General features: G+C 37.1%; 21 protein-coding genes across 42 annotated transcripts in view; 9 read left to right on the top strand and 12 right to left on the bottom strand.

Annotated features, from left to right (window-relative positions):
* Positions 1-272: 272 nt before the first annotated feature.
* adnp2b (ADNP homeobox 2b) lies at positions 273-7,210 on the bottom strand. Of its 3 annotated transcripts, none has more exons than XM_065288953.1 (4): positions 6,977-7,210; positions 3,708-3,825; positions 3,497-3,589; positions 273-3,401 (listed from the first exon to the last, which is right to left on the bottom strand). In XM_065288953.1, the coding sequence occupies exons 2-4, from the start codon at positions 3,813-3,815 to the stop codon at positions 786-788; spliced, it is 2,817 nt and encodes a 938-aa protein (XP_065145025.1). In that variant the 5' UTR covers positions 3,816-3,825; positions 6,977-7,210; the 3' UTR covers positions 273-785. The 3 variants fall into 3 exon arrangements, with proteins under 3 accessions (XP_065145025.1, XP_065145017.1, XP_065145032.1); XM_065288945.2 differs by lacking the exon at positions 6,977-7,210 and adding an exon at positions 6,462-6,944; XM_065288960.2 differs by lacking the exon at positions 6,977-7,210 and adding an exon at positions 6,033-6,447.
* A 2,691-nt stretch (positions 7,211-9,901) lies between these two features.
* On the bottom strand, positions 9,902-11,564 carry nutf2l (nuclear transport factor 2, like). The gene is made up of 5 exons (XM_065289019.2): positions 11,416-11,564; positions 11,108-11,272; positions 10,880-10,951; positions 10,670-10,768; positions 9,902-10,536 (listed from the first exon to the last, which is right to left on the bottom strand). The coding sequence occupies exons 2-5, from the start codon at positions 11,204-11,206 to the stop codon at positions 10,420-10,422; spliced, it is 387 nt and encodes a 128-aa protein (XP_065145091.1). The 5' UTR covers positions 11,207-11,272; positions 11,416-11,564; the 3' UTR covers positions 9,902-10,419.
* A 382-nt stretch (positions 11,565-11,946) lies between these two features.
* On the top strand, positions 11,947-17,844 carry ngly1 (N-glycanase 1). The gene is made up of 11 exons (XM_065288986.1): positions 11,947-12,265; positions 12,374-12,488; positions 12,642-12,845; positions 13,364-13,526; positions 13,677-13,896; positions 14,447-14,568; positions 14,704-14,960; positions 15,045-15,221; positions 15,345-15,533; positions 16,635-16,812; positions 16,997-17,844. The coding sequence occupies exons 1-11, from the start codon at positions 12,165-12,167 to the stop codon at positions 17,170-17,172; spliced, it is 1,902 nt and encodes a 633-aa protein (XP_065145058.1). The 5' UTR covers positions 11,947-12,164; the 3' UTR covers positions 17,173-17,844.
* Positions 17,845-17,989: 145 nt separating this feature from the next.
* On the bottom strand, positions 17,990-31,461 carry kat2b (K(lysine) acetyltransferase 2B). The gene is made up of 18 exons (XM_065288972.2): positions 30,994-31,461; positions 30,021-30,156; positions 29,751-29,896; positions 29,359-29,445; positions 28,537-28,718; positions 27,316-27,507; positions 27,136-27,233; positions 26,925-27,050; positions 26,612-26,754; positions 24,437-24,645; positions 23,688-23,814; positions 23,460-23,570; positions 23,124-23,267; positions 22,931-23,045; positions 22,697-22,727; positions 19,759-19,822; positions 19,576-19,660; positions 17,990-19,193 (listed from the first exon to the last, which is right to left on the bottom strand). Exons 1-18 carry the CDS (start codon positions 31,192-31,194, stop codon positions 18,997-18,999), a joined length of 2,394 nt encoding a protein of 797 aa, XP_065145044.1. The 5' UTR covers positions 31,195-31,461; the 3' UTR covers positions 17,990-18,996.
* Positions 31,462-32,298: 837 nt separating this feature from the next.
* Positions 32,299-36,881, bottom strand: rab5aa (RAB5A, member RAS oncogene family, a). The gene is made up of 6 exons (XM_065288999.1): positions 36,722-36,881; positions 34,721-34,953; positions 34,501-34,652; positions 34,256-34,378; positions 34,065-34,158; positions 32,299-33,979 (listed from the first exon to the last, which is right to left on the bottom strand). The coding sequence occupies exons 2-6, from the start codon at positions 34,884-34,886 to the stop codon at positions 33,864-33,866; spliced, it is 651 nt and encodes a 216-aa protein (XP_065145071.1). The 5' UTR covers positions 34,887-34,953; positions 36,722-36,881; the 3' UTR covers positions 32,299-33,863.
* Positions 36,882-57,598: 20,717 nt separating this feature from the next.
* Positions 57,599-110,136, bottom strand: kcnh8 (potassium voltage-gated channel, subfamily H (eag-related), member 8). Its single transcript, XM_065289030.1, has 16 exons — positions 109,945-110,136; positions 97,652-97,885; positions 94,493-94,624; positions 89,010-89,140; positions 88,687-88,921; positions 87,643-87,800; positions 79,231-79,435; positions 75,800-76,018; positions 74,984-75,183; positions 73,980-74,229; positions 66,523-66,737; positions 65,880-65,918; positions 63,485-63,702; positions 63,241-63,356; positions 62,644-62,699; positions 57,599-58,434 (listed from the first exon to the last, which is right to left on the bottom strand). Exons 1-16 carry the CDS (start codon positions 110,018-110,020, stop codon positions 57,922-57,924), a joined length of 2,997 nt encoding a protein of 998 aa, XP_065145102.1. The 5' UTR covers positions 110,021-110,136; the 3' UTR covers positions 57,599-57,921.
* Positions 110,137-112,402: 2,266 nt separating this feature from the next.
* On the top strand, positions 112,403-121,317 carry satb1a (SATB homeobox 1a). Its single transcript, XM_065289043.2, has 11 exons — positions 112,403-112,734; positions 113,759-114,036; positions 114,121-114,300; positions 114,459-114,585; positions 115,402-115,525; positions 117,274-117,385; positions 117,568-117,950; positions 118,188-118,382; positions 118,458-118,613; positions 118,866-119,048; positions 119,295-121,317. The coding sequence occupies exons 2-11, from the start codon at positions 113,862-113,864 to the stop codon at positions 119,862-119,864; spliced, it is 2,205 nt and encodes a 734-aa protein (XP_065145115.1). The 5' UTR covers positions 112,403-112,734; positions 113,759-113,861; the 3' UTR covers positions 119,865-121,317.
* Positions 121,318-122,129: 812 nt separating this feature from the next.
* tbc1d5 (TBC1 domain family, member 5) lies at positions 122,130-144,066 on the top strand. Of its 2 annotated transcripts, none has more exons than XM_065289049.1 (23): positions 122,130-122,221; positions 131,660-131,718; positions 131,835-131,934; positions 132,758-132,803; positions 132,913-133,021; positions 133,795-133,884; positions 133,969-134,043; positions 134,133-134,200; positions 134,743-134,845; positions 135,012-135,100; positions 137,004-137,054; positions 137,140-137,209; positions 137,296-137,468; positions 137,646-137,788; positions 138,188-138,294; positions 139,655-139,740; positions 140,188-140,477; positions 140,601-140,663; positions 140,877-141,088; positions 141,254-141,350; positions 141,439-141,518; positions 142,275-142,562; positions 142,962-144,066. In XM_065289049.1, the coding sequence occupies exons 3-23, from the start codon at positions 131,838-131,840 to the stop codon at positions 143,199-143,201; spliced, it is 2,577 nt and encodes an 858-aa protein (XP_065145121.1). In that variant the 5' UTR covers positions 122,130-122,221; positions 131,660-131,718; positions 131,835-131,837; the 3' UTR covers positions 143,202-144,066. The 2 variants fall into 2 exon arrangements, with proteins under 2 accessions (XP_065145121.1, XP_065145128.1); XM_065289056.2 differs by having other exon boundaries at positions 122,150-122,221; positions 131,665-131,718.
* Positions 144,067-144,645: 579 nt separating this feature from the next.
* On the top strand, positions 144,646-148,928 carry dazl (deleted in azoospermia-like). 6 transcript variants are annotated; one of them, XM_065282260.2, is made up of 10 exons: positions 144,646-144,728; positions 145,271-145,387; positions 145,691-145,782; positions 145,913-145,964; positions 146,597-146,678; positions 146,777-146,907; positions 147,054-147,134; positions 147,317-147,392; positions 147,640-147,716; positions 147,807-148,928. In XM_065282260.2, exons 1-10 carry the CDS (start codon positions 144,714-144,716, stop codon positions 147,819-147,821), a joined length of 738 nt encoding a protein of 245 aa, XP_065138332.1. In that variant the 5' UTR covers positions 144,646-144,713; the 3' UTR covers positions 147,822-148,928. The 6 variants fall into 6 exon arrangements, with proteins under 6 accessions (XP_065138332.1, XP_065138335.1, XP_065138330.1 ...); XM_065282263.2 differs by having other exon boundaries at positions 146,597-146,663; positions 147,317-147,367; XM_065282258.2 differs by lacking the exon at positions 144,646-144,728 and adding an exon at positions 144,789-145,132.
* Positions 148,929-150,848: 1,920 nt separating this feature from the next.
* On the top strand, positions 150,849-177,323 carry rftn1a (raftlin, lipid raft linker 1a). Of its 4 annotated transcripts, none has more exons than XM_065289069.2 (10): positions 150,849-151,035; positions 159,401-159,549; positions 166,293-166,476; positions 166,772-166,883; positions 167,456-168,023; positions 174,811-175,014; positions 175,280-175,389; positions 175,553-175,656; positions 176,032-176,107; positions 176,264-177,323. In XM_065289069.2, the coding sequence occupies exons 2-10, from the start codon at positions 159,408-159,410 to the stop codon at positions 176,612-176,614; spliced, it is 1,851 nt and encodes a 616-aa protein (XP_065145141.1). In that variant the 5' UTR covers positions 150,849-151,035; positions 159,401-159,407; the 3' UTR covers positions 176,615-177,323. The 4 variants fall into 4 exon arrangements, with proteins under 4 accessions (XP_065145141.1, XP_065145150.1, XP_065145159.1 ...); XM_065289078.2 differs by having other exon boundaries at positions 159,406-159,549; XM_065289087.2 differs by lacking the exon at positions 150,849-151,035 and adding an exon at positions 157,016-157,118 and having other exon boundaries at positions 159,406-159,549.
* On the bottom strand, positions 170,338-174,612 carry LOC135778658 (uncharacterized). The gene is made up of 2 exons (XM_065289099.2): positions 173,611-174,612; positions 170,338-170,689 (listed from the first exon to the last, which is right to left on the bottom strand). Exons 1-2 carry the CDS (start codon positions 174,422-174,424, stop codon positions 170,538-170,540), a joined length of 966 nt encoding a protein of 321 aa, XP_065145171.1. The 5' UTR covers positions 174,425-174,612; the 3' UTR covers positions 170,338-170,537.
* A 910-nt stretch (positions 177,324-178,233) lies between the features above and the next one.
* On the bottom strand, positions 178,234-186,171 carry oxnad1 (oxidoreductase NAD-binding domain containing 1). Of its 2 annotated transcripts, none has more exons than XM_065289113.2 (8): positions 186,123-186,171; positions 185,705-185,835; positions 184,909-184,972; positions 182,163-182,269; positions 180,824-180,965; positions 180,511-180,750; positions 179,143-179,251; positions 178,234-179,037 (listed from the first exon to the last, which is right to left on the bottom strand). In XM_065289113.2, the coding sequence occupies exons 2-8, from the start codon at positions 185,797-185,799 to the stop codon at positions 178,880-178,882; spliced, it is 915 nt and encodes a 304-aa protein (XP_065145185.1). In that variant the 5' UTR covers positions 185,800-185,835; positions 186,123-186,171; the 3' UTR covers positions 178,234-178,879. The 2 variants fall into 2 exon arrangements, with proteins under 2 accessions (XP_065145185.1, XP_065145192.1); XM_065289120.2 differs by lacking the exon at positions 186,123-186,171 and adding an exon at positions 185,962-186,093.
* A 1,782-nt stretch (positions 186,172-187,953) lies between these two features.
* On the top strand, positions 187,954-195,247 carry gpnmb (glycoprotein (transmembrane) nmb). Of its 2 annotated transcripts, none has more exons than XM_065289133.2 (12): positions 187,954-188,132; positions 189,495-189,626; positions 189,716-189,871; positions 190,533-190,694; positions 190,791-190,952; positions 191,094-191,402; positions 192,003-192,062; positions 192,309-192,575; positions 192,684-192,777; positions 193,080-193,303; positions 193,555-193,648; positions 194,519-195,247. In XM_065289133.2, exons 1-12 carry the CDS (start codon positions 188,063-188,065, stop codon positions 194,664-194,666), a joined length of 1,878 nt encoding a protein of 625 aa, XP_065145205.1. In that variant the 5' UTR covers positions 187,954-188,062; the 3' UTR covers positions 194,667-195,247. The 2 variants fall into 2 exon arrangements, with proteins under 2 accessions (XP_065145205.1, XP_065145215.1); XM_065289143.2 differs by having other exon boundaries at positions 189,716-189,859.
* A 123-nt stretch (positions 195,248-195,370) lies between these two features.
* On the bottom strand, positions 195,371-218,390 carry igf2bp3 (insulin-like growth factor 2 mRNA binding protein 3). Of its 4 annotated transcripts, none has more exons than XM_065289169.2 (16): positions 217,792-218,390; positions 216,776-216,836; positions 209,498-209,546; positions 205,635-205,686; positions 205,489-205,552; positions 204,515-204,793; positions 203,982-204,116; positions 203,724-203,846; positions 202,091-202,226; positions 201,517-201,651; positions 200,795-200,866; positions 200,007-200,126; positions 198,385-198,459; positions 198,164-198,295; positions 197,963-198,076; positions 195,371-197,867 (listed from the first exon to the last, which is right to left on the bottom strand). In XM_065289169.2, the coding sequence occupies exons 1-16, from the start codon at positions 217,964-217,966 to the stop codon at positions 197,769-197,771; spliced, it is 1,821 nt and encodes a 606-aa protein (XP_065145241.1). In that variant the 5' UTR covers positions 217,967-218,390; the 3' UTR covers positions 195,371-197,768. The 4 variants fall into 4 exon arrangements, with proteins under 4 accessions (XP_065145241.1, XP_065145231.1, XP_065145259.1 ...); XM_065289159.2 differs by having other exon boundaries at positions 203,961-204,116; positions 217,792-218,389; XM_065289187.2 differs by lacking the exon at positions 200,795-200,866 and having other exon boundaries at positions 217,792-218,389.
* Positions 218,391-224,100: 5,710 nt separating this feature from the next.
* On the bottom strand, positions 224,101-229,495 carry tra2a (transformer 2 alpha homolog). 2 transcript variants are annotated; one of them, XM_065289208.1, is made up of 9 exons: positions 229,338-229,495; positions 227,818-227,939; positions 227,112-227,271; positions 226,866-226,919; positions 225,950-226,138; positions 225,291-225,406; positions 225,048-225,185; positions 224,900-224,967; positions 224,101-224,760 (listed from the first exon to the last, which is right to left on the bottom strand). In XM_065289208.1, exons 1-9 carry the CDS (start codon positions 229,371-229,373, stop codon positions 224,750-224,752), a joined length of 894 nt encoding a protein of 297 aa, XP_065145280.1. In that variant the 5' UTR covers positions 229,374-229,495; the 3' UTR covers positions 224,101-224,749. The 2 variants fall into 2 exon arrangements, with proteins under 2 accessions (XP_065145280.1, XP_065145271.1); XM_065289199.1 differs by having other exon boundaries at positions 224,900-224,970; positions 229,338-229,494.
* A 928-nt stretch (positions 229,496-230,423) lies between these two features.
* On the bottom strand, positions 230,424-233,442 carry ccdc126 (coiled-coil domain containing 126). The gene is made up of 3 exons (XM_065289221.1): positions 233,164-233,442; positions 231,733-232,202; positions 230,424-231,327 (listed from the first exon to the last, which is right to left on the bottom strand). Exons 2-3 carry the CDS (start codon positions 231,965-231,967, stop codon positions 231,056-231,058), a joined length of 507 nt encoding a protein of 168 aa, XP_065145293.1. The 5' UTR covers positions 231,968-232,202; positions 233,164-233,442; the 3' UTR covers positions 230,424-231,055.
* A 327-nt stretch (positions 233,443-233,769) lies between these two features.
* On the top strand, positions 233,770-235,971 carry fam221a (family with sequence similarity 221 member A). The gene is made up of 5 exons (XM_065282264.1): positions 233,770-233,915; positions 234,118-234,291; positions 234,658-234,848; positions 235,170-235,376; positions 235,853-235,971. The coding sequence occupies exons 1-5, from the start codon at positions 233,851-233,853 to the stop codon at positions 235,942-235,944; spliced, it is 729 nt and encodes a 242-aa protein (XP_065138336.1). The 5' UTR covers positions 233,770-233,850; the 3' UTR covers positions 235,945-235,971.
* A 7,901-nt stretch (positions 235,972-243,872) lies between these two features.
* Positions 243,873-246,224, top strand: npy (neuropeptide Y). Its single transcript, XM_065282265.1, has 4 exons — positions 243,873-244,027; positions 244,327-244,514; positions 245,539-245,616; positions 245,813-246,224. The coding sequence occupies exons 2-4, from the start codon at positions 244,327-244,329 to the stop codon at positions 245,835-245,837; spliced, it is 291 nt and encodes a 96-aa protein (XP_065138337.1). The 5' UTR covers positions 243,873-244,027; the 3' UTR covers positions 245,838-246,224.
* Positions 246,225-248,045: 1,821 nt separating this feature from the next.
* pals2b (protein associated with LIN7 2, MAGUK p55 family member b) lies at positions 248,046-262,954 on the top strand. Of its 3 annotated transcripts, none has more exons than XM_065289242.2 (14): positions 248,046-248,180; positions 249,948-250,024; positions 250,158-250,234; positions 255,594-255,712; positions 256,998-257,150; positions 257,233-257,385; positions 257,483-257,710; positions 258,794-258,925; positions 259,029-259,125; positions 259,384-259,452; positions 260,199-260,360; positions 260,669-260,871; positions 261,614-261,742; positions 261,949-262,954. In XM_065289242.2, the coding sequence occupies exons 4-14, from the start codon at positions 255,596-255,598 to the stop codon at positions 262,123-262,125; spliced, it is 1,620 nt and encodes a 539-aa protein (XP_065145314.1). In that variant the 5' UTR covers positions 248,046-248,180; positions 249,948-250,024; positions 250,158-250,234; positions 255,594-255,595; the 3' UTR covers positions 262,126-262,954. The 3 variants fall into 3 exon arrangements, with proteins under 3 accessions (XP_065145314.1, XP_065145306.1, XP_065145323.1); XM_065289234.2 differs by having other exon boundaries at positions 250,158-250,223; XM_065289251.2 differs by lacking the exon at positions 250,158-250,234.
* An 83-nt stretch (positions 262,955-263,037) lies between these two features.
* Positions 263,038-279,023, bottom strand: gsdmea (gasdermin Ea). Of its 2 annotated transcripts, XM_065289263.2 has the most exons (11): positions 278,866-279,023; positions 275,583-275,793; positions 272,990-273,176; positions 271,678-271,837; positions 271,526-271,561; positions 271,106-271,226; positions 267,056-267,184; positions 266,780-266,907; positions 266,316-266,643; positions 264,450-264,523; positions 263,038-264,272 (listed from the first exon to the last, which is right to left on the bottom strand). In XM_065289263.2, the coding sequence occupies exons 2-11, from the start codon at positions 275,788-275,790 to the stop codon at positions 264,045-264,047; spliced, it is 1,599 nt and encodes a 532-aa protein (XP_065145335.1). In that variant the 5' UTR covers positions 275,791-275,793; positions 278,866-279,023; the 3' UTR covers positions 263,038-264,044. The 2 variants fall into 2 exon arrangements, with proteins under 2 accessions (XP_065145335.1, XP_065145342.1); XM_065289270.2 differs by lacking the exon at positions 271,526-271,561.
* Positions 279,024-280,666: 1,643 nt separating this feature from the next.
* osbpl3a (oxysterol binding protein-like 3a) overlaps positions 280,667-286,892 on the bottom strand; it is a 14,596-nt gene continuing 8,370 nt past the window's right edge. The window contains exons 10-22 of one of the 2 annotated variants that reach the window (XM_065289290.1): positions 286,790-286,892; positions 286,566-286,651; positions 286,326-286,457; positions 285,992-286,085; positions 285,163-285,401; positions 284,792-284,929; positions 284,639-284,702; positions 284,474-284,552; positions 284,214-284,364; positions 282,603-282,747; positions 282,296-282,422; positions 282,094-282,216; positions 280,667-282,004 (exon numbers count right to left, since the gene is read on the bottom strand). The exon at positions 286,790-286,892 is cut by the window's right edge and continues 45 nt beyond it. In XM_065289290.1, coding sequence (XP_065145362.1) covers positions 281,908-282,004; positions 282,094-282,216; positions 282,296-282,422; positions 282,603-282,747; positions 284,214-284,364; positions 284,474-284,552; positions 284,639-284,702; positions 284,792-284,929; positions 285,163-285,401; positions 285,992-286,085; positions 286,326-286,457; positions 286,566-286,651; positions 286,790-286,892 — 1,578 coding nt within the window. In that variant the 3' untranslated portion in view covers positions 280,667-281,907. Of the gene's footprint in view, positions 282,005-282,093; positions 282,217-282,295; positions 282,423-282,602; positions 282,748-284,213; positions 284,365-284,473; positions 284,553-284,638; positions 284,703-284,791; positions 284,930-285,162; positions 285,402-285,991; positions 286,086-286,325; positions 286,652-286,789 lie in introns of both variants that reach the window. The other variant, XM_065289282.1, reaches the window with a different exon arrangement.

Consider the following 286,892-nt stretch of genomic DNA (forward strand, 5'->3'; position numbering starts at 1 on the left):
TTAACTAAATATCTAAGATAATAAATGAAACGCATTTGCGTGTATATACTCTAAATTTCTTTACACAACCTTTGATGTCATCATTACTATGCTCAGTGTGAAACTGGTGAAATGTCCTAATGCTTACAAAAAATTCTAAACTTATACTGCAAACAAATCCCCTTCCAAACACATATCAGTATCACTGAATAGACTGTAACTTAAACACCATTCATTCATACAGGACAGAGAGAGAAATCTGAACAACTGGCAAAAATCTGAACAATCAAAACTATTATTTAAATATCATATTTATAAAAGAATAAGGCAGAACAGAAAATATTTGACAATACATGGAAGAGATTACTATAGAGAGATACATGGTCTAACATAAAAAGAAAATGAGTTACTTCCCTAAATGCTTCCAAAAACTATAAAGAAAATGTCCAAAAAAAGTTCAGATGTTTTGGCAACAAGAAAAGTTGTAACTGCACAAACATTAAAGTTTTTAACCCTAGAACTATAACTAGGCTACAAAATCAAGTTTCTTCTGTAAGTTAATAAACACTAAGTAAGGGCTAACTGAAAAGTAAAGAACATATTTTAAACGTTTTAATATGAAGAGCTAAAACAAACGTAAAACAAAAGTATTCATACGCACACGTTACTTAACAGCAGCCAAACCAAAACAAGTATTACTTCTGCTTGTTTCATTCTCTCAAGTTTTAACTCGTTTAACAGTTCTTTAACACTGGATTTAGTGTGAATTTATATTTTGCAAACTAAAAGTTTAGGCTGTTGGGAAGCTAGTCTTGCTCCATCTCCGTTTCTGCTGCTTCTGTCGAGATAGCCACCTTCTCAGGCTCAACCTCTGGGATAAGAAGATTGTGATTCACTTTCAGCAGTTCTGCCATATTAAAGCCTAAAAGTACCGCAGCCTTGTTTTTCTGTAAGGTCTTCATACATTTGGTTCGGTGCTTGCTGAACTGGCAAGATACGTCTCCTTTGTTGAGCAGTAAACGGCTACTCAGGGCACCCACCTCCTTCTTGAGCGGGTAGGGCTGCACATTGAAATATCGATTGACAAAATCACGTCGCTCTTCAAAGGAGCGCAACTCCATTCCGGAGGGATCCAATGCAAACTTCACGGAGGGATCAATAATAACCTCAGGTGAGGGGACAGTAAGAGCAGCCAATCTTTCTTTCTCCAGCTGCTTTTTCTTTGCCAACCTTTCTTCTCGCTCTCTCCTGTTTGCCTCCATGGCTTCTTTGAAAGCGATTTCCAGACGCAACTTGCTTTGTATCTCTGCTTCGGTTTCTGGTGGCTGTATGGCAGGAACGGAAGGCTGGACTGAAGCTGGGGTCGGACCGCTGACCTGTTTCGGATGGGTCGGGTATGAGATTATTGCTCTGTTTGGTCTAGGAGTAACAGCTAATCCAGAACTCATTTTATCAGCCTCTTTTAGACCCTTGGGTGCACTGCGACATTTAGCTAAATGGACAATGATGGCCTTGGTGGTGGTCTTTCCAGTGTACACACCTCCACAGTAAAGGCATCTGTACGATGGGGTTTTAAGTATAGCGTGCAGTGTAGGCACAATGAAGTGCTTTTCTTTGAGATGCATGTGATACAACTCTTTGTTTGGAAGCTTCTCGGTGCAAAAGGGGCACTCTGTGTTATCAGGATTTGGTGTGGGGATCTTGCAAATAGCCTGAGGATTGTTGGGCAACATCTTCAGAAAGATCAGATCGAGGGAGCTGGTGACCAGTGCGAGATTGAGCTCTCGTTCACCCATTATTAACTTAGGAGCTGTGGTCCTGATGTCGAAATAGGGAAAAAGTAGATTCCCTGATTCATCGGTGTAAAGGCGGTATTCTCGCCTCATGAAGTCACAATTGCTCTTCTCGGTCATATTATGATCATACTGCATATGGTCGACGAGCTGCTTGATGGAGTAAAACAGCCCTGTACAAAATAAGCAGTTCATGCCATGGAGGAGATGCTCAAAAACGCCCCTTTCCGATATCAAGATCTTACACGTCAGGCATTGCACGGTCTTATCTGGCATCTTTTTCAAAAATGGAGCACGGGCAGCCAGACCAAGCTTGGGCATTTTCGAATAGTCTTTGTGAACCTCCGGGTGGGACTCGTAGATATCAGACGGGAAAAGTTCATTACAAATTGGACACGTGATCCATTTCTTGGTTTGCTTGGGGATCGGCAAAGCAGGGTTTGGCTTGCTTTGCTGAATAGGTAGGTTGTTCTGGGACACGGGCAATGGTGGTTTGTTGACTCCTTGCACGTTATTTCCCTGGACCGATAAGACCTGCAAAGGTGCAAAAGTGTAGGTGGGCAAGCCATCGACTTTGTTGCCAGTGGGGACCAAATGACTCAAAAGGGACTGAGAAGTTAGCATGGTGCCTCCAGGGGTGGGTTGATTTACTGGGAATCTTGGAGTAACAATTAAGGATTGAGGTGCTGATGGCCTAACAGCTGGCACATTAAGGCGAACACCTGGTGGAAGGAGGATTTGACGAGGTTGATTAGGGACACCAAAATTAACAGACATCTGTTGGGAAGGAATCCCACTCGGCACAGGAGGCCCAGCAGATACAGGTCTCACCATTTGGGTGTTCTGAAAAGCCATCGGTACTCCAGGCCTCAGTAAGCCCTTCGCCTCAGCACTCGCAAGCTGAACTAGGGCAGATGCTTGGGTGGGTAGAAATGCTTGGTTGGTTCCAGAGGAAGCGAGGACCGCAGAGCCGCCATTTTCCATCGCTTTAATCCCACCAGCAGCAAGTGTAGCGGTCACTCCTGGCTGATCGTTCATCATTAAGACAGCAGGAGGTCCTTGGGTTTTTGGTGCGAGAGCAGGATACTGTTTTTTGCTTTCAGTTTCGAGTATTAGAGATCTGATGTGCACATCAAGTTCCCTGTGCTTCGCTGAAGTTAAAAGATGATAAATTAAGTGTTCCGACGTTTCAGCCGACACCATACATCTTTTGCAGTAGTATTTCTGAGACATGTCTCCTAGGGCTATGAGTTCCCTCTCCGATCTCTGTCCTGCATATTTATTCAAGGTGGACGAGTAATGGTAAAGGAGAACATGCTTCTTCACGCTGTACAAAAGGGTATCCTGCATGTGACATCTTCGACACTGGAATACACATCCATTCACAGCTTTTGGAGGGAACTGGGGGACCTCAGACGGTTCTAATATTGGCTCTTCAATGTGGAACAATCTGAGGTGCTTGGACACAACTCTGGGGTGGGCTATAAATGGACAGGAATTACAGGATGAAAGCCTGCACAGACGCTCTTCTTCATCATGGTAACGCTGAATATGGACTTTATAAGTATGCCAGGACCTGGTAGAGAACTGACACAAGCTGCAGCATAGTCCTTGGGTGCGATAATCCCACTGATTATGAGATAAGAAGGGTGGGTTAGAATTTCAGCCAAAACTTTTTTTTTTGTAATGCTTAGGTTAATAAGAGAGTGACATTTAAAGATCACCTTCTTTTTCCACCGGCCATCAAATCCATCAGATAAACTGTTCCAGTCTGTGGCATCAAAAATACTGTCTCCTGGGTAAAATTCCTGGAGGTCCTGTTGAAAAGAAAATTACTTTAGATTACTTTTAAATTTGTAATTTATAGGAAGATTTATTTGGTGCACTTGTAAAGGCTAACAATTTAGTCATGTTTTATTGCATACACAAACATACCTGGCCTAAACTGAGACATTCTTCTAGTCCAAATTCTCCAAGAATATTTTTCACTTTTCTTCTCGTTCTACGGATCTTCTCCAACCCTCTGACTGGAAACTGGTACATGGCTCCGCAACTAAAAAAAGAATCACTTCGGTTTCTAATCGGAAATGTAAATATTTGATGTTTTTTCATGTACACTCATTTTTAATCATAGCTCAAAAATGCAAGATACAACTTCTCACTAACAAACGGTGGCAGAAATTGGGTTTTGTTAAAGTGACATTCCACTTTTTTTTAAATATACTAATTTTCCAGCTTCCCTAGAGTTAAACATTTGATTTTTACTGTTTTGGAATCCATTCACCCGATCTCCAGGTCTGACACTTCCACTTTTAGCATAGTTAAGCACAATCCATTGAATCTGATTAGACCATTAGCATCGCGCAAAAAAATAACCAAAGAGTTTGGATATTTTTTCTATTTAAAGACTCCTCTGTATTTACATTGTGTACTAAGACCGACAGAGCATTAAAAGTTGTGATTTTCTGGGCAGATATGGCTGTAACATGGCTGCAGGAGGCGTAGTGATATGAAAATAGTCTCCTGCCATTGAAAGTTACTATGGGGACTATTTTTGGCTGCTGTGTAATATCATTGCGCCTCCTGCAGCCATGTTACAGCAGCAAAGTTCTTGATTTCTACGCCAGAATGAGAGTATAGTTTCTAGCCATATCTGCCTAGAAAATCGCAACTTTCAATTTTCTGTCGGTCTTAGTACACGATGCAACTACAGAAGAGTCAAGTTTTAAATAGGAAATGGATTGTGCTAAGCTATGCTAAAAGTGCTAGCGCCAGACCCGGAGATCAGCTGAATGGATTCCAAAACGGTAAAAATCAAATGTTTAACTCTAGAGGAATTGGAAAATGATCATATTTTTCAAAAAAGTGGAATGTCCCATTAAGACAGGTAGCAGAAATCCCATTCGTCTAGCATAGCTGATCTTAATCTGAACAGAAAAGAAGATAAAAACACATGATATCAAATTTAATCCATAACAAATTGTGATTTTTGAAGTCCATTTCAAATCTTAAACTCACATATGTACAACACACACAATGCACAGAGTCTGAACAGTGTGAATGAGTTAATAAATGGAGACACAGCATGCAAATGTCCAGTTTTCTGCCTGCAATTTTCATACAGAGTTCATCCACACTCAGTTCTTATCGACAAAATCAACGCTTTGGCCTACAGTCTATGTCATTACTATGGAAACTGATGTAGATAGCAGATATTGAATAAATTGTTAATGTAACAATAGATCAAATTTCACTCAATCTGTAAAATTTAGCACTAAATATGTATACTTATGTACAGTGTAGTCCAGAATATGACATCTTTACAGTATAATGTCTATAATAAGGAATCCGTGTTTTTTCTTCTATCTGAAGAGTTAATTATACCTAACATTATGCTATGGCAAACAAAACTAACAATTCTTTTATTATCCTTTTTTTTATTATACACAAACATTCTTAGTTATCCCATCTAGTTGTGGTAACATTAGTCTCATGCAGCCAGACCTTCCTACTGAAAATCTGGGAACCATGGCAACTTTGACTAGCCAAGGACCGCCCAAGAGTCCATATGACTGACATGTAAAGCAACCAATGATGTGTCATATTCAGGGGCTTGCTGATGTTGCCAACGATAATGGTGTGTGCAACCATCATTCAAGAAAATCACTAAAGTTTATAACATCAATAGCAAACATGTTAAAATCTCTTTTAAACTTGAAGCATTTATTCGACCTTGATGAATTCGATATTGTCACTTATGTAAACATGAAAGCTTTCTTTTGCAAGTATGACAGGGCGCAACACGCACACCTCCCAGAAATCCTGTTCAACCAATCGGAGGACGACCGCTGAAGTGTCTCCAAAAAAGTGTTTCATATGCATCAGACCTTTAGCCAATGGTCCATAGGCATGACCTGAGGCTATGGTAACATTAAATTGGCATGATGTACATATACAGTATTTCCAAATTGGCCTATACCAGGGTAAGGGGATTAAATGTTCATTTTAATATAACTACGTCACGCTTGTCATGCATAATTCAAAAGCAAGGTTGATGTTCATGAAAACTTCCCATTTAACCCCAAATTTAAATTAACAAATGAAGAAATAATGTTTAACAGGTAATATTTTATAAAGAAAAAACTAAGCCCTTTATTACTGGTGTTATTATTATTAAAGTTTTATTAATTTATTACATTTAAATATTATTAAATAACTTTTTATTTTCATAAAAAATAACTGTTGACTCACAAAAATTACCTAACATGGTAGTCGTCACATGGTCACTTAAATTGTGTTGACAATAATCTCTGCATCTTTAAAAAGGTTCTGGCTTCACAATGCTTTTTATTCTTTACTTTAAATCAAAACAAAAAAGAAAAGAAATAAAACCATGAACACATTACAATTTCAATCATATATTTCGTCGTAATACAACATGGAGAATGTGGATAGCTACACATGACCTCAATCGTTATGAAAATAATGTCAGAAAGTATTTTATTTTCTAAATATTATTTTATATCTTCACGCTCCCATTTAAGCTAAATGTAAATCTCTGCCTGTTGAAAGTGCATTATACAATTACATTTTAATTTAACATTCTGTCTTAAGAGCCAACAATAAGTGTAGTTTACCAAGCTAAAAATGCAACAATGTGATACATTTAATACAACAAAATGATCTTACACCAAAACACGATGATAATCTGAAGGGCAAGCTGAAAAGACATCTGCAAATGAGTTCTGGGAAAAGGACAATGAAGTGCTTGACTGTATGTATGACAGATATATGGTAACGTTACGTCTCATCCCGCCATCCAACGACCAAATACAAAGCTTCATCCATGCATAAGTTCCCATGTGCATCGCATAACTTACATCTGCGCGAACGCATATCTAATTTTGCACAATCGAATAAGCAATTTATTTATAAGCATCACTTAAACCACACCAAATGTGATCGATTTAAATCTGTGCGTATTCTACAATTTGCAATCTGTAAAGCGCCCTACAACGAAATATGATTTTACATCGTTGCAAACAGCCCGTTTCTAAATAATCCAGTGATGTCACATAAACTAATTTCTATCGTGCAATGAGCAACGTTGTACTTCCTGCTCACCACGCCGTCATACCGAGCCTATTACATTTTGAACGCAGTAGCTAATGTTCCCTCGCGCTATCTAATTGTGAGGACATTACCTTTTTTCAGCGCCACACCGATTCTGGGAGGGGATTTAGCTACTTTCAACGATCCGTGTGCATGCCAAAATCGATGAAAGATGATGTGGAAGCAGAATAAGACGTTCAAACAATATTTCTACTTTCTCAACTATGGAAAACAGCGATGGAAAGTAATCGTCAGTATTTGTAATCAGGACTCATTTATTGTGCTTGCCGTTTAGCGTCGAGAAAATGGCGCATTGAACAACTGGGAAGTGACGTCAGAGCAAAATTATCATACTGGCCGCCTGTCCAATCACAAAAAAGTACGCTTGAATTGGAAAAACTTTGTTGTATAGCACTCGTGTTGGTTCTTAGCGGTAAACATGTGAAGGTGCATGTCAAACTTTTTATTTGGTAGCTACTCAAGAATGTGATTAGTTGCAGTTATTTAAAGATTCAACAATATGAAGCCTTATTTAGAAATGGTCTGGCCACAAGAGGGCGCAATTGTTTGTAATGTACAAGCACAGCCGCTAGAGGGCATGCTGAGCAGTGAGATGGCTGCTAGGCAACAGGACAAGATGGGAGGGCTTTATTCGCTGAAGTCATATCACACCACTGCTCCTGAACCAATAGGAATCTAAAAAACATTTTGTAATGACATTTCATGAAATTTGTTACGATTTAGTTGTTTCTGTTGTGGTATAAAATGCACGAAGAAATGATACATGAAATAGCATGTTTAAAGATTTGATCACACGGCTACTATTTTTCGCATTATTGTAAAATGTCGTTTTTACGTTACGATATTATTTAAAAATTATTTTTGAATGCAAAAATACATAACAAGCTTCGACATAGTAACTTGTATGTAAATTCCAGTCAACATTTAGATTTTTTTTATGAATAAATCAAAAATATTTGAAAGCATGCTTTTACGATCATTGTAACGTGGCGTGCATTTCATGACGGATTTGCCGACATGACGTAATTACCGTTTTTTTTTTTTCAAAATTGGTGCATTGTTTGTTTTTTATACTGAAGATGTTTTGTTCCGTGTTATCAGGTCCAAAAGTGCTGAACTGCGGCAAAAAAATTCTTTATAGCGCAAATGTAAAAAACGCGGAGTCATCGAAAATTATCTTGAAGTTGGTTTATTACTTATAATATTTGTATGAAAATATAATAAGAACAAAAATTTTCAGGTGAATACGCAAATTTATTTTTCCGCTGCAAGATATAGGCTGAAATGCAATCAAAATTCTTACTATGCCCTACTCACTTCAAAGACCAATCGATGTAGGAACTCTTTAGGGTTTTATTGTTGCAAATTATTTTTTATTATATATTATTATTTTTTACAAATATTAATTTTAAAATAACGTTTAGTTAAACATGATTTGTTTGTATCGTAAATTTTTTTTTTATTCTATGTTGTCTTATGTATTGTTGGTTAAAAGAAACAAACCTTAGTTTGAAAAATAAATAATTAGGCCAAGCCAACAAGGAGCATGTGATAGCTCCAAAGTTATTTCCTCAAAGTGGCTTCACTATTTTTCACCAGGAAAAATTTGATTCTATAAATTGTATATTTTTCTAATTCTATTTTTACAGATTTAAAAATACATTCTTTAAGTAAATAATACTAACACGATGTTGTTAAAAATAAAAAGCGAAAGTGATGTAGTATCCATACATGAACTGTGACAGTATCTACCGAATTAGATAAATCTACTTATTAATCGTTAAACCAGTACATTATATATGGTATCTATTAGTGCAATATGGATTCTAGACATTTTACATCTGCCATTTTAATTGTCATTTGACTCATATCGACCCATGATACATAAAATGCAAACACGATTTACAGGTGTTGTTAAACCAGTTTAATTTAACCACATGTAATGCTGTGTTGGTACATAAATCACTTACATTTAAAAAAAAACCCAGCCCAACTCATGTTTTTATTTTCATTTATTCACTTTTTGAATTTGGCGGCTCCTCAACTACTGTGGCCTCATGGATACACTAATAAATTTTAGCAAAGATAAAATAGTAAATTTCTCACATATTGTTTTTGCATATGATGTTTCAGACATAATATCGAATAACAGTTCAAAAAACTTTTTTTAATCCAAACAATCATCTTGATCTGCTTATGCGTAAAAACAGCAGTATTTTATAAATGGTTCCCAGCTTGTTTTGTACAGTATGGCCTTTTTTTCTAACAGGTCATTTAAGACGCTTTTCCAAACATACCTGACAAATAACACTACAGATGTGCATCTTGATACAAAACAATGTCACTAATATGTTAAAATTAGTCACTAGTTTTTAAATTACAGCAGCTCATTTTAGTCTGGGACTAGGATAAGTCTGGGAAACCGCCCCTTTATCTTACCACTATGAGATCTCCTAAATAGAAGTAACATTTCTTTGCTAGGAGTTTTCTCCTAAAACATATTCACAAAGCTGCTGCGAACATCTTTTACAAAGGAATGAGTAGAATTATTAAGCTAAGAGAAAGAAAAAAGCTAAATCTTAAGATAAGAGAAAGTTGACCTCGATGGTTATGATGTCATCAAGATTATTAACTGGACACAGTAAAAAAGGCTAATATGGGGATGGGTCTCTGTGAGTGATCAAATCATAGGTATATTGTAGACCAAAGTATCATCATGATGCCATATTCAAATAGATTTTAAAATTTAAATAATCATTTTTAAATACAACATTATTAATTGAAAAGTAAATGTTTATCAAATTTACAGCCCATTCTGTAATTGTCTGCATTTCATAAATGTTGGATATGACTACTCTTAAAAAAAGATGCTACAGAAGGCTCTTTACAGCAATACCATGAAAAAAAACCATTTCTTTCATACCTTTATATAGTAAAAAAAAACTTTTATTTAACTAAAATAAACCTTTTGTAAACCAGAAAGATTATTTAGATTGTAAAGTTTATTTATGCAACCATATAGTCAAAAATGGTTAAACAATGGAACTGTGTACAGTAGCACCTTTTAAAAGGGGGTATAAGCACATTTTTGGTTAACAGGACATCTTAACCCCATTTCTCTTTAAGTTCAAACAAGTGGTTTGTATACTTAATGACCTGTAGGGTATGTTTTACCCTTGTTGTCAATATACAAGAATGTATAATGTGTTTTCTTTAGTAAAGCCATGCAAAGCCTTCAAACATATATTTATTTAATGGCTAAAAAGCAATAAATACCTTGACTAGACAATGACTATCAAATTTATTATCATTGTTCAGTCATTAACAAAGTACATGTTACAACATATCACAATTATAACCAGCTGTTTTTAACATGTATTGTTTCTATCTGGAGATTATCAGGGATGTGGACGGCTGTTGGAAAGTAGGAGAAATCCACTTCTGAATGTCAAACGTGTTACTACCACAGAAACAAATGCTGCATGAACGTTTAATACCTAAACTAGAGTTTACACTATGCACCAAAGTTATGAAGAGCTAATCTGAACATGTCATTCGTACAGATCCATTTATTATCTACATTCTTCAGCAAAAAGACTTGTTGAAAGCCCATAACTTGATCTTGATCTGCCTGTAAAAAAATTCAAGCAAATGTCAATGATTCTTTTTTTATCATGGTCTGCATTTTTTTTATAAAGTTTAAGATAATATTTATAGTACTGGTTTAATTAATATTGTCATTCAACAATATTGTCACAACTTACTTTAAGCTGGCCCATGACCATACTCATAACACAACTGTCTGGAGTGGGGTGGTGATCTTGTGCAGTGATGCTGTGTTGAATGGTCTGAAAGGGGAGGCTCTACAAACACAGGCACATTTAGTTTAGAGTTTCTCTCAAGTTAACAGTAGAAATAACTATTAATCAAAGGACAAACATTCAGAAGAAGCACTTTTTGGTAAAATAACTTACGTTTAGTTTGTTCATTATTGCAGTCTTCCCTTGAAATCCCTCCCCTTCCCATGTTAAGCAGGACGCATCGGTCTAGAGAGAGAGAATTGGATATAAACACAACTGAAATGAATTTCACAACTAAATCCAAGCCACGTTAAAGAAAACTAGTAGTTCCGTTTTCAATAAGGATAACATGTTTATTTGAAGTTATTTACTATCAGTATTTATTTCACTTGTTGAACTCACATAGAGGTCGGAGAGCTTCAGGCGGTCTGAATCGAATTGCTGATAGTAATGTTGCACGAAACCCGCGCCGATTTGTTCCCAAATTGGTTTTTCTGCCATTGCCTTCTACCATATAAAAGATCTAGCAGAAGTTTGAGGAGACAGGCTGATCCACGTGCGGCTGATCTGCGAACAAACGCTCAAGTTCAACCAACTAGTAAAACTTGGATCCGGAAGATAAGTATTAAAACAGTATAGTGACAATTTAACATATTTATAAACAATCTTGTTTAAAAGTTTGCCCCTGAATTATTTTTATATTTACTTACGTTAAACACCTCAGTGATGGCAACGCTGTCTGACTTGCGAAGAATTACTTCGCGCCTTATTGGCCGGAAAAAGAAGCAGACTTCACCAATAATGTTGCTCTTTTTTTTTGTTTGTAGATCAGCATATCTGAGTGTATGGGGGAATAAAGCGTTTCATTTAGGTGTTGATAGATAATAATAATAATTATGGGAATTAATAATGGAAAAATAATATAGAAAATAATAACAAAATGTTTTTTCCTAGATTTAAGATTATGCTGATTAACAAAACAATATGTGCCAAAACCATAAATTACAACGTCTAGTTATTCCATAACTATCTAATTGTATATAGTACAAATTTGACGAATTGCTTCACAAATATCTGTCATTATTATGTGTAGTCGCATCAAATTCAGAAGGGAGTAATCATTGGTGGGGACTTTAAAAAAGACTTTTATTATGCCATCACTTGTTCTTGTGTAGTTTTCGTAGAGCACTCTGCGATCGCCTCCTTGCCGGTAACGTTAATTCAATGCAGACCATTTGTTTCGCCAAGACATGTTCTTCTTAGTATATGTTTAACGTTACTTTTGTTAATTTTCTTCATATTTTTAAAATTATATTATTATGATCGTTGGAAATATTCTTCCGTGCCAAAAATAACATCAGGCGCATATCGGACAGCTACGGATTTCCAACTTTCGGTCTACTACATGTTATATACACGGATGTGTTGACTGTAAACGTACAAGTTAAATTTTCAAAAAATGTCTCGGTCTGAAGGAATCACGGCTTTGTCCGAAAATCCTACCGATGTCTTTTTAGATGTGTCTAAATTGCTTATTACCTATGCGGATAATATTCTCAGGTAAGAAGGTTCGGTGACATTGCCAAGCTATGGTACACATACAGTAACGTTACAGTGTTTTCTGGGGGTCAACGTGGAGTTGAATTGATGTGTGTGTGTTTACTGTAGAAACCCAAGTGAGGATAAATACAGATCAATCCGTATAGAAAACCCAACATTCTCCGCCAAGCTGCTGCCTGTCAAGGGAGCAGTTGAATGCCTTTTTGAGATGGGATTTGAGGAGGTTGGTAACATCACTTCCCCATTCCTAGATTCAAGATGATGCTAAATAAGACACCTGTATCTTACCAAAAAGCTTTACAGTTAAGCACCAACAGTATAGCCATTGAATCAATTTTATTTTTAATTTTAAAATATATGTGTATGTCCCTGTCAGGCTGAAACCCACCTGGTGTTTCCAAAGTCAGCATCTGTGGAGAAGCTTAGACAGGTGAGAGAGACCATTGCAGCTGAGAGAGACCAGAGGCTTGGAGACAGCAAAGCTACATCTAACCCACAAAGTGTCAGCGTTCCCCCACCAGCATCCTCTCCTGCACCTGCCCCTGCACCTACACCTGCACCAGCTTCTATACCATTCACTGTGAGATTATTTTCTATTTCTTAATTTATTTATTTTTATGTAGCATTAGTATTAAAGAGATAGTTTACCTGAAAAAGAAAAATTCTGACATCATTTACTCACTCTCATGTTGTTTCAAACCAGTATACTTTCTTTGTTCTGATGAACACGAAGGAAGATATTTTAAATAATGTTTGTGACCAAAACTGATCATGAGCCCCATTTACTTCCATAGTAAAAAAAACAATACCATGGAAGTGAATGGGGCTCATGAACGGTTTGGTTGCTGTAATAGAAAGAGTGTCTTGATGCATTGCCATATTACTTTAAATTTTAACTTGCTGCTTTATAGTTTCTCTGAATATTAAGTGAGAACAAAAAATAAAGTATGCGAAAAAAATAGTGTAAGCCAAACCTAAGACATAACTGCACTACAGCTGAATTCATGTGTTTCATGTAGACAAAATTATTTAAAGACTGACATCCTCATTCCAGTATATCCTACAACGTTTTATTATTTATTTTTTATTTTTTGCTAGTCGAGCAGTGTGACATTCCTTAAGACTCTGCAGTCAAACTTTCAACATGTGATGGTGTATGAGAACCCTGCATTGCAACAGAAAGCCCTGAGCTGCATACCTCATGTATTGCTCCGAGCCAAAGCTAAAGAACGTCTGAAGCAAGCCAGCGATGCAGATTCAGGTGTGTGTATGTGAGAGAGTTAGAGAGCATCTGTATATTTTGATATATCACATTTATAAAATAACTAAAAACATAGCTTCTTAATAGTAACACTTCTCATTTCCCATAATCTTACATAAGTTTAAGTTTTATGTTGGGTTCTGCTCCTAGCTTGTGGTTTGGAAGAAGAGGACATGTTGGTTCTAGACCTGTTGCAGTGGTTTAAAGGAGACTTCTTTTCCTGGGTGGACAGTTTGCCATGTAGTCGGTGTGGAGGTAAAACCCAGCCTTCTGGCTCCTTACCCCCTTCAAATGATGATCTGCGCTGGAATGCAGGTCGTGTAGAGAACCACTACTGTCAAACCTGCCAACTCTCCACTAGATTTCCAAGGTGCACCTGTCTTTAAACATTTTTTTCATTAATGTAGTGTTGAATATTCTGCATGAAATGTCTGTTATATTTGATATCCTGTATCCTTGCATGCTCCATTTTGACTTTGAAATGTAATTTTTTTATCTGCACTGCAAAAAATTACTTTCTTACTTAGTATTTTTGTTATCTAAAAATTCTTAAATTAAGATGTATTTTCTTGATGAGCAAAATGACCTAGGAAAATAAGTCTAGTTTTTAGATAACAAAATATAAACTTTAAGTAAATTAAAGCAAAAAAAAATCTGCCAATGGAATAAGAAAAAAATTCTTGAATTAAGTGTTTAAGAAAAAAAGTAAACTTATTTCAAGATTTTTTTTTCTTATTACATTGTCAGATTTATTTGATTGTTTTAAGCACTTATTTAGTTAAATTTAATATTTTTGGTCTAAAAACTAGACTTTTATTTCTAGGTCATTTTGCTCATCAAGAAAATACATCTTAATATAAGAATTTTTAGATTTTTGTAGTGTGAAATTGAAATTAACAATTAACCTTTCCATTTTACAGGTACAATAACCCAGAGAAGCTCTTAGAGACCAGGAGGGGGCGCTGTGGAGAATGGGCAAATTGTTTTACCCTGTGTTGCCGAGCTTTAGGTCTAGAAGCAAGGTATATCTGGGACAGCACAGGTACAGATCATTCATTAATGTGACTTGTGACATCTTGAGATTGGAAATACAGTGTTTTGTTTAATTATCGTTTGGTCCAACAACCTCTGCATTAGGGCCTTAATGTCATAATTTTGCCTCTAACTTGGGCATTAGATCACGTCTGGACAGAGGTGTATTCCCACTCGCAGCGCCGCTGGCTACACTGCGACCCCTGCGAAAATGCATGTGATAAACCCCTCCTGTATGAAGTCGGCTGGGGAAAAAAACTCTCTTACATCTTCGCGTTCTCAAAGGACCAAATTGTGGATGTGACCTGGAGGTACTCCTGTAAACACCCAGAGGTGCTTTCCAGGCGCACACAGATTTCAGAGACAAGGTTGCTGCATGCTCTGAATGAGCTTAATGCTACGGTATGGTTCTCCAATTCATGCACTTTTACAAAGTAAAGCTCATGCCTGGAAAGCAAATAACAATGTGACTGTTATTACCTGCAGAGGCAGCGATCTATTGAACCAGAAAGGAAGAAACAGCTTATGGAAAGGCTGGTAGTGGAGCTGGTAGAGTTCATTTCTCCCAAAACCCCTAAATCTGGAGACCTGGGCGGGCGCAGCTCTGGATCTTTGGCTTGGAGGGCTGCACGAGGGGAGACTGGTGCAAGTAACACTAAAGAGGTATGCTAACTGTTACAATCTTGTTTCATTAATGTATTTAATATCAATGGAAATCATTTGCCCTTTCTTTAAGAGATAAATCAAATCTGTTTACATTTATTCCTTATGTATTTTTCCTCTCAGGATGCGGATGGATGTGTCTTTATTCCTTTAGAATCTGAGAAGCAAAAAAAGTTATTTCACATTAGTTACAATGTGGCTAAAGACTGTTACTTTAGATTGAGCAACGGCTCAGAAACCATCCCAGGATGGCACAGAGGAGCTTGGAGAAAAGAAAATTTGTTTAGGAAAGAGGAGAACGACTGGCAAATGGTTTGTTTTTTTGTTTTTCACCCCACGTAATCATATTGTTCAGAATGAAAATCACTTTATGTATTTTTGTTCAAAATTTGCCTATAATTATTCCTTTATTTAACCCCAGTAGAAAGCATATTGAGAATATAGTCTCTTTTTCAAATGATTCCTGAGTCTAAAATGTTTACATTGGAATCAAAAAGCTACAGCAACAAAATTATTATATAGACTTATTTTATTGTAACTAGTGTAAAAAGGTAGACTATAGCCGTTTCTCAAAACCAAGTACGCCGAACTCGGACTTGTGTCCTTCGTAGTTCAAACTTTCAAGTTCAGACTCGGAAGAACGAACTCCTGACGCGAAATGCATTCGGGGAAACTTCGCTGTCATAAGTCCACACAAGTCTCCTCTGATGCATCTTCGATAAAATGGGCGGATCAAGAACACATCCGGGGATTTTATGTGAACTTGGGCTTGATGCGAACTTTGAATTGGAACAGTACTTGGGCCGCGACTGATGACGTTTCACAAGTCCACAAGAACACAAGTACAGACAAGAACGCATATTGAGAAACGGCTTATATATATAGGAGCTATACCACATATAGTTATACAAAGTTATACCACTGGTCTGTTTAATGCTGCCTGTATTCTGATTGGCTGAGAAATGTTCAGCATTCATTTCTGATAACCGCACACCTAACTTGTCAAATGTCTTAAAAATAGGCACCAGAGCAATGTTTGTGATAACCGTGGTATAAGAGGAATAATTGACTCCGGTCCTTTGAATTAGTTGAAAATAATGCACACCCGTGGTGTAACGGCTTCGCGTCGTACCCCATTGCACCTTGGGTGTGCATTATTTTCTTATAATTCAATGGCCCGTTGTCAATTATTCCTTACATACGTTATTAGCGGCTGTTTCACCAGGCCATTGTTATACACAAGTCGTCTGCCATATTAGATTTGTCCAATAAATCTCTGTGGGTTTACAAATGGTCTGCAACTGGACCATTTAAAAATGGCGGACTCGTCTACATATGTGAAGCAGTCGAATGATGTATCTATATATGCATATCTATGTTCAAATCAGTTACTAACCTAGTTCTGTCATGCAGGTGTATTTGGCACGGACAGAGGGATCCGCCTTTGGGAAGATAAGCTGGAAGTTTGACTGTACTTCTGTAGGAATGAAGATAAAGTCTGCTTCTGTCCGAGCCTTCAGTCAAACCTTTCATTCAGGCAACGTGTGCTGGAGTTTACGTTCTGGCCAGACCACCATAGAGTTCCCTGGAGGTATCAATCTTATGACTTGATATATATAACTAATGTCATCAAGTCTGTAGACACTTAGTAGATAGTTAATATAGGTTTTAGTCTATAATTTAAATACCTTATGTTATATAAATGATTTCTGTACTTAATTCACCTGTTTGTACCATAATAGATTATATAAGTAATAATGAGTTTGTTTTCATAGATGGTGAAATGCACTCCGCTACAAATCTGTCTGGAGGAACGGAGCTGTTTGTGGAGGCAGAGCTCACGGGAGGGGAAGGAAACGAATCGTGGCAACACTCTCAGCTCTTCAGACAGAGTTTGAAGGACACAGAGAAAGTATTATTTGAGCTTCTGGTTGAAATCGATGAGACTTGATGATTTATGTTGTGAAAAACTAAGGAAATGTGCTATAACTGTTTGTTTTATCACAACTGAGAGAATTATGTTATGTTTAAATGGACATAATAAAATGAATGGGTAATACTTTATAATAAGGATGTATTTATTAACATTACACTGTAAAAAGTAAAAGTTGAACCTACTAATACTGGAACTATAAATTACTTCAATTGGTAACACCAAATTTTTAAAAAAGAACTAATTGAAGTAAATTTTGATTCAACTTCTTATAGTGTAGTTTATGCATAAGCTAACATGAACTTACAATGAACAATACTTCTATAGCATTTATTAATCATTTTAACATACATAACTAACTATCATTAACAAAGATTAATAAATTATGAAAAACAATATTGTTTATTGTTACTTAAGGTTAGCCAATGCATTTTCTAAAGTTACAAAAATACAACCTTAATGTAAAATGTTACCCATTCATGTTTTATGTGAAACATTTAAAGCGAATTTACTCTTCATTTTTGGTTTATTGGCCAAAAATCTTTTACTGTAGTCTACACTAGTTCATCTGCTCTGTAAATGAGACGGTTTGATCTTAAAATGTGTAATCTGAAACTGTTTGTGCATCATTATTTTGGTGCAAGGTAAGGATATGTCCACATAAGAATACATTACATTTTTATTACTTGAGTTGTGCCTCAATCATCGCTTTATTGATCACCGGTGTTGTTTAGTCCAAGTTCCAGTCATTCACTACACATTAATATGTTACATTTAACCAGCAAATGAACTGCTTTGTTGACTCATTTTCTGTAAGAAGATAGTCAGACACGTGTTTTCATAATGCAGAAATTGTATTCATTGCTTAATAACATACTTAAAATGGTAACTTGCCAACAAAACTGGCATCTAAATAGCTGAAATATTCAACAGGGATTAAAAAAAAACAAAAAAGACAATTTTGACAAAATTTTCTTTGATTTAACAGAATATCTACACCTAAAAAGTGCAAGACGAACAGTTGTGCAGTTTGTGCAACATGGTTCTCTAAAGAAATAGTCTAACACAAAAGTAGACATTTTATTCACATTAGTTGCGCAAAATTTTTAGTCACTCTACAAAATATGCTGTCTTTAAAACCAAAGGACCTTAAAATAGCTTTACCCCCCCATTCCCCCAAATGTAGTACAAAGTCCTGCTCTTTATTTTTTAAGTATTTAAAAATACAAACATTTTATAAAATGACAATTTACAAGCCATTTCACATAATATTTACATACAAAGGGTGACCTTTCTTATTAGAAGTGCAATGATAAAGATAAAGCATATGAATTAATTGTTTTCTTCTTGTACAGGGAATGCTCCTCAATATACCACATCACCAACACGCTCTGGTACAAACTGCACATGTGCAAGAAATTTTCATCATGTATGCTAGTATTTACCACAATTCCTTTAGGTTAAAAAATAAGTGCTGTTCAATATTAGGTAATTAGAGTAATTTTCATTTAGGCATCTCTACGTCTTGTCCTACCATATAAATATACAGTTTTTCATCAAATTGATCTATATAAACAGTTTATCTCTATTATGTACACACACACACACACACACAAGCTTGTACACATGCACATGAAATGCATACAGTCATACATACAAACACTCGAGCAAAATTGGCCAAAAGAACCTTTAAGACAGATGAGAGAATTTTCACATATGATGATGATGTCATCAACATACTCATCAATGACATCATGAAACAGATCTGTAAGCACCTTTGTCTAGGACAAACAGCGAACAGAAATGAGACATACGATAAGGATGGAGAAAAAGAGGTAGAGATTAAAGGGATGGCAAGAGGCCCGCCTCTTTGATCTTGGTGTAAAAGAATTTCTCCAGTAGGTTGGCACATTTGTAGTACTCGCTTTCGGGAGGGTTGTACTCTCGGCAGTTAGTGAATATCCGCTGCATGTCGGCCATGAACAGTTTCCGTGTCGTATAGTAACGACTCTTTAGGCGCTCACTCATCGTCTTTAGATCTGGATGGACAAACATGCAAACACATTTGTGACACAGTCTGTAAAAACCCAATTTAAGTTCTTCCTACATATTATAAACACTCTGTAAAAATATAACCTTGATGTCCTAATATTGACTGAGTAAGATCATGAATGAAATCAAACTTTGATCCTCGTAATCCCACCATTAGGATTTTACAGACAGAGTCACATTTATGTACTTACAACCCTTGGTGGTGGTCTCTGTAGACTCATGCTTGGCCACAAACTTTTATGTCAACATATTTGTATTAATATAAGTAGGAAAGTTAATAGTATTATAGATCTTCTAATCTATAATTTATAACCTATTTTGTTTAGATTGAGTGTAAAATGCATTGTGTGTAAACAGATCATTACATACCCATAGGAAAGCGGATGACTTGGTAATAACCAGGTGCCTCATTCTTCTTTACCGGTTCCATGAAGGGCCATGCATTCTGGTGTGACTGTAACGTATAAAAACACGATACACTTATCTATTTTATTTTATTTTCACATACATTATATATGTTTTTTGAAACGCGTAAAACAAATGCGGATATACCTTGACCTGCTGTAAAATGTTCTTTATGGTACAATACAACTGGTCTGGATCCTTCAGCTCTTTGCTGGGAAGAAAAATCCCCATTAACTTTTATTTTTAGAGGAACAACTAACTACAAAATTACATAACACATATTGGTCAATGACATGACATGCATATTTGTGTGTCACGGGGCATTATGTACTTTAAAAATAACTTGATGTGTCACTTTACTTTATTCTATAAAACCTACTTAGTTTAAATACATTTTCAGTATTTTTTTAGTATTGGCATCTCAAACTTGTAAAATCGCAGGCGGTGCAACTGTCCGTACAATTAGCAGTTTAAAGGAACACTCCACTTTTTATGAAAATTGCACATTTTCCAGCTCCCTTAGAGCTAAACATTTGATTTTTACTGTTTTAAAATCCATTCAGCTGATCTCTGGATCTATTACACAGTGCCCGAAAATAATCCCCTGCTATTAAAAGTTACCAAGGGGACTATTTTCGGGCAGTGCGTGATATCTTTGCGCCTGCTGAAGCCATGTTACAGAAGCAAATTTTTTGATTATTACGCCGGAATGAGAGTAAAGTTCCTAAGCACTATTCGGACGGGATAAGTTTTCCAAACAACGTTTGAGTTTCAACGTGTCCCCCAGGACGTCTGTGATTTTATGTACCAATTTGGACGGGATTAAAATGATGCAGGCTATTCCAGAGATGGGAGTGTCTGTTGTTTCATGCATTTGGGCGTTGCAGAAGAGGATACGCGTGTTTGTAATGTTTAATATTTTGCTTTAAATGTAAAATTATGGTAGAACATGTAATTTATTAATTTAATTTTAACAAATCAAAATAAAATATACAAATCCTACTAAAGTAACGTTAGCCTACGTGTTTTATATAACTGTCTGCTTATAATAAACCCGAAATGAAGAAATAATGATTAATAACAATTTATTATCTTTCTTAATTAACATTACCATTGCGTAGTTGAACAACTTTGAACGGAGTTTCTTTTAAAGCAACACTAAAGACTTTTTGTTCTTTGCTCCCCCTACAGGTTAGAAGCGTAATTGTTTATTACCACTGTCGTAAATACTGCACCATAGCTGGCTCTGATTGGATTGTAGGTCTGCCGTAAAGCAAGTTTTTGTAGTTTTCACTCGAACTACAGGACCACTACCCGGCGGTTGGAAACTTCTTTAGTGCGGTTTTGGCCGATAGAGGGCTGCAAAGCGAATGTGAAAGTGCCATTCACCCTGTTTTGAGTTGATGAACCACTGAAACTTTTTTGGAAATGTTATTTTAAAGTAAAAAAAAAACTCTTTGGTGTTGCTTTAACGTTAATGATATTACAGTGGCCATTATTAACAGTGTTTGAAATTCAGCTCGTCTTGATTTAATTATTTTATTTTGCCGAATGCGAAAAAAACATCCATATCTGAATGAATGGGACTCAGGAAATACAATATACGTGCATTAGTAAGACACGTTGGCCAAAACACGAAATATACCGCGTTTTCAAAAGATATTGTGGGCAAACACAACACATTTGCATCCGGACGGGATTAAATTTCTCAGAGGACCTCTGAGTTCGGCGAAAAACAGTAGGTAAATTGCTCTGGAATTCTTACGGAGGTCATCAGAGAAAAACACAGACATGGCAGATTCGGACGGGATTAAAAACACAGAGGACCTCTGAGAAGCACGATTTTCTCAGAGGTCCCCCTGTAAAACTAATCCCGTCCGAATAGGGCTCTAGCTGTATCGGCCTAGAAAATCACAACTTTTAATTTTCCGTCGGTCTTAGTACACGATGTAACTACAGAAGAGTCAAGTTTTAAATTGGAAAAATATCGAAACTCTTTGGTTATTTTTGAGCGCAATGCTAATGGTCTAATCAGATTCAATAGATTATGCTAGGCTATGCTAAAAGTGGTACTGCCAGACCCGGAGATCTGCTGAATGGATTCCAAAATGATATAAGTCAAATGTTTAACTTTAGGGGAGCTGGAAAATGAGCATAAATTCAAAAAAAAGTGGAGTGCCCCTTTAAACATTAAACATGATATCACATCTTCCAGTGAACCCCAGGTGGTCTTTATAGCTCAATGAAAAGTTTGAAATTTCTCTTAAATACTGAAAAAATAGCCACTTTAATGTAGGCTAGTAAACTTTCTGTGTCAGGTGGTACAACCAATGTAAAACTTGAAAAAATGCTATTTTATTAAACACATTTTAATTGAATTTAAAAAAGTGTATTTATGAATTTCATATCACAATCAAAAGCTTATCCCAGGATCCATTCAAAATATGTGTTCTGCGCATCGAGTGATCCTATGTGCATCACGTGTCTTGTCAAAATAAGGGCCTGCTGCAGATGCGTCTAAAGGGTTTATGATAAAAGACACACTCGCGTTTGCCAGATACTCACGTAATATTTTGTAAACGTGAGCATCTCTTTTATCATAAACGGTTTTGACACGTGTGCAGCAGGCACTTATTTTGACAAAACACGTGATGCACATGGTTGACATGACGCAACAAACATATTTTGAAAAGGCAAGCAACACACATGACACTCCGAACAAATATTTTGAGTTAGCGCCCCTCGGAGAGCAGTCACGAGCCGCCACTGCATGATTATAATTTGCAACCCCAATATCATATAAACAAACAATCAGCATGACACAGGGAGCGGATAGAAATTTCTGGCAAATAGACAATGATTGGTTGTACCACCTGACATTTTCTAAATGAGTTTATTAAAAATATTGTGAAAAAATCATCAAAATGTACTGAAATGTAAAAAAAAACAGTTTTTAACACATTGTTCCTGACTCAAAAAATATGCATTACATCCCTTTTAAAAAAAAACAATTTTTAGGAGCTTGTTTTCTCATTGCCTCATATGCTTACCCAGGATGTTATGCATTGAATATACACAAATTTACCTTTTTATCAATGGTTTCCAGCCCGTCTCACCTGTACAAACACAAACAAACAGATAAAGCTACAAAAACGCAGAGAGCTACAAATTTCAAAACAACCACACCACAAAACTCCATTTATAATACTTTTGACAAAATAATACTACTAATGATAAATTGTATGTAAATATTTTAGGTTAAGTACATTTAATGATCTTTTCAATAATATATCAACGAATACGCAAAACAGAGACGTACAGATTCCTGGAATGCTCTCAATGGGGATCTGCCGAACTCCTTCCTTGAAACAGGACAAACCCGGGTAAACTTTACGTATCTGAGCTTGCTTGCGCTCTATAAGCTTCTTGATGATCTATAAAAGAGAAAATAAAAAGTAATGATGACAGAAAAAGGATATATTGTAATACAGTAAGTAGACTCTTTATAATACCTCTTTTTGTTTCTTTATGATGACAGAAAACTCAGTGTAAGGGATGCAGGGATTGAGTTCACAGCCCATCAGTGTTGCGCCCTCATAGTCCTTAATGTAGCCCACATACTTAGACTTCGGCACTTTAATATCCTTAGAGAATCCCTGACATAAGGAATATAAGCTAAGTTCAATGTATAGGCACATGCTGCTTATTTTTTAGGGTTCTAGCATATCATGACATAATAGCATTGTAATGCAATGCTGAATGCTCTACCAACTGAGCTACAGAAACACTCTTAAAGGCACAGTTCAGCCAAATAAACACCCGTTTTGGCCACACTCCAGAGCACTGACCTGTTTCTTAAAGTAGCCAATGGCATATTCATCAGCGTAGGTGAGAAAGTTGAGTATTTCATGTTTGATGTGATACTCCTTCAGATGATTCATGAGGTGAGTTCCATAACCCTTACGAAAAACAATTTATGGAAAAAGTTTAAGCCAGGAATGTGTGTGGAACAAGACAGAAAGCTGGGCATAGATTCTGAAGAAAACGAGGAATACATACTGTATGTGATAACATACCTTGACCTGTTCGTTGGAGGTGACGGCGCAGAACACAATCTCAGTGAAGCCTTGAGTCGGAAACATTCGAAAACAAATTCCTCCAATAACACGACCGTCTTTGATGAGAGAGAGAGTCTTGTGCTTCCTGTGTAAAGAGGAAGTAGATTCACAATGTTATGTCATCTCTGATTCAAGAGTAAACAGACCAAAAGTTGATTGCTAGAATATTTTTTAGCTTTGGTATAAACCATCTGTCGAAGACTTGTTTAGGACTGTAAAATATATTGAAACTACCAATACATTGCAAATGTGCATAATGCTATATGGTTGCAATAACTTTTAATACTTTTAAAGTGTATTCACAGTTCTAGGTCAGTGCAGTTGACTTTTAAAGTTTTAAATGTATTACATAATAATTTTAATAAATTTTACAGACATATTGGGGTGGTTTCCTTAAGCCGGGACTAGGCCTTAGTTTAATTAGGAAATACTAAAAACATTACTTTGTGCATTTCGAGGCAAAACAAGGGCACTGATGTATTTTAAGATATGTCAGTACAAGTTGTTTTCTGTTTGGACAGCTCTTACATTATTTTAGTCTAAGACTAGTCTAATCCCTATCTGGAAAACCAAGTTAATTAGCAAAGTTATCACATTTTTATTCAATATCATGCAGCCCTAGACTTGATCCTAAAACATGTGACTTTTGTAAACATTAAGGTGGTGATTATTTAGCACTTTAATATGATGTACTGTGACTAACGTACGGGTCAAAGACGAGGCGTGTGATGTATTCCTTAGGCATGCGGGGAAGCTGGTGAGAGAAGACGTTCTGCAGGCCAACAAGCCACATGAGGATTTTCTTATTGGGCTTCTGGTTGAGGGAGTTTCCAATGACATGAAATTCAATGACCCCACGCCTCTCCTCTAATCGAGCAGCTTCATCACGAGCAGAATGGGCTGACAGAAGACTGGTCTGAAAAAAAAATGAGAGAGACTGCTGCTTAGATTTATTTATCTTTACTACTGGTCATATGGTATGGCAGGTTGGCCGGGTCCGGGAGAAGATCGCAGCGATTAGTAATTAGCAACACGACCCAACTTCAAATGATCCAATTAGATCTCAATAGACAAATTCAAATCCAGCCCTGTCTTATTTGATTTCAAAAGACTTTAAGGACTGCTTTTCATTCAGCTAATAAAGTACATTAGGATGTGTTAATGTAATCACTAAACAGTAGGCATTCACTTAGGAGCAAATGACTGCACGCGGTAGCTGAGACGCTTCGTCATTCCATTACCCTGTTGAACATTTTTCAATGCATTTTACACATTTTGGTCTCCGATGTCAAGTCCAGTTTGACTTAAAGGAAAACATCACCGTTTTACTGTTCTTACCTCAACTTAGATGAATTAATACATACCTATTTTTATTCAATGTGTGCACCTAATCTTTGTACAGCACGTAGTGAATGTGTTAGCATTTAGCCTAGCCCCATTCATTCCTTAGGATCCAAAAAGAGCACTTAGTTTGCAGCACTTCAACCTCGGGCGCAGTAATATTGGCGGAAGTTTGAGCGAGAGGGGGAGTAGTCAGGAGTGATGGACTGCGTCCGAAACCGCATACTGTATAGTAGGTACTGAATAAGATGAAGTACCTACTTACTTGGCGTTAAAACAGTAGGTACTGTATAGAATGAATCCTGGTAGTATGAATGAGATTCGGATGTACTACATCCGCCATGTTGCTACATCACGTGACATACGTCGTCATCACGTCATGTCATTTCAGCGCGTAATCAGCCGCGTGCCTCTTCTTGTCCGTTGGATAACTCCTTGTCTGGGGCATCATGGGATAGTGAAGCGTCCATCGTATGCACACTGCAAAATCTAACCGGAAGTAGTAGGTCATCCGGGTACTTTTCGCATACTGTTTTTTGAATACTATGGTTTATGTAGTAGGCAGTTTCGGACGCAGCAATGATGTTACTGCGCGGTGAGGTCGAAGTGCGGCAAACTAAGTGTTCTTCCGCCTTACAATATAGTTCTCATGTTTTATCCGCTTAAAAAAATGCCACGTTTTATTTTGTGCCAGCATACTTACTCGTGTAACTACTCATGTAACAGATTTAAAATAGGGAAAACATGGAAGCGTTTGGTGGCTTTTAAATTCATTCCTGTTTGGATCTTAAGGAATGAATGGGGCTAGGCTAAATGCTAACACATTCATGACGCGCTGTACAAAGATTAAGTGCACACATCGAATAAAGATGAGTATGTATTAATTCGTCAAATTAGAGGAAAGAACATAGTAAAATATTGAAAAACGGTGGTGTTTTCCTTTAAAGAGTACTACACCCCTGGTCAGAGCCTGACTCCACCCACTGGCAATATTTGAAAAATGCAAGAAAAGTGGGCAGATCCCAACGAAGATAGAGGGGACGAACTAAGCTCGTATCAAGTGTGTGGTGAGATTGTAACAACGGCGTGGTGAGCTTGAACCTGCTTACGTCACAAGTCATTTTTTGGACCCAACATCCAATAGGAAATTCAACTGCAGTAGCCACCGTTCAACCTGAAGAGGGCAGCAATCAGACGTTTTTACACCATATATTGTAGTATTGAAACACTTTATATCCAAATGTCAAAAAACGAACAGCACTAATAAAGCATCATTCTTACAGATCATTAACTAAAAAAAGTTGGTTTAGGGTTTAGTTACTCTTTAAAAAATTATGACTTTGCAACTTTAAGGTGAAACGCATAGTGAAGCAATGGTAGCCGCCACAGGACAAACATGTCATCATCTGAAATAAAATAGAACAAATCTGGGCTCCTCTATGTTTATTATTATCTCCAATAAAGGCACTTGAACATTATGTACTTATAATTATGAAAAGTAATATATTTCTGTATTAGACCAACACACAGTCTCTGTTTACCTCAGGTCCCAGCATGGCAGTAGGATCAGTAATTGTAGACATGACTTCATTAATAAGTTCCATTGGAATGTCACCGACCACGCGAGGTCGCTTGTTATCCTCATGAGATAAAGGCTCTGAAGGCTTTCGTTTTTCTCCACCTACTGTATTTACACACACATAAATGTGCATAAAGTCAATTGTAATGAAGTTACATTAATATTCATTGGCAGTGTTGTTGTTTACAAGTGATCATAACTAAATATAACATATTTTGTTGTTTTTAATTATGCAACTTATAATAACCTATACATTTAGCTGTGCTGACTTGTACCTGGATTGGGTTCCAAAGTGGAAGCTGTTTTCCGGGCTGGACTTACACTGCCACCTCCGACCAGCTCCACAGAAGCCGGACTGCTGCTATAGCACAAGGGGCGTGTCACAGGCGGAGCACTAACCACTGAACCAATCAGAGAAAAACATATTTACATAGTCATCCCAGAGAGAAGTAATCCTTTATTTATGCTATAATAATTCTTAATCACCTGTGGGAATTTGTCCTCCTGATAAACCAACCATAAAGTTTTCACTCCAGATAGGTGAATTGTGACTATATACCTCCTCTTCCAGCATAGACAGAAATCTACACGACACAAACATTCAAATAAATACAATATCGTATCTGTTTGGGGTTTTCGTGTTTATGAGAGGGTTTTATTGCTTACTTGGGAAAATGTGTGAGAATGAGTGTGCGTTTTTCGGGAGGCAGTTTGTCTTTCTCCTGCCTGGCTTGTTCCAGCAGCTGTTTCCTCATAACAGTGAATACAGAGCGGAGAAAAGTGCGTCCGAAAATCTGTGTGGCCTCGTACCGAGGAAGGCTGTCACAAAACTGGGGCACGTTACAATAACACAGCCACCTGCAAAACCAACACCAAACAATGCAGTAGTCTGCCAACACAGCAATGTCAATGATAGTGTTAAGTGTTAAATGATAAAATTGAATCAGAGCAACATTCTTTCCAATGCCTTCAACAAATGACTGGATTCCTAGCTAACTGGATTTTAAGAGCTTGGATGCAAAACCCTCTAAGTGCATCTAAATGCATGTTTCTTTGTAAATGAGCTTTTTATCAGGCACTTAAATTTAGATTCAGTAATTCCACTTTAATGGCAAGGTTATTAGTCAGTTATTCAAATGCTTTAATTTCACAAATGTCAAATTAGTCATTTCATTGGTATTTAACACATTTGGCTGCTTTATGCTGTTCATGTAAAAATTTCCACTTTCCAAAAAAAGTCTCCAGACACTCTTCACTGTCCTTTCTGAATAAAGGTAAGTGTCTCAAAAATTCAGTAAATATATCCGTAAACCTCTTTTCACTGGGGAAAAACCTCTTGCACTGTCCAATTTTGAAAAATCTGGAATTAAGCAGATTTGAAGAGAAAGTGTTTGATGAACGTATTAAACGTGCCGAGAGCATTTTTTCAATATCTTTATCTTATTTTAAATTTAGCTAGCGTTTAGCGGCTTTTAACTCTTTATTTAGCACCTAAGCTCTTCATTTTTAGATTGGTAAAAGATGGGGGCACGGTTTTTGAAAAACGCTTTAGAAAAAGGAGTCGGGCCAAGTACCAAAACACACTTGTAGCCAATCAGCAGTAAGGTGCGTGTCTAACCGGCATCGTTGCCAGGATTGCGTATGTGTGGGCGGGTCTATCAAAAGAAGGTCCAGATTCTTTGGTGTAGGGGTGTGTTTGTTTAGGTGATTTCAAATGTCAACATTGGCTTTCAGAGATCGTGCACCCCACCTTTAACATTAACCAATTGCCCACATGGCCTAAGAAACATGAAAATAAAAGTGTTTACACATTCATTAAAAAGAAAAAAAATTATATAACATATAAAACAAAGACAAGCCATCAGATCCTCATTATAAGAAAATCACCTGGTGTAATTGACTTTATAACCGACTACATCGTCATCTGGTGCCCTTTGCCTCCTTTGTGAGGGCGTCTCAAGTTGCCAGTAGTTGATCTGGTTGAGGAACATCTTTGCGAGCTCCACAATGGTTTGTCTCTCCTTAGATGGTAGGTGGCTAAACTTGTACTGCACAAAGTTATTCACACCCTGCCACACAAACAATACAACAAAGGTCTCATAAATGATAATGAAACAAGAATCTTAGGAATGTATTTGAGAGAGAAATTACATTTACTGCTTTCACAAATCGGGAAAATGCAATGCATTAACAGCGCAAAAGGTCATGGGTTTGATCCCAGGGAAAACACATACTGATTAAAAAAAATGTATAGCTTGCACTGTAAGTCGCTTAAATGCATAAATGTAAATATAAAATGTACATATAAAGTGTAAATGTGCTATAGTCTTGAAAATAGATACAAGAAAATAAGTGTTTGCTTACATTTACATTTATAAACACCTAAATACCCTGAAAAACATGGTACTATTAATGTCTGGTCAGGTATGCTAAAAGGGAGTGCCTAGGGTTGTTTGGTATGACAATGTATACAAGTTGCTTTTTATTAGTGCATCACACAACAACAAAATATAAAAAGAAAATTGTGGTAAGATAGAAAGCATTTTTAAAAATGTTACAGGTTCCATAAAATTCCCTTCATCTCATGTTTCAATTAAAAAACTATTACTGAACACACAATTTATCTATTACTTCACACTCATGCTTCACGGACTTGATATTGATGATTACGACTAAATATTTGACATTTGAGTGAGACACACTGGCTACCTGTTCAATGCTTGGTTTTTCGAAAGGTGGACTTTCCAGAGCCTCCACCACTGGCCTTCCCATCTGTAGGATGCATTTCCTCAGCAACTAAAAGACAATTAAACACATATTAATAGATGAAGTGCACAAACAGAAGCAAAAACCTTTTCTATACATTTTCACAGTTAACATCCAGCCATACTGTTAAAAAGGGAGTAGTTTAATTAGTTGAATTATCACATAAACAAAAGACTAGTTGTCAGAAAACAGGCTTTACTTAATTGGGCAGAAAATGTCAGAGAATCGGGAAATGACACGCAAGCAAGATTTAAATTTGGGTTGCCAACGTTAACACCACCGCACGACGTGCCGCAGCATGTGCGCGCATCTGCCAAGACTATGCCCTCACTCACTTTGAAGAGTGAGAAGTAAACTTGTTTAGTGTCAGGATCCTCCTCTTTATGGACACATGTGTACAAATATTCCACATCCAGTACAATTCCAAGCAGTCTGTTCATCTCCTCTTCCGACACACTCTCTAGATGTGTGACGTGGTCACCTGGCCAGTAAGGAAAAAATTTAGTACACAGCAGAAAGTACATTTGTATAACATGCTTATTATACAGTCAAAAAAAGTAAGAATGCATTACAGCATATTTTTTTTTACTTTACATAATCATTACCTAGGGCGTGGCTACAGCTTCTGCAGGGCTCCTTTAGATTAGCAATTGGCTGCTCTGCTCTGGGTGGGGTTGGAGGGGGCGGAGTTGGTGGTGGATTTTGACTCTTCCAGCCATTACATTTACAAGCTCCTTCAGCCTATGGGAAGACAAAACAAAACAAGCCTAAAATTACTATGTTACTAATAAACAGCACTACATGTTTGAACACCCCACTTAGGATTTACTATAGTAGTAACTGTAGAAGTACATTTAGTACACTTGCCTCATGCACTATTCTGTAATATAACTATAGTGGACTGACAATACTGTAGTAAACTTTATTATTTACAGATTAAATGGTTTGTTCACGTGGGAAAAACAACAAACAAACAAAATCGTAAATAACTAAGAGCGTGTTTTTGAGAAACAGCAGGCAACGCCCCCCAAAACACCCAGTAGCAGACCACGCCCCCCTCAGCAGCTGTCATCCTGTCAAAACAAAGACGCTGCTCTCTTCTCTCAAGTAATCAACTTGAGATCGCGCGTACTATTTTAGCAAAACGCTCCACGTCGAAGCACAGTATCACTTTGGTTTAACTTGACAGAATACGTGGTCCAAAAACTGTGCATATTTATGTAAAAAATTAAGCTGACGACCCGCCAAGAGTGCCCGATGTTCACGTCATCTTGCCCGTAGCGGGCAAACACAGCGGTGTATTATCTCTGTAGACTACGGAAATGATCGCTCTCCCAAATATTGTGTTGTATTTGTGTGCATCTATTTACCCAGTTGCACTTTATAAATTTAGGTACATTTGCAGTTTAATGTAAAAAAAGGATGAGGCAAGAGCTTTTGTGCTGCGCTTGCAGATTCAAGAGTGGGTAAAGTATATAACCCTTTCCACCCCTCGGCTTCAGTAATAGGCTAAACTAAAAAAAAAAAACCAAGCGATTATTTGCTTTCATCGCCTCCGTATGTAATGGTTTAACGTACCTTGCACGAGGAATATACACCGAGTTTCTCCAGTTTCTTCGGGCGCGGGGAGGAGCGGAGCTGCGCCTTCTTCACGGCGATACGTGCAGAACCGACGGCGGCGCCTGAACATTCGGTTCCGCCGACTCCTGGCGCTGCAGGAGCCGAGCCCGCCGCACCCACCGCCGGCGAGCCCTGAGGAATCCCCGCGCTCTCCGACATGTCGGAGGTTGAGCCAGATTATGCGCTCAGACGCGAATCCTCGAAGTCCGCCTCTCTCTCTAGTCCTCAACAGCGGGAGCAGACATGGCGTTCATCCCTGCCTTTTTATTTGACATTGTAAATCCGCCTCGTCTCCGCTAGGGGAGGCACATAATGAATAACCCGTTATGATTCTTCGGATAGAGTACAAATATGCCAATTCTGGGCGAGCTTTTCAAGGTCAAATTATTTAAAGGGCTGAGAAATGAGAATAAAGTGCAAACTCGATGCTTTTTAACCAAAAGTTATATGGATAAATAAAGAGGTGTTAAGTTTATCTCTAACATGAATGTGTTATAAACAACGCATTTTCTAAGGCTGCATGCCTTTAGTAAGACTCCCTTTACATAAAGATGGCCTTACATTTTTTAATGGTAACACTAAAAATCATTTTTATTATCAAAATAAAATGAATGCATAAGCTAACACAAACTAACAAGAGCATTATAATTTTACTACATTTATTAATATTTCTTAATGTTAGTTTGTGCATAATGTTCATTGGCTATTGTGCACTAACTACTGTTAGCAGACAAGACTTTTGATTTTAAACATTTCTTGAAATTAAACATTTTACTAAGTTGAATAAATGCTGTAGAAGTATTGTTTATTGTTTGTTCATGTTAAATAATGTACTTAACTAATGTTAAAAGAACTGATTTTTTAAGTGTTACCATTTTTGTTGTTGTAACTTAATAATAATACTTGTTTAACTACAACTGTATTTTGATCCATCTAAATCAAAAGAAGTTTAGCACCAGTTTGATTTAAATAGTGCTGATCACCCATTAGCCCAATACATATATAAATAAAATCTGGGCGATCATAAACCAGACAAGGGGGATAAATAAAAACACTTTTCTGCAATTAACCACAGAAAAAAAACAGCACAATATTCACGTACATTTCAAATAAATGACTCAAGGTACAATTTACTTGTATACTATGTATAATTAAACATAAACAAAGGCTATACATGAGTGTGTCATTTGCACTGTGATGGGATTTCCATTCAGTGTTAAGACTAGAAGTTAATTTGGCCATCTGAACACAAAATATGATCAATACCATTTATAAGAAATTTATTTGATACATTAACAGTAATATTTAGGTAAATGCATTTTTTTAATTCAAATGGGAATGCTTCAAAAAAGACAAAAAGTTGAATGTAGCAGCGAATTTATGTGGTACCAGTATCCTAAAGGCAAAAGACTGAGCGAATGTTAAAAGTGGCTGGGTGTGTTGTTTGATACTGGAAAAAGCAGAGGAAGAACCATCATAAGCTTTGATGTATACACTGTTAGTTCTATCAGGTGATGAAAACATCGTTTTTGCTTTCGCATGGAAATTACAATACAGACCACTAAGGAAAAGCAAGAGTTTTTTTTTGTTAATAACACTACATACATTTTTATAAGACCACCATTGATTATAATTTAACCATTTTGTGAAAAAAGAAACAACTCCAAACCCCTATCAAAGCAATTCCTGGTTACTGTACATTTTTTATGATTATCTAACTCCCTATCAAGCATTAGTCCTGCAACATTAAATGGAAAAGACGAATACATTGCAACACCCTATTTACAGTAAATTATTTATATATATTTATATCACTCTGGCTGTACTTGAGATAATATCAAGACCAAAAATTAGTGCAAGGCATGAAGTAAGAAACAAACTAAAGAAGAAAATAATGAATGTATCCGGTCTGGTGCATATATGTGCAGGTGAACGTATACTAATTGTATATGCAGAATTGTGTACGTTTCTCTAAATAAATGCACAATGTGTCCTTGTGTAGGCCTGTTATGCTACTGTACGCAAGTGCAGCCACACCAACTCATTTGTAAGGACCAAAAGTGCCAATAATGCTTAAAAAACATGAAGGCTCGCTTACTGGTGAGAGAATAACAAAGGGGGCAGGATCTTGGACCTACGTGTGTGTGTTTGAGAGATTAAGAAGGAGGTGGGCTTGTTGTTTGGCAGCGCAACCTCAGGAAGTGGGCAGTCTGCCATTGAACAGAGCCATTGGGACATCCCGAATCAGGACGGGCCAAAAACAAGAAGAGGTGGAGCAAGGGGCGGTGCTAATATGTCTTATCCTCTCTCTCTGTCTCTCTCTCTCTCTCTCACCATGTGTGCCATTGAAGTTAAAACTTTGATTTACCTTTCTTAGGCCTTGTAGTGATACATGCATCCATTATTCTTTAAAGTTCATTTCTATAAAACAAAATCATAAAAAAAGATGAAAACAGAACTGAGAAAAAGAAAGAAAGAAAGAAAGAAAGACTGACTGCAGAGTTCTGTATAGCGACAGGGCAGGTGAAGAACTCTTCTGGAAGCCCCACCCTGCTTGTCCAGGTCAGGAAAATGGCATATGTGTGACAGCATATATTACAGTATGTCTTAATCATGAATACAGGCCTGGGTCTTTACAGAAATTAACAACTAAACAAAAACACCGCAGATACATGGGCGGGGCAGAGCTTTTGTTACAGCGTAAGAGAGTTGTGGAAACGAAGAAAGCGGAGGCATTTCATTAGTTAGTCAAACTCGGGATGAAGGGCGGGACCTTGCGTTAGTTGTTGCAGTAACAAGAGTTTGGTGGTTGGGGGGGATGTTTTGCATTAGTTGCTGCAGCAGGGAGCCTTAGTGGGTTGGGCTGTCTCTGTGAGGTCCACGCCCCTACTCCGCCCACTGTTGGCTCCGGCAGCTTGGGGCTCACTCTTGGGCAACTTTTTCGCTGAGGAGAAACCAAACAAAAAAATAAACACTAAATATTCAGCTCCTACAATCAACCAACCTGTGTTGAATTTACAAAATCTTACCAATGGCCATGAAGATCTCATTCACATTCATGGAAGTCTTTGCTGACGTCTCCATAAAAAGCAAACTGTTGTCATCTGCATATGACTGAGCATCCTGAAAAAAATTCATAAAAATAAACAAACACAGGTGAAGGAGACAGCCAAAGTCAGGACCATGAACTGTCGCTGATCTTTAATAAGGTCATGTATACCTGGAAGTCCACAGCTCTCTTGTTGGCAAGGTCAGCCTTGTTTCCAGACAGAGCAATAACAATATTTGGGCTGGCCTGCCTCTGAAGTTCCTTAACCCAGTTCTTTGCTCTCGCAAATGACTCCTTTATGTTGAAAGACAGAAAATTACAGTATGATCTTAAAGTATTTGAAATACTGAAATAATAACAATATATCAATAAGCTTATTTAGCCACAGGTCACGATTTATCATCAATCTTATTTACCTCATTGGTGATATCATAAACTACAATGGCAGCCTGGGCACCTCTGTAGTACATGGGGGCCAAACTGTGGTAGCGCTCCTGTCCGGCTGTGTCCCAAATCTCGAACTTTACCGTTGTATCATCCAGACACACCGTCTGTGTTAGGAACGCCGCTGTGAACAAAAGACGTGTGAGAAAGTGTACGAACATGCAAAGATATATTTAGTGACAAAACCTTTACCTCCTATTGTGCTCTCTTGAAACTCGTGAAACTGCCCCTTGACAAAGCGCAGTACAAGGCTGGACTTCCCCACAGCAGACTCTCCTAGCAAGACCAGTTTAAACTGGCAGATCTTATTGCCCGCGTTGGACCCGTTGGGGCGTGTTGCTCCTCCCCTATTGGCCATGACAGTTGTCAATCACCCAGTCTCCTTCAGGTGGTCACACGCTCACCGAAAGCTGTTCCAGTACTGGCTGCGTGGCACAGAACGTGATCAAAAAAAAAAGAGAAATGAAAAAGAGTATTTTCACGTTGCTTATAGACACAGATGACCTCTTCCTGTTCTTTCCTGGCAAAGATAAATAGTAAGTAAAATGTTATTTTTGTTTTTGAGATGACAAATGGTAAGAGGCTGAATATGTGACACCATGACAGCTTATCATCACAATCGACTCAAGGCAGTCGTGGGTGTGACTATTTACATTCATGAATTTGGCAGACGCTTAGAGTAGTGACTTTACAGAGTAGTGCATTACAAGGAATACATTTTTATCAATATTTGTGGTGCCTGGGTATCAAACCCATGACCTTTTGCGCTGCTAATACAATGAGCTATACAGTCAGGAGCTACTTTTCAGGGAATCCTTAATATTAGAATTGACTGTTATGTCATCTATTGAAAAACACTGAACATACTCGTTTTATTCAGCATAACCTAACATTGATGAAATCCCAGCAGAAAAATTATGTCTGTAACCATGGTAACTCCTTTCGGCACAGAATGTCCTGAGTAAGCAGTCAAAACAAGCATACTCATTTAGCCTGACTGCAACAATGCAACAGGAATTGTCACAAAAATCTGTGTCAAATACTTCCAGCATCCCAATGACTCCACAGACCTGGAATACAAGACTAGACATATGAGATTTTATGACATTCGCTATTGCGGCATTGACCCCAGGGCTTAAAACAGCAGAAAAAACACTTTCACTGTCAGAGGAGCGCCATTACTGCTGTTGTGAAATAGCAGACCACAAAAACAGACCCCTAACGCTTGTACGGCCAGCAATAAAACTGCTCGTGTGATGTTGCATCATCAAAAAAGAAGCTAGTGCTCTGACAGTAAGATTCATCTGCATATTAAAGCAGGCCAGGATATAAGCATGTCTGGGGCAGGATACAAATCACAATGATGTGTTGCATTCATCTAACTGTCAGGTAAAGAAGCTAGTATGTGATTATAGCCAGAAGTAAAACTAAGATCGCAAAGCAGAACAACAAAAGCACAGCTTATGACAAGGCAAAAGTCAAATTCCCTGTGAGAGACAACGACTGGTGGTCAAAATGCCTTCAATTTTAATGACAGGCCTAAAAATGACAAAAACAAGCCAGTGATTTCTGGGTTTAAGGTTGACACACAGTCCTCCTGTTCGTGAATCATCAAGCCAAAATAAGCATGTACTATCAACAACAGAGCATTTCATAAGCCTAAAAAAACAACAACTTGACATTACATTTAAATTTGTGACACCCAACTTAAACTTAACATTTTTAAACACACCCATGAGCGTCAAGCAAAAAAAACAAGGCGTCAAGACAACCCAGAAGCTAATAGCCACTTCAATGACAGGAATCATCCACATAATATCCTAAAAATGAAAATATTAACGACAATAACTACAGTATTTAAAAAGAAAAAAGACCCCGCTTGTAATTTCACTTTCAGTCCAATATTTCAACACTGTTTGCAACCCAACTGCATTCCGACATAACCTGCAACAACTAAACACACAACACGGCTGGTCAAGTATACAGTCATACATCTTACGTTAAGGAAGCAGATTATTTGTATGTATATGTTAGGCTGAACAAATCGGGTTTACTCACTCTTGTGGGTAGAATTTAGTAAAGGGGCCTGTGATATTTTTGACGAAATATAGCAAGCTAAAGTGGCTAACTAGCTTGGGGGATACGCCAAACAGAAAACGACACATTTGACGGACGTATTCGGTGTCCTTTTACCTGAATGCCAGCCGATATGTTGCGAAAACTGATTTCCGACGAAGGGGTGCTAAAATTTAAGAGAGGTTCTCCTTATTATTGGGGTCGGTTAATGGGAATTTTACCAACCCCGATCAAGTCTCCTCCTTTTTTTCTCTCGCAACTTCCCCTTCAGAACCAAAACACAAACAAGCGTTTCCGCCCCTCATGCCACGTCAGATGACATTTCCGCCCCGCAATTACGTACTTCCTTGTCTTGGGGTAGCCACGTTATATTATTTTGTTAATATATACTATTATATTCTGTATTATTAACTACATTTTATATAAATATAAACTTAAATAATTACTATACTTTACTAGTTTAATATTTACCACGGTAATGTTCAAAACACTACAGTAACGTATGCAACTGTAAATGTAAATCGAACTTTCATGTGAGAGTTTATATAAATTGTCTAGTAATTTTGTGTATTAAATCTCAAATAAACACACATTACATTTTAAAGCTGTTTGAAATCAAGTTTGCGCTCGTTACTGAGAAACAAAATTATGTTGCTGACATTCTAAAATCTACCAACAGGGGGCGCAAGGACTTCATTTTGTAATAGCGGTGTTAGGTCTTATGCACCTTGCAAAAAATTTGGAAAAGGAGCTATGAGAAATCTAGCAAAGCAAAGGTCATGGGTTCGATCCCGAGGGAACACACATGTTGATAAAAATGCATTGCAGTATATATCACTTTGAATAAAAGCCACACCAAAATACACACTTTTCTTGCAAGATCTATCATAACTCTATGATTAATTATATTTCATACTCACTTCCCTCACTTCACTCCCCTTCCTGCTGTTTGGTTCAATAAAGCACTTTTAGCATCCACAGAAGTATGCTGTTGAACAAACTATTATAGTGGGGAAGAAGTATAAGATGGTTAGGAAGAAATTGATTTTGTAAGACTGTTTGATTAAAAGGTTTTTTGGGGAAGAAATTGGTTCTCCTACTGCACAGCAGTGAAGAAGCCTTTAAAAGAACTATAGCAATTCCAGCGTTATGAATTTTTATGTTTATGGGACACAACGTAGAAGGAATTCTGTGAAATAAAAGACATAAACCAGATGGAATAAAACCCAAAAACATTAAATATATATGTTTTTTTTCTGTATGTGCATTTATAAGCATATTTAACTATGGAAAAAGGCTTAGCCTACTTTGACCAACACTTTTCATTGGTATTTATATCACCAAATTGAGTAAAGACTTTACATGCACAGCATTTAAAAGTAATATTTCTCTCTTAAAAATTTCCCCTTTTTATAGCATTGTATGTATTCATCCAGAGGCATAACCTAAACAAAATATTATGGATCAGAAGGATCACTGATATTTTGCTTTATATTGGAAATGTTATTTATTTTGTCTATAGGCAGATTTTTGTTTGTTTGTTTATTAAAGGCAAGCAAATTGCTTGTACATTTTAATTGCCCTTTAAAATAAGATGCTGCAAAAAAAAAAGACTCCCGAAAGAGTATGTTATATATAATAGTCCTGAAATGGCATGACCGGTGTGGTTTACTCTAAAATGAAGATGAATAGGACTACAACCAAATTGGCTCCATGTGTCAAGGAGCAGACAGTTCCCAATGGATCATGGATAGCACTGATGTCATTTAAAGCAGGTGCTGAAAGATCTGAAAGGTTCCTTGCCATAAATGAAGCAATTTGTCAGATTGTTAATCAATAAGTCAACAACAAAATTGCTGAATTTGCAGTTTCACTCAATGATTTCATGCTCCACTCCAACCAGACCTCAAGTTCTGCTTTTTGTCAATTATTATAAAGCTCCTGTTCATTCTTATTTTGTTGTTATTACACTACTTTAACTTTTTTTTAAACAAACAAAACAAAAAAATTATTAATGTTTAATCTAATAATCTTTAAAGTCATTTATTATGTGTTAAATGCAATCATTTTATTCAAACAGTTAGTGATTAATATGGCTATTGAATATGTAAACAGAACACAATGGAAACACCCAAACCACTACACAGTACATAGATCTTATAGTACATAAATTAATATGTTAAAGTCGCAGTAGTTTATCAAAGACACAATCTATTTTTCGAAGCCATTTAGTTTTCTTTCCTGGAAGAAAAAGTCAATGTTTAAATCCCACCAGCTGCCTTTATGACCTACTGTGTCATAATTATATGAGACTGCTGTTGTAACTGTGGTCCCTATGGGGTCTAGTGGTACTTTAATCGGCCTCTATAGAATATAGAACTGAGACTCTTTTCTAATATAATGCAATATTAAATTTAAGCCTATGGCAAATTTGGCATCATCTTGATACCCTATGAGAACAGGATTAAAAAAAGTTTATTTTTACACTGTGGCATTATTACAATAATCAGATGAAACTTAATACCATAACAAAAACCATAATAATTATACTATTTGTTAAGTACATTATTTTAGTTAGTATAATAAATCACTAACCAGTTACAATTCTGTATTTTAAATTTACTTTGTTCAATTTAGTAACTATAATACCTGTAGCATTTTTAGATTGCACAGCAGATGTCTACTAAATACCCACAAAGTGACACTTAAATATATGACACAAGTCAAATAAAGTTATTTATTTAACACTTTTGGGTCGTTTTGATGCTTAAAGGGTGACTGCATCAGTCACCATCCACTCCCATAGTAACCAGGAAACCCAAAACAACACTTAAAAAAATCTGCATTTGGGTTCTGAACAAAAAAGAAAAACACTGGGTTCAAACAAAATGAGGGTGAGTAAATAATGACAAAGTTTTTGTTTTTTTGGGTGAACTAATCCTTTAATAGTTCATATGTGCACAATAAAGACAATCCAGGTTAACAATGACTAATATATTTTTCAAGAGAGCTATTTCCATATTCCCATCTTTCAAGACTTTGATACTGAAAAGGTAAAAAACTCGGTACCTTTTAAAAAGGTCCTAATATGTACCATTTTGGTATAGATACACGTGCTGGTCCTATAATTATAATATCATCAAAAAGTTGATTTATTTCACTAATTCCATTCAATCGGCCCTATTTTAACGATCTGAAACGCAAGTGCGAAGCGCAACGCGCAAGTGAGTTTGTGGGCGGATCCTGGGCGCTGTTGCTATTTTCCCGGCGTGAGAAATAACTCTTGCGCCGGGCGCAAATCAATAAGGGGTTGGTCTGAAGTAGGTTCATTATTCATAGGTGTGGTTTGGGCGTAACGTCAAATAAACCAATCAGAACGCTAGCCAACATTCCCTTAAAACGCAAGGGCGCAAGTTCCATGGCGGGTTGCTATTATTATGACGGATTTACCAGGCGCACGCCAGGAGCGGTTCACAGCCGAGGAGACCGACGTCCTAATACGGGGGAATCCCACGCTTGCCAGCATAAATCGGGCACGCCGTGTAACGGGAGGTGGATCTGCCTCAGGACTTGACGCCAGCAGAGGACATCGCTGCGTCCACCCTCACCGCTGAAAGGGTTTGGGGGCTTTGAAATCGGACCCAAGAAACGCAAGCAAGGTCCAACCCCAAAGTACTCTTACAAATCAAGTTCATATACATTAAGGTTTCTTATGAAAACATTTTAATTATTATTTACATAAAATAAACGTAATACAGCCACACAACAAAGTTATGAAAATATTTTAATCGTTATTTGCATGAGAATAAATAAAAACTATCACCACAATGCTCACCACTATGATTCCCCTTATCTTGTGTATTAATATTTTTAAGTGTAACAATTTATGATTTGCAAAAATAACTGTTGAATCTGTGTAGATTAGATAAGCAAAGTGTATGCGCGTTGTGCACCCTATACATTATGGTCAAGCATGCGCCCTTAAAATAGCATAATGAACAACGCGCAACGCGCCACTGACTTTAAACTTTTTTTTCTGGTCAGTGGCGCAATTGTTTTTTGAAACTGCAAAATAGCATCAGGGATGGTTTGCGCCGGAACACGCCTCTTTTTTTGCGCTGAACCACCCAGGGAGCGCAAGTTCATTCCCTAGTTTGCCGACGTGCTTCTGTGACGGGAAAAACCCGCTGTGCGCCGGGGCAAAATACGAATGATACATGCGTCACGGACAAAGTCAACTGCGCTGGGTGCAAGATAGAGCCCAAAAAGTGAAACTTGTATATTAGATTCATTGACTGAAGCACTGACTCCAGCTGTAGTCCACTCTTTTTAAATCTCCCCCACATTTTTGAATGGGTTTTGTTTCACAATCCTCTCCAGGGTAAAGTTATCCCTATTGCTTGTACACTTTTTGCTACCACATCTTTTCCTTCCCTTCGCCCCTCTATTAATGTGCTTGGACACGGAGCTCTGTGAACAGCCAGCCTCTTTTGCAATGACCATTTGTGTCTTGCCCTTCTTGTGCAAGGTGTCAATGGTCATCTTTTGGACAACTGTCAACTCAGCAGTCTTTCCCATGATTGTGAAGCCTACAGAACTAGACTGAGAGACGATTTAAAGGCCTTTGCAGGTGTTTTGAGTTAATTAGCTGATTACAGTGTGGCACCAGGTGTCTACAATATTGAACTTTTTCACATTATTCAAATTTTCTGAGATACTGAATTTGCCTTAGTTGTCGGTGATAATCATCAAAATTTAAAGAAATACACATTTAAAATATATCAGTCTGTGTGTAATAAATTAATATAATATAATATACAATATATGTAATATAAATGTCACTTTTTGTATGAAATTAGTGAAATAAATAAACTTTTTGATGATATTCTAATTATATGTTGAGGTACCAATATGTGTACTTTTTAAAAAGGTACAACCCCAGTGACAACTGTTGTACATTTATTTTTAGTACATACTGTATTGTGTTTATCTTGTACTAGCCATTTCTGTTTGTAACAGTGTGTATTAAAATAAGTCTGAAAATAGGAGCTCATCCTTGAGGATTTGTGGTGATGATGGCTTTCATCATGATTCACAGTGTTATATATTCATGTATTCCTCTGACAGGCCGTTTATAAAACCTGTAAGTGTGGCAGTGTCTGAAACATGAAGTACAGTACATGATCCTATTAAAATTCAGCATGAAAGAATTATATGCAAAAAAAAAAAAAAAAAAATGAGACACATGGTCACGCAGGTCACTCTAACTATCTTATATCTCATTCTCATTCCTTCACATGCAGAATCAGTTTAGCTGAATAGCAGTTTTCCTTATTTTCCTCTAGCAGATACAGTAAGGTATCACACAGTTATCCAAGCCAATTTAAAAAATATCATGACATGGCTTTATGAGTGCAGACAGAAATAGAGTGCTGACCGACTGACTCGGGACGGAGAGCTGGGACTTATCAAAGGGACTGTCCCATTGCAAAAGGTTATTTGTAAAGAGTTATGATGAATTGACATTCTGGAGTGTATTTGAGTGAACGAACATCTGTACAGGACGATTTCATAAAGAATTCTTAAGGGCAACTTGACAGTTTTGAAAGTGCTAGATGTTTAAGAAATAATTTGTTAAAACCAGTCTGACAATGTTTTAGCTGGCTCAGAATAATGATCAGGAAACCATTGCAGAGCTTGGTTCCTTATCATAGTCTCTCTTCCTTATCAGACACAATCACATCACTATACGGCTCTCGAAATGAATCTGTCAGCTGCACCTGAAAGCTCTTGTTGATTCTTGGCTGCTGGTTCTCTATTATGTGAACACACACATTTCATTCAACACAGCACAACACTAATATACAAAACAAACCCTATAATGATCTGTCAGTTTGCAAGTCGAGATACATTATCAGAAAAAAAAACGGTTAAGAAATGGTCCCAAGCCTTCACTGGGGCACGTGCAAAGTTTGTACGGCTGTTTGAATAGTAACAAAGCCCATCTCCCAGAGAATGTCATTTTTAACGATTGACGATTGGCTCTTTTTACTGGAAGGCGGGACTACGTTGACCATTGCGATTTCCCCCATTCATAGCGGTAGTACACTGTAAAAATGATATATCAACAATTTTTTTGTTACCTTAACTTAAAAAATTAAGTTAAACAATTAAACTTGTTTTTCTATAATGTCAACTCAAGGCAAAACTTAAAAAAGTAGGTTGAATTAACTTGCATAATTAAGTTGTTTAAACTTGCATGCATGTTAATGCATCATGTTAATCTTAAATATCTTTAGTACAGCAAAGGTCCGACACAGAAACATAAATCATGCTTAAAGGTGCAGTGTGTAACTTTTAGAAGGATCTAATGACAGAAAAGCAATTTTATATACATAACTATATTATCAGTGGTGTATAAGACCTTACATAATGTACTGTTAAGTGTTTATTCCCTAAAAATGAGCCATTTTTATTTCCGTACACCCCGGGTCCCCCTACACCATTTTGTTCTGCCATGTTTCTACAGTAGCCCTAAATGGATATACTGCTCTACAGAGCGCATTTTGTCACTACTGTATTTTATCTTAGATGACAATATGTTTGTCCAGTGGCAGCTACTGTAGCTTCTCTCCAAACGTTTTGGTAAATGGTGGACTGAACCGTTGGTTGCAATTCACAATCTCACTGCTAGATGCCGATAAAATCTACACACTGCACCTTTAATAACTTACCAGCTGAACCACAGTTTTTTTTTCATGCAACAATAAACAGCGATACCAAATTCACATTGACCTACTGCTGATCTTTTTATAAGATTCTATAAAAAGGAAAAATAAAAAGTGAAAATTTATGTTCCCTGAGATCCATTTGCGTACAGTATTTGAGACAAAGCAGTCAGCAGTGTACTAAAAAAATCTCCCTGCATCAGCAACAATGTAGTTAAACAGGTGTTTGGTTAAACAGTCGAGTTTTTTTGCAACACTCTCATCCACTACCTCTTTTCATTTAACCTTTCTGTATACCTCCCGGAAACATTTGTGATATCTCCACGAGGCTTTTTATACACAACTTGTTATTTTAATGTGCTTTTAAAAGCTTTTCATAATCATTCACGCAGCAAGTGGCTCGCTTCTGGCCCCAGAAAAAGAACAGGATGACAAAAGACGGCCTCGTGTTCTGCACAGCGAGCAAAAAAACCCAAAACACTCTTCAGCAAAGACGGCGAAAGCGTCAGCGATGATGCTAGAGCCAATTTAGTTCTCTCGCTGAAGGCCTTGAGCTCAAGGGAAGGATGTAGGTATGATTGACGACCAAAGCACAGAGTTTGCCCGCTTTAACAATCGCACGAGACGCTCACAAAGCAATTTCTGCACTGCCAGAGTCTATACCAGCTGAGTTTATCAAAATGTCTAGATGTGGTATGTTTAAGAGATGGAATAGCTTGTTATCAGAGGTTACTGTTCCTCGCATGAGTTGCACCATAAACTAAAAGCTTTGTCGTAGTGTCCTTTATATTTTCAGATTGAATTGAGGGCACGATCATAGTTTAATGAAATTTAAATGTTTTCATTTAAGTTATTCTGAAACAAAATGCACTTTTGAACCCTTAGTACATTAAGAAATTAAACTTTCTTTTTACATATTTTTCAAACTTAATTTGTATGCAAATTCAAACTTAATTTGTATGCAAAAGCAATTTTTACACAACGCATAAGGGTTTTATGTCTTTGTTTATTATAATAAAAAATGGTAGTTTCAGCATTTTTTTATTATACAAATAAACAAAGAGTCTAGTAAATAAAAAATGTGTGTAAAAATAAATGATGGCATGGTTAAAGATTTTCAAGACAGCTGTTATGAAAATGATGTTTTTAAGTAAGGGCAACACAGTCTCATGGCGATTCGGACATATACAATATGGCAATTTCCTTTTGCCTCTGTAATGTTGGGTTTAGGGGTGGGGTTTGGTGGGGTATGATTCTTTTATCATCCTAAAGGGATTTATTTGAAAGTATTGAACTGTAAAGATGACTTGCAGGAGTACCCCAATAAAGCGTTTTTTTAACAGTTTTAGGCAGTTATTATATAGGAATAACAAACCTCTGAATGTTGCGACAGACCAATCAGAATCAAGTATTCCAGAGTTTTGTGTACTACAAAGAAGTAAAAAATCCACACACCCATATACATATATAGTCATTCACTATTAAAATAAAGGTGCACAGAAGAAGCATTTTTGGCTTATGGTTTATCAGGGTTTCATAAAGAAAGTTTACCATCCAAAGAACCTTTAAGTTTAACCAAATGTTCTTCATAGTGTAGAAAGGTAGACAATATCAAATGATTATTTTAAAAACCTTTCACATAATGATTCTTGAGGAACCATACATGATGATGAACCTTTTGTGCAGTAGCACTATTACTTAAAGCATATTAAGACCTATATATAGCCTAAATGTTCATTGTGACTCTATTGGCTATATGGACCAATGCAATTCATCTCTCTCTGTATCAAGGATTGGATCAGGTGAACCATCGGGTGGATTCACTCAGCTTCATCTCTAAACAATGAGACTCTGCTCTCCACCTGACAGCTCCACGGAAACACGGGGGGTTAAAGCAACCGTAGAGCCACGGGAGAATCACTTCTGCTGAAAGCCATTGATCTTCTCCTGCCTAACAGATTCCAGCTTCAATTCCTTCTTACGACTGTACAAGCACCTCTCCACAGAGACACATTTTCACATTCATTCATCACCATCGGAAATGTTAATGCTTACGTGCAAACTTTCACATGCCAAAATTACAGCGTATGCATGAATGCAAATACAGTAATTCATAAACATATCATAAACATAACACAAAGCTGTTTCATTCTCAGAATACAATGTCCCTATCTGACAGATATATGTCAGGAGAAAAATTCAGTAAGCAGCAAAATATGAAACTGATGGTCTATCTATCTATCCATCCATCCATCCATCTACAGTATCTATCATCCATCCATCCATCCCATGAGTTTTGGGGTGAAATTTGGGATCTGTTTAATAAACAATGGAACAGAGGGGAGATCTCTCTGTCTGTCTATCTATCTATCTATCTATCTATCTATCTATCTATCTATCTATCTATCTATCTATCTATCTATCTATCTATCGTATCTATCATCCATCCAACCAACCATCCAATGAGTTATGTGGTGGAAATTGGGAACTGTTTAATAAACAAAGGAACAGAGGGGAGATCTGTCTGTCTGTCTATCTTTCTATCTGTCTGTCTATCTATCTGTCTATCTATCTGTCTGTCTATCTATCTGTCTGTCTATCTATCTATCTATCTATCTATCCATCCATCCATCCATCCATTCATCCATCCATCCATCCATCCATCCATCGATCTATCTATCTACAGTATCTATCATCCATGCATCCATCCCATGAGTTTTGGGGTGAAATTTGGGATCTGTTTAATAAACAATGGAACAGAGGGGAGATCTCTCTGTCTGTCTATCTATCTATCTATCTATCTATCTATCTATCTATCTATCTATCTATCTATCTATCTATCTATCTATCTATCTATCTATCTATCTATCTATCTATCTATCGATCGTATCTATCATCCATCCAACCATCCAATGAGTTATGTGGTGGAAATTGGGAACTGTTTAATAAACAAAGGAACAGAGGGGAGATCTGTCTGTCTGTCTATCTTTCTATCTGTCTGTCTATCTATCTGTCTATCTATCTGTCTGTCTATCTATCTGTCTGTCTATCTATCTATCCATCCATCCATTCATCCATCCATCCATCCATCCATCCATCCATCGATCTATCTATCCACAGTATCTATCATCCATGCATCCATCCCATGAGTTTTGGGGTGAAATTTGAGACCTGTTTAATAAATAATGGAACAGAGGGGAGATCTCTCTGTCTGTCTGTGTCTATCTATCTGTCTGTCCATCCATCCATCCACCCAATGACTTTTGGGGTGGAACTTGGGACCTGTTTAACTAAACAATAGAACAGACGGGAGATATGTCTGTCTGCCTGTCTATCTACACTGTAAAAAATCCAACTTTAAAATGTTCATTCAACAAAGAACATTAAGTAACTTGAACAAAGATTTCTTTGTTGAAGGGCGTCAGTTGATTATTTTGTGTTCACTGAATGAAAAGAGCATAATCATTCAGCTAACAAATATTATTTTGTTGACTGGACTTACATGTAAAAGTTTTTGTCCAATTCGTTCACCCAACTTGCCATACTGAGTAATCTGAACAAGCAATTTAAAAAAAAACAATGGCCGGAATGGTTCCCAGCATGCATTGCGACATGTTCACTTCTTTGGTTAATATTTACTAAAAAAGATGACTGTTTTAATGTTTGCTGGATTTATTTATGTTGTTATGTTGTTAATGTTAGTTATATGTTGTATTTAGAGTAATTTTTAAAGATTTATGTTTGTTCATTGTTACCATGATTGAGAAGTGTGTGTTCAGTGTAGAGGGCAGCACAATGAGTTAGCGCGCATCATTGTTGCCTCACAGCAAAAAGGTCTCTGGTTTAAGTCAGACAAAGACTGTGTTTATGAGACCTTTCTGTGTACACTCCCACAGTCCAAAACATGAAGATTAGTTGAATTTGGATATACTAAATTACTCTTTACCCAACTTAGTCACTAGTTGAGTAAACATAGAAATTTGCTTATTACCTAATCAGTTTAAGTTGGTTCAACTTTTTGGTGTAAGTTGACATTACTCAGTAAATTGAGTTAGGTGAAGTACATCATCCAAGAGTTGAGTAAACTCAAAAAAGCTGTGCAGCAAGTTGCCTTGAAAATTTAAGTTAAGTCTACTTTTATTTTTTAAAGTGTATCTACATTATCTATCATCCATCCATCCATCCATCTTTCTGTCTGTCTGTCTATCTATTCATCCATCCACCCATCTAATGAGTTTTGGGGTGGCACTTGGGACCTGTTTACAGTTTTTCCCAGTCGCTTTGGTGCATTTCTCACATCACTATTTACATTTGCACAACAGTTAATGCAGTTCTCAAAACAATTAGTACAAACTGCAAAACCTAGTTGATAACCTGCAAAAGCGTGTCACTTGCTCAAAATAGATTGGTCATTCCTCAAAAGCAAGTATTCATGTCAATGAAAGTGTCAGTGTCATCAAAATGAAAAGTCCTGACACCATTGTTTATGAACAAGATAGTCAAATGGCTTAATCATGTTTTCATTATGACAGTTTCCTCTATAAATGTTTTCTAATGCAAAAAGTCAGATCTTGGTGACACTACCTGAAAATGCTCAAGACAGCACTACAGTATATACTATTTGCACAGCTATTTGAAAAATACAGTAAAGTTACACATTACTGTATTTAGTAAGGTAACTGAGTACACTGAATATATATGTTTCACATTTTACTGTATATGCTCCTTGCAATTCTAATTTGTTCACAGCATTGTGCAAAAGAAAAAAAATACACCCTTATTTACAACAAACATAAACTCCCTTTGGGTAGAGCTGTGCACAAATGTAAACAATATTGCAGTACATATTGGAACTGAACATTCAACAAACATATTACTGTAATCATTCTTGCACATCCAGACTTTCCTCTCTGTCTGGCCACATAAATTCAGAAATTGCTCAATTTAGGAGACATTTTCAGGGGAAAAAACTAGTTCAACATTTTTGTATGTAATGACTTAAGCAATGAAATGAGGACTATTAGGTTTATATGGAATGACTATTCAGCATTCACAAGTATAGTTAATTTTGACTGACATGACATAAGCAAATGATAATGTTACAAAACAGCAGAGAATTGTATGAAAGCAATTGATGCATGTCCAAAAGCATTTGCAATTTGTTCGGAGGAATGAGAAACTGCTACTATGATGTGCACAAATGACTAAATGTTGTGGAGGTTGAACTAACTGTTGTGCAAATGCAAATAGTGATGTGAGAAATGCCCCAAAGCAACTGAGAAAAACTGTAACTAAACAATGTTAAACCGTCCATCCATCCATCCATCCATCCATCCATCCATCCATCTATCTATCTACAGTATCTATCATCCATGCATCCATCCAATGAGTTTTGGGGTGAAATTTGGGACCTGTTTAATAAATAATGGAACAGAGGGGAGATCTCTCTGTCTGTCTGTGTCTATCTATCTGTCTGTCCATCCATCCATCCACCCAATGACTTTTGGGGTGGAACTTGGGACCTGTTTGACTAAACAACAGAACAGACGGGCGATATGTCTGTCTGTCTATCTATCTACAGTATCTATCATCCATCCAACCATCCAATGAGTTTTGTGGTGGAAATTGGGAACTGTTTAATAAACAATGGAAAAGAGGGGAGATCTGTCTGTCTGTCCATCCATCCATCCATCCATCCATCCACCCAATGAGTTTTGGAGTGGAACTTGGGACCTGTCTGCTAAACAATGGAACAGAGGGGAGATCTGTCTGTCTATCTACAGTATCTATCATCCATCCAATGAGTTTTGAGGTAGAACTTGAGACCGGCATATTAAAACTTTGCCATTCTGTTTTAGTCACAAAATAAGCAGTTTTCATTAAATACAAACTTTAATTTTGGTTCATTCCACCCACGAAGTACATATTATTGCTGTTGAAAACTTTTTTTGACCTTGTTTCGAACGCTTGAATGAGCAAATCCCATAGTGGGCTTTGCTGAGATGATTCTGTTCGAACGACACTATATTTTTTCGTGTTCATTTGAATGGAGGAGCTGTATTGTACACATTAAAAGATGGCTGAAGTGATGAATAGCCTCTGTATTTGGGTCAGGGCTATCGGAAAATAGTGAATAGTGTTATTGTTCATCAGACCGCTTGTAGAGAAACACTATGGAGCTTGTCGACATTTTCACCTACTCTCTGTATTGCTAGTATCCTGTTCTGTTATCTAACTATAAATATCTTTCTGGCTCAGCTTTTTCGTTTATTTTCACTGCTGTCTCTGCACCATCAGCTCCGCCCCACTCCTTCTCCCCCCATATCTTATACTTATCCTGTCCAGTGTTTTTGTCTGAGGCTCAGGTACAGACTGTGAATAATCCTGCACGAATTGTGCAGGGTGATAGGGAAAAAAATTACTTTACAGTATAATAAAAAATGGACGAACAGCAGAAGTTAAAGGGACAGTTCACCTTAAAACTATTTTTTTTATTTTGTGAAACACCCTCAAATTTCACATAATGAATCGGTTGCTTTTCCATATAATGAAAGGGGACTGAAGCTGTTTTCTACAAAAAAATATAACCTTGATATCTTTAATATTGATTGAGTAAGGTCATTTCAAAGATTGAAATCAATGTAAAATTAATGATTGAAATCAAACTTTGATGCTCTTAATCTCATAATTAGATTACAAGGGTCACACATATACAAGGAATGGCAATACACAAATGTAAAAACATCTCACATACTCTTTCCCATCGACAAAAGACATTGTTAGTAAGGTGTGCATGTTTTAAATTCCTTGCAATCCCATAATAATCCCCTCAAACCCCCACAGTTAGCTTTCATCATCAGCCTCTTTTGTCTTTCTTGCATCATCCACTTAAAACTACCACTTTCTTCTTATATCTTCTTATCTCAGTCTTTCTCCATCTCACTGCTTCTCTCTGACCTACCTTACCTCAGCTCTTCTCCATTTGTTTCAGTTTACAGTTGTTCCGTAACCATGGAAACCTGTCAACGTGCTGTATTTCCCTCAGATGAACCGCAGCGGCGGCGACAAAAAGGCACACACTGCTGGCGTCTGGCATGCGTGAGGTTTCGTGCCATGTTATTTCAACACATCTATCACACGCTCAGCAAGAGTCAGAAAACACAACGAGGATATGAATGATGAGGTGCATGCACATGCAAACGCGTCATTGCTGCTAAAACACAAAACACAGCAAAATACAGGAAATTTCACAATAACACATCATTATTGCATTCTTAGCTTTGCCACAAAGTGTTCCTGTGGTTTAATGGGTAGAGCAGTGTGTCATGGATTCGATCTCCAAAAATACACATTAGAGTGGTCCTTATTTTTCAACTTTTAAAAGTTCATGCTCTCACCCCACCAATTTATTTGAATAAATAAAAAATATGCACACTTTTTTAAATATTAATTAAAATTTAGAGGTTGCTCAAGAGCTTTGAAGTTGAGCACATTTGTAATACTTTGTGCTAGCATGTATAATTGTTTAATAATATATACTTATGGCAGCAATGGACTTATTTGACCATGCTACATGCAATTAAAACTCCTGTTTTAGTTGTGATATGTCTTTCAAAGCAAGAAAGCTTCAATGTGAATGAAGCACAATAGACAATATAAACTGAAGCAATGGCTGAAGCAACACAAGGCAAGTCCGGTTACTCGAATCAGAAGAGACTGAAATAACTTGAACAAAGTTACCCTCCAAGAAGCAAGTTTTATGCGTTTTGAAAGTTTTTAAAATGGTACAGTTTTCGCAAAAATATGTGATTTTGGAAATATTCAAAGGCTTTGGACAACCATAAAAAATTTTGCACATTGTATTTTACTGATATCCTAACACATTCAGGGGGTGAGAGTTGAATTTTTTTTAAAAAATTGACCCATTATAAGGACCAGCCTAATACACATACTCATAAAAACATTTAAGATTTAAAGGATTAGTCCATTTTCTTAAAAAAAATCCATATAATTTACCCACCACCATGTCATCCAAAATGTTGTTGTCTTTGTTTGTTCAGTCGAGAAGAAATTATGTTTTTGAGGAAAACATTCCAGGATTTTTCTCATTTTAATAGACTTTAATGGACCCCAACGTAAAGAGGTCATGGATGACGTATGCGAAACTACGCCCCAATGTTAACAGGTGTGGAGTAAGAGAACCGTTCCGACGTTGTTGTATGTCGAATGATAGTAATTAATGTCTTTGTGTCAGTTTATTGTTTAAAATGGTCCCCAAATGTGCGTTTCATATATGTAACACGTGACCTTTCCACGGCATTATGCAATTACGTGAGGTCGCGCTGGCGCGTCACAGGACCGGAGATAGATGGTTTTTAAAGTGCATATTTAAAATTTTTCTTGGCAATCGTTTTGCTAGATAAGACCCTTATGCCTTGTTTGGGATCGTTTAGAGTCCTTTGAAGCCCTTTTGAAACTGCAATTTTAACTCTTTCACCGCCATTGACGAGATATCTCGTCAATTAAGAGAAAACGCTTCACCGCCAATGACGAGATTTTCCGTCTTTCCGCAATACCGCTATTATCCACCAGGTGGCGCCCTTCCGCAACTTTTTAAACCCGGAAGTATTGCCCTATGGCAAGCTGCTGCATGTCCGTGTCTGTTTAAAGATCGCTCTGAATGGATCTCTATGAAAAGTCCGTCACAAAAATGGAATTATCTCTGCTTTTTGCTCAAAATGTGGTGTTTTTGCAGAAACCTACCCATATTCAAAAGCTGATTACAAAAGAACCACTGAAGGTAGGATGAAACGTTTTTTTTTTTGTTTGAAAGCAGAGGGTCTGTTCTTTCATTTGGTATATTGTATGTTTATATATTTATAGAAAAACATTTTCTGGAAGGCATTAAACTTTGGTGAAAATCATGAAAAACGCTGGCGCTGGCTGGCAACTTTTTTTTAAAAACGCTGGTGGTGAAAGAGTTAAACTGCATTAAAACTGTTACGTGTTGGGGTCCATTGAAATGAGAAAAATCCTGGAATGTTTTCCTCAAAAAACATAATTTCTTCTCGACTGAACACAGAAAGACATCAACACTTTGGATGACATGGTGGTGAGTAAATTATCTGGATTTTTTTTTAAGAAAATTGACTAATGCTTTTATTAACTGTATGTTGCTTTGGAAAAATGCATCATTTGTATCCAAAGCGACTTAAAGTGCATTCAAGCTATACATAATTTTTAATCAGTATTGAACCCATAAACTTTGCATTGCTCACGAAAAGCTCTACCATTTGAGCAACAGGAAAAACACAGCTACAGGGTTTCTAACACTGGAGCAACCGTTTAAAGAAAATCTTGCTGAACAAGCTAGTTCAACTCTACATGTTTATAGCTGTCAACCTGAGTAATATACAGTTTAATGAAAGACATATAGGTGGTGGTAACTCTATTGGCTATTAAACCCTGAGATTTGTTAGTGCCAGAGAAACAAATGAACTCATGAACACAACCATGCGCTGACAATGCATCAGCAAAACATTCACCTCTGGATTTGTGTACTTTTGTATAATTCTCACAAGAACAACCATAAATAAGATCTCCATCAAAAAGCAAATGATCAGAGCTATTAAATCCACTTTCATTGTCTCTTGCTGTATGTTAATAATTGTCTTTTTAGGATAAGCTCAAGATGATACTTACAGATAACTCCATTAAGCCTCCTGAGATATGACCGGGTGACCTGGCTTCGAGCAATAAAATGTTTCTTAGGAAGGTCAAAGCACTCATTTCAGCAAAACGTCTCTGCGATGATTATACATGAAATAACAGTACAAAACAATACATATGGATTAATCCAATAGCTTTAGTCATTTATTTGCATTACAGTTTTTTCTCTAATAATATCAAAACAGAAAGCATTTAAATAACATGGTTACATTCCCAGTAGTATTGGTCAGAGGACAGTTCACCAAGTCATTGAGATGGTACAGTAAGAGAGCTGCATTAAGATTCTTCGCTCTCACATTTCCACCAATAGCAAAAACATATTGCATCCATTCTTGGCATAGTCTTGTCATGATTCCAGAAGATTTCCTATGTTTATAGAGGTACAAAAATACACCTTTAGTCGAGATACATTCATTGAAATATAAAAATGTAAACCCCCATGCCCAAGCTTGGCACATTGCCTTTCGGTGACAGGCAGAGGGCTGAGGGAAAGTTCTGCAAGGGGGCAAGTGAAGGACAAAATTCAGCCGAATCAAGAGAATTATAAACACTTTTTGTGGGCCGGTCCTGGTGATATATAATGAAAATACCATGTTGTTATATACCTGAAAGATCAAGCAGAATAAATACTGTACTGGCTATATCAGTCAACCTTTGTAGTGACTGTGAATATCAAGTTTGACATGCAATTTCCCAATAAGAGAATAAAAGAGTCTTGGATGTATCAAACAAGCAAAATTGAATATTGTTGAAAATGAAAATTCAAGGTTAAAGTTTGCCTAAACTTTTTAATGCTTTGGATGCATTAAAATATTATCATGAATTATTATCTTTTGTTCCAAAAATGAAAACATACAGTACCGAAATGACACAAGCACGATAAGATTGTGATGGGCAAACTATCCCTTTAAATGAATGATTAAGTAAGGTCAGGAGGTGTAAACAAGAGTAGGAGTGTGACATATGTTACCCGAATAAAACTGAAACGGAAGGCAAAAAAACAGTAAGAGTGAGTAAAAATAACATAGACAGACAAAGCAGACAGACCATGTCTGCGCCAGGCAGAGACACATGACAGCCACTTTGCTATTGACAACCAAGCCCCTAAGACCGGTTTCTAAAGAGCAAGCAAACAGAAACCCCCCTCATCCCCATGTCAATTCATCCTCACCCAATAGTAAACGCCCCTGTTTCTACACCCCACTGAACACATCTTTCTTGCCCCAGATTCCACTGCTTTACAAAAGATATACCCCTTCAATATCTGTATACAGTAACCCGACCTTCCCCATACAAAATTGGCACACATTCCCGAATTCATGCACTCACATACACACAATAGCTCTGTTACAAAAACCAGTGAGCTGCGTCGCTGTCTAACCTTCTGAGCTTGCGCTCTACATAGCCAACAATTCATAACGGCACAAAATAGCGCAGATGAAAAACTCAATATTGTTACTAAAAAAGACAATATGCACGTGCAACACAGCATAACATACATTTCACACACAAATATTTGGGAAAACTAGATACCCTCCATGTCTTTCATTTTGAATTGATTTATATGCTTGCATATTGGAGCTTACTGACTTTTATAACAACCTTCACGTCAGTAAAGGCATCGTGACGCCTTAAAATGCCGCCTTTGTAGACATCTCACTAGGTTTTGGAAGAGAGCCATTGTATACTAGTTGCCCCTGCTGTTCATCCCTTCTGCCCTGAGGGGCAAGCAAAGGAGAAAGAGCATACAGAGAGACGTCGTGTGTCACAATGACCTTCATGCTTCTATGATAACTACTGCATAACCCTACATGGTGTCTCTACACAACCTACTGCAAAGGTATAGTCTCTCGCCCTTCCTGATGTCATGCAATTAAAAACAGCAGAGAAAAAGAAACTAAAGAGATATCTCAGACCCTGACACCTTCAGAAGTTGCTTTCATCAGACATTTCCCAGCAAGCAATAGCCTTCTATAGACCCGATATAGACTCGCTATGAGTAACCCACTTCTATCCAAACTTGAATTTGGTTTCAATAAAAAAAAATATATTTATTTGAGTTATTGGTAACACTTTACTTGAAGGGGTGTGCAAAAGCCTGACATGACACCTTCATAATCATGTCACGTGTCCTGAGCCTAAAGGAGATTTTATGCATGTTTATTACAACTGTCTTTAAGTGTCATTTGTTCAGTTATGTCATTTTTTATGCAAGGATGACATTGTTTGAGATGTCTTTGTTATGACAGCTTGACAAAAACCAATACATCATAACTTGTCATAAATCTGTTATATACATGACATAGCAGAATAATTATCAAACTTAAGAAATTATTTAGCTTTATGAGTTAACATTACATAAAACTGGCATTTAAATGTCATTAAGTGTTAATACTCTGTCATATAGTTTTATAAAAGCATCATAGATATTTTTCTTGACCTCAACTACAGTGTTACAAATTGAACGTGTTGTTAAAATGTCACTAAGTGTTAATACTATGTCAAATCATTTTAAATACCACAACAAAATGTAACAGATATGTCAAAAGATTATACTCAACTTTACGTATGTGCACAATACATAAAAAACTGACAACTAACAGAACTTTTTCTTCCTCACACAGAGGATTCTAAAATTGTCTGACATAGAAAAAAACGAACAAAACATTTAATTAATGTAATTAATTTAATGTAATTAACTGTTTATCCAACTATATGGACCTAACGCTGCATGGCTTTACCCATTATTGTACTGTTTTCATTTAATTTTCATTAAATTTCATTAAATATAATTTTATCAATTTTATTTATTATTACTGAATTATTGGATTTTATTTCTTTAACACGTGCAGGAAACCAAAAAAACATAATAAACTGAAGAATTTCTATTTTGACAGAGTAATAACATTTAATTACATTTTAATGACAAATTTAATTTGTATCACTGGTAAAAATTGTCAGTTATGTTGTCTTGCTAATGTCATGTAGTCATGACAAGTTATGATGTATTGGTTAATGTCAAGTTGTCATAACAAAGACAATTCAAACAATGTAATCTTTGCATTAAAAATGACATCATTGAACAAATGACACTTAAAGACAATTGTCATAAACGTGCATAAAATCTCCTTCATGTTCATGACACTTGTCATGATTATGAAGGTGTCATGTCAGTCTTATGAACACCCCTTCAAGTAAAGTGTTACCCATTTATTTTGGGCTATTATTAGACATCTATAAAATTTTCACTGATGGCTCAAATTTTGCCCTGTTTAGTCTAGGCGTAAGGGCTGTGTTTGGATGGCTATTAGAAGTATTTTAAACACAAAATTGCTTGCTGGGTTTATGGTTTTACATCTACATTGAAATATACAGGAAACAAGGGACATATTTTGACAAAGCTGACAGGGAACATATAAAATCATTAGGCAAGGAGCTTCTATTTCACTTTGTGATACGAATTGGGGAATGGCTAAGTTTAGCTCTTTCATTCATGCATTTGGCAGACACTTTTATCCAAAGTAACTTACAGTGCGTTCAGCCTATATTTCCCCGGGGTTCGACCAAATGACCTTTGCGTTGCTAATAAAATGCTGAGCTACATAAAAATTTAGCTACAGAACTGCAAAGTCAAAGCTGGTCTCAAAAATGCAATCTTCCATCGTGCTTACTAATAAAAACTTGCATTTATAAGCAAGCATACAATTCCCTTCATTTGCAAAACAAAAAACTTGAATCTCTCTGCAAAGTTTACTGTGACAACTACGTTGACTAACATTGACATTTTATAAACTGTTTTATAATTTGAGGTATGATGCATTCAAACTGAATGTGAGGTTAATCATAAAAAAATATTGTTTGTTTAATAATTATTCATATAAATATAATTAATTATATTATATGCATGCATTGCAAATGTATGAAACAAGCTAAAATGTACAGTTGAAGATCAGGGGGCTTGCTCAGAAAGTGTTCCTCTTATTTAACTAGAGAGCTAACATGCAGATAGTTTTGTATAACAATTAACCAGCAACATTTCTTGCATTTTTTGTTTTACTAAAAATCTATAACATTAAAGGAAAACACCACCATTTTTCAATATTTTACTATATTCTTAACTCAACTTAGACGAATTAATACATACCTATCTTTTTTCAATGCGTGCACTTAATCTTTGTACAGTGTATTGTGAATGTGTTAGCATTTAGCCTAGCCCCATTCATTTCTTAGGATCCAAACAGGGATGAATTTAGAAGCCACCAAACACTTCCATGTTTTTTACTATTTAAAGACTGTTACACGAGTAGTTACACGAGTAAGTATGCTGGCACAAACTAAAACATAGCGATTTTTAAGCAGATAAAAAATTGGAACTATTTTAAATAGGGAAAACATGGAAGTGTTTGGTGGCTTCTAAATTTATCTTTGTTTGGATCCTAAGGAATGAATGGTGCTATGCTAAATGCTAACACATTCACGGCATGCTGTACAAAGATTAAGTGCATGCATTGAAAAAATATAGGCTTGTATTAATTAGTCTAAGTTGAGGTAAAAACATAGTAAAATTTTGAAAACGGTGGTGCTTTCCTTTAAGGTTTTAAACACTCTTTGATCTAGAAGAGATGCAGTGAACATCAGATATATTTGTTTGATGCTAGAGATATCCCTTTAGTTTCTTAACTCAAAAGACATGCCTTCAGAAAGATTATCTTAAAAACTGAGATGGTAAACATGTATATTTTCAAAGGAACCATTGCTCCATGGCTTTGGCAGTGCGTGAACCACTTATCTTATCAGTCCAGTTCTGAGTCCAGGTTAACACGCAGAATCCACTAGAACATCCATGTTAAAGGTTGATTGCTACAAGCCCAGAGACCTGAGATCATCTTCACCCCCCAATGATGGTTGTCCAGCTCTGGGTAATGTTCCAGGGTTGCACGAAAGGTGTCGTTGATGTTCAGGAACAGGTGCTTCCAAACTTTGCGATCTGGTCCGAGCGATCATGGGAGAAAGGGTCAGTAAAGGCTCTTTGGATCTGTCTGTATAAGAGGAAGCAGAAAGTGTGACAGGAAAAGAACCAGATGAAGAGCCAGGGGAGATGGTAGGGCAGACCAACTGCAGTTCCTGTGGTCTGAGCGGAAGCGATATTAATCCTCCCTGATGCATCCCGGGGTGCATTGGTGAAGGAAAGGGTGGGGTGGCCCAGGAGGAGCCCTGTCCCTGAAACGGGACAGAAGGAGAGGGATGTCCAGAGGTAAATGTTGATGTGCAGACACCTGGTGTTTGAGGAGAGGTCATCATGGATTCAATGAGAAAGGCGAGACTTCGCATGACTCGTCCTAGTTCAGCCACTTCCCTTCCTAGGGAGTTCACCTGCAACACATTACCATAAACAGGTGTCATTCACATTACATTTTTTGAATAAGTTTTATCGGTATTTAGACGTAACACTAAACTACAGTCAATCCAAAATCGTCTTATTAAAATTATTATTGATCTTCATTTGTATGATTCAGTGCAGTCACACCTTTGACCTCTCAGGGTGGCAGGGACTTTTTGTGTTTCACTGAAGAAATAAAATCAAATGGTGTGGATTTGAAACAACTCGAGAGCCAGTTTTTTTTTTTTTTTGGTGATAAACTGCCTTTTCAAAATAAAGTGGAACAGCTATATGGCTTATTAACCCCCTTTGTGTGTTTTGCATGGGCAATATCGTTCATTTTAAAAATACATATTATGTCCTACAGTACATTAAGAAGTCATTTAAAAAGGCAGAAACATCCAAAAATAGTAAGATAACGTTAAAATAGTTTCCCGCAGCCCCGGAAGAGTATGAGCTTAAAAAGTCATGGGTCATCCCACAGCACCCACCCATCTGTCTCTGTCTGCTAGAGCCAAAGTCTTATTTATTTAGCTCCTATGTGACATCATCGTGCAATTACTAAATTGATATTGAGCTATTTCTGTTTTGTTTTTTTATTCATGGTGTAGATTCTGATTTAATTATTTGACTTGATGTATAATAATATCTTAAATCTCAGTTTTATCTTGACCTCTCAAATGAGAAAAGGCCCATATAACAAACATACATTTGATAAATCAATGTTAGGGAAGATATGAAGAGTTTGGTTCCAAAACGCAATAAACAGCATTTAAAAAAAAATTAGTTACTGCCAAAATCAGTGTTGTATCAGGTCAGTATTAAAAAGTAAATTCTTCATTTTACGCAAGATCCGATATCCGTTGTGTTATTCTGTCATCTTTTCTTCCTTTTTCCAAACGGCGACAAAATCCAATCCTCCTTCTCTGCAGAATGCAATACGCTTAACCAACCACAGCGCACCAATCCATGCATTGTAAACAATAATGGTGGCGCTTTACACACAAAATCCTATAGTTTTCCTCATTTACTTTGTGATCAACAAACAACAAACAAAAACCAAATAGTAATTTTGATGGCATTGAAAAACCTGTGGTGGATTTCTGTGACGGGGAAGAAACAGAAGCCATCAAAATCGAATAATTTACGTGAGAGGCATTCGGCGAAAGAAAAATGCAGGCTGTTGCTTGTTCTCACACGACAGCATCAAGCTTCTGTCATGCCAACACATTGACCCCAGGGGATCTTATGAAAAACTTTACATTATTTTACTAGAAGTCAACAAAAATCAAGCAGGACCAAAACATTTTACAGCTGATCGCTGTCAAAAAAGTTCAGCGACGACATTCCAAGGATGTTATTATTATGACAAAGTAAGTGTTTTGATTAATGCCATTAATGTTTATTTTTTTAATCAGTGTATACCACTAGTCAACTAAATGAATATAAGATGGCAAAGATGAATGCACAGTAATATATGAATTAAATAGATTTATTGCATTTTGCGGAAAAAAATTATCAGTTTTATAATAAATCTTTGAAAATCAAATTATGAATTTGAACTTTTAATGTTATTATAATCTAAAGATGCTATGTGAAAGTTTGTTACAGAAAATAGTGTCACTTTCTTGGTATAAAACACATTTTTACCCAAATTAGTCAATAGCCTCTTTCACACAGTAATTCTAGTAAATTACCATAAATTTACCAGAATGAATTTAACAGTAAATACAAAAATGTGCTGTTCACACATGCAGTGACGTTCCGTCTTTTTACCAGTAAGACATCATTCACACATTAGTATCAAAATACCGGTAAACTCGGAGAGAAAGCGGAAGTTACCTGTGGCGCGCGGCCGCGAGCTCCGTGTCGTATTTGTACACAATGGCGGGTTATGACTTAATATCGTCGGTCCGTATTTTGTTGTTTTCACATCTGTGGCAAACGGTCGCAAAGTTGCTCGTGACCAAACAACATTACGTTAGGCGGCGTCAAACGGAACCTGTGTTTACACATTAGGCTTCACCGAGGGTGTGCTAAGGACGTCGGCAATTTGGCAAACATATGGTAAGCTGTTTTAAACAACTTTGAAGAAATGTGGATGTTTACTTCAGTTGTGCTCGACTTTTAAGCAGCATGGGTGTGGAAACGAACGTAAACAGTGCGGTGGTACACGCATCATCTGTTTAAAAACGTTCTGATTGGCCCGAGCTGTCAGCGCGGTCTGACGTCGTTCGTTCTAAATGCCGGTAATCCTACAGGTATATTTTTCGTTCACACATAGCGATTACCGGTAAATTACTGGTAATCTTACAACCTGTCTTACTGGTAAATTGGGAGCACTGATTTACCGGAAAGGTTCTGTTCACACATGACATGTTAACTGCAATTTACCAGTAAATTACCAGTAAAGACTGTATGTGTGAAAGGGACTAGTATGGATTTATCGCGTTTTGGAACCAAACTCTTCATATTTTAAAAATATAGCTCATCATGCTAAAACATATACTCATAATATATAAAACTAGTCAAGCTACTCTAAAAAAATCACAATGTAGGCACAGGAAGTAGATAACTACTCGCCTATTAAAGGGGGCAGTATATTTTTACATGCACTGTATAGACTAACCAATGAAGTGATTTATAATCCAAGCCATTTTTCGGCACAAAAACGATGAAGGTTTTTGAATGAAAGAATGAATAATTTAGAAATCATTATTAGACAGCATTAATCTTGAATGTAAATGTTAATAGAGCAACCACAGCTACTGTGGGAATGCCTACAAGTAACCAACCAGTGCAGTAACTGGTTACATGTAAACGGGGATTAAAGCTTAATAAAAGCTTTTTCAAAATACTTTAAAATATTTTAAAAACAGCTGAACGGCTATATGTGTCTAAAAACAAGTTACTGTACAACTTTGACTACTTTTAGTTTGTTCCCCTCCCAAATGACTTTTCCAGGCAAACGCACATTTAATATGCTTCCAGTTTAATATGATGTAACCAAAACTCAGTCTGACCCAAATTTGATTTGGATACCTATTATTACTTTCTGCCTGTGTATCTTCTTCCAGTTTCTTCCCTTTCTACACTCACAGTCCTCTTAAAGTAATAATGTTTGTGATGGTCCAGAACCAGATGAATCAGGCTGAGATGGACACAGATCTGGCAGCTAACCAATAAATTGTGCCAATAGGCGATAATACCCAATAATGAGGGTAATTGGGTAATGAACCTTAAATGTCATCAGTTGCAGCGAGGTACACGAAAACAGCTTATTATAACAGGAAGAGACAACAGGAAGAGAGCCCTCAACCTCTTGGTGGTCCAAACCAAGCATGGATTACAACTAAATCCTGCTGTGAGGCCAGCTGTCAAAAATATATAGTGAGATACAAGACATAGAATAAGAGAGAAGGAGAGAGAGAGAGAGAGAGAGAGAGGAAGCAGCAGGAAGTCCCTCTTATAGCATTACCTGTCAAAATCCCTCTTGTCAAAGTTATGGGTTAACAATCAAGACTCGAGCTGACATATGAATCCCATACTCATCAAAACTACACTGTCCTACTCTTTCTGTTTCCAGCCTTGACTCAATTATGCTGTAAGAAATGCAGCATAAGTTATGTAGTTGTTGCACAATTCAGAAACATACAGTGTAACACAACGAAAGAATGTAGAAAATAAATCAAAATCTGAAAGACAGACTGACAGTGAGACTTCCAGGGATAGATTTTCCATCCACAACTGATTCACCTCCATTGGGTTTAGAGTGGATTACACATAATGATAAATATACAATGTATACTGTGTGGGAAGCCACAGCGAGCATTAGAGAGGGTTCAAGGGCAAACCTCTTTCAGCATCATGGGGCCAGCCCTACTTTCCTCTTCTAATGAGTTTTATGTCCTCTAGTGTTTGAATAACATCCCTTTCCTCTCTCACAGCAGCTTGCCATATGGCTTGCGAGTACCTGCCGCCAGTAGCTCACCTAAACCGAATCATCTCTGTACTTAAATTTAACACTACACTCTTAAAATGGTTCTTTAAGGCACATTTAACATCTGAAGAACCTTTCTGTTTAAAAATAAAATATCATGAAAATCTGACTTTCATGAAACAAAAAAAAGACTAGTTCCACTCTTGATTAAAAATAACACAGGTAATTCAATTATAAAGTCCTAATATAATGATGACTGTACCTCTTGGTTGAGGTGGCGTAACTGCCCTCTGGTCTCCTCTGATTTAGCTGCCAACTCTACAAGAAAAGAAAACTGTTCTGTCACATTGATAACAAATTCAATGAAAACTTATTTTCCGAGGACATAAAGAAAGAATTCGCCAAGATATAAAATTTCTGTTATCAGTTAGTCACCCTTGTGATATTTGAAAGGTGTTATTTTAATCATTCATGCAATACAAATATGATGAATCGTATGGTGATTCACCACGTTAAGCTCCATAAATGAGCCTGTATGACTTTTGAGTCTTCTGAGGTTATGTGATAGTTTTTTTATGCAGTAACAGCAGTTGCATACATTTACAATCTGTCATTAAGCATGCAAAAACAAACGAATAAGAACCAGATTAAATGTTATTACAGCATTTTAGATTTAATATAAAAATATTTGTTTAGAAAAAGATAATGTACATTTTAACAAATGATAGTTAAATGCTAAAACCACGATAATCAAAAATAATAGAAATTGTGTGCCCCGCAATATTGCAATCCAGTTTGCAAGAAATGTATACAGTAGAAGTTACATCTCACGTCCCTGTAAAGCCTTTCGCTTACACACCTGCAGCAGTTGTGTTGGTATTAGTTTGACCACTGATGTTGTGCTGGTGACCAGAAGAAAATGTGAACGTATGGGAATTTTCAGGACCATCGCTGTCCTCGGTTCCATCCACAACCCTGAAAACACATAAACAACTCTCTACTGCTCTTATCACATCCAGTGAGCAAACGTCTATTTGAATTACTCTGTATCTTTATATAAAGAAGTCTTTTAATGGATTGTATGTGTGTTAATGTGTACAGACCTTGGACTGAGGTTTGAGAGGTCAGGCTTTGGAACAGCAGTCTGCTGAATGAGGAGCTTTTTGCTGGTTTGGTGATCATTTTTCTGCGTGTATGTTTTTTGTTTGGTTCCACCGCTCAGATATCGTTTCTGATCATCATCTTCATCATCTAACTCATCTTGATGCTCAGCTATTGGAGGATAGCGCTGGATCACATCTCCATTTCCCCGCCCCTCCAGCTGTGATTGGACAGAGGAGATTCTCAAATATAAACTGCACACAGTTAAGCCAAATGAAATTTAGGGTGCATTAATGTCCTAACCAAACCATGCCCAAGCGCTATTTCTAGTCCCTTGTCTTTCCTTTTGAACTGCGCTCGGGTGAGTTTGGCTGGGATAATGTGAGGATGCCCTTAGTTGACTAGCATTGAATAACTCAACATTAATGAAGTTTAAGAAAGTACAGGTAATTTGTGCTTGTTCACTTTACAAAGAATTTTTAAAAGCAATACGTTTCTTAAGGTCCTTTAGGTGGCATTTAGATAATTTGACGAAGGTCACAAGCTTGACTCCTACATTTAGCAAAATTCTTTCAATCTTTACTTCAATAGAATTTGTGAATACAAGAATAAAGAAACATAAAGATAAAGAAAAAATTTATTGTCTCTCTCTCACACACACGCACGCACGCACGCACACACACACACACACACACACACACACACACCTACAAACATTATAGTCTGTGTCCACAGTAAAGATATGGGATTTAAAATTTGGACAAAAGGACAGCTTATGCTTTTTGAAGAGAAACGAATTACATGGGATAACATGGATGTTAACATGAAAGCTTAAAGGGACATTCCACTTTTTTGAAAATATGCTCTTTTTCCAGCTCCCCTAGAGTTAAACATTTGATTCTTACCGTTTTGGAAACCAATCAGATCTCCGGGTCTAGCGCTAGCACTTTTAGCATAGCTTAGCACAATCCATTGAATCTGATTAGACCATTAGCATCGCGCTAAAAAATAAACAAAAGTTTTGATATTTTTTCCTATTAAAAACTTGACTCTTATGTAGTAACATCGTGTACTAAGACCGACAGAAAATTAAAAGTTGGGATTTTCTAGACAGATATGTCTAGGAACTATACTCTCAAACTGGCGTAATAATCAAGGACTTTGCTGATGTAACATGGCTGCAGCAGGCGTAGTGATATTACGCACTGCCCGAAAATAGTCCCCTGCTATTGAAAATAACCAAGGCGACTATTTTCGGGTAGTGCGTAATATCACTACGCCTGCTGCAGCCATGTTACATCAGCAAAGTCCTTGATTATTACGCCAAACTTTAGGGGAGCTGGAAAATGAGCATATTTTCAAAAAAAGTGTAATGTCCTTTTAAGATCATGTTGTCATTAAAGCAAAGGGTTTAATTTTTAAATTCAACACAAATGAATTCAAATTTAAGTCTGAATGTCGATTCAGACTTAAAAACCCTACTGTGAATGTGCAAACACATATACAAACATTCCCTCAAGGACCAATTAAGATAAAAAGCATGAAACAGCAAAGTGAATGCCCTCAGGTAAATTCATCATGTAAAAGTCATGGTCACCTGAACTTTGAACTTGCAAGAAACAACTGACCAGGCAATTTTAATAATACTGTATACTGATCTCTGACCTCTAGTCATATGGTGAGAGCACTAATGTCACAAAAACCAAACCCCAAAGGCTCGACCGCTTCTGGTCAATTATAGTCCCTGTAATGGCTTTTACTGCTTTTCACCTCACGGTTCTTACAAACATTGCCAATAACACGGCGAAACACTGCGACGCATTGTCGGATGGAAATACCAATCTCCATTTATAGAGCGCTTTAAATGTCAAGAGGTAAAACAAAGCAAATAGACGAGACGAATGCGAGGGTATTCCCCCATCTCACCCACTTTCGATCTCACCCCCCCTCCCTGTTCTATATATACCTGATTAATTACACTTTTCCTAGACTAATTTGGTCATTTTCCTCACGTTGAATAATTGAGCTCTCTCACGCTGTAATTGAAAGAGCGGCAGTTTCCTAAAGCAGTCAGTCATCCAGCACTTCAATAACCTCTGAAAACCCCTCCCCTCTCTCTAAAACACGCTGTTCCCCTTCCTCCAGCTCCACTCCCTCTCTGATTACTGCTTTAGGGATGGAAGGACAGAGAATGAGGAAGATGATGATCCTCGTCATCAATTCCTCGTTCTCTCTCTCCCTGCTGTTTCCGAGCTGTAGAGTTCTTGGCTTTCCTCATTAGGCAAATGAGCCGAGAGCTAGATCATTGTTAGGGAAATGAGCCCGGAGCTATTATAGTCAACACAGCACTGTTAGTGGATAAGTGCAGAGTGATTGACAGATGAGGAGGAGACACACCTGTGCGTCCATGGTCTTGCTGGACATTCTGGATAGCATCTGGAAAGTGAGATGTGAAAGTATTTTAGCAGATACATTTTTTTACAGAAAACAAAGCCATGTATTTCACATATATTCTAAAATTGATTTAATGTCAAACCCACTAAAATGCCTTGAAATGCACACCTTTGTCTAATGCTTTTTATGTAATTTAGTGAAACGGCAGTCCCGGGGTTGGATAGTGCAGATTAAAGGGACGGTATTATCCCCTTCTGACATCACAAGGGGAGCCAAATTACAAGTACCTATTTTTTTCACATGCTTGCAGAGAATGGTTTACCAAAACTAAGTTACTGGGTTGATCTTTTTCACATTTTCTAGGTTGGGGACTAAATAGCGTCTCCAACATTTTCGTTAAGTTTCACGTATGTTGAAACAGCAGCCGCATTAGCCGTGATGTCCCATGGATCACTGGAGCATTCTGTCGTTCTGTAAACATAGCAGTTTTACTTTGCCTTGGCATTTTAAAACCGCTTTTTCTCAAAAGAAGAATGTGCAAATCTGGCAAAAGAGCTTAAACAAGCTAAAGAACGAATCTCTAGTGTAGTTGATTCACTACACCACCTGTCTAGCGCAGGATCAGTAATGTCGAGTGGAGACTTACGTAGCTCTCTCGGCCTTCCCTTAAGTTGTAGGTGAGATCGTGAGTGATGTCTTGAACAAAACGGTGGGAGTATTCAGGATACAGGTTGAGCACCTCATACAGACCCCTCAGATTAATGCACTGCAGGTCACAGTATGTCAGCGACTTCACATCGGCGTTCGTCTTTATGACACGGTCATCAACAGACATGTTTGCACCAATCAGATCGCCTTTGCCTGGACAGGTAACACAAAAGAAAACCACATGCAAACAAATGCAAAAACATATGTTGCTTTTAACTATACATTTTTTGGCTGCCACATATCAGAAACCCTGTTTATACCTGGAATTAAAGTTACTATGAAATTGAAATTCTTATCAAATTACCAGTGCCCTACATTACTTTAAAAAAATATATATGTGCCCAAGTGATCTTTAATCAAAAACGCAAATCTGCTACCCTTAACTTCACTTTTCACATGAGGAATGGCGCAGGGGCGGAGCTAACAGAGACTGGTTCCCGCCCCCGGAAAAGATCATGGCGATTAGCAATTAGCAACATGGGCCAACCTTCAACGATCCAGTCAGTTTGCGATGGACGAAATCAAGTGCCACCCTTCTGTTTCATTTCAGAAGCCATTTCACATACGCCACAATATGGAAATGAAGACCATTGCTACTTAAATTTCATTGTGACTTTAATATATATCTTGTGTGATCCAATCACAAGCCTTAACCCTTTTATTGTTTACACATGTTGGTAACAATTGTTTGTTTTCCTGCATGGATATGTAAAGACTTTTACAAATTTGTTGATTTGATGATAATTTTCAAGTCTTTTAAAGAACTGCCATTTAAATATGGTTTGCTTCGATCAGATCACAAAAAATATATTTACATCTCTGTTTAGCATTGTTTACATATAGATCATAAGAAATATATATGGAGTTCAGACGCAAAAGCTGCAAAATGCCACCTTTGTCAAAAATGAGATTATCATATTAAAAGGGAAAGCTCTCCCCAAAATTCTGTCATCATCAACCTCATGTTGTTCTAAACCTGTATAAGTTTCTTTATTCTGTTGAATAAAAAAATATATTTTGATTAAAGATGGTTAGCACACATTTGGCGGTACACATTGATTTCTATAGTATTTTCTTTCCTATTATGGAATCAATGGGTACCTTTAACTGTGTGGTTATCATCATCTATCCAAATATCTACTTTTGTGCTCAAAAGAATTAAGAAACGCCATGTTAAACACCCACCATGTAAATTTTCCACTTAGTGTATGAAAGAATAATTTTATGAATGGCGGCGTGCAAAACGACCGAATGTGGCAGTGACATGGATCACAGCACCCCCTAATGTGTGGTTAATTTTTACATTCTGACTTTTTTATTTACATGTTTATAGCATCTTTGGTGATGTTGCAAATGTTTACTATGTCTTGTTCAACAAATGTCATTTTGGTAACACTTTACTTGAAGGGGTGTTGACAATGAAAAGTTTATTAGTCAGTGATTGAAATGTCTTATTTTAACAAGTGTGACTTTATCTATTTTATTAATATTTAAAGGGGCGGTGAATTTGTCAATTTTATTGTTTTATACTGTTGTCTGAGGTCTACTTATGATGTTCGCGTGGTTTTCACATTCAAAAACATCAAAAACAATAAGTAATAGGCTATTTTGTAACATGGATTAGTGGCTCTCTGGAGAAAAGCTTCGTTTGAAGGGGCGGGCCGCATTGAAGACGTGGACGTAAACACCCACTGCTATGATTGGACGGCTTCATTCCCCGTCATTACATGTGGGGAAATGTTTTAAAAACATTAATGTGTAAAAATAGCAGCCAAACACATATATGTTTGAGCCACAAAAGATTCTGGGTGCTAAAGATGATACACATAAATGACAATCCGTATAGTAAAGTAGAAACAAAACTTTAAACTCGACGTGACTAAAGTACCGTATACAACACATTAAGCACGCATCAGTTTTTAAACTGCGGCTGATAAATCCTTATCAATAACTTTGTTTATTTGTATTGTGCTTTTGAGTTTGCTCTTAGATACATGTAACGTTACATACCACAGTTATATGATAAAAAAGCTTTGTTGAGTGTTTGACCGTTCAAACGCAACTTGCTTAAATTATCGTATACAACACAGTAAGCGGGCATCATAATCTAAATTGCGGCTGATAAGTCCTTCCTTATCACTACCTTTGCATATTTCTACCGTTAAATTAGAATCGTATTGTTAAGTGTTGCACCTTTATTAAACGTTTAATGTTTTTAGTAAATTAAAACAGTCAAACATACGTGTTTAGACACGGATGTTACAACAGGACATATCAAGCGATCTCTTCTAACAAAGCAATAGTGAAACGCAGTAACTTAAATAAAGTAAAATGTCTTACTGGTTGTGTCATTTTCGTCAGATCCAATATAAGTGGTGCTTTTAATCACAGTCTCTCTGCAAATCAAGCATTGACTTGCTTCTTTACAAGTGAATCCGCACAGTACACAAGGTAATCAAAAACTCCCCACGCGAGCTGGAACTCTTCAAAAACAACCTTTATCTACGCATTCCTAATGTTATGTTCTGAGCCTCAGAAATAAAGTATTCAGCTTCTGTGTTGTTCCCACGCGGTTCTTCCACAACCCAAGACTTCGTTACCATGGTTACTCTATCATAACAGATCACCACGTCAAAATAAAAGTCTATCAGAAAAAATTTATTTAAAAGTCATTTTGGTTACATTTGGCAATCTTTAAAGACATGTTTACTGATTGAGACACACGTGTGTCACGCACAGCTGTGGGCGGGGCTACAAAAGTGGTCGTTGTATTTGGCTATGGGGAGGTGCTTCAATTCTACTTTGACATCATATTTCTCCGAATTCCACACTTGGCTGTAAAACTGGCTTGGTGCCAAAAACTGTTATATTTCAGTAGCATGGACATTTTCAGTTCTGAAACTTGCAGGATGTTCATTTAACTATGATGACCTCTTATATAACAAAGAATCGAGTTAAAATTAAGTATTTGATTCACCGCTCCTTTAATAAATTCAAGAACCTCTACATCTAATAAAGAGCACGGTAACACTTTACTTGAAGAGGTGTGCATAAGACTGACATGACACCTTTGTAATCACAACATGACACGTCCCTTGGCATAAAGGAGATTTTATTTACTTTATTTACTTTTATTAACTGTCATTAAGTGTCATTCGTTCAGCCGTCCAAACACAGCCCTTACGTCTAGACTAAACAGGGCAAAATTTGAGCTGTCAGTGAAAATTTAATAGATGTCTAATCATAGCCCAAAATAAATGGGTAACACATAACTTGAAGGGGTGTTCATAAGATCTTCATAATCATGGCATGGCACATCACATGAACATGAAGGAGATTTTATGCACGTTTTTTACAACTGTCATCAAGTGTCATTCGTTCAATTATGTCATTTTTAATGCAAAGATGACATTGTTTAAGATGTCTCTGTTATGACAATTTAAAATTAACCAATTCAACTTGTCATGACAACTTGATATTACCAAGACAACATAACTGACCACTTTTTACCAGTGATACAAATATAATTTGTCATTAAAATGTCCTTAAGTCTTAATACTCTGTCAGATAGTTTTATAACAGCATCATGAATATTCTTCAGTTCATAATTTTTTTTAAGTTTCCTCCAGGTGTTCAATAAATAAAATCAATCATCCAATAAAAATAAAAAATTAAATTGATAATATTTTATTGCATTTGGAAACACATTCACCTAAATTTAAAAAAACAGTACAATAATGGGTTAAGCCATGCAGCGTTGGGTCCATATCACTGGAAAACAGTTAATTACATTAAATTAATTTATTAAATTAATTAAATGGTTTTGTTAGGTTTTTTTGTCCATGTCAGAAAATTTTTAGAACCCTCTGTGTGTATTGTGCACATACATAAAGTTAAATTTAATCTTTTGATGTGTCTGTTGCATTTTGTTAAGGTATTTATAAGTTTTGTAACACTGTAGTTGAGGTCAAGAAAAATATTCATTAAGCTATTATAAATGTATTTGACAGAGTATTAACACTTAATGACATTTAAAAGAAAAATTACGGAACCTATACATTAGAGCCTGATAAAAAATTTTTTTTTACAAGAAAACATGGCAGACACACTTAGAGGGTTTTGCATCTGAACTCCTAGCATCGGATTTTATAAGTAGCAAAAAAAACATTTACAGTATATACTGTAGACAGCTAAAGCTTTAGTAGAATTCAATGTCAGAGAGACCTTTCTCTGTCAGCAGGAAGGTGAAAGATGGAGTGTGTTTTCCCCTGTCGAAATTTATATTGTGATAATAACACAAACACAGGCAGGACCAACAGGAAGATGGAATTTTTTTTTCACACATTTGCTCTCTGTCTTGTGAGCCTGCTGTGTGTTTGTGAAGTCCCACAGAGAGAGTGACTGATCGCATTGGGCTGCTTGTACTGTCTGATGTACACACAACCCCTTAACCCATCTCTCATATAAATCAAAGTTTTCACTTAATGAGAGGCAGTAATTGTTTTCTTCACAATACTTCATTAACACCTGTGCCCTGAAACTAGCATGAGAGAATTACATAAACAAATATGGTGGCCTGGTGGGTAGGACACATGCTGTGACATGTTGCAGGGTGGCACTAAAACACAAGCAAATGTGTGAATATGACTTTGGCAATTTTATCGAAACTGCAACTCTACAAAAATGGCAACAACACCAAATATACCAACTATATTTATGTTAAATAAATGGCTTGAAAACCATCTTCAAGCCTATAGGCCAGATTCTATGCTTAGCCAGAAAGCTTTGAAGCAATTTCTACCTATCAGTCATTGTGCAGAGAGCATGATATTGTCATTAGAGAATGCAATTTTATCAAATAATGTCATAATAAACAGTGGTCTCAAACTCCTGGCCCAAAGGCAATTTGTAGCCCTCCCTCCCCCTCTCTGTGGCCCGCATCTGCTGTCAAAAATATAATATAATCCGTCCCGCAGAAAGATTTTTATTTACTTGGTTTCATATTCACTGCAAAAAATTATTTTCAAGAAAACAATTCTTAGTATTTTTGTCTTGTTTTCAGTAAAAATATCTAAAAATTCTTAAATTAAGATGCTTTTTCTTAATGAGCAAAACGACTTATTTAGAAAATAAGTCTAGTTTTTAGACCAAAAATATCAAATTTAAGGGATTTTGTACAAAAGCAAAAAAATCTGCCAATGGGGTAAGCAAATTTTTTCTTGAATTTGTCTTGAATTTAGTGTTTAAGAAAAATGTTTTTTTTGCTTATTGGCAGATGTTTTATGCACAAAATCACTTAAAGTTTATATTTTTGGTCTAAAAACTAGACTTATTTTCTTGGGTCGTGTAGCTCATCAAGAAAAAGCATCTTAATTTAAGAATTTTAGATATTTCTACTGAAAACAAGACAAAAATACTAAGAAAGAAAGTAATTTTTTGCAGTGTGCACATGCGCAGAACATTTGTGCTGAAGTTCACGTCTTATTTACGTATCACATGATTGATGTCACAGAAACATGCAATAGCAAGGCAATGGCAACATGCATTATTAAGGTAATGGGGTCACATGCTGTACATTATGCAGCATTCATGCGTACTTTTATAATATTAGGCTACATAAAGCAATAAAAGAGCATCGTGCCTTTTGAATATTGCTTTTTTTATTGCCTATATCTAAAGAACACCTTTCTCCAATCCAGCTTTGCATATTTATCCAGAGATAAAGCGTGAATTTGACGAGAGATGCTGTGCCTGGGTTGCGTTGCCAAGTCCTCTGCTTTTTTCGAGTTTAGATTTCGGCTACTGTTTAAACTGTCTCCGCGAGTATTTTTTTTCTGCAGGTTAAAGATGAAAGGATTGTGTTTATTAGTTGTTGGTATTTGGGCTGTGAATAAGATGCTTTTGGGCTAGTCCATTTCAAAATTTTGTGCATGTAAACATAGCATTTTCCACTACGCGATCAGTTAATTTGGTCGGGACTGTGGAGTGTTAGTCCAGAGAAGATCTGTTATGGGGTTACTCAGCTGTTACTTAAAAAGCTGCGGCGGGGTTAGTTCACGCCAAGTCACAGTTCAAATGGCGACACCTCATATAGGAAGGGAGAGGTGGAAATGTAATGCAACACATATTGAACTACAAATGAGAAAAAAAGGTATCAGGTGCCCAGGTTAGAAAAAGAGGTAAGATGAGGAGAAACGTGCAAAAGATAAAAGTATGTATGCAACTCACTCATCTCAATATAAGTATAGTATGAAGTATTTCCTTATATTGCTTGCTACAGTGGCGGCTCGTGACTGCTCATCCAAGGGGGCGCTAATTCAAAATAAGTGTTTGGAGTGTCATGTGTGTGGTTCCTTTTTTCAAATTATGTGTTCTGCGCGTTAAGAGATCCTGTGTGCATCACGTGTTTTGTCAAAATAAGTGCCTGCTGCACACGCGTCAAAACCGTTTATGATAAAAGAGACGCTCACATTCACAAAATACACGCAAGACACTCCCTTAACAGTAAACTTTGATTACGCATGAGATTATGCGAGTATCTGGCAAACACGGGTGTCTCTTTTATCATAAACCCTTTAGACACATCTGCAGCAGGCACTTATTTTGACAAAAAATGTGATGCACACCTATTCTCTCGAAGCGCAGAACACATATTTTGAAATTACGAACCCACACATGATGGGCTACATACATGTAACGAACTTCGCATCGAGCGCCCTCGAAAAAAGAAGTCACCGGCTGGCACTGGCCTGCTATGCAGTTACACATAGAACAGTAGCCTAATATAGATTTTTACAGAGACTGAACATAACCAAGTCAAGTCTGTGAAAAATCCTAAATAAATCAAAACAGAAACACTACCTGGTTGCAAAAAAACTTATTATAGTTAATAAATGTATTCAGGAATTTATTTTTTAGTTTAGGGAAAGGTATTAATATGAAGTTATTTAAGATAAGATTAAGAAATGATTTATACTATTAAAATAATATATAAAAAGACAGTTTGTATATATGTTATGTTAAGATAATATTTACAGAAATATATATATATATATAAAATAGCTCTGTGGCCCTTCAACGAGAACGAGATCTCAGAAATGGCCCCAAACCAGTTTGAGTTTGAGACCCCTGATCTATACTGTATAAGGTCAGTGTAAAGATGAGTTCAGTGTTTGATTTATGTGACATTAGATCTTAGATGTTTCTCTTCTGCTCCAATACAACGGTCTCTGTGTGCATGCATGTTTTTGGAAAGCGTGGAGGAGGTGTGTCACATATAATGGATAAATCATTTAGTCTCTGTAAACATGCAAATATTCAAAATGAAGCAAATAATATGACAAAGACAGCACTTTAAAGACGCATTATTAAAACTGGAACTCTGTGTAAACTAACCAAGGATAGCTAGCACCATGTTGTCCTTAAGCACCTCCATAGATCCAGAACAGACAAAGAAAAGGGCCTGCAGAGCATCTCCCTGCCGCAGCAGATACTCGCCCGGCGCGCAGAACGTCGTCTTTATGTGCAGAGACAGAGAACGAAGACACCCGCGACTCAGAGAAGAGAAGACAGACAGCTCCAGGATTTCTTTATTTAGATGCATTGCAATGTCTGAACGCATCTCATCGGGAAAATCCTTTAATAGCTGTAGAGAGAAAACAGGAAAGAAAATGTGAAATGAAAAGGGGAATGAAATGGAACATCAATGACATCATCTGTACCCTCATCTACTTTTATTTATGCAGCTGTACATTAGATTCATTAAACTTGCATTAAAGTTATTTTGCATGTTTTACCACCTAAAAAACGCGAGCATCCATCCAGCTTCACACATCCTTCAGCCTGACCAAATGACATCTGTCACTCTCCCCTTCACTCACACACACACACAACTCTCCCCTTCCCCATATTTCTCTTACTCCTGCTCTCCGGCCATCAGCCTCAGCCATCTATTATTCATAAATCTGTGATTTAGCAAGATGTTTAGATTCCATCTCTTTTTTACACTATCTCTCTCGACTCTGGAATAATGTCCTGGGCTCAAGGACAGAACATAGGAAGTTGTCGCCCTCCTCTATGTGCACTGTACTTGCCTTTGTAATTCCCTTCGTTATAGATTTGGTATATTATTAAGCTGTCATGAAACCTTAGAAGATAGCACTTTTATAGTGTAATATAATATTTGGTATATATTCACCAATAGGCAACATTAGAGTGACGTCCAAAATAAAATGGCAAAGTTGTCTCGCCTAGCACAGTCCAGCTGTGTTCTGCATCAACCTACAGTGCATTAGAAGCTATACATATCACCTAGGTTCAAACCCATGACCTTTTTAGCTGTTAATGCATTGCTCTGCCAGCTGAGCTTGGAGCACTGATTTACCTCTGCAGTCTGTTACCTCGTTCGAGTCGATGCCGTTGTTGACAGACCAGGTGGTCTGAAAGTATTCCAGCATGCGCTGTTTGAGGCTCTGGGGCAGGTGGTGCACACGGATGAAATCTTTCAGGTCTTTAGTGCGCGTGTGGTAGGAGGACCAGCGCGAGTACATGCGCTGGATGATGGCTGTCACATTGCCGAAGACCAGAGCGTGCATCAATGCTGCAAAAGACACAATTAAACACAGGCCTACATTAATAAACAGTACATCTCTGTTTTTATACTTGAAGTTGAGAGAAATGGATAGATAGAAGATAAATAGATAAGATGGGATAAGGAACTGTTGCAAGGCAGATAAAGTCAAGTATGTCTTTTAAAGTATAATTTCACTTACGCAGGTGATTATTTAATGTGTAGATACGTGTTGCTGTGTGCAATTGGGTATTACTGTATGTTTGGGAAGGGGGCAGAACTGCCCTGTGGCGACGGGTGACATTTCACAAAATAAAGGCCATAAATTTTCAATGCAAGCAGCTGGTGTGGGCTCACATTATCCCATGTGTCGACAGACAAACATGTGTAAACACACATAAACACAATGACATGTTGCCTGTTGTACGGTGCATATTGTCTGACCTTAATTTACGTGTATTGTGTAGAAACTGTGTTTTGTTTTTAAGAGATATTTATAGCATACCTTTTGCTATATTCATTTGTCTTGTACAACCCAACACAGATGCGACCTCACTCTCGGTTTATAATCCAAGCTTGTCATAATGTGAATTATATTTAAATGAACCTCTAAAACTTCAACCTGCCTGTACAAACACACACGAACCTCCGATGAGCATGGTGCAGATGGAGAAGATCTTTTCTGCATCTGTGTTGGCAGAGACATTTCCGAAGCCCACGCTGGTCAGGCTGCTGAGGGTGAAGTACAGCGCCGCTATGTAGATGCTTCGTAAAGACGGTCCACTGCTAGCCGTTCCATTGACCGGGGACGCGCTCATCCCCTCGTATGGAGACTCCAAACGCTTCCCGAGCTCATGCAGCCAGCCTGAGGAGAACGAAGTAAGACCAAGAAAAAGAAAAATGAGATGTTATTAAATGTTTGAAATTACTTTTGTAGACAAAAATATAGTTTTGCCAAACATACAAATTTCTTTTATGAGATAACTAAAAAAAAAAAAATAAAATAATATATATATATATATATATATAAATATAAAATGGATGACTTAGACTGAATATTACAGTTATATTTAGGCATTTAGCGGACTCTTTTGTCCAAATCAACTTACAAAGATTAGGAAACAATAAAAGCGATGTGTCGTAGGGAGGCAATAGTACAAAAAGTGCTTATAAAATATAATTTAATCCGTCCTGCAGAGAGATTTTTATTTACTTAGTTTCATGTTTATTTGATTATTGAATATTGAGGAAAAAGCAGCCTATAATAGCCTAGAATAAATGTAATATTTTTTAAATGCATCTCAGGGTGAAGCTTCCTGATAAGCTTTTTTTTTATGAGAATCTGAAATGATGTATAAATAAACTTTATATTGATGTATGGTTCGGATCAGACAATATTCAGGATACTATTTGTAAATCCGAGGGTCCCAAAAAATCTAAATATTGAGAAAATCGCTTTTGAGGATGTCCAAATGAGGTCCCTAGGACTGCATCCACTCACAAAAATATAAAAATAAGTTTTGATATACACTCACCTAAAGGATTATTAGGAACACCATACTTATACTGTGTTTGACCCCCTTTTGCCTTAATTCTACGTGGCAATGATTCAACAAGGTGCTGAAAGCATTCTTTAGAAATGTTGGCCCATATTGATAGGATAGCATCTTGCAATTGGTGGAGATTTGTGGGATGCACATCCAGGGCACGAAGCTCCCGCTCCACCACATCCCAAAGATGCTCTATTGGGTTGAGATCTGGTGACTGTGGGGGCCATTTTAGTAAAGTGAACTCATTGTCATGTTCATGAAACCAATTTGAAATGATTCGAGCTTTGTGACATGGTGCATTATCCTGCTGGAAGTAGCCATCAGAGGATGGCTACTAAGGCACTAAGGGGCCTAAAGTGCCCCAAGAAAACATCCCCTACACCATTACTCCACCACCACTATCAGCTTGCACAGTGGTAACAAGGCATGATGGATCCATGTGTTTTCATTCTGTTTACACCAAATTTTGACTCTACCATCTGAATGTCGCAACAGAAATCGAGACTCATCAGACCAGGCAACATTTTTCAAGTCTTCAACTGTCCAATTTTGGTGAGCTCGTGCAAATTGTAGCCTTTTTTTCCTATTTGTAGTGGAGATGAGTGGTACCCGGTGCGGTCTTCTGCAGTTGTAGCCCATCCGCCTCAAGGTTGTGCGTGTTGTGGCTTCACAAATGCTTTGCTGCATACCTCGGTTGTAACCAGTAGTTACTTCAGTCAAAGTTGCTCTTCTATCAGCTTGAATCAGTCGGCCCATTCTCTTCTGACCTCTAGCATCAACAAGGCATTTTTGCCCACAGGACTGCCACATACTGGATGTTTTTCCCCTTTCACACCATTCTTTGTAAACCCTAGAAATGGTGGTGTGTGAAAATCCCAGTAACTGAGCAGATTGTGAAATACTCAGACCGGCCTCTCTGGCACCAACAACCATGCCACACTCAAAATTGCTTAAATCACCTTTCTTTCCGATTCTGACATTCAGTTTGGAGTTCAGATGATTGTCTTGACCAGGACCACACCACTAAATGCATTGAAGCAACTGCCATGTGATTGGTTGATTAGATAATTGCATTAATGAGAAATTGAACAGGTGTTCCTAATAATACTTTAAGTGAGTCTATTTACTTTAGTAAATTTGACAAAATATTTTCATGGAACATCTTTACATAATATCCTTATGATGTATTTTTAGCTTTTCAAACTTTTGACACTTTATGGCAGGGTTCACCAAATCTTACTCTGGAGGGCCGTAGAACTGCAGAGTTTAGCTCCAACCCTATCAAACACACCTGAGCAAGCTAATAAAGGTTATTATGATTAATCACAGGTGGGTCAGTTTGATTAGGGTTGGACCTAAACTCTGTAGTGCTCAGGCCCTCCAGGGTAAGATTTGGGGAACCCTGCTATATGGTAATCAGACAACACAGCAGTATTTTAATCAGAAACAATATACCAAGGTATTGCTACGCTTTTTATTTGGTAACCTTGGGTACAACAAGGCAGAATATCACATCAATTGTTCCAGTCTCACAAAAACAGTTCTTTTATAATCATGCATTGTTTGGATGCATACTCAGACATCCTCACACACAGATGTTTTTCATGAAACAACCCTTGTGCTGGCTGAAAAGTAGGTACCCATCCATCCCTACTTTCTAAATCAGGGTACCAGAGAGGAGACTCCAGTGTTGCTATAGTAACTGCCCATCAGAGCAGGCCGAGGGTCAGTCGTTGGATGTAAAGTGGAAGAGCAGCTTTCCCTCAATACTGATCAGGGACCAGGCATTGGGAATGCTGGTACTTTTACAGCGGTCTGTCATTATGAACCACAGAGCAGCACACTGGGCCTAATTACAGCCCCTCCTACAGACAAGATGAAGAGGAAGGCCAGCGGCACAGCGTTGGGGTGACTGGTTTGCTGATGTTCACCCACTTTTTTTACATTCTGTTGCTCACTTGACTGCTTGCGATCTCTAGTGCATTTTTCCTATCTTTCTGCTTGTCCACTATGAGTCTAAAACACATCTAGGAGTGTCAGTCTTATCTCTTTTCTACTGTAACTATAAATTCTGCTCTTTTTATTATAGTCTGATGTCTTTATCACACACTCTCTCTCTTTCTCTCTCACTCACATAGCAGCGTTAGATTAAATCCATCCGTATTATGTTCATAATGCAATTTTAACCAATCTATTCTGAGCTGATATTTCACAGACGGTTTCATTAGGAATCGATCAGATCAAATTACACATTACAGTAGACAGACCCAGACTTAAAATTAAATAACATACCGTAAGGTTTTTTTCAGTGGAAATAACTGCTCAATCATTACCGCTTTGCTTTTTATAAGATGCACACAAAGTTCAAGTTAGTAGGACAATTTGTGTATAGGCTGATAAAATGCAAACATATATTGACTTTTAAACAGTTTATTAACATTATATAAGTTGACCTGCAGGGAAGAAAAACTACTATAATGATAAGTATAATGTTATGCCGTTCCATATTCATGCTTTACTTTCTTACCTATATCCCAAGAGTCTGCATTGCCCTCCACCTCTTTTTTGCCAATGATGTACCAGATGCAGGCCATCCAGTGAGCCAGCAGTGCAAACATGGACATTAGCAGTGTCAGCACCACCGTACTGTGCTGGGAGTATCGGTCCATCTTCTGTAGCAGACGGAGGAGCCTCAGCAAGCGTACGGTCTTCAGCAGATGGACAACTGACACCTGGAAGAGAGAAGACGTCATTCAGGGATTCTCACAGTGGATGTGGAGGATTTGCTGAGTGTGCGTTTAAGTTTGTGAAGGGCACATGCTAGTTAACTGCCAGTTTTATATAGACTACAGCGATATAATTAGAACCAGGTATATTCTAGCAAATAAAGGAATATAGTGGGAAGCAGGTGTAACATATAAGACTAAGTACTATAAAATACCGGCTTGTTTTTAACTCTGGGTAAATACTGCACAGAACATACACTCGCAGAAATAAAGTACAAGAAGGTGCAAAAGTTGTCACTGGGGTGGTAGACTAAAAGTAGGGTCGTCAGTAAAGCCAGTTAATTGATTTCAGATGGAGCGGCGTTTACTACAAAGAGGCGTAGTTCACTGAAAAGCTAGGCAATATTTCATTTATAATCGCAGGTTATAAATGATACAGCTTTACAGACGAGAGGCGCGTGACAATCGCATGCGATTTATCGTGCAGCCCTAACCAAAAGTACATTTATGTACACAGAAGGTACACTGGTACCTAAGAGGTACATACTGGTACCCTTAAAACTACATACAGTGAGGAAAATAAGTATTTGAACACCCTGCTATTTTGCAAGTTCTTCCACTTAGAAATCATGGAGGGGTCTGAAATTGTCATCGTAGGTGCATGTCCACTGTGAGAGACATAATCTAAAAAAATCCAGAAATCGCAATGTATGATTTTTTAACTATTTATTTGTATGATACAGCTGCAAATAAGTATTTGAACACCTGTCTATCAGCTAGAATTTTGACCCTCAAAGACCTGTTAGTCTGCCTTCAAAATGTCCACCTCCACTCCATTTATTATCCTAAATTAGATGCACCTGTTTGAGGTCGTTAGCTGCATAAAGACACCTGTCCACCCCATACAATCAGTAAGAATCCAAATACTAAAGGGCGATTTATAGTCGTGCGTAGGTCCTACGCGTAGCTATGTGCGTAGCTCTGCGTAGCCTGACGCGCACCTCACAACATTTTTAACAGCGCGCCAGATCTACGCGGACCGCAAGCGCTGTGATTGGTCCACCAGAACCCCTCCCGTCAGGTAAAAAAAACTGCGTCATAGGTATTTCCGTTTGTGACAGTGAAAACAAAGACGAGCCAAGTTGAGGAGTGAACTCAAACTGCATCAAAAGTCGCTGTTTATTTACTTCCATCATTGCTGGTCTTCTCAAATTTTACACAACAAGTTGCTGTTTCTTCTTCATTTGTGGGTTAACTTGCTTAGCTTCTTCTTTTGTGACTTCTTCTGCTGCTACTGTGGTTACACGCCTGATTACTGCCTACCAGCGGTCTGCAGGTGTGTTTGCACGTCGACGGGGTCGAGTATAAATGAAAACCGACGCGGAACCTACGCCGTCGCAGCTACGCCGTAGGACCTACGCACGACTATAAATCGCCCTTAACATGGCCAAAACCAAGGAACTGTCCAAAGACACTAGAGACAACATTGCACACCTCCACAAGGCTGGAAAGGCCTACCGTTTTCAAGTTTACTGTTGGTAATACACTAAGACGTCATGGTTTGAAATCATGCATGGCACGGAAGGTTCCCCTGCTTAAACCAGCACATATCCAGGCCTGTCTTAAAGCAACACTATGTAGTTTTTTACCTTTAAATAATGTCTCTAAAATTATTTCAGTGATAGAACAACTTTTAACTGGACAAATTGTACTGTTGCTGCAACCTCCTAGCTGCTACAAGCACACTCTGAAAGTGGCGGTGGAGGGTAGAGCACAAAGCCCCGCCCCTCCCCCTGCCTAGAGAAGAGTGTCTGATACCAGGCACTGTTGTGCTTTTCAACCACATGGGGAAGCTGTAAGTCATTTTTACATGGAAACTACATATGGCGCTTTTCCATTGCATAGTACCCCACGGTTGAGTTTAGTTTGGGTCGGGTCAGCTCACCTCACTTTGGCGTGGTTAGCTTTTCCATCGAGTTTAGTATCACTTCGGAGTGGGAGGGATTATAGGCGTGTCGTTATATTTACGCTGCCTACTGCTGTGACATCATACACGTGAGAGCATTGTTGTACATTCCCATACATTCATTTATTAGGGCTGTTCGATTCCGGATTTTTTGGAATCGATTCCGATTCCGATTCCTGTTTCTGGAATCGAAAGAATCGATTCCAAGAATCGATTCCTCACTGCTATTTTCGATTCTTTTTCTATACGAACAGTGTCTAACATTGGCCCGTCTTACCGTGCCACACAACGAGAAACACTCTATACCGGGCGTGTCAAAGCGACTGTTGCAAATCCATTTACAATGGATTACAATGGACAAGAACACGCCCATTTTTAACCCCTGCAGTGCGCGAGCTATGGATAGAAGGTTATTTTGAAAATTTAATGATGCTGAATTTGTAAACCTACCTAAAAGTATTTTTGTACATATAATCACCCAACATAATGTAAACTATTTTGTGAAAATATAATCTTGATATCTTTAATATTCATGTCAAGATTAAGATCAATGCTTGTAATCAAACTTTGATGCTCCTAAAGTAGGCCTACTTTAAGTCTCTTTTAAAAACAGTTAAATGCCTGTTTATAACAGCAACCAAAAAAAAGCAGAATAAATAACAGGTGGTGGTCCTGCATCTTCATGTGATGTCTCTCTCATCTCTTGAGGAAGTTGCTCTTTCTTAAACCCACAGCCAATGCAACACTTTAATAGCTGATAAATTAAATTTGAATTGTAGTTTATTATAAGATGGTGTTTTCCCCTCTTTTGTGCAGTTGAAAATAATACACCAATACTTTCAGCAGTTTCCAAGAATGTGGTAAATGAAATATGATGTGCAATTAGTGAAAGTAAATGTTATTCTACACCAAAAGATTATAAAGTGCAACTCTTTAAATAACAATTTATCTTCAATGCACTAAATAAGTTTACTTCAATTGCAATGTTCTCATATAACTGATTTCTGACTGCAACAATATTAACAGGAGTCCATATTAACTGCTAAGTCTGTACAGAAAGGTGCAGTAAAGAAGATACCCATGTAAAAATGTGTAAAATAAAAAAAATTGTTTATTGGCATTTTTTTGTCACATGAAAGGGACAGGGTAACATCTTTGTAAAAAGAATTTTAAAGAATAGATAGCATACAAATTACTAAATAAATTATTAAATGACTTTATTAAATCAATTTTCAATAATATGGTCATACGTTTTTCTTGTCATTTGTTTAAGAATAATAATCAAAACGTCTGCTTTACAAAAACAAGTTCCACAAGTACAGCTTTTTTATATTATATATATTTTAAATAACATCGTTATATTCAATCTAACCTTTTTTATTACGTGTTGAATTTGAAAAGCTCTTCATATTAATCGTGCATCTTACGCAGATTGCGCTCGTATAATGGAGAATACATGAATGCGTCAGACTTTACGTATCACCTCTGATTAAAAAGGTGCGATCTAATCTTGTTTACATGAAGTAAACCTGCTCCCGAGCATCTTACGGACCGGTTGCTATGACAGCAACTTGAGGATGAGCTTCGAAGAACCAAATAATCCAAGATCAAGCCAAATCACCATTAAAATCCAGCTAACGGAGTAATCCACGTACGAAGAACGGAACCATGGCCGCGATTTGTATTAAAAATCAATCTTAAAGAGGAGTCGATTCTCCTTAATGGAATCGATTCCCCTTATGGAATCGATTCCAACCTTTGGAATCGACTCTCGATTCTCAATGCCTCGGAATCGAAGAATCGATTCTTTTTGGAATCGATTCCCAGCCCTATCATTTATTTCTCAGTCTGCCACAAAATTAAAATTGGCCACCACAAATAGATGTTTGCACATCGCGTTTATAACTACCTCTGTCTCACATGACAGTTTCTGTTCAAAACACCCGACCCGTGGCGTCAGTCGACGGCGCTCTGCTGAGCCTCATTCAAGTTGCATTTAAGCATATATAATGCGGACGTGCACGTCGCGAATGTGCCGCCACAAACTGCAAGTCTGGAAAAAACTGTTATGGTGTCCCGGATTCTCAACCTGTGGATGTTTTTCATCGCTAAAAGGGTGTTTGGAAACTTATAGTAGAACACAGATAACAACATGTTTGCTTGAGACAGCGCAAGCTAGCAGTAAGCTAAAGCTAATATTTACATTATAGCGATGACGTGACGATTCTCACAGACCAATCAGTGATCCACAGTGTTTTCGCGTCACGTTTGGTATCAGCTCGGGTCGCTTGGAACCCCAACCGAGGTGGTACGAAAAAAGTATCCGGTACTACGTACTGCACCCAATGGAAAAGCTCCCAAAAGTAAGCTGACCCGACCCAAACTAAACTAAACCGTGGGGTACTATGCAATGGAAAAGCGCCATTAGTGTTGCTTTAAGTTTGCCAATGACCATTTGGATGATCCAGAGGAGTCATGGGAGAAAGTCATGTGGTAAGATGAGACCAAAATAGAACTTTTTGGTCATAATTCCACTAAACGTGTACCATCCCAAGAACACCATGGTACATGGAGCCTACCACCCCGATGTGAAGCATCGGGGTGGTAGGCTCATGCATTGGGGTGTTTTTCTGCACATGGGACAGGGCGACTGCACTGTATTAAGGAGGGAATGACCGAGGCCATGTATTGCGAGATTTTAGAGCTTTGAAGATGCATCATACAAATAAATAGTTAAAAAATCATACATTGTGATTTCTGGATTTTTTTTAGATTATGTCTCTCACAGTGGACATGCATCTACGATAACAATTTCAGACCCCTCCATGATTTCAAAGTGGGAGAACTTGCAAAATAGCAGGGTGTTCAAATACTTATTTTCCTCACTGTATCTGTAACAAAATGGTGCATATTAGGACTTTTTTTAAAGGTACTGTTCCAGTGACAACTTTTCAATTCAATTCAATTCAATTTTATTTATATAGCGCTTTTCACAAAAGTCAATTGTTTCAAAGCAGCTTTACATAAATAGAAGAAGTGAAAAGCACAGAAAACGACAGATAGCACAACAAAATACATGATAGCATGAGCAGTTAAATTTGCTGCGGCTATGACTCAATATTATAATTGCACATATTACTAAAGCAACGTATAGAAGAGGAAGCTAGGTAAAGCCCAAAAAGCCCAGGAAGCTAGGTAAAGCCCAAAAGTGTTACTTTTGTAACACTATTTCAAAATGTGCATTGCTGGGTTAAAAGTTCCCCAATGCTGGGTTGTTGTCACCCAATCATGGGTTGAAACTTTCCAGCAATTGGGTTAAAACAACTCAGCATTGGGTAATTTTTTACATCATAGCATTGTAGTGTGTTCTGTCAAATTTTTCCCAGCCCTGGGTTAAAAACACACAGCATTTTTTTTTAAACAGTGAAAATGACACACATACTAACATATTGATAAAAATATAGCTTGGATAAAAACATCTTTCAAATGCACAAGTCTAAATGTCAAAGTTAGTTCATTGCATTTCAGATGATTTTATATATATATAAAACTACGTGATTTATAATTTTTTCCTTCATCGAACGTCTGACAAACTATAATTTATGCAACTTATTTTGTTTTGGTAAATATTTAATTATTTTGATAATAAAATAAAAAAAAATGCTAGATTATGCAACAGACATGTAACTCATTGCCTTTATGCGGTTAATTAATAAACAATCGGTATCGGCCTTTCTCGTGCTGTTGCCGATATGCCGATGGTTTCGAAAATTCATCAAAAATCGGCCGATAAATATCAGAGGCCGATACATCGGTATATATATATATATATATATATATATATATATATATATATATATATATATATATATATATATATATATATATATATATAATTTTTCTTAAATGTACACACGTATGTATGTATTTATATATACAAAATAATTACACACAATAATTAACACACAAATATATTATGCAAATACAAACTTTTATTTTGTATGCGATTAATCTTTTGACAGCCCTTTATTATTTATAAATGCAAAACTTTCATGCAAAAAAATTATTTTGGGCCCTGCAAAAGTTTTTTTTAGCAGGATGACTATAATCTGTTCCTTTTATGCATTATTACTGTGCATTTCTTTACATCAATAGAGTAAGTGAAAGTAAGAAATCATTTTAAATTTAAAAAGCTAATATATATTCAATAATTATTGCTTATAAATTCAGTATGGAATATATGCATACAAATAAGATCATACTTGTACTTTGTATTACCTTTCACATACACGCACGCACGCGCGCGCACGCACACACACACACACACACACACACACACACACACACACACACACACACACACACACACACACACACACACACACACACACACACACACACACACACAATGATTAGGTGAGTTTGTCCTGAGCTTCAGGCGGTAACTAACAGACAATATTCATCACCGCCTCTCATATTATAATCAGACAGACATTCCCCATGAGATCCCACATTTTCACATCCCTGCAGCATTAAATAATAATACACGTTACAATGACTGTAATGTTTCACTTCACGATCAAATATTAATAAACAGCAAGAGATCATAGTCTCAGAATCAAACGAAATAAAAACACGAATGCCATTAGTAATGTGGAAAGGCTGAACTTAACTGCGTGGTCGAGAATAACAAAAGAAGTGTGAAATTGAGGGTGGAGAGGGGTGAGGCGGTGACAGGGGTCCATACGCCGAGGTTTATTGGGTAATGTGTCAAAGTGTATTAGCAAATAATACACTCATACACAGATGAAAATGTGTAGGCGGATGCAGGCAAACGAAATGAAAAAGAAGAAAAACTATTTATACAGCTTAATGAGCAAATAACCACTAAATAAAAATGTAAAAAGGCGAAACGTTTATTCAGGTGTAGGTGTAGGGTCAGGAGAGAAAAAAATCACTTCCTCAGTAGTGTAGGTTCAACGGAAAGTCATTCAAATGAAATCAAGTGTGTGCATCTGGCTGTGTGCATACTAAAACTGAAGGGCAGATGTGTACGGATACCAGAGGAGCAGAGGGGAAACCTGTAATTGGAGCAGATTGAAGGGAACAGGCCAGATGCAACAAGCTCTGTATTACAGTAACACACTAAAGCATAGTACTGTATTTCCCTCTGTCCAATATAATAAGCCTCAGTGGATTTGAAGCACTCGTTTCTCATGTTTTGCCATACAGAAGGAGGCAGGGTTTCATTACTGTATGTGTCATCACTGTACATGTGTACCCAAGTGGCACTGATCGATTTTGCCAGTCTGGATTGGCTTGAAAATCTGATTGTCTTTTCTTCTGAATTAAAACCTGTGAGCTCTGTGACCTGCTGTGACCTCTGCTTTCGTAGAGGAATCGGCAGTGCTGGTGTCAGCCTATTTCAGCGCCTGTTATACATCTTTATTTGGACCTGAACCCAGGATCACTCATTAAAAGTTGTACATTCATGATGTCATCTAAAGGACTTCATGGTCCACCCACCCAGGGTCACACTCGGCTTAATCTCACCAGGGAGTATCTGCTCAATATTTTGTTAAACACTTAAGGGCAAGATCATTGAGATAAATAGACAGTGCTGGAGAGACGTAATATCCGAGATTGAAGGATCCAAGATTGCTTGTGACTAATATATATCAGGTTAAATATAATTAAGATAAAGATCAATTTGCTGCTTGTTCTGTGCAGTCAATGCAAATGCTAAGTAAAAAAAACATAGACAAATTAATGTAGTCCTCCAAAAAAATATTATTATATCCAATATTTGGAAATGCTGAATATTAGATTCAATTTTCTTCAAAAGAGGAAAGGCAATGCATACGCCTTGAGAAGTTGCAGCTTGTATCCTGGTTTCATTAAATCTGGTAGGCATAACTAATTTAATAACATTAACTGGATATAAATGCAAGAACCAATTCGTTTTTGAAGCTAACTTTAATTGCGAGATAAATTCTTTGAGCGTTTTTAATTATAAGTGTTGCTAGCTGAAAATATCCTGAACTTATCCGAAATATTTAATAAGCAAACACACTTAAGGGATAGCAGATGTGTACGACTTTGTGAAGGCCTTTCAGTTCTGCGGAGCAGAAATAAATTCAGTGCGAACCTGCTGTTTTGCAATATCATATTGAAAATGCATTCGAAACTTCCCACAGGTTTGTTTTGATACATACGTTATGTATTTTTTGAAATATGCATTACTCACCACGCTGACTCTGAAAGCGTAAAGAAGATCAAAGGGTAGGGCGGCAACCAGGTCGATGATGAACCATGTGGTCATGTAATGGATGCAAATCTGTCGTGCGTCGAAGATCACCTGCCCCGACTTGCTCACGTATGTGGTGCGGAAACTGAACACAATGTCTGGCGAAATGAGAGACACAAAATACACCATCAGCATAATTCAATGAATAACAGTGTGTTCACAGAGTCATTTACTGGATAACAGCAAAAATGCTTTCTGCTAGCTTTATATCAGGAGAGTCTGATCAGAGAGTAACAACAAAAGGATAATGAAATATTCATGGCCTGTCACCAAATCTGAACATGAGGCTTTATTTTAAGTTAAATTCAAAGAAGAGCCTCAAAGTACTTATTTAATGGAGTGTTGTGATCTGTAAAATCCATTTAGGTATGAACTTATAACTGATCCTCTATAAAGTGGTTCTCAGCATGTGTGTCTGTTCTGACAAAAAAAAGAAAGTGTACAAAAATTATAAAATGCAATTATCATGCATTTTGCATTCAGCCACGCGTAGCTAAATACATACTGTAGGTTTATCTACTTAATTTAAACTTAACTAAAACTTAAATTAACACGGAGTAAAGGTTGTTTATGCATTTACACAGTTTCTAGTTTCAAGTTCAGCCAATGTCATCTCAATGTTTGGTTTTGCAGGAATTTTAGTTTTTATACAATATTTTATACAATTTTAGATTTCATATTTAAAGTAAAATCTGGGTTTTGAAGCAAAACCATTTGAGAACCAGTAATCTTGCATTTATCTTGCACTAATCTATGTTTTTTTCTTTTATATTTTTAAACAGAGATGACATCACAGAGAAATATTAGGCAATGGCTCTAATATCACACAAAGTAATGTCCAAGTATAAAAATAATTATTTAATTGATACACCAATACAAATGTTATTTTTACAGAATCTGATTAAAAAAACATTACTATGATTGTGATGTGTTATATAAAAAATGCCATCAAGACATATGCAAAATACAAATTCAAGTTCTTACCTATTATAAAAAGAATCTCAACAGCAATGTCGGTGACCGTGGTGCTACGAGTGAAGTCGTGATCACCAATAAAACAAACATTGTACGGCACGGTCACAGCAACATAAAACGTTGCCAAAAGTATCAGCCAATCCCAGCCTGCTTTGAAGGTGCTAAAATGGAGAAGAATGAATTTTGACTTCTTGGCATCGGCGACTTTATATTCAGGAAGGGCCGGTGGATCACCAAACACATTCTGTTACCAAAAAAATGAAAAAAAAAGAGATGAATTGATTCAATGTTTTTCAGGTTTTTCTACATCCTCAGTATTTGTACAACCTCACCTTATTAAGTTTAATTTTACTCTGTTTTTGACGGTTGTGCAGGTGTCCTGTAATCTGGTACAAAACCGTGCTGGATCGCAGTCGAGTGGAGCCGAACGGAGACCCGCCCTTGACCTTTTCCCGATGGCACCCTGTAAAACGGTTGGATTATGGTTATGAAAGTCAAGGGCATTGTGGGATACAATCTATCAAGAAAAAAAAACACAAGGGAGAGTGGGGCTAAAATTTTTTACACCATTAATCTAGCAAAATGGGGTATAATTGGGGCCACACATTTAAAAGAAAGGTCGTACCTTTTTAAAATAGATTTTCTATGTAAGTCATTTATGTATTCCCCAATGACTCTGTTGTCTCACTGGGCTTAATTTTTATAAATGTACCACATTTATATGGACTTAGTGTATGTTATATAGTTTTATTTCACGGCTTGTTGGAATGCTTGATTCTGATTGGCCTGATTGGATATTCCCAGATAACATCCACTGAAAACTAATAACACATGGTAACCCGAATGCTGCAAATCATTTTGACAGGTACAGTTTAATCTTACACAAACATTTGATATAAATTTATATTTTAATAACATAGCAGTGGTTCTCAAACTTTTTCAGTGTGCGGCCCCCCCTTGTATACAGTCCATCCTTTCGTGGCCCCCTAAGAAAATTTATGACATAAAGCAACTAACCAACAGCACTTAATCATTTAATATGTTTTGTTTAATTTAGATTTTAAGTTTTACAATGTTTTATTTTTCTGAGAATTAATTACAAAAAATGTATGATGAATTAATTTATTTTATAAAAACCAGGGCCCCCCCGGCACCATCTTAGGGCTCCAGTTTGAGTACCACTGACATATATGACATAAGAATTACAAAATGATTAAACCAAATAGCATGTTCATGAAATTTAAACATCTTGTCTTAACTTAGTAAATTTGAAAGAAAAAATTAAATAAAGATTCCTCAGACCTGGCAAGTGAGAACCAAGACAACATGACATGACATTGGCAGAGAAAAACTGAAAATATTCCTCTAATATTTGGTTAAGTAAGACATTTGAATCATCATCTCCTACCTGTAACAACGTTTAATTTCTCTCCAGAACATTCAATAAAAATAATTTCATTGAAGAAAGAAGGTAGCCTATAATTCAGAGAGTGAATTTTGCTGCTTGATGAAAAAGCCACAGTTCTCAATCGATATTTTCATGCAAATATTACTTGCCACTATTATTGAGTGGGCATTTATTCAGAGAGACATCTTTTTTATTGCTGACCTCCATACTACACAAAAGCTGGTGTGAAACAAGAATAACTACCTTTTTGTTGATGACCTGTTTTACACTGCCTCGTTCAAGTCATTTTGTTGCCCGAATGCTTAGATGAATAATAAGAGTTCTGTACATGGTAATAACATATCGTGAACCTCAAACACGATTGTTTCCTTATTCATATGAAACCTTGTGCATGCAAAAGACAGCTGGAAAACAGGCCAATCTCAACATAACACAGACTGTGACTACAGTCGTGATGTATGCCCTCAGCATTCAATTAAATACAATGTTATTACAATGCTAAAAACAAAGTTAGTGTTGCATGCTAGTTAATGCTATATGCTAACGTTTAGCCTGAAGTTGTACTACTGACATTACAGTTACATTTTGCAGGTCCATTCCGAGAAAAAAATTCCAGAAACATCCATTATCAAACTATGAATATTTGATTATTCCCCCAGATCTGTATCTTCTTCTTGCACACACACACAGAGCTACTGAAATGAACTGCTCTGAGAAACACCCAATCAGAGCAGAGCTCAACAATATTGTTCATGGCCCTTTCGAATAAGGTAATTATAGACCATTTCATTCTGGGGACAAATCCTAGGGTTGTAAGTGGACATTTAAAATCGTCTGTAGATCATTTTTGCACTTAAAGGTGGGGTGCATGATTTTTGAAAAACACTTTAGAAAGGGAGTTGGGCCGACTACCAAAACACGCTTGTAGCGAATAAGAAATAAGGGGCGTGTCTACTAACCAACATCGTTGCCTGGGTTGCGTATGTGTGGGGTGGGTCTATCAAAAAAAGGTCTACATTCTATTGGGGTAGGGGCGTGTTTGTTTAGGTGATTTCAAATGTCAACATTGGCTTTCAGAGATCATGCACCCCTCCTTTAATAAAGTCACATAACTTCTATGTAGGTATCAGAGAACAATGTAACATATTGTATTAATGCATTCTTTGGAACCTTTAATATTGGACACGTATGTTTCAATTTAGTAAAGTTGATTAATTTGATTATGTTAACTAAACAGTATTTTTTCTGTGTCTGTAATTCCTATTCAGGTGGGACATATAAGAGATATTTTAAAGGACAATACATTTTCATTTACATCACAGGCAAAACCAGCACAACAAAAACTTTGTTTACTGTACTTGCTACTGGGAGCCAGAGTCAGGTGGAATTTACAATTTAGGTGGAAATCGTATGGACATCTGGCCAGTCGCTCTCCACCCAAAAGTTACAATGTCAGAAAAAAAACGGTCTGATACATATACTCCATGTGTCCCTGGGGTGGTACCTTTACAAAACGTACAGTTTTCCACCTTTATATTAGTACCTCAGAGGTACATATTGGTACCAAATGTATACATATCTCTACCTAATGGCACATATAGGATATTTTTAAAGGGTACTGCCCACTTCCCCCAGTGACAGCATCAGACCATTTTTTTTTAATAGTGTAGACACAATGTTATGACAAAAACTATGTTATGACAAAAAATCCTAAGCAGGTAGCAAAAACATTGTTATATCTGGTAGCAAAGCCAGAAAGTGTCATAAAAAATGGTAGTGCATTGGTTATAGCATAAATAGACAAGGATTTTATCAATGTGCTATCTCTCTGTGGATATTGTCAATACGCGCGCGTGTGTGTGTGTGTGTGTGTGTGTGTGTGTGTGTGTGTGTGTGTGTGTGTGTGTGTGTGTGTGTGTGTGTGTGTGTGTGTGTGGATGTGTAGTGTGTAGAATTTTTAAATCAACCAGCTGAGGGAAGCAGAAGACAGCTTGGTTGCCAGTCTCAATTGCCAAGGGCAACAGGGGAAAATGTCACTCATTGCAACCCTGCCGAACAAGGTACCAAGGGAAACCTGTGCAGGATTGGGAGAAGAACTGGAGGGATGGAGAGAGACAATAGGCTAAGAAAAGAAATGGAGAGTGAGAAGATTTGGAAGAGAGGGAAAGATCATATTAGCCTGCTGGGCCAGTGGAAAAGAGGGGTGATGGGAACGAGAAACTGATCCATAAAAGACTCCTGTCAGTGGGGAGTGTAGCGGTATAACACTTATTATAGATCCTAATAAATGTACTCCCAATTTACTCGAGGCTCAGGTCATCAGAGAGACAGAGAGAGATAGGAGAACATAACTGCCACAGGAAGAGATTGTGATCAAGGCAGTAATAAGACAAAGCTGAACTTTCTTAACAGAGCGCACAAAATAGGTAACCTTTCTACCACAAATTTAAACATGCACACCACATATTTGAGTGGTACCAAATAATGAAAAACTGCTAAGGGAATGTATAAAGACTGCTGTGTTAGCAATTCAGTATGTGTCTGCCACAATAAGAGAGACGGTGAGTGATAGAAAGTCCCGACTGTGCTTAAAGTGGGAATACTATCCGCCAGCTATTTAAAAAACAGGTCTATTTATTTGATTGGGGGAGACTCAAAACCAAAATAATGTACTGGTCAGAATCAATTGTGTTTTAATAGCAATTCATATAAAATTGAATAAAATGTAAAAACAACTGCATCAAAAATCATGTGTCCCCAAATTTTATGATGCCATTGGGGATTTGCATAAACAAACAAATGATTAGTGATTTAAAAGGTGACTGCTTCTGTTAACTTTAAAGTTGGACTACATGCATATTTCTCCTATATAAACGTGATCTGCTACTCTTTTGTCTGTTTTTTGTCATTTATTACTATTTCTCATTTTTATTGTTTTCTTATGTTTATTCTTTAAAGTTATCAGTCATATCTTCAATAAATTCAATTACTCTGTATATTGTATACAATATTTTTCATAAGCTATGTGCTTTGTTTTGCCCAATTTTCTTTGCAAGCTATGATTACTTTGGCAATATTAAAGGGATAGTTCAACAAAAAATCTGCCATTATTTACTCCTCATTATATTGTATATGATGTGTTGAACACAAAAGAAGTCATTTTGATAAAAGATGGTGGGCCCTATTTTAACGATCTATGTGCATGGTCAAAAGCGAACGACGCACAGTCTAAAAGGGTCGGTACAAATCCACTTTTGCTAATTTAACGACGGGAAAAATGGTTTGTGCGCCTCGTGCACAGTCTAAAAGGGTTGTTCCTATTCTCGTAATGAGTAATGGGTGCACTGTCAGAAAAAAGTTACAAAACTGTACCTTTTTTGTCACTGGGGTGGTACCCCTACGTAGCCTTGCTCCGCCCTCCTACGAGCTTCCGCTTAATTTACATTTCGCTTCAGTACTACGTCTGGGACTGCTGTGTAGAGTTTTGTTTACTCCTGCAAAAATCTGCAGGTCCAATCAGCGAACAGAGGGGGGTGGCTAAGAACGATGACGTTGAGGTTGTGCGTCAGTTTGAGTTGTAGTTCAGTAATGGCAGCGGAGAAAGACGTGAGAAAAGCTATTCGATCCGTTGTTGCAAAACTGCCGAATATACAGAAGTTAAAGACGGAGCAAGAACCAGGTTTGCCTAGTTTTGTTGTTCTGATAATTCGGACTTGTTGTTTCCGGCCGGTTTCGGCGCCTGATATCCGTCACGACCACGTTAGTGACTGATCGCCTATGGCAGATCCTGAGTGACTCTGGGCAGATCCAATAGTTTTAAACTTCAACAGAGGACCCTCCTTGACGAAAGTAACGCTTTGCAATGGAGCGTGGCCAGGCTCTCTGTACAAATAAAATGAATGTACGAGAGTCTGGTTGGACCAGGTTAACCCCAGGTACCCATTGACTCAATTCAAGACAGCACCCAATTCATACAGGCTTAGAACAACATGAGGGTGAGTAAACTATGACATAATTTTTTTTTTGGGTGAACTATCCCTTTAACGTGGTTTATTTCAAAAAACTAATTCAAAGCAAAAATTAAAAGAGCGTAAGCGAGCAAGCGAGAGAAAAATAGAGAAATAAGAGAAAAGTACAAGATAATATGAAATGAGATACAAGAGGGAAGGTGAGGAAATGCAATTGCACAGGGATTTCCTGCTTGGCACAATGCTTTCCATTAAAGCTTAGGGCCAAATTTGATCAGGGTTACTCTTTAAACCATAAACAGAGATTTTTCATCTCACCATCCTTTTACAAGCACATACTGTAAATACAACATTTTAGACATTTCAGAGAAAAAATTCATTTATCGTCATCTAAGAGTTTCACGCACACATACACACACATCATCCATCATTGGCTAACCTTCTTTTTTCTCCTCAAGGATAGATTTGGCTTTGGTGTCGGTGATGTCTTTAAAAGAGGCGAGAAGAAGGACCACATCTCCTTTCTCATTTTTTATAGGCACAATATCCAGCAGACACCAGAAAACACTACCTGCAGAGAAATGTAGGGAAGCACATTTATTGTGCAATATATAAACAGTAAAAAGCGACAAATTGCAGTTGTTGCCTTTAAGAGCTACCTTGATATTGTATTGTTTTGCTATTTTTAACAACATAAGTACTTGATGTATTATAAAACATGCCAAAACATAAACATTTAGACCTTGAATAAAAGTATTAGGGACTAAGCTGCAAAAATAGTAGTGCTGGGCAAAGATTAATCGTGATTAATCGCATACAAAATAAAAGTTAATTTTGCATAAAATATGTGTGTGTGCTGTGTCTAATTATTATGGTTATTTAAACACTCACACATTCATATATAAATTTCAGAATTTTTTATTTATATATGATTGTTTTAAATTGATACAATATAGAATATATAAAAATATAAGTAAATATATATACACATGTAAATGTTTCTTTAATATATACATGAATGTGTGTGTATTTATATATACATAATAATTACACACAGCACACACATGTATATTAAGCTAAAAATCACTTTTAATTGTATGGGATTAATCGTGATTAATCTTTGCCCAGCACTAAAAAATAGAAAATATTGCATGCACATAATACAGTATATAGCTATAAATAATAATGTAAAATATTGCATATGCTAAATAATATATATATAGTATTAACACGCACACACAAATATATATATGTAAGCAATAAGGTACGAGAGGCTGTGCTGTATCGTGAATAAGTAACGGCTGAAGGGCGTTGTTAGGCACGACGCGAAGCGGTCTTTTATACGCTTCGCGTCGTGCCTAACAACGCCCTTCAGCCGTTACTTATTCACGATACAGCACTTGCCTCGAGTACCTTATTGCTTTTATAAAACGGTTACTACACAATATTAAAGTAAAAACAAATATTAATGCAACTTTCATGAAGTTAAATCAATAAAAGCATTCCTTCTGCTAGAAAAAATAGTCCCTGACTGCGAACAATAACATGAAAGCTCAAATAAAAACAACAAACTGTTCTCAAACTTTGTCTCATTATATGTTTATGTGTTGCTAAGGGTGTTGCTAAGGGCGCAGTGATATTAAATAGAACTGTTGGGTGAAGTGGTCATAGCAGTGTTTTATCATGAATAAAGCACACCTATTGACCAATCAGAATCAAGGATTGGAACTAACCGTTTTATAAATATATATATATATATACAGTAGGTGGCCACATCACCAACAATATAATATAATACAGTATAATATATAATATATATAAATTAATCTACTGTATTATATATTATACTGTATTATATTATATTGTTGGTGATGTGGCCGCCTACTGTAAAAAGCACATGCTGTACTGTAGGTTACCTGACAGAACATTGATAGTGGAAAACAAGACCAGGACACCCAGAAAAAAATTCACTGTTATGGTATCCAATTTTGTGGGTGTGTGTATGTGAGAAATTGCTTGTTTGTCTCGGTGTGTATTGAGTCGAGTGGGTGTATGTCTGCGATAGGGCACTTATATGTGTGCTCAATTGTATTTTCAGCTTTCTGTGAGTGCACTTTCACAGGTAGACGTTACTTAAAGCCTCTGGGGGAATCCCATCTGATGGCTCACAGCTGGTAAAGTCTTTGTGAAAACTCTAATTTCCTTACGAAAAAGCCTCACCATTATGGAGAAGAAAAGAGGAGTGAAATAATAACACTATCTAGAACAAGTGCGCTGGAGATGTTCCATTCAATAAAGAACAAAGGGGGGGGAAGGAAAATGAGAATGAGAAAAGAGTACAATGACAGGGAAAGAAATGGAAGTACAGCGCAGAGTAAAACGCCACAGTTAGATGTGTTTTAAATCTTCATGTTGGATTTATATTGCTGTCTGAGTAAAGAATGCAACAAAATTGTCATATCAATAAGTACTGAGGCTGTACCATAGTACAGTGATGCATTAGACGGTTACACCATGGTATTTTGATATATATTGGTATTGAATAATATCATAATCAGTAATACTTAACTTATTAGTTTTTTTCGAGGGCGCTCGATGCAAAGTTCATCACAACATGTATGTAGCCCGTCATGTGTGTGGTCGAGTAATCCTATGTGCATCACGCGTCTTGTCAAAATAAGTGCCTGTTGCAGACGCGCCTAAAGGGTTTATGATAAAAGAGACGCTCGCGTTTGCCAGATCCTCGCATAATCTCATGCATAATCAGAGTTTATTGTTAAGGGAGTGTCTTGCGTGTATTTTTTGAACGTGAGCGTCTCTTTTATTATAAACGGTTTTGACACGTGTGCAGCAGGAACTTATTTTGACAAAACACGTGATGCAAATGGTTTACATGACGCAACAAACAAATATTTTGAAAACAAGAGCAACACACGTGACACTCCGAACACATATTTTGAATTCGCGCCCCTCGGATGAGCCGCCACTGACTACTATGGTGCAAATCCAAAACACATGGTATTATCATGGTACATATTAAAACATGGTAATAATTATCTCGTTAATCCAGTATGCACTTTATAATTGAAAATCATGTGCAAATTTGTAAAAGCTAATATTGTGGGGTAGTACTGTATGACTTCATAGCTATGGGCTCCTCTCCGTGTCATCACAATTCCCAAAAATAAAATGACACACCTGCTGGACTGCAGTTTTAATTTGACTTTAGCGTCTCTCTCTGGTGCTTCTGGCAAACAAACTCTAATAAGAACCATCTGCCCCTTTAACAGTCAAGAGACTTCCTTTGAGTTATATTATACCACCTATTACTAGTACCAGATCGACCTTACTTGTCTGTTATAACAGTGGAACTTTTGCTAATATACAGTGCTAAAAATAGTAAAGATCCCTGCAAATGAAACAACCTTACAGTGTCAGTCACTAAAAGTCTAGTCTATTTCAAATTTGAAAAAGTCTGCATGCTTTATGCAACCATAACAGTAGGTTATCCTTTGTTAAATACTAGGTTGGCTCTAACATTAAAATAATCTCAAACATGTAATTTGGTTAAATTGCAGTGTTTTCTTTGTGTCCTTACCACTCTTTTTGTAAAACATTATCTCTTCCTTAAGTTCGCTCTTCTCCTCAAGCGCAGCATCCACATGACGTATAATGTGCTCGCTGGTCTCCGGTCCATATAGAAACTTGCATGCACAGCTCTGCTGCATGACCTCAGTGCGTGCGAATCCCGTAAGCTCACAGAATCCATCCGAGCAGTACACGATTGGGAAACCTTTGGACACTTGTGCATTGGCCAGGATGAAGTTGCTGTCTGTTTCAAACACACACATCACAGAGAGTAAAAATGTTAGCCACTAATGTAATAGATATGGTCGTTGATATTGCTTATTTTAACTAAACGCTCACATTAAATTGTAGAATGATATTTTAGCAGAAATCATGTTGACGCAGTTTCTAACATTTCCCATGTGACATTTCTAAGGGGAAAAAATAATGTTCCAAAATGCATTGTTAGGTTTCCTAATCGAGCATCCGCAAATTCATTTTACCCACAGGAGACACTTGACAAAAAAAATCATTTTTTTTTTTAAAAAAAGACACCATTTTCTCAACCTTATATCATGGACAGACAGATAGGAGTCACGTGTGGGAGAGAAAATAATGAGGAAGAGGAAATAATGCCATAACATTTGGCATTCATTTTTAAACTATGCCTTTAATAAACTCTGCCACCCTCCGAAAATTGCATTATCACAATCATCATCATCACATCAACAAATCATCAACATGGCATCATTTAAAGCTTTAAACCTCAATATTGCATTTGTTACATAAAATAACTTAAAGGGACACTACACTTTAAAAAAATATATGCTAATTTTTCAGCTCCCCTAGAGTTAAACATTTGATTTTTACCATTTTGGAATCCATTCAGCTGATCTCCGGGTCTGGCAGTACAATTTTTAGCATAGCTTAGCACAATCCATTGAATCTGATTAGACCATTAGCATTGCGCTCAAAAATGACCAAAGAGTTTCAATAATTTCCTATTTAAAACTTGACTCTTCTGTAGTTACATTGTGTATTAAGACCGACGGAAAATTAAAAGTTGCAATTGTCTAGGCAGATATGGCTAGAACTATACTCTCATTCTGGCGTAATAGTCAAGGACATTATGCAGCACATGAAAGTAGTCCCCTTGGTAACTTTCAATAGCATGGGGACTATTTTCGGGCACCGCATAATATTATTGCGTCTCCTGCAGCCATGTTATGGCAGAAAAATCCTTAATTATTACGCCAGAATAAGAGTAGCCTATAGTTCCTATCCATATCGGCCTAGAAAATCGCAACTTTTAATTTTCCGTTGGCCTTAGTACACGATGTAACTACAGAAGAGTCAAGTTTTAAATAGGAGAAATATTGAAACTTTGGTTAATTTTAGCACAATGCTAATGGTCTAATCAGATTCAATGGATTATGCTAAGCTATGCTAAAAGTGGTACCACCAGATCCGGAGGTCAGCTATTTCCAAAATGATAAAAATTAAATCTTTAAATCAAGGGGCGCTGGAAAATTAGCATATTTTAAAAACGTGGAGTGTCCTTTTAAGAATACACTGATAAAGTTGCTAACAGAACCTGTGTAGTCCAGATTTTAAAGAAAATCTTATGCCATTTTTCAGTTTTCAATATTTTAATTGCATCGTCATTATTCTCGTTTATTTACAGTATCACTTTTTCATTGATTTCATTTACATTAATTTACTGTAGCGAATTTTGTGGGTTGTCAGTTCTGTAACTTACTGTACATGTCTATTTGTTTTTATTTTAATACTTCATTTTTGGACAAGCATTTTGATAACAGGCATCATTAGACCATATGTCTTTTATAGGCAATAAAAAGTCTGACTCTGCATGACATTAGTTAAAATCTTAAATAACCCTTCATGTGCAAAATGTTGTTTTCTTGTGATTTCAGTACATAACCAATTTCCTGCCTGGCAATTTTTTGCATTCTGAGTTGTCATATTGTCAAAACAGATTAATAGCAATTGTGCATCATAAATGAATATACCAATATTTCCATGTAAGTGTTTCTCGAAAGACAGCTTGTGAGACTTGTCTCTGAATTCCCAGAATGTGCATAGAGAATGCGTCATTAAATGCTGCCGTGTATTAAAAGCATTTGCACGGTGGAGAGACATTTGGTACTGAACCTTGTTCTGCTCACATAAGCAAAAGTAAAGTTATGCGCTTATTTATAACACAGTGTGTGTTGGGAGGGGGTCAGACCTAGAAAGTTATGAAAAGAATATCTAAAGAGATAGGGGAGGGGGGAAGAAAAGTAACAACAGAACACTACCATGACAAAAGAAATGTGCTGAGACTGTCTCTAATGAATGTATAGAAATACAGATTTGTCTCAAATGTTTCTACCAAACTATAAGAAATAAAAACAGACCCAAATGAAACAACTGTTGACATACAGTTAGAGTACTGTATATCCTAAACTGTTAAAACGATGGCCAAAATATGTACTCTAATTTGTCACTGGGGCAGCACCCTTAAAAGGTCCTAATATGTACCATTAGGTACAGAAATGTATACATTTGGTATCAAAATGTACCTTTGAGATAATGTATGTATCTTTGGGGTACTAATATAAACTCTTTAGGTGCAACGCTGCACATTTTAAAAGGTGCTGCTGTCCCAGTAATAGGTCGGTATATATTTCACAATGTGTAGCTATAACATATTTATAGAATAACACAAATATTTGTTCTTGGAAGAAACCGATGAGTAATGTGTTAGTTGATATACAGCTGTATAAAACTCTCTTCCTTTGATTGCTGCTTGTTCTTGTTGAGATCTTTCTCCATGTGACATTAATGAGATTTCTCAGTAGAAGAACCAGCAGATTTAAGGTAAAAGTATTAATATATATGCTTGTATACGTTCCAACGCATATAAAGAGAATATCTTCCTTATTTTCTCAGGATGTGATCTCTGACCCAACAGTACGACAATAACCGAAAAGATCCTCTTATCCGATTCAGCGTCCTATGAATTTGTGTTTATGCATCTATGTATATTGAGGATGTTTGTTTTATTATCAGAACATGCATGCAATTAATTTGTGCAATTTTACAGACATCGTACGGTGTGTAGGTAAAAAATTGCCTCACTCATTTGCATACCAGACCTCATGTGGTTTACCCTGTCAGTTTATGTTTAATTGGACAGATTGAGAATTCATGCTGTAAAACACTGCTGAGCATGTGTGTGTGCGTGTGTGTGCGGGTGTGTGTGTGTGTGTGTGTGTGTTTATATTTATTTAAGTGTGTGTTTCCAATAAAAACATGGAAAGATGGATAGGAAAGCGTGGTGAGGCAGGATTCTCATTTGGCCCAGATTGTTGCATAAAACACAGACACACACATACACTTATACTGTATGTGCACCTTTTGTGAGCGTATGTCCCACACAGGAACACCTGAGATCTATTTAAAGAGCCAGCATGATTAGTGAGGAGAGGGAGGACACAAAGAAAGAGGGACGCGAGAACAACCGGTTCAGGGAAAGAGAGGTTTGGGGGAGGGAGTTGAACCGATGCTGGAACCTTCTACTTTAATGCCATCCTGCATTTAAAGCCTTTTTACGTACAGCATGTGTAAGACAGATACGCTATGACCCATAACCCAGGGCGTGAGCAAGGTGATTTATGTGTCTGACCAGAATTAGGGTTACCCTGGTCTCCTAAGGATATTAACTTCACTACATTACTGTATAATATGCATGTGTCTCGCATGCATAACAAACTCTTACGTGTGTATTTTGTACCCAGCAAGCAATACCCGTCATTTTTCTGTCTAGGTTAACTAAATATAGTCTAGCTATACTGTAAGTAACCTATTTTTTTGCCAAAATAACTTGCAATGCATCTTCTAGGCTACATAATACATGCCCAACCTATGAGTACAATGTATGCAGGTTTCAAAAATCCAGTGGTGCTCATACAGTATCTGATACTCTTCTGATGATGAAAATTGCGTCATGCTCACTGCATACTTCTCGTACACGGAAAAATTGACTATACTTTGGCCTCAAAGCAATTGTTTTTGTTGACTAATTTTTTGATCAGCCTGAAAACAAACATTAATCTATACACTGGAAAACCCCCCAAATGTATTGGAAAAAGTAATTACTACTTGTTTTTAAAGTTTTCCTTAACCCCGATTGTCTCACCCAAACTTATTGTGTTAAACCATCATTCAAAAAGATGCTCAACAATTGAGTTTTAATTGTTTATAGCGTGCTCTTTACTATTTCACATACTGTAAAAAATAGCAGTTTATACTATATACTATTTTATGTTATGCAGTAAGAGGAACACTATTTCTCCATTCCATACTGTAACGTGTTCCCTGTGTCCCTGTTATCTGGTGTTTTGTTATACTTGTGTTTTGGGTTTATATTATGTCTCTGTGTACCTGTGTTTAACCTGTGTTCATGTATACCCTTGTTCCCAGTTGTATCGCCCTGTGTTAATTAGTGTCTCCGCCCCCTTGTTTGTAACCATGGATATTCATTGTGATCATGCTTCTCCCCTTGTGTGTTGTCCTAGTTACTGATTGTTTCTGCTTTGTCATTGGTCTTAGTCATGCATATATACCCTGCTCGTTCATTCTGTGTTTGTGGTTTGTTGTTAGATGTCGCAGTCCCTTGTGTTCCCATGGTTTTTGTTTTTACCTTATATTCACTTTATTTTGGAATAAACTGCACTTGGATCCGCATCTTGCCTCATCGTCTTGTCTTACCTGGTTTCACCCGTGACAGAACAAACCACCACTCAGGATCCAGCAGCAATTCCTGTTCCCGTGTTTTTCCAAGTTTCTCTGGTGTGTCTCTAGTGTTAGTATGTCCATTTACAGCCGTACAGACTTTTGTGTTCCCTCCCCCACCTCTGACAAGGAGTTTTGGCAGAGGCGTAACAAACTTGCTTCCCTTCGTCCGCGGGGCGAACCAGTGGAGGATTTCGCTCAGAGGTTTTGGGCAGAGTCACAGGGTCTGCGTCTCAACGAAACAGAGATGAAGATATGGTTCAATCACTGCTTGGGTGAGCCTGTCTCGATGCAGGAGGTTTATGAGCTTAAAGTGTTGGACTTTTTCACTTTTGCCCGTCATGCGGACTTGCGTAGCAGAGGGCATGTGCGATTCATGCCGGAGTTGCCCGAGGCAAAATCTGCAGCCTCCGCGCTACAGACTCTCGTGCCAGTGGACGTTAACCCCTCACGTTGCTCACGACACCGGCGACGGAGGAGGAAACCCATGCCCGAGCGAGCTACTGTGAGCACGGACGCTATTCTCCCGAGTCCTGTTTCCCCTGTGTTAGCGCCCGTGCTTAAGATGGCCGCCACGTCATCCCACTCCATGCCTCAGTTCGCTGATGTTAATCCTGCCCCAGTATTCGAGTTTGCCACAATCATACCAGCCCCGACTTGTCAGAAAGCCACCATCACCACCGTTCCAGTAGTTAAAGGTGCAGTAGTAACACCCGCACCCATTCTCAAGATGGCTCCCATACCCGAACCCATTCACAAAACGACTGCCACACCCACACCACTTCACCAACCTGCATCGATGAACCCTCCAGCATTGTCTAAATTCCGACATTTAATCACCAATCTGATGGATGTACCATTGGTATCTGTACGGATGGCTGGGGTGCCCCGTTCTGTGGTTTCCAGCTCCGTGGTGCCTACTAAGTCTGAGGTATGTTCTCTGCACTCAGTAATTTCAATATTTGGTATGGCTCTGTGGAGTGTGTGGTCCGCGTACTGCTCTTCTGTCTCTTATGATGCTTCCCAGGAACCCATCGAGTCATCTGAACCCATGGAGTCATCTAAACCCACTGAATCATCTGAATCTCCCGAGTCCTCTGAGCCGAGTGAATCTCCCGAGTCCTCTGAGCCGAGTGAATCTCCCGAGTCCTCTGAGCCGAGTGAATCTCCCGAGTCCTCTGAGCCGAGTGAATCTCCCGAGTCCTCTGAGCCGAGTGAATCTCCCGAGTCCTCTGAGCCGAGTGAATCTCCCGAGTCCTCTGAGCCGAGTGAATCTCCCGAGTCCTCTGAGCCGAGTGAATCTCCCGAGTCCTCTGAGCCCTTTGAATCTCCCGAGTCCTCTGAGCCCTTTGAATCTCCCGAGTCCTCTGAGCCCTTTGAATCTTCCGAGTCCTCTGAGCCCTTTGAATCTTCCGAGTCCTCTGAGCCCTTTGAATCTTCCGAGTCCTCTGAGCCCTTTGAATCTTCCGAGTCCCCTGAGCCCTTTGAATCTTCCGAGTCCCCTGAGCCCTTTGAATCTTCCGAGTCCCCTGAGCCCTTTGAATCTTCCGAGTCCCCTGTGCCCTCTGAGCCGAGTGAGTCATCTGAGCCGAGTGAGTCATCTGAGCCGAGTGAGTCATCTGAGCCGAGTGAGTCATCTGAGCCGAGTGAGTCATCTGAGCCACATTGGTCAGCTGGTGTGGTCAGCCAGATGCGCCAGAGACTTATTGTGACCAAAACTATGGCCACTTTCAACCTCTCTGCCTGTTTCAAGATTGCTGTCCCCAAGTTTCCTGCTGTCATTACCTGGTCCGAGACGGCCAAATTTGAACTCTCTGCCCTGTCTAACCTGGCCCAGAGGGCCTCTTTCTGTTGTTTCCCTCTACCCAGGTTCATGATACCACCAGCACCACCCTGGTGTCCAGTCCCTCTCTGGTCTCTGGCTCCGCCCTGGCTTCCTGCCCTGCCGGCTCCGCCCTGGCTCCAGCCTCCGCCCGCGGCTCCGCCCTGGCTCCAGCCTCCGCCCGCGGCTCCGCCCTGGCTCCAGCCTCCGCCCGCGGCTCCGCCCTGGCTCCAGCCTCCGCCCGCGGCTCCGCCCTGGCTCCAGCCTCCGCCCGCGGCTCCGCCCTGGCTCCTGCCTCCGCCCGCGGCTCCGCCCTGGCTCCTGCCTCCGCCCGCGGCTCCGCCCTGGCTCCTGCCTCCGCCCGCGGCTCCGCCCTGGCTCCTGCCTCCACCCGGGCTCTTGCCTATGAACTTTCATGGTCCAAGCCCACCGTCCCTCCCCCTGGTTCCACCTCCATTCCACCGCCCACCTGGACTTATGTACTTTGGGGGGTTTTCCTTCTGGTGGGCGTCTGGAAGCCGCCCTTTAGAGGGGGGGGCTATGTAACGTGTTCCCTGTGTCCCTGTTATCTGGTGTTTTGTTATACTTGTGTTTTGGGTTTATATTATGTCTCTGTGTACCTGTGTTTAACCTGTGTTCATGTATACCCTTGTTCTCAGTTGTATCGCCCTGTGTTAATTAGTGTCTCCGCCCCCTTGTTTGTAACCATGGATATTCATTGTGATCATGCTTCTCCCCTTGTGTGTTGTCCTAGTTACTGATTGTTTCTGCTTTGTCATTGGTCTTAGTCATGCATATATACCCTGCTCGTTCATTCTGTGTTTGTGGTTTGTTGTTAGATGTCGCAGTCCCTTGTGTTCCCATGGTTTTTGTTTTTACCTTATATTCACTTTATTTTGGAATAAACTGCACTTGGATCCGCATCTTGCCTCATCGTCTTGTCTTACCTGGTTTCACCCGTGACACATACATAGTATCAGAACACATTTTTTAAACTTATACCCTAGGAGGTATAGAGAGCGTATTATTATGTATGGTTTTGTTGTGGCCTTGATTTTCCAGGCTTGAGGGCTTGACTGTCCTCTAGTTCTATATACTATTTCCTTGTATAATATAACAAGTCCAATGTCTTTTCCTGAGAAAAATACAGGCACCAGCTGGAAAACGGTCTAATTTCTCTTTTACCGGCACCAAATAAGTGTGTTTTAGATAATAGCTTTAAGAATTGCAGTGAAAATGACTGTTAAATACTCAATGCTAATGAGCTCAAGTGGCATTATGAAATTGACAAGAAACTGAGCATGCTAATTTAAAACCATGAGCATATGGTGCTAAAATTGTTTACAGTCTGTCACGTGTTATCACAATCAATCAGCAACCAATTAAGTTTCTTTAGAAAGATTTGAGGTATTCAACAAGATTGTTACCTCAAAAAGAGTTCACCCAAACATGAAAATCCTGTCATTGTTTACACACCCTTTCTTCTGTGAAACACAAATGTAGATGTAAGTAAGTGAGTGACATCCTCACTCCATATTCACTTTAATTGTATGGAAAAGTCAACTGTGTTTCACAGAAGAACGTCATACAGGTCTGTGTTATAGAGTTATATAGGTCTGTGCACCTGTGTAGCTCAGACGTATAGCATTTTTTAGCCACGCAAAAGGTCATGGGTTCGAATACACATACTGATAAAAATGAATACCTTGTAATGCACTGTAAGTCGCTTGAGATAAAAGCATCTGTCAAATGCATAAATGTAAATGTATGTAAATTTAATGAAACAACACATACAGTAGGTGAGTAAATAATGAGTGTAATGAATGAGTCACTCATAAAAGTTCTGTCATTATTTATTCAAAACTGTTATCGTGACCAATGTTAATTTTCACATTCAATAATACATTTTAACCTTTAATGTAGTACTGTACAACATTAAAGGGATAGTTCACCCAAAAATGAACGTTCTGTCATCATTTACTCACTCTCATGTTGTTACAAACCTGTTTACATTTTGTTGTTCTAATGAACTGATGACATGTTTGTAACCAAACCGTTCGTGGACCCCATTTACTTCCATAGTATTCTTTTTCTTACTGTAGAAGTGAATGGGGTCCACGAACAATTTGGTTACAAACATTTCTCAAAATATCGTCCTTTGTGTTCATCAGAACAAAGACATTTATTTTCATCAGGTTTGAACTCAGGGTTTCCTGCAGCACTTTGCAGTTCGGGCAGCCCGACTAAGCTGGGAAACCCTACCGCCTTAACTAGATCGTCAAAAAAAAATTCGCTGCACAAAAGGCCGTCAAGTGCATCTCGAAAAATAGCATGGACGTGCTACACACCGCGAGCAGGCACGCGTGCCACACGGCTGAAATGGTCTGTCACTGTCTGGAGGATAGCCAGTTGATAAAACGCTTGTCCGTGAGAACTGTAAGTGGACTTATGTTTTGGGTTTATTTAAGCCTGTTATTGTATTAGTCTATAGTTCTTGCAAATTTAAAGTAAGTTAGCTGGTGATTTTGTTGTTTGAGCAACCTGCTAGCTAAGTTTCACGTGCCTGTTGATTAGATATAATTGTTGAGCGCTCTTTGCTTTCGTTATTTATGTGCATTATTTACATGCTACAGCAGTTACACCCCTTTAAGATAATGTATTTAATAGTGGGAAATAATCAGTTTTTATAATTATAATAATAATTTGTTACATTTATATAGCGCTTTTCTGCAGCACTCAAAGCGCTTTACATATGAAAGGGGGATTCTCCTCAACCACCACAAGTGTGCAGCATCCACCTGGATGATGCGACGGCAGCCATATTGCGCCAGAACGCCCACCACACACCATTGACTGCCACGCCCCCTGCCCACCTGCCCAACCCTACCACCTTAACTAACAAATTTTCTGCAGGAAACCCTGGAACTATCCCTTTAAAATTAAGTTATGGTTTATATGAACTAGATGAAGTAACAAAAACCATAGTAAATGTATAAATAAAAATGTGTGTGTCAATATACGGAACCTTACTAACATGTAGCAGAATTTCAAATAAGTACATTGTGTGTAATAGGTTTTGTTCTTTTATCCCGCTAACCTGCTTTATATATGTAATTGGTTTTGTCAACAGGATGCCTTAAATTTAGTTTCAGTTCATGTCTCGTAGCACAGGACACATTTTATACTCAGAATGTTAATAAGAAAAAGACGAAAATGTCTGAAAGTCTAGACTGATACAATTCAGATGCCATCCTTGAAATCTCTGGAACAGTGAGTTTCACCTGTATCCCAAAAACCCCGGAGAGTCCTGTGTGCTTCTAAACTATTTAAACACTGTCCTGTTTTTACTATCCCTAATTTGAACCTGTATTATGCATGTCTTTCACTATCTGGAGTTAATCTGAGTCAAAACTCCATAACACACCATTCCATGCTGTCCCAATTTTCTGTCTCTTTATGTCCCTGCATGCTCTTTTCATCCTTTTCATCTCTTTTGTTTTCTCACTTAGAGTTTCAGTCTTTCTTTTTCACCCCTAATGATGACTGATGAATTCGGTCTCAGCTCTGTGTGAAGTTCACTGAACAACAGAAAAGCAATAAACTGACATCTCTATGCCGGTTCTACCACAGACAGTTCTTTCTGATAGTGTCACTATTTACATCGCTTGAGAGGAATAACATAATCATCCAAATCTATAGATCTGTTTAAAATCAGAAGTGATGCATTAAATGTCAATTCGTCTATTCTGTGTCTGATACTTGTTGGGTTCACTGGCAGTGTAGTTATGCATTGCATGCAAGAGTGAACCGCCTGAAATATCTCCATTACCTGACTTGTGAGTCTAACCTTGCGCATGTAATTTTTCCCAACGGAAGCATCTACTTAAAGTGTTCTTTTAAAAGGACTCATCCAAAATTACTCTAAATTACTCTTTCACTGTTAACCACCGAGTTTTTGAACACACAACCGCGAATGCACACACAAACACACACTGCTTTACTGTAATTACCCACCATATGCCGTCCTGACAGGTACCTGCATGAAAAGAGCATTTTGTAGTCTTTTGTCTTGAAGGAATATTAACACATACAGTGAGCACAACCATAAGGATGCTAGGAATTTCTTCAGTAAGTTAATACATGTATAGCTTCCTCTGACAATATCAAGTCCAGGGGCATTTTTATGTAACTGTTGTACACGATTATTAAGTAAAGTGTTTAATTAGTGGTGATTGCTAAGACAAGCATCAGTTGTACTATTGCTCATGTTGAGTGTTATAAGGGTTCAAAACCCATATCATTTGTGTGAAAACTTTAATATTACCTCAAATCACGTGGGCTTGTTTAGGAGACGTGTGCTGTTCCTTTTCAAAGCAATCAGATTTAATAGAAACCACCCAGAGCACATAAACAACCACATAGCAATGCCTTAGCATCATGGCAGGGAGTACCGAATTCCCAAGCACAACAAAAATGATCTAGCTTCGCACAGCACTAAGACTTACAAAATCAAGATTGGCTTGTGTACCTGCATTACTCTGATGTAATGACCATCCATCCACTAAGAAAAAAAACTTTATACAGTATCACTGCTCACTGTTGATGCTCTCCACATGTACCATTGCAGTCACTGTGGATGACACCTAATGGGTTGTTCCCATTATCTCAGCCTGTGTCATTGTTGTCACTTTTAATCACACAGGTGCCATTTCCGACCATTCCTGCGCTATTCTCAAGCATGTTACCTGCCGGAGTTCAAGGTGTGACAGTCGTACAGGTATTTTTTCTGCCCCTGAAGGACAAACGATAGTCACATGGGTGCCAAGGAAGGTTTGGGAAATAAGGGTTCAGCAGCCCAAAGGACACTGCGTCCCGTGTATAAAATTTATGTGGTGAGAGCTGCACCTTGTGCTAAAATAAAACAACCTTGGTCCATTTCTCAAACCTATGACCTGACTTTACAGGGGTTACCTTAGAGGCAAACAAATTACCTATAAAAAAGTCAAAAAAAATGTAAAGCTCTGTCTGTTAGGACAACAAAACACAGTTCGGAGAGGTCCCAGTGCTCCAAACATAGCATATTAATTTAAGATCAGATGACAGGGATTGAGGATCACTGTTTGATATCAAACTTTTATCATGCCTGAAAGAGACCAAGACCAGGCACCAACCCATGCGCCTTGAGGTACAGGACTTGATGCTGGTCCTTACCCAGGGCCACACCAAGGATTTCATCACGATATTAAGCCCGTCCTTTTCCCATATTATTTGGTCTATTGGTCAGAACTGTAATTAAACAGCCCTTAAATTGTTATTGTTATCAATCCTGAAAAGGCCAAGTGATGTGCAATATAAGCCACCCAAGCTTATAAACTGCACAGGTGCCCTGACTGAGAGTAACCGCGTGCGCTGTCCATGGTGCTGACCAAGTCAACTTACTCCTAAGCTTATTTACATCAAACAAATGCTTATTCAAAGCCACTTCTAGTAGATTCAAGGCATATATTTTTTATCAGTATGTGTGTTCCCCTGGGGATCGAACCCATGAGCTCTGAGCTGCCAATTAAAATGGCAAAATTCCTACACCACAGTTCTTCCACTACACATTGTCGACTTTAAGCTACTAACATAAACATAACCGTTCTTTTGAAATCACCAAAGTTTTTTACACACTACCAGAGTTGAATGAATTCTCGATAACTCACGTGTGCCGTCAAAGCGCGTCGCTATAGTATCCAAAAATGTGTTTTGTGGCGCGAGCAATCCCTTCATAACAGGCATTTTCCCGCCCTGGTATCGAGTTCCCCATCAAAGTGACGCGGCGTTGTCGGAGACAAAGGTAGAGACAGTTTTAAGCACTCCTGTGAAACTGAGCCTTACAGACACCGACGATCCTGTTCCCGTTCAAGCGCGCGACACTGCCTGACGGGATGCGCGTGCTCGTGTTACTGGGAGGGACCCCTGCAGGTGCGTGTCAGGTAAATGGCGTGTTGTAAGAGGGTAAAGAAAGATTCAATCAGGTGTTAAGTGCCAAATCGTTTAGTAGATAAGTTTACTTATAGCCTACTATTAAAAAATAGGGGGGATGCGCTTTATGGAGCCACAGTTAAACGCACATTAAAGACAAACGTGCATTAAACTTAGGGACATAATTGGGCTGCTTCATCATTAGTGGGTACATCCACTTTAGTCTCCTTCATTTTGCATTGTTAACATGAAGGTAATTAATCATTTCCAGACTATGGCCCAGTTAAGTCAGTTTGTGTGTGTATGAGAGAAAGAGAGAGTGTGTGAGAGAGAAAGAGAGAGAGAGTCCGGCCATGACATTGTACAACCAAAACAATGTACAACAAGACGTGATTTATCATTAAACAATGTTTCACGTGTGTGTGTTTATGCAATGCCAATTAAAAAAAAAAAAATCACCAAAACAAAAACAACCTAAATGAATCTTGAATTGTGTGTGTGTGTGTGTGTGTGTGTGATAGAGAGAGAGAGAGAGAGAGAGATCGAGATCAAAATATGCAGAAATGTTGAGAGGAACACAATGAGTAATTATTTAAGAAACACATAAGAAACACATAAATGTTATACACATCACATTATAAACCTCATTATTTGCTCAGCCATTTTAATTAAAGAAGGGGTTTTCATTAGTCTTATTTCGATCCTGCACTGGTTATAGAATATTAGTAGGCCTATACTGTCATTAAATCAGCGGGACTAAAACTTAATTAAAAAGAAAGTATCAATCTCTCACATCAAATCTCTATACTCTGTGTCAGAGGTGTTTATGCTATCAATCTAGCATGGTTTGTCGCCCTCTACTGTTCATATGATTGCAATCCTGTTATTTATTGTTAATTGGTATATTATTGAGGATTAGTAACTAAAGAACTAACTTGTAATGTTGCACATGTTATTCAATCGTTATGTTACTTGTTTCTTGTGGTTCTTTTCTCTTTTTTTAAAGATGCTTTTAAACACTGCAATATTGTAAAAAAAGCACTGTATAAATAAAATAAGCTTGAAGCTTATTAATGATAGGTCACAGATCATTTCAGTGAAAATCTAGGTAAAGATTGATGTATATAGCAAAACGGCTAGATTTAGAGAACAAGAAAGTGTAGTTGCATTTAATGAAAACATAAATTAGTCTGTTACCTTGACACATAAATACGCTAAATTGTCAAAAATGTAAATATCATATCACAATTATGTGATATAAATGTGTTTTTCATTTGATTTTAATAATAGGCAACGTAATTACAGACATAAATGAAGGCTGGCTCATTATGATGTAGCTAATGAAATTGAGTGATTGCCACATGTGGTGACTCTCATGTGCTCAGGTGCAAACAAACATTAATCACAAGGAGAAAACCTAAAATGAAACTGATTAAGAATTTTTAATCAACTGAGAATCTATAACTGAACCCATAAATGTATCCTTGTACCAAATGTCGTTTAAATACCCCCTCCCCCCACTTATACCTTAAAGTATTAATCCCAAACTGAGGAATGAGGAATGTAATGAATCAGAAGCTCCGGGGTTAATAAAGGGGGGTTCATGTAGATTGGAACAAAGATCCTGCTCAATGTTTTGGGTCCAAATCCTTAAGTCCTATCCATATGTCTGTAATTCTATAATAGTGTTTATTATAGCATGCATTGTAGCATAAATTAAAAGTTAGTTAAGGACAAGCATGTGTGTTAACTGGTGAGTGTTCAGGTGAAGTGTTGAATAAGGATAATAAAACTAGTCTGAATCAGCACTATTGTAAAACTACAAAACAGTGTATTGTTTTTAATGACATATTCATTACTATAGGCAGGTCACGTTAACCAAACGAACTTTGCAGTAGTGCAATAAGAGATTTTATATTGCTAAAATACATCATTTTATTTAATAAAACAGGCCTACTGAACAGTGATAACTGTATATAGGCAAACATATTGCGGTATTTTTGTTTCATCTAGAAGTCGTGCAGTATTGTAGCAAGTGCTAGATTCGAATTACCCAGCAGGAAATATACAGGCGTGTTCGACTTGATGCAGCGTGCGCAGACCGATCGGCGTATGACGTCAAAGTACCGCGAGAGCGTTTCGAAAGCACCCCTTCGGACACACCTCTGCACTGACAGGAGGCATATTCGCTGAACTCTGACTGGTTTACATTACGGTGACATCACATCGATGCTCGTGGGGCTGCCCAGAGGTTTAATTACGCGTCTGTGTTCGCGCAGCATATTATGCGAACCGTTTTCCTCCATGTTACCCATTTTTGTGACTCACGTGTGTCAGATTTTTCGTTATTTTTCTTTTCGTAAAGGAGCTACACGCACATATACGTAGGGATAAGAGCCTCCGCTTCTCTCGCTACCGGACAGGCGTGTTCATTCTGCGTCGAGTGTTTTGAGGGATCCTGGGACGCGCGCTCGATCTGCTGGCATGTTCGGGAGCGCGTCTGGAGAAATAAACCCAGTGGCACCGCAGTGAGTGATTAATTATGATGGGACGAAGAAAGGCGATTATTTTAACGATTGCATAAATCGATTGCATAGATCGAGTAGGCTTTGAACGCAGCACCTGTAGACGTGCTTTAAAAATAAAAACTGATGCATGAAAATCTTTAACGTCGTCTTTAAATTGACTGCTGTGTTTTGCTATAGGGGTCCGAGAGACGCCAACGTGTTAGACATTTTTTTATTATAATTCAAAATATTTATGCACTTTTCAAACGTGTTATTTTATAACATTGTTTCTGTTTGGGAAGAATGTCCGTAGGATAAACATTAGACAATTTTTATTAAAAACAAAATGAAATTATTAAAAAATACAGGTTTGTACTTATGCAGGTGTGCATACCATTTAAAAAAAATGTATGCATTTATTATTTAGTTGTATGCCTAGGCCCTGGGTATCTTAGTCTAAAATATATCACCTTTATTTGGCAGTTTCCCAGAAAGAAATTAGTAGTCCTAGACTTAAATAAATGTAAGAGCTGTCCAAACTGAAAACAACTTGCACTGACATATCTTAAAATACATCACAGCCCTTTGTTTTACCTCAAAATGCCCACAAGAAATGTTTTAGTAAGGCATGTTTGTTAAAACTAGTTATATTTCCTAATTAAACTAAGGTCTATTCCTGTCTTAAGCTAATCCCTGTCCATGAAACCACCCCAATATGTATGGGACAGTTGAAGTAAGATGAGACTTAGGCTACAGCACTTTTTATTATTGGTGATTGCAAAGCATTACTATTGTTTTCTTGCATACTTATTAATGGTGCTTGTGATGCAACCATCCCTATTATTATCTTGCATACTTATTAATGGTGCTTGCGAAGCATACCATTGCTATTATTATCTAGCGCATACTTATTAGTGGTGCTTGCGAAGCTGTATATACATGTTCATATTGCAACGATATGAAAAACAACAACCTTTGCACTAAGGAACCAGACATTGTCAACCATAGCATTAACAAAAGCTTTTCCCCCTGTTAATGCATGCAGGTCTTACAGCAAATGTACCACCAATCTTGCCTCTCTGCCTACACTTTTGCTCCTTGTCTTCTTCCTCCTTTGCTGGTGTCTGTGATAACTGAGCATCAAAAAGATGGACCATTTAGCAAGCACTAGTAACAACCATGCACCAGTTCTCAGTGAACCATCCTATCCTCCCTGTAAAATGGCCCGTTTGGAGAATGCTAAAGACTTACCTGTATCTGGTGTGACACCCGTGAGCCTGGCCTCAAAGCAAACAACATTATCACACACCACCAAAGGCAAAGGTATCTACAGGAATGCTCAGACAAACAAAGGCATTTTACAGTTAGCAATCAATGCTGGATTGATCATATGCTCCCTCCAAACAGGCTCCAAATTGCTACCTGTGTTCTGTGTAGTGGAACATGGTGATGTCCCTCCCTCTGAGAGGAAGCGATCAGAGCACGCTGAATTTGTGTTGTTGAGGAAAGACCTGCTGTTCAACCAGATTACAGAAGCAGCATTACAAGATCTGGGGTACACACACACTGCAGCTGCACTGGCTACAGGTACAAATACGCAAGGGGCCTTTAACATTTAACAATGTTATCCGAACTGATCATTTCAAACTTTTTGGTCGAAAGTTCACCAACTTGCAAGAAATATTGTTTAAGTAACAATATTAAGAGAGTGCACATTGTCATAAATATATATTTGTCTGTGTTAGGTCAGGTTCAAGTTGGCCATTGGAACCCTGTAGCCCTATCTAGTGTGACAGACACCTCTGATGCAACAGTAGGAGACATGCTTGAAGACCTTTATCATGTCATCACCTTAAGAATAAAGCTAAACAGGTACAACATGCATGCACACCTAAAGTCCTCCTGCGGTAAAAATCAAGTTTTATTGTTGTTGTATATGTTTTATGTTGCATAAACCTGGTCCTGAAACGATTGCAGCACTGCTGCTTCAGCTCTACTTCTGTGATACTCACACGTGCGGTGTAAATGCTCTAACCTGTTAATATCAGTGCTAAAACAATTGTGCTGTAAATGCACAGTTCACGTATACATTGTGTGAAACCAGACTTAGCAGTTATGTGTCTGAAATTGCAGAATTCAGCATCTATTTACGTATACATCTAGGTCCGAGGTGATGTGAAACAGTGGATGCGGAAACTACTTTGCATATTTATAGGTCCACGTATACTAAATGAGTCAAGGGTGTAGAGTTACATTCAAGCTGTTTTAAAGCATGAAGAAATTACTGTCACAGGAAACACGTTTACATATGCTATTGTGATGCTGAATTACGAGTTTTAAGTGATATAATTATCAACTACAGGGGGACTTTTAAGTTTACCATTTCAGGAATGCATCATGTTTGGACACAATGCATTCTTGCATTAAAAAACAGCTCATACAAGACAATGAAAAAACAAAAATGAGTCCATTCTGTGTGAACAGCCACTTATATGATTTTTCAGAATAATGAACTGCTCTTTGAGTATTAAAGCGGCACATTTTCTGTGTGGATTATTTTTGTAATGATGACTTTGGTATTAATAGTCATTTCAAAATTATTAAAGTCATTATAGTTATTAAAAATGTTTGAAATAGTTAGTTGTGAAATAATAGTAATTATTATTATTTGGGATTATTATAAAACAGGGTTTCTAAATTAGAGGACTTGCCTGCTGAGCAGTGGACTCATTCTACTGTCAGAAATGCCCTCAAGGAGCTGCTCAAAGACATGAATCAGAGTTCATTGGCTAAAGAGTGTCCATTATCACAGGTACACAACATGCATTCTCACAAAACACTCTTTACAGACAATGTATATTCACATATCTACAATGTATATACCCTTATTACACGGCTCTCTGGAATGCTTGATTCTGATTGGTCATTTGAGACATTTGCAGGTTCGTTCTTTTCAAGTAATAACCGCTCCAAAATAATAATGCATAGCCGGACTACTTGCACGAGTAAAATCGCTCCGCGCCAATAAAGATCAATAAAGATTACGGTCTGTTTGGCGCCATCTTGTGACAAACACTCGACAACCACGACAAGACACAGAGAGCTTACTGAGACTGAACTTGACAAAATAGAGCATGGCAGCTACGAAGCCAACACACAAAAAAATACAGAATGGGCATTAAAACTTCTCAAGACTGGTTAAAGAGAAAAAAATGGAGACAGACAAGTATGAAGCAGAGGATCTTAATAGGGTATTACGATCATTTTATGCATCTGTGCAAAGTTTGGCGGAAGGATAAAAATGTTAATTTAAAACAAATATGCCAATAAAATGTTTCAAATTCATATTCATGTCCAGTTTTTTTTCTTATGTGGCAAGTAGCCGTGTAATTCGCGTCGGGTCCTGATCACACTGTCGGGGCTTATTTCCCAATAACTACCGGCTGCCTCTACATTATCCCTTACTTATTGCAGTACTTTGAAAACAATTCAAATGCAATAACAAGGACATCACTTAAGGGCACAATAGTTATCAAGAAGCTTTCTCCAGTGAAGAATATACAGTGAAAAATCAAATCTGATTAAGATTTACCCATAGTCTTAGAATGAGCTATTAAAGGTTTAACAAAGAGATAAAACAATATTAAGAACATACACTTGTACACTTAGTTTTAAGACACAGAAACCCCATTCACACAGACCTTTGGTCCCAGAAAATACCCATAAAATTGCCAGACAAGCTTCTGTGTGAACGCAAACACGTCCCGTAAATCTTCTGGGATCGTTGCCGGAAAGAGGACCTAGTAAGATACACAGAAAACCCTCAGTGTGAACAAGCCGCCGAAACAATGCCATAATAATGTGCGTGTCGTAGTGAGGACGCACGCGTCATCACAACAAAAGTTATGGTTCAGCTCTTTAAAACAAGAGATTTACATGCAGATCAACATTCACGACGAGAAATGTAGCAAACTAGACTGAAGCAGTTATCAGAAAATTATAAATGAGACACATGCTGGGCGTGCCGTAGTGAGGACGTGCGTGTCATGGCAACATAAAGTTGGTTTAATTCTTTAAAATGAGGGGTTTACATGCAGATCAACATTCACAATGAGAAATGTCTGAAACTGGATTAAAGCAGAGATCAGGGAGCTCGTCAAATATTCACTCTGAAACTGAGATCATTCACCAGCATAGAACGGCGTGTCACACGCTCCTTTATAGTCTTATCTTAAACAAAAATGCACCCAAGTGGTTTCTGGAGAGAGGAATAATAAATAATATGCAAACTTCAGACGCTGCGTAGAAGAAAGTGCAGGACTTTAAATAGGTCACGTCTCTTTACGGGACATTCATTGCAGATTCCGGCAAATCATTGGCAGTGTGAATGAACAAAAAAAATCAAACAATCCTGGAAGAATCCAGGGTGCAGTTTCCGTGTATTTTCCGGAATGTCTGTGTGAAAAGGGCTACAGAAAGACCAAACTCAGTATGTGCCAAAATCATTTTTTTTGCATGCTCATTTGCTAACTATCTTGTAATTTTTATGTGTTTTTAAAGAGCATGATTTCATCAGTGGTAAATGGCACTTACTATGCCAGCATCTCTGCTGTGAGATGTCAGGAGTTTGGCCAGTGGTACAAACACTACAAAAGGACCAAGTCTATGATGGGTATGTAACTATTTTTGGTGAACTATAAAAAGGAACACTGTTCATGAATCATGCCAGTTCTGTATATGTGATTTAGGTATAGCTTTTAAAAACTGGTGCAATTAAACTCTCTAAACTTTAAGAGTCTAGGTCTAATTATTAATACGAACACTGAGCTAATAAAGATTTTTACTTCCGCTCAGGTGAGATGGAGAGACCGGGCAATCAACTCTCATCCTCTAGCCAACCCACTGTCTACCAGAAACCCACAGAAAGTAATGGGGCGGAGCCACACAGTGTTGTACAGATGCAAGCTGGAATGCCTGGTTTAGTAATGGCTCAGCTCCTCTCACAGCAGCATGCCATGTCTCAGCTGCTCACACGTGCTCACACGCACCAACATGGGGCTTATCCCACACCACTAAAGACTCCGCCGAAGTGCAATGTGTCCCCGCCCACAGTAACCCAATGTCCCTCTCCTGTCACTGATGTATCACCTGAAATTTACCAATGGGTTCGCGAGGAGCTAAAGAGAGCAGGGGTTTCCCAAGCAGTGTTTGCACGAGTGGCCATTAATAGGACTCAGGTAACATTTTTTATTTTAATGGTAAAATTTTATAGTACAGAAAAATTATAATGCTCCTGTAGATGAACAAATAGCACATCACAGGAAATTACTATGACTAAAAACTGTTGGACACTACACTTCTGTATTCACTGCCCAAATTTTAGTAGAAAACACACAAACAAAACAGAACTACCATGACATAGACAGGATGTAAATCTCTGAGTACCTGAAACTGTGTTCATTTGTGTGCATTAGGGCTTACTTTCAGAGATTTTGCGCAAAGAGGAGGACCCACGTTGTGCATCTCAGTCTCTTTTAGTGAACCTCAGAGCCATGCAAGGATTCCTGCAGCTGCCGCAGAGCCAGAGAGACTCCATCTATTTGGAGGAGAGAGAACGTAACATCAACAGTAGCTACAGCACAAGCGCCACCTCTCCTCTTCCTATGCAGGTTCACAAATTCAAATTTGAATGTCTTAATGTGTGCATACCATGACATTATAACAAAACATCTTTTTCACTACAGGCAAACATTTCACCTGTTGCCAAGGAGTTTGTAGTGAAAGTGGAGTGTGATGGTTTTGGAATACACTCTGGAATCTATGACGAAATACAGCAGGAAATGAGACGAGCTAAAGTGTCACAGGCCATGTTCGCCAAAGTCTCTGCAGGCAAAAGCCAGGTGTTTATGTATTAATGTATGCTACAAAAAAACTGATGCAGATTGCACAAGGAATTTTTGACCTCATAAAGTACTGGGATGGTTCCGTGCCACAGTAATGGGAGCAGATGGTCCTGAATAATTATTATACTGTATTATTCACATGCATAAAATGTACAGAATAATCAAAGATGATGCATGTTTAAAAAACTATGGTATCCATGCAGTCATGTTCAATAGAGTAAATATATACTGTGCGTGTGTGTGTGTTAGGGCTGGCTGTGTGAGCTGCTACGCTGGAAAGAGGAACCATCACCTCAGAATCGTACATTGTGGGAAAATCTTACTTTGATACGTCAGTTCCTAAATCTCAGCCAATCAGAGCGAGATGCCATATACGACCAAGAGAGTTATACAGGGCAGACACTCACAAGAGCTCTAAGTGAACCACTGCAGGCGAGTGTTTACATGCATATATACACGTACTTATAGTATAATACTTATGCAATACTTACTTATGCAAGTAAACTACTGAACTTCTAACTTATATTTCTTGGTATATTCAGCTTTTAACTTTCACTATTTTTAATAAATCTTTAGGTAAAGCATCCTTATAATAAGGATAACACACAGTTGGTTGCACACATTAATGCAAAATAATCCTAGACTATCTATAATCTATGTCTTTAATTTATTCTGAAGGCGATACCACATGCGGCACCTCTAAAGCAGCACCAACAACTACTTCAGATTGTACCTCAACACATCAAACCCTTCCCACTGCAACAACTCACCACTGAAAGTTACAGTGATACAACTCAGATGGGCCCAAGTCTTAGAGGCACATCTTTACCACCAGAAGCCCATGCAATCCTACAAAGTTTTATTCAGGAAGTGGGACTACATCCAGATCAAGAGGCAATTCATACACTATCTGCTCAGCTGGGTGTGGCCAAAGAGACTGTCCGCTGCTTTTTCAATGGTCGCAACTGGCATAGTGAGAAGGAAAATGACAAGAGAGAAGAAACGGACAGGAATGAGAAAAGTGAAGATGATTACATGGAGGCACAAGAAGATGGAGAATGCAGGGATACAAAGACAAATATTCAGAGGACAGAGGAGATCAAAATAACAGGGACAGATGGCATTGGTATGGTGGAGCAGAACGCATCTACACAAACTCGTTTCATTATTACTATTAAAGAGGAGGAGCTCCCTTGTAAGGAGGAGCTTGATGGAAGCCCCGCCTACTGCCAATTTATAAACTCCTAAAAATATATAAATGACACGTACAGAGCAGTGGGCCCTGTATGGTATGACAGTGGTATTTATTTAAGGTTCAGCACAAAAAGTATTCTTTTACTAAGACCTCAGACTTTGGATGAGTTACATTATGCATATAGCAGTGGTGGGGGATGGTGCCCGGTGGCCCCAGTTTTATGTCATTTTGAGACAAATGTATCATAAATTCGGCGCAATTAAATTAAACCTTGGAAAATAATGCTAATAACCAATAGCACTGCATTGTATTGTTTAATACATTTTGTTTAATTCAAATTCAAGAGGTGGGGGGGCACACCAAAAAGTTTGAGAACTACTGGCATAAAGCATAAAAATGACTGTTCTTCTTTAAAAATGTTTTATTAATATTATTGATTTGCTATTCTAAAGATCTATTATGAATGTTTCTTATTTTCTGTTAAATTCCCAGTATTACTGCAGAATCCTTGCAGGCAATGTTGCTTTATGTAAACAGTAGCATATTTAAATAAGAACCATCATCTCTTTCAGAAGCTAATGCCAGTGACCCTGAAACAGTGATGTATTATGTATGTTTAGAAGCAAACAGCACATTACTGTGTATAGAACAAAACACAATGGAAACTGCACTTTTAGTTACAGTGAATAGTTCTCTCTTTACTGATGGTGCATTAAAGTTGTATTGTTTGAATTGTTCATCATATCTCGGGTGACCTTATGTGAAAATGTTAAACATTGATGTAATCTTGAATATAAGTTTGACTAATGCTAATGACTGTTGTTAAAATAGGACATTATTAGCATAATCATGTCACAATGGTGTTGCCCTAAACAACTATCTTAACATTCAGGTGGACGTTAGGAAGATTTGCGATCTATATTGTACACATTCTTACCTGAAGAGATATTTCAGACCTAATGTTGCTGCTTCAAATTATTTATCCATAGAGATAACTTTAAAACTGAGAAAATCTGTTGTTTTCTAAATTTGAAATCTAACCCAGGAGGAGACTTCATTGTCTTAAAAATATATTTTAGGAAACTTAGTCAATATTTTGATTATTGGTTATCATGGTATTAACATTTTTTAAAGTGGTACCATGCTTGATGATATTTTTTTATCTAATCACACATTTTTAAAAGATAGTATTTGCTGTGTTCCTACTGTGTACTTACAGATACTGATAGTTCAGGTGTTTTGTAGAAGTCTGTTCCCCCTGTTTCCCTTAAATTTAATGTTTCTTACAGCGTTTTCATCACGTTACGTTTATTTTCTAGATAGATTAAAAGTTTAAATGGCTTGGCTACTGAGATGTGTGCATGGGTGTAATGTATATGTATTGTTCTTTTTTGGTTAATCAATTATTTTTACAGTATGAATCGCTAAAGTGCATATAAAAAGTAGGGCTGACAAAAGATTAATCGCGATTAATCACATTCAAAATAAAAGTTTTTGTTTGCATAATATATGTGTGTGTGTACTGTGTGTATATATTATGCATATATAAATACACACATACATGTATGAATTTAAGAAAATGTTATTTAGCTATATTTTTTATTTATATTTTTAAATATATATATAAATATATATGTAAATGTTTACACACAGTGCACACACATAAATTATGCAAAAAACTTTTATTTTGTATGTGATTAATCGCAACTAATCTTTTGACAGCCTTAATAAAAAGCAATACTATCATGTATTCTATATAATACAATTTATTTAATATTTCATAATTTTATAATTTCTTCCTTATATTTATAGCCTACGTGTTTGTTCTAAAACTATTCTCAAACTATTATAACGGCTTAATTAGGATTACTGCGCCAAGTGTCTCTGTGTTGCTTGGCAACCATTCTGCTAATAAGAAGAACTACATCGCTTGGCGGAAGAATTTTTCTACCATTGCATTTCTGTTGCTTTCAATGTGTTCTTATGAAATCTTGCCTATCAACCCCTCTGTTCAACATTCACTAAAAACACGTAACTTTGGGGGGCTTACGATTTACCTTAGATCAGTTTGTGTGTTGCCTGAAATTAAACCCAAAATCAAAATATTAGAGGTTTTCGTTGTTATCCCATGCCTTACCGTCTGACACACCCTTCACTGCATCTTTAGTATTAAAAGAGTTATTACATAAGGTAGTTTATTACATATATAACGACAAAATATTAATTTAAACACCAACCTCACTAGCTCCGCTCCTCCACCTGCAGAGATTTTTCAAGTCTCGCGCGGTCTTCCCGTCCAGAGTCACGTGCTTGATCAGCTGTCTCGCGGCACATCCGCCTGACTCGCGCGAGCGTGTTTACATGCAGATTGCAAGGGGCAGAATGGACAGACCCGCGTGAAGCTCTGCAGGTAAAATATAAGCCAAAATCCCTTTACCGCCATCAAATTGCGCTTCACGATTGTCGACATACTTGTCGAAACTGAATGCAGAGATGTCAAGTGTGTGAAATGTTGTGCAACGTTACATATCGGAAGTGTTGAGCTTGACTGCCCCGTAAGGCCTTTGCACTCAATATTAACATCAATAAGGATTTATTAAATACTGTCTGTTACATTGAGTGTATATTTAGATGTAAAGCCTTGCTTTAAAAACTGAGGTTTCCAGATTACCCTATATAAGATTGATGATGTTACGATTGAGTGCCTGTACGTTTAAGTCTTTGATTTAGAAATTAAGCTTAATGCCTCCTTGATGTGCTGTCATATTTTTTTCAAGATAACGTGTTAAGTTTAGTATTATGATATGGCTGCAGGCTTGCGTCTTTAAAATTTGTCTATTAAAGTTTTCTTTGGGGAAGTATCTGTATACCCTAATATTTTTTATGGTGTGTCCGATATTATAAAAACTATTCTCTCGTGTATCTTTTAAAACAGTATGTTCGCCTTTCTAAGATCGGGCATCAAAACATTTTAGAAATGTTGTGGCCAATATGACTGTTAAGTGCATACTTACTATGTACCAAATGCATACTGAGCCCTGATTTTACTGCTGACCTGAACAGATATTATGTGTTTCCAGTGTTAACCATTTCAGGCCAGTACCACTATTTGCAAAAGCCATACATTTTGTTTTCCGTATATTTAATGAGTTTTTAAGTGGATAATCTTGTTTCTGAGTCTCTACAAAGCTGCTGGATGTTGATGTTTTCAGTGACATGTTTAAATGATTTTAAGGTTTTAAATGTAACATTATAATCCGCTTTTAATGTAGGATAGCATAATATATCTAAAGGAATATACGATTAGCTTTAGACCTGAGGGCGCAAAGGCTGAACAACAGAACAAGACCATCACAAGACCAGGCATCAGCACACTATCACACACACGCTTGCAGATAAGCTGACATATGAATAACTAATACATACTATACAGTCTATGACCAATTCCATATTAATGGACTACAATTTATGTTTAAAGAAAAACTTTATTATAATTGAATGATTATTTACTTTCATTGATAAAAACAGCTTGCAGTTTTTGTAAATGAAAAATCACTGAAGATGTGATGTGAAGATGTGAAATATTTTCAATATAGTGAAGTGGGACAAAAGATGAGGATGTGCGTGTTGTGTGTGGTTGTATCAGACAAACCAAATAACTGTAGTGTTGCATTGTAGTTGCAGATGTGTGCACCACATGTTTTTTTTTAGTTGAGTTTTGCTCTAATGCTGTGACCGGGCAGGCAGTTTACTGCAGTGATGTACTGAATTTCCTTAATATTCGATTGAATAAAATGGATCTGATAGAATTCCAGGGAGTCGTGTGATTTGTGTCGGAGTCCTGAAAGATCTCTAATTGGTGGATGATGTGAAGTCATGTGAGTCTGTTTAAACATGTTTAGCCCTGGCCTGCTTGTGTAAGCCGCCTCCTGTGGTACACCCACAGATGTTTAGCTGTAATGTAGATTTACCCTGATACATTCTGTCTCATTTAACTCCTAATGTGCTTAAGACTTTTGCACAATACTGTTTATCGCCCAGCCCTTATTAAATTGGCCAAACAAGTTTTATGTGACAGAACATTGTAAGTTTATTATTAACACTTTTTACTAATCCAGCCTTGTGAAGTTATTTCAGGAAGCCTTGTTTTGCAGTTTTGATAAGGTTCAGGTTTCTCTTTCAGCATTTTTTCAGTTCCTTATTTCAGTGTCGCTTATGTATGGTTTTACCCTATATAAAGAAGAAGGCAACGGATAAAGACTGTTAATCTTTGTTTCCTGCAAATGAATTTACATGACCCACAGTAAATCAGTAAACAAAATAAGCTATAAGAATATTTAATGAGCAAGAGAGATGTTATTCTATATATCAGCACCCTTGAAGCCAGTACTTGACAGCTCTACTAAACATTGGCCTTTCATATACACGTACAAAACACTGTGCAGCATGTTTACTTACAACACAAGCAGTGGACTCCAACATAATATTAGTTTGCGTCCATATAAACTCGCCATTACAGAGAGACTCGCCCACCGTCTATACAGACTATCCCCTCAAAATATTCAGGACGGAAGCGGTCAAAAGTGGACAAAAGAGACAGATTTAAATACCAGGTGTAAACGTGATGTGTCTCTCTGCAAAAACGCAAACGAACGCTGGTTAATAAAGGCTTAATTTTCTTTATTTTAAGTTAAGATTAAGTTAAGTTTTTGTATTTGTTTAATATTTGTTGGGTTTTTATAAAAAAATGAACCACAAGTATCTGTTTTAAAGTAAGGGGGAAGTTTAGGTTTTTATTACTGTAACAACACCTGTATATCACCACTTTCATATCACAATGGCTTACTTATTTTGTTAATAACAAATACTCTTATTTATCAAGGTCTAAAGATTAAACTTAGTTTAGTAATCTGTGGCAAAATTCTCAGCACATCCCTGAAGACTTAATTCATTTTGTTAATTGATATTTTGACATTTAAAGATGTTTTACTATTTAAAGCTGCACAAACTTTTTTTATTTAAGGCTTACAATATCTCAATCAAAAATATTATATTAGTAAAACTCTGTAGTAGTGTGTGGCTTTTGCACTTTTAAAAGTACACTTCTACATGTAAATACTAGTGATGCAACAATACACTTAGTTCACGGTTCAATACTTATTTCGGCTCTTGTTCACGGTTTACGGTTCGGTTTCGGTTCTGATGCCTTGGCCTATTAAAGTGTTTTTAATTATTCTATGCTTAGGTAACAGGAACATTGAGATGTTAAGAAGAATTGCCCCACGCGAATTTGCATCTTTACATTGATGTTTTATGTAATCTACACGCGCAAATAATTAATCCACAACTTAGATTTAAAAGACAGTCGTGCTGCTTCTTTTTGTTGTCGTACTTCTGTTGGGTGTGTGTGTGTGCACGCGAATGAAATCTGACACCAGCATTGCAAGCAGAGTTAAAGCTGACTGGATCAACTCGCTGTGGCGTTTATAAGCGTGCAGATCACGCGGATGCACACATTAACAAAAGTGCAGGGAATATAAAACTGACAGATTTGGATGGATAAACCGAAAAACTGCAATTCACATGCGCGTATTGGACCGTGGGGGTCGAACCGAACAGTTCAATAATGTATTGAGAATTGTGGCATCCCTAGTAAATACCCTACTTTAGTGCCTTATTTAGCTATAATACGTGAAAACATCTAGTTAAGTAAATATTTATATTTTATCCGGTTAGTCGATTAATTGAAGAAAAAATATAATCGCCCGATTAATCAATGAAAATAATCGTTAGGTGCAGCCCTACTTGGTTTGCTTAATGGTGCACGGGGGTAAGCTAATCTTGTATTAAGCAACCCCAGTGGTAGTGACGAATCTCTTTGACCAGTCAGTGATGTGAAGTGTTTAAATGTTTTGGTATCGGTTTAGCTCACTTGGAACCTCAACTGAGGTGGTACTTAAAAAGTACCAGGTATTAGATTCTGTACACAGTGGACATGCAGTCGAAAATATCCATTTTTCACACTCATAGTGGATCAAGACAGCATATCTTTGGAATTCTACTAGGGTTTGTTCTTAATAAAATATTTTAACAAATGTCATTTAGACTGTACTTTACAGTACAATAAAGGAGTATCCTTGATGTCTCAAATAACAAAATGTATTTTGTACATGCATAACATTACCGTATGTGCTTACTGCAGAATTTGTCATGTGGCTGCATATTATGCACCATCACATTTTTTGATGCAGTTGTAGCCTAAATATTTTATGCAAATTGGTTGCATGTTTCATTTTCAAAGTGGTTAAACCAGTGCTGCTTTTAGCAGTATAGTAGTTTCAGTGTTAGACACAGGCTAAATGTGAAGATGCAATAATGCTTTTAAGTTTGTAAAATCAATTTGAATAATAAAATATATTTAAAAAACTGAAAATTATATAACACATGTTTAAGATGTTTAAAACATAACTTTTTAAAGTGTTACAATCATTCAGTTATTGTAAACCATTGCTGTATGTGTTTTGCTGTAAATGCACATTTGCGATATTCTGATACTTTCTGTATATCTTGCAGCCCTAATATAAAGCAATGATTTTACACTGTCTACCAAATAGCTCGGATATACACAGTTTTTGTAACCAATTCGTAATCTTGACCTTTTCTAGAAAGCCATTAATGTTTTCTAGAAAGCCATTAATGACTTGTTTCCAAATGTCTATGGATCGAGTTCATTTGTGTGAAAGGTAACATGCAGGTCAAGTGTATTGTTATTGTTATGTTTAGCATATTTTAATTATTATTCATGTGTCTGGCTTGACTTAATCATCCATCTAGTTGTTCCTGAGGCATTATGCTAATTTCCTTCACTGTACTTCACTGCAAATGACCCTGGGAATCCCTATTGTGCCAAAGCTAATGTACAAATTTAATTGGCTGGCAACAATTCAAGTAGACAAAGAAAGAGACACGTATGGTAATAAAACACATTTAATGCACTGTAAAAAATTTCACTGTTAAATTACAGTAATATACTGGCAGCTAGATTTGCCAGCATATAGTTGTAATTTTACAGATTACCTACTGTAATTTACAACAACAGTTTTTTACTGTACAAATATTACGAGACAGTACTGTAAAAAAAGGGAGCTGCACAGTATAATACTGTCAGATGTTTGGATGCATTATACTGTTATTTTAGGGTTCCTGCTGTTATTTATACTGTAGAATGTGATTTTTCTAGCATTGTTAAAATGTAATTTTAAAATAAACACTTAAAATTGCTTGCAAAAAAATTCTCAAACAAAGGATGATGATAAAACACTGTTTTTATTAAATATAACAAAATTCAGTGCATTCTTAAATGTCAGTTTCTGCCTCACTAATGAGACTGGGCTGAATAAAACATAATGCTGTGATGTCACATAAATATCACAACACTGCAGAATACAATGTGAAAGCCACTCAAAGTCCATGAAGTTTTTGATGAGGGTGGTCACATGGGGATTAACAGTTGCTGCGTTTTTCTGGACAAGCTTTCCTGTCTTCTCGGACACCTTCACCTGCCTGGCTTTTGTTCACCTCTTAGGGTTCACACCAATTAAGCATCTACAAAGTACAATGAGAGAAGTAAAGATTAATTGCAATGAAGACAGATAAAACCAACTGCATTCACAGTATAAATATTCTGGTTGTTGCCATTCTGGCAGTAATGAGAGAGAAATACTTTATTCAAAAACATGTAGCATGACAACAAATTTGGCCAAAACCCAGTGTTATGTCTATATGCACATGCTAGCTTAAACTTCGACTTACTATTTAAAAGACCTAATGCAATTAAAGTCAATTTACAAAAAAGAAAGAGACACTAATTTAACGCAATGTGACATTCTTGAACAGCTAGTAGAGGATTTACCTTTGAACAAACTCCAGTGTCCTCGCAGCTTCATCTTGCCTTCACAGATGATGATGTTTTCACTGCTGATCATCCAACCTCCAAATGTTACTTCATCACCAGCAACTGATGCAGACAACAATTATAGTTAATGTCCCAAAAAACTATCAGATATTATACTGCTACAAATCCATTACTTAGAAAAGCTAATGATATTAATTACAGAAAGAGATTTTTTAGACAGACTGAAAGACTTTTCTATAGGCCTACTGTTTTATTGTTTTATACTCCATACCTTAGTGTTACACTTACCCAGCAGTATCAGCCTTGGACTAGCCGTTTTCAATATTTTACTATGTTCTTACCTCAACTTAGACGAATTAATACAGCCCTATCTTTTTTCAATGCGTGCACTTCATCTTTTACAGTGCCTCGTGAATGTAGCGTTTAGCCTAGCCCCAATCATTCCAATGGCTCCAAACAAAAGTTTTATTTTGTGCCAAACTTACTTGTGTAACTACTCATGTAACAGTCTTTAAATAGGGAAAACATGGAAGTGTTTGGTGGCTTCTAAATTCATCCCTGTTTGGAGCCATAGGAATGAATGGGACTAGGCTAAATGTTAACACATTCACGAGGCGCTGTACAAAGATTAAAAGTGCACACATTGAAAAAAGATACAAACAAATGGTGAAACAGAGCCCAATCCCTCATGTAGATTTAAAAAAAATATCAATAGATAATCGCACATCAGTCAGACATTTGATTAGATTGCAAATTAACATTAGCATCTTTATTTGTATTTAACCTATATAGCTAGTTGCCAATTCGTTTAACAATCTGCCCTAAATATGTCAAAATCAAATAAATCGTTTTTAGAAATATTTCAAAAATAAGCAAATATATATAACATTTTGTCAATTATTTCACTTAGAAACACAGACTCTGTTCAGTTTGTGCTTACCTTGATACAGGCGAGGAGTAAAAAACAAGTGAATTCGTCGTCCGTCTCAGTGCTGGTAGGGTCACAATCGGAGTGAAAATGGATAGACAGTCTTTAATTCTGCTTCCTTCTCGTATAATAAAATGCAGAAAAACAGTGTAGTTAAATCAGTTTTACTCATGGTTGCAGATGAGCTCGTCACATGTCTGACATGCCTGACCAAACCAAAAAATACTGTATTATCCCGTAAGACTGAACAGGAGCTTGCTGTTATTATTTTGTTTGTCATATTAATGTTTATTTACAGTATTCAACTGTATTTATGAGAAACGGTAAATTACTGTCCAAAATTCCCCGTTTTTTTACAGCAATTTTTTACAGTGTGGCTCATAATCATTTCTTACCCTTCCATTTGAGTTTTCCAGACACGTTAGTGATTGGACTAGTTCCCAGTCTTAGTTCAGTTTTGTTTGTTTGTTTATTTGTTTGTTATACCGCCACATCCTAAGGGCAATTTTTGGGCATCATTTATTAACAAATCTGCTAATAAGTAATAGTCATATAAAATGCATGAGCCTCATGTGCTGTGTGTTGGCGTACTAAGATATTAGATCAGTGTTTATTAGTTTTTGTGCATAATTGATAAAGGACGTTAGCTGGAAGTTGTGCATGTCCAGAACCATATAAAACCTGATTAAAACGAGCAGAATAGATTCAGGCTTAGCTAAAAGATGAATGCAAACCAACCTTTTTTGCATTGTTGGAATTGGGATTTTTTTGGGGATAAAATGGCTCAGACACGCCTTCAAACTGTGCTTGTCACTGCCGGTGCATTTACTCAATGGAACAATGTTCCCTCTGATCAAACATCTGATATGAAAGCTCTTTGTTTGAATAAAGACTGACTGTATGCTAAATATCACTGTACATTGGACAGTAAACAGTATGTGCTATGGTATGTAATATATGTTGTCAAACAGCAAGAATGGTGATTAGATGAATAGTAATTATATAATTCTTGTAGTTCAGTATGTTGTCGCAACAGCAAACTCATAGGTTCGATTCCCTGAAAATGTGTGACATGAAAAAATTTATACCTTGAATGCAATATAGGCCGCTTTAGATGAAACAGTGCAAAAAGCGTAAAAGTATATTGCAGAAGGAAATGGTCCATAATGCACCCTGCTGAACTGATGCACCAGCCACATTCTATAATTAAACCTAAAGAGCTGTGTTGCTGGCACACCTCATTAAATTTAATGTTGCTGTTGTGAATCTAGAAATGGTCTCCTTACTGGTCTCTTGGTTTAGGTATTGGCCCGTTTTCTGCTCTTGGGTTAGCAGCTAAGCTAAACTTGGCTGTAATTGTAAACCACTGGTTACTTAAATGAGACAATGTCATGGTTTATCCAAAAAAGTGTAATGTGGTCAAGACAGTGTGTCAAAGTGGCAAGTGATAAACTCTTTTCTGCTTTATCTGGGGTTACTGTCCTGACTCACCAATGTTGCTGCTCAAAACTTGTCTTGTTGCACTTGGTTGAATGTAAAGGGGTCAATGACGTGACATTAATTATTTTGTGTCGTATGGTTAAATTAAATGTAAAAGGGTTAAAATTTCAGAATATATTTGGAGATTACTTTGAAGGGCCAAGTCTAAAATGTCTGGTTTTATTTCATCTTGAAGGAATATTTGGGTGATAATTGCCAAAACTGTCAATGTGGTGTCTGTGTCAATTGGTTTAACTAGTATTTTTTATTACTTTAGTGTAATATGATTTTTTAATGATTTTTTTACTAATAAAATGTATTTTCGTGTGATATTTTAAAATTAAATTATTTAAATTATTATTAAAAAATATGATGATGATTATCCTTTGTCTTTGCCGCAATTGGCGGTTACACCATTTGACATTTTCAGGCCCATTCAGTCTGAACTTTCATAAAAATGGTGCAAATGTAACTTTTTATTGGATAAAATATACATAAATACACTATAGGGTGGTTTCCCGGACAGGAATTAGCTTAAACCAGGACTAGGCCTTAGTTATATTAGGAAATATAGCTAGTTTTTACAAACATGGCTTACTAAAAACATTATTTTGGGGCAAAACAAAGGGCACTGATGTATTTTAAGATATGTCAGTGCAAGTAGATTTCAGTTTGGAAAGCTCTTACATTTATTTTAGTCTAGGACTAGTCTAATCCCTGTCCGGGAAACTGCCCATAAGTGCATTGAATTATACCTGATGCATGATTTTAAAACAAGGTTAAAAAAAAATTTTGAATTTCTCATCTTGCCAAACGTTTTTGTCACTGACCCAAAGACTAAACTTGCCTGCAGTGCATCAAAAAAGACAAAAGATTAAATTCTGAAACTAAATTGAATTCAGAGAGATTGCTCTGCTTTCCATTAATAAACTATTAACCGTACCTTACTTTATTTAATCCGTTTGTCACAGCGAATTGTGAGCATATCACAAATATGTTTAAAAATTAAATTACCGTATTTTCCGGACTATAAGTTGCACTTTTTTCCTAGTTTGGCGGGTCCTGGAACGTATAGTCAGATGCGACTTATACGTCAAAATGATTTCATATGAACCAAGAGAACCCATTACCGTCTACAGCCGCGTGATTCTGCTCTATGCTGCTCCTGTATTTATGTATTTCAATGGATTCGGTGATGTGAAATGACTTCGGGACCTTTTTAACTTGATTTGGTTTGTCGTGTTAATTTAGCCTATTGTGTATCGTGTAAATAACTGTTAATGTTACTTTAACATGTACGGACACCTAATCAGCCTGCTGTTCTGTTGTTTAGTTGAATAACTTGCCTTTCTAGATTAAATCTTTGTTCTTCGGCTTGGATTTTGTGAAATCATTTTCTAAATAAACGCAACATATAGTCCAGTGCTACTTTATATGTTTTATATGTTGAACTTTGTGAGTAATTGTTAGTATATTATGAGCTTTGTGTAATAATTCATTTGTTGCTGTCTAATGTTTATTGTCAGATTAGTGGTTAGTGGACTGTGGTCTCCAGGCCTATGAGGAGAACCAGGAGATTCTAACAGTGAGTATCATGGTAGTTTTATCACCATAACACAGACATCATATACTCACTTTTCAAATGTTTTTTAAGGGTTACACTTTGTGGTGTGTGTTAAAATCATGTACTTTCTTTCGCAGAACATGCAGCACCCAAATTTCGAAACGCGACACCCGCTGCAGTCGGACGAGCAGGAGACTGGTTACGACCCTCTACAAAACTACAACAAGAACATTGAAAGTAAGACAAACAGTATTTTGATATTGTCTGGTTTTCATTTAAACCAGTCAAGCTTTATTTTTATAACACCTCAGCATATTTGCACTTTTTATCTTATTTGTAACCCTTTTAATAGCGGTGTGATGAAACACTTTTGGGTTGGGTTCACGAGAATGAGATGAGATTTCTACACTTTTTAAGAAATCCTCAGTTATGAAATATATTAATGGGAAAAGTCATGTATTCAACTGAAATCACATAATTTTTAAATGTTTTAAATAATTTAGGTATTTTTTTGGTATTTAAAATAGACCAAAAAGCAATAACCTTAAAAAATGACATGTACTGTATAATAATGATGAGGCAAAAATAATTTGTTTAAATAAAGTATCAAAACCTGGGAAACACATGGTTTTATTCAATAAAACATTACAATATATGTGATAAAAACCAACATTACTCGTTATAACAAATCCCTGCAGAGTGTGCCAACGTTATTTTAACGTAACGATTGTTATTTTACTTTCATTTTACATTGATAAAACTTTTGGCCAAATGACGTTCAAATTCACTTTATCTTTATTATTTTTCCACTTTTTTACATTTATTTATATGCATATTCTCTGCGTGTAAAAAATAACCATTTCAATATGATGACTTAAGAGTTAAGTAACACATAAAAGTAAATGTGTCTTGTGTAAATGCAATTTTCGTAGCTGGTATATTTATTTGCATGTAAATGCATGAAAACAGGTTTCTATAACAGGCAAATTTTTTTGATTTATATTTGATTTTGTACATGTATACACGCACTCATTGATTTTCTTTGTCATTTTAATTTCAGAAGAGTCACTGGATGTTCCTGCCGAATCTACGTTTGTGTCATACAGGTATCTCAATTAAATCTTTACTTGATGCCTAATCTCATAAAGCATTTGAATTAGATTGACTCTGGTAGGTTAACACATCTAAACCTGCTGTTTGACACATTCCTTACAGAAAAGAGTGGGACGATTTGTTCCAGAACAGTAACTACCTGGCGAGGATCAGACAGGCAGGCATTAATGGACGATTACGCAGCAGTCGTTTTCGGAGCATATGCTGGAAGGTATTGGGTGCCTGCCTGAATGCCTCACTTCATTGGTTGAGCCAGTAGTTAGATGTTGGACCATGAAAACAACCAAATATTACTGTGTGTTTATATTCTTTATTAAATCAATCCACGAATAGCTCACTTTGTCTCTAACATCATTTGTTCATCCTAATTGTTAGTGGTTGTTAATTGTGTGAAAGCCCAGTTTAAAGGTCCCGTTCTTTCTGTGTTTTTTAAGCTTTGATGGTGTTTACAGTGCACATTATAATATGTGTTCATGTTTCACGTGTAAAAAACACTGTATTTTTCACACAATTGACTTATCTGTATACCGCTGTTTTTACTGTCCTAGAAACGGGGCTGATGTCTTTCTTGTTTTATGAAGTCCCTCCTTCAGAAATACGTATCGAGTTCTGATTGTTTAGTGTGTTGTGATCCGATAGCAGCTTAGCTTGTTGTTAGCTTAGCTGGCGACTGACATATTCCTGTGGGCGGAGTTTAGTTAAAAACTGTTTTACTGATGTCATTAAAGCAGGAAGTAGAGGCCTGTAGTACAAACCGTCCATTCGCTGTAGGCTTTGAAAGGGTTTAAGAAAATATATCGCCTGGCAGTGAACTTTGAGCTTTTTCATTTTACAGGTATTATTTATGCTACTATAGCAACATTACACTAACTAGGGTTTAAAAAATGGGTTCAGAAAGAACGTGACCTTTTAAGTATTTTTTCCATAAAATCATCCAGGATTTCACAAACAGAGAAATATATCTGAGGGTTGTGTTGATTTCAGCTTTATCTGGATGTCCTGCCAGAAGATAAGAGCCAGTGGATCAGGCGAACCAAGGCACTCCGAGCTCAGTACGAGAAGATCAAGGAGACTGTATGTTTGTGGATCTGTATTTATGAATCTATGGTTTAATGCGTGTTCTGTGGGTTGTGAGACTCGTGATTTTTTTGTTTGCAGCACATTACAAACCCTCGCAAAGCTGCAGGACAACAGGACCTGGTTGTGAACAACCCGCTGTCACAGGACGAGGGGGTGAGAGATCATTCAGTCACAAGTCTAGTTTAAATATATGGGAATACTGCATATAATACTGACTCTATGTCTCTCTCTCTCTTTTACAGAGTCTATGGAATAAGTTCTTTCAGGATAAGGAGCTCAGAGGAATGATCAAACAGGATGTCTTACGAACGTAAGTCATATGCACACACATTCGCAGTACATTTGGACACAAAAAAAAACTTTAATGATATGCAACAAATATAATAATACATATTATTTAAAGGGATAGTTCAGCCAAAAATGATATTAAACCCATGATTTACTCACCCCCAAGATGTCCGAGTTGCATATGTCCATCGTTTTTCAGACAAACACATTTTCGGATATTTTAGAAAATGTTTTAGATCTTTCAGTTGATTAAATGTAATGTTACGGGGTCCACCCATAGTCCACGACCTTCAAGTCCAAAAAAAGTGCGTCCATCCTTCACAAATTAAACACTTTTTTTGGACTTGAAGGTCGTGGACCCCGTAAAATTACATTTAATCAACTGAAAGATCTAAAACATTTTCTAAAATATCCCAAAATGTGTTTGTCTGAAAAACGATGGACATATGCAACTCGGACAGCTTGGGGGGGGAGTAAATCATGGGTTTAATATTGTTTTTGGCCGAACTATCCCTTTAAGTAAACCATCTGCCTCTGTGTCTGTTACTTTTAAACTGCATGCAGGTTTCCAGAGATATTGTATTTCCAGCAAGAGGATGTCAGGACGAAGCTGACTGACATTCTTTTCTGTTACGCACGAGAGAACGAGCAGCTTTTGTATAAACAGGTTTGTTTCTGATTACTTTTGGTGACAAATATTACACCTGTCAAACTGGCTTAATCGCATGTCTTAGTCTATTGCAATTTTACCAAATTATACATGCTTTTATTGTTTTAAAATGTTTTAAACTGTCCTCTTTACATCTTCTTGTCATTTCTCATTTCTTGTGCAGGGCATGCATGAGTTGTTGGCTCCTATAGTGTTTGTTCTGCACTGTGACCACCAGACGTTTCAGCATGCAAGTGAGACGGCCAATCCCAGGTCTGACCTAACTATCACAGACATGACACATTTCTCTACATTCGTACTGTCTTGTAAAGACTTGCTTACTAAGCTTAAACATAAATTTTATAATTTACTCACACCAATGTCATCCAAGATGTTTATGTCTTTCTTTTTTTAGTCGAGAAGAAATTAAGTTTTTTTTTAAGAAAGCATTCCAGGATTTTTCTCCATATAGTGTACTTTAATTGACATCAACAGTTTACAGATTCATTGCAGTTTAAAAAATTTTCAATGCAGCTTCAAAGGGTCAAGGCATAAGGGACTTATCTTGCCAAAAAAAGTTATTTTTAACCACGACTTCTTGACTTGCACTAGCCTTGGTGTCGAAAGGTAACACATGATGTATCCGAAACCGCTCCAGTGTTTACAAGTGTGGAGAAAGAGGGCCATTCTGACGTTGTTGTATGTGGAATGATTCTAATTATTGTCTTTGTGTCAGTTAATTGTTTAAAATGGTCCACAAGTGTGCGTTTCACATATATAACGTGTGGCTTTTTGACGTGATTATAAACGTGATTAATACGTAAGGTCGCGCTGGCTGAATGCCTCTGACGTGAGCCGGAAACGGGGCTACCATGGTTACCATGTTTGAAACATTCGGTCGCAGTGCTAACAGGAGTTAACTTACAGGCTGTGAGTTCTAGTGGGAGGAATACTGATAATGTCGGTCTTGTCTACATCACCAATCCCAGGAAGTAAACTATTGCTTACAATCCGTGTGTTTGTTGTAGTCCAAGAAGAGAGATTCACGTAGGAGACGATAACTCGCATCATCGTTTACTTTGGGGTTTGTACCTTTTGCATATCGGTAACATGTACTAATACACACGTACACACCAAAGGAAATGTAAAAACATGAATCAGACTAGTGATAGACAATATTTGCGAATTTTATGTGTATCGGCATGAATTTTTTTCCGCCATTATTTACAGACAGAGTGCTGGAAGCCGCAAGCGATTGTAGGTCATGTGACTAAAAACACCCAACCTTTCCATGATAACATCAAAAGATGGTTCCATAGCACCCTCACCTGTTTTTACTATTTGTTAAATATAGTTTTTTTTAAAGTTCTATAAATGATATTTTTTTAAATTGAGACTTGTTACATTTGGCATCATCATTGTGTCATTTTTATGATGTAAATTGGGTGAGCAAAAGCAGGATCAGCTCAAGAAAATCGGCAGCCTGTATCGGTCATCGGCTAAGGCTGATGAAACAAAAATCGGCATCGGCGCTGAAAAATCCATATCGGTCGATCCCTAAATCAGACAATAGGTACTCTTTAAAAGTCTTTTTTTGGGGAAAATGATAGATAATACCCTTATGCCTCGTTTGGGATTTTTAAACTGCATCAAAACTGTAAACCGGTGAGAAAAAAGTTATTTTCGACTAAAGTAAGAAAAACATGGGGTTGAGTAAATTATCTGTGTTGTTTATGAAAGTGCTTAGCTTGCTACGTTTTATTTTATATATGAACATATAAATATAATCATCCTTATGAAAATGATGTGGAAATGCTTGGGAAACTCAAGTTATAGATCCTGTTGCTTAGGTTCGATCCCAAAAATGCATGTAATGATAAATTGTATATTAGCTTGTAATGCACTGTGAGTCGCTTTGTATAAAAGTGTCTGGCAATGCATAAATGTACATGTAGATCCCATAAATCAGCTTATTGTATGTTGACTTATTGAAACATAATAACAAATTTAGTATTTGTCCCGCCCCTTTTCCATTGTGATAGGATGGCTGGATAAAAAGTGACTTGGCTGTTGTATTTACATTTTTGTTAATGCCAAATCAAATTAAATGTCTACTCTGACCTAAGTCTATTACTATATTCTTGTGTTATCTAAACTGTGCTTTCTGGTTTCACAGTGAAGAAATGAATGTCATTCTGGATCCAACCTTTCATGAACATGATGCCTAGTAAGTGAAAAGCAGGATATGTCCCCCTTCTCAATAAACTATACATTCATTACTTAATTTGTCACATCTTTATATGTGTCCATAGTGCCATGTTTTCTCAACTTATGGAAACAGCCGAGCCCTGGTTCAGTAGTTTTGAGCGGCAGGTCAGAAAGGTAGGAATGATAATATTTATTGTAACTGTATTTATTATTAAAAGTCTTCAGATTGTCATATTATGCATCTTCTTATAATGTTTTAGGGCAAAGAGGAAATGTTGACCAGCATCCCCTTTGCAAGACCACAGGACACTGGCCCGTCTGTTGCCATAGTGACCAAAGTCAACCGAATTCAGGACCAGCTATTAAAGAAACACGACATTGAACTATACATGCACCTTAACAGATTAGAGATAGCGCCTCAGATCTATGGCATGTGAGTGTGTGTGGATTATATTTAAGTAGTGCACGTAATCAATTTGACATTGAATGTTTTCAAACCATGTGTTGAATTGAATTGAATGCCTTTAAGATAGAGTTGGGTTGCGTTTTTAAGATAAAAAACTTTTTTTTGTGATTTATAAATTGTCTTTTTTTGTGTATATGTGGGCAGTCGCTGGGTTCGACTGCTGTTTGGTCGTGAGTTTTCTTTGCAGGATCTGTTGGTGGTGTGGGATGCTCTTTTTGCAGACAGCATCACATTAGACCTGGTGGACTATGTGTTTGTTGCGATGCTTCTGTACATCAGAGATGCATGTAAGTTCAGATCTTACAAGCTTTTATCTAAAGCTACTTCACTGGGAATTAAACCCATAGCCTTTCTGTTGCTAGTGCCAGAATAAAGGATTAGCACAACTTTGTTTGTTCCGGCTAAAAAACCTTGGGTAAGACTTAAAAAGATTATATTATATATGAGCATAGAGCTGTTACTGTATTCTGATCGCTCGGTGTGTCCATTCATTTCACATTACCAACGTGACCAATCAAAATGACATGCAGAAGAGCAGTTTTATGCCATCTAGCATGAAGTATTTTTGTCCATCACATGAAGGCAGAAAGCAAACGGCACAAAGATCTCTAGAAATACTTTTATCAGTTTATATGTACGTCCGCATGAGCCATAACTCTATGATTCCTGTGCTTTTCCTGTTGTAGTGATCGCTAGTAACTTTCAGACGTGTCTCGGCCTTCTGATGCACTACCCTCCGATCGGAGACATCCACTCACTTCTGCTGAAAGCACTGTTCCTCAGAGATCCTAAGGTAAGCACTTGTTAGCTTAATTTCCGTCATAAACCAGTTCAACCAGTCATACATTTCTAACAATACTTTTCCGCCTGGTTTCACAGACAAGGCTTAAGGCTAGTCCAAGACTATAACACATGTTTGTGTTGTCTCAACTGAAAATAGCTTCCACTAATAGATCTTAAAATATGTTATTGATTTGTTTCAAGATAAGTAACGTCTTTTCTAAGGCATGTTTATGAAAGATGCTTATGGGTGATTCTTGCGAAATTAGACTTATGAGGTGTCACGAAACATTTTGATAAAAAAGTAAATACAAAGTAAGAGTATCAAACAAAGTAAGAGTATCAAAGTAAGGAGCATACAGTTATAAACATCTCTTCATGTACAATTTTGCACATGATTTCAAATGACATCATACAAACCAATTTTGTTGTTTTTTTCCACATTTAAGGGGAACATTTTCATTACCGCAGCGAGTCCATGACTGGATTTGGGTTCTTTGTAAATATTTATAATTAAAAAATCAAAAAAATAAAAAGCTTTAGTATGAGTTTGTAAATGCATATATTTAATGTAATGTTCCGGTAATGATAATTTTTGATAATGATCATCTTAAAAATGTAAACATATTTTTTTTAAATCCTCTAAAAATAATTGTTATAGTAAGTTCAGACCATAATCTTATACGTGCAAAAAAATTGTCTTCAAGGGTTTTTTTAAAAATCTGATGCTCGACACCGTCTAAGTCTGGATTTCGTGAGAATCACCCTTATATGTCTAAATTTAACGAAGGCCTAGTCCTGGGTTTAGCTAAGCCTTGTCTGTGAAACCAGGCCTATATATAAAAAACAGGCAAAGAAAAAGATTAGAAACTTTTAAAGTGGTACTGTATGTTTTACATACCGCAGCTACATGTCCTTTATAGGCATGGGTCGGTATGATATTTTGGCGGTATGATAACCTTAAGCAAAAATACCACGGTTTCACGGTGTTGCAGTGTTGACATTGCAACACTAAAATGTGTTATTTTCAAATGTCTGCATATACAAACAACGTTTTAACACAATACATTTTATTTTTAAGCAACACACAGCGTGTATGCCAGGCAAAAATAAGGCCTTAAATTATAACATTCTTTTTAAAAATTATAAAATTAAAATGTATTAATATTAATAATATTAAATGTAAACATCAAATCAATAACATGACTTAATTTTTTAACTTAAATTTGTGTAAACACAGCTTATACCTTGAAAACGGTATCACATAAAATTTTTGTGGTTTTAAAACCTTGACTCTTTAAAACCTTGTTATACCTTGAAAACCGGTAACCGGCACATGCCTAGTCCTTTGACTATATTTTGTATAACCACAGAATAATCCTCGGCCAGTAAACTATCAGTTCCAGCAGAACCTCGACTACTACAAAACAAGAGGGGCCGATCTAGTCAACAAGACTCGGTATGCTTTTATTTTGTTTGTACATTTATTTTAGTCATCTTTTTGAGATCGTTTCACCTCAAATGAGACATTTAATGGGTCCGTCACTGTTTAAACGTAACGTTTTATCATTATAGAGACAGAGCGTAGCACGTCATAACCTGAAAAAAACGCCCACCGGGGGAAAACAATCCATCCGTCTCCATTGACTTTGTATTGCGAGAGGCCGCCTCCTTGTCATTTCTGGCTTATAACAAAAAAACAGAATAATGCCTAAAAGCTGCTGTGTGACAGATGTACAGCTAACAAGCCAAAAAACCCAGAAATAAGTTTTTACAATGGAGATGATTGGATTGTTTTCCCCCCGGTGGGCGTGTTTTTAAAATTAGCATAACTGCGCTCTGTCTCTATAGTGGCATGGCATTATTACCATTAGGAATTATTATATCCTTTTTCCTTTCTTCCCAGGGCCGGCACAAAAGCACCACCTCTCAACATTAATAAAGTGTCCAGTTCTCTTATCAGTTTTGGCCGAAAGCTCATCGCTCCAATGGGAGGCGGCTCTAGCGGTTTTTCGCCAATTAACAGTGAGGTGATATCAGCTCCTCCCCCTCAAGCTCCAGTGCCACACCCGTTGGCTGAGCCTCCCACTTGCACCGCCCCCTCCAACACCCAGATGAGATCGCAGCCATTTCCACAAACATATCATCAGCATCGACTTCTGAAGTCAGAAAGCATGCCTGTGCACCTCAGCAAAGGTAAACACTTTAATGCATGCACATTTTCAACCCTGTAGATCTATAAATTATGTATTATTATACATGTATTCATAAGCGTACCTAAAAATATAAAATTATACACCTTATTTTGTTATCTGTCAGATGCAGGTTCTTGTGGAGCCTCTCAAATATCTCTCCCAGCCCAGATTCATTCTGATACCCCAGGTAACTGCTGCCATGACAACCGGATCAATACCAAAGTTTGCATTTAGCAGTGTAGATGCACTGTAATTGCACATATATGTAACTTTTACAGTGGTATGCCAACTGTGTATATATTAATGTGTGTTTGTGTTCATAATGCTTTGTGCCACCAGGGGGAAGAGAGAGGAAAATGTTTTTATTACTCATTTATTATGTTTTATGTCTATTCTCTAGGCCACACCCCTAGGATGGTTAGCTCCTCCCCTAGCAGTGAAAGTCTGTCTGGTGGGCTGGACCATACGATGTCTTCCCCTCCTCTTCCTGTGTCAAGAGGGGGGCGAGACTCCAACACATCGTCTCCCCCCTCTTCCGCCACGAGGAAAGACTCTTTCTTTAATATTAGTCGCTCACGGTCGCACAGTAAAACCATAAATAAGAAAGACGCGGTAAGCAGCATCAGCATCTTTAATCTTTAACTCATCCTCTCAACACCCTAACTATTCCCAGTCCTTAATCTCTCATCTCCCGTCCATTCTTTTCTCCTTTCTCATGTAGCACGGTAAGCATTAGTGTTAGGTCCTACATAGGTGCATATTTTTATTTTCACACAGGAGGAGCTGGAAGCCCAGGTGTCATTTTTACAAGGTCAGATTAATGATCTAGAGGCTATGAGTAAATACTGCGCCAAGATGATGAACATGCACATCGGTGAGTCACTGAGCCATTCAGCTGTCACACCACCATATAATCGTTGGTGATGAACCCTAAATGATTTTATTTTGTGATTAATAAAAAGGCAAAATTCAAGATGTGATACTTCAGGAGCATCTGGAGAAGGAAGATGAAGTTCTGGTGTCACTTGCTGGACTCAAACAGGTATGAATTGGGCCCGAATAGTTTTGCACTGGCATATGAGTATCAGTAGAATTGGATATCTGCGAATGCTTTTCAACATACCATATTTTCTGGACTATAAGTCACTCCGGAGTATAAGTCGCATCAGTCAAAAATGTGTTTTGAAGAGGAAAAAACATATATAAGTCGCACTGGACTATACGTTGCGTTTATTTAGAAAATGATTTCACAAAATCCAAGCCGAAGAACAGACATTTAATCTGGAAAGGCAAGTTATTCAACTACAATAGCACACAGAACAGCAGGCTGAATAGGTGTCTGTACATGTTAAAGTAACATAAACAGTTATTTACACGATACACAATAGCATAGAAAAACATACCTGAGAGGCTGAACAGGCTAAATTAACACGACAAACCAAATCAAGTTCAAAAAGGTCCCAAAGTCATTCCGCATCACTGAATCCATTGAGTTACCTAAATACAGGGGCAGCATAGAACGGACTCTCTTGCGGCTGTAGACGGTAAAGGTTTCTCTTGGTTCATACTAAATAATTTTGACATATAAGTCGCACCTGACTAGAAGTTCCAGGACCCGCCAAACTATGAAAAAAGTGTGACTTATAGTCCGGAAAATACGGTACGTCTAAATGTTGTTTTACTTGATGTTCTTAAAATCCTGCAAAAAAATCGGCCAAAGTAATTTTTTTATGAATTCAATTTTAAACCGCTAACGGCTTCATGTACCAATATAAATTAAGATCTCTCTTTTTGGCAGATTAAGGACATCCTTAAGGGTGCGCTCAGGTTCAACCAGAGCCAGCTGGAGTCGGAGGAGAACGAGGAGATCACCATAGCTGACGATCACTACTGTTCTTTACAATATAGCACACTAAAAGACCAGAGTGATCCAGACGGCTTGTCCACAAACACAGATGATTCGACAAACAGTCAAATAAAGGAACCACAGCACCACAGTCAGCAAGAAGCCGAAACGGTAGCAGAGAAAGAAGAAGAGGAGAAGGTTTTGACCACTGCGAGTGTTCCCTTGATACCTGAGTCCCAGGTTAGAGATAATAGGAGTACTTTACACACTACATAATAACTTTCAAGGTTTCACTGGTATACATTTGTATTATAATAAAATTTGTAATTGTCAAATTTTTTTTATTAAAAGTCTCATAATCCAATTTTGAGATAAGGAACATTGATTAAGTCTTTGATGTGGCTGTATAGCTCATAGCCATGGTTTTAAATCCAGGGAACACAAATGCTGATAAAAAAAAGTATACCTTGTAATGCACTGTAGGTTTCTTTGGATCTACAAAATGCCTAAATGTAATGTTTATAAAACAGCAAATCACAAAAAATGACTTCCATAGTAATAGACTGGGTCACAAATATGACCAGGTAATGTTCTTACTGATAAAAAAAATGAAGCAATTGCATTTTTTCTTTGTCTTAGGCCGCTGAAGGGAGAAACTGGGATGACTACATCTTGATATCCCAGGATGGAGAGCCGTCCGAGAGTGAGGAGCAAACCGCAGCCCGCACAGCACCGCTTTATAAGAATGCGCACGTCCTAAACAAAGCAGATTTTCAAGACCCTTTGATGGGAGCCACATCAGGATCATCCAGTCCAGATGATGGGAGCACTAACAGCAAAGACTCTGACTTTACTATTGTAAACCCTACTGACCTTTGAAGCCTAACTCTCTATGAATCCTTAAATATGACTGTACTTATCTTCTTCATGGGGGAAAACTCTGCTGGATGTTTGCACATATGAACTCGGGCTGATTGCCTCATGTGCCCCCATACCCTGATACTGTATCGCTAAACCCAGTTTCTTTAGTCGTGGATCTCTGACTTTGTATTTATCCTAAATTAAAACTTCCCTGTCTCTGTGCTCCAAACTCATGGCACCGTATTGTGTACCCGAGATCCTTTGCTTCGTTATCTAAATGTGCTATCTAAAGCCATAAGAGCCTCACTTCAATGGGTCTCCATCGTGTAGCTTTCTTTAAAATGCCATACTTGCTAAACATTTTGGACTTTAACTTGATTTTACATGTTGTTCTTCTAGATCAATATCCTGTGAAAAACATTAACAGACACTCTCTGCCTCTGACAAAGATTATATTATGCTTCTGTATTTTTCTGACTGTATTGATAAGGATGAGACACTGACAAATGCTTTATCTAGCAAGAGAGGGCAGCAATGTATCATTAAGTGTGGACTAAACCTCTCTCCTCCTCCCTGTCGTTCACTTACTCATTATTGATTGATTGATTGTGAATCAGTGCCTGAATTATTTTTCCACAGTTTTAAAGTCTTGATTTTAGTCCATACTCCACAATATAGTATTTTTTGTTATTTGTCCATGCCTTGTTTTTTTTTAAACCCAATGATATGTGAAACTTTTATGTTATTTGCCATCTGTGGTTTCTTTCTTTTTTTGGTTCCCGTGATAACTGTGTTGTTTTGCACATGACACGTGGGATGCTCTAATACTGATATCCTATTAACTCTGGATGAATAAAAAGCATTACTCTTGCCTAATCCAAAACTGCACTAATATGATGTTATTATATTAGCCTATTTTTTAGACCTCAGATATTCGATTTACCCATTGTATTATCCTTTTCTTCAGACCAGTTTTTATTCAAAACCTAAGCAGACAGCAGAGTGAACTTGGAGATGCATAGCCCAAAAAAAAACTACATACTGTAGCTCGCCATCTTTTGGCACAGATTTTTAAATCTGCGACATCTAATGGTCAATGATGGTTATAGCAGTCAAATCGTTTCCTCATGAATAAATAATTGTAATCGAAAAGGTCGTAGAATTTAAACTTTAAAGTTAAAACTGAGATTTTTTTTCTTGGGTATTTTATTTTTAAATAAAAACATTAACAAATGTTACGTTCAGAGAACTTTTTAAAGTCCTGTGTAAATTCAAAACATCCTTAAATGCAGGTCTTCAGTTAAAATTACTTGAAAATTGCATCTTTTATTTCAGGGAAAAGTTTATAAGGATTAAACTTTAGAATAATAAAATATCAATCTTATGTAGCAAAAATAATTTTACAAAATTCATCATTGGTAGATTCCCCAATTAGGACTTCGTGTGGGTGTGGCGCTTTATGCAACTCCAGCCTGGAGCACAGATCGAGGAAACGAGTGATTCGCTTCATTAACTTATTCTGGGCTTTTAATGGTTTTAAATATGGTAAGTGAAAAACAAAATGCATTATGTTCATCAATACCTACAATCGATGAGGCCGATTGTTCTTTAATGTCGAGGTTGTGTTGGAAAAGTCTTCGCGCGGCAAACTCGTCATCAGGTTAAATCGGACGGTCGCCCATTAGTTTATATAACTATCAGCAGATCATGTCACCCAATTAACTAATTTTTGACAAAATACCCAGATTGCTTATTGAGGAAACGAGGATCGTGTTTGTGATGGATCCCGAATTCGACCGTGTGGTCGGACACATTGAAACTTGTTTATGTTAGCGTTTCTGGTGACTTTAGGGGTTTAGGGAATTGTTAATATAATTTTGGCCTTCAAAGCAAAGATGTATCAGGGCGTTCAGCTCCCTTTGTGTTTGATATGTGGCCTGTATTCACAGGTAACTTAACTATAATCGTGTTGCTGAAAATGTGTCTTAACTAATGTTAATTAAGTGTTATATCTTACGCTGCTTGTATTTGAACGAATGCATCTCGATATAACGTAACTAGTAGTATAATTGTTGTAAACTACACAGGATATACAGAAGCAGCGGCATGGATTACACTCGTCTCTGAAGTTATCTAACGGTTATATTTTACCGGAAGGCAAGATGACGCCCAACACGCTGTTCGTCGGCGGGATTGACATGAAGGTAATGGCATTTATAATAAACAAAAGATCCTGTTATTGTGATTTTATTTATGTAAACTTAAATTAGGCATTTTCAATTAAAAGAAGCAATTGGTGCTCTGAAATACTAAAAACCTCAAATCTTGACGAAATCTTGTCAATTTTATGTGTGCTGCGCAGATCGTTTGGCGTATGATATCAAAGTATCGCGAGAGCACAGTATCAAATCCTTTACGCGATGCTGTGATGTCATACAACCATCGGTCTGCGCAGCGCCTCATTCTTAGCCTGTACTAAAACTGATGGCGTGTGTCCCATATGTCAGGTCGATGAGAACGAAATCAGAGACTTCTTTGCCAAGTATGGGTGTGTGAAAGAAGTCAAGATAATCACTTACCGAGGAGGAATATGCAAAGGGTGAGTCCTTCCAGCTTTGGGTTTTACAGAATGCACACTGACCGATTATAGGGCATATAACATGTATCTCAGATGTTATTTAAAAAAAAAAAAAAACCCGTTCATCTGTTTATTTTCATTACTACTTCAGGTACGGTTTCGTTTACTTCAGTGAGGACGTCGATATCCAGAATATCGTTGATGTAAGATGGTCACTTTATAGCTTTTCTTATTGTATTTGTGTTCTTGCTCTTTCTTCCTTAGCCAAAATGTTCATAGAAGCTTCCAGATGTTAAATGAGTTACATTTTAGCTTAAAAGTTTAAAGGAAGTTAGATAAAAATTGAAAATTACCCCATCATTTACTCACCTTAATGCCACCCTAGGTGTATATGATTTCCTATCCTCAGCTGAACACATTTTGAGTTATATTAAATAATATCCTGGCTCTTCCTAGCTTGGTAATGGCATTTTCTTGGTAATTTTCTTGAAGCCCATCCATCATCCGAAAAAAGAAATCCATGCGACTCTGCTTGGTTAATGTCTTTTTATTAAGAGAATTATCTATTTGTGAGAGAAAATGTAGTTTTTTAAGAGTATTTAGCGATTTATGTCATGTTCCAGCTCCACGTCCAAAGTGAAGCGATTGTTTTTTGTAATATAATTTTAATTTTGGAGTGAACGATTCTTTTAAGATGACCAAATATGGGATAATACTCAGTTTTTGGTAAACGTTGTAGCCATGTTACTACAAACTTTAAGTATGTATCTAACAATTTCTTGTTTTGAGTTGAATCTTTTATCTTTTCACCACCATTTGTTTAATTTCTTTCCAGCAACCGATCTGTTTTAAAGGGAAAAAGCTCAAACTAGGGCCAGCCATCATGAAAGAGCGAAATTCCCGTAAGATTCTGTTTGGTTTGTACTGAACCCTGCTGCATTTTACAATATTTCAGTCAATATTCATTAAAATACCACTTGAAATTACCCAAATGTTTGATGTTCTCATTTTTCAGGCTCAATGCAATCTCCCATGATTGGACCATCACAGTGGGTAAGCCCCTCCCCATATGTGTACTGTAGCTGCTGCCCCCCGAGCTTGGCCCCACCCTCACCTGTCTTTAATGGAGGGAATCAATACATGCAGGTAACTTACACAAATCTTCATATGAATCTAAAGTTCTGCAAAAACGTTTAAGAAATAGACACATTTTCTGAAATATTGCAGATTCTAAAGTGTATATTAGCATTTATTCATGTTTTTCCCCTTTGTCTGTTGTATTTTTCTTGTAGCCTTACTCTTACTCCAGCCTTCCAGGAGTTATGATCCCACAAGTGCCCATGAACTATGCACAGACCACGTATCCCTACCAGGTATATGGGCAACAACAGTGAACATGCATGATTTCGTGTCGTTTCATGATGTATTGAGCTAAAATTAATTTTTTGCTTTCCAAATGTCGGTCTGACGTATTGGATTTTTAAGGAAAGAATTCAAACACACACTGCAAGTTGGATTCTGACCATGCTCAACCATTGTTGTTTTTGTGTATTAGTATCCCCTGCCACAGTGGTGTGGAGAACAGAGAACAAGACTTGTCAATCAGGTCAGCGCTTCACACCTTTTTTCCGGTTGGTAATCAAGCGGTTGTGCATGAACTGGATGAACTGGCTTGTAGTTTCATCTCAATACTCCAATTCCTAAAAATATGTACATTATTTTGTAGGTAGCATGGTTTGAGCCTCATTCAGTCATTTTTTTGCTTTAAGCCATTAGATGGCAGTGCTGGGTTACCATGAAAATGGCAAGCATCTTTGTTTATCAAAATAAGCATCACCAGTATTAGTAAATAATAATTTTATCGACTTTGTGTTTCAGAACTATGTGGATTGTGGAGTCCAAACTTTGCTAACCCTTCTGTAGCTTTTACCTGCGGTGCAGATTCAATTTTCATGGTAAGTGTTTTTTTTTTTAGTAGTTTTTTTGGTCCCTTATGATTCAGATGTGGTCCAGCAGTCAAATTTACACTCAATTCCTTTCCTCAGGGTAGATTGTCTTAGAAGCAGAGGAGATTATCTTGCTGGATACCAAGCAGTGAACCTCCTTAAAATCCTTCTGTTTATCAAACACATTTCAGATATGGTCACTCGGGATGTGATGTGAAGATGTGTTTTTCACATCCACACTTAAAACATTTGATAAGCCTTGTGTGCTTGCTCTTACCGCCCATTTATTTGTTTTGTCTGTTTTTCTTTCTTTGTCATGGCCAACAAACTTTAAAGACACTTTTAAGATCACATATTTATATTTTATTTGTTTGCTTATTTTAATGTTTGATTCACTCCTGGTGATGCACTGTATGCATTAAGGTAATTTGTTCTGAGGTACTATTCATGCTAACTCGTTCATTTATTTACTCTTTGAAGCTGGCGAGTGTTCACTGTTAAATACGGTTTCATTTTGGGGTTCTCACATTCAGGGCACATATTTGGATTTTCGCTATGTGGTTGTTAAGCACCAGGGTACAGTGACCTTTCTTTCCCATTTTAATCTGTACAAAAATCTACTTTCATACATGCATCTGTCAATATCACTGTACCTAAATTAATTTTTTGTTAATGCTGGTTTTCCTCCATGTTCGAGCAGTTGAGAGGTGTAAATAAAATCATTGCATTAATTCAAACAGTACAATAAAAATGTTATACCGGGCCCTGTAACATTCACAAACTTGTAAAAAAAAATAACGGATTACTAATATCACTGTGAACACAGTCGTGCAGCGTTTTTTCTATCCATTTAGCACTTTTTGCACTTGTTCATTTTTGTTGTTCGGCTTTTAAAAAGTTGTTTGCAAAAAGTTGTGTATTTGATTGAACACAAGGCACTGACATTTTATAAGTAGTTTTGTAACACTTTTTACTAGGGGGGTTTAACTTGAGATACATCATTTGATTGTTTTAAACAGGCTTGCATTGGGATGTTTTCATTTTATTTCATGTTTCCCATGGCCTCTGGGAATTGTGGGTTCTCCTGTGCCATAGTCTGGGAGCTTTTGCCAATCACTGTACTCCAGGTTTGCTATGTAAATAAGTTACATATATTTTGATGTTGGCATTGAAAGGTTTTGCTGTTTTGTTGTTAATAAGAAATAAAATGAAAATATTTTGACCATGTTTATTTTTACTGCCTTTAATGATGAGGGATGGGTATGAGATTTTCAATTTGACATTATTTGACTGCATTCCACTCCAGTTTTGGTGTAACGGGAGCTATTAATTTTAAACAAATTTTTTAGTCGTGTAGCTCAGTGGTTCTCAAACTATCTCCGCATGCGGCCCCCCTTGTGTACGGTGCATTCCTTTGCTGCCCCCCAAAGAAAATGTATGACAAAAAACTGTTCTAAAATTTAACATTTGAATTAAGCAAAACATATTAAGTTATACAAAGTAGTGCTGTTGGTTAGTAGCCTTATTTTTTTTAGGTTTAATAACACAGAATTCATGATAAATGAATGTATTTTATAAAATGTCATAAAACTGGGGCCCCCCTGGCACCATCTTGCGGCCCCCAGGTTGAGAAGCACTGGTATAGCTTGTAACAAAAATCTTTGATTGTATTGTTTAAATTTAATTGGCTTGAGGTTGAATGCCTGCAGTTTAGTTTTTTATTGAAGTGCTTTGTTAGAAATTGTTTTTAATTTGCATTAAGATTAAGTTTTTTAAATAGTAATAAAAAAGTAAAAATTTTAATTTTAAAATAACAGAGTAGGCTCTCAGAAATGTAACTGTTATACATGTTGTAAAACATTGAAAACCAACCTTTGAAAAGAACATTTGAAGTAACAATCTTTATTCTGAAATGCTAAAAGTCGCCATTACATTAATCATAAACTTATTTTACGTGACATTGATATAAGTATTAGATTATTTTTAAATCCTGCCAATATTAACTCTTTCCCCGCCATTGACGAGTTATTTCGTCAATCCGCAATACCACTAATCTCCTTCCTTGTGTACGGTGCATTCCGTCACGCCCCCCCCCAAAGAAAATTTTGTTCTAAAACATAACATTTAAATTAGACAAAACATATTAAAGTATACAAAATAGTGCTGTTGGTTAGTAGCCTTATTTTTTTAGGTTTATTTACACAAAATTTATGAAAAATGTATGTATTTTATAAAATGTTATAAAACTGGGGCCCCCTGGCAGCATCTTGCCCCCCCCCCAGTTTGAGAACCACTGCTGTAGAGGAATGCTCTGTAGCGCTAAAAATGTTTCCCTATGATTACAAGCTTTTTTTACTATTTAGCACAATTATTTAAGGCAAACATATTCATATACCAAACAAAAAGAAAAAAACTTGAATTTTGATCATGTGGACTTCTCAGACTAGGTTATCTATGAAAATCTCCCACTCTTTCTATTGCTTTAGGTGTTCTTGTAGCTTGCTGTATAAATAGAGCGTTGCATTTCCCGCGCAAAGGTTATGGGTTGGATACCCAAGGAACGCACATACTGAAAAATATGTATAGCCTGAATGCACTGTAAGTTGGTTTGAATAGAAGTGTCTGCCAAATGTGTTAATGTAAATGCTCGCTTTCCCCTGTTCACTCTCTCTTTCTTCACACATCCCTTGTAAAGCTGCGAATGAATGATTTTCCTGAAAAATGCAAACACTGTTGAGTTATCAGTTTCCAGACCTGCTAGAGAAACGGGCTATTACTTCAACCGACTGGAGATGCATTTGTTGTTCTGATTGATTTCCCAGGGACACAAAAATGACATGCTTCAGCTTTAAACAAAAGATGACCCACATGAAGAAATACTGTGGTGTACGTTGATATTTACAATAGTAAGCTGTAGTTAGTAATACAGAATAAGATAATAAGTATACATTTACAAAGTGTGGTAATTATTACCATATACTACAAATTACTCCAGACTATAGGAAATACAAAACGGCAAACAGCAGTATTTTTATGTGTGGAAGAAAAGCCAATTGGAAACGGTGGAGATCCTTCACTTTTAATTAGAGAGAGAGGGAGAGAGAGAGAGGCTGTGCACACTCACACTGGATTGACTGAGAGTCGACACAGACACAGCAGTCAGAGCTGACTCACTATCTGCTCGCACCTGCCTCCAGTTCACTCATACTAACTGTGAGAGAAGAAAGAAACAGGAGAACAACTACAGAGATTTAAAGACTGAAAGAAACAGGGGAGACAAAACGAGTTCGACATCGTCTCCAGTACGCAGATCCACAAAGAGCAGCAGGTATGTTTCCTTTAATAATGACTGCCTATAGTATCAGTAACCTAGCTGTAAACTTTCTTATTCTCTTATTTTCTTTTCAACTGCTTGATAGTCACACTTGCCCCTCTGTGTGCATGTTCTCAGTGAACCTGTAATAAATGTACAATACATCAATTATTTTCTTGTATTGTATGCCATGTGAGATTGTCACTTTGAAGTTTCGTCTCACTCTTAATTCAAACAGAATATCTGAGCGCATGTGTAAGATTTTCATGCTTTCATCATCATGCATGTTGAGCTGTTGAAAATATGCTATTTATACAGTTCCTATAAAACCTTCTTTGCGTCTGACATGTTTTCTTGTAAATGGAATTTTTTTATGTTTAGGTTGAGTAATTTCACTTTAATGGCATTGAAAAGGTTATTAGTCAGTAATTGAAATTCCTTTCATAAATGTCGCTTTTGTCATTTCATTGTAATTTAACAAATTTTCCAAGCTTTTGTGTCAAAAAACACTTTTTTGGACAAGACAAACAATTGCAAAAATCACTAAGATGCGACTAAAAACATTGCAAATAATGAAAGTCAAAGTGTAAAAATTAAGAAACTGAAGCTTAATTGTATTGATTTCACTTTCATTTTATTCTTTTACATGACCTTACTCAGTCAGTATTAAAACTATCAAGGTTACATTAAAAAAGCATTGCAGTAAACAATTGCAAAATAACTTAAAGGGATAGTTCACCCAAAAATGAAAATTCATCATATACTCATCCTCCTGTTGTTTTAAACCTGTATGAATAATTTTTTCTGAGAAATGATGGGAAACACACAGCATATAGTGTCCATTGACTTCCATAGTAGGAATAATCATTTATCTAAATATTTTCTTCATCATTTATCACAATACTTCCAAAATATTTTTTCATACTATGGAAGTCAATGATTGGATACTATATGCTGTGTGTTTACCATCATTTCTCAAAATATCTTCTTTTGTGTTCATCAAAAAATGAAATTCATACAGGTGATGATGAGTAAATGATGACAGAATTTTCATTTTAAAGTGAACTATCCCTTTAAAGTGGGCATTTTTACAAAAAATTTTAACATGTAAAATAAATCTTTGGTGTCCCCAGTGTCCGTTTTTGGGCGTGTCCTTTTAAATGCAAATGAGCTAATCATTTATACCGCCCCTTAATCTGCACTAAATGGCAGTACTGTGATTGGATAGTGCAGATTAAGGGGTGGTATTAATGTAATAGATCCCTCTTGTGACATCAGAAGGGGAGATAAATTTCAATGACCTATTTTTCCACATGCTTGCAGAAAATGGTTTACCAAAACTAAGTTACTGGGTCATTCTTTTTCACATTTTCTAGGTTGATAGATGCACTGGGGACACAATTATAGCACTTAAACATAGAAAAAGCCAGATTTTCATTATATGTCCCCTTTGAGATGCAACAAGAAACATTGCAAATAATTAAAGTTAAAGTGTAAAAATGAAGAAACTGAAGCACACAAGGGGTCTCTGTGGTTCATGTAATGGGTTGTATTCAGGTCCAAGATATCACAAGGGACTCATGTTTGAATTTGATCCACGGTCATTTTGCATGTCATCCTTCATGGTAAATTTTCGTAAGTGATATGAATTTCATCCGTCAAAAATTTAATAATGATATTGACGTATTATGTTCATCAAATACCTCCGCTTTAAATCTACTAAATCCCAAACACCACATCGATTTGTTGACACAATTAGATGAACGACGACATGCAAAATGACCGTGGATTACATTCAAACTTGAGTCCCACTGGATTGGTAACTTGGACCTGAATACAACCCATTTGTGGCAGTCACATGAACCACAGCGACCCCTAATGCAGAGGTTCCCAAACTTTTTCAGCGTGCGGCCCCCCTTGTGTACAGTGCATTTTTTCGCGGCCCCCCGAAAAAAACATTTATTACAAAAACTTTTTAAAATGTAATATTTTAATTAAACAAAACATATAAAATTATACCTAGTAGTGCTGTTGGTTAGTTGGCTTATTTTTTTAGGTTTAATTACACAGAATTCATGATAAATGAATGTATTTCATAAAATGTCATAAAACTGGGGCCCCCCTGGCACCATCTCGCGGGCCCCCAGTTTAAAAACCATTGCCCTAATGTGTGCTTCAGTTTCTTCATTTTTACACTTTGACACATTATTTCCAATGTTTCCAGTTGCATCTTAAGTGATTTTGCAGTTGTTTACTGCAGTTTTTTTAATGTAACCTTACTAGTTTTAATACTGACTGAGTAAAGGTCATGTAAAAGATTAAAGTAATATCACTGAAATTAAACTTTGATGGTCCTAATCTCATAAGATTATGAGACTTCAGTCTGGATTTCACAGACAGGGTCACATTTATCTGGACTTTATACAAATGTAATGGTTTGTATTGCATTAATGTTTTGTGTTTAGGACCACATAATGTTACATTTGCCTAACACTTTCAATTTATTTACCTTGCATTGCTTTTCCACTGATTGCTACATTTCTGCCCAATGTCAAGAATTCAGCTTCACCCTTGACTAAAGGCAAAACAGAAGGACAGCTATATATTCTTCCTTGATAGTATCTAGTAAGATGAATGCCACGAAAAGATGACCTGGTATTTCACACATACAGTACACACATAGATATGAGTGACAGGCTAAGCATTCGAACTCGGACAGAGTGAAATATAGCAGGGTTGAGAGATTGGAAGCAGGAGAAATGGAGTAAGAAATGATTATGAACCTGTGAAATGTGAGGGGAATGGGCTATCATCAACTTTCATATTCTGCTATACCGGGCTGCTCCTGCGATATCAACCTACAGCCCTCTATACAAACTTTCTCTGAGGCATATACATACATTCACACCGTGACATTCTCACAGACCTCAATTTACTGGCATGTTCATTCACTGCAACCATTTCAGAGAATTGCATTTTTATAAATTGAGTCATATTTCTTTACCAAAAATGTACTGTGGCTGTTACAAAGCACAATGCTGGTTTCATATGATAGATTAATGTGTACCATGTTACTGAATGTTTACCATGGTCATGTATAATAGTATTTACAGTACATGGTAGTTTTATGTAATTTATATAATCGCTTTATTGTTTCTTAATTTTGTATGTTACTTTGGATAAAAGCATCTCTTAAATGCCTAAATGTAAATGGTTAGATCCAGTCCTTGATTCTGATTTACAGTAAAACAGAGCTATGACTGCTTCACCCAGTGTATCACTGCACAGCACAACATATGTGACCATAAAACCATAAGGGTCCATTAAAAAAAGAGAGTTATACATAATCTAAAGGCTAAATACATAAACTTTGTTAGGATAGGACAACTATTTGAAAATCTGGAATTTATGGGTGTAAAAAGTCATTTAAAGTTGTCCAAATGAATTTCTTAGCAAGAAACTATAAATGATAAATAATTTTTTATGTATTTACAGTAGAAAATGTACAAAATATTTTTTTGGAATATGATCTTTACTTAATATCCTAATGATTTTTGTCACTAAAATGCATTAAGACTAAAATGCATGTTTGAGCTGTCTTTATTTAAAAACATATTGTCCTAATATAAGTAAGGGCTAGTCCTGGGTTAATCTAAACCATCTATGGGAAACAACGAAAGTTGCGTCACTTTTTTTACTTTAATATTTGTGTGGTGTATAAAACAATAATAAGTAAGCAATGGGGTATAATGGGAACTATATTGTATGGCGGAAGAGCACTTAGTTTGCAGCACTTCGACCTCGGGCGCAGTAACATCATCACTGCCGAGAACTTTGCAGTGATGATATTACTGCGCCCGAGGTCGAATTGCTGCAAACTAAGTGCTCTTCCGCCATACAATATAGTTCTCATTTTTATCCTCTTAGAAAATCGTTTCATTTTGTGCCACCATACTTACTCGTGTAACGACCCATGTAACAGTCTTTAAATAGAGAAAACATGGAAGTGTTCGGTGGCTTCAAATTCATCCCTGTTTGGATGAATGAATGGTGCTAAATGAACGCGATGTGCAACGAAGTGCACGCATTGAAAAAGATAGGTATGTATTAATTTGACTAAGTTGAGGGAAGAACATAAATATTGAAAAACGGCGGTGTTTTTCCTTAACGCTGGAGAACAGACATAATAAATATATTAGTGAATAAATATATTAGACAAGAATAGTATATTAATAGTATTTATTAGGTTTTATCATTTACTAGAATGCGGTTGATGAGATTTAATTTAGTAAGAGACATTGAAAGAATAATTCAAGCTTTCCTTCATTGTATCACATTGACAATATCTCGTCTCCGCTGGTTACCTGAACTCTCCCCACCACCACCTGCAGTCGGTGTGCTCTCAACTTATTATCCTTCCCTATCATCTTACCTAAATTTAGCTCTCCATCTTTCTGTTTCCTTATTCTTCCGCTCCCCCTTCACGCTTATCACAGTGAGAGATTATTGTGCGTGAATATCTCAATGTGTTTTTTTCTGCTGAGAGCTGTGCAGGAAGTGTGTAGTGTGAGAAACGTGCTGTGCGTTTGTGTAACATGCGTCTGTGGTTCATATGTTGAGTATAAGGGTGTGTATGTGTCTTTGTATTGAAAAGAAACTAAATGTGTTTTTCATGTTCATTATGTGTGAATTTCTGTATGTCTGTATGAGTTCTTACTTCATTTCATGTTTCATAGAGTATCAGCTTTGTCATTTGTGTAAATGTAAAACTCTGTGGTCCTTAAAAGAATGGAAACACTTTAGAATAAGGTTGTATTTGTTAACATTAGTAAATGCAGTGGTGTAGTGGTGCCTGGAAAAGTGGATATACTCTTAATTTATGCCCCCATGTATTTAAAGTGGAAGTGGGTATACACCATGCCATCAAAAAAGTGGGTATACTCCGTAAACCTGCGTATACCCTGCACTACACCACTGAGTAAAAGCATTAGTTAACATGAACTAACAATGAGCAAAACTGTTTTAATGTTTTGCCAATACAGTTATTCATGTTAGTTAATGGTGCATTTTATTTAACTAGTCCTATATACAATCAGTTATATCCAGTGTTATACAGATAATGTGATGAAATGAGTGGCATAGATATCTAAGAACTAAGAATCTCATCTAAAATGTTTTTTATTTTTATTTTATTTTTTATGTAGACTAGAAGTTCTCCCGCTCTCTCTATCATTCATTTCCAATGTCTAATTGACCCTGTGAGTAAGATGTGAGGTGTGTGACCTTTTTTTTGTCAGGGGTGCCCCGCACATGCACGAGTACTGAAAAAAGATACTTGCACTGTCTCAAAAACTCGATCCATTTGGTCGCAGTCTGAAGCTCTTGGTGCCCCCCTATTGCCTGGTGACCCAGGGCACCCACCCAATCCCGTCTATGGATAAAGGTTTTTAGTTTTGAGCAGTTGTTATCTGGGAATAACAAACCAGCAAATGTTGTCACTGGCCAATCAGAATCAAGCATTCCAACGAGCCGTGTAATAAATGAATTTAATATCTTGGCAAATATGAGCACAGTGTAACATTTGTTCAGACCTTGTTGAGAACTCAGTAGGAGATACACTAAGGCAGTGGTTCTCACACTGGGGGCCGGGCCCCCAGGGGGGCCGCGGGATGGTGCCAGGGGGGCCCCAGTTTTATGACATTTTATAAAATACATTAATTTATCATGAATTCTGTGTAATTAAACATAAAAAATAAGGGTACTAACCAACAGCACAACTTTGTATAATTTAATATGTTTTGTTTAATTAAAATAATAAGTTTTAGAGCACATTTGTCATACATTTCCGCAAAGGAATGCACCGTACACAAGGGGGGCCGTACACTGAAAAAGTTTAAGGACCACGTCTAGAGAAACTTTATTCTGTTTTAATAGCTCTCCAAATGTTGTTTCAGTAACTTCGTGCAAACCTATGGTCCGAGCCGTCGGCCTCTTACTGGCTGATTAGCCTCAGTAATGATGTGATTGTCAGGTTTGTGAAGAAAACTGGAGTGGAACCGGATGCTTGACTTCAGCATTAACTTCTTCACACATCACAGGTGTGAAGACACACAGCTCTGAGTATTTATATTCTAAATTAAATGCATTGTCCAAAGCAATTTATGAAAGAGCATTTAACGCTTGCTCGGTGGGCTACATAATGTTGCCATGTTTATAGGACTTGAGGATGAAGCTAGGAAGATAATAATACAATACTTCATAGAAGATCCGTTTTTTTGTTTGATTGTTTTTTTTTGCCTTTGTGTTAACTTGCATCATACTGTTATATTCCACAGATTCCCAATGTATGAATTACTCTTTAATCATGAAAAACTGATGAATATCAGTCATGTATTGTAAGAGAAATACTAGAGTGTTACAAATATGTGATTTGGATGATATAGCCGGCCTTTATCACATCTGAAGTGGTTTTTGTCTTTTCTGAAAGAACAATGGAGCGGTAATTGTGTTTGTTTGTGAGGTGAAGTATCAGTGTTTCAAATTGGATTTAAAATGAGAGAGATCCTAAAATAATGAACTATTGTGAAGAAGTGAGGGATTCTCTCTCTTTCTTTCTCTCTCTCTGTTTCTCTCTGCCTCTCTCTGCAGCATCCCAATTTGTTTTCCACTCCTCTCCATTCATCTGTGGGAGTTATAAATGTGTCTCATGCATTCTTGTGTATACTGAAGTCAGGAGGACGTTCAAGAATATGTGATGTGGTTTCTGGTCCTTGTCTTACAACAACAGTACAAAACAGTAGTATGATATGTTTTTTGTTTTTTTGAGCTTGTACCATGGTAATGTGGTATTTTGGATAGTAATGATATGGTGCCATATATGCAAATTTTCAGGTACCCCTGGTTGGGGAACACAGGTGTGAAAGCCCATTGTTGGAGAAAGTTACTTTTAAAAGTAATGCATAACAATATTAAGTTACTTCCCAAAAATGTAACAAATTGCGTTACTTTTCTTGGAAAGAAATGCTTACGTTACTTTTAAGTTACTTTTACTTTTTTTACTTGGCTGAGGCTTGATCTCTTTCAGGCCTTGGTGTTTTTTATGATCGCAAAAATGTCAAGCTCTGGCCTGCCAAAAACTGTTCCCGCTCCGGCGCACAGAGTGCGTAATTCTACGTTAAATTGTTCAGTGTAATTCAGTACATTATTTTATTTTTAAATTAAATTAATTTAACTGAAAAGTAACTTGCATTACTTTTTTTACAAAGTAACTTGAATATTAATGTGTACATTTATAAAGTAATGCATTACTTTACTCGTTACTTCAGAAAAGTAATATTATTACGTAAAGCGTGTTACTTGTAATGCGTTACCCTAACACTGTAAAAGCCATATTTTTTCAATTTATGGTGGGGTAAAATATAGAAAGCCTAACTGCTGGTTTGAATTAATCCAGAAAATATCCATATATTAGCCTGCATTTTGGGTTAAAACAACCCAGCATAGGTTCATTTAATCCCAACTTTTGCGTTTGTCCATATTTTACCCAAAAATGGTCTGAAACATCCCAACATTTTTACAGTGAGGTTGCCATCACTGTATAATGTTACTTTTTTATAACTAGGGCTTCTAAAACATGGCCTGTTTCATATCCATAACCCCAGCCATCCATCCATCCCTCCCTGTCCCTCATGATGTCATCACCGCATGGGTAATGCTTGTTGTCACGGTGACTGAGCTTGTCCGGTTCCTCTCGGTTTCACCTGTTCTGGCTCATCAGATATTGACACGGCAGTGTTGCCATCTAACCATCCGTACCTGATGGTTTGTGTTAGCTCTGGCTGCCGGGACTCAGCTGTCACATCACCTTAGCATACTCTAGATGTGATGCCTATTAGTATTGGTCACACGTTAATTTATTTGTCTGTTTGATTGGCTGTGTAGTCAGATCAAATATAAAGTCCTTTGACTCTGTTATCTGATTGCGACTTCTGGTAACCAAGGAGACGGTGCATGCACGTTCAAAAGGCTGCATTGTAGATGACACGAAATGACTTGTGAATATGTTTGTGTTGAAGGTTGATGCTTGAAGGTTGATTAACTTTCCAATTAGCCTTTGTGTTGTGTTACCCTGTGACAAATCTTTGTGCGCGCACACGTGCGTGTACCTGACTAGTTTTTGGTTGTGAGAGATGCCGCCATGCCCTTCCTTCTGTCTCGCACATGCTCAGTTTCTAATTCAATGTCAATCAAACTTAATTAGCATCACAATTAGGGGCTTCTGCCAAGGCAATCAGTTAAATCAATAATGCAGCTATGAATAAATGAATATTTTAGACAAATTATCCATATTCATTCATCTCATTTTCTTTTTCTGTGGGAGTAAAGAGATGGGGTGTAAGTTACCCAAGCCCCGTGGTTCAGACGAAGCTCCAGGGAAGATCTTCTCCACCCTCAGACGAGCCCAGGTGGAAACGCAATGTGGAGTGGCCTACACATATCATTACCTGGACTTTCTGCTAGGAAAGGAAGGTAAATGTGTTTTTTTATATTTTACATTTATGCATTTGGCAAATGCTTTCTATCTAAAGCGACATACAGTGCATTACAAATCATTCATTTTATCAATATGTGTTCCCTGCTGAAAAACCAGCATAGGCTACCTGCAAGACCAGCATATGTTGTGTTATAGTGCTGGTATGCTGGTGACCACCAGCATAGACCAGCATAATCCCCTTGCTGGACCATGCTGGTTTAGCTGGTGGTCATCAGCATACCAGCACCAGCATCCCATGTTGGTCATACCAGCAAGACCAGCATATGTTGTGTTTTGGTGCTGGTATGCTGGTGACCAGCTAAACCAGCACCAAACCAGCATGGGAATTATGCTGGTCTATGCTTTTTTCAGCAGGGTGGGAATGAACATATAACATTTATGCAATGCTCTACCAGTTTAGCTACTTTTATAGGGCTTAGCCTTTAGCATCTAAGCGATTGAAAGTCATTTTTAACAGGTTTTGTTGATGGAAATGAAATTTTGTGTTTTTTTTTAAATACACAGAACAATTCAGGGTAAGGCAGGTGTTTCAGAAAAATTCAAAACAACATTCATGTTGCTATGCATAGACAATTTCAGAATGCTCACCTTCAAATTGGGAGGAGAAAAGTGTGAGATTTGATGAGAGAAAGAGAGAGAGAGCAAAGCAACAAAACCATGTATATTCTTTGAGGGCTTATGTTTCTAAATATACTAATGCTGCTTTTGTTAGTGCGCTTCAAGAGAGGCAATAATGGATCCTGCTGGATTCAGAGGAAGAGGATATGAGAAAATATAAGACACAGATTGAAGTGGAGGTACAGGTCCGCTCATTTTAATGACTTGAAAGCATAGCGGCATACAGACCATTACTGGATGTAATTACAGGGATGTGACCATAATCCCTATACTACAAAAAGAATCCTCTTCATCAGGATGTGTGATTTGTTTTTCAGTAAAAATAATAATATATCCTTTAAATTACATACATTTAGGAAGAAGACATTTTTTTGAATCAGGTTTATTTCTTACCGCAGTGAAATTTTTTTCTTTTAAAACTATGCCTGGACCACACACAATTTTGTTGGATTAAAGGTCACGTTCTTTCTGATTACATTTTTAAACACTAGTTAGTGTGTAATGTTGCTATAGTAGCATAAATAATACTTGTAAAATGATAAAGCTCAAAGTTCACTGTCAGGTGATATATATTTTCTTTAATAGAATTCGCCTTCAAAACCTAAAGCGAACGGACGGTTTAAACTACAGCCCTCTTCTTTCTGCTTTATTGACGTCAGTAGAACAGTTTTTTGACTAAACCCCGCCCACAGGAATACGTCAATCGCCAGCTAAGCTAACGGCAAGCTAATCTGCTATCGAATCAGAACACACTAAACAAGCTACACAATCAGAACTCGATACGTATTTCTGAAGGAGGGACTTCATAGAACAAGGAAGACATCAGCCCGTTTTTAGGACAGTGGAAACAGCGCTATACAGAATTAAATTGTGTGAAAAATACCGCTTTTTTATGTGAACCATTAACACGTTATATTGTACACTATAAACATAGGGTGACCATACGTGCCATTCTTCCCGGACGCATCCCGTCCAGGATTTTGTGTTCTTCTTCCGGAAGTCGTATTATTCCGGAAGTCGAGGATTATTATTATTATTACAGAAAAGCAACCGTTATATTTTAAGGTAAGAATAAAACTACGATTGTATATCTTATGTTTTTAACTGAATGGCGTATGCGGTCAACAAATACGACTTCCGGAAGACGCACCGAAATCCTGGACGGGATGCGTCCGGGAAGAATGGCACGTATGGTCTCCCAAATAAACACAATCAAAGCTTCAAAAACACAGAAAGAACGGCACCTTTAAAGCCTAAAAGTAGAAAAAACAGAAACCGTATACTAAAAGAGAAATACATTTTATTCATCACTTTTAATGCTATTTGCAATTTTGTTTCCGGAGCCAGCAGACGACTCTGGGCCGGATCCGCGCCGGATCTGCACCGAAGCCAGCAGTTCCAGTGCAGATCCGATGCGGATCCGGCCTGGAGTTGTATGCTGTCTATGAAAATGTTCAGTTTTTTTTAGATATGAGTGTATTTGTGTGTGTTTTTGCAGGTGTGTATGTGAGTGTGACATTGAGCAAATATGATGAATATTTAAGAACCGGCGATTGTTGGGGCAGCACACACATAGGCCTACACACAGATCTTCAGGCTTTCTGTTTTAGGTGCTTATCAGTAGACAGACAGGCAGGTCATTTATATGTAAAATTCACTGATGCCTAAAGAGACACAGACAGCACAGTAAGAGTTTGAAGGCATTCGGCCTGTGACAGCACGGGTATGAGTCAGAGATGTCTGAATATTTTTGTTTGTTTGCTTGTTTAAGGGCATCAGTATTGAAAGAACCGATAAGTGACTTAATGACTGTGAATGATTGACAGAAATGAAATAAAGTACGACCTGAGTAGAGATCGAAAGAGTGAGAGAGAGTGTCAAAGGAAGGGAGAGAGAGAGAGAGAGAGAGAGAGAGAGAGAGAGAGAGAAAACATCAGCCATCCTTTACGGATTATCTGATCTTGGAGATTGAAGGGCTTATTTCTAAGATCTGAAATTTATTTGTGTAAATGTGTGTGTGTGTGTGTGTGTGTGTGTGTGCGAGAGAGAGAGAGAGAGAGAGAGAGAGAGAGAGAGAGCAAGAGACAGAGTAAGAGATGGAGAAAAAGGGTGGGATTGAACCGGATTTATGGCTAAAGTCTTGTTTTAATTTGACTCAGTCTCCATAAATAATATAATTCAAATCATTGTCGGGATATTACAAAATAAAATAAGCAAGGGCCCTAGGGGAACCCACATCACAGCCATAAGCTGCACAAATCCCTCTTTCTTATGAATCATAAACAATCACTTTAATATTTATGTGATATCAATATTTAGAGGGTCATAACGGATAGATTTGATAGCACAGTAGGAGCAATGACAGCTATCTGTTGCAGTGTAATAGATTTGCTACTATCATGCTTAGTTAAAGAATCATTTAGAGCATTGGTTCAATCAGAATTACAAGCCATTAAACTTTAAAGAGATCCATAATTAATAATTTTGTAGTGGATTAATGCATTTCATTAGAAATACATTACATTTTACATTACAAGAATGCATACAAAATGATCACATTATACCTAATAATACACAATATGCAAAATAATGAACAGAATCATTGTGGCATGGTAATGACACCTGGTGACTTAAAGGGGACATGTCAAATAAATCTTTGGTGTCCCCAGAGTACATGTGAAGTTCTAGCTCAAAATACCATATAGACATTTTATTATAGCATCATAAAATTGACACTTTGTAGGTGTGTGCAACAATGTGTCATTTTGGGTGTGTCCTTTTAAATGCAAATGAGCTGATCTCTGCACTAAATGGCAGTGCCGTGGTTGGATAGTGCAGATTAAGGGGCGATATTATCCCCCTCTGACATCACAAGGGGAGCCAAATTTCAATGACCTATCTTGCAGAGAATGGTTGAATTACAACATATTCGTTTTTATCAGCATGTGTGTTGTCTGGGTTCAAACCCATTACTTTTTTGCACTGCTAATACAATGCTCTACCAATGAGCCATACAGGAGCAATTAAATCGTGAAAGTGTTTGTTGACACATACAGAATGCTATTCAGTGCAGTGTATTTGGAAATCTACAAAGTTAGGGCTCCAAATATGGATGCCATGAACAGAAATATCAACAGATTCATCACCGAGAGAGAAATACAATATATGAGGATATTTTTAGCTGAATGTGAAGATTCTTTGTGTCTCATTGTAAGGATTTATGCTCAAGCATAGACTGAAAGATACAGAGGTCTGCATTTTTTTGAAAATGATTGTGTACCCAAATGCTTATCCCCCCACCCCACTGGGTAAATTCTACCTTTTAATGGTCAAATCTCCATGTGATAAATTTAGACTACCAACATTTGGGCTTTCAGGACGAGAGAAATGTATTGTAAGTTGGCCTTACACAAACAGAAACACATTTCCTTTCTCATTTTCTCATGCATAACTGAAGCATACAGTGTCCTCGGGCCTTTCCCATCATGTGTTGGTTAATAAAGTTCATTTTCTAGAGGTAATAGACATCATAAAGTTTAAGACATTTCCGCAATTTTACCACTACCTGATGATTGCAAACAGATTGGGTTATTAAACAATGTTTTGTGTGTGTGTGTGTGTGTGTGTGTGTGTGTGTGTGTGTGTGTGTGTGTGTGTGTGTGTGCGTGTGTGTGTGTGCGTGTGTACCTGGTAATTATCACGTTGTGGGGACCAATTGTCCTCACAAAGATAGGAATACCAGTATTTTCGTGACCTTGTGGGGACATTTTGAGGTCCCCATGAGGAAACAAGCTTATAAATCAAACAGAATGATGTTTCTTGAAAATGTGAAGTAGCAGAAAGTTGTCTGTGATGGTTGGGGTTAGGGTTTGGGTTAGTGGAAGGGAATAGAATATACAGTTTGTACGGTATAAAATGCATTACGTCTATGGAATGTCCCCACAAAACATGGAAACCAGGATGTGTGTGCGTGCGTGCGTGCGTGCATGTGTGTCATAGAAGATTTAATTCACATAGTGTTACAGAATTCACACACATGGCTCAACCAATAGATGGTTTCAGCAATAACAACATAAACAAATGGATTTTGTGGAACAAATGTAAGTTCAGAGTCCTTGTTTTTGATAACAAGCACAATTAACAACAACTAGATTACAGATCGACTGCCAAACCTCAGTTTAAATAGCGTTGATCCATGATCGGCATCTCTCCTTATCTTTAGGAAACCAAAACATTTGTTATTTACAACAAAGTATTTGTTCCAGAGTTCACTTTAACCACCAATAAACAATCAGAGACCGGAAGTTAAGTTTCATCTAGACGCATAACCGCATCAATGCGTTTATAGGTTTGATTTCTAGGTAACGCAGCTGTTATCATTTAATTCCTGAATGCACTGTAGTTGCTTTGAATAAATATGTATGCCAGTAAAAATACATAAAAATGTATTTATTTTGTGAATATGACCAAGACTGTGAAAATGCTAATAAGCTGCCCTCAGAGTGGAATCAAGTTCATTACAGTTTTGTCTCTCATAACTCTTAAACTTGATTACAGTCAAGGGCTTTGTAGATTATACCTCACCTCTGCTCTTTTTAAAGATTTAAGTATTGATCTCTAATATGATTTTTAATTGCTGATTTCTGAAATGACTAATTGTAAAGCCACTTCAATCGAAATTTCTGGATTTATTTGTATTTTTGCAGTTTGTGTGTGTTTCTTTTAATCAGTGAGCAATGCACAAAAGTGTCAAAACGTGATCGTGTTAACACATTACTCGGCAGACATGACTAAATAAAATGGTTCGGTTCGCACCTTTCTTCTCATCATCTTCTCATTATGTTCTCCCTCATGCGTCTCTAATTTTTTTCTTAATGTTGGGGGGAGAGCAAACATATTAGCTAATGCAAATATGGTGACATGAAAACTGACACAATTATCTTTTTTTTTAAACCATATATGTGTAACATTTAATATTTGATCAATACATTCATACCAGTCAAAGGTTTGGGCACATCTACTCAGATTAAATAAATATATAGGCAGACAAGCAGATTAAATCGGTGGCCTTATTACTGTATATACACAGACACTATATATGAAGAGTTTGGTTCCAAAACGCAATAAACGCCATTTTTGAAAAAAAAAGAGTTACTGCCAAAATCAGTATTATATCAGGTCAGTATTTTAAAGTAAATTCTTAATTTTACGCAAAATCGAATATCCGCTGTGGTATTCTGTCATCTTTTCTCCCTTTTTTCCCAAAACGCAATAAACGGCACTCCTCCTTTTCTACAGAATGCAATAAATCCGCTCCACAAATTACAGCGCACCATTCCACGCATTGTAAACAAACAATGGCGACGCGTTGAGTACTTCGTGATCAACAAACAAACAAAAATGAAATAATACTTTAATAGCATCCATAAACCTGTGATGGTTTTCTGTGACGGCAAAGAAACGTTAGCCATCATCATCTAATAATTTACGCGAGAGGCTCTCGGGAGACGATCGCTTGTTCTCCAGACAGCATCTAGCTTCTCTTGTGCTAACACATTGACCCCAGGGGATCTTATGAAAAACTTTACTCAAAGTCAACGAGAATCACAGCTGTTCGCTGTGAAAAATGTTAAGCTACGACGTCAAGTATAACCGCGCAGCAATGACAGTGTTCCTAATATGACAAAGTAAGTGTTTTGATTAATGCCATTAATGTTTATTTTTTTAATCAGTGTGTACAACTGTTCAACTAAATGAATATAAAATGGCAAAAATGAATGCACATTTATACATGATTGAATAGATTTATATAATTTTGAAAAAAAAAATTGTGGAAAAAATAATTTGTTTTTATAATAAATCTTTGAAAATCAAGTTATGGATTTGAATTTTGTATGTTTTTATAGCCTAAAGATGCTATGTGAATGTTTGTAACAAAAAAAAATGGTTTTCATCTTGTCACTTTCTTGGGATAGAAAACAAGTTTTTACCGAAATTTGTCAAAATGGATTTATTGCGTTTTGGAACCAAACTCTTCATATATTGTCTATAAATAATATACATTATTCATTCTTACTCCTCTCTCCTCTCTTTTTTCCAGAGGTGGCAGTATCTTCACTGTTGTGTTTGTCTTCGGTGAGAGAGCTTCCAGTACAGGTGTGTGAGTTATATCAGAAGGGATTCATACTGGCTGCTGTCCATCCAATCGTTCATTCTAGCGGCCCTGCTAGCGCTAACCTTCAGAAACAGTTACACCGAGCTGTGCTCATTAGAGAAACACACAGGTAAACATTGACACATCTACATCTTCCTCCTTCATTTTCTCTGTTTGCCTCGGAGATGTTCTTCTTTTCCCCTGTGACCATACTAAACACATCATCAGAAGCCCACCTCACCTTTCAAGAAACAACCGAACACCTGTTCACCATATATACAGTATATAAAGATTACAGCCAATCAGAACATAATGTAACATTTTCATTATAAATCACTTTATTTGCTATTTTAAAAACATTATACTTTGGACTGAAGGATTACATTGTATTGCTTACTATAAAAATTCTTATGTTTTCATGTCAGCGGTTCCGACGGCAGTTTGCTTAACTGGATGGGTCCACATCTTGTGACTGACGTCTGTTACTTAGGTCACCAGGAACCCGACCCAGAGGTTATACAGGGCTATGTGAAAAAGGTTGGACATTCGCATGCATCTTTTTTAATTCTGAGACTAAATTTTTTCCACACACATACAGTATTAAGCTTAAGTGTGAATCATACTTAATGTCATCACTCCATTAAAATGACAAAAAAGCCATTTAATTCAAACCATTTTTCTTTACAATGCAGCTCACAGAGCAGAAAACATAAGCTGACAGACTGCTCCATAGACACTGACACCCCACATTCAGACGCTGTTCTATTAGTCACCCTGTCGCCTTTCAGTAATTACATTTATCTGGAGATAAGCGGGTGTTTGACTGAGTGTGTATATGTTTGAGCTGTGTGACATTTACTTAAGATTTAGCCCTATATATGTGTGTGTTGCGTGACAGTGTGATGAACGGCAAATATGGTTTTCATTAGCGTTTACTGTCTGAGCTATCTATGGGATGCTATTCTCCTCTTTCAATGTATTAATGAATTATTTTACATCCGAATCTGTTTATTTTCATGGATTGTATGGGTTTTACACTTAAATGTAATAATTAGACAAGGTGTGGTAGTCAGATTAATTGGCACATTCTTTTTGGTGGACCTCTGTAGGTGCAGGATCTGGCTGATCAGGGTGATCTATTTGTGGGATTTTTGCCGCAGCCGGGTGGGAATCCGTATTTCCTCAGTCACTGGGAATCAGATGAGTTTTCATCCTTGCATTCCAGCCCTTGTTCTGTGCATCGCAGCAGCAGACCTTTAACCATCATCCCGAGTGAGCAAAGCCAACAAGAGGACCATACAAATGAGTATCATCGAAACCAGAATCTTATGTTTGAACTAGATTTTCCAGAAAACCAAGACTTTATTAACCAGAACCTGCGAATGCAAGACACTACGAGCAGTCAGTGTTGGAACAATCAGAATCCGTTCATTCATCAGTGTTCAGATTGTCAATATCTGAACGATGAACGTGATGAGGATGTAAAGAATAATTTGCAATCGTATGAGCCTACAGTAAGTTCTTGTGCACCAGAGACACATCAGGCCCGGAGTACTAAAATAGAGTCTGGGTTGCCTAGATGTGATTTGGCAGAAAACCAGCAAACAGACAACAGACAGCAGGTCAGAAGTCAAGAAAAACACAACAAGCGCATTGGAACCGCTCACATGTTAAATCGTAAGTGCACAGTCTGATAAAATAAAGAAAACAAAGCTGGTGGAAAAAGCATAGGCTAAAGAGCTCAAATGCAAAAATCCGCTAAACGGCATCTTGGTTAAAAATAAGATAATGATATTAACCAAATGCTCTTGGCACCTACTATACAATCATCAAATACTTTCACTTCAAATCTGCTAAATCCAGACCTAAGGCCTCTGTTGGCAAAATATATTACAAATTTACAAGAAAACATGTCACACTTTACATGAAAGGGATAGTTCACCCAAAAATGAAAATTCTGTCATCATTTTCTGACTCTCATGTTGTTACAAACCTGTATACATTTCTTTGTTCTGGTGAACATTTTGAGGAATGTTGTAACCAAGGTGATCATGCGCCCATTCACTCCCATAGTAAAAAAAAGAATATTATGGAAGTGAATGGGGCTTCTGAACAAAATTCTTTAAAGACAGGGTGCACAATCTCTGTCAGTCAATTTTGACATTTGAAATCACCTAAACAAACACGCCCCTACCCCAATAGAATCTGGACCTTCTTTTGATAGACCCGCCCCACACATACGCAACCCAGGCAACGGTGTCAGTTAGTAGACTTGCCCCTTACTGCTGATTGGTTACCAGTGTGTTTTGGTACTCGACCTGACTCCCTTTTTCAAAGTGTTTCTCAAAAATCGTGTACCCCGCATTTAGGATTAAAGGGACACACCTCTTTTTTGAAAATATGCTCATTTTCCAGCTCCTCTAGAGTTAAATATTTGATTTTTACCATTTTGGAATCCATTCTGCTGATCTCCTGGTATGGCAGTACCACTTTTAGCATAGCTTAGCATAATCCATTGAATCTGATTAGACCATTAGCATCACGCTAAAAAATAACCAAAGAGTTTCTATACTTTTCCTATTTAAAACTTGACTCTTCTGTAGTTACATCGTGTACTGAGACCGAAAGAAAATTAAAAGTTGCAATTTTCTAGGCATATATGGCTAGAACTATACTCTCATTCTGGTGTAATAATCAAGAACTTTGCTGCAGTAAAATGGCTGCAGCAGGCGCAATGATATTTTTAGCGCGATGCTAATGGTCTAATTAGATTCAGTGGATTATGCTAAGCTATACTAAAAGTGATACCGCCTGGGAAATGAGCATATTTTCAAATAAAGTGGAGTGTCCCTTAAAGTCCATTTATATCACTCTTTATCTGAGATAAAGATATACAACATCATTCCCACAAAAGTTTTATAGATAATTTATTTAGATGATGATCAAACTTATTTCATATACAGTGCATTGTATAGTGCAAGTGCATCATGTACACTCCATACTAGTGCTAAAAAATATTGTTTTTAGTAAATATCCGTGACCCAGTCTGTGAAATCCCAGCTCACTTGTCAAGTCATTGTTAGTGATTTACGGTTTTCTACATAAAATCATCCTTCGTGGTGTAAAAAAATAACATTTCAGTCAGGACCACTTGAGTCAAAAATAAAACAAATCTTTGCCATTTAAAATGTTTATTTGCAAGATGTTAAAATTACATTTGGCGGTATGGCTCTGTTCTGAATTCCCCAACCTTTTCATGAGCTCCATGAAAGCTAGTCAGGGAACAGCAGCAGCTTCTGGGGACAATCTCCCATATAAACTGGGATAGCAGCAAAATTCCCCCCCCAATTAGAACAGAGCGTGCATCAGTGACAATGAAATGAAACTGATTAAGTTAAACAGAGTTTAAAGGAGGAGCTAGGGGAGGAGGTGGGTTGCAGCAAAGCAGTGAAAGCAGCCAAGCAGACAGACTGAAAATCCATTTAAATAGGGCGCCCTGTTTGAAAGGGACCAATTGATGCATAGGAATCGGATCAGCTGATAGGCTGGGTTTAGGTTTGACAATCAGCTGATAGCATCGCTTGACTACGTGGCCTGCCTGAACTGACGCTGTACGCTATATTTCAGTCAGGACCACTTGAGTCAAAAATAAAACAAATCTTTGCCATTTAAAATGTTTATTTGCAAGATGTTAAAATTACATTTGGCGGTATGGCTCTGTTCTGAATTCCCCAACCTTTTCATGAGCTCCATGAAAGCTAGTCAGGGAACAGCAGCAGCTTCTGGGGACAATCTCCCATATAAACTGGGATAGCAGCAAAATTCCCCCCCAAACAGACCATACCAGGCAATCATCCCTGGCCCTTCCTGCTATCGAAGAGCCAGCAGAGGATTAAAAAAAAAAAAAAATTTTTTCAAAAAGCCAATAAAAATAAAAATACCTATAGAACTACATGAGCTAGCAGAGAAATAGATATATGAAGCAAAAAAAAATAAATAAAAAGTAAGCAATAAATTACTGAAGCGATATTTATTTTAACTACATATCACAATCATTACTCATAGCTTTCTGAGCCTCAAGGATGGCTCGAGTATCTGGCCGGAGGTACCGTTCATAAGCTGCCGAAGACCATCTTCCCATAGCTTTTAGGGTAGAAACGGGAGTAGAGGAAACTGCAGTTGTAGCAGCCCCTATGCGCAGCGAATGGGCCGAATAACACTCTGGGGGTAGCCCGCAGAATTGACAAAGCAGGCGGAAACGGGATGCAAACCAGGCTCTGGACATGGGCTTTCCCTCCTCTGTTGTAAATAATGGGTCCTCCAGACAAGCTTGTGGACGACACCTCAGATAAGCCAACATAGACGACAGGGGACAAAAAGCAGAGTTAGTTTCAGACACAAAAACAAAAGATCCTTCCCCATCCCGATCAGTTTTTGAGTGCTTTAGAAATATGGTGAAGTGGTGAGAAAATATTGAAACATCAGATATTGTGAGATCATGTGACGGATTAAAAGAATCTGTGCGTGTTGAAAACTCGCCACCTCTGAGAAAACCATAGAAAGCCGTAAGCAAAACAGATTCCAACATAATATCAGAATAGATCCCAAAGCATCCCTCTCTCAGACGTGATATTAATTTTTTTAAAAGTGGAAGTGTGAGAGGGAGACGATGATCATTGCCTTTAGGTTTCTCTTTTTTAAGTCCATTGAGCAGGAGACGAATTGAAGGATTTTTTAACAAGCTGATGGTGGATGGATCCAAGCAGCGCAGATGGAACTGAATGCCGGCTATCATACTCTTGATGGATGAAGGCTGCATTTTACGAGACTCAAAACAGTGGACTATAAAAGCACTAACATATGAAACATTGACAGGAAGTACATCTACAGTGAAAGTTGCACAGAAAGAACTAAAATGAGACCAAGCAGAGTCATACATTTTTAATGTTGATTTTGCTAAACCACTACGCATGTACTTGGCTGCTGAATGCAAATAAGATTGAAGGGTCATGTCTAATCTAGAACCGTTTGGCTGAAAAGAGGGCAAACCAAGCTGGCTGGCGCTGAATCCGAACACAGGAGGTGGAATTTCTGAAATTCAAATCGAGAAAGGGAATCAGCAATTTGATTGTTTAAACCTGGAATATGAGCAGCTCGAAAAATGAAATTATCCATGACAGATAACCAAGTAAGGCGCCTGACGAATCTGTTGATAAACGGAACTGATGAGCGACCTTTGTTAATAATATTAACAGTTGCCTCATTGTCACAAAAAAACAGAATTTGTTTTCTAGACCATTGTTTCCCCCACAGAATACAAGCTATCACTATGGGATATAATTCCAACAGAGCAGTGGACATGTTATTATCCGGCATGGAAAGCAGCTCCTTTGGCCATTTGCTAGCAAACCACTGACCATTGAAAACCCCCCCAAAACCGACAGAAGGCGCAGCATCTGTATACAATTCAAGGGCTGAAGAAGACTCCAGATCATCATGATAAAAAAAAGAAATGCCATTCCAATTTTCAAGGAGCAAAGACCAGAAACTGAGATCTGATCTGGAGCCTGCGTCTAAGGTAACTATGTCCTTAAGATCTTTGACAGATTTGGAAAGATCGAGGAGTCTGGCAATGAAAGACCTGCCTTGGGGAATAATACGCATCGCAAAATTAAGATGGCCTAGTAAAGAAAGCAAATCTCTTTTTGAAAAAGAAACGGAACTCTGAGCATTTCTCATGATTTCACGAATGCGTTTTAATTTCTCAAGGGGCAACGAGGCTTGCATTAGATTCGAATCTAATGTAATGCCTAAAAACTCGATAACTTTGAGTGGGCCTAAAGTTTTTTCCTCAGAAAGGGGAACACCTAAATCGGCGAAAGTGTATTTTAACGCCGAAATGCATCTTTCTGGCTTTGAGTTTTTATAATCCACTAGCAGAAAATCGTCTAAAAGATGGAGCACATGCGGTAATTTGCAGTTATTTAGGAGAATCCAACATAGCGCCTCTGATAGTGTATCAAAAATTTTTGGACTACTGCGACAGCCAAAAGTGAGCCTGACCGAAAAATAAAATTTTTCCCTCCATTTAATGCCAAATAAATGCCACTGCGATGGATGCAAAGGCATAACTTTAAAGGCGTCTGAAATATCTGCCTTTGCGAGCCATGCACCCCTACCTGCTTTTTTAATGATTTTAATTGCGTCATCAATGGTTGCGTAAAACAGAGAAAATGGAGCTAGAGGAATAAGACTATTAATACTTTGAGCAGCATCATTATGAGGGGCGGACAAATCAAAAATTAAGCGCTTCTTTCCTGAATATTTCCGAGTAGCTATCCCTATAGGATTAATCCGACAAATTGAGAAAGGGGATTTATCAAAAGGCCCAATAAGAAATCCTTTCTTAACTTCCTTTTCCAACAAGGAATCGACAATTTCAGGTTCTTTAACAGCAGAAAGCAAATTATTACAGAAAAAAGACTGATTAGGCAACCAAGACAATCCTGCAAAAAACCCTTGGATAAGTCCGGTTATTAAATAATTGACAAAGCAGCGGTTAGGATGATTTCTCAGTGCCTGTCCCAGCTTTGGAACATTGACTGGGGTTGATGGCTTTATTTCTTTTTGTCCTTTCTCATAAAGCGGGTTCGTCTTGGGCACACAGATTTTGGGTGGCCGTCCCCGCAGTAACTACAAGCATGAACATATTTACAATTATAGAATTTGCAAACATTTTCATTAAAATTATAACATAAGGGAGTAGCAAATGGTGTCACCTTAGAGTCAACAGTTTGAAAACCAGACTTAGATGGAGGAGACGCAGATTTGGGGCATAGATTGAGGGTGTGAGAATGAGAGCCACAGATCGAGCAGGAAAGAGCTTGATGACCAGTGAAATGTCTGCTTATGAGGGTTAAGTCAACTACAGACCAGTCCAACCTTTGATTGAACCGTTGAATGAACATTGCAGCTTTTGCAGAGAATGATTTATGATATTCATAGAAGAGAGTTCCTCCATAGGTCAAAGCCAAGTCAGAAATGATTGCTAAATAAGTGTCAAGCTCGGCTCTACGAGACGGATACATTTCGCAGATGACGTCTCTGTAAACCCCAAATGCCACATTAAACTCAGCTAACGTTAACATTTTTGAAAGTCGGGGGTCGCTATCTTTAAGCATAACAGACACATCGCCGCAATCAACAACACGCTTCTCACTCATTTCGGAGCACAATAATATTTTGACAAGGTTGACATCATTACCTGCGATGATTTGGCTTCTCAACTGATGAGAAATCGCAGCAGCCGGCGGAAAGAATGGAGAGCCTGTAGTCACGGGAACTGCACTTCCCATAGTTCTTCGTGGTATAGTCACTGAATTGATGACGTCATCATTCTGCTGCGGAGTAAACACGGGCAGCCGCGCCGTGGTCGATGAGGAGTTATCGCAAGACGGACCAGAAATGGAAAAGTTTGCCGAGGCCTTAGATCTTGAACCGGACTCAAGAGCTTGAATTCTGGAATTCATGTTGGAGAGCGAAGACTGAATGCTGGACAAAGCTGACAACACTGGGTCGTTGTTTTGGACTGAAGAAGAGTAGATTGCTCGGGTTGAGACGTCGGATCCGCCTGCCCGCTTGGGTGCAACATCAGCCGAAGTGGAAGCCGGTTCTAGATTCTTTCTCTTCTGCGTCTGTTTCTTGCCGGAGAATGGAGGAGGAGGAGGAATATCTGCTGCTGGAACGTCAATTTTTTCACAAAGCAAAGCAAAAAGTTCCTTATGCGAAGCTCCAGTTGGTGCCGGGATGTCGTGTCTGTATAAGGTTTCCAGTAATTTCGGCAGCGGCCAGTCAATGATGCTGGGAGGACTACAAGATGATTTACTTGCCAGGCGAGAGCTCCGGCGGACAGAAGCATTGCTTTCGTCATTAATGGCTTCCTCCGCTTGACTTATTTGATGCTGGGATTCTTCGATGAATTCAATTTGCCACGGATCTGTAACGTTATCATTTGCGGCGGCAGACATGGTCAGCAGTTGGGTGAGTAACGTTACAGCAAAATAAAAGCGTATAATCATGTTGCAAGAAACTGCGCTTTTGCAAGCAAAGCAGTGAAAGCAGCCAAGCAGACAGACTGAAAATCCATTTAAATAGGGCGCCCTGTTTGAAAGGGACCAATTGATGCATAGGAATCGGATCAGCTGATAGGCTGGGTTTAGGTTTGACAATCAGCTGATAGCATCGCTTGACTACGTGGCCTGCCTGAACTGACGCTGTACGCTATATTCTGTGAAAATATAATCGTGATATCTTTAATATTGACTGAGTAAGATCATGTCAAACATTAAAATCAATGTGAAATCAATAATTTAAGTCAAATTTTGATGCTCCTCTATGATAGTGCTAGTTAAATTAGTTGGATGTTAGTCCAGGAAGGGTCACATTTAATTCTTTATATGTGCAGGGGTGCAAGTCTTTGCCCTGTACAACCATACAACGACTCTGTCAGGATCGCCCAAATTCTTTTCTGTGAGGATTCCACTGCAGGTGCAACGGGAGGCGGGGCTTGTTAACTCGGTTGACTCCCACTGGCTTGATCACATGACCCAGCATTTTAAAAGTGGCGCCCAGCTCATCGATGGCTACTTTCACCTGGGAGCTGATGCAGGTATACTATTAATAAAACAATCTAGAATTTATCCACATATATATAAGTATATATATTTTTTTTCTTACAATCTCAGAATAATCCGTGCATATTGGTACCTTAAAGGTACACATTAGAGGTACATACTGGCATGTATTAGGATTTTTTAAAAGGTACCAGTGACAACTCTTGTACCTTTATCTTCTGAGAGTTTAATAGTTTAATTTAATAGGCACCATTTCTGGTTGTCTTAACATTTGTAATATTTTTCTCTATCTCGCTTTAGCATCCTCTTTCACTGTGGAGAGTGTTTTTATCTTCCAAAGTGCCCCTAGTGATGTCACATCAGCCACAGCATACGATGCCATTGTAGTCGAGCAATGGACTGTTATTGATGTAAGTCAGCAGAGCTCATTAAAATGATCTATTCTTATTTGTGGTACATTTTACACCTGTCTGCTTATGAATTCCCTTAACGGCTTTTAAAAGCATGGGTAGATTTTGACACAATAGGACATTAGTGAAATGATTTCATGTTGTTTAAATGATTATGTTGCAGGGTGTTGCTGTGAAGACAGACTACATTCCTCTGCTTCAGTCTCTGGCTCCGTACGGATGGAGACTGATGTGTGTGCTTCCCACTCCTGTTGTCAAAACCAAAAGGTACTTTTATATTAAAGTCTTATTCTCTGTCAAGAAGACAAAGATAAAGTACACATACATAGAAAAGCTGTCAGTGGGGTAATACGCTTTCAGAAAGTACACCTGTGTACCCTAAGGGTGCATATTAGTACATATTGGTGTACAAATATACTGTATTTATACCTGAATGGTACATATTTTCAACCTTTTTAAAGGTGATCGTCCCAGAGACGACTTTTGTACTTTTTTCTAAAAGTGTAGCTAAGGATATAAATATTGCAAATTGAATAAACCTTATTTAAAGTAGACTTCTCAATGATAAAGAAAGAAAAATATATTTTGCTTTTCTTTTAAACATTTTAATTTGAACAGCATGCTTTTGTTTTTCCGTCTTAGTGATGGAAGCCTGGCCACAAAACAGATCCTCTTTCTCCAGAGACCCACACTTCCTCGCAAGAGGAGAGAGCTGACGGTGTGTATACACAGCAGAGACAAAAGCAAACGTTTATTTTTACACAATACAATAAGATTTGGCTAAAAATAGCTAAAAGCTGTCTAGGAGGGGTGAACTTGCTGTTTTAAAATCTTCAAAAGGGGCTCAGCATTTGACAGTCTGTGTGTTTTTCAGAAACTGTCTCTCAGAGGTCGAAACAAAAGAAACTTAAATAGCAAGACGACTCCAGAGAGAGAGATAACTCCACTGGCAACGATCGAGAGAGAAATGGAAAGGATCGATAGAGAAAGAAGAGGACATGAGATGATCGAAAAGGAAAATTTGCCTAATAGCCCAGAGAGAGATCGACCAGCAAAGACAGAGGGGTACCACACACAGGTGGTCAACATCACATGTGCAAATAAGGATAACATTAAAATGACAAATCCCACCAATCAGGATTTAAAGAGTGTGATAACATGTGGGAAACTCGAGGACATAAGACCTGTAGGAACAGAAAGAGCGTTATTCTCTGGAGTGTGCTGACAGTATTCATGTATGCATATTGAACTATTACAATATGTTCATGTTTATTCAGGCATAACAGTCTTATCGGGCACTCGTCCAGGCACATTCATCTCACGACAGAATAATTGTCCTGTAAGAGGTTTTTGTGTGTACTTCGGGATTTAAAAGCTTATCTTACAGGGTAAGGAACGTATACGGTGAACTGTGAATTACTAAGAGATGTAGAATATGAGAAATTCTTTGAAGATGCTTCAACTGCACCGAACGCTACCCATTTTGTTCAGACAACAACTTGTACCTTTGTTTATTTGTGATGTTAAGTTATTTTGTTACTTGATTATCATTTGCGGTGTGTTTTGTTATAGCAAATCAAAAAACCAGCAATATTCATGAGCTTTTCTTTATTACAAGTTTGTATGCATAGTAAAACAGCAGTAATTAAAATCCAACTTTGTAAAGTTAATTTGTGAAACCGTAAACAGTGGTGTAAATAAAAAAATAAGCAACGAGTTTCCAAATAAAAGCAACTGATGAAGTTTTCAGTTCTGTTTTATGCACCTACACTGTAAAAACATTGTTAGTTCAACATAAAAAAGCAAGTTACCTGGCTGCCTCAAAATTGTGTTAATTCAATCTAAAAATATTAGTTATATAAAATAGAGATAATTTTTTTATTTAAAGGCAGGGTGCATGATTTTTGAAAAACACTTTGGTAAAGGGAGTCGGACCGAGTACCAAAACACAATTGTAGCCAATCAGCAGTAAGGGGCGTGTCTACTAACGACACCGTTGCCTGGGTTGCGTATGTGTGGGGCGGGTCTATCAAAAGAAGGTCCAGATTCTATTGGGGTAGGGGCGTGTTTGTTTAGGTGATTTCAAATGTCAACATTGGCTTTCAGAGATCATGCACCCCGCCTTTAAAGGGACACTCCACTTTTTTAGAAAATATGCTCATTTTCTAGCTTCCCTAGAGTTAAACATTTGATTTTTACCATTTTGGAATCCATTCAGCTGAACTCCGGGTCTGGCGGTACCACTTTTAGCATAGCTTAGCATAATCCATTGAATCCGATTAGACCATTAGCATCACGCTCAGAAATAACCAAAGGGTTTTGGTATTTTTCCTATTTAAAACTTAACTCTTCTGTAGTTACATTGTGAACTAAGACCGAAAGAAAATTAAAAGTTGCGATTTTCTAGGCAGATATGGCTAGGAACTATAATCTCATACTGAAGTAATAATCAAAGACTTTTCTGCCGTAACATGGCTGCAGGTGGCGCAATGATATTACGCAGCAGCCGAAAATAGTTCCCTGCTATTGAAAGTTACTAAGGGGACTATTTTCGGGCACTGCGTAATATCATTGCGCCTCATGCAGCCATGTTACGGCAGCAAAGTCTTTGATTATTACACCAAAATGAAAGTATAGTTCCTAGCTATATCTGCTATATGTAACTACAGAAGAGCCAAGTTTTAAATAGGAAAAATATCGAAACTCTTTGGTCACTTTTGAGTACAATGCTAATGGTCTAATCAGATTCAATGAATTGTGCTAAGCTATGCTAAAAGTGGTACCGTCAGACCCGTAGATCAGCTGAATGGATTCCAAAACAGTAAAAATCAAATGTTTAATTCTAGTGGAGCTGGAAAATGAGCATATTCTCAAAAAAAAGTGGAGTGTCTCTTTAAGGCAACCAGATAACTTAAAAATTAAGTTAGTTAAACCAACAAATATTTTTTGCAGTGTAAATGGCTGAAATGATGTCAGTACAAGTACAAATTTTACTAAATAAAACTATACTAAAACTTTATGAATAAATATGTGTATTAAAATTTTATTGCAAACTACATAATTGTACATAGAACTAAAAAACCCTAGTGCAATCTATGTGTGCAATACCCCGACTAGACAGTTAACCAGCTGTAATGTAGAGCATTTCAGCAGTGGTTACGGTCAATTTGTCGAGTCCATTTTTAAAAATGAGGTAAAACTGAATTATTCAAGTTTGGAGGACTCTGTAACCTCACAACACAAAGTTAAATATACAGTACAGCCCGTGATCATTCAGGAATGAGTCTAGAAAATTGCTTTGTTGCTTAAATGTGGATGATATGGTAATCAGCAGAGTGTATTCCAATAGTAATAAAGTCCAGGAGAGTGCAGACAAAATGTTGTTGTGCGTTTAACTCAAATGCATTACTGGTCCATTACCATTACAGTCCGTTTCTATAATGCACAAACACAAATGCAGCCATCCATCTGAGTTTGTGGCAATAAAATGCTACCACCATTTCTCAAAAAGGATTTTGTCCTCCGATAGACCGATCCTCTGCAGGTCTGAGCTCACTTTCTCTATCATAGGAGGAGGACCACAAAGATAACACAGCGTACGCTCTGGGTCTACGTGACGCTTTAGTACATCTTCTGATATCCTTTCACCTGGTGCAGGTCGGACAAGAATATCAAAAATTTTATCTCACTCAAATGCAAAATGTATAAAAAAAATTAATGTACACAAAAAAAATGTAAAACTTTGCAACTCACTGATGGCATAAGGCTGAATTTCCTGCTCTATATCAGAGCTCTGCTGGGTAATATGAAAATTGCAGGAGACTTTCTCATGGAGCTCATGACAGACATCAATAATGGTGTTCTGAAGAGAACATACATCAAAGTTAAACTTCCTGTAGCTCAACTAGCAACATCAAGGTTATGGGTTTGATTCTAAAGGAAATGTCCTGGTAAAAAGTACAGTTGTGGCCAAATATGATGTCCAGCTTTGAACAACTGACATCTTCGCTATTTATTATCAAATATTGTATTAAAAATGTTTGGAGTATAAACAAAAGCTCAGCTTTGAGAAGAATTTAAGGAGGCTTGGCAAAAAAGACACAACACATGTGCAAAGTTTATAAAGACAGCCCAGGACATTGACTACAAAATATTAAATATTTTTGAATATTTAAATAAAACCCAGATTCCCAAATATACTGTAGTTTGCCTTTGAAACATGCAAACTCCGCAAAAAAAAGGGCACCTGACCTAGCCGGATCTCGAATACCTTCGAAATACCTTCTTGCTTATGTCCTCTAGGCAACAGGGCTACCCACTGAGGCACTGTGCGCCTTCGCTTTGTCCATGTTATATGTTATATATTTTTTATGTTTAAATGGACACTCCACTTTTTTTGAAAATATGCTAATTTTCTAGCTCCCCTAGAGTTAAACATTTGATTCTTACTGTTTTGGAATCCATTCAGCTGATTTCCGGGTCTGGCGCTAGCACTTTTAGCATAATCCATAGAATCTGATTAGATCATTAGCATCGCGCTAAAAAATAACCAAAGAGTTTTGATATTTTTCCTATTTAAAACTTGACTCTTCTGTAGTTACATCTTGTACTGAGATCGACAGAAAATTAAAAGTTGGGATTTTCTAGGCCGATATGGCTAGGAACTATACTCTCATTTTGGTGTAATAATCAAAGACTTTGCTGCTGTAACATGGCTGCAGGAGGTGCAATAATATTACTCACTGCCTAAAATAGTCCCCTGCAATTGAAAGTTACCAAGGGGACTATTTTCAGGCACTGCATCATTTCATTTAAATAAGAAAAATATAGAAAAAAAGCGTTTTTGCACAATGCTAATGGTCTAATCAGATTCAATGGATTATGCTTAGCTATGCTAAAGTGGTAATACGCCAGACCCGGAGATCAGCTGAATGGATTCCAAAACGGTAAAAATCAAATGTTTAATTCTAGTGGAGCTGAAAAATTAGCATATTTTCAAAAAAGTGGAGTGTCCCTTTAATCTAACCTGAGAGGGTGCGTTAAAAGCAAACATAGTACAAATCTCTCCCCAGACACCACTTTTGGCTCCTACTGTATATGTTAAACACACTGAGCACTAACCTTAAAGAGAAGTTCCTTGGTATTCTTCGCACTGTAGCATAGGTGTGTACGTCCCGGTGTGTATCCACGACCATCGGAAGAGTGCCTGAGCAGATCTGCCGTATGCAGTAAGATGGAGTACAGAGGGTTAATTCCAACACCACCAGCTACCAGCAACAGGTCAAGCACAGGGTCAGAGGGTCGAGGGTCAAAGTAGAAATTACCACCAACCCTAACAGCTACTTCAGAGTCCACAGAGCACTAAAAACAGAGAGATATGCTTTAAACTACATGAACTTGTCTGAAAGCACGGTGTACACCTTTACTCACTCACTTTTGTATGAATCCAGTTTGCTGGAGGGTGTCGTGTGTATTTGACAGCAAGCTCAATCACGCCCTCTCTTTGCAGTAGACCAGGACTGGAGCATATGGAGAAGCCACCTACCGTATCCACACCTGGGATGAAGAAATCCACCCTGTGACAAACAGTGACACATTTGAATGCAATCTATTTGCATTATATTTCCCAAATGCGTTATGCTGGAACTATATAACTAGTGTTAATGTAGTTCAACTGGAACAGTATTGTGTAAGCAGCGCAAAAGTCATTGATTCGATTCCCAGGAAACACATATACTGATGAAAAACATACAGCTTGAATGCACTGTCGAGTAAAAGCAAAATTATATTTATTAATGAGATAACTATTGGTGGATACAGCTAGTGTGTCACTGCTTACCTGTACAGTGAATACTCTCTATACAGGACTAGCAGAGTTAACTTTTAAAAAACAAAACAAATACATAAATTTCAAATGTTGATACAAGAACAGATTCTTCCCACACAGTAACTTACCAAGCACAAAATATGTTCAACATTGCTGAGGTCAACAATATTTATTCTAAATAAATACCGACACAGATTTTTAAAGATGCCACAAGTGTATGCAATGCAAGCTAACACATATGCTGAACCCATGCACATGCACACACACCCACCCACTCTCTTTGGCTCATGGCCCTCATGTTTTTCAGCAGAAACACAACATCATATGGTCTGGAGGAGTTTCTGCGCATACATCTGCATAAATCATCACCTGACTTCTTCACCTCGAAACTCAACAAATGCAACAAGCCAAATCACGAAGGCAAGCATAAGTGAGGAAAAAGTGTGAGGATAGGCTGACGTAAGCTTTATTCTGATTATTCTTGTGGTTTGTTCTCAAACTGAATGTGATAATTATCTGAAAGAAAAGCGCCATCTGCTGGATATTTAACAAAATTTCATGTTTTTATCCAACAAATAATTATTTCTTTGTTTATTCTTTACGCCATTCCAGCCTTTATGGCTATATTCACGGTGAGAACTGGTTAATTCATACACAAGTTAATCCAGACACAGGTTGGGGGATCTCTTTGGCATTTGGCAAATTTGGCATCTCTAATTTGCAATCCAACAAATAATTTGACTCACTACTTGGAAAATCTGTGCGTTTTAAACTCTTTTAAAGCATAAATCATTTAAGGTGATACTGTACATGTACATGATGTAATGATATTTAGCCAGACTGTCATAGTAACTAATAAAAATCTTTTGAATGTGCAATAGATTTGACACCAAGTCCATTTTAATTACATATTAATAATAATATTTGATTGAGGTACAGTTTTTACCATTGTCCTGCACGGAAGCTGAAGTCCGGATGTGGTACCTCCAATCTCAGTCTCTTTACTGTATCAGATTCATTCACAATGTCACAAACACGTGCAGGGAAAAGTTCCTGGACACACACAATAACAGGGCATCAAATCACATTTACTTAAAGGGACATTCCACTTTATTTGAAAATGTGCACATTTTCCAGCTCTCTTTGAGTTAAACATTTGATTCTTACCGTTTTGGAATCCATTCAGCAGATCTCCGAGTCTGGCGCTATCACTTTTAGCATAGCTTAGCACAATCCATTGAATCCGATTAGACCATTAGCATCGCGCTAAAAATAACCAAAGAGTTTCGATATTTTTCCTATTTAAAACTTGAGTCTTCTGTAGTTACATCGTGTTCTAAGACCAACTGAAAATTTAGATTTAAGATTTTCTAGGCAGATATGGCTAGGAACTATACTCTCAAACTGACGTAATAATCAAGAACTTTGCTGCTGTAACATGGCTGCAGCAGGCATAGTGATAGTCCCTTGCAGAGTCGTATAATAACAGAGTTACGAAACGATTTGATCTCGCCGTCGCGCGGTCACGTGATTCATGTAACGTTCTACAGTTCCAAACCAAGCAGGGCTGTCAATCTGTTTGCATAGGTTTTGAGCTATTTTAGGTAAATATAAGCTTGTAATGGGAATTGATCACTATACTTACTATGTTTATAACGTTTTTTTACTAGGGAGTGATGGAAATACAGTAAATCAGTTATAAACAGTTAATTGTGACCCAAAGATAACTGTGGTTATCTATACCAACTACAGCAACACAGTTTATCTTTTATTTTTGTAGCAAAATATGGCTATATAAATGGCTATCAATCTGCTAAAAACATAATTCCTACACTTTTACTATATTCAAATTACAAAAAAAGATCGCCAACGCGGTTATTTGTAACAGTCAAGCATAACAGAAACACACTAAATTCATATTTAATTGTATTTATAGTACACATTAAATGTTAATATAATTATACATGATTTTCGAGGATACATCACTCGTATTACTTACCAAACACAAGAAACACATAGCAGCATTGTGAAGCAGTGTGACTTTCTTATAAGGCATTTAGCTTGTCGCTGTTGCCCCCTAGTGTTACTCGTAATATATAAAAAAGATAAGTATAAAGTAGATGGCCACCAGCAGTAATAAAATATTAAACCATTAAATCTATATTATTCACACATTATACACAACTCATTAAAATATTTACTAGTTATTATTAACGATAATCATTACCTACAGCAGAGTTCATAAAATATCACTGTTGACTATATTAATGAAATGTCCGAAAATGTAAAGAGAAACGGTAATTTCATCGATTTACCAGCTGGTGCCATTGAAATGAATGGGCTTCAGTGCTGCGTTTGGAACTATGCGTCACTACCGGTCACTACATGAAACGCTGTTACTTCCGCATTCCATTCTTACAACGGACGTCTATGTGAGTGTCGTAACTCTATTATTATACGACTCTGGTCCCTTGCTATTGAAAGTAACCAATTAGACTATTTTCAGGCAGTGCGTAATCACTACGCCTGCTGCAGCCATGTAACATCAGCAAAGTCCTTGATTATTACCCAACTTTTTAATTTTCTGCCGGTCTTCTGTCAGTACATGACGTAACTACAGAAGAGTCAAGTTTTAAATAGGAAAAATATCGAAACTCTTTGGTTATTTTTTATCACGATGCTAATGGTCTAATAAGATTCAATGGATTGTGCTAAGCTATGCTAAAAGTGGTAGCACCAGACCCGGAGATCGGCTGAATGGATTCCAAAACGGTAAAAATCAAATGTTTAACTCTAGGGGAGCTGGAAAATGAGCATATTTAAAAAAAACATGCAATGTCCCTTTAAGTACAGTACAATTTTTACATTCAGCCACTCTGATGGCTTCTTTAAGATGTATTGTATACAGCAGAGTGCTTAATGCAATGCCAATGGGCTGTTGAATGCATAGCTGTCACCATCATGTTTGCACAATTGCGATCTACTACATACATTTTTTATTCATTTGTTTGTTATATTTATTGCGTGATTCAACTTATTACTAAGTTGATATTAAATATATATTCATTTAAAACATACTGCTTACAAATAATAAATGATAAGATCCATAAATGAGCATTCAGCAAACTTAGTCATATATCTTAAAAGGATAGTTCACCCAAAAATGAAAATTCTGTCATCATTTACTTACTCTCATGTTATTACAATCCCACATAAATTTCTTTGTTCTGATGAACACAAAGGAAGATATTTTGAGAAATGTTTGCAACCAAACCGTTTGTGGACCCCATTTACTTCCATAGTATGATTTTTTCCTACTATGGAAGTGAATGGGGTCCACGAACGGTTCAGTTACAAACATTTCTCAAAATATCTTCCTTTGTGTTCATCAGAACAAAGACATTTATGTGGGATTGTAACAACATGAGAGTGAGTAAATGATGACAGAATTTTCATTTTTGGGTGAACTATCCCTTTAAGGTGTAAGTGTGGTTTTATCACGTGAGCTGGAATGACTGCAATGTTGAAACATTGGCTAACCTACACCACGTCACGAGTGTCTGAACTTTCACCCATTTGGATTCAGTGTTTGCTTGCTTGTTATAAGGACACTAGCCAGCCAGTAAGGGGAAATGTGGTCTCGTGTCAGTGCCATCAAACATGTATAAAGAACATTAAAAGTGAAGATTTACCATTTGTCTGCAAACATTAGCAGTTCTCTCTAGATGGTCAGTTTGTCTCTTGGATGACATTTTTCTAAATCAAATACATAGAAGTTTAGTAAAAACACACAAACAATACAACTACAGGTATAAACACTGACTTTGATACAAAAGCTGTTTATCATAGATACAGCATTTTCCAGAACACAACAAATGTAGTCTACATTTTCTATTTGTTAAATAAATAAAAAAATAACTATGGTTGTATAGTTGTATAATATAGCATAGTTAAGGTTGTATAGACCCTTTTACTGTTTGTGCACAATGATGACGTGACAAATATGCGCGCGCAGTTTGGCAACGGAAGTATGGCAAGAATCAGCAGTGAAGCAACACAGACAGACAGTTATTTTAAAAAGTTGACTTATCAACTTTTTCAACACAGCTAGCAGATCCGTTTACTATATTGAAGTGGATAGAAGACGTTAGCAGATGACAACATATAAAGTGGCCAGATACATATATACGTATTATATAAGTGCAACCAAACGCAACAACCAGACATTTTGATGCTGAAAAACCGTTTTAAAAAACTTAAAAAAAAAAAAAAAACTTTGCTAACACGTTAGAACCACTGGGGAACACACCACTTCTGTTGCCAAGATGCTTGCGCAGGCTATTTAATCACGTGCGCTGTAAAGGGTCTATAGTAAATACAAGTACCTTTTGTATTACCATAGTTAAACTATTGATACTAAAACAATAGAAAATGTGTGATCACTACGATGGTTATCAAAAGTAAGTGTTTTACAGGAGGGAGACTCACCGTGTGACATTACATAAAAATAATCCTGCGGGTCTAAACACTGATCCACCGGCAAAACGTCTGGTCAAGTTCCTTATTAAACACGGGACACTCATGGTCAGATATGACGGAATGATTCACCTGTCCAACACCTGTTTATATCATAAGACAGAGAAAATTTAGTATACCACCATGAACAAGCAAACAAATACCAGAAAAGGAATGATAACACTAGAAGTATGAATGACAGCTACATAAAATGATATTCAGACACACACATGGCAGAACAGATGAGATGATGAGGAGTGCTACTTAGCTGATCCGTATTTTTTCAAATGTCTTAACTGTAAGTAATAATTAAAACTGTAAATAGCATTACGACCTAACGACCTTGTTTGACGTCGACTGTTAATCATTGTGTAAGTAAAATATCACTAACCTCTGCAGATTCTTTAACGATTCTTCTTCGTCTGTGCTTTAGGTTGCTGAACATACTCTTTATTGCCACCCAGCGGACACTTGAACAACAGCACTTATTCACAACTTTCTCCTCATTTTAGCAGTAAAATGAAATGAGATAATACATTTTAATTTTTTTACAATGATACATTCGAGTACTACTAAATTAATTTTGCTAAATTAAAAAAATATATTACAATGGTTTCCTTTACAAATAGCATTATGAACATATAGCATTGTTCACCAACTATCACAAACTTGTTCCTTTCTACCAAACCAACACATTGCAGTATATTCAGTAGTTTCCATCAAAACTAACTTTACACATCAACACTGAATCCATTATAGTTTCTGTGATGGATCATGTTTTTTTCAACACCAACTATGGCAAAAACTTTCATTCTTTGCAGACGTTTTGCACGGTGCACTATTCTATTTTCAAAGCTCGCAGTTTTTCAATTGGACCATTTATAGATTTGTAAAAAATATTTTATAAAATGTATTGAATTTTGATCTAACGCGCATTTCAGAGTTAAACTTAATGGAACACTATAATATTTTAACCATGGGCTATTTGTGAGGAGTTAGAGTAGCCTCTGGTGGCCAAAGTAAACATCAGAATATGAAAAGAATTAGAATACGAAGCCATGAAATTATCAAATACATTAACAACATTTTCTTTATTTAAGTGTTTTTTATGTTTTATTATCACTGTCACAAAATAGGAAAGGAGTCTTGTCACTTGAAAGTCAGAGGAAAGTCACGGCATTGTGATTACGTTACAGATTTGGAAAAACTGACGAAATTAAATCAGCTCGTGAGAGACGCAGCAGAGCATGTGATAACATGCCAGTTTCCTTTATTTGAAAAAAAAACATGGTACAAATTCAAGATATTAATTCGTTATGAATAAAGGCATAAGTTTTACAATTAGCCTACAAAACTATCACATCACTAATTGTTCTCGTCTTTTATTTTTTATGCCCAATTTTTGTTTTGTTGTTTCTGAATATATAACTTTTTTTTTTAATTCTGCGGAGAATGCACTATTTAGCCTATATAAATCGTTCGTGCCTTTGTCCTTCCGCCTTTTCTTATTTGTCACCTGAACCCGTGCAGATCTGTGACAATTACTACATGAATCACACATTCACATTTTTAAGTTGATTATTTGCAAAGACGTAATAGCTTCGCAAAAAAACATTTTATGCCTTTTACGCATGTTTTAATTGTTTTAGTGTAGGACAATATGACATGCATATTTCAATTCGCTTAAGTTTACTTGGATAGTGAACTGTTGATACGTTTCATAAAATTTGTTCAATTTTCAATTGACACAAGTATAAAAATATAAAATTATTGTAAAAAAGTAGCCTATTTTAAAAATCTATAATTAAAAAAAATATTATTTATATTTCAATACGCAGCCTACTTAATTCAATTCAGTTCAAATGATACTAGCATTTTATTTCTAATACTAATAATTAATTATTAAAACTACCAGAAATATAATAAATGAAAATCGCTCATTGTTTACAAGGATTTAGAAAACAAACAAGGACGCAGTTGTGTTCATAAATGATGATTCATTTACAAAACAGGTTCAAACAACGTTTTCTCAAGAACGAATGAGTTACAATCGACATGGATTAAAGTTAATGAAGCCAAAAGAAAAGGGGAAAAAGAGAAAACATGTTACGAAATAAGTCTGCATGCATGAGATGTGCGCGTGCCCTCCTTCCGCGTGCGCGAGTTCTAATTAAGAATCAGATGCGTCCAGTTACAGAAACATCACATGCTTGCTTTATTACATTTAAGCTGAAGAGAACGAAGGGGAAAGTTGAACGAGAGCAGAATAGAGCTGACTGGTTATGAGAGCAGTCAGACTGGCTTAGGGGCAATACATTAAAAATCGTCAACATGGTGCATTTGGAAATTTTATTTGGGCTGATTTGGGTACTGTTCGTTCCTGTAACCAACAGCAAAAAAAGTGAGTAGTAGGCAAGTACGAAACGGTGTGATTTATTATTATTATTATTATTTTTTTACTAAATTATGTTTATAATAGTTTAGTAATACTTTTTACTTGATTGCACAGGTGTTTGATGATTTGAGATATTAGGATTTTTTGCTACAATCTCTATAAAACTACTAACACATTTTAATATGTGAAACATGGTTTCTGTCAAGGCAAAAACTCTAAAGACTAACACAATGTAAAGAATGTTAAAACTTGATATGAGGAATGTATACATGCAACATTAAATTGTATTAGATATAAATAGGCTGTTATTTGTGCGCTGCAGTCTGATAAAACTAATTGGATGCGAGTTTAGATAGGCAGTAGTTGTAGAAATACCCACAATAAAAAACATTTTTCGTTCAGGCACACTGTCATATTAAGTTACTTAAATTTATTTCGTTATAGATAAACATATGTTTTTCCTTCAGTTTCTAAAGAAGTGCTCATCAATACAAGCCAGATTAACGGAATGTTGGAAATATCTCGTTTAGGCCATTCAACCTTTTTACTTAATTTATTAACTGCAAACTTGTTTTTAATCATTTAATATAAACATGTTTTAGATTATCTCTGATCACTTTTTCAGTCGCTACAGTGTTTGGGCGCAAAACGCATTGTGTTTCCTCAACTGAAATGATAGCTTTGTGAAAACCAACAATTTATTTGGTATTTTTTTTTACATTTAGTGATCGCCTCAGCTTATCTTTTTTATCTGCAGCTAATTGTTTCCACATTTAGTATGCAATCATTCGATTAAAATTAAGTTATTAATACCTCTTTTGGGCACAGGTTAAGTTTTTTAGTTAGAAAGTAATGGCAAGTCTCTCTCTCTCTCTCTCTCTCTCTCTCTCTCTCTCTCTCTCTCTCTCTCTCTCGCTCTCTCTTTCTCTCTCTTACATTGAGATTTTGTAACAACCTTTGCCTAAATTATATTATGCCCTGTTTTTTAGAACTGTAGGCTAATTATATTATTCTTATTAGATTCAAAGACATTATTTGGCAGATGTCTGAGCTATACACTGTTAAAAATAAAGTTTCTTTGTTGTGCTTTATGATTTCACTCAACCTTTAACAGCCAAATACATTTCTGCTGCACAAATTGAAATGGTTCTTTTAAGAGGATCAAATTAAAGAAATGTTTTTTAAGATCCTCTAACTAAAAGGTTCTTGGGAAACCAATTTTTTTTTAAAAATAACAATTTTTACTGTATGAAGACCACCTAAATGTCTGTTTTACTATTTATTTGTTTTTGATTTACATTGTTATTTAGTAACAAAAATGAGGATGAATACACTACAGTTCACTACAGTTCAGGTGTTTTTTTTCAGCTTACGGCGACATGTTTCCTAACAAATACAAGCCCTCTTTACCATTCCCAATCCCCGGATGGGAACCAGACACAAAGCCTTGGGACGAATCTCTGTATCCAGCTTTCAAACAAGATCTGACCCGCAGACATGGTAACAGTCATGTTTTGTGAAATATTATCAACATACATACTTGTAACATTAGGCTAATTTTGGTCACGCTAATCGATGTTCTCACACAGGTAAAACTCCGCGTGTGCGCCTGACGAGCGACAGCCCCGCAATGAACGGCTCGTGCATCTCATTCACTGCAGCGCTGGAGTTCCCGCCTTGTCAGAAAGAGGGCGCTGACGTCAACCTGCTGAATGACGAAAACTGTGATGACGGTATGGCTTCAGGTGCTGCTACTCACTTAAAGTTTCTATGAAATTAAAACTTTTTTGTCTTTTAAAATGTTAGCTTTAAGGATATATATATATATATATATATATATATATATATATATATATATATATATATATATATATATATATATATATATATATATATATATATATATATATATATAAAGCCGTGTGCTTTAAAATGCTTCAAAAATACATATATATGTGTTGTCCACATAAAACAGTAATAATTTAAAGATATAAGCTAAATTGAGTATTTTACATCTTTCAATACGGATAAACAATTTTTATGACATAATTCTGCACCCCAGACTCTCATCGGAATCCAGGGCTGTGAGGTAAACTAAATGCTATTTTTTAAAAGAAGGAGGAGCCACTAAATTGGCCCCGCCCTAAAATTCTCTTTAAGTGAAAATGATGTCAACATACCAAACTAAGCTGCACACATTTCAAGGCACTTAACTATCTGCTATGAACCTCAAACGGTTGCTGTATTTGTTGGCCCTGGAACACACCGAATGTAAATAAACTTTGACTAACATAAAATTAAAATTTTGGCTCCAAATATTTGGAACTTTCAAATGTATGAATTAATACTTCTTGTTATGAAATGTTGTAGCCTACATTATGTTTGAAACTTGTATAACCCTTTCAGCCAGTGGACAGGGGCGTTTAGGGTCTGTTGGATGGTTGGATGACTACGGCTTTGGAAAGTGTATGGATAAGAAAAGGTGTAATGTCTTCCCTGATGGAAAACCTTTCCCTCAGACCAGCGACTGGAGACGTAGAGGTTATGTGTATGTTTGGCACACCATGGGTAAGTGTTGTTTATATTTGTCTTCCTGCCATTTATTGATTAAATAATGAAAAACCTACTTTACATAAAATAATCACACTGTGGTGACTGTCATAGGTCAGTATTTTGAGACATGTGATGGCTCCTCATCCCATCTCACTCTAAACACCACCAACATGACAATTGGAGCTGGTGAGATGGAGGTTATGGTGTATCGTAAACGTGAACGGAGGAAGTACAGCCCACTCTCTACTGATACTACTGTATACATTGTAACAGGTCTTTCAGTTATTATCTCTTTAACTTTGATGCAAACTTAATGCAGAAAGTAAAAAGTGTGAAGTGAAGTGATAAAAAAGATAATAAAAAATGGCTGTTTTTTTATTAATTTTATTTTGCTTTGTTTGTTTTTCCCTACAGACAAGATTCCCATCTCAGTGAACATTTCCCAGAAAGAAGCAGTAAAGATAAAAGAGAAAAATGTCTTTTATAAAGGCTCAGATGTGATATTCAAAGTGCAGGTCCATGACCCCAGTAAGTACCTAAAGACAGCTGATGCAGTAGACTTTATCTGGGACTTTCAGGATGGCAGCAAGCTGGTCACCCACAGCAACGTGGCGACCCATACGTACAACACACTCGGAAACTTTACGGTCAATCTCCTTGTAAAAGCAGCATTCCGCATTACCTGCCCACCACCAACCCCCACGCCACAGGCTTGTACCACAGGTAATCTTATAAACACAAACATGTTTAATGTAAGATTGCTGTATTTAATATAATAAGTTATTATATGCCTAAAACATACAGTGTCACTGAGGTGGTACCCTTTTAAAAAGGGGTTCATATTAGTACATCAGAGGTAAATATTGATACCAAATGTATACATATCTGCATCTAATGGTACACTCAAAAAAAAACGGTGCTATATAGCACCAAAAGGTGTTCTTTGCTCGTAATCATAGAAGAACCGTTTGGTGAAGCACCAGTGAAGAACCATATGGGGGCCATATAGCACCACTATAGCACCATATATGGTTCTACATAGCACTATGTGGTTCTACACAGGTGCTTCACCGGTGCTATATGGCACTAAAAACGGTTCTTCTAGTGCAAAGAACCACTTTTGGTGCTATATAGCACCGTTTGTTTTTAGAGTGTACATATTAGGACTTTTTAAAAAAGGTACTGCCCCAGTGACACATCAGGTACATATTTGACCATTATTTCTAACAATATATGCCGGCTGAGAGTTTAAAAACCTGCAATATGCATTAATTCACTGTGACTGTATTCAAATTGAATGACTTTCATTGTTTGCATGAACAGAAATGTCTACACCGTCACCTGTACCTCACACATCTACCAGCAAAATTGAGACTACGAAAGGTGAGACACAAAAAACACTGTATTTTATCATTTTAGGACCATGAAACCTTTTGAATGTTTTCCTCACAATAGTCTTTTTAACCATTAAATCAAATTACAAAACTAAGGATTGGCATTCTGTATTTTAACCATCGGTAAATGTCTAGAAACATTTGATATTTTAGTAGTTACAAACAGTTACAAACAACACACAATGAAAACGTCTAAAGGCCAATGCTTATAATAATTATTAATTCTCTTCTATAGCTCCTATTGCAACCAGTTCTTTGCCAATAACCACTCCTCAAAGTCCCTCAAGTGCCGTTCCGACAACAGAACCATTTCATACAGATGCACACGTGACGTCCGGCACTACAGCAACTCCTGTACCTGAGACCGGCTCGGCCCGTACTCAGACCGGCTCGACCCATACTCAGCCCATCTCCCCACTCATGATCAAACACACACATTTTATGGAGTCTGACTGTTTCCGCTACATGTATGGCTCCTTTGAGAGTGAGATCATCATTATTGGTAAAGAGGATTTAATAATGTTCCCTGATACCATGATACAAGTTTTGAAAACGCTTAGATTTTCAGTTTTATGATAAACCTATGCAAACTTTTTGTGGATTCTTACAGAACCTCCTCTTGCTCTTTACAATGAGCTACACAGTAAGATATTAAATGAAGTCACCAACACCTCTGTCAACTTTATGGTGACATGCACGGGCAGGTAAAATGGATACACACAACCATAAATATACACTTCACAATTGTATGGTTTTTTTTGTTGCTAAAAATGGATCAGAGATGAAAGACAACAAAGATTTTGACACACTAAAAGAACTCTAAACTGGGAAACGCATCACAGAAGACATTAAATGTTAAAAGCTCTGTACCTACTCTATGATATTTAGCATGGCACATCACTGCCATGCTGCATGTCAAAAGCATTCACCTTTACAACACAGATGATCTTTACACCAAGGCACATGTGTCACACAAATCCCTGTGCATCATCTCTTCTTTCCTTAGTGTTCCTTCAGTGGCCTGTACCATCGTGGCCGATTCCACCTGTCAGGAAGTAAATGACATCCTATGTGACGACGCAGCACCCTCGGGTGAAGGTTGCAAGAACAGTTTGACGCGCATCTTTCAAACGCCGGGCACGTACTGCATCAACATCAAGCTTGGAGTTCCTGGCGGCTTGGCTCTTGCCACCACCACCTCAGTATCCGTTGGCAACAGCCCTGACAAGAGTAAGCCCTTTATCAATCTGTGTGCAGTGGAATTTGAGAGATATTCTAAGAATACTTAAGTGTCAAATAACAGAGATACTACTGAAAAATAATTATATATTATATTATTCCTGAAAAATTATTACATTTTTACAGTTCTAAAAAAGGATTTTTATTGCATGATCAATATTAACCTGTTTGGACCAAACTAATATCAACATTTTAAACCAACCCCTGAATTATTAATCCCATACCTCATTCCCTCTCTTAAGGCTTTTCTACATCCTCCCACGTTGCTGTGGTGGTTGTGTCTTCCAGTGCTGTGCTTGTCTCCATCTTCGCATTTATTGCCATTATGATCTATAGGTGAGTATCATTAAACAAAGCATTTATTTTGAAAACACAATTTGCATTGAGAAACATGCAGAGTACTTGAGTAATTTTACTTGATTACTGTACTTAAGTATTACTTTGGGGGTTTTACTTGAGTACAATTAAAAATCAATACTTTTACTTTATTACTTTTTTTTTTTTTAAAGTAATTTTTACTCCTTACAATTTTATTTACAGTCAAAAGTACTTTTTTAAAGATTACTTTATTCTATTTTCCCTTGCTCTTACCAAACCAATTGAATTGCGCTTATGGCCAGATACATTTACATTTTATATATTTTGGAGCCTTTGGCCCCACACTGAGAAATTAGTCAACAGTTCATCTGATTGTTTCGCTTCTTTAAAAACGATAACACATGAAATGTATTCCCCACGTTTCCTGCTATTTGCAACCTCTCTATCAAGACTAAGACCTTGTTCAGACTGTCAGTTCAAATCTGATTTTGGTTCATATCCAATTTGACAGACTCGCTGTCCATATTGTGTATAAACTGTTCAGATCCGATCAGTGCGTCCTGTAGCGTTTTTCCATTTTCCGGATTATCTGCACCGTTTCTGTCGTAATGATGGTGCGATGGCACGACAATTTGCTTTGACAATTTTAGAGATTAATAGCTTAAACAAGAATCTCTAGTTTTTTTAATACTCAAGTACAATTTTAATGTTGTACTTTTTTACTTTTAATCAAGTATGATTCTGACCAGACACTTTTACTTTTGAGTACAATTTACACTCAGTACTTGTACTTTCACTCGAGTAAAATTTTTGAGTACTTTTTACACCTCTGGAAACATGACATGTTTGCAGAATGCATCTTATCATTTCTATTTTGTTGTCTTACAGGCGACATAAGGAGTATCGTCCGGTTGGACGCCCGATGTTGGATGATGCAGAGAGAAACTCAGGTGTTGATAGCTGGGGTTTAAGAAAGCTAAGATCTACTCCAGCCAATGATGAGAGACGCCATTTATTGGCCGAGAAACCAGTATAAACTGATTAAAAGTTGCAGTAACCACTTTCTGCAGGTTGCTAGAACCATTTAATGAGAATAAGTGTTTCAAGTTAGCATTTTATTACAGTAAATGCAATTTTACAGATTTTATGGCAAGATATGGAATAAGTTACTTTTTGTTTGAAACCTTTTATATCACAATCCGTTGACAATTGAAGAATCAATAATTAAAAATTACTAAAACCTCACTACTAACTGACATAACATGAAGTATTTTAGCTCTTGTATAATCATTTGCTTTTAAAAATGAACATTTATGAGTAAATGTAACACTGGAATGACGTAAATGTTTCACAATCAAATTGTTTTGCCCAATTATGATTAAAACTGTGAAACGTTAATGATAATACTTGTGGAAAACAGGATGATTAAAAAGTACTTATTGAAAATCAGAAAGTTTTTTAAGAACTTATATATGGAAATTACATTTTGTAACAAATCACTTTACAAGCTTTTTGTAAAGAATGGGTTTGGTATATTAAAGGATGGGTCTAAAATAGTTTTTTATGCATGAGTATTAATACTTTTGATAGCACTTTCATAATTGAAAAATTATTTTAAAGTCACAACTTCCCTGCTGGACAAACTTGCATTCTAAAACGTCTAAACCACAATGGCTGGAAATGATAAAACAAGTAAAACAAAAACACCACAAACATCAAAAGGAACCACAAACAACGATAGCTAGGAGCCAACTTGACTTTTAATTATTTTCTTTGTATCAGAGGCATTTGACAAGTGGAGGTGTGTGAGGGCGTACAAGCACGGTCGGAGGGGATGTTGCTTATCATGCTGAAATCGAACCACTTTTCCGGAACAACTCCGTTTCCCAGAATTCCACATCACATTCCCACTGAAACATGACTCACAACACTACGCAGCCATGAAATGAAATTGGATTAGATCCCAGTCAAAAAAAGAAAAGAAAATCAGAAAGAAAACTGTAGCATCCATAAGACATAAAAAGTGTAAAAAATAAAGACTTCATTGTTCATTTTTCATAAGCAAGAAACAAAGCAGCCCCTTGACAACAAACTCTTTCTAGCCATTAATCAGATCTGAAATTAAACATTTTGACCTTTAATACAATACCAATGCAAGAAATCAAGTCCAATACAACAAACTCATACCACCAATCCAAGAAGCAGAAAGAAGCAGCGATAAAGGTGAGGTTTCAAATCAGTTAGCAGAGAATAAATTGCAGGCAAAAATGAAATACATTTTCTCACTCATTTTTAAAGTCTAATCAAACATGATTTTCAAAAGAGATTTTTCTGTAAGGAAAGGGCCAGCTGAAACATGACCCTATAGATTCTAACACATAGCAATATGCCTCTAATTTAAATACTTTTCTAATAAGAGGTAGATCAAAAACGTGTGTAAGGGAAGTTGGAAAGAAAAATAAAACGATCACTTGTGCCCCTCCGGTCAGCGCTAAGGCGCAACGCGCATACCCAGTGTGGAAGTGTTCGCGAGGGACTTGAGGTATCGCTGCGCGCGCTGGAGGTTTAAGGTGAGGTGCAAGGTTTTCCTCCCACCCACCTTTGCCTCAGCTGAGGTAGACAGCGGTCTTACTAGTGTGGAAGCTTGGATGCACTCAACTTTACCACAATCAAATCATATTTACATTCTGCATGAAAACATAGGAATATTGTTTTTTCAGTTTCTTTACTAATTTTTTCCTTGCTAATGTTCATTATATAATAGATTTTTTTGTATTTTTCCACTTTGAATGACAAACGAAAAAGGTATAAATGAAACCGTTTGCGCGTCCATCTACGTTACTGCTTGTTAGCCTAGAGACGCGCCCTTAACTATTGCAACCTAAAGCTAGAAACGCAAAAAGTGTAAATCCCCGACCCCTGACATGCATTTATTGATGTTCAACACTGAAAATTTTCGACATGTAAAGCTTGGTTTTATGCAACCCAGTGTGGGAGCTTGTCCCAAAGGTCAAACGGAGCGCATTACTTGGAAAAGGGAAAAAGAAAAACTAACCTCAATCGGGATGACCGTTACTTTTTTAACTATGACAGACAACTAGTCGCACAAAGGATGATGGGTGTCAAAGAGCTTACAGCGGGACCTTGGTTATCCCCGACCTCTATTGCTTGCATCCAACCCTAACTGAAATGTAATGAAATGCAAGTGAAACTTGTGCTCCCGCCAAAAATGTTTTCTAAACGGTATTTTTGCGGTATGTACGACCGGTGTTGTAATTCTCATTACTTTGACGGTGTTCAGAGGGTGGTGGCTCTTCAGCGACACTGAGGCGCTTTTCTTTTCGTTCTCCTATCTGTAGCTAGCAAAAAACATCCTGAACTCCGCTCTTAGCCGGCATGTATGCGGTAAAACGATATTTATTCGACGTGCGCTCTAAAGGCGGAGTTCAGGATTTGTTCGTTAACTACAGACAAAATTTTACATTTTCTTAAAAAAATAAAAATGTTCAAGAACTATTAGCTTTATAAAGTATACAAAATACCACAAAGCAAAATAAAAAAGGAACAGAACATTTTTTTCATATATCATTTTCTTTTTTCTCTGAGGTACTCTATCCTGAGGTAGATCAGTAAAAATGCATATTAACTTTTATTTCTGGCCAACACCAATCAACACTTCCCTCAGTTATAAGTGGCAGTGTTGTTCCACCTTCTTTCATAATTTCATATATGTATTTATATATATAATCTATCTATAAAATGCATCAGAATTTATAAAAAGCCACTATGGATACCAGGACCACATACTCAAACATTAATCCTTACCCATCTCAAGCCAAAGACCTTAAACCCCGCCCATTCAGTCCATTCCTTCATTAAATAACATTTGCACCAAAAACTCAAATGCACCAGTTTAAAAAAACAACAACAAAAACTGTCAATTAGGGACTGCACAGCCACTGGTAGGGTGGCAAGGTTTCCAATGAATTTCGATTGGGAGGGGGAAAAGTGTGCAGGTGTAACACTGAACCTTTATGAGGAATGGTGTAAAAGTGGGCGGGGTTGGAAGGACATTCCCTGACCCTTGAGATGGGCGTGTCCCACATCCAGTTCGTCTCCGAAAGAAAACGTAGTGGCTCTATTTCCTCCGGGCGACTGGTGGACCTGTGGCCGAGGGCTTGGGCTGCTGCTGCCGCCTCACCTGAGAGATAATCTCCTGGATCTTTCGCTGGGCCAGCTAGAAAACACAGAAATAAAACGATACTAAATAAGAAAAAAAACTGTATTGGTCTTATTAAATGCATATGAAGCTCTACTATGTAAAATAATCACCTGGCTTGCATAGAAGTGTCCTGTGATTTTTACCACAACTTGGTCGTCTTCATCAGGCGTCTGGTCCCGTGGAACAACCACCTCAGCACTGGTCAAGTTCTGTAGTTCATTAACCTATGAGAAATACGCATTAACGCAGGTGATAAGCTGACTTAAACAGCAAACCTTAGCACTGAAAATGAGCTTTATAAAAATGTTTACCGTTTTGCCACCTTTGCCAATTACTCTGCCAGCAGCGAACGATGGCACTTTTATGTGAGCCTCTAATTTAACCTCTTCCTTCGGTCCGAAGAAGTTCTCTTCCTTTAACTTCCCAAAGATTCGTCCCTGAGCCTGAGAAAACATTTACACATTCATTCTCTGGTTGGGGTAAATGCCTGTGTGTTTTCACACAGAGCTGTGAATGGTGAAAAAGGTTTTACCTTGAACTGTGCCTCTGGTGGTCCAGTAATAATGACCATTCTTTGTTTGGCTTCGACTCCATCAGCCGGGGCAATCTTTCAGGAAAAAAAAACAGACGTTAGTTGATCCTCACTTGAGATGATTTATCAAAATCACCCTTAAATTCCTGTGAACAGGATTGTGAGCGGGTTTAATAGATGCTCCGCCCAACAAGACATCTAGCTGACATCAGAGGATTGCCAAAATAGGGCATTTTCAGATTTTGATTTTAGTTTAAGGGGACATGAAAAAGTAAATGAACCACAAGGATAAATTGTTTTAATAAACACTACAATATTATATTTAAAGGAACAGTATTTAAGAAATGTATATCAATTAATCATAAAATGGCCCTGATATGTCACTAGACATTAATAAATAATTTTCATTTCAAATACTAAGATCACTGACAACAGTGGTCCGGCCAGGATATTGTCATTTAAAAAGTGGAGTTGCAGCCCTCAACTGATGTTTATGTTGTCATTTTGTGTATCGGCCACCAGTTGTGAGATTGCAGTACCAGTTCTGACCACAATCCTACATACTGTTCCTTTAATAATAAGAATTGTGAGTTTTGATTTTATGGGGACTTTAAATTTAAATCTATGTGGTGGTTTCCCGGCTAGGGCCAGGACTAGGTCTTAGTTTAATTTGGAAATATAACTAGTTTTTACAAACATGTCTTAATAAAAACATTTCTTGTGTGCATTTTGAGGCAAAACGAAGGGCACGGATGTGTTTTAAGATATGTCAGTGCAAGTTGTTTTGAGTTTGGAGAGTTCTTATATTTATTTTAGTCTAGGACTAGTCTAATCCCCATCCGGGAAACCGCCCCTACATGTTTTTGACCACACTATTTAAAGAAAGTTATAAAAATACAACAAAAATAAATTTCAATAATTCAATTACACTTCATTTGAACATGTCTCTGTTACATAATACACTTATGTACAGAGAACTTAAAGGGGTCATATGAGATTTTTTTAAAGATATAAAATAAGTCTTTGGTGTCCCCAGAGTGCTTATGTAAAGTTTTAGCTTAAAATTCCCCACAGATAATGTATTATAGCATGTTCAAATTCCCATTTTGTAGGTCCGAGCAAAAATTAGCAGTTTTTGGGCGTGTCCTTTTAAATGCAAATGAGCTGATGAAATGCAAACACTGATCGTAATGGAATAGAAACTCAATTATGCTTTCAATTTTTTTCTCTCGCTCTCTCTCTCTGCACTAAATGTCAGTGCCGTAGTTGGATAGTGCATATTAAAGGAGTAGTCCACTTTAAAGATGGGGTCCATTTACTTTTCATAGTAGGAAAAAAAAACTATGGTAAGTCAATGGGCCCCATCTATAAAGTGGACTACTCCTTTAAGGGGCGTTATTACTGTAGGTATTACCTTGCTACCTACCTCACAAAACAGGTCTTATGCTGAACTACAACTCACACTTTATAAATAACATGTATGCACTAAAGGATTAGGGTTTGCTTTACGGTTAGTTGCATGTAATTATGCAAAACACATTTTTTACTATGATAATTACACGTAACGTGTAAGAAAGGCACTGCAAATATAGCGTTATCAATATTTTTTGCCCAATACTTACTTTGATTGACGCTCCAGCAAAGCGGCTGAGCTGTTTGATGTGCTGGCCTTGTTTGCCGATAATAGCACCAACTGCCAATGCAGGAATAAAGAGATGCACCGTTTCTGACTCCACCTGTCCCTGTTGGCACAAAAACAGAGTTAATATACATTTAACACAAAAACATGCTTCACATGGCGATACATCCAGCTAAACCCTCTTAAACAGACAATTAACTGAACCTCCTAGATATCACTTGTAGCCTGCTCTTTGAATATTTAACCATTCACTGTCAGTAGTTTTGTTTTAGAAAGGTCATGTCACAGAACCGAAAAACTTCACCCCATGATTTTGACATCAGAAACCCATAATAATAACCATGTCATTTTAAAGACATAAGGATCAAGAATAAAAAGTTCCCATTGAGAATTAAAATAAGGACTAAACAAATACTTTGACATTTTTAACCTTGGAGAAAGATAGAATAAAGCAGATATGATATGACACACACACAGACACACACACCTGCACATTTCTTTGTAGTTCGTGATGTTAGTCCATGTTATTCAAGCCCTTCCTAACTCACTGGATTGACAACACTCATCCCACCCTGCACCAACCCATTCAGCATTTCAGGTCCACATATTGCATGTTAAACCCAGCATTTCAGCACAAACTCTGTTAGCTTGGGGAGGGGCGGAGTTTCGCCCTCCAGGCAGCGACTAATCAGGTTGCTAACATGTGTCTCTTCAGCCAATCCAGTAGCGAGCAGCCAAGCCATGCAGTGCATGGTGGGTAAAGAAACTTACAGACAAGGTTGGACTGCTGCTGGTGGAGAGAGTAGAGGCCCAAAACGGCACCTCACCCCCAAACACGCTGCACTACGGGAGAAACATACACATTAACACACACCGTCTGTCTCCCACACACACTCTCAGAAAGGCACAAAAGCGATCACTGCGGTGGTACCTTTCAAAAAGTACACCGTTGTTCCCAAAGGGTGCAGTTTAGTACCTCAAAGGTGCCCAAGTGGTTCATATCAGGACATTTTTAAACAGTACCATCTCAGTATCAGCTTTTGTACCATTTATTCTGACAGTGTACATACTGCGAACTTCCCATTCACTTCTGGAGTCAAGTAATGTATGCATTTGATCCCAGGGAGCACATGTACTGATAAAATGTATACTATGAATAGTGCATTGGGTAAGTGTCTGCCAAATGCATAAATGTAAAAGTTACACAGCCCCTGAACTGATTTGAAGAGTGCTTTTTTTCTTGTCTTGATGTATTTCTATTGAAACAGGAAACGGAGACAAAACACCATTGAATGGCTTGTCCTTTTTTAAAATAGCCAAAAAGTTTGTATTGACGTCACACCTATAAATCTGGTTTGCTATGTGCATTAATAATTTTGGTCCATATTCCTGGAGAGAAAGAGGCTTTAAATTTAAAGTGATCTCTCAAGATGTATCTTAACACTACTTGCATATTAACACACATGTACACCAATCTCATTAAATTTTCTTACCCCAAATGACTGATAGCCAGCCTGAGCTCCAGCTGGAGGTCCTGAAACTACAGGTGATGACATCCCTCCGCCTGCTGCGCCGGGGAAAATTCCCAACGCGTTCAGATTTAGCCCAGGAATCAAGTTAGATTGTAGCTGGAGGAAGAAAAATCTCTTAAAATCTTCTAGTGACATGCGAGCGATTTTGAATAGAAAAACACTTGAGCTTAACAGCATTTTGTGTGTTGCACAGTGTCAGATGACACAAAGATTCTAGATACAATTAATGTGTCATCGTGACAACAAGGGTTATGGATGGATATAATTTTTACATGTTAGGAAGCGATTTTCTCACACTAGTCTCATTTTGGCATATATAATATTTAAAATTGGAGGTTAAAAATTGTGTATTAATTTAATAATGTATTGCTATATGCTCCGTTTGCAAGAATGTCATCGTAACCGTTCACGTTTTTTCATTAAAAGTTTATTATTTCTTGCAGTAGTTGACATATTATCATAAATGCTGAACTGTTTAAGCTGAACTTGTACCGAGCCTCAAACGCTTTAATGTTAATGACTGTAATAAACTCACATGCATGGCAGCGACATCGTTCTCGTAGGACTCGCGGATTTTCTTCATGATTTCCTCCTCTGCCTTCGCACAAGCCTCTAGCGTGCCCTTAACCGTAATGGTTCGCTCTGGGTTATAAAGGGTCAGATCCTGCAAACTAAAAAGGGAGGGAGGGTTAAAGAGTGAAAATGAAAAAAAACATATGGTAAAGATGAAATTTGCTATATGCAATATTACACTTAAATGATAGCAGACAAGACTAATATTAGGGAGTGATGGGTAAACAGTGGGAATAACAAAATGGGCTGTGGTTAACATGCAATATGCTGCCAAAAACTAATGGGCACAGCAGTGTTTACAATGTTCACTTTTAATTTTTTTCAGAATAAATTTGTATATTGCAGAGTAATGCTTAAAAATAAGCACTCTATAGAATAAAGGCAACATCTTGTAGGGGTGCACGGGGGAAAAACTAACGCGGGGTTAGTTGAAACACAGACTGTTTACATTGTTGCACAAGGTTGAGCGTTTAGATTTTCCGGTATTTTTTCACTCTGCCAATAGACGATCTCCCGCAAATTATTGGAAATGTATAATGTTTTTCCAGAGAGTTATTGATGAGTTTTGGTGGCATGCAAGTAAATTTTTTCATCATATGTTTTTTCAGTTTCAAAATTGGGTGTGTAAGATACCAAATCCAATGCTGTGTCATATTAATCAGTGTCTTGTTGATTAAATCATAGCATTGTTTTGAAATATGTCTGCAGCTCTTAGCAACTTTTTTGGTGGGCTTGAAAATATTTTGACCCAGTGGGGTTAATTGTAACGCTGTGTTACAACTAACCCCTCGGCACTTACGATATGAAAACCGCTAACGTTAGCGTAATTCTTGCCGTTGTTTTAAATAGGCTACATACGAATAAATTTCAAATTTATTTTTGTTCATATCTTTAATATTGATTAAATAAGGTCACGTCAAAGATTGAAATCATAATGAAATGAATGGCTAAAATCAGACTTTGTTGCTCATTATCTTCGATTTTTGAAACTGTAGTATGGTTATTACAGACTGGGTCTCATATAAAAAAAATTGTCATAATTGTGCAGCTTTTTCTCACATATTTAGACATTTGTATCCATTTATGATTGAACTATTGTTAGAACAGGACTGGATGAATGAATACAGTGTGGATACTATAGACAGATATATAAACAATATCCACTTCAAGTATATAGACAAAATAGTATTTAAATATTTGCCTGCAAACTTAATTTTTGTTACAATTAACCTCACCTATGGGGTAAGTTGTAACGTTTGCACTTATGTCACGTTTGGTGTAATTGTCCAAGAATGTTAATAGAAACAAACTTCAAATGTTCATTTGAAGCAGAGATGTGCTGTGTAAAAATTATAATCAATCAAACTCAAATATTTTTTGAAAACCCAAGCCCGTTACGTTGTGCCCCGCTCTCCCCTACTCATAACAACACAACTCTCAATAATCCACCACAAATTACATTGGCGGTGCTCAGAATTACATCAAGGGAATTGATGCACAAGGTTAACACCACAACAAAAAAGAACACCACGAAAACATTGAATGTAAAATGAGTAAGGCTGTGGCATTTTGTAAACTTTTAAAAAGCTACGTACGGTGAAATTGTGATCTTTGTGTCAGTATCCTGCTCGATTTTCTTCAAGTTGCGGCCTTCTTTCCCAATCAGACGACCCACAAAGTTATTATGAGCCAAGATCTTCAGGGGAATTTCTTCAGTGCTGTGTGTCAGAAGAGCAAAGAGTGATCAAGTGTGTATGAACATGACAGAGTTAAAATGTCTTTGAGAAATATCTGGACAGAAAAAAGAAAGAGAGATTAGTGAGGTGATATACAGTGCTTGCGTGTCCTCGCACATCTTAGTGTCGATCGCCTCTTTCTGCATGATCTCCATGATGCTGCGGCAGGCAGAGCTGCAGCCCTCTGGCGTGGAGTGAACGGTGATGGGCTTCTCCGCCGCTCCCGCGTTCTCCTTGCGGTGAATATCAATCCTGCGTGCACAGACATGGATACGCAACCAGTTAGACCAGTCTGATCGACCCAGTTTCCTTTCCAACACCCCAGAGAGAGAGAGGGAGTTTCCCTTCCCTGAAGGCAACAATCATACACATGTTTCTATAGGGTTTGTAAACCCCTTGATTTTTAAAAAGCGATACCAGAGGCATAATATTTTCATGATATTCTGTTAAAAGAACTTGGAAGCATGAACGCATCCATTAATGCAAAAAATAAACGCATAAAATAAAGCTTGCTTAGCTTAGGAAAAAAAACTATATGGCAACAGATTACATGGATTTGCAATGCAGCATGCTATAACCTGTTAACACGAGTGTTAAAACAAGCATGCACACTTGGTCTGTATAGAACCACACATACAAAGTATTCTTACTTTGAGTGTGTTTGTTTGGTAATGTTGCGGATGGTGGCACCTTCCTTGCCAATAATAGCTCCCACAAATTGTGTGGGCACCAGCATGCGCAGAGGAACGTCTGACTGCAGTTTGGGTCTCGCGCCCAGATTTGGGGAACCTTGGCGAGGTGGCCCACGTGAGTTGAAGCCTCTTCTGTTGCCCATGGCAGGAGGGTCAGCTGCAGCGTTCTCGTCTGGGATATAGGAAACCTTTAGTGCGTAGTTCTCCATGAGGAAGCCGTTTAATTTGTCTAATGCCCTGGAAAAGCGAGTAACAGAGAGATGAGAGACATAAACAGATAACTTGTGTTTGCAAATCACCATTCTTTGGTGGTGAAGATACACTTTAGTGAATGAAAGATAAGGACAAACGCTGCAATAGATGGACTGAACCAAAAAAAGAATCAGAAAGGATAAAGAGTCTCTCCTTGCATGGATCAAGAGTCATCATCTGATTGCTATACTGAACACTGAATTATTAAGAATTACATTATAAATCCAAGTACAGGTTTTAAGAAAAGCCTTATCAAATATAAACACATTTTTAGATACTAGGCAAAGGGAACTAACACTTCTTTTCCATGATGGCACATGTTAAAATTAACCGAAACTGATAGGGGTGTTAAAGACCATGAGGCTCAGATGGGACCCCTTTAAGCCCACCAAATCATTGACATCCACTGGCGGATGCTAACAGGAACTCCTTTTGTGCGCAAACAATCGCTAAAGAGTCCTTTATCCAAGACTTTCCATTCATGAACCAGGGGCTTCCTCAACTCCCGTGACTGCTCTGCAGTTCTACTAATCAAACAGTAGGTGGCACTGAATGAGTTATTATAATTGTTGAATAAACCCCCAATAGCATTGCATGTGGAACTAACAGTCTCGCATTTTACTGCGAGACGTGGGACAGAGACGTTTTGGGGGGCTGAATCGGAGGCAGATGGTACTCACTCTCTGGCTTGGTCCTTGGCACCATATCGCACATTGACAACAGCGGTCTCTGTGTCGGTGTTGACTGAAGACAGTGTAATGAAAGAATTAGTGAAAACTAAAGCCAAAGAGAAATACATTTTTATAGAAATTTAGAAGTGTCCTACCTTGTTCACAGCTTTCCACTGTGCCATACTGTGCTAACAACCCATCCAAAACCTGTTGGTGAAAACAAGCCAGAGTAACTTTAGGATTGTACATAACAGAAATGAAAGATTAGACAATACTCAATCTACATGCACAATTATCATAGTATTAAATAGCTGGTTGGGGTTGGAGAAAAGCACAGTGACTGACTGCGTAAGGTTGGTAACACAAAAAAAGGGAAAAAAGCTAGCATTTTACCAATCTTGATCTTAACTGAGGGTCACAACAACTTAAGTTCAAGTTGTGTCAAATCAAAGTAAATAACCAATACTTTTTTGCAATTTAACCAATTACAAAAAGGCAAAAAACACTACAATTCAACACAACGCTTGACACAATGTAATTGTTTTGCAGTTCCACCACATGTCCACTAAAGGAACCATGAAGCCAGAGAACATTGAAAGCTTCTTGGTTTCCTCTAACCCATGTTCAAATACACAAGCCCTCTATACGTCACACATACTAATGCTCACCACCCCCACCAACCATCACTTCCTTTTCCTCCATGCCTTCCCATTGGTTGGCGGGTGCATTACTATGGAATTCCCAGCAGCCATTGGGCATCTGCTGCTATTGGCTACCCAACCAGTCACTCTTTGACTAAAGGCCAATAAGACCATGGTTTCTTCAATCGGGTGAAAGAGGAAGGGGTGTGGTTGGGTTTTGGACACCATGCAATGAGGGGAAGGGGAGTTGATCTACACATTCTGTGCGTTCACACAGCACAGGCCTGCGGCCAGAAGGGGCAGTCGGTTAAAATCGAGCCCTGGCTGAGCTTGCCCCGAGCCTGGTCACATAGAAAACCGTATCTTGGACTCAAAGATCTAACAGTTCATGAAAGCCCCGCAATGTGCTTGGGAAAATTCAATTCAATTTCAACTAAACAAATTCTGGGTAACACACATGATTGTTTTTAAAAAGGGAGGAAGGAGGGGTTAAATAAATCTTGCTCGAGTAGGTACTTGACATTTTCGCAGCATGACATCAGTGACTGTGGAATTATATTGAGCAGTATTAAGGGAAAATGTGCTTTAATTAAAAAGCGTGTTTTTTTTGCATAAAAAGGCGACATGACTGATTTTTTTTACATTCAGCTCATGCAAAATTGAGTCTTCCATTAACAAAAAACATATATATATAAATAATTCAGCACTTCCAACCCCAAAACCCTCATTAAATTTATAGAGTAAATTTACAAGCGTGTTGTTCTAAACATTGGACAACCTTAAAAATTAGTTAAATACAGCCATTTTTATGCATTCAAAACAAGGCTGTAAGCCAAAACAAATGTGCATTTACACATTACTTGTGTATATACACAAACCGCTTTCAAAACAAGGCTATAAGCAACAAAAAAAGCACAAATAATGTTTAAATGAACTCTACACAAACTATTTTGTTTGCTGCACTAAAAATTCTGTTAGCACCACAAAACACAGTGTATAGATGATTTTAATAGTCTTGTATGTGGTGAATGATACATATTTTCTTAATATACAATAGAAATGTATTTTTTTCAGATTTATTATTAACGGCAATATTTACAGTACTAAACCAGTGAACCCTGTAATATTCCTTTTGTCTCACTAACCTATTCCACGTGTTACGAATCCAGACCATGTGTTTTATATATATATTTTAGTCTGAGTGTGCAATATTTGGTCTTTGTAAACGTACATAAAATCTTAAGTTTTGTAAATTTCAATTGACTTGCATAAATGTTTAGCATGTAAAATGACAATGGAGATGTCATTGCAACACTTAGTTTTTTATATAAGCCAAAGGATAATTTCTTGTTTTGCACAAGAAAGAAAACAATTATTATATGCAGACAGCTACGCCAAAAAAGGTGACAAAATGTTGATCACTGCTTCTAAAACATTAAATTACAACAAATATAAGTGGCCTAGCAACAACAAAGTGAAAATATTTATTCATACATTAATATTAATCTGCAGTCAAAGTTTCCTGAGCCTCTTACGGATTCCTTGTTGGTCAAAGTGTTGCTTTCATTTTTTCAAACTAGAGACTTCTTTCCATCTGTCAAAGGTTTTATGTTCACCATAAAAATCATACAAATGCAAGGGCCTTGGAGGAATTCAGTGTTAAAGGGTGAGCTTATGACAGCTGATCAATTGCCTAAGTTGCTGTACTGTACAGCATCACAACTGACAACAGCGATTATAGGGAGAAGTATACACTAAGTAGGGACCCTGTGAATTGGGAATCCCTTGAGGTTCACCTAAACTATGAGAACGAACTATGCCATTTTTAATTTATGAACCAAATCATGTTCCTAAGCTCAACTGGCAAAGCATTACATTAGCAGTGGGTTCGATTCCCAGGGAAAGCACATAAAGCTAAAACTGTACACCTTGAATGCACTATAATTTGCTTTGGATAAAAGTGTCTGCCAGATGCATAAATGTAAAATGTACATGTAGGAACAAGCAATGTAAATGTTTTCTGAGAGTTATCAAACGGTCGATGGGAGTAGGAAAGGCGAAGAGCAGTGTACCACACCTGGATATACATTACATAAGTGAAGCTCAACAGTAGCATTTGCTAATGGTGAAGGGCTTAAAGGAAAACACCACCGTTAAATTATTTTACTATGTATCTTTTTCAATGTATGCAATTAATCTTTGTACAGCGTGTCGTGAATGTGTTAGCATTTAGCCTAGCCCCATTAATTCCTTAGGATCCAAACAGGGATGAATTTAGAAGCCACCAAACACCAATGTTTTCCCTATTTAAAGACTGTTACATGAGTAGTTACACGACTAAGTATGGTGGCACAAAATAAAACGTGGCAAAAAGTGGATTAAAAAATGGGAACTATATTTTATGGCGGAAGAGCACTTCGTTTGCAGCACTTCGACCTCGGCACGCAGTAACATCATCACTCCTGACTCCTCCCCCTCTGGCTCAAACTTCTGTCAATATTACTGCACCCAAGGTCGAAGTGCTGCAAATTAAGTGCTTCCACCATACAATACAGTTCTAATTTATTATCCTCTTAAAAAAACCGCCACGTTTAATTACTCATGTACCTACTCAAGTAACAGACTTTAAATAGAGAAAACATGGAAGTGTTTGGTGGCTTCTAAATTCATCCCTGTTTGGATCCTAAGGAATGAATGGGGCTAGGCTAAATGCTAACACATTGACGATACGCTGTACAAAGATTAAGTGCACACATTGAAAAAAGATAGGCATGTATTAATTGTCTAAGTTGAGGTAAAAACATAGTAAAATATTGAAAAACAGTGGTGTTTTCCTTTAAAAAGCATTTTATTGTAATCAGATTAAGATTTGCACTGTACTATACAGGGATCGAAACTTACAATTCAGAAAATATGCTTGTTAAAAGGGTAGCAGAACATAGATCAAGGGAAGGGTTAGTGAGGTGTTAGCATCCATGGTATAGTAAGGTCTTTTGGACAAACCATAATTTTTGTTCCTTTAGATCACATTATGAGGCTTCATGAAGCTCCGACCTCACTGAATTCAGGTCACACATGCACACTTTTTGAAACAGACAAAACTTTCTGGTTCCGAAGTGACTGCATGGAATATCTCCATTTAAATCAATGAGGGGCAGTTGCTTAAAAATACTTTCATGTATTTGTTGGCTTCGAGTGTGTATGCCCTCATGTAGTCCAAGACATCAAATTTGACATCTTTACCCTCTAGGCTGGCGGTTAAAAATACCAATGCTGCTGAGGTGTGGTGGCGAAGCAACAAGTCACAATACAGTTTCAACATCATATACCCTGTACAATCCGATTTACCCTAGCGTAGAAAAAAAGAAATCACTTACTTCCCACTGCATGTGAGGTGGAATATTCCTGATCTGCAGCTTGCAGCTCCTGCAAATACAGAAGGGCGTTACAAATTACAGAAGGCCATCACATAGGTAGGATATATTTTGATTGACACACTTATTTATAGGAATATTTAAGGAAGAAACTGTGTAAATTGGACTCCAACTTGAAACGCCTATTAGAGGACTGTATGCTCTTTTAGCTGATGTCTATCAAAATTAATTACATTGACAAATGGTACAGCGTTGATTGTTTGAAGTCATTTTAAAATAAAATGAAGCCATTTTGCAACGTGACCGACCAGAATAAAGCTGTACGCAAACAACGTTGCAAAGTTCCTTTGCATGCCTCCTGTTTCTATGAATGGAAAGGAGGATTAAAAGCTAGATAGCATCTAAGGAAACAGACCCTTTTAATTCTGTAAACACTTGGCAAATGATTAATTCAAGGCCACGGCTATAAAACGGAACTGAAAGTAAAGACTAATTTAGTCATTTTTGAGATCTTTCGCCGGTTTTTCTTAGGTTCCCCAGTTACATAACGCCAACCTTACAAAAAGAAATGCATAATGAAACTACACCACTGTTGTAATATTATTATTACACTAATGTTATTATACCTCCTGGACAAGATACCGGACCATGTGTGTATTTGAAGATTAGGGAACGATTAAGGGGTGAATTGAGCAAACGATTAGCAACCATTAGACTAAAGCAACATAAGGAAGCATGTTAGCGATGACACCAAGCCTACCAAATGGCATACTGGAGTTCATCAACTCAAGCAAACACAAACCTGGGACTTGTTGTATTCTTAGACAATGTACGTAACACAAATAGTACTAATGCCACACATGTGTCCGACGAGGCAAGTAAAGCCTTTCAGTGCCACTTTGAAGTTTAGAAATCAGGTTATTTAGAATACAAAAAAATACACCGCACTTATTAACCTGCTGTAAACAGGGAAATAATAGAACAGCTAAGTTAAAACTTTTAACTAGTTAAAACTTAGGTTAAGCTAATGACGAAAGGGTAAAAAAGCTGCAACAGGGCTCAACATAAAGGACTGCCCAGTGGACGGGGCAAGCGTGAGAGACGTTCGGGCCAGTAAAAAGTATTGTCACTTGCCCGATCGGGCCAGTGCTTCACCCTCAGTCACTAAAATATATTTTCATCAATGTATGTTATTTAACATCTCGGAAGCAGACATTTACTTGGGTAAAACACGACGAAAGAAACTATGCAATATATTGCACAGTTTGCTGTCAGTTTACAGGTAAAGCAGAACAATTGGGAGCCTTTTTCGTTAGAACATGTCTGTATATGTATACAATTATATTAGATTTTTAAATATTATTTTTAAATATGTGATACTGACATTTATTGGGACCAGTGAAAATTTTGGCAGGGCAAGTGAAAACCTGAACGCCTGGCCCAGTATAAAAAATTATTTGCATCAATGTATGTTATTTAACATCTCGGAAGCAGACATTTACTTGGGTAAAACACGACGAAAGAAACTATGCAATATATTGCACAGTTTGCTATCAGTTTACAGGTAAAGCAGAACATTTGGGAGCCTTTTTCGTTAGAACATGTCTGTATATGTATACAATTATATTCGATTTTTAAATATTATTTTTAAATATGTAATGCTGACATTTATTGGGACCAGTGAAAATTTTGGCAGGGCAAGTGAAAACCTGAACGCCTGGCCCAGTATAAAAAATTATTTGCGTTGAGCCCTGTGCAAGATGTATTGAAACAATAAGGATACCGCAAGCGGTCATACCGCGATATGCATACCGCAATGGCATGCAATAACTACATGACTTCAACAAATAGTATAATCAGTTTTAGGTCGATGCAGATAGCAGACTGGTGAGACAAAGTGAGTAGTGAAGCTTTCTTTTCCAAAAAGCATTGTGAAAAGTATTCTGGTTTTCATTTAAATATATTTAATATAATTTAATGGATTTTAGAAACTTAAAGCATTATCGTATTACATATGTATTGAATTATTGCATTTTCTTCAATATCGTGCAACCCTAGTAAAAAACATTACATTTTAAATTTAGAAAAATTATTACCTTTATAAATAAAGCCTATATATTTACCTAGATAAGAGATTGTAAGGCCACAGACTCTTAACAACATTTTGCATCTGCTATACAGGGGTTGTCATGTACTAAGATTAAAAATTAAACAGAACAGTCAAAATATTAGAGGTTGCAACACTTCATTTTGATGCATGTACATGTACATGCCTATATACCCCACTGCGCTGTAATTACCCACTGGTTGTAGAGGAGATTGATTTTGCATCTAATAAACAGATAAAGCCTGACTAGACAAGGCGGTATTACATCGAAGATGTCTGGCATTTTGCCAGGTGCCTTGATTTCTTAAATGCTGACATGTAGATTAAAATGATAAACGTGGGGTCAGTTTAGCAACGTTTATAGCCTATGTAAAAATATAGAAGGGTGTTCAATACATTGCGTTTTAAATTATTACAAATTCTGAACTCTACATTTAACTCCCTGTCTTCAAAGCCTATTGGTCAGAGAATAAACTTAAAAACCTATTATGAAAAAAAACTGTTGCTAAATCAGTAGGTGCATTGCTATCAGCACAAAGGTTGCGGGTTTGATTCCCAAGAAACACATACTGATAAATCTATATCTTGAACGCAGTCGCTTTGGATAAAAGCGTAATGTACATGGTATCAGTCAATGCAGCAGATAAGAAATTAGCTGTATCTGTCAAAAACCCTGGCATTATGTAAAATGTCTACCTTGTTATATTACGACTCAAAGTTACTTAAATAACAAAGTAATTGTTACAGTAGTAAATCATTCCATGACCACAACAATAGGAATCAGAAAAGATTTAGATAGACTTCAGATTCTGAAATGAAGACCAAAGTGCAACAAACTGCAATTTTGCTACCACCAAGACCACATCAGCACGTTCCTTCAGATTTAAATAGTCTATAAATAAGCCATATATTTACAGTAAAATTATTTTAACGGGTAAATTCCACTACAGTGCAGTATGCTAGCTTTAACATAGGTAAGCATTTCATGAATGTGTATGTTTGGTGCAGTGATTACGCAAGATCTATAGTGGCCAGAATGTGAACTCCAAAGTTCACGTTCTGTATACTCACATATTTACACACTAACAAGAACGTTGACAAGAACAAAATGTACAGAGGACATGAGAAAACAAACATGTCTCCACCTGACAGACACACGCGCACACCTCTTCCACATTTCACACACATGCACATATATCGGGGCCTAAAGAGACAAATGATAAAGGAACCATAGTTAACTGGCTTTGAAGAAACCTGCCATTGATTATGCCATGAATGAGAACGTGTGCATACTTTGTGTGGCACTTTGCTAATTGTACAGCAAAAAAAATTTAAAAAATCATCCAAGCACCACCCAATTGCCATCTACACATCCCAAACTCCAATATTTTGCTTCCACAATTTCCTGTAGTAAAGGAATCATCTAATCAAATGGTTGCATTGTATTGTCTCTGTAAAATAAAGATGCACATGCATGCATTAATATATTAAAAGTATTAAATGTCTTTTCTGTAATTTACCATGGCACCGTTAACAGCTGCAACTAATTTTGACCCATCTATCCTGTAGTTTTATAAGAAAAAAAAAACATTAAAATGTGTTGTTTTGCCTATACGTGCATGTTTAAATCAATAAAATGGACACACCCCAGAACTCCATATCCTATCTTTTAATACTACACAACAAGGTCTGAAGATGAAATACTTAAAGTGCTTTTCAGGAAAATTTTAAACCATGAGAATAACGACAGAGTGCCATCTCAGGGAATCAGACTGTATCAAGAACTTGCATTCAACATCTCTGTGTGATGTTCGCGGTCACTGGACATGTTTCCCCCAGCACGCCGTGCCACATGTAAGCATTTGTCTGCCGTGTCAAAAATTCAAAGATTTGATTCTGTAAACTATAGTCAAGCAAAATACTTCAGGTAGTTTAATGCTTATGTTAATTTCAAACAGTGAGAAGTTTCCGTAAAGAAAATACTGAATGTCTGTTTTTTTTAAAAAGACGTATGAGCTGGAAGGAGAGTAGCTAAATCATTATAGCTACATATAAAAAAAGTCTAGAACCAGCAGCAGTATAGAAAAACTGTGCTTCACCAAGCAGAAAAAAAGTTAAGAAACAGTATTACACTTGGATGTATGAAAAGAGACGCATACATGAACATTAAAGGGAAAGAAAATAAAGGAAGAGAGCTGAGGACGTAGGTGTGGTGGAAGACATAACTTGCCATTCTTTAAAAAAAATAAACTACAAAATAATGCTAATGCATTACTAAAAAAAAACATCTTTACATTTAACTTTTGTTGAAACCCAAGTGGTCTTAAATTCCAGATTTGATGCACAAATTAAAAACTTCCCTTTCCTTTAAGGAATTTGGTAGCATTGGTGTGCTTTTCCACTCCGGGGCTGCATTCCAGTGGAAATGCTATATGGAATGTTCTCCTACAGCAGATTAAGCTATAGGAGCAAGAGGGGAGCATGCATCTGTGGTGGTTAGGACGGGGGTGGGGTGCTGGTGCCCCATTTCAGGGTAACAGAAACCTTCTCTGCTCCAGGGGGGTGGGGTCTGGTCACTATGGTAACAAGCTAGCCTACAGAAAAGAAATTGAAAAGGGGTGGCGGTTTGGTTGTGACGCAACCAAAGTTCATAGCATCTTCATTTACTTAAAATAATTAATCTAACAACATAACCATCTCTGTGTGCATGCATTTATGAACGTTTACAAAAGAGTTTAGGGGGTTGGGGCATTTAAAGTTCTCAAAACAAACATTCCTGAAAGTACCAGAAAACATAGCAAATTCCACAAAAATTCACAAGCCTCAAAAATCAACCACTGTAAGCTCTTCATTTAATTATTTGTTTATTAAATTTCACATATTACACATAATATTTATATTTTGTAGAAGTATAAAACCAAGGAGCAAGGAACATAAAAGCACAACTTTAGATTCGCTAAACCCAATCTACAAATCAGAACAACGCTAAATATTACCAAAAGCACTGCAATAAATGCAAAATGGTAATTGTAAATGCAACATCTAAAATACATCAAATTTAGTAAATGTAATTTTTTTAATTATAGGCCTATGCACTCACATTTACCACACATTGAATACTACAACAAAAACAACTGTATACACTATCCCAGCAACTTTGTATGTAATATATAATTTTTTTATATCTTATATCCTAAATTCTTGATTACAAAGTAGTTAACAATTTCTAAAAACTTTCAAATCAAAAGTTAGCCAATATTTAATTTTTATCCTTTAAAACAGAGTATCTGTTGTAGCCGAAGACCCTTTTCCCATACTCGCTCTTCCAGTTGGGGCCCCTCTTCAACACATCTGCACACACACATGTACACACACACATACATACAGCGCGACCGCCCAGCAAAAACAGCAATGCTAGTAATCGGGGGAAAGCTATCAAAATGGAAGCAAATGGTTTATTGAACTAAAGAGACAAGCCTATGCCCTCTCCAAGAACACTCCACTTTTTGCACACACCACACACTAGTTAAGGAGCGGTCATGTTTTCATGCATGTAGCTATGCTACAGAAATTGCAATAATGCATGAGATGGTATTATTCAAGTATGTGTCTTAATTTAGGTTAAGGTGAAAGTTGACAAAGAATACATCTATATATAATTTCAAGTACAACTAAGTACACACCCTGCCTCTCTGACCACACTAAAGAAAACTGTTCCATAGCATGCACACTAGCACTGGAACATTCACATAGCGTACACATGAATTCAGCCAAATTTTATCCAACTTCAATGGTTTCGTGTGTGTGTAAAGGTGGGCAGGGCCTAAGCTGAAGCTCACGTGATAGAATTCAAGATCACTCCAAGCATGCATTTCAATGTTCTTAGCTCTCATTGGCTCAGTTCAAACCAACTTTACATGCACAACCTCTGACCTCTTCCTATCTACATGAACAGCACATGTACAGCACACATAGAAAATTAACTAATAGGGCAACCTTTACTCTTACAATTTATACTTTATGTATTGTGTTAAATGGATAGAAGAATTTAATGTTTTTGATGGTCCAAAACGTACGTAAATAAAGTATCAAATAAACATGTTTTTAAATATCAACGTAACAGATACGTCCTTAACTGTGCCACAAAGAATAACTTGACGAGTAAAGACTGAATTGGATCAAAATGAACAGTTTTAACGATTACGAAATGTGTTATAAAATGCAAATCAATTTGCGTCATTTGCTCAAATTAACGAGAAAACCAAATCAAGTTTAAGCCACTGCATAATTTCTAAATTTAAACATTTATTGTAAAAGAATGCCCGCTTGTTGGTAATAAAATAAACAAAACGATCGACAAATTATCGCACTGCTTATGCATTTAGACATAATGCTGTTATTTTTTTTTAGAAAATAGAGAAAATTCACTATTACTAAAATCGTCGCCTTTGCTACAATTTAACAATCAAATGAAAGCTCGCTCATTACACCGTTGGCTAAATAAACAGTGTTTTGTGGGTTTGACCACGTCTAGTCTTTTGAGTTTCTGTGAACCCACAAACCAGTTTTCGTGACAAGACCTCGACCTTTCCAATCCACGCGTAAGGAGTCCATCTCGTGCATGAGAAGCGCGTGAAGGGGAAAGAGGGGGCGGAAGCACTGAATAGTAGTTTCTTCTTAAATGGACGCCACTGCAAGCATGGCTCCACAGATGCACATGAAATCTGTGTGTAGCGAGCGGACCCATTTAAAACGTTTGCGTTTTGACTTTGCACACCTCTGCTAGGTTTCCTGTTTTACGAAGACATTAAAAGGCCCAGTTGCACGTGATCTGACGTGCAAGGGCCTTAAATATAACAAAAAGAGAGATTTAAAGATTACGCTGGGATGGAGGATCAATCAATAACTCGAACACCTTTTTGCTACGTAAACGTTTATGCACATTTACGTACAGAATTTATAACCAGATGCAGCAATACCCCATTACCACCCTGATCTTGCATTTCGCTTGCAAATTAAAATATATCGTTTAATCATATAAACAACAAATAAAAGGGCAATGAAATAAAATTAGGCCCATCTTTAAAATCTGGGGTAGTGGGTCAAAACATTTAGAGATCTAAAACAAAAAATATGGCCATTTTATTAATTTGCAAAATTACAGTGGTTCTTACCTTTGTCGTTTAGGGACAGAGTGCTCCACTTCTAAGACTTTTCCGTGGAGTTCTACTTTCCCTGAAAAATATGAATTGTATTTTAATAAAATAACAATACTTCGGCCAAAATATCCATGTGTGTGTCAAATTGTTTACAATTGGCGAAAGTGCAAAAAAGAACAAAAAAGTGTTATATTAATACGATACACACACACAAATATGAACGCATGTACAAACTAAAGAAATTGTTTGTGACGTTTGAAAGCAAAATCAGTGTTGATAAAACACACACACATACACATACATACACACACACACACAAAATCCCAGAGGTTAAACATGGAAGAGAAATTTGCCCCCATGCTTGCGTGCAGGCCTCAGACACGAGCAGCGAAACATTCACTTCAAATCTCGAACATTTTCACACATATGATCTCTTCAAGACAAATGTTGCGATCTCTACTGTTCACACGCATCCCAAATCCTATAAACTATTATTGTTAGAGACAAGGCGACTAGTCGAGAGGCCTACGAGCCACCAATGCAACCCAACCACCTGGTGTTGCAAACCTCGTAATTGCAAGGACAAAAGTGATACAATTTAACAATGGCACAGTTCGCCATACGATAAATTGTGTTTAACACTCAAGTTCCACTAACACATTCAGAAAGTGCCGCGAGACACGTTTAAAAACCACAGAAACACTGTGATATTTTTTAATTCAAACGAACTGTGTGTGAAACCACTCGACCCATTAACATCTGAGTTGTTAATTATTTCGCCCTACATAGAGAAGTAACACTGCAACTTTGATGGACAGTTGTCGTACAGTTATTTTGGTAGTAAAACTAGACTTGGCGTCCTCAAGTTCGTGGTTTAAAAAAAACAGAAAGTGACTCGTCCACCACAGTCCATGCTCAGTAAATGCACACATCCCTCTTTTGCACGGGCTTTTAACTGTTAATCATGTGTCCATTGCGTGCGCTTTTTAATTCATTCGGAGTCACACAGGCACAAAAGTCTTAATTCTCACCTGAAAGAGTGTCAATGGCCCTCATCGCTACCTTTTCGTCGGGGCAATCCACAAACGCGTAGCCACTTTTTACGAGGAAGGGTGCACTGAACGGTATCTTCCACTGCTCAAAGATACTTTCCAAGTCCAGCGCGCTCGCCTGCTCGCTCACGTTCCCGATGTATAGCTTATTCATTTTGTTGTGTACGGAAAAGAGCGACCGTGTTGCAGAGGAGCAGCCCTTTATCGCGTCGCTCAGATGGGCAGTGTTTGGAGAGAGAACCGCACTGTCGCTCAGCGGAGGGTCTGGGAGTGTTCTCCCAATCACTCCAGCCTATTGAAATATTTGATGGACGAGATCGCCGCCGTGGTTGCGCGCACCCGCGTTTCCTCTTGCTTTACGCGAGCTCGATTATTTATTCCGTCACCTCCTTTGGGCGAGGGCAGGGAAGAAAATAGAGAAAGTTTTTTTTTCTTTGGCAATGCGACTAAATTGTCACACACGTTTATGCAAGCGCCGCCTCTTAATAACATCGAGAGAACGGGAAACAAAAAAATTAAGTTCTTCTGCCTTTTTGAATGAGCCACGTGTTCAAACTACAAATCAGTTTTGCACGTGAGGTGTCCCGGTTGCTCAATTAAGTGTCGGATTGGGGGAAAATGGCACACGGATGACTGGGGTGGGGACAGAGAGAGAGAGAGAGAGAGAGAGAGAGAGAGAGAGAGAGAGAGAGAGAGAGAGAGAGAGAGAGAGAGAGATGGGGAAAAACCTCTCTACGTGCATATGCAGGGATCCCGTGCAAAGCTAGCTCTAACCGTTGAACCGTTCAATGATATTCCGATCGGTGGACTCTTTCTCGACTATTGCCGTTCTGCTCTCTTATTGGCTGTTGGTAGAGTTGTAAAGAGGCGTTGCACGCACACCCGCTCGCAGCCAGCGCTAATCGAGGCTTTACGGATCTGCGCTTATGGTAGTTGCCATATAGGGGATGAGGGGGAGGGTTTGCAATACAGGCAGCATCTATTTCTATTTCACTAGACTTTATTTTAATCAAATTCTTTATACGACATAAAAGCACTATATACATTTAAACGAGTACCTATTGTTAAAATACTGCCTTCGTTTTATACAGAGAAATTCCACATAGGTAACTGTGTGAAATGTATGAAAAGCAATATTGTGTATGGCAGTTGTGTAGGCTAACAGTTTTTTCATAAACATCTACCGGGGACACATCCCTACGTTTTTTGACATCTGTGGTTCCTCTAGTCTAGTGTAACGTGACCTAACCAGATTGAACAAAGCGAATTATACACTTCCGGTGCCTAAAGAAAGGGGAGGGCCATGCGGAACATAGAAAAGTCATAATGGCGAGTGGTTAAGGCGGGCCTCCTTCTGGAACACAGGGGAGGAGAGCAAGGCCTGTGTGTTGTTCAAGTAATATTTTACACTTAGTATCTGATAACTTGTCAAATTTCTTTAGTTGTTTCCTGTAAAACACTGAACGTTATATGCTTTTTTATGTGCCTGCTGCAGTTCGTTCGTCCGTCATGCGGAGACGGGCCCACGCCCTTTTTGCGCTTCCCGCTCTCCCTCTGTCACACACACAGAGGTCGTGTTATTTTTTGTCTTTTACAACTTATTGTTGTACAGATGCAGAACCATTTAGTTTTAGAATAAAACCACATACATTTTATTAAATAATTTTAGGTGTCTCTAACTGTTACACGTTCATCTTTATTTAATTTGCAAGATAGGCCATATTTACAAAGCAAGTTTTGTATGCCACGACTATGACGGCTGTTTTTTTAACGTGGCTTTTAAATTATCTTTGACAGTACTTATTTAGACACATACCGAAAAACCGTTAGTTATACATCATGTGGTCACCGCCACGTTAGCAGTGTCAAAGGTCGTGGGTTCGATTCCCAGGAAACATGCATATTGATAAAATTGTATCCTTGCTTGCACTATAAGTCGCTTTGTATAAAAGCGTTTAATGTTGCATAATTGTAATGCACCATGTCCACAGCAGTGAGTTAGTTAATCTTTTGTGTGAAGGATCCGTAAAATCCTAAATAAATGTTCTTAGAATTAATAGAATTGTCCTATACTGGACCAGTGAGCAGAAAACAACCCCTAAAAGTATCAAAACTTACAAACAGCTGATTTTATTGTAGGAAGTCAAACAGCACGGGCCTGGATGCCAGTAGTAAAGCTTTCACAACTCAAATACTACTGTAGAATGGCAAGCACACGATGCGCTCTTATTGGTGGAACGGACGACCAATCAGAGCACAGCTTTTTTATTTTTTACTACACTAGCTGTCCACGGCGTTGACTGTTCATTCATTGGTTTTCACACACAGGTCTTCGATACAAATGCACGCGCGAAAACGTCTACTACGGGGTTGAATCTAGTTTAAAAAGCAAATATCGGACAGCGTCATCTATTCCGCCATGTATTTTGTTTTCAAGTTTATTTTATATAGTAAAAGATATGCATAGAAAGGAAATGGGGAAGAGGACTTCGTTTTCTTGAGGTATTTCTAGGCAGTTCGCATTCATATGTTACACATAGAGAATGCTGATATTGACTTGACTTTTATTATTTGCCTTTAATTGTGGCGTTATTCAGCATGTCTGTTTAGTGGATCAGAACGTCGTATTTGATTAAATGGCTTTAGTTACCCCGTTTCTTTGTCTTGCACGCATGTGGGGGATTCGGCTTCTCTCATTCGTTGGTCAGATCGGAAGCTCGATTTCATACCATAGCCCCCCTTTGTGCACCGTCCATTTCCTATACTGCACTTTTATATACTAACCAGTCATTCATACCATTCATTAAATGTTTATGCATGTTGTAAGTTTGGATCTCCATTTTTTTGAGGATGCTTCAATTGGAAACATATTGAAAATGACTGCAACTCGTTGCTCCAACCGATATCACGTAGAGGTTTTCTATGGAAACCGTTTATGTAAATACAAGGTTTGAGGGTGCAAATATCGGTTCTTACACGCGATATCTACAATATTTCCTTAAAAAACAACTGAAGAAATGTGCGTTTTAACTATACGAGTTGTACCCAATCCAAATAACTAACTGTTAATCATAACCTATAGATTATTTAGAGACAAATGGCTACAGTTACCAGGAATTTTTGTATTTGCTTTCGTTAAAGAACAGTGAATATAAGCATTACGCGTGTCAAAAAGTATTTTATAAGTTATTTTTTAAACCGAGGGCTTGTCTGCATGCTTTCTGTCCATGTTCCGTGTTAAGCGAATGTATGGAACATGCTGTACCCTTATCGCCATGTTTAGGCGAAAAAAACTGCTCAGAAACTCTTTGTAGAAGTTTCCTCTGCAATAAAACGTGTTGTTTCATATAAATGCTGCTGTCAAAAAGTAATAAAACGAAAATAAAAACTCTTCTGCCATCATGTTTTTGTTGTTTGAAGGATATATATTTTTTCAACTCGGTCAATTTTTTTCTTGGTTATATGAATCGCCGTACATTTTAACAGAAAATGGCGGTACAATTTTAAATCTTCCATGTTTTGATGAGGTGATTCCTGTGTTCAAACAGCTGATCTTATAGCTTCTTTTACAAGTGTTAGACTTTGCTACAAGTAATTTAATATCATCATAAAGATTGTGTAGAGTATACAGCCATTAGTGATGTAAAATATATTGTTTTTTAATAGTTATTCATTCAAATTATTCACATCTATACTTACATTTTATTACATTATTTTGAATTTTAAAGCTAGTCAGAAGTATTTTTTAGATATATACATTATGTTGGAATTGTTTAACATGGCATTTTACAAATAATACAGTGTAGGTAAATATTTTAGTTTGAAATATTAGTATTACAAAAAAGGGCAAAATTCGTAACATCATCAGCCGAGTAAAATCCATTTATTAAATAGAATAAATATTTTCAAAATTAAAATTTTAGACCTATGCTTTAAAATATAGATTCATCCTTGTAAATATTCTCTGGTTATTTGTTTACAGGAAGGCATGACCTTTGACTGCAGGGTTTTAATAAAAAAAACTAAATCACTGCAAACTCTATTAGGGTTAAAAAGAAAACTGAGGGGTTTAGGATAATGTAAAAGTTTTGATGTATGCTTCGCAGGTCTGTTTAGGTGCAGCGTACATTTAAAGCATATTTTCAATCTGTTTAAACAGGGCATGCACATGTGAAACGTCTATTTAATACCCTTTGACTAAAGTAACATGGCCCTTGTTGTCATAGCTTAAATCAAAAGTTTCTTTCTTTCACTTTAAGTTTACAATAACTTACAAAAGTGTTTAAGCATGACATGTTCTGTGTTACGTTTTTTTTGCTCACCAAAAAAAGACATGTTCACTTTTTAAAGCTAAACTATTATGGTTTTTAAAATATGTTTAATTTCTATACACATATAGATTTAAACAATAAAAAAATAATAGTTCAGAAACAGATACAATTTTATTTTTATGTGTCTTTATGTGTGGGGCTGCTATAAAAGACTGACAGTGTCTTTAGTAAATACAAATATTTCTGTATTTCCAGAAGACTCATAAAACTTGCAAAAGACTGGGATTATGAGTACTTTTACATCCCCCATGTTCATTTTCTGATATTTTTAATTGACTGATGAGGACTATTTCTCTAAAATAGGATTTATCCAACACTGACTGGATGTATAGGTTGTTAGGACACAACACAACCCCCAAATTTCTTTCTTTTTTTTCTGGATTGAACAGCAGGGTTGAATAATATAGAGATTTGAAATATCATGTTTATTCTTTGACCAGGTTAACTTGGGTCAGATAGTTTTTGTGACAAGGTGTCAATTATTTGTGATATTTGTGTCACAAGCAAAATGTAAACAATAATTGTTGAAGTGTATTTATTTACTGGACAGACTTTAATTTTAACTTTTAAGAATGACAAAAATATGTTTAATGGCAGTGAAAGTTATTGTGATTAAATTTTTTTAAATTTTTTTTAGACGTCTTAAATGTCAATACTACAGAATGGCATGAAATTGAAAGTACAGTTTACGGATTAAGAAAAATATCATGACACCAAGTTTCAAAGAAAAGAACAAATAAGTATAATACTAATATTCATAGATTATAAATTCATCAAAGTCTTTTCTATAATCTCTATTCTCCATGGTGTGACTAGATCAAGAGTTTAATTCTTCAACAGTAAATTCTGTAGACTGTCGCATGCTCTGTTAAGAACTATTTAAAAACCTACACATTTTTTTATTGCATACAGAGCCACCTTGGTTTAAAAACTGCTCTGTGTTGTAAAGTTAAATATAAACAGTTGAGTGTTGGCCCCATGTCACTTCCTGGCCCCACCAGGGAGTGGAATCTAAACAATAGTAATGTCTCAGTACTTCTCTACTCTTCTAGTCCGCTGATCTGAAATGCCTGGATAGGTAAAAACAATATGGCTGACAGTCTAGTAGAGTCCAGTTCTGAATAATCCTCCTCTGACAAGAGTACCATTCTTGCTTTTGTGACTAAAGTTGAATATAGATATTTAAAACACACTTAAAGATCCACAAAATAAGTTTTATACCAGTTTGGTAACACTTTCACCAACTACACAATAGCCAATTAAACAAAATAGAAGTTAATTAATTCATTTATTTGGTTATATGTGAATATAGCATTTGATATTGTTTGTTAATGTTAATTATGAGCGCTATATTGCTGATATATTTGCTGTAATGGTTGAAATATTACATCAGGATTTAGTCATATTCAAGTTTCTATGTGACCACGTCAATCATGAAATTCATACTATGATGTTGGTGTATTTTACCCATGTTAAAGATGCTACGGCATACGTGTCTGGAAGAGTTTAACATATTTTCAAGTAAAACAAGTGTTTTAACTTTTTGTCTTTTGAGTGAGCTAAATCTTAAGGTTAAAAAAAATTAAGCACAAAATTACATTGATGTCTACAAGTTCTTTACAGAAACAGTCTGTAAACTACATAAAATTTCCAGTTAATGCAAAAACATTAGTTTTAAGACTAAACATTAATCCAATTCACATTATATAAATAGCTCTATATGCATTCAAGCTTTCGAGTGCAAATAAAGATTTTAATAAAAACATCCTATATTCATATTTATGACAGACAAGGATTATTTTATTAAGTCAAACGTCTTTAATTTGTGCTTTGCAGTTTTACTTTAAATCCTAAACATTTATCCTTCAAAAGATGTTTTGTCTTTCAAAACATTTATTACACAAAGCATTTGATTTAATTTGTTCAAATTAACTAACTGTTCAGCATGGTAATTACATAGATTTGTATAATACAGCCAAGATCTAGACACCACATAGTTTTTATAATTTTAAAATTCATTGCTTAAATCAAGTTGACAGTATTCTTACAGAGATTATGTATGTACTGTACAGTACAGGCTATAAAACATGGTTGTATTCACAGCTTTAAATACATTTAAAAGACTAAATGGTACTTCAAAGCATGCCATGTTAAGATAAGATAAGATACACACTTTATTTTGACGTCTTTATTCCTTGAAAAAGAAATAAACACAAATTATTCTTGAAAATAAAGTATTTTGATGTCATAGACAGGCAATCCAAATCACATTGATGTAAAGCTACTCACACAATCTCAAGACAACATACATACACAAACACACTAAAAAGGTACTCGGTATATGAAGAAAACAAATAAGTACAGTCATTTCAAACCATACAAACAGAAAACAAAATTTCATTATGATGCCCCCCATCCACATTTCATTTAACCTTAAACGTTAGAAAGACTACAAATTAGTACATCTATTAAACAAACCAATCTTGTCAAATTAGGGCTGCTCCTCATTTAAACAGGGTTTTATCTACTGCAGTGAATTTTACTGGTACTCTATCTTCATGTATAACTTGATGCAAAGAGGCAAAAAGAAAGTGGTCAGGATCTTCTTAGTATCGTCCTGTAAAAGACAAAAAGTTGAGATTCTTTAGCATGAGTCTACAATAAAATGTCCATCACATGGTTCACGCGGTTCTGAGTTAACTGGTGAATAATGGAACTTCTTTTACAAGTTCGAAGGCATTTAAATCCGAACTCACGTGGGCTGTAGGAGCGAGATCTGGAGCGAGACCTGTATCGGTTGTAATAGGGTGACGGAGAGCGCCTCCTGCTGTAAAAAAGAGGAACAGTTCAGAACCAGGACTGAATTTTTTTTACTGCTCTACATGGTATATTTGTGCACCTCACCTGTATCTGTAGTCGTATTCATCATAACGGTCATATCTGTCATATCCACGATCGTTATCATATCCACGTGAATCTCGTCTCCGTCCGCCACTGCTGCTGCTGCTCCCACCACCACCGCCGCCGCCACCACCACCGTTACTGTAACAGTCAAATATAGTGTTATAAAACTTGCTTTATCTATTCTAGTAAATTCTTGACCAATGTCAAGTTTTTGACATTTATTTTGGCCTGCAAAATACTTACTGCGTCGGCCGACCCATGTAGATTCCTGGTGTTGGGGTGTGTGGACGTTTGGTGATGGAATAGTCCACTCTGATGCGTCTTCCATCCAGCTCCATACCATTAACTCTCTCCATAGCCTATAGTTAGGAACAGACGATAAGTTTGCATAGAAGATACACCCAGGAGCATTTGTCATCAGTCAATAGTTGTGTCATGCAAGCTGCCTTTAGATGTGTAAAAAAACAGCTTAGTGTCTAATCTTGTGTTGGCAAGTCATCTGGTTCTACGACCCAATCAGCTACTACATTGTCTGTTTGGTCCAATTGCCTGGACTAAAAACTTCACCAGCATTTAGCCAATCAGAGCTGTACAGTTACGCATAACTGAATTTTAAGTGTGGGCAGTATGTTAATTCAACATTTGTCCTCTGTTTTTCAAGAAAACATGTATATCCTACATAAATCATATCAATTAAACCAAGTTATCAATTTAGATATTTTTATAATACAATCATTAATTTGTGTATATCTACACACATGGGGCAGCCCAGTAGAATTAAGTTCAGTTCTACATGAACAATGAGAGGGAACACTGGTCAAGAGGTAAAACGTAATCCTTGCTAACGTAAATGCCAAACCCCCACACCGTTTTAGTACTCTATGTTACCCATTAGGACATACCTCTTTTGAATCGTCAATGCGTTCATAGTAAACGAATGCAAAACCACGAGAGCGCCCGGTGCGCTGGTCATACACGACATTGACGCCAGCCAAAGGTCCGTAACGTGAGAAGACCTCCCTCAGGTCTCTCTCTGTGGTGTACAAACTCAGTCCAAACACACCCAGACATGTGTTAGGATCTGGATTGGCCTGGATTTGGGACAAAAAGACACAATTTAGCAGGATTAGACATTTGTACAATACCAGACAGAAACAATAATTCTCTGGTTTATAGTAATTTCAGAGTTTACTCCGTGACATTTTTTTACTATTGTGTGCATGGCATTATATTTTTTAAGACTAACAAGTTAATATTTAGACAATCATATCTTATTTATTAAAAGTAAATAAATGATCAACTTGGTTAGGAAAAAAACAACACAACTCTCAAGAGCCATCAAGTTAATGAAAATACTCACTTGCAATGACATTAAATAACTACTGGACATGATGGAAAGCATTTCTTTTATACGTAATACCAGTCTAGATTCCACAATGTTTATTGTTACATCACTCCAATTGAGATGGATATACATTAGACACTTTAAGAAATGCTTCATCAGTTTTTCCTGACAAAGTGGGGTAAATCATCTTGTCTGCTTGATTCCCCCATATTTCTATGGGTAACTGTGTGACAGTATTTAATAACCCCTGGTAAAGATATTTCTCCAGAAAACAAAACAATCTTTACAATATAAAGCTTTCCGTCCAATAAAACATTACTTAGAAACATTTTCGAGGCATCCCAATATATGTAGTCACTTTATGAGCAATCTGTAACGGCCAACATATATACTTTTAGGACCTCTTAACCCCTACGGGGCAACATGTTTGGTCTATTTGGTGATTGTTAAAAAGTTAAGAAAGGTCCACATACCCTGGCATCACCATGACTGTGCGAGTCTTTTTTGGAGTCATGGCTGTATGAGCTCTGTTGATGCAATAAGAGGGAATGAAGGGGGTTATTAAAGACAGTCATGCTTGTCCCCATGAGGCTGTGTTGGGGGTTTACATGCATTTTGTGCAAAGAGAAAACAAACCTTTAACATTAGTAACAATTCACTTTCAATAAATTTTGAATTACAATGATTTTAAATAAGCCATTGTGCTTAATGAAACTCACCCTGCTGCCATTGTGTCTGCGACGGTTAGACATAGGTGATGTACTCTGGGATCTCTTGCGGCGGTAGTCAGGGCTGTAAGAGCGAGAACGGGACTTTTTCCGATGGGAGCGAGATCGAGAACGACTGTAATGCCGGTTTGAATGGCGACGAGAATGAGACCTGAAAATAAATACACAAAAGTTGATGTGCGTTTTTTAACTTTTGAAGTAACTTTCTAAATATATTTATGCATTTTATTAAATACTTATCCAAACTGCATTCATATACATTTTATCAGTATTTGTTTTCCCTGGGAATTGAGTCCATGATCTTTTCACTAATGCACTGCTTTACCAACTGAGCTACAGGAATACTTGAGTTAAAGGGATAGTTCATTTACTCACTCTCATGTCGTTACTACAAACCTGTATTAATTTCTTTGTATTGGTAAACACAAAGGAAGATATTTTATATTTTATGTTTGTAACCAAACTGATCAGAGACCACATTGACTTCCATGTATTCTTTTTTCCAACTATGGAAGTCAATGGGGCCTCAAATTGGTTTGCTAACCAACATAATCTTTCTTCGTATTCATCAGAACAACATTATATAGGTTTGTAACAACATAAGAGAGAGAAAATGACAAAATTTAAATTTTTGGGTAAATTATCCCTATAAATTGATCAATTAGGTAATCCACTAACTTACAGTGTGCGAACTCACCTGGACTTGGAGCGCGAGCGTGATCTTGAATCAGAACGTTTGGATGCTCTGGAAGGGCTGGGAGAGCCAGACCTGCTCTCCGACTTGGCACTGCGCTCCGATTTGGATGGTGATCGGGTTTCCTAATGTTACAGGAACGAGTTACGACATTTACATGACAAAAGTTTTTAAAGCAAGCACCATTACACTCACACACCACATCTCTCAACATTCACTGTAATACTGCTGCGGAGGGAAGTATTAAAATTAACTAAATTCTCTCACGGGACAAAGATCAGTTAATAACGCTATTTATATATTTACAAAGAGGAATGCTTGTTTTTTTACCCGAATGACCATGGTATACAAGTACAAACATGCACAATCATCATCATCATGAAGAGAGATTTGAAAGACACTTGTTACACAAATTTTTCATTTACTTAACCTACGGACTCATTCTTTCTTCTGTTTTCAGTATACGCTATTCCTTTCTCTCAGGCATTTTATTCTTCGGTCTTCATTTGTTCAGTTTTCATTTTTCTTTCCTTTTCATTTCTTCACCCCAATCTGAAATCTCTTTTCTTTTTCTGCTTAGACACATAACGCGAGCGTGCTTCTATCTGACCGATCTTCGGTTCTTTATTCCCCTTCCCACTTAACCGTCTGCTCTGTAAACATTTTCAAAAGCCTTCTTTTATCTTGAATATTCTTCCACATTCTTGGCCTTAACTCTTCAAATCCTTCACGACCAATAACCTTAATGAAAAAAGAACATTCAGAGCAATTAAGATCAAGGGAAATTTAGGAAAAATATGAAGTGAACTATTCAGATTTCACTACTCCTTTCGGTGTTGGCTGGATTATATAACACAAGAACTGGTAAGACAGGGTGAGTGAAGATCAGAAATGGTTGAATTGCAGGAAAGTGAAACCAAAAGTTGCTATCGTGTGAATGTAGAGGTAGTATCTAAAATTGAATGGATTAAGATACATGCAAAAGCTGGTTCACACAAAACGAAATTATGAATCCTTTGGCTGCTTGTCCCACAGTTATAGAAAACATAAAGACATGATTTATTTGATTCACACTTATAAATCAACACACGCTGGTTTGGTTCCAGTAAACCATGGATGTTAATTTCTGTTACTTGTGAGTGTTTTAATTCAAGAGGTTTATTAACACTTTGAATAAACAAACACAATTATTTTCTCGTGAGATAATGTGTACATTTAGATTTAGAATTTTTCTGCGTGAGCAAAACTTAACGAACCTAGCAGCGTATGTTCAGATGTTTAGCATGTAAAGTATATCCGGAAAAAGGTCACGCTGGACTTACTTATTCGTGATTTACAAAACACACGTTTTTTGCGAATTAATAAGAGGGTTATTTTATATCAACTGATCTATCTGGAGTTGTGTAAAAAATAAACAAAAGAAAAGGGATGCAGGCTATTCACTAAATCGTGCATTACTGCCAAGAGGGAGAAATAATATTTGAAGTAAACGGTTAAACAGTTGAAATAAAAACAACGCTTACCCTTTCCTCAAAACGTTTATCCTCGGCGTCACTCATTTTTAAAATATTAGCGCTTGGTAGACGCGTTGAAAAACGAAGACTTTGTTTGCCGAAGTCTTCCGCTCCTGATGTAACTGCAGAAAATGGCCGACTAGCAGATGCGCGCAGTGAACTATGGGAGGGAAGTTAAGCAAACACGTCACATCCGCCTCAACGGACAGAGGTGTGATCTTTCTTTTAGGGTGTGATAGACTTCAGGAATGAAGAAATGATTAAAAAAAAAATTCTGTTTGCTCTCTGTAGTTGTTTTGTTTTGATTTGTATTGAATGTATTATTTTGATAACATTTTATTTACATTAATGTTGAAGGTCGAAAAAGGTATGGAGGTCCAAAAATCTTTGTACACTTTAAAGGGATAGTTCACCCAAAATAAAAATTCTGTCATCATTTACTCAACCTCATGTTGGTACACACCTGTATTAATTTCTTTGTTCGGCTGTAAACAGAGGAGGATATTTTGAGCAAACCACTATGTCTATAGCAGTATTTTTTCTACTATGGAAGTCAATGGTGCTTATGTTTCCCACTTTATTACAAATATCTTCCTTTGTGTTCATCAGAACAAAGAAATTTGTTATAACATAAGGGTGAGTAAATAATAACAGATTTTTTGAAGTTTTTTTTTTTTTGCTGACATATCCATTTAAATCTGTGTTTTATTAATACTTTTAAACATGTGTAAAGAGGTTGTAAAGAAGACCAAGGCTAAAAAAAGATTGTAAAGCTTATACTTTTTAACTATCTGAACTTTTCACCTTAAGAGATTTCTATTTTCTACATTTTCTATTTATTAATATTACTATTATTATCATCATCTTTATTATTATTAGTATTTTTAAACTAGGAATGTTGGTTAAATCTCACTGCCTCTATGCATACAGTTCCGTATTCCTATTTTTTATTGTATTATGGTTATCATTGTTATCAGTTTTGTATCTATCCTTTGCATTTATTGCGATTAAAGGATCATAAACACTTTTCACCTTACTTTAAAGAGCACACCTCACATAAACACAGATATAGAGTTCAACCAACACTTATACAAATCCAACAGTAGTATAGATTTTATTGTGTAGTTTCAGTCATTTCCTGGGGTACAGATCCTTCTGGAAAGCTTATTCTGTTTCATCGGTGTTCAATTTCAAAAACTATGAGCAAATGAGGTATATTCCCTATTCTTAACAATCAATCTGAAATTAGGACATCAACTCACCGAAAAGATAAATATTCTTTGGATTTGCTCTTTTTTTAACACCTAAATAGTTAATGTTCAGCAATGTGTGTAATCTTAACAATCAAAACGTTTCATAAACGGTCACGTAATCCTTTGTTCTGGAGTCCATCTACAGTAAGTGCACCTAACACACTATTAGCTAGCTGTGAAGATTATGCTTTATTTGAGTAGCCTTCAGCAAATATATTAAGAAACAGTGAAACACCCATCCATACATCAAAAACAATCTTCCGTTTAAAAAAGTCCATGTAGTCCGATTACCCCCAGTTTCATATTGCACATAAGTAATAAAATATTTTGTGATCAATGAATAAAAGACAATCAAGCTAAAGCTCACGTGGCCAAAACAAAAAAGCATGTCTAAAACCGGCTTCGGTCTAAAAATATATATCTCTGTACATTTCAGTCTTTTCTATAAGGGATAGATGTCCATGGCACAGTTTGCTATTTTAAGGAGTGCGGCTTATGTGGCCTGTCGGGAGACTGTGGTGGAAACTGCAGAGGGTTGGTACGCCTGTCTTTCCGGTAGGTAGGAATATTTTGCCTGATGGGCCTGGAAACAGTCACTCCAGCAGCAAGGAGGGTGCCGGCACCCCCGGCAAGATGAGAGATGTTGTGCGTTGATGCATTTACAGCAGCCTCCACTTTTCCTTCCAGCTTCACCAAACGGTTTAGAATGTCATCCAACAGCACAGCAATTGTCCTCTTTAGATCAGCTTCGGCAAAAGTAGAATTTGTAAAAAGGATTAGGATAAAGTAAACTCTAAACCACAATCTGCCACACCCATCACACATGCTAGCTTGTGGTAATAGCACGCTATTCACTAGAGGTTTTTAAGCAAACAATCTGATGCAGGGATAACAATGATGAGTATATTTTTATAGGCATTATAGAAATTCTAAACCCAGGTAACCTGACCAGGTAGAGGTGACCTGAAAACTATTTTAATTAGGCAACTGAGATGACTGAATATTGCTTCTCATGTGAGCCTATACAGTTTACACATTAGGTGCAATTCACTTATATACAAGTGAAAGTATCCTTTAATATCCTAGGGTGGCAAACCTTTAAAGTCTGGGTTATGTAAACATTAAAACATTTATTTGCATAAAGTCCTCACCATATCCTGCCATGGAGGTGCCATGGGGCCCTGAAGGGTTCTGGTTCTCCTCACTAAGGACTTTGACGTAGCGATGACTGAGCTCAAGGATCTGCTGCCGGAGCTCTGCGCTGCTTTGACGACGTGGTTGTGTGACGGTATAATGAAGCAACAGCAGACACCAGACCAGACCAAAGAGAACCAGCAATATACTTAGTCTGTGAGACATGCTCCTACGTTGCAGACAACCCAGCATGGCAATGCTGCAGCGCTGCCAGGACTCAGGTTAAGGGAAAGGGGTAGGGACAGGTTTTAAAGAGGGTGGCAGGTTCAAAGCTTGGGATAATGATGTTGGGAAAAGTGGAAAGAGTGGAGTGGAAGATCAGTTTTGGAATGGAGAAACGGCATATGTAATTGACAGAGCAGGGAGCAGGGGTGGATCAGCTTAGAGCTCACTGGGATTCAAACAGGGCTCCCAATGCACGGACTCTCTGCAAAATACAATAGACAAAAAAGCAAACACGTGTGAGATTAGCTATTATATTAAAACTTACTGACACGGAGCATACCATAGTCACTTACTGCATTATTTAAAGCCTTCAGTTATTTAAAAACACAGACATAACTTTTTATTTTTAAGTAAATAAAAGGGTGTCACACACTTTGTGGACTTTCAGGTTTTGAGTCATTGTGGTCACCCTCTTCCTCTACGGTCACAATATTCTCCCCACCCCACCACAGATCACACATTCAGATTGTGATTAAGACAAATTAAAATAAAGAAATAAGAACACTTTCCGGTCTAAACTAATGCTCAAAATAACAAAGCATGAGCGCAATATATATTATATTTATAATATAATATAATATTGGTGCAACAAAAATGTGATTTGGAATTTTGATTTTAACAAATGTAGAATAAACAATCAAGTTTTTTTATTGAGATATAAGTTACAGTAGCTGAAAAATAAGTACTCCACCCTGTCAAGCCCCGTCACATTAGTATTGCACAATAAATTAATACCATAATGATGCAATAAGAATTATAATCTCAAGTAGGATTAAAGCTATGCACCTTGTTGCAAATTACCTTTTAAGTGCAGAAACCTTACATTTTTTAGGTTTATTTAACACAACTCCATTATAACATTTTATCTGATAAAAAGCTAAATAGAGGGATGTTACATGCATGTATCAATCCCACAGCTAGTATAAAAACATATCATAAAGTGTCTTTTAGCATTTTGAGTGAACTCACATCATGCATCTGCATATAATCATCTTTGTTTTACTACACCACTTGGGTCTAAAGGTCTGAAACCAAACTGGTCAAATGACGATTTCACCTTTACTATTATTGCTTTAATACAAGGCCGAGGGTGAGATGACCACACAGCCCGCTAATCGGTCTTTACCTGTAATAATACAAACACAAGGAAATGACAAAATTACCTTTGAGTAATGCGTCAGATTCGGTGACTCCACACTCTTGACATATTATCACGCATGCATAACTGTTCTAGCAGGCAAATCATTTTTAAAACAATATATAAACTCTTTCATAACCTCCAAGCAGACTTCTCCGCATAAAATACATCGCGCGTTGATTTAGAGGTAAAACATTTAAAATTGCGAAGAGCAGCTCCTTATGTGGCTAAACTAGGAACTAAAAACGACACATTTTCACACTAGTTCCCTGATTGTGGTGACAACACGAGCTGTTGATGTTGCGTACGACGTCGTGTTACGCAATCACGTGATTTACCAGGGGCACACTATGCATGGGAAACGTAGTCCATAAAGATAGCGCAGCCTTCAATTCGCTCTCGCGGTACTTTGACGTCATCCGGGTTCCTCTATGCACAGCGCTGCATGAAATCGAACACATTTAAGGAAATTAAAAACTAAAGTCGATTATTGCGTGTATTTTACATATTTATTTCTTTGTTTATTTTTACCAATTTTATCCAACCGAATAGAAAAAACTGACAATAAACAGATCGTCTTTGTTAAAAACTGAGGACGTGTTGCCTGGAAACATACTCACTAATACAAAAACAAGCGTCGTGTGTTGTTGTGATAGGCTGTAGTTTTTAAAACTAGGCATTAAAACAAAAATAAACTCACAATCACAGTGGAATGGAAAGGATACACACTAACAAGCATGCAGCCAATGCTGTGGATGACTATTTAGAATACAAAAGGTGGGTTTTTTGGGACGATGTGTTCGTTTACTAGTAATAATAATATAGGCTCTACGTTTTGTTCCACGTCGTACGCCTGTTATTTTCTCCTCTTCTCCTCTTTTATTCATTTTTAATGAATACTTGTTGTGTACAAGAAGGGAGTTTTGTAAATGTCATGTCGTTCTTTTCATTTAAACCAATGAATATTTTCATATTGAAGAATTGTAGGGGAAGATGATGGAGGGCAGCTGTTTTCAGAGGACGAATTCAAGAAATACAAAGAAACAGTGGTGCCACGAAGAATACAGAACCGACTTTATGTCAGTTTTGGTGTCCCGGGACAGATAGACTGCAAACTCATTGGACCGGAAACACCTTGCTTTTGTACACATAGGTGTGTGTTACCAGCAATACACACAAATGTTTGTTTTAATATAATGGTGGGGACTTTGCATTGACTGTTTTATTGACTAATTATTTGCTGTAGACTACCCTAATATAATTTATTACTAAAATAACACTTTTATCCAGTTTACATCTAGCTTCAATACTACTTATTTGTAAACATAATTTGTACTAAGCTTACTGTTGTTGCCTGGTGCAAAATGTTAAATTCTCCCCTATTTGGATAAAAGTTTTTAGACAAAAGATTTTAAGACATTAGTCCCTTTGTGAGTGTGGTTGACTATAATTGCAAGACTGTTTGGTCCTAGGAAAACCTGACCCACACACAAATGACTGCTGTGTTTTTTATTTTCAGATATAAACAGCACCGCACAGACTTTGAGGAGTTGTCAAAAGAGAGACCGATTCTCCTGCCCTGTAGAGCCAGAGGTTGTCAGTGCGTGTCCTATCAGTATGTGCATATCAACGGATCTAGGCCAGTACGCTGCCAGTGCAAGCACACAACCAGTGAGCACAGCGAGGCTCCAGATCACCTATGCAAAAAATGTGAGTTTTGCATAACCTATTAACCACAATAAAAAAACAGAATTAATCATCTTCTAGTGTACTTTCCTGCTGAAAAGACCAGCAAAGCTAGTCACCAGCTTAGGTTTTGTTGTGAATACCAGAAAGGGATGCTGGTGGTGGACCCTTCAGGCAAAAAGACTACCCTAGTTAACCAGCTTTTATGTCCACTAGCTAAATCAGTAACAGTCCAACACTAACCATAAACCAAATTTATATTGGTCTAGGTGGACTTTCTGGAAAAGCATAATAATTTAATGAAGCTTAAAGTAAAGATACCTGTTTTCCTCTGTCTACCTGCAGGCTCTGACTGCCGTGGCTATCGAAGTCCGTTCACCTGTGGATGTGGTCAGCCTGCATATGCCCATGTGACGATGGTCGAAACCAGGGATGAGCGTGTGGCACGGGGTCATCCAGTGGGCAGAGATGTTCCCTATGCGGCCATGGGAGGCCTGACTGGGTTCAGCTCACTGATAGATGGCTACCTGAGACTGGATCCCAGTGGTATAGGTAATACACATCTGAACAGCAAGCACAATGGGTTGCATCACCTATTTATAAGGCATTATTTCACAACACGTCAATCATTTTAATACTGGTATAGCAGACTCCATTAGAGCCAACATTACACATAATATATATTGTGGTTTTGTTTATAGACTAAACGTTATATATTTGTATGTGTGTAAATGTTTAGGTTAAAGGAATAAGCTTTAAAATTCTAAATTTAGATATTTGTTGACACTGTGGTATGCTCTTACATACAGCCAATACATCGCATACCCAAACAGCTGGTGAGGACATCTATATTGCTTAACCTTGAATTAACTCATATTTCAATACCATAAACATATGTACATACTGTAGGCTACATGTTGAATGTTGATGTTTTTTTTAATCATACCTCATAACAGTGTTTCAAATTAAGTTCAGTTTAAAATATAAAGCTTTATACTATTAAATAGTTTTCTTTTTGACATTGTTAGGTCAAATATGTAACCCCGCAGCACATGAAGAGGGAAGAAAATGTGATGGAAGAGATGGAAGAGTCATCCATCAATCTAACAAGAAAAACTGATTAAAATTGAAAGATCTAAGATGTGAGTTATATATCAAATAAATAGATATGAAGAAAAAAAACATTTAGAAATGTTTTTTTCAAAACATACAGTGCTCTTCATAAATATTGTGACAGAAGTAAAGACAGAATTTCTGTTTGCTGTGGAACAAAATTATTAAGATAACTATGAGCCAAAAGTACAGAACTGTACATTTTATTAACATTTGATCATGTTTCAACACATACACGCTTTACCAACTAAGAACAACAAGCTTTCATCCTGCCTTATGTATGTTGTCACCAACTGCAAGACTAAGACTGCAGAAGCAATGGATATAAATACTGCACATTTACTGCATCTCATGTGTGAACAATTAATGCATCAGGACACAGCTCATCACTTAACACTTGTGAGCTAATGGTCCCAATATGATCTTATTAGACAAAAAGTAGTAAAATCCAAACGTGCTGTTCCGTTGAGTAGGTCAATTGTGTATGTTAAAACAGGTGAAAAATCAAATGTGACATTCTGTACTTTTCTATATTCACCTATTCATTATATTCACCTTTCAATGTTTAGATATTTCTTGACTCCACAGCAAACAGAGCAGTGTTGCCATTATTGTCCCAAGAAACTAGGAGAAAATCAGCAGGTTCTCTTATATTTTACTTCTTATATGTTACATCCTATGCTATAAACTTTAAGCTTTTGGCAGTTCACTTAGTGAGAAACTTTGTTAAGTACAAATATTCCATATGTCAGAAAATAATGGTCCCAAGAGCTGTCACTGGGGCAGTACCCTTTGAAAAGGTCCTAATATGTACCATTTAGGTACAGTACAGAAATCTAGACATTTGGTACAAATATGTACCTTTGGGATACTAATATGACCTCTTTAGGTGCAAAGGTGTAGTTTGGCAAAGGGTACTGCCCTATAGCTAGGGACTATTTTTGATTTATTTTCTGACCGTGTAGCCTCTCAGTTCATAAAAAAGTTGTTAAAGAGCCCCTATTTCATTGCTGAAAAACAACTTTATTTTGTGTATTTGCTATAATACAATGTGTTTGTGTGGTTTATGGTTAAAAAACACATTATTTTCCACATACCGTACATTTTTGTAGCTCCAGATTTCACTTTCTTCTAATATGTGCGGATTTGAAAAGCTCTATGTTCATGATTGGCCAGCTAATCTGTACATTGTGATTGGCCTGAATACTTCTGACGTCAGCCGGAAACGTGACGCTCCTTACCATGTTTAAAAGATTCAGTTGCTAACAGGAGTTAACTTACAGGCTGTAAATCCATAGCCGGAGGAATTATGATAATGTCTGTCTTGTCTACATCACCAATCCCAGGAAGTAAACTGTAACCTAAAATCTGTGTGTTTGCTGTAGTCCAAGAAAAGAGATTTATGTTGGAGTCGATAACTCGCGTCATCGTTTACTTTGGGGTATGTACCTTTTGCATATCGTTAACATGTACTTATACACACTTACAATGCAACGCAATGCGCGACGCAAGTGTCTTTCGCTAGTTTCCATCCTAATTTTCACCTTTAGCGCCGCGTTGTTTAAATAGCAAATGCATTTGCGCCCCTTTTGCGCCCATGGGCGTTCTGGTCTGAAAACGAGGTGTGTTCAGGCGCATTGTTGGCGCGTTGCTATTTTGAGGCAACTAAAATAGACTAAAATAGATATTGGATAGCCATACATTTAAAGCAATTACAAGCCTGCTTTTTTACTTCCATGACTAAAAGAAAACATGTTTTAAAGGTTTTAATAAAAAATAACAATTTCAAACAACACAGTGAAAGTGAAAAACAACACAATTATTTAACATTAATCTTAAACTGGGGCTCTTCTTCCTCCGCTTAGTTTTTCAGTTTACAAAGTCCGTCATCTAAATTGGGATTAGACATAGCGCAGCGCAGCTGGCTTTTAAAGGGGATGAGAGCTGAGACTCTCATTGGTTTATTGCACGTTACGCCCAAAATACTCCCATTACAATAGGACCAACCCTTTTCGACCATGCGCTCGGCGCACAAACCATTTTTCCCGTCGTTAAATTAGCAAAAGTGAAGTCGGACACGCCCATTTTGCGCTGTGCGCTTTAGACAATGCGCTTAGATCGTTAAAATAGGGCCCTACATGTCAATAAACGCTTTTAATGGTTTTAGGTCATGCAATGCAGAATGCAGTCAAATGTCTTAAACTACTTATTTCTGGGATCAAATATTTAATGCATAATCCACTTTTCACCATCAGAGGTCAGTATTGACACACAATGCCGTTTCACTCTTGAATTAACTGTGCAAGGCCATTTTTTGATTGAATAAATTGGCTTTAAATAGCTCTACTCTGAAGTACAATAGCAATTAAACACCATAATTAAAAGAGTCATTGTGCTCTATCTATGAGACACAGAGGGCTGTGTGTCCTGTGAACTCTGCAAGCTCTCTGGCTCGCGTTCATTTATTTTATGTTCAGGAAGCTGTAAGAAAGAAGAAACAATTTCACCCTTAATGATTGGTACAGTTCCACTAGAATGGTTTCTGACTAGTTCTGTCTTCCACTGTGTATATGTGTGTGTGCGTGTGTGTCATCGAATATATTTAAATGTGCTGTTTTTTATTTGTAAGCGTTTTATGACTCATCGTAAGCTCTTCAAGATTCCATTAGATTAGATTTGATTCGACTTCCCTTTTATATATTTGTACCGTGCTCTGATATCCCTCTTAACTCGATTGCTCTCAAGAACATCTGTCTGTCTTATGGAATGTGCAGATGTGACCTGTGAGGTTTGTCTTTGGTGACGTAGGCTGTGGAAAAGACACCAAACGCATTTACAATAAAACTCGTGGCTCATTGGTGGATTTTTCATCTCCACCAACACTCTGAAAATACTTCACTGGTTTATTTAAAAAACCCTCTTTTGTACTGCCGCTCTTTGCCTGGTCCTCTATTTATATTAAGTCTCATTAAGATCATATTATGTTATACACCCTGCACGTCTTTCTGCTTCTTCAATGTCTTTAATTTATTCTCTCTCCCTCCTGCGTCAACCCCCTTCAAACCCCTCATTTCAAAATCTTTAGTTGCATAGAAGAGACACATTTAAAGACACCGAGAGCAGAAGCAGGGAAAGACACAACATGAATTGGGTGTAAGTTCAATGGAGGGCAATGTTCATTAAGTTTCCTGTAAAGCTCAATGAGCATGGTACTAAAAAAGCCAAGGTCACAAGTTTAACTTCCAGGGACCACACACTGGTAAAATGTTTACTTTAATGCACTTGTGCTTTGGATAAAGTGTCTGATAAACAGATCAGAACATATTTGTATAATAAATAAAAGGTTCAATAGATAAACAGCACTGTGCAAAAGTCTTAGGCCACCATCACCAGCTTTGTTGTTTTAGCAAAAATTTTAATGTCCATCCATATTTATTTTTCACTCTTTTTAAGATACACATAGAAAATACAGTTAATATTTACGCAAAATTAAACAATTTTCAGAACTAAATGTCTTCTTCAGGCATCAGTCAGTATTTAGTCAGTATTGCTCAAGTGGAAGTTTACCCTAAATACTTGACACTTCAGCTTATACTTTGTTTTTAATACTACAAACACATTTCCTGTATTTTCGGGTTGTATTCTAATAAAAAGACAGAGAAATAATTATATATGATCACAGTACAATTGCAAAAACAACAAATTTAATGGTAGCATGATGGCCTGAGACTTTTGCACAGTACTGTATGTGTTTGTGTGTTAGTTGTTTAATAAAGGAAATGAATAAGGATGAAGATATTTCTTTTTTTTGATTCAGTTCTCTTTGAGGATTTCACTTTAAAATAATAAATAAATGTCTTAATATAATAGAAAGCACATAATTAATTATTCAGCTTTTAACGGTCTTTAAATAAACTATTATTGCTTAAGATTAATTTTATTATTTAGATTTATTTAAGCAGTGGCTCTTTGGCTACATGCATTCAAATTATTTGAATGTAAAAGATCAATTTTCACTATATGACATCATAGCACTACTAATTTGCTCATCACAAATGTGCTAAAATGAACCATAATTTGTTGGTATGAAATTACATATGCACACACTCACCCACACACAGAGATGTGAATAAATTGAAACTTATTGAAAATGAATCTAAAAAAATAAGAATTAACAGTTTATTAACTAAATATAAAATAACCATCCAAGGTTTTAAATGGCTATGCAGAGCGAAATCAGGACAACATATCCAATAAAGGAGATAGAATGCATGTTTAATTAATCTGATTAGATTCAGTGGATCTGTGCCAATAAAGTGATTCACATTGAAATCAGATTAATCTCCTTCCTTTCTGTGGTACACTGCATGAATTTTAATTTGGTGCTGAAATAAGCATGTAATCGCAGAAGTGATTAAGACAACCATAAGGTATCAAGTTGATGGAAACTGGCCACGTTTTATAATTAACTAGGGTTTGTTGTAACAAAGATTACCATGATTTAAATGGTGGTGTCTTTATTTGTTTGTGAAACACACTTTGTCTCCTTTTGACCCGAGCAGGTGTCCAAGGGAAGCTTGCAGTATTTCTTAAACGCAAACAATCTACAAACACACACCTGTGTCCAAGAGGCAAAACACAGTAAGAGTGAGCTATGGAAGGGATGTTGTCTGATCTGAAAGGTGACATATCGATTTGTTTTGAGTCTTTGATGACTGTGTGTGTGTGTTGATATCCAGATTGAAAGGCTTGGTTTGGGACAATGGTCCAAATTCTAAACAAACAGAAAGGCATAAGGTAAAGTATTTAAAAGGTAGCAAAAATAGATTAACAATAAAAAAAGGAAAACTTCAAAATTTCTAACTTCAAAAAAACTTTATGGCTTTTGCTTGGGAGTCTAATCTCCTTGCCATGGAAACCTCTCTGAGGTCTTTATAGCAACTGATGTGCTCTGCTCCTTGAGTTGCCATGGTTTTGTGATTGACAGGTGTTTGAGGAGCCACCGAAAAGAGTAGAAAATAGACCAGAAAAATATTCATTGCTAGTTTACTTTCATGTAAAGTAATACACAGATTCTTCATAGCACAGCTGTCAATCACTGATATATTTCAGGAAGCTGAAACAGTTAAAACGGCTTCATTTGCAGTCGTGACCACGCCACGTAACGCAGGAACTGTCCAACAAACTAATCACAAAGCATTTTATTATTAGTCTTTTTGTATTGAATTGCGTTCCAGCCTCGTAAAGTGTCGCCTCAAGAGTGCCTCGTTTCCGTCTCCCATAGTCTCGACAGATTGCTTCACAATTGTCATAGTTTTTTTTGTGGGATGTCGCCAAGAACAACATCAATTACCATGAATCAAAGCAGTGAGACCTAAACGTACGTCAAGACAATTGCTTTTTCAATTTCTTTGTTAGAACGCTTGAAAATCGTATCGAAGCTGGATGTGACTTAAGATGCTTCAGCTCTTCTCCAATCTTCTTTTGGATGGAAAGAGGAGGAGTGGAACTGGGATGAAGACTGGTGTTTTTATATATTCAAGGTGATTCTGGCTGTGAGCGAGGACACAAAGGAAACCGTGAAAGCATGTGGCTGTGGAAAATCAATAAAACTTCACTGTTAAAGACAATCTCTGTGCATAAAACTACTGCATCCACACCCCAAATACCATCAGATGCACAACGGTGCAGGGACAGACTGATCTCGTGTCAAATCAACAACAACAACAGGTTGAATTTCCAAAATGGACTTTGGTCTGGAGGGCTGTTCAGAAATCAGCTGATGTCAATTTCCAATTAGGTGATCTTGACCTGTGGACGAATTACTATTGGTGGGTGCAGACATGGACATAGACAAAAGAGAAAACAGACTGCTTCATTAAAACAAGAGCATTACAAGTTTCTTGTTTTATGGATTAGTGAGACATTGTTAAACCAGAGAAAGATAAGAGAAAGGTGGTGAAAAAGAGAAAGGGGACAATTGGTGTTTGAGTGGAGAGAAATTAGTTTTACATTCTTATCTCGGACAGCTTTTAAGTCTTTTCTTCAACATAAAGGCTTTTATGTAACATGTTTAAGAAGATACAGAGAGAAGGAACAGAAACAAGAACAGTAATTGCGCACAGTGACTCAGACAATCAGGTGCTTACGTGAATGCGTGCGTTTCTGGGCGTAACTGCTTTTTCAGAAATCAACCACTAGGTATTGAAATAAATTTATAATCTCAATGAATTTATCTTGATTTGTATGTGAATCTCACATAAGTCTTGGTGTTAATTGATGATCTGTACATAGATTTATGTATAGAAATAAACAGAACAACACCATGTCCCCAATTTGCCTGAAGTCTTACAAGATATGATTGGATTGACAGGTTAAAGTCATCGTATTGGTCAGAAAGAGACACAGAAGGTTTTATTAAAGTTATATCGCACCTTTGTCACTGACCTTTGACCCTAAACCTCTCGCCTGAAGGCAAAGCACCAGAGAAAACAGATGTCCCCACAGCATCACAGATCACGTGTGCTTCCAGACTTTATTTTCTTCTTGTGAAAAAAGCTCTTCTTAAAGGGATAGTTCACCCAAAATAGAAATCTATCTTCATTTACTCACCCCAATGTTGTAAACCTGTGTTTCTTTATTATGTTGAACACAAAAGAAGAAATTTTGATATATGATAGTAACCACATAGTTGACATACCCATTGATTTCCAAAGTAGGATAAACAAATACTATGGAAGTCAGTACTTATAAGCTAAAGAACCTTGTTTTACAACAAAGAACCTATTTTGAAACAAAAGGTTTTTGAAAGAGCCATTCAGCCATAAATGGTTATTCTATGGCATTGTATACACACACGGTAACATCTATCTATGGCTGAATAGCCTACAACTATACTGACATGTATTGGGACATATTCTTTATTTATACATAATGTGACCATATTTGCATGTGTGTACAAGCATAAGTGCATCAATGATTAATCGATTTTTGAGGTACTTGCTTTCTAAGCATTTTACCTCCTATTCATTAGCTTCGTGTGATGAAGAGAGAAACAAAAAGAGAGGACCAACAGCAAAATTGACGGTTCACATAATTATCTTTGGCTGTTAAATACAAAAGACAACATTGTACTGTAGCAGCACAGCATTTTTCTTATCACAAAACAGCCTCATTTATCAACATCCAAAAGTATATTATCACTGTTGTCATTTTTATAAATACAGTTAGCCTTTGTATAGTGTCTGTGGATTGTATTGTTTTCTGTAAAGACTGAAAAATACATAAACTGTAGCAGAAAGGCAAGTTACAGGGAGACAAATTTCCAAAAGGAGGGCAAAGCATTGATGTGGTGCAGAGATAGCACTTTAAAAGCCAGCTGCCTGTTGTGGAATGACTGGATGTCTTTATACCAAATATTCAATACAAGGATTTGTGACTCAAGATACACACAGAGGCCAGCCTTAACCCTTTCATCTAATATAGTTTCTGTACACTGTCAACATTTCCTCACCTCTGGAAAAACACATGCATTTTAAGTGTCAAAACATGCCTAAGACAATCTAAAACGCCTTCCATTTCCCGTCCATTTCAATGTTTTCTATTCATTTAGTTGGTATGCATGGTGTTTTGGGGAACATCGATTTCTGAGGCAATTTTCTGAAGAAAGTGTGAGTTGCCAGTGCAAAACTCTCCACCACAATGCTGGAAGTTGCCTTTGTACACAGCTCCATTTCAAAATGTGTGATAATTCTAAAGAACTGTCTATAAAAGAGAAGTGAAAGGTAAAGATTAGTGCATTGACATCAGATCAGAAAACCCTTGTGTTTAGTGTGAAAAAGCGTCCATACAACCTCCCACACATTTAAATGAGCATCAACAAGAATTGCGCGCGTTCCAAAGCAACGATGACAGAGGATTAAACCGTGACGCGGGCTCGCGCGCATCAAAAAGAGTCGCGCTCATTGACGCGTGGGCTCTGCTCTTTATGGCACGAGCGTACAGGTATAAAAGCAAACGACGCACGACTCGAAATCCAGAAAATCGGCGGCGACACCCACTGAGCAAGAAGAGACCTCATTCAAGGCAATGTAGGTTTACCATTTCAAGCTGTTTATTGTATAATTTGGGAAAGAAAAACTTTTTAAGTTTAAGAATCATTCTTTAAACATCTAAAAAGTATTTTATTACATTTTTCATTAATATAGCATGTTTTTATTATTAAAATTATACCAGAAACCATGTCTATAGTTTTCTAACTAGCCAACAAAAACGTCTTGAGCTCGTGTTAAGATTTATCATAGGCTATTATTTTTTAAGTGACTTGATAGTAAGACATTTGTTTTAACGGACCTATGTAGATGAGCACTTTTGCTATGTTGAATCTCAGATGCATCCCAACATGAAATTGTGGATCGGCTGGGCAGCGTGTGCCTTTCTCTTGTTCGTCTGTTTGGGAACTCTTACGGAAGGGTACCCAACAAAACCCAACAACCCTGGAGAGGACGCACCTGCAGAGGAGCTCGCCAAATATTATTCTGCACTAAGACATTACATCAACCTTATAACAAGGCAGAGGTGAGAGTCTTACTATTTCCTTATAACATATACTCAAAATAAATGCATAGGAGTTTTATTTACCATCTCAAATCAATATCTGATAAGAGTAGTTTAGCAAGTATAAAGCAACTGTAAAGTGTTACGCATTTTCCTTGTAAAATTTAGTTATTTATTTCTTTTCAAAAGCAAGGTAGGCTATTATTCCACAGATAAACCCCGCTGATTCTTTAATTAAGTGCGCACAATAGCGCTGTAAATGTATTTCTTTGTGTGTTAAAACAGCTGACCACGTTTATGGACTTATAACATTTCCTTGGTGAATGCATTTCAACTACAATTTTTTAAAATAAAGGGTCCCTAAAAATTATCTTTGTCGGGCTGTATAGCTCCATTATAAACCTTTAAAATCCACAGAACCTTTCTGATGCACAAAACGCTTTTTGCTGTGGTAAAGGATTATAAAATGATTAAAACTGTAAGAACTTTTGACTGTAAGGTTCTTTGTAAAAACAAAATTGGTTATTCTATAGAATCTATTGAAAGAACCTTCTTTGCACCTGTTTTAAGAGTCTGTTGATTTGATGACAAATTCATATTTGTTTTTTAAACGTTGATTTACACAGACACACTCTTAAAAATAAAGGTGCTTAACGATGCCATTAGAACAACCATTTGGGGCTAAATGGTTCCATAAAGAACCTTCAACATCTGAAGAACATTTCTGTTTTATAAAAGATTATTTTTAGTAACAGGTTCTACAAATTATAAAAAGGTATAAGAAATGGTAATTTATTCTTAAATGTATTTCTGTGATGAGCCTTTTAAGCATCTTTATTTTTAACAGTGCAAGTGTCTGCTAAAATATCTTCACAGCAAAATCCCCAGTGTTAAATTACCAGACCTGGTGGTGTCCATATATACGCCAGGAGTGTACCTTTAACACTGGGGATTTTCATTAGGAACAGTGACAAATATGACATAATTAAACAAAATGCCAAATAATATATCACATGAAAGCTTACATCTTTGTTCTGTTTCACAGGTATGGTAAAAGGTCCAGTTCTGATACCTTTATTTCAGACCTTCTGCTTGGTGAAACAGAGTCAAACCCCCAGTCCAGGTAAATTTGTCAAATTTACTCAAGTTTAGACAGCTCCATACCCTTAAACATTGTGCAGATTATATTATTTTTCATGAGAATATTGTGATTATCATCTATTGTGTTTTACTCACCAATTATCAGTTTTATCCGTTAAAGTTATTTAGCTATGAAATTTTGTTCAATGATGAAGATTTATGTCTTTGTTTATACACAGATATGAGGACAATTTGGTGTGGTGATCTCAAAAATTGTGTTAACCTATTAACATCCATGTGTCATCCTGTTAACTATTCAATGCTATGGCAATCAGATGTCATACAATTGAAATCCTCAATGTGAAGGACCACAGCCACACTGAAAACACAGAAGAGCATAAACCTTAAATGATTCAATAAGAAAATCTATACAACTAAGCCATCTGTGTTCCAGCATACAGTATATAGTTCTGTTACAGTCTTGTTGAAGTTTGTGCTCTCTCTAGACTCATCAAAGATCAATCAGCCATCGACTGTACAAAGACTAACTGTGTGTATGCCTATTGTGTCCATTGTGTCCCCAAATATCAAAGGAGAACATTATTGACTGTACAGTATAGCGGTGATAATAAAATTCACTCTTTGAAGGAGTTTGCCTTGTTTTCTGTTCTTCTTTCTGTAAAGGCATGTCAGTCATGTTCAGGAATATTGCTAATGTAATAGAAAACAAAAGGAATGTTGTTACAAGTGGACAGGAAACTATTATGAAATGTGTAATTCAGACTACAAAAACCATGCATTGTGTTTAAAGCCCTATTGTTCTTAGCCTGAATACTGTCAAACAGTTTTGTATTGCAAATGAGGAATTTAACCTGTTGTTTAAATACTGATTATACTCAAAGCTTGTTTAGATGGTCAAATTGGAGCAAACTGTTTTAGAGCTAGCTTTACCAAACACAATAAAAAAAATGAATTCATATGAGTGACATTGCAGTTAGTTAAAGATGACCAGTTTGTGATTGGTATATGCCATAATTCATCATTAGGTCATATTTAAAAAAGAATCTTCTTTATGATTTGTGGACTGGTATTAAATGGTTCCCTTTAATGGCGTGAAGTGAACAATTATTGGCGGTTCAATATTTCTGACTGTTATAGTCGTGTAGCCTACATATTGGGTATGATCAAAATACCATACTACCAAACTACTTTTACAGTTTCTGCAGTGCACATACTGTGCATGGCATGTGAATTTTCTCTTTGCATATAATTACCTTCAATATTTGCCATATATTTCGAGGACTGAAAAACTGCATCCCACAATACCATGCACTAAACTTGACCTTGTCACTGTTAAAATACTGTCTCTTAAAAATCACTCTAAAGTGATTTTCAGACCAGTTTATTTTGTGATTTGGTAATGAATTTATCCGTGCTAAGGAACTAGTCAATACCCTAAACTATGCAAAATGATTTAAACTGAAAAAGGTTTACACATACCAAACAGTGTTAACCCTTAATGACCATAGTCTGTTTATCAAGGACTATACCAACAATGCTGATCAAAGCTTACCTATTTATCAAAAGGCACATGAATCATGTGTAATTTTTTAGGGTTTCCTTGCCCTTGCAAGCACCTGCTTCTTGCCCAAAAATGACAGGTCACTAGAGGTTTTATGTACAGGGGAATTGCACACTTTGTTTTAAATTACGGATGCACATTTTAAAGCCAAAGCCAGAAATATCATTGAGTGGAATAATTTAAATAAGAAAAAAAATTGTTAAGATTTTGTCTGACAAAAAGTATAAATATTCTGTGTCAGTTAATAGTAGTTAAATATGGTACCTACTAATATAATAATACTTATGGACAATTACACTTATTTTACAACACATAAAATGTATTTCTAGCTCCATTAGGAAATATCTCACCAGACACCCAACATCTCCAGATTACAGAAAGGACATGTTGAAGAAAGGGCGCCCTCTTGTGTATAATCGTTTAATCTCCTTTATGTGTCCTGGCTTTTAATATATATAAGCTTCTGACATATTATCCATTTTGTTATATCATCAGAAAAAAAATACTATTGCAAGCAGTGAATAATAAAGGCATTAATTGTATCAACAGAACCACTAAACTCGTCTCTCTATTTTTTTTAGAAAGGGATATAAATACCAAAGGTGGCACGACTAACTTTGGCTGTTAAATAAAATGCAAATTGTTCGGGAAGAGATTCATCTAAGTTGTTCTGTGTAAACGAAAGGTTTTGGTTGGTGACTAGTAATTGTGTGTTTCTTCGAAGCGCTTAAAAAACAAACTTTCTTAATTCATACTTAATAAAGCGCGCACACAACTGAACCTTTCATTATTGTTTAAACGCATAACCACCACAAGGATACAGTAATCTCCCGCGAGAAGGGATGAATTCATACCGTACTCTGATTGGTCCACGCACCTAACGTCACGGAATAGGGTGGGGCTTAGCGTGTGATTGGCATTGTGTGTGTCCGAATAGTTAGCCACGGGACGGACGACAACCAAAAGCTTTGAAAAATCTGACCGGGACGACTAGAGAGGACTGAAAATAACCTTGCAAATAGAAGGTGAGTGCAGATATAATATTATTTTTGATGTGTGTATAAAGGAAAGTTCTGCTTTATTTAAACTAACAATGAATGTCCACTTTGGAAGACATGACTTTGCCATCGAAGTCCAGCCCCCTCGAGCTGTCCTTTTTTAGTGTGCGTGAATTGGGTTATATGTGCACGCGCAGGGTTTGTCTGGAAGGCACCGGTTTTCGACTGATGAATGATCTTTCTTCTGTATGGATGTCACAAGTGCCTCTCCCTATCTATCCAATGTCCTGATATGGTTTACGTAAACCAGGTTAAGTCTCCGCGCTTTGAATACATAACAAAAATGGCCGCGCACGTGAAAACATCTTTGTAAATAAATATTTTGGATATCCGTTTACTATTGTTAGATTGTTTTCTCTTCGTCCTGGTGCTGTGTATCTGTTTCCGCTGGTGTCATTCATTTACTAAACGTCCCGCGCGGTTTTGACGGAGCGGAGATCTTCTCAACGTCCTTTTTAAACGGGCACGCGCTTCTTTTACATGGGTATATGTGATGTAACGTAGTCATCAATAACTGTTAATCAAAGTGATTTTTGACTTTAATTGTGGGTTTTTAAAGATTTTGTGTTCAGTTAGACGAGGAAGCGATCAATGTTTCTGCGCATTTACGCTTTCAAATGTTGACTTCAGATAAGGGGGCTTTCAAAAAAGAGTTCTGCTCAAATGAAAAACTCGTATAACATTTTCTTTAGCTTACATTTACATAGTGTAATCCAACTCGCACCCTGGCCTGTGTAAACATTTCCTGTGGGAAGTGACCGGGGAATCCCTCAACGTCATTATGAAGACTTGGGGTTCCGAAGAGGGCGGGGCTTCGATTATCTTTCAAGGATTAAATGTCTTTACATAAACAATATTTTTTACCTACGGTTGTGCCTGTGAATATAATGAGTAGATTTTGCAAATACTCTTTAAAACCTTCCCCCATGCTTAATGTTTATCCTATAACACAAACGAAAACGCATATACAGTGATGACAATGAGGAGGAGGAGGATTGGATAATTGTTGCTGTGGCTTTTTTCTCTCGTAAAACTTAGTACAATCAACATAATCCTCTTGTTTGTAAGATGCTTCATACTGAAAAGTGACCTAAATATTCATATGTCCATGGTTTGGGAGTGCTTAATATTCCACATTCTTTGTTGTCATTGTGTGCGCTCCATCAAATCCACTAATGATCAAATATTACTCGAGACCTAGGCAGCAGGACAGGCTGTGGAAATGACCCGGGCTCTTGGCAGTAACAGGTTGCCAGGCCTCCCTTCTTGAAACCCATCATTTCATAAAACTAGTAACTTGTTCATGTAGAGAATGTTCAATAAAACACAGAGACTCTCTAAAGCTTTCAGAAGTCCCATTGGAATCCATCTTAATTTAACATGTATGTACGCCATCTATTTTTTATCTTTCATGCATAGCACAAACACAGCATTATAGCTGAAAGTGCCTATAAACTTGATTTTCCTGCTGACCATATCATATAGTCATAATAATAATACATTAATTTATAAATTATGCTATAGTACCATACCAATACCAAAATAAACTCAATAGAAACACAACAATGCTTTTGCTTAACACAACAAACCAGCCAACTGCCTTCTTCTGACCTCAAATGACCCTTGCGCACAATGACCTCAGTGTGTGCAGACGAGGGTAGCAGTGTCAGCCTCCATCCTGACCGACAAGTGTGTGTGCATGATCAACGTTAAATGATCTTTCTTTCTCAATAGAGTTGATGCTCGGCTGGGGCAGTGGATGAGAAGTGTGTAACAGCACGGGCAGGGAGCAGGAACAGCATCGGCCACAAGTGAGTCATGTGTTTGCCTAAAGGACAACATGCTTGTATGTGTGCTTGTGTGGGTGAATGACAAGTGCTTTGTGTGTGTTGTGTTTCTTCTCATCATCTTGATGTTACTCGTATGATTATCTTGCATCAACAGTATTAGTGAATGTGACATTGTCTTCACAACTGGAGTTTCAGTGACCAGCAGCCATGACCACAGCAGGTAGAGATGAAGTAAGCAAGAGAGACACTGAGTGCTTATCTGCCTTGCAAATTATATTAAGTCATAAATATAATATATTTAGAGGAGATTTATAAGCTGGTTCACACAGTTCAGTAAAGATTGAGCTTGCAATTTCATGGCCGTAAATCATTTTTGTTTTTGGTATAATCTGAATTCACAAATTCCTTATAAAATGTGACCCTGTTATGAGATTTGGAGTATCAAAGTTATTTCACATTCATTTCGATCTTTGACATGATCTTACTCAGTCAATATTAAATAAGGCTACATTTTCACATAATGTTCTTTATTTAGGATAATTTTAATAAATAGTAAAAAAAATCTACTGGTTGTTCATAAATCTTGATTCGGATTGCAAATGTTTCAGTCTGTTTTTAATAACCAATGGAATCCCAAGTCACTAACCTCAATCTTTACTGCGGTTAAACTAACTGCTGCTAAGAGTTCAATGGTCTTGCCAGTACTTAAATCTCTGTATTGTGTACACAGCTGCACTGTGTACTGTTGTAGACCTATGAACTTAAGAAAAACTACTTTGAAAATGGGTGCATGATTTGTGGGACAGAAAAGTACTCAGTCTTTCTAGATATAAACACAGACATACTAATTTATTGATCTTTTCACCATTAGCCCTTAATTAATGCTAACACAGAGCAAAAGTTTCCTAATCAGTTTTTGCTGGGAAATCAAATCCTGCATTGGGGTTTGTTTGAGTCGGTGTCTATTAATTCAATTACGTGGGACCAGGAGGCAAACAATCGTTTTGTCTTTCCTACAGATACATTCTGCTGTTGCTGCAGGCTTATAGTGGTACTGCAACACCCCATGTCTCAAATGGTTAACTTTGTGTATGTATATGTGAACCTGAGGCTTTGAGTTTAGTCTTTGAATGAGCACATTTACATTTATCCAAAGTGACTTAAAGCACATTCAAAGTATATGTTTTATTAGTCTGTGTGTGTTCCATGGGAATTGAATATATCATGTTGCCAATGTTAGCGTAAGGTTCAAGAAATGCTTAAAGAGCCGATACCTAAAAAGATAATAGGCTTTTAGCGACAGCAGAATGTACCTAAAGGCAAATGATGCTATGCATGTTCATGGTCTGTGTGCTACTGTGTGTACTAATTTGATTTGTTTTCTGATATTTTCAGTATAAAAACTCAAAGACAAAATGTATAATTTCTCACTTGTTACTGCTTAAATTCACTTTCTGCTTTCTTGTATCCTGTTTGTCCTGTTTTGTCCAGTAAACATTTACTCTTGGAAGTAAAGCCCCATCCCTAAAACCGACATCACTGGCGTGAAAGCAGTTCATACTTAGCATGTGAATGATACTGAAATAAATGTACGAGTCGTTTACACCCCTGATTTTTGGACGTGCCATTTCAGCCCTGCCCCAGCAAGCTCATAATGGACTCTGTAATCCGCTGTGGTCGTATTGAGATTAAAATCTGGCTCAGATTTACAAATCCATGAGTAAGGGGGGAGTTATGGGTGTGGGGGGAGGGAGAGTTGGATTAGGGAAAGATCGTATCCTCTTATGACAACCATGTGCATGGATGCCTCGACAAACTGACCTGAGATCAGATTAGGCGTTGAAGGGAGTTCAGCATGTAGCGCTTGTATGAAAACAGCCATTTGGATGAACGTAAACCTTTCACACACAATGTATACATATAATAGGGCTGCACAATAGTAACCAAAAGTGCGATATATGCTAACCAAGTACAAATTTGACATACAATAATGCATTTTTTAATATATTTTTATAATTTGTGTAAGTAAGGCAGCTCTAACATGCATTATAGTCTGGGATTAGGATAAGACCTGTCCAGGAAAACTTAAAAGTAACAGTGACGGTAACAAAATTGACCATTTGTAAATTATATTGACTATGATTGATACACATTGTGATATTTGAGTGACCAAAGAGACATCTTTAAAGGTTTGTAATGGGAAGGGGGCGGGGTCATCTATAGGTTAGTCCCCCTGTTGCTAAGCTTATATAAGGATACTTATATAAGATCCACTGGGGGGCTTAACGGGCAAGGGGCTGTCTCTCATGTGAGGGGCGGAGTCTGAAACAGCAGGAGAGGATTGTGAGCTTAGGGGTTTGGTGGGAGGGCCCTGTGTGTGTGCGTGTCTATGTCAAAGTAAAGAGCGAGTAAGAGGATCATTGTATGTATATGTGTCCACATCTGTGCTTGGTTGATGTCTGGAATACTCTCTCTCTCTTTGCTACCTGTCTTTGCCGCTTTTTTACAGCACGAGAGTACAGCGTCATTTCTGTTGTGCTTTTTAATGTATAAGCCACTTTTTTTTTGCTGTGGGCAAGCCTAAAGTAGCTTTCATTTAGTTTGAACAGAGCAGATATGATTTTAACTGTGGCCGAATTGTTCATAAGTGGAGCAGGTTTAAACTCGAATGCTGGGGGGACTGGAGAAAGTGGGGCGGGGGTGCTCGAACTCGATGAGGGAGCAGATACTTCCGGAGGTTAGAAATATTTTTCATATATTATCTTATTTTAACATAACATATACTCTAGGTGAAACATATATATTTTTTTCCGCTGTTAGAAAATGCCTTACTTTAATATGGAGGGGTGTAACCAAAGCAAGAGCTAATGAATGGGTTGCCAGGTTGTGTGAATTTGTGCCGCTCTGAGCATGTGGAGCAGGTAGCTTGTAGCACTCATTGACAGATTTACATTTATGCATATACACTTTTAGTCAAAGAAACTTGGTTTGCATTAAAGCTAGTGATGCACCGATGTATCGGCCGCCAATATTTATCGGCCGATTTTTGATGAATTTGAAACCATCGGCATATCGGCAATAGCATGAGAAAGGCCGATACCGATTGTTTATTAATTAACCGCATAAAGGCAATGAGTTGCATGTCTGTTGTTCAATTAAAATTATTTAATGTTCTAGTACACTAAACTTAAGCACCGACAGAAAACCTTTGTTGAGCTGGCTCATATGCCTTGGACAATGAAAGAAACAGACTGCACTTTAGTGGGGGAAAAGAAGTCCAACTTTTTTTGAAGTATCAATATTTATACTCTGTTTAAAGCAATAGCACTGGCATTATTTATGTTTATTAAAGAAATATATAAAAAAATAAACTAGCTAATAGACCAACTGTATAGTATTGTATACAAGTGTTTAATATCGGTATCGGACAGAAGTTGTCTGTTTAAATCTGTATCGGCCCAAAAAATCCTATCGGTGCATCCCTAATTAAAGTAGGGATGCACCGATTGGATTTTTTTGAGCCGATAACGATTTAAACAGACAACTTCTGGCCGATGCCGATACCGATATTAAACACTTGTATACAATACTATACAGTTGGTCTATTAGATAGTTTATTTCTGCATCAAATTATTTTTACTGAACATGGATTGGATCTAATTAACATTCAACTGACCAACATAATAAGAGAGGCACAAATTAAGCTAAAACAAATATAATAAGATGGCATGACAACCTTCAAAGGTGGTTTTTGCTATTCAGCATTAATTTTATTAACAACATTAACTCATTTGTTACATATAATGGATTTCTTTATGCAGTTAATTTATAAACAATCGGTATCGGCCTTTCTCGTGCTATTGCCGATATGCCGATTGTTTCAAATTCATCAAAAAATCGGCCGATAAATATCGGCGGCCGATACATCGGTGCATCACTAAATTAAAGCATTACATTTTATTAGGTATATAGCCTGGAATCGAACCCAACCCTTTGAAAAAGGGAGTCGGGCTGAGTACCAACACACTTGTAGCCAATCAGCAGTAAGGGGCGTGTCTACTTACCAACATCGTTGCCTGGGTTGGGTATGTGTGGGGCGGGTCTATCAAAAGAAGGTCCCGATTTTATTGGGGTAGGGGCATGTTTGTTTAGGTTTTTTCAGATATCAACATTGGCTTTTAGCGATCATGCACCCCGCCTTTAATAAAAAACTGAATGTTGCCAGATCACTTGGAATTCAGGCAACACAGAGATATTTATTTGATTTCCAGATGTACAGCTTTTTACACAGATTATGGTGAAATACTGTCAAATTTATGATAAACTTACAATAAGTACAATACAGCATTTTGAGTCCCTGAACATCACACTTTAAATGTGTGTCTATTGTCATACGTTTTTTTTTTTTTTAGTGGGATGATATGACTTTGTGCATGAAATTTTTTGTAAATGAGTTGTGTAATTAAACCACTGGGAATGTTATAACAGCTTACGCCAAACCTATATTTTATCTGTCAAACACTTTAGTAGTGTCTCTAATTAGGTCTTCAAACCAAACGTAAATGTTGGTTACAATGTCTGACAGACAGCAGTTTGTGTGCACACATAGTTGGTTGATGGTTGCACTGTTAAGTTTTTATTTGTTCCTCAACTGTTTGTTACTACATCAGTTCATCCATTATGTACTCTGTTCAGGCAAATCAAGGGACGCCCCAGGGATGTTTCTCTGTGACACATTCACAATAAAAAATAAACAGTGGTACAATGTCAAAGCCGGCTGATGCTTGTTATTTGGCTGCTGGAGCGTCTGACCTGAATTAAATAACAGGAATTAAACCAGGTTAAATATTGATCTGTTGGTTTGGCCTACTGTTTCCTGATGGAGAATACATTTACACACACACACACACACACACACTGTCAGATGGATTATACTACTGCAGGCTACACTTAACTTGGTGCTTGCTTAAACTAGCAAAACGTGTGTGTAGATGAGTTTGAGATGTGGATGGTCTTATCATTTATATCTTCACATTAAAAATATTTTATTATGATTATTATTTATGTTAAAGCTTGGAAATCAGTATGATTAAATAAGGAAATGTACTCTTATCACTGGAACAGTACCCTTTTAAAAGGTCCTAATGTGTACCATTTAGGTACAGATATGTATACACTTGGTACCAATATGTACCTTTGAGGTACTAATATGAAATCTTTAGGTACAAAGGGGCACTTTTTGCAAAAGTAACACCCTGGTGACACCATATGTACTTTTATTTTAGAGAATGTGGCACAACAGTGTGTATAGCTGAGGAAAGTGAAAAGTAAACAGTGATGCCCACCATACCTCACCCAGTTTTACACACAAATAACACCTGTTTCACACACTGTAATGGTTAACACTTAGAAAATGATCTCGGTGGATCAAATTAATGCAACACACAAGGACTGATAAAGAGATGAGACTTCTGTCGAGTCATATTTCAGACATCTGATATTCTGATGTTTAATCTGCAGGTTGCCTTTGACTCTGTATACTTGCCGTGTTGCAGGTGTGTGTTGTAACTGTCTCTCTATATATGCACAGCTATGCAGCAGGTGTTGGAAAACCTGGGTGAGCTGCCCACCACCACCGGGGCCAAAGACATTGACCTCATCTTCCTCAAAGGCATCATGGAGAGTCCTATTGTCCGCTCACTTGCCAAGGTAAACTGTAGACCAGGGCTCTTCAAACTGGGGTTCGGGGACCCCCAGGATTGTTCTAGAGGGTCACCCAGAAAATGTCACAACACAGAATTTTTTTGTTTATTAAGTTTTTATCTCGCAGTTAATGCTTCATACATTCCAGAATATTTTATATTTGCTTTGCATCTTTCTACTGTGTTTTTATTATTAAAACCCCTTTTTTTACTGGGAGTTGTAAGTCAAGATTCCTCATAAAACTGCTATGAAACAAGATTTATTTTCAAAGTTGCCGCAGTATAAATAAATTAGAATTAAAAAAAATTTGGTTTCAGGTTTATGGGTCAATGACGTGACGTTAATTATTTTGTATTCATATAAATATGTCCGTAAGGCTCAATTAAATGTAAAAGGGTTCAAATTTCAGAATTAATGTGCATATTATTTCTGGTTTTATTTCATTTTGAAAGAATATTTGGGGGATAATTGCAAAAATATCAATGTGGTGTAGCTGGTCTGTGTCAATTGGTGTAACTACTATTTTTTAAAATAAAAATATATTCATAAAAAATGTGGAATAAAATATAATGACATAGTTTAGTGTAATATGATTTTTTACATACATTTTTACATAATTTGTCAAAGATTATTAAGAAAGCAGAGCTGTTTTCATGTCCGGACAAATATTACAAAAACGCAGAAAAAATTACATTTAGAAAAAAATGTTTATGAATACGCTTTCATGCCATCAAGGTGGATAAAATATTTAATATTTCTCATTCTTTGGTGAAATTGGTGTTTCACCATTTGATATTTTCAGGTCCACTCAGTCTTAATTTTCATAAAAATGGTTGCATAAAATTAACATAAATACACTGTGTGCATTGAAATAAACCTGATGCATGATTTTAAAAAGATTATTTTTTTTAAAGATTTTTGAATTTCTTTTGCCAAACCGTTTTTGTCACTGACCCTTATACATCCAGCTTTACTCTAAGTGTAGCCAATAATAAAAATTTGTAAATTGTTATATATCTTTTATAAAGGGGGGTCCCTCATCATATTTGGGGGTCCTTTGCATCATAAAGTTTGAAAACCCTTCTTTAGACTTTAATCCAGTTAATAGGTGAGACTTCAATTATACTGAATTAGGACTGATTTGAAAGAGTCAAATAACTGAAGTTGGATATTTTTGTGCCTGAATAACATGTATTTCTGAATATTTAGCCATTAAAATGTTCAATCAAAACTGTTTCATCCAAAAAAGCCAATGTGAATGAATTGATTAGCTATTCACGCGTGTATCCAGGCTCACGAGCGTTTGGAGGATGTTAAACTAGAGGCAGTGCAGGAGAATAACGTTGAGCTCGTGACTGAGATTCTGGATGACATCAGCAGACTAAGCGTACGCGATGACAGCGCAGAAGAACTTTCCAAAATCCTGCTGGAGCCTCACTTTCAGGTATGTGCCGTCCTTCTCATCTTGTCTCGTTTTATCTCGTCTTGTCTCGTCACATCTGCATTATTTCGTTTTTCTCTTCCAGTCTCTTCTAGAGGCCCATGACATGGTGGCTTCTAAGTGCTATGAAGCTCCGCCCCCTCCTGAGGTAACAAATGATGCGGCAATAAACAATGCTCTCATGCAGGCTGATGCGGTCAGGATGATTGGTATCCGCAAGAAAGCAGGAGAACCACTGGTGCGTGAGTGTAATATATTGATGAACTTGCAAAATTGCTTTCTATATGTGTGTAAGCATCTGAATGTGTCATCAATCGAATTGCCCTCTCGCTCAGGGTGTGACCTTCCGAATGGACAAGGGTGACCTGGTGATCGCTCGCATCCTTCACGGAGGGTTGATTGACAGGCAGGGTCTGCTGCATGTGGGTGACATCATAAAGGAAGTGAATGGGAAGGATGTTGGCAATAATCCCACTGAGCTACAGGAGATGCTGAAAGAGTGTAGTGGGGGGATCGCCCTAAAAATTCTGCCCAGCTACAGAGATGCTTCAGCACCAGCACAGGTACACACATATACATACATACATACATACATACATACAGAGATGCAGAGAAATATTTGTCTCTGTAGTGACTTACAATGCATTCAAGCTATACATTTTATCCGTATGTGTGTCCCCTGGGATCGGACCCATGACCTTTGTGCTGTTAATGCAATGCTCTACCAGTTAAGCTACAGGAACAATGTAGGACTCACAAGTAAACCTGTACAGTTGTGTGTATACCGACACATTATTTGTACGTCCCCAGGCTTGCATTTGGCCATTTTTGAAATCCCGTGATGCTTTGTAGTAAAAGAAATCCCTGAGAGCCTATTAATAACACTCGACATGTTATCTGGGACAGGACACGCGTACACGCAAATTCAATCTCATTTCATGGCTCCTGATATTTTCCCTCTCTCAATGTGTACGCATCATATATTTATGGGTTTCAGGAAGGTTTTCAAAAGATGAAAACATAACAATGGATTTGTGACAGTACTTGCATGTCTGTGGATCTAGATTATAAAGTAAGGTGCTCAATATATTGTGGAGTAACTCACTTTTTATGAGATATTCTTTATTTTTCATTTTCTAACAAACAATGAAAGGTTCATATGTTAACCCCCATGAATAAATGGGATTTGGGAGTGTGTCAGTTGAGTCATCTGCAAATTGGTTTAGGTCATAATTTCATTTATATAACTGAGTTTGAATAGTACATTGAATAGAGATAAAGCCTCCACAACTGTTTCATTTCCTATCATTCTCTCCGCCAGCACAACAATGATTATATACACAAGGCATCAATTACACATCCAACGCACAACCTTTGCACCACCACCATATCTATGCTTCTTTGTTGGTACTTTAAAAAAATAAAGAAATATTTATGCAATGGCCCAGCATGTTTTTATTCTGGCACACATCACATAGTTATTATAACTTCCTATGAAAAAAGAGGGGCAAATATATAAGAAACACTTTTTTAAAGTAATTTTCTGATTATTCACTGGAGATTTACTACATTAGTTAAAATGACAATCATGCTGAGTGCTTTTTGGATGAAATGATTTTGGATTTCCTACTTGTGTTGTCTCACAGGTGTATGTGCAACCACATTTTGACTACAATCCAGCCAATGACAATCTGATTCCGTGCAAAGAGGCGGGGCTTGCTTTCAATAGAGGTGATATCCTACAGATTGTGAACAGGGAGGACCCAAACTGGTGGCAGGTTTGATTATCCTGTTTTGTTGACCTGCTCTCGATTTCAACTCATTTGCATTGATCTGTTTGTTTGGATCGTGTTTCATTTGGCATATTGTTTTGACTAATAGGCATGCCATGTAGTGGAAGGAGCTACTGGGCTTATTCCCAGTCAGTTTTTAGAGGAAAAGAGAAAAGCGTTTGTTCCTAGAGACCTGGATGGAACAGGTAAAACATTTAAACACTCACATAAACATTTATTTTAACGTACCATAGTTTATTAATAGCTTGGTATTAGGCCCAACCGTCATGAAAGTCTGACATTGTGTTGACTAATAAGGCATGAATATGGTTAACACTTTAAATTCTTGCATGGGATGGATACACACACATTTGTCCATTTACATAATAACAGTGTCTACATAAAATTGTACTGCTCTCTTGTGGCCAAATATAGTGTTACATGTCTTGCTCGGTTTCTCTTAGGTATTCTGTGTGGGACATTAACTAGTAAAAAGAAGAAAAGGATGATGTATCTTACTGCTAAGAATGCAGGTAACCCCTTTAGGTTTTCAGATATCTGAGATGTTTTAAAGGGGACATATCATGAAAATGACTTTTTTCATGTTTAAGTGCTAAAATTGGGTCCCCAGTGCTTCTATTAACCTAGAAAATGTGATAAAGATCAACCCAGTAACTTAGTTTTGATAAACCATTCTCTGCAAGCATGTGAAAAAATAGGTCATTGAAATTTGGCTCCCCTTATGATGTCAGGAAGGGATAATACCGCCCCTTAATTTGCACTATCTAACCACGGCACTGCCATTTAATGCAGAGATCAGTTCATTTGCATTAAAAGGACACACCTAGAAACGGCACATTTCTGCTCACACCTACAAAGTGGGAAATTTAACATGCTATATAAATTATCTATATGGCATTTTGAGCTAAAACTTCACATATTTACTCTGGGGACACCAATGATTTATTATACATCTTTAAAAAGTCTTGTGAAATGTCCCCTTTAAGAAACTGACATTTATGCATATATATGAAAGATGCATTTATTAATATATTACAATGTCTATGCCTTTTTTGGAATACAACGTTTGATTTATTTTGTCAAAATTTGTCTTGTATTTTACTCATTTACTCAAGATTCACTTTTTGTATTTGATGCAGGCTTAAAATGACGGTGAATAAATGATGCCTGCATTTATATTTTTGAGTGAACTATTTCTTTGATGTATGTGTCTACCAGATTTCTGATTGGTTGTTGTTTCATATTAACTGTTTTATAGAGTTTGACCGGCATGAGCTTCAGATCTACGAGGAAGTAGCATGCATGCCACCATTTCAGAGGAAAACGCTCGTTCTGATCGGAGCACAAGGAGTTGGGCGCCGTAGCTTGAAAAACAGACTTGTTGTTTTACATCCCACCCGATTTGGTACAACTGTACCTCGTGAGTACATGAACTCCCATTTAACCTTGAATATATCAACAATAATAAAAGCAACAGTTAATGAAAAAAACAACCTGTATATTTGTGACCTTGAAATTCAGACTAAAGTCTCATAATCTAATTTTCAATCTTTGACATGGCCTGACTCAGTCATTTTTTTAAGACGTAAAGGTTATATTTTCACAGAATGTTCTTTTCATTATGTAGGATGATTTTATGTACCAAACCACGTAGTAAATCATAAATATGACTTTTGCTCTGTGTTTTTTATTCTCTCTTTCTGCCTGTTTTACATTTCCATATCTTAGACACATCTCGCCGAGCCCGTGAGGATGAGCGAGATGGACAGTCATACAGTTTCGTAACACGCTTAGAAATGGAGATGGATATAAAAGCCGGACGTTATCTAGAACATGGAGAGTATGACGGCAACCTTTACGGTACAAAAATCGACTCTATTCATGAAGTGGTCAACACCGGTCGCACCTGCATTCTGGATGTGAATCCTCAGGTGAACATTATTCCTTCTTTAAATTTCTCTAAGCTGTTAATTATACATGTATTACATTCACATGATGTTTGTTTATAAAATTGTGAGTTTTGCTAGAAAAACATATAAGAAACCTTTAATTTATTAACTTACCTTTGGATTTTTCTTTGGGTTCATCTGAAATTAAAACAGTTTTTAAAGGGCACCTATTTCATTGTTAAAAATATTTTTAGGTATAATACAATTTGTTTGCATGGTTTATGATTCACAAAAAATTTTGTAGCTCCAGATATCCCTGTCTTCTTGAAACGCACTGATTGTGTACAAAGCTCATCGATCTGAAAAGTGCTGTGATTGGCCTGAATACCTCTGACATCAGCAGGAAATGTGACGCTCTTTACCATGTTTATAAGATTCGCTCACAATGCAATGCTAACAGGAGTCAACTTACAGGCTGTGAGTCCGAAGCGGGATAAATTATGATAATGTCGGTCTTGTCCACGTCAACAGGCCAGGTTTACTTAACTGTTGCCTACAATCCGTGTGTTTGTTGTAGTCCAAGAAAAGAGATTTGCGTTGGAAACGATAACTTTAATTTGTGGTTTGTACCTTTTGCATATCATTACCATGTACTAATACAGACTTACACACCAAAGGAAATGTAAAATTGTGACCATAGGTGCCCTTTAATATTATATAATGCAAGTTTATGCTTGTATTATGAAGGAATGTTAACATATTTGTCTTTCTGGTCTTTCCTCAGGCCCTAAAACTGTTAAAAACAGCAGAGTTTATGCCATACGTGGTGTGCATCGCAGCTCCAGAGTTTGACACGCTGAAGGCCATGCACCAAGCTGTGGTTGATGCTGGGATCGCAGCCAAACAACTCACAGTAAGTCCTGACCACGGCTATAGATATGATCAATATGAAAGTACGATAACTTTGAGGTTATGAGCAATTTCTGCAAATGAATAGGATTATAGCTTAATTTACAGTAGTCATGAAACAGTCATGTTTTCTTCATTAAAAGTAAATTATAGTATCTGTGTTTATCAGTGTCAACAGCACGACGTTAAAGGAATTCATGTTTCTTACAGGATGTCGACCTGAAGAAGACTGTAGATGAAAGCGCTCGTATTCTCCGGGCTTACCGGCATTACTTTGATCTCATCATTGTCAATGATAACCTAGACTGTGCATTTGAGAAACTGCAGTCGGCTGTTGACAAATTTTGCACTGAGCCACAGTGGGTTCCCGTGAGCTGGGTTTACTGAAAACACCTTCATAAAATCACTGTACGTGTGTGTGTGTGTGTGTGAGAGAGAGAGAAAGAGAGTATATGATGGATCTGAGGTGAAGTGAAGTAACATGTTTGGACTGACCAAACAAATGTTCAGCATCGCAATCGCCCTAACCTTTTATTGTGCACACAATGCAAATTTTTTTTACTGAAAAGTAAAGGGAAGAGTACTACTTATTTATTGTATTATTTGTATGTTTTTTTTTAAAAATATATTTCTATTTGTGACATCTTTGGAGCTTGACGAAAACCAAACGAGAAAACGAAAAATTGACTTTGTGAGGCCATATTTTTTATTTATTATTTCTGTTGTTTTGTGGCACCTAAACGTCTGTGATGTTTCAGTGTATTCTCAAATGAAGGACTAACCAGACAAAGTGTAGCATGCCAAGGGCTCATATAGGACAACTGAACCGAACTGTTTACAAACAACCTGATTTCTTAACCCTGTTTCCCCAACTGTATCATTGGCTTGTTCTCATAACCAAAATGACTTATGCAAACATTCATATCAATGTGTAGTTAGTTTTATATATTAAATAACCTGTTTTTTAACTTTCATTTACAGAGTTGTTGTTTATGTTGTGCATTTGGCTCCACATTGTTTCCGTGACCACAATTGTTGTTTTTGTGTGTGTTTTAAGAATTGAACAAACTGCACTGTTGATTTTAGTAATACATTTTTGTTTCTTTGTTCTGTTATGTTGCAAAATCACATGACCTGCCAAGTTTTTGTTAATGTACCTGTGTCTTTATGTCAACAATACCTCGACAATACTGCAATAAATAAACGAACAATGTTATTCATTGTTCCTCTTTTCTAGATGATGATAATAACGGCACAATCGAATAACACAGGCTGAGGCTTTTTGAGAAAACAATTTTTATTGAAAATATAAATATCAAAATATATATTTATCAGATTTAAATTGCAGTGCTATGTTGTGCATTACATACAAATATAACATAGATAAATATATATTTTTTAATTTGGATAAAATTAAATGTCAGTTAATTACCTTAGTAAACATCTGCACAATATACAAGTCAAGGTTTCAAAAAAAAAAAACTCTGAATGCCACAAATATGTAATGTGACAAAGCTTATACATTTTAATATGTGAGACTTGATACACTGTAGTATCCTTAAAATTGTTTATAGGCCACATATAATGCAAAATCCACTTGTGTGGGTTTTACTACAATAAAAAAATATTTTTTAATTCCCATAAAACCAAAGCAGTCTCATTAAAAATGCTGTTTTTCTTCTCTTGTTAATGTGATGTCACACTGATAAAGCCCCACCCAAGACCACTGACTGACAGTCCTGCATTAACATAATTTCCACCTCCAACAACTTGCATGCTGTCCACCATATCTCAATAGTGTGGTACTGTTGAGACTGTATTTACAGCAATCAGATCTATTTTAACTGGAAGCGCTCACTGTCTGTTGGTAAAGTAGGGAGGAGCAGCAGCTCATTTGCATTTAAAGGTACAGCCACAAACAGCAAATTTTTTTCCAACCCAAATAGCGGCATTTATATATATGATTTGTAGAGTATTTTGAGCTGAACGTTATAGACATATCCAGGGCACACCTGAGGCTTATATTAAATCTTGTAAAATGTCCTTTAAACAAGTTTTCATTGCAAATAACAAAATAACTTTGAAAAACCATAGGATTGGTTTAAGTGCACATTCAGTTTTTCGTTTTTCTTTCTTTTCTTTGCAAGTCAGTACACTGACAATAAAGTAATATATTTTTGATCTATATAATGATAAGCAATAAACATATAAGAAATACAATTAACAAAAGTAGTTAAGTTAGTGGGGTTAGTTAAGGAACAGAACATTTGATCCAACCCAGTCATTATTAAGAAGTAATAACACTGTTATTCACCAATAAGGCATGCAAGGCCATTGATCACAATACACAGTACAAGCGGAAGAAATCCCTCTTCACATGTGACCTCTGCAAACAAAACATTATCTTCTTCCTTTAGTAAAACATTGCATAAATTAAAAAGCACCTTCACTCTGGAGAATTCCTCATCTTTCTGTAAGAACACAGGGATGCTGTCTTTGGAGAGGGGTGTGTCGTTAGCTACCAGAAGATTTACCTAGGTTTACAGGAAATAAAAAGTCAGATAAAAGAGAGAAAAAATCTCAGCTAATTAAAATTTTTACCGATTTTCTCACATATAACAGTACTCCAAAAATGTACTAATTTCATTGAAGAATACAAGTTTTAACCTATATTTTTTAAAACATTGGGACCTAAATTAGCATAAACTTACAAAGTCTTGCAGACTTCTTAGACCCTCAGGAGAGCAGAAATGTCCAAGCAGCTTCAGTCCAGCATCTGTCAACTCTGAGAAAAAAAACAAAGTATGATTAAAAAAAAGGTGCTTAAAAGGTAAGGAAACATTGGAAGAGTTTGGTTCCAAAACGCAATTAATCCATTTTGACTAATTTGGGTAAAAACGTGTTTTCTATAGCAAGAAAGTGACAAGATGAAAACCTCTATTTTCTGTTACAAACTTTCACATAGCATCTTTAGGTCATGATAACATAAAAAATTCAAATCCATAATTTGATTTTCAAAGATTTTTTATAGAAAAAAATTATTTCCCCCAAAAAGCAATAAATATAGTTTTTTTTTCAAAATGCTATAAATCTATTCAATCAGTATATAAATGTGCATTCATCTTTTCCATGTTACATTCATTTAGTTGATGAATGGTATACACTGATTAAAAAAATAAACATTAATGGCATTAATCAAAACACGTGTCATATTAAGAACACTGTCATTGCTGCTGTTATTCTTGGGATGTCGTTGCTGAACTTTTTTGAAAGCGATCAGCTGTAAAATGTTTTGGTCCTGCTCGATTTTCGTTGACTTTGAATAAAAAAAGTGGGTTTTTCATAAGATCCCCTGGGGTCAATGTGTTAGCATGAAAGAAGTTAGATGCTGTCGGGAGAACAAGCAACAGCCAACATTTTTCCGTCTCCCGAATGCCTCTCGTGTAAATTATTCGATTTTGATGGTTTACGTTTCTTCCCTGTCACAGAAAACCACCACAGGTTTATCAATGCCATCAAAGTATTATTTTGTTTTTGTTTGTTTGTTGATCACGAAATGCAAAGTTGAAGAGGAAAACTAGGATTCTGTGTACTCACCGCGCTGTCATTGTTGTTTACAGTGTGTGGAATGGTGCGCTGTGATTTTTTGAGGAGATTTATTGCATTTTGCAGAAAAGGAGAAGTGGCGTTTATCATGTTTTGGGAAAAAAGGGAGAAAAGATGACAGAATAACATGGCGGATATTGGATTTTGCGTAAAATTTTAAATTTACTTTTTAATACTGTCCTGATTTTGGCGGTAACTCATTTATTTTTTAATGCCGTTTATCACGTTTTGGAACCAAACTCTTTATTTCTTTCATATCTTTTCATAATCTAAAAAAAGGTTCTTCAGATGTTAAAGGTTCTTTATGGAACCATTCAGCTACAAATGGTTCTTCAATGACATCATGACGCACCTTTATTTTTAAGAGTGTACATAGTGGTGTAGTGATGCCTGGGGAAGTGGGTATACTCTTTAAATATAAACAAATTTTTTAAGCAGCTCAACTAAGGTTGGATGCTCTGTGTTACAAACAGTGACATGTAAGACTAGTCTTGCATATTTAGTTCACTCCAAAATGAACCAGTGTTGTCACTTAACCTTTCCTGCTTGACTTCTCAGCTTAAGGATCAATATGAAATTAATATTATTAATCAGTGATTAGAATTTAGAAGTGGGTACACGGCACGCCATGACATCTAATAAAGAAGTGGGTATACCTACATATACCCTGCACTACAGCACTAAAGGGCTTTTCACACTGCGCTTAACCCTGGGTTATCTTCGTTCTAAACCCTGCTTTTAACCCTAGGTTAAGGATTGTTTCACACTTGTAATGTAGAAGCAGGGTTATCCTTGAAATAACCTAGGGTTATGAAACCCTGCTTGTAATTTAGAAGTGGGGTTATCCCTGAAATTAACCCAGGGTTATAAAACCCTGCTAGCCCTGTTTTTTGTGTGGTTTAGAATAACCCGGGGTTAACTATTTCCAGTATGAAAAGCATGTAAGTGTACTGTGGTTTAGGTATACTGACCCTCAAGAGCACTGAGCAGCATATGCATGGCCACCCGAAGTTGATCGCTCTGCTTGCTTGATTTTGTTGATGTCCCATTGTGATGTGAGACAGCTCTTTCTCCATTCTGTTTTTCTGATCCATTCAACTCAGATGCTGAGGGATGACCACTGTGATTGGCTGTTGATGTCTGCGATCCATTCTGATTGGCCACTGATGCTTCCCTTATCCTGCTCTTGAATTGTTCACACTTCAGTAAATCTAAAAACGTGTCAGTTAAAAGCCTCTGTTTGTCCGTCAGTTCGTTCTTTGGGAGGAATGGAGCTTCTTCACTGTTTGGTTCCTCGAGCTGAGATATATTGACACATAGAAGATTAAAAGTAAGATTTATTTGCATATATGCAATAACACAGTACGTGTTTTTTTAAGTGTAATGGCATATTAGCAGTAGATTTAACAATTTGTAAAGGATTGTTCATCCTCACCCTATCCACCAAAGCTGACAGGATGGGTCGGTCTAACAGAATTTCACTCAAATGGAGAAGTAAGGAAGAGCGGCACTCACAAGAAAGATCAGTCAGCGAATATAACCTATTGTGAACATCCGAAAGCGCTGCGAAAAGAACACACACATCCTTAATGGGAACTATATTGACTCATATCCTGAAAATGTGGCAACCAGCCAATCTTTTTTAAGGAAGTTGAAATCAGGACAGTACATTGGTAAAACTATCTTTTGTTTCTGCACATACAATACATACCTTTATTTAGGGAACTAAGTGCGGACCCTTTCGGAATCTCTTCAAATGGCCAAGGGCCATCCGTTTCTGAACAATCAGAATCCTGGGAATTGTCATCAGCCTCGATTCCATCAGGCCCAAGAGACAATTCTGAACATAAACAATGTCATAGAAATCTGAATTTAAACAAGGTCAACATATTCTTACTAAGCATGTGAACTTTTTAAAAGCAGAAGTGATTTTGTATGGCACTTCTTGTGGTCGTGCTTTCCTATGATAAATCAATTTTCTCTTTTCCTTGGTTTTGTAAGTCACATTGGATGAAATCTTTGGATTTAAAAAAAATAATTTGGATAAATAATAATATATTTGACGAGTGTAAATTAATAAAAAAATAGTTTAATATAAATTTAAGAGGTGCACTTAATATCTTTCTCATTAAAATGTTTTAACTTTAAAGAAAGTAGCGCATGTGTCATGGAAAATGTTATCTTTACTTATTTCTACTGTTTTATGATTTGAGCGTTTATTGCTGTTTATTAAGAGTTTTATGTTATAAGCTGCATAAGTTAACTAAGCTACATTTTTTCTGTCTTGACCTTAAGTTTAGTTTAAGCTACGTGAAATATAGTGATAAAAATTACTATCTTACTGGTTAGATTTAATCTTAGGTACAGAGTGTAAAAATGTCTAGCAGCTAAGTATAAAAGTTTGAGTGCAGAGCTGAAAGTTCGCCTTTTCTCTGCACAGTCTGAATTGTGCAGACAGAAGTGCCTCTTGCAAGATATTAAAATCTTTTCAAACTGTATTGGGTTCTGACTAATTATTCATGTGTTCAACAAGGTAAAAATTCCATAACAATTTTGGCGACGAGAATGGGATCGCAAAGCTAACTGACAAAATAATTGACTGATCATCCCGGATTAGCAAGCCGGCTTTACCCCAAAAGTTCTGGGAGAGAGGATTGTATCTAATGGAGCTTAAGCAGACGAATCTGACCTGTGAATTCGACAAATAAGTTGAACGGTGAGTGAATTCTGAATTGTCTGAGTTACTTAGAGACTGCACATGACTTAATATAGGACAAGGAAGTTCCAAAGATAATACGACTAATTATAGTCATCCCATTTACAGAGAAATTATAAAAAAATATATAAAATGGATGAATATGAATATATAAATATATAAATAAAGATAAAGGGTAAACGGCAAAAAGAAGTTAAATAAAAAAAGAAGTTCAAGATAGATCAGAAGAAAATATACTGAATATACACAAAAAGATTGAAACACAAAGAAAGAACAGAGGTATTGGAGAAATGACAAGAATTAAACCAAACCTAGCAGAAGAAATGAGGAAATGATTGACGAAATTAAGTCAATGATTACTTTGAGAAAGTTAGAGAAGAATAGAAACCCCTCACCCCCACCGTTATGATGTCTAATGTTATGAGCCTCAAACCCTCCATTTTACGTACTGTTCTTTTCCCTCGTTTCCCCATCCCAACCGAAGCCCATCCCAAAGCTCTATCCTCATTTAACGGTATGCTATGATAACACTTTTGTTTTTTTAAACTTCCAAAACCTTCCCCGACGAGATTGACGATTTCCCCCTCACCAACACCGCAAATTTGCACCTTCTTCACGCTGAAACGGAGCTTCCTCTGCAGGTAGCCCCAGCATCATCGGTTAACAAAGAGCTGTCGGACGGCGCACAAGAACAGTAACTGGACGCTGACACGCAGATCAAGTATGAGGAACCAACAGTGAAACCAGAAAGGCGGACTAAAGTGTCTGGCCGAGGGAGACAAAGACGAGTTCGAAATCTGAGCAATGTTAGCCCTAAACCTCAGACTATCATCATCCATCCCAATGATACAAGTGTCCAGCCCAGAAGGTCCGATGCTGGTTATCAGACCATGAACTGATGAGGAATTCAGAGACTTTTGGAGAGAATTTCCACCAACACTGACTGAAATGTCACGCTGAGAAAACCTGTGTAAACAAGGAAGAGTGAAAGAAGAGAAAGACTGAAAAAGAACTGCATATAGCTATGATCCATCTGGGACAAACGTCTTCCTATCCTAGGCGGAAAAAAGTTACGACCCAAGAACAACAACATCCAGGTCGTGGATGTGGACGGAGCAGACCAGAATATAATTCAGAGACTTATTTTAATTGTGGCAAACAAAGACATTGTTGAAATGATTGTCTAGAAGCCCAGACGCAAAGAAGAGGAAATGAGCACATCGACTAAGGTGAGGAGACAGAGGGGGAGCGTCGGGGAGTGTGAGTATGATATTTTTTTCTATTTCTGCTTGCAATGAAGAAGAGCTTAGCCCTTGCAATGAAGAAAAGTTTTTTTAATAGCATTACAGGAAGTCCCTAGCGTAGGCATACCCAACCCAGAATTGCTATTCACAGAAACCGTATACGAGAGAAAGGGGATCATATTTTTTGTGCTACTGCAGCAACACGCCAACTGATTGCGCCCGGTGGCGTATTTCTCATCAAAACTTGCTGCTGTAGCTCAGGACCTATCCCAATGTTTGCGTTCTGTGGCTGCAGTAGAAAAAAGCGGTACTGGCATCGCGTGAATTCGTAGGCTATTCTGATCTGACCTTACTAGTACCCCATGCAGTGTTAATGATATTGTTTGCAAGACCCCCACATCTGGGGTGGGAACCAAGCCAGACCCTCCAAACCTCTGACCAGATAGAAAATAACATGCTTGAATATTATAAGAGAATGTTTGTGGGTTGTTGTCAAAATATCTGTTTACAGGTCAAAGCAGCGCTCCCGGGGCCAGCCAGGAGATTAAGTGATAATCAAGGACTTCAGGGGGAAGTCGTAACGAGCCAAGAGGTGGAACGGACCGCACCAAGTGCTGTTGGTCACTCACACATTTAAATTTTTGGGAAAGGCGTAGCCAATACCTATTGGGAAATTCTATGTATTTCTGTAAAGACATGGGACCAGATGTAAGCTTATACAGACAGAGAGGGAGACACAGAAAGTTTTGAAGGGGGAGTGAACAGGAGAAAGTGATAAGGGATGATTGTAATAGGAAGTGATGAGGGATGATTAAAATGAGTGTGAAGATTTAACAACCAAAGGTGGTCATGTCAGTGAAATATAATTTTAAATGGTGGGCATTGGGAACAGATTATGGACAAGTAATAATCACTGTAGTTAAAAAACAGTTGCAGACTGTTCTTGAAAACATGAGATGAGCTGAGCCAGAAAGCAAATGCATGGTTGGAGGAAGAGATAAACCAGGAAGTCTAGCAAGTAGAAAAGTCAAGCATATTCTTAGATGCAAAGGAAATAAAGCTTGTGCATTATCCTTACTACAGAAAAAGGAAATGAATGTTAAAAAAAAAAAAAACGGTGGTGTTTGCAGATGTCACATGAATGAAAGGCATACCAAGTAAAATGAGCTAATGTTTCACAGTGCTTACCTGTGAGATGGAGAGAAAATTTTAAATATTTAGTTATCATGAAATGATAAAGGGGAAAATTATCATGGAATATTTAATCTTTACTTAATTTAACTTTACTTATTTCTACTGTTTTTATGATTTGAGCATTTATTGCTGTTTATTAAGATTTTTATGGTATGAGGTGCATAAGTTATAAGCTAAAAATTTGTTTTAAGTTTAGTTAGTTACATGACATAGTGATAAAAATTACTATCTTACTGGTTAGACTTAATCTTAGGTACAGAGTGTACAGGATGTGAAAATGTCTTGCAGCTAAGTATAAAAGTTTCAGTGCACAGTTTGAAGTTCGCCTTTTCTCTATATTGTGCAGACAGAAGTGCCTCTTGCAAGATATTAAAATCTTTTCAAACTGTATTATGTTCTGACTATAATTATTCATGTGTTTAACAAGGAAAAATTCCATAACACATGAAATTGAGATTGATAATTAAAATCTTATGTTATCATATATTTAAAAAAAATAATAATATTGGCAATCACAAATGACAGAGTGACCTTTAAGTTATAAATAATTTGTTAATAAATACTATAATTTTTTTTGCATTTATGCAGTCATACAAAAGTCACTGACCAAAGTTGCCATTACTGTCTATGCTCATTTCCATGACACTGTAAGCCATGATGGTGCCTGGTGGGATCGTTAAGACAAGGTCGGAGTCAATTCGTATTTGACCGCTGTCTTTTATAAACATCTGAAACACAGAGACACATTCACATTAAGTAATGAAAAATAATTGACGACGGGCCGTTGAATTATTGGAAAATAATGCACACCCAAGTGTCAATTATTCCGCTTATACCACGGTTACCACATAGCTCTGGTGGTTATTTTAAGACATTTGACAGGTTGTGGTTTTACAGAAAAATAATCAACGCCTGTGGAACATTTCTCAACCAATCAGAATAAAGCATTCGGCTGCCCCATAGTCTAAAAGCATTTATACAATGACGTATACTGCTGTAAACGGTTTAATCTGTGTTCATTACAAACCTCTGAAAATCCTCCAAGAGCACTGAAACAGCTGCCCTGCACCAGTCCGACATAAAAGATGAAACATTTACAGGTAGTAAAATTCACATTAAAGACATTATGCAATGACGTAAACTACTTTAAACTGTTGAATATGTGCGTTCCTTACAAACCTCTGAAAATCCTCCAAAACCAGTGAAACAGCTGCCCTGCTCCAGTCCGACATAAGAGATTGAACATTCACAGGTAGTCAAAATTCGCTCTTTAAGGAGGGTGAACACCTTCTTCCACTTCAATGACTGCTGAATCAACGAGTGTTCGAGGTCCACCTTCCTATAGAGGATATTAATAACATCCTTATTATTCACCAATATGAGAATACAAGGGATTAGAAAATAGTTGGTGAAGTAGATAAAGTATAACATGTCATATGCTCCTATAGCTCAACTGGTAATGCATTGCATTAACAATGCAAAAGTCATGGGATTGAATGACTTTAAGTCATGAGTGGTGTAGGCCAACTCTGTTTGGCAGGTGACCAATACCCCTACAAGAATAGGAATTTTGTCCAGAAAATGTGACAGTAACAAATCATTCATAGGTGAATGAATGTCAATGTTAAAGGGACATTCCACTTTTTTGAAAATATGCTCATTTTCCAGTTCTCCTAGAGTTAAACATATGACGCGCTGCCCAAAAATAGTCCCCTTTGTTCCTTTCAATAGCAGGGGACTATTTTCAGGCGCTGCGTAATACCAGTACGCCTGCTGCAGCCATGTTACAGCAGCAAAGACCTTGATTATTACGCCATAATGAGAGTATAGACTTTAATGGCTAGCCATTTATGCCTAGAAAATCGCAACTTTTAATTTTACGTCGGTCTTAGTACACAATGTAACTACAAAAGAGTCAAGTTTTAAATAGGAAAAATATTGAAACTCTTTGGTTATTTTTTTAGCGTGATGCTAATGGTCTAATGAGTTTCAATGGATTGTGCTATATGCTAAAAGCGCTAGGCCAGCCCCGGAGATCAGCTGAATGTATTCCAAAATGAAGTGGAATGTCCCTTTGAGGTATAAAGGGGATCGCACACCGGCCGCGCAGCTCAGCGTCGCGTCAAGTCGCGTCTAGGACAACTCGGAGGTATTGTAAACCGGAAGTTCACATTAAATAGCGCGAGCTTCGTATATTTCTTTGAAATATTTCCCAACATAAATCTTGGGTTCATTTAAAAAAAATTATCAAGAGTCGGTCAGGGGTATGAATACTTTTGCAACTTTTCCGATTTAAGTTTTATTAATCATGTATACAGATATCATTCAAAATTTGTATGTCGAAACGCTTAATGTGAGACTCAGGATTATATGCACTGTATTTATAAGGTTTTAATATTTATATGCTGTCAATATATAGCATATATAAGTTTGTAATTACTATCAGTTAAAGTGGTTTGACATCACACATACATTGCAGTGTTTTCCATACCTTTCTCTGGAGTCCTTCAGAAGTATTGGAATGTCCACATCTTCCTTCTGAAGAGTCCCAAAAGACACGTGGAGTTTGGACCTGCCCTGTCCTTTCACGCCGGCAACTTTATTTCCCACCTCCACCGATCCACTTATAGCGTTTTTGTATGTTGCCTCATATTTCAGAAACTCGTTCTTCTCCAGCACTGATCAAAACATGTACACTAGCAATCAGTCATCTTCTCAATGACAGTATATTATACAGTAATAAAAGTACATCAAAATTATGAAATGCTAAATAAAATCTATACACGGCACGCTGACAACATACTCAACATTCTTAAGTTGGTTCAACTTAAAAGTAAGTGCACTTAAAAAATGATTCAAGCCCTTCTTAGAAATGACACATTAAAATTGTGTTCAATGAATTTAAATTACCTCATTAAGAGCAATTAGTATATATATTTAATTAGACTAACACAAAATGAATATGTACTATAATTTATTGATTTCTTTTTAATTGCGTTAACACAATTAGTTTGAGTCTGGGTTCTGGAAAAATAATTTCCCAGCATGCTTTGCATGCAACTGCTTTTGGAAAGTAATGTTATTTTATGCATTTTTAGGTAAAGAGAACGACTTAATAGTGTTTAATGTCCGTTTATCTTATTGATTTAGAAGCATTTGTGTTATATTTGTTTCAAATTGTTTGGTTACCATCGTGCAGAAGAGTGGCGCTTGTGGTTAGGTTGTGGATGTGACATATTACTCTCAATGAGCACTGTGTTAATGCTGTTTGGAGATCAGTTTCTTCTCACATGCTTATCCAAAGTATCATATGTTATTATTATTAGCATGCTAACATGTGCTTATGCTAATTAGTATGATAAAAAACTTTTTATATAAAATAACAGAATTGAGTTATTCAGACTACACTACATTGAGTTATTCAAACTACGCTAAATCGAGTTATTCAGACTACACTAAATTGAGTTGGGGCAACTAATTGAGTATTGTCATTTACTTTAAATTGAGTTGGACTAACTCAATATATTTTTATTGTGTAAAGCAGTTTTTTTATGAGTTATGGGTACACATTCATGTTGAATGGAGATCCTGCCCACAATTTTATTGAGTTAATCCAATGAATACTTTTTTTGAGTGTGCCTTAAAGGGACACCATGAGGGGGTGCTAGACACGTATTTTTCACTTCTAGCGCCCCTAGAGCCCAAAAGCGCCGCAGAACTGTCGCAAAGGAAAGGAACTGGCCAACCTTAAAACTAAACTAAAAACTAAACATTTAAAATGCTAAACGATCAGCATTTTGAGACAACAGGGAGAAACGCAGTCATGTTACAACTTTCTGATGAGGAACTCGTCGTGGCAGAAGCCATTTCTCAATCTGAAGGTTGCAGCCTCCGGATGTCGTATTTCTAAGCTGTATACGTCATCAAGACTCTCTTATTTCACAATATTAACAATTACAAAGTTGACTACTATACATAGTTAATCGTAAATTGTTGCAGTATGCTTATGACTTGCGAATGTAATGCTCAGTTTACCTGAATAAACCAGGCTTGATGACGTATGCAGCCTGCATATTTGACCTCCGGAGGCTGCAGCCTTCCAATTCAGAAACGACCAGACGTATTTCCTTGCCTTTTTCCAAACAAATATTGTTGCATCCTCTCTCTCTCCCTCGCAACCAGGATTTTCCGCAATGGCGCTCGTTATTCCTCTTTTTTGTGTGAAAACCGCTCCAAATCCAAGTAAACCCATGCGTTTAGGTCTGCCGCTTTGTAATACGTCACGCGAGTGACAGCGGAACGCAGCAAATGAGGAAGAGAGAAGAGAGAAACGCTCGGATCTGATTGGTGAATGAGTAGGGTTTGGTTTTACACTGTGAGCAAGTTTGACTGCTGTAGCATCTTGGATTGTAATGTAAATACCATAGACACAGTAAAAGAAAGGTAAATACGTGAACACAGCATCTGAATACAGGGAACTATATGCAATATAATCGCCGTAATTTATAAAGAACATCGCATTTATGTATGAATCAACAGTTTATATAAAAAATTGCCTTAAAGGGGAATCGAACCCGGGTCGCCCGTGTCATAGGTCCGTGACACTAAAGACTGTGCCACAGAGTCACATAATAGAACTGCTCTCTACACTCCTTAAGTAGCCTCCAGCAAAATTCACGTTAAAAACAAATTGTGTGGAGGAAGTGACGTATGCCGTAAAGCAGTCGAATTTTGTAGTTTTTTTTGTGCTCTGGTTACTACCAGAAACCCTAAGTTTTAAAATACGAGTAAAAGTGATACAGACCCCGTCAGGCTATGGTAGACATGTCATTCAACCTATTTAAAGTCGATTTACTATCACAAGGGTCTTGAAAATGTATTATGAAGGTTGAAAAATTACATGGTGTCACTTTAAATTTTGACTTAATTTAACTTAGAAATGTTAGTTGAAACAACAATTTTACACTTTTTTGTATACTATATTGTACTTAATTATTTTGTCAATATTGTGTAAAATATGTGTTAAAACATATTTAAAACATTATGAAGTCAAGGTCAGGTGGACATTGAGTTTTGGAGTTTACCTGGTTTTATTTCCTTCTCCTTCAGCAGGTCATTCAGCGTAAAAGATGTGGGTCTGTATGTAGTTTCCTGCCAGAACCACTTCTTCGGCTTCTTCAACACCACTGCAAGGGGCCGAAGTTTATTTGAATCATTCGGGCTGGACGTCGCAATCAGAACACCATTAGGATCGATCTGACGGACGAGCTTCTTTGTTGCGCTTTCAAACATCCCCTGCACAAACAGATCCATGTTTTGTTATCACTGTGGGAAATGTGTTTATTTAATAAATAGTTTTTTTTACATTTCTTAATTAAATCACTTTGAAGTTCCCAAGCATTCATACCATCACAAAACCTTAATTTTTACCCTATCTATCTGGTTTACAGTGTTGGGCAAAATGATTAGAACACCTGACAGATCCAAAAAAAAATTGACATTCAAAACAACAATTCACGTGATAATGATGATTGCTCTGAGCACAACAAATTAAGTGAATCATGCTGTTTATCCACTTTTAACGTTAATATTTGATATGGCCTATTTTGCAGCAATTACAGCAGCATATCTCTCTAACTTAATGTCAATATATTTCCTCAGAACTTTATATGAAATTAAATTTGCTCTTTTGGGTTGAGGTTGGGACTTTGAGAGGGCCAGTAAGGAAAATTACCTAAATCTCTTTATGATGGCCACCACGGTATCTACAAAGTAATCATTATGCTCTTCAAACCATGAAATAGAGCCATCATTACCCTGTAAAATACCAAACCTGTATGTACACCAATATGTGCAGATTAACTGGTTAGAAATTCAATCTTTATGCCATGAGCAGGAAGTAGTACCACAAAAAAATGCTAACAGAAATTAAAATATAAATTTGAAAGATTAAGTAAGATTACCAAAGGTGAAATACAAAATCAAACCTCACCACTGAACTTCAAAAGAAGTGTGCTGCATTTGGTTTGAAACCACGCCTGGATTGACTAATCGGCCTGTTTTTTTTTTGCTGCAAGGGCTGTTGTTGTCACGACACTGGTTTGAAGGTTGCTGTATCTAGGGTGCCTGCACTCAAAGCAGCCCCACTTACGTAACTTGTGGTTGGGAGATTTCCCCAACTCTTTATGTTAGTTGTTTGTGTCCCTACCACACTGAACGAAGTCTTGCAGTATAGTTTCAATAACACGTGACAAGCCGCGTTTTTCTCCTTTTCAAAGCGATTGCCATCTGCCTTTGCTACCAGACCCACTTTTGTTTCAGACACGTCTATAATTGATTTAAAATAAAATTGATTGCGGCTTCATGCTAACGGCCTCTAAAGGAAAATTATCTCAAAGATGTAACAATGAATCGTTTATGAATCGGCATTGTCTATTGCAAGAGTTAGGAGCATTAATAGGGACGGGGGGAACATGTCCCCCCACTTTTCAAAATCCCGATCGTTTCCCCCACACTTTTAAAATCATTTGCTTGGATTTTTAAACACACGTTTTCATCGCCACGGTAGAGCAGGACGATTCTTTACATGATGTAAGGTGATCTTATGTAGAAAACAATAAACCACAAATAAATATTATACATAGTTTAGTAGCATATTCTTCTTGGCAGAATCTATCTACTAATTATATCCTGTATTTTTTATCACCATAGTCCATAAACATATTTAAATGCAGGAAATGGGATTCAATTCGAAAACATTTCCCCCCATTTTGTCCCACCCACTTCTCAACCCAAAGTTACACCCTTGGTAAGACTATATAATGAAAAACTCATCTCAGTTTATTGGGGAAAAAGTAAGTTGAAGTTGATGAACATGGTGTTTTCTCAATTAAAAAGTCCATTATATATTTCTTATTTTTTGATACAAAGTACACCTACCTTATGTTATTTGGCAATTTACATTAAGTAATAAAAAAGTAAAATTAGGACTTTTACTTTTTCATCTGTTTCCCCTGCATACTCTGTAAATCCTGCTTGTATATTGTGTGTTTCCAAACTTTTTAACCCGACAAGTAATCTCAAGACTCACCATTTTTAAAATAGAAATATAGAACACATTTGTTCCATTTCAGTAGTTTTTGAATTAGTTTTTGAATAAGTTTCCCACTCCGGCCATGTCTGAAACTGCCACAAAACCACTAACCTGAGCTGAACTACTTTCAAAAGCATGTTTATGCTAACATCATCAAACAGCATGAGCTTTTTCTGAGTCCATTGCCTCAAATAGGAATAGGGGTGGGATTCCCCTGGCCATACCCCCCCCCCCCAAAAAAAAGACACTGGCCACCCAACAACAAATAGTGTTTTTATAATAACTTTAGTTTATAAATTAACATGGACATTGACGAAAGACTATATTAAAAATAAATGTAAACTTTACATTACTAAACATTACTCTGTTGATGTTTATTATACGAGTAGCAGTTTTTTGAACATTTAATGGATTTCATTGGCTCTTAAAAAAAAAAGAGTTATTGCTAATCAAAAGCATAATGTTACATTAACCAAAAGTAAATAAGTATAACACAAACACTGAATTATTTTTTGTGCCACCCCATGATTTGCTTTGGCCACCCCAATTAAAATGTTCTGGGGTGCCACTGTACAGTAATCACCCAGCAAACACAACTTTTCAACGTAATTTGTAATGAGGTAATGTTGCAGCGTTTTAAACGTTTTAAAAACCACACCCTAAATATAAAAAAACAACATAACAGAAAAAAAGTTTTTAAAACGTTAAAAGCACCTTACCTTAACGTAAAAGGTACGTTTTCGTAAAGTAGTAAAAACGTAAATGTCACGTTTACTACGAAAACAAAACCACAATTAACCATTTGTGAGACGTTTACGTTGGCATAAGACGCTTAAAAATAACGTTTTCAAAACCATACCCTAAATTTAAAAACAACATTACCAAAAAAGACGTTTTTAAAATGTAAAAGCATAACTTAAATAACTGATTCTTACATTTTACCTTTAACCTACTTCCCATTCTTAAATATTGCATTTACATTCTTGGTAAACAAAGACGTATTTCAGCACATCATGAGCGCAATTTATCTTATAAGTTTAATGTTTCGTTAGTGTTTCAGGAACTTAATTTATCGCCATATTCAAATAGATCATAAAAGTTAAAAAAATGACGCGCGTATATCTTTTTCATAACGGTACAACTATAATAGCATCCACGTGCGTGCGCACTATAAATTCGACCCTGCCTCATCCACATGAAATGGCTCAGCTTTAATTCGTATACCATTAAATCCAAAAAGCGTAGACAAACATAAACAATTCAAATCCACAGACCTGTTATTGTGAACCAGAAGTCCTTCAGTTTGCAGTCTTCAATTTAAGATGTCCCTCAGATCAACTCGTGGTTCAGCAGGTTCAGAAATGTTTTATCAGCTAGTCTAAGTGCCCACACCCACGAGGGCAGCTGAGCTGCTGGTCAGGGCGAGGGCGGTACAAAACATAGGGGAGTTTGAATACGGAGACTTCCTAGCTCAAGTTTGGGTTCGTTAATCGGAATCATATGAACAGAACCATAAACAAACCCAGGACAAGAACAGACTTGTCCAATTATGGAGAGCAAGTGATTCAATTATAATGCAGTGTAGTAAATTTGTTTGGTAGAAAAGACTTTCTTGTATATATTAACTTGAATATCAGCCATTGTAGCTACAGACAGTCTATCTGTAAAGTTTTTTTTTATATATATAGAACATAGTTTGAGGTCATTGACCGGTTTAGGAAACTATCTGTAAAACACAATGATCCCGGAATCTCTAAGTGAATGACAGTATATACACATGGTATTTGTAGGGCCGATGTGTGATAATATTTATGAATGTTCTTGTATCAATGAAAGATCTTGTATCTTTAGTTAAACTGAAATGGCACTGGTGTTGTAACTTTGAAACTGATGAAGGAAGTTATGCCACTGGGAAAACCACACACTTTGCATCATCTGAAATCTCTCTGCTCACTTCTGTATACAACACACACACAGAATTCACATTTTTTACAAACAATTTCAAAGTCAAAACATCTTTTGTTCTTCTTTGTTTTTTAGAGATTTTTTACATACATTGAATGCTTTATTCTGGTTGAGAAATGGTAACTGTGGTATAAGAGAAAATATTGTCTCCGGTCCTTTGAATTATTTGAAAATAATGCACTTTACCACCTTGGGTGTGCATAATTTTTTTAATATTTTAGCGGCCCGTCGTCAATTATTCCTTACATATAGCTACCATCTGATATATGTAGTGATAATTTGGGTGGTAAATCTGCATTTGAAATGATTTTAAATATAGCTATATCAAGTAAAATGGTCATTTTACATAAAATGACAATTCATATAAAATGTTTTTTCCCAACAACTAAATTGTGGCCAGTAAAAATGCTGAGTGGCTATGGAAAATCCAACTCTGCAAATACACTAGCCACGGTGGCTGGTAAGCAAAGAGGTAATGTCTTTGCATGTATCAATAGCAAATTTTTGTATTTACTAGAAGAGGTATTTTGGTAAATGTATGATAATCTACCAAAATTATTGTGTAAAAAAGCTTTGTGAAATATTTTTTTCCAGCAATTCATCAGAATTATGGAATGTAGATATTAAGTCACAGTTTCCCCTCACAGTCAGTTGTGTTGGAGAAGCTGTTTTAAGGCCACTTCACACTGGTCAGACAGACTCCAACAGACACGTCTGTTGGAGTCTGTCTGACCAGTGTGAAACCCCTGTTGGCAGTTGTTGGATCAAAGTAAATGAGACTTTAGAATGTGGTTGTCTGTTGGTATCTGTTGGAGTTGGTAGTTGTCTGACCAGTGTGAACTGGCCTTTATGGGTCTGCTTTATAGTTTAGATTGGACAGAGTCAACCATCAAGTATGGCAGATGTCCGGTGGTCTGGAAAGCACCGTGAGTTTTACCCTGCACGTATGTGTTTATGTAAGAAGAAATCCCAATTATTAACTGGCTGAATGAAGATCCTCTATCAGTTTCCAATTGAATTTAAGCTTGTAGCTAAATAATGAGTAATAAAGCAATGGGTGAAGCAATAAGTGAATACCCCGAAGAGCTTCTCCAATGAAAACAAGGAAACTTTCTTTGATATGTGATATTTGTAAATGGTATATCATTTATTGCGCAAACCAAACATGTGGTCAGTCATCGTACACTGATGCAATTCGTTCTAGAATCTCTAAAAGAAACGATTCCCTTTTTGTAAGCATTTTAGACCTCATAGAGAGAAAAAGTTATCACATCTAAAACACCACGCCCACAAACCTCACGGAAAACAGAACATTATCAAGTGTAACAGACACACCACGTATAGACTATCACACGCTTGCTTTCAAATACATATATAAGAAGACCACACATGTACAACACAAACTTAATACCCAGCATACATCATTCATTTCAACAGTAACTCTTATTTCATATAATGTTACACTTTTTCTGCATTTTTTTTATTCAAATAAAAATGACATTAATTATTGCAGCATGACCAAGACAATTTTCAATATTTTTTTTAATTTTCTAATTATTCCCAGTAATACTTTACAATAAGGTTGTCTTAGTTAACATTAGTAAATGCATGAGATAACAGTGAGCAATATAGTTTATCAGCATTTACCAGTTCATGCTAGTTCACAGTGAATTAACTAATGTTAACAGTTACAACTTCCGTTACTTTAGTTTATATAAGCTAACGCATTACCTACTGTTAACACATACAACCTTATTGGAAAGTGTTATTGGCTGACATACCAGAGATATTTGAGGTCATACAGCTGGCAGTTACTCAAGTGTGCCTTTTTTCATATAGTCCAAACTGTTCTGGGATAAATAAAAAATATGAAAACAAATAAATAAGAAATTATATTTTGTGTAAAGATAATTGAGCCAATTGCAAGATATTTAGCATTATAATTTTTCGGACAATTGAGAACATTTCTGATTGAATTGAGAAAAAAATCTAACTGTTGAATTATTACTATAACACAGTTATTATTATTATTTTTTACAGTCATTAAAATTGTGGGGCTATTCTGTTTCATGATCATGTATCATCTGTTTACACCACTGCATTTAAAGCCAGCATTTTCTTTTTTTGCTTACTGAATGTAAATAAACTACTTATAACCAGGCACTTACAACAGTCCTTTGTCAATTCTTTTACAGGTAAACAGCACCAAGGTGTGCCAAATAAGGCATACACGTGTCTATAGATACTTTCTATATTGTCTTATTAACAAAGATGTGTGAATCTAGAATTTGTTAATCTATAGCTATAACCAGATTAGAAACTGTATTGTCAATGAAATAAATCCACTGGGGTCACCAAAGCACAGGAAATTCTAGTTTGGCGAATCCAGGGTCTTTCCTGAGGTCCCAGTATGTACAATTGCTCACCCAGGAGTCGTCTTCAGCACGCCTGATTGAATTAACGAAACAACATTATGGACATGACCTTTTTTAAACACCAGACAAAACTACAGCTTTGTGTTTAGGACAGTCACTTACTTGAAGAACCGGGGTGAGTGCGTGATGTTGTTTTCTTGTAGGACTCTTCTCCTCTCTCTCTGGAGCACTTCAATTCTTTCCTTCTGCTCTTCTGCTCCAGTAATATCACCCTCTTCTAGGTGTCTAACGTAGGGAGGGATATTATGAAGTTAACAGTATAAACAGTGTAGCATTTGTGCAATTTTTGTAATTATGCAGTTACCTTTGGTCTGGTCTAAAACGTGTATCTGTTGGGGGTAAAAGGGGTTTTATACTCTCCTCCAATTCATTTAACTCAATTGCAAACTGTGTGAATCCATAGTACTGCTCATTGTCCTCAGGGATGGGATCTAAATGCAGGCACACAGACATGCACATACTGTATAAGCAGCACGTATTGATACATACAGCTATGGTCTTAGCGCCCTCTTGTGGTCATTGTCTACAAAACTATGAGATCAAAATACAAGAGATTTTGATATACAAATATACAATTTTATGTTTTAATGGTGATTTGGTCTGTAACTCACCTGCTCTCCATATGCAGGTTGCCGAGGTCGGTTTCCCAAGGTACAAAGCTTCGTTCCATTTGCCAAATAGAGAATGAATGACACGCCCATCTGAATCAGTGACCACGCCCTCTACCTCATTAGCATTCACACCTCCAGACCTCGACTGAACATGAAGAAGTACTCATGAAGATTAATTGGGATACATTTAAAGGGATACTCCAGTGAAATATTAAAATTACCTACATGTGTCCATCATCTTTGGGGCTGTTTACACTTGGTATAAGGATGTGTTTTTATCGATCGGATCACAAGTGGACGAGAGAGACGCATTATGTTTACACCTGGTATTTAAATCCGTCTCTTTTGTCCACTTTCGACCACTTCTGTCCTGAATACTGTGAGGGGACGGTCCGTGAGACGGTGGGCGAGTCTCTCTGCTGTCATTCAAACGCGAGCGGGAGTAATTATGAGTTTATATGGACGCAAACTAATATTATGTCGGAGTTCACTGCTTGTTTAGCAAGTAAACATGCTGCACAGAGTTTTGTACGTGTGTATGTAAGAGCTTTCTCTGAATTTTCAGCACAATTGATGAAATAGGATCGCGCAACTTTCACGCTTTCAAAACGAAACTACGGAGAACACCCGCAGTAGTTTTATCAATGAAAGGCTAAAAATAGCGCTGTTCACCGTATGTTCACGCCAGAAGTAAAAAAAGATGTAAAACTTGTGTTTAATACCTCAGATTAGATAAATGGGCGGAGAGAAGGCGGTCGTGTGTGGCTGTTCGATCGCATTCAACCACATTGCGTTCCGCAACTCCAAAGCGATCCGATCGAAAGTGGTTTCGACTACCTCTGGATGTGGTTGAAAGTGGTCGAAAGTGGATGCGTTCAAAACTTTTTGAACACCGTTTACACCTGGCATTAACGTCGTCCACTTGTGATCCGATCGCCGAAAACGCATGTTAATGCCAAGTGTAAGCAGCCTCTTTCAGTCGAGCACATTTGGAGTTGGAAAACAGGGATCAGGAAGCAACTTCTGACTTTAAACCTCCAAAAAATGCATTCATCATTCACAGAGGTAATCCACATGGCTCCAGTGGGTTAATAAAGGTATTTTGTGGGTAATTGATGCAATTTAATTAGTAAAATTTCCATTATTCTTGGACTCACATAAATCATGAGAGTTTTATCGTAGTGAGCATTGGTTGTCAAGGGTACGTTGCACAGTGAATGCATCAATTACCCGCAGAAGACCTTTTTAACCCCTTCTGTGAAGGATGGATGCACTTTGTTGATATTTAAAGTCAGAAGTTGTTCCCTGATCCCTGTTTCTACCTTTATTAAGCTTGGAGGAGCAAGGACATTTACTAAAATAACTCCAAATGTGTGATGGACATGTGTATCTCTGATTGCTTGAGGGTGAGTAAATCATTGGGTAATTTTGATATTTGACTCCAGTATCGCTTTAATTTTATAAGGTTAGTGGATAGTTGTATTACATTTCTAATTTTATGAAATGACGGACACAAATGTACAAAAAAATTATGAATGAAACCTTTGTATATGTATATGAAGGCCTACTTTCACATTTATTTCAAGGTTTTGGATGTCCTAGTTATCCCACCTTTAGAAAAGTGACTTTGCAATGACTGACATCTCCCTCTGTGGTAGTGTGCTTGATGGACATTTCCCCATAATGCTCTATCCAGCGCTGACCACTCAGAATGTTATGAATGCAAGATGTGACTTTACTCCATTCGTAATGATCCCCAGAACTGAGAATGACCAGGTGAGAGAAAAAGCGAGATGCTAAGATATGACACTGGAGGGATGGAAAATTAGGATGAAATGAAATGGGTTGTACTGTATAATAAATCAATGTACCCTGGCAACTCTAAGTACGTGACTCCCATAGGAACAATTTCCATAGATTTTCCCCAAAACTTATTCTTCCACCGAACATCTAATAGACAAATACAGAGAATAGTTAAAACAAACAAAATCTAAATAAATGTTGTCAAGTAGCTCAGCCAATAGCGTTTCAGTCACCTTGCCACAGAGTGTAGTTCTTGGATTCACAATGACAGGCAGACACAGGTGGGTGGTGACTGACCTGAAGGTTGGGATTGCAACAGTGTGTGTGAGTGAGCATAAAGTCGAAACTTGAGTTTTGTAAGAAAAAAAAAGAGAAAAATCTGTTACCTGCTCAGAAATAAAACGGAAACCTTTATCTGGTCGCAAACACTCGTAAGTCTCTCCCAGCACAGGATTAAAGGGTTTTCCTCCTGCTCTAGTGAACGAACATGCATATGCAGACACAGCAAAAGCTGCTACGTACACCTACACAAACAAACAAACAAAAATGTATAATAAACCTGCAAAGTATTTAGTCACATGAAAAACTAAACGCACAAATATGGCATATGGATTTTTTTAATTCTTTAAACGTATCATATTAATGTGATAAACAACAACAGATAATCTTTGGTTATTCTATTAGAAGACCTGTGTGACCCTGAAGGGGAACTAACTTCATACATCCACCAAACATGACCATAAGTGTGTGATCTCACCATCCGCATGTGTGGATCATGTGTGTTTGCAGCAGTGTCCAGCAGGTGGCAGTACTCGATTTCCTCACACAGTCTCTGCAGGGTGTTGATTGGCTCATTGAGTTGAACAGGCATTGCCACTTTCGATAGGTCCTTACCGATGTTACTGCGCAAGATACTCCAGAGATTCACACTCTCGTTTATACGTGGGCTCGGTAAGCGCTGCCGCCGCCTCACCGTATTTTCATTTTTTTCGTTTTCTAAAAAAAATACAACTACACTGTAAAAAAATTCTAAGTTGGATCAACTTAAATCTAAAGTTTGTTCCACTTAAATTAAGTAAAAATTTGAGGTGATTTTTAAAAACTAATTCAGTTGGTATTAAAAAATATTTTAACATTTTTCACTCAAATTTTTCACTTTAAGTGAGACAATTTAGGTTGAAAAAGCTTCAGGTTTTTTTTTTAGAAATAAATTAATTAAGTTGATCTAACTTAAATGGATAGTTCACCCAAAAATAAAAATGCTGTCATCATTTAATCACTCTCATGTTGATACAAACCTGTATAAATTTTGTTCTGATGTAACCAAACCATTCGTAGACCCCATTTACTTTCATAGTATTCCTTTTTCCTACTATGGAAGTCAATGGGGTCCACGAGCGGTTTGCTTCCAAACCTTTCTCAAAATATCTTCCTTTGTTGTCATCAGAACAAATAAAATGTATACAGGTTTGTAACAACATGAGGGTGAGTAAATGATGACAGAATTTTTATTTTTGGGTGAACTATCCCTCTAACAAAACTGTTCTGTTGGACTGTCATAAAAGTGTGTCTTTGAAGTGCCTCACCTAAATTCTCACTCATGCTGCTAGACTCAGTCCTGGAATAATCCACTGACGTGCTGTCACTGACATCACTGACATACGAGTCATCGTCTGAAACCTGGTTGCATACAAACTCAAGTTCATGCAATGTTCTCCTATACACACTGATGTACAATATAACATGCTTGTGCTGCATGACAGTAACATTTTTTTTACATTTATTTAAGTATTTATAGTATTATATAGTAAAGTATTTTTACACTAAACTTGTGAAAAGCCATTTGCTTTAGTCAGATTTTGCACAAATCTCTTTTTTAGGACTTTTTCATTTATCCGACCCCTTAACTAAAGTTCTCACCTCATTATCAGATGAACTTCCGGAAAGCAGATATTCCTTAGCATCGAAGAACTCTGACAGAGACTCTGGGATTGACCCTCGACTTTCACTACATGTTTGCTGCAGCAAAGGATGTGGCCCATCATGAACGTCCTGATTGGAGGAAAAGTTATAAATGTCACAAATTGCATTGTTGATTTTTACCGATACCAATGTAGAGATGTTTCTCTCTCTAAAATGGATAACAAAAAACACAAATACCTTTTCACAGATAGTCTCCAAAGTGTTTTTGACTCTGTCTCTCTCTGAACACAGGGAGGCATATGCTGAACGGAGAGTGGAAGTAACTAGAATAAGAAAAAAAGAGATTAGGTAAAAGTATTTATGTCACATTTGTGTGATGCACAATTCATATATAATTGGAAAAAGACTAGTTTCAAAGCAACATATTGGGAAATGCTGGAGAATAAATCTTCAGTAGTCACCAGTGCCAGCAAGCCGACAAAACTCCTCCCGCATTTGAGAGGCTTCTGTGGGTGAGTCTGGGCTCTCCAGACACGGGTCTGGAGAAACCGGCTCTGAATACAT

The sequence above is a fragment of the Paramisgurnus dabryanus genome, chromosome 19, assembly GCF_030506205.2.
Source record: "Paramisgurnus dabryanus chromosome 19, PD_genome_1.1, whole genome shotgun sequence".
NCBI lineage: Eukaryota > Metazoa > Chordata > Actinopteri > Cypriniformes > Cobitidae > Paramisgurnus > Paramisgurnus dabryanus.

Coding starts and splice junctions, on each gene's coding strand:
- npy (XM_065282265.1), top strand. CDS start 244,327: ATGCATCCCAACATGAAATTGTGGATCGGCTGGGCAGCGTGTGCCTTT. Junction 244,515..245,538: donor AACCTTATAACAAGGCAGAG/GTGAGAGTCTTA, acceptor TCTGTTTCACAG/GTATGGTAAAAGGTCCAGTT. Junction 245,617..245,812: donor GAGTCAAACCCCCAGTCCAG/GTAAATTTGTCA, acceptor GTTTATACACAG/ATATGAGGACAATTTGGTGT.
- oxnad1 (XM_065289113.2), bottom strand. CDS start 185,799: ATGAGTGTCCCGTGTTTAATAAGGAACTTGACCAGACGTTTTGCCGGT. Junction 182,270..184,908: donor CTAATGTTTGCAGACAAATG/GTAAATCTTCAC, acceptor GTGTGTGTCCAG/GAACTTTTCCCTGCACGTGT. Junction 179,252..180,510: donor CCAAGGAACTTCTCTTTAAG/GTTAGTGCTCAG, acceptor TGTTCTCTTCAG/AACACCATTATTGATGTCTG.
- gsdmea (XM_065289263.2), bottom strand. CDS start 275,790: ATGTTTGAAAGCGCAACAAAGAAGCTCGTCCGTCAGATCGATCCTAAT. Junction 271,838..272,989: donor CTGAAGGACTCCAGAGAAAG/GTATGGAAAACA, acceptor TATCCTCTATAG/GAAGGTGGACCTCGAACACT. Junction 271,227..271,525: donor CTCTTGGAGGATTTTCAGAG/GTTTGTAATGAA, acceptor TCTGTGTTTCAG/ATGTTTATAAAAGACAGCGG.
- rftn1a (XM_065289069.2), top strand. CDS start 159,408: ATGGGGTGTAAGTTACCCAAGCCCCGTGGTTCAGACGAAGCTCCAGGG. Junction 175,390..175,552: donor AGCAATGGACTGTTATTGAT/GTAAGTCAGCAG, acceptor ATTATGTTGCAG/GGTGTTGCTGTGAAGACAGA. Junction 175,657..176,031: donor CCTGTTGTCAAAACCAAAAG/GTACTTTTATAT, acceptor TTTCCGTCTTAG/TGATGGAAGCCTGGCCACAA.
- igf2bp3 (XM_065289159.2), bottom strand. CDS start 217,966: ATGAATAAGCTATACATCGGGAACGTGAGCGAGCAGGCGAGCGCGCTG. Junction 198,460..200,006: donor TTGCTGGAGCGTCAATCAAA/GTAAGTATTGGG, acceptor TTTTCCTGAAAG/ATTGCCCCGGCTGATGGAGT. Junction 198,296..198,384: donor CACCAGAGGCACAGTTCAAG/GTAAAACCTTTT, acceptor ATGTTTTCTCAG/GCTCAGGGACGAATCTTTGG.
- pals2b (XM_065289234.2), top strand. Junction 255,713..256,997: donor TTGTCCGCTCACTTGCCAAG/GTAAACTGTAGA, acceptor GCGTGTATCCAG/GCTCACGAGCGTTTGGAGGA. Junction 259,126..259,383: donor TAGAGACCTGGATGGAACAG/GTAAAACATTTA, acceptor GGTTTCTCTTAG/GTATTCTGTGTGGGACATTA.
- ngly1 (XM_065288986.1), top strand. CDS start 12,165: ATGTCTCGGTCTGAAGGAATCACGGCTTTGTCCGAAAATCCTACCGAT. Junction 12,846..13,363: donor CAGCTTCTATACCATTCACT/GTGAGATTATTT, acceptor ATTTTTTGCTAG/TCGAGCAGTGTGACATTCCT. Junction 15,222..15,344: donor GTGCAAGTAACACTAAAGAG/GTATGCTAACTG, acceptor TTTTCCTCTCAG/GATGCGGATGGATGTGTCTT.
- fam221a (XM_065282264.1), top strand. CDS start 233,851: ATGGAAAGGATACACACTAACAAGCATGCAGCCAATGCTGTGGATGAC. Junction 233,916..234,117: donor GACTATTTAGAATACAAAAG/GTGGGTTTTTTG, acceptor TTCATATTGAAG/AATTGTAGGGGAAGATGATG. Junction 235,377..235,852: donor ACTGGATCCCAGTGGTATAG/GTAATACACATC, acceptor TGACATTGTTAG/GTCAAATATGTAACCCCGCA.
- ccdc126 (XM_065289221.1), bottom strand. CDS start 231,967: ATGCTGGGTTGTCTGCAACGTAGGAGCATGTCTCACAGACTAAGTATA. Junction 231,328..231,732: donor CACCTCCATGGCAGGATATG/GTGAGGACTTTA, acceptor CTTTTGCCGAAG/CTGATCTAAAGAGGACAATT.
- adnp2b (XM_065288945.2), bottom strand. CDS start 6,640: ATGCACATGGGAACTTATGCATGGATGAAGCTTTGTATTTGGTCGTTG. Junction 3,826..6,461: donor GATTATCATCGTGTTTTGGT/GTAAGATCATTT, acceptor TTCTTTTTTTAG/TTGCGGAGCCATGTACCAGT. Junction 3,402..3,496: donor ATGGCCGGTGGAAAAAGAAG/GTGATCTTTAAA, acceptor TCTCATAATCAG/TGGGATTATCGCACCCAAGG.
- dazl (XM_065282258.2), top strand. CDS start 145,079: ATGTATCAGGGCGTTCAGCTCCCTTTGTGTTTGATATGTGGCCTGTAT. Junction 145,783..145,912: donor CGAGGAGGAATATGCAAAGG/GTGAGTCCTTCC, acceptor TTACTACTTCAG/GTACGGTTTCGTTTACTTCA. Junction 147,135..147,316: donor AGACCACGTATCCCTACCAG/GTATATGGGCAA, acceptor TTTGTGTATTAG/TATCCCCTGCCACAGTGGTG.
- rab5aa (XM_065288999.1), bottom strand. CDS start 34,886: ATGGCCAATAGGGGAGGAGCAACACGCCCCAACGGGTCCAACGCGGGC. Junction 34,159..34,255: donor AGAGAGCTGTGGACTTCCAG/GTATACATGACC, acceptor AATTTTTTTCAG/GATGCTCAGTCATATGCAGA. Junction 33,980..34,064: donor TGAGATCTTCATGGCCATTG/GTAAGATTTTGT, acceptor GTTTCTCCTCAG/CGAAAAAGTTGCCCAAGAGT.
- tbc1d5 (XM_065289049.1), top strand. CDS start 131,838: ATGCAGCACCCAAATTTCGAAACGCGACACCCGCTGCAGTCGGACGAG. Junction 133,885..133,968: donor ACGAGAAGATCAAGGAGACT/GTATGTTTGTGG, acceptor TTTTGTTTGCAG/CACATTACAAACCCTCGCAA. Junction 138,295..139,654: donor TGTTCCTCAGAGATCCTAAG/GTAAGCACTTGT, acceptor GTATAACCACAG/AATAATCCTCGGCCAGTAAA.
- LOC135778658 (XM_065289099.2), bottom strand. CDS start 174,424: ATGATTATACGCTTTTATTTTGCTGTAACGTTACTCACCCAACTGCTG. Junction 170,690..173,610: donor GAGAAGCCAAATCATCGCAG/GTAATGATGTCA, acceptor GGCTTATCTGAG/GTGTCGTCCACAAGCTTGTC.
- kcnh8 (XM_065289030.1), bottom strand. CDS start 110,020: ATGCCTGTTATGAAGGGATTGCTCGCGCCACAAAACACATTTTTGGAT. Junction 88,922..89,009: donor GTAAAATTAAACTTAATAAG/GTGAGGTTGTAC, acceptor TTTTGGTAACAG/AATGTGTTTGGTGATCCACC. Junction 62,700..63,240: donor TACCAACACAACTGCTGCAG/GTGTGTAAGCGA, acceptor CTTTTCTTGTAG/AGTTGGCAGCTAAATCAGAG.
- tra2a (XM_065289199.1), bottom strand. CDS start 229,373: ATGAGTGACGCCGAGGATAAACGTTTTGAGGAAAGG. Junction 227,940..229,337: donor ATAAACGTTTTGAGGAAAGG/GTAAGCGTTGTT, acceptor CTGTAACATTAG/GAAACCCGATCACCATCCAA. Junction 226,920..227,111: donor GCAGACACAATGGCAGCAGG/GTGAGTTTCATT, acceptor TTGCATCAACAG/AGCTCATACAGCCATGACTC.
- gpnmb (XM_065289133.2), top strand. CDS start 188,063: ATGGTGCATTTGGAAATTTTATTTGGGCTGATTTGGGTACTGTTCGTT. Junction 191,403..192,002: donor GCCACAGGCTTGTACCACAG/GTAATCTTATAA, acceptor TTGCATGAACAG/AAATGTCTACACCGTCACCT. Junction 192,778..193,079: donor ATGGTGACATGCACGGGCAG/GTAAAATGGATA, acceptor TTCTTTCCTTAG/TGTTCCTTCAGTGGCCTGTA.
- kat2b (XM_065288972.2), bottom strand. CDS start 31,194: ATGTCGGAGAGCGCGGGGATTCCTCAGGGCTCGCCGGCGGTGGGTGCG. Junction 29,446..29,750: donor TTTACTTCTCACTCTTCAAA/GTGAGTGAGGGC, acceptor ATTGTCTTTTAG/TTGCTGAGGAAATGCATCCT. Junction 23,268..23,459: donor TTGGCTACTTTAAGAAACAG/GTCAGTGCTCTG, acceptor TCCTTATGTCAG/GGATTCTCTAAGGATATTAA.
- satb1a (XM_065289043.2), top strand. CDS start 113,862: ATGGACCATTTAGCAAGCACTAGTAACAACCATGCACCAGTTCTCAGT. Junction 115,526..117,273: donor AAGAGTGTCCATTATCACAG/GTACACAACATG, acceptor GTGTTTTTAAAG/AGCATGATTTCATCAGTGGT. Junction 118,614..118,865: donor TCTCTGCAGGCAAAAGCCAG/GTGTTTATGTAT, acceptor TGTGTGTGTTAG/GGCTGGCTGTGTGAGCTGCT.
- nutf2l (XM_065289019.2), bottom strand. CDS start 11,206: ATGGCAGAAAAACCAATTTGGGAACAAATCGGCGCGGGTTTCGTGCAA. Junction 10,952..11,107: donor TGAAGCTCTCCGACCTCTAT/GTGAGTTCAACA, acceptor CTCTCTCTCTAG/ACCGATGCGTCCTGCTTAAC. Junction 10,537..10,669: donor TGGTCATGGGCCAGCTTAAA/GTAAGTTGTGAC, acceptor ATTTTTTTACAG/GCAGATCAAGATCAAGTTAT.